Genomic DNA, 230462 nt, shown 5'->3' with positions numbered 1-230462 from the left:
TTACGGGGATAGGCTGAAAGTGTGGGCTTAAGTGGGGTGCTCTTTCCGGGAGCCAGTGCAGACTCGATGGGCCGAATGGTGATCGATTTGTTCCATGGATGAATACACAGGAGCTGTTAATAAGTTTTTTAAAATAAATATTTCCCCAATTGCTGATGTACAAGACTTTGGCTCCTCTTATCAGGCCAATGACATCGTAGGGTAATGATTGCTAGGAATATGTTTTGAAATGCAGAAACAGTTTTGTTTAACCTTGTGTTAAGTTGCTCTTTCAGTTATTTTAAAATAAGCATGAAGCATATTGATATATCCATTCCCATGGACAACATAAACTCCTTGAAGACAAGAAACGGATTTTTTGAATGTGATGTCCCTACACAAAACGTTGAAAACGTGAAAAAGAGTGAAAATGCCCAGGCTAGATTGACCTGGACACGCAAGATTGAGTTCACATTGGCTGGAATCGGCTATTCAGTGGGACTGGGAAATGTCTGGAGATTCCCCTTCTTGTGCTATAGGAGTGGAGGAGGTAATGTTGCTTTAATAATGGTCTATGCAGTACGTGATTCTGAAATCCTGAGATTGTTACCTCGCTGGTGCTGAACAATTAACCTTTCAGACCTCATGGCCTGAATCAAGATTTCTTTTATTTCAATCCTGCAAAGACTTCTTAATCACTTGTGCTTGTTTGAACTATTCTTCAGTTACAATTAACAGGAGTACATTTTAAAATACATTAACTGCTTTGTTTAATCTTGCGTTAAGTTGTTCTTGCAGTAATTTAAAATAAGCGTGGAGAACATTGAAAGGTCCAGAGTCCAAAGGTTCATTCATTCATTATTTTCACTGAAAATTCTTTGCCGATTCTAAAATACAACAAACGAACAACTAAGGAAAAACAGCAATGAAATTTTATTATAGTGCTTTTAATAAAATATCCCAAGATGCTTAACGGGAGCATTATAAATAGAATTTAACACTGGACAACATAAGAGACCAAAACCTTGGTCAAAGAAGTTGGATTTAAAAGTGTTTTGAAGGAGAAAAAGGTGGAGAAGATTAGAGGGGAAATTCCAGAGTTTAGAGTCTCAGCAGGGAAAGGCTAACGGGGGAATGATTAATATCAGGGATGCTCAATGGTCCACAATTAAAGGGATTCCAATGTCTTGGAAGGTTGCGGGAGTGGCGAAGATTACAAAATTAGTGTTGCAACTTAGATAGTCAGGTAGTGAAGGATAGAACTGGAGCTCAGCCTGTCTACACATGGAAGCTTTTATTTACAGTGATGGACGCTACATATCGTGGGCCTCCAACCCAACCAGCACAGTTTCAGAGTATTCCTATATGTATGAGCACAGGTGAATTGCCAGTTAATGCCCACCACCGGATTACAATGAAACTGTCGATTAATATACAATTAACAAATCAGGAGGAGCAAGACCAAAGAAGAGTGAGAATTTCAGAAATGGAGGCATTGATTAAACGGGAGTCAGAGTATGACTGTGAGTACAGGCAAGATGGATGAATGAGACTGGGTTGAAATAAGGGCATTGGCAGCAGTTGTGGGTGGCCTCAAACTTTAAGAGTGTAAAATGTGGCAGGCCAACCATGACGGCTTTGGAATAGCCAACTCTAAAACTAATAAGGGCAAAGTTAAGGGTTTCCGCAGCAGATGAAGGGGCAGTGACAGACCCTGATGATGTTACGGAGCTGAAAATATATGGGGCGCGATTCTCCACTCCCGCGCCGGTTGGGAGAATCGCCTGGGCTGCCAAAATTTCCCGCGACGCTGGTCCGACGCCCTCCCGCGATTCTCCTAAGCGGCGGGAACGGCACGGTCGAGTTCCGCGCGGCGCAGGCCGGAGAATCGCCCGAGACACCCAAAACGGCGATTCTCTGCCACCCCCGCTATTCTCAGGCCCGGATGGGTCGAAGTCCCGACGGCGTGACCCCAGTTCACGCCGTCGCCATTCACACCTGCTGTTTAAAGTCGTCAGCCAGTCGTGCTGGCTGACGCTGAGCAGGGAGGAGGTGAGCGGACTGTTCCGGAGCTCCTGCAGACCGGGTCGGCTTCCCTGAGAAGACTGCGGCCAAAGTGGGGGGGGGATGGGAGAGTGTGCAGGTGGGAGGGGGGGTGAGGGAGAGTGTGCAGGTGGGGGGGGGGGGGGGGTGAGGGGGAGTGTGCAGGTGGGAGGGGGGGTGCGGGAGAGTGTGCAGGTGGGAGGGGGGGTGAGGGAGGGTGTGCAGGTGGGAGGGGGGGTGAGGGAGAGTGTGCAGGTGGGGGGGGTGAGGGAGAGTGTGCAGGTGGGAGGGGGGGCTGGGAGAGTGTGCAGGTGGGAGGGGGGGTGCGGGAGAGTGTGCAGATGGGAGGGTGCGGGAGAGTGTGCAGGTGGGAGGGGGGGATGAGGGAGAGTGTGCAGGTGGGAGGAGGGGTGAGGGAGGGTGTGCAGGTGGGGGGGGTGAGGGAGAGTGTGCAGGTGGGAGGGGGGGTGCGGGAGAGTGTGCAGGTGGGAGGGGGGGATGAGGGAGAGTGTGCAGGTGGGAGGGGGGTGAGGGAGAGTGTGCAGGTGGGAGGAGGGGTGAGGGAGGGTGTGCAGGTGGGGGGGGGTGAGGGAGAGTGTGCAGGTGGGAGGGGGGGTGCGGGAGAGTGTGCAGGTGGGAGGGGGGGATGAGGGAGAGTGTGCAGGTGGGAGGGGGGTGAGGGAGAGTGTGCAGGTGGGAGGGGGAGTGCGGGAGAGTGTGCAGGAGGGGGGGTGCGGGAGAGTGTGCAGGTGGGAGGGGGGGATGAGGGAGAGTGTGCAGGTGGGAGGGGGGGTGAGGGAGAGTGTGCAGGTGGGGGGCGTGAGGGAGAGTGTGCAGGTGGGAGGGGGGGTGCGGGAGAGTGTGCAGGTGGGGGGGTGCGGGAGAGTGTGCAGGTGGGAGGGGGGTTGAGCGAGAGTGTGCAGGTGGGAGGGGGAGTGCGGGAGAGTCTGCAGGTGAGAGGGGGGTGCGGGAGAGTGTGCAGGTGGGAGGGGGTTATGAGGGAGAGTGTGCAGGTGGGAGGGGGGTGTGGGAGAGTGTGCAGGTGGGAGGGGAGTGCGGGAGAGTGTGCAGGTGGGAGGGGGGGTGAGCGAGAGTGTGCAGGTGGGAGGGGGTGCGGGAGAGTGTGCAGGTGGGAGGGGGGTGCGGGAGAGTGTGCAGGTGGGAGGGGGGTGCGGGAGAGTGTGCAGGTGGGAGGGGGGTGCGGGAGAGTGTGCAGGTGGGAGGGGGGTGCGGGAGAGTGTGCAGGTGGGAGGGGGGTGCGGGAGAGTGTGCAGGTGGGAGGGGGGTGAGGGAGAGTGTGCAGGTGGGAGGGGGGTGCGGGAGAGTGTGCAGGTGGGAGGGGGGTGCGGGAGAGTGTGCAGGTGGGAGGGGGGTGCGGGAGAGTGTGCAGGTGGGAGGGGGGTGAGGGAGAGTGTGCAGGTGGGAGGGGGGTGCGGGAGAGTGTGCAGGTGGGAGGGGGGTGAGGGAGAGTGTGCAGGTGGGAGGGGGGTGCGGGAGAGTGTGCAGGTGGGGGGGGGTGAGGGAGAGTGTGCAGGTGGTAGGGGGGTGAGGGAGAGTGTGGAGGGTGTCGTCCATCCGCGGATGCCACATGTCAGCCGCCCTGATATGGCACGACGATGACGAGGACACGGCCGCAGGGTGCGTGTGGCTGATGGGCACAGGCGAGTGGCACACTGGTGAGCAGTACGGTGTGAATTGACCGTTGGGCGCAGACAGTGACCAGGTGTTAGGCTGGCTGCGTGTCTGCAGCGCGACCAGGCCACCGGGACACACAGGTATCCCATGCAGCCCGGCTGGCGAGGTGTGGAAGAACCTCCGTGTAACATGCCGTTTCTCTGCCCCCCACCACCCTCCTGCAGGTCACCATATATGCCAACCAGACAGCGATGTTCATAGCCGTGGTTGGAGCCGCAGTTCTGGAGTTTGCTATCCGGCAGCGTAGAGCCGGACGGCCCACAGTGGCTGCAGATGCAGCGGTTGCCGATGCAGAAGAGGGGATGGCCGCGGAGTGGCCCGTCGTCGCCGCGCAGGCCGCAGGCGCTCAGGACCCGAATGTACAGGGGGATGCCGAGGGGAACATTGACCGCCAGACGGCGAGGAATGCAGAGGAAGTGCTTGGGGGGGAGCCGGAGGAGGAGGAGGAGCAGCAGGATCCACTGATGGTGGTGCCAGGGCGCCACAAGTGTCCAGCAAGGCCGAGGGTGTACCGTGACAGAATGTCGTTCGAGGCCCTACCGGACATCACATGCAGGAGGAGACTACGGTTCAGCAGGGAGACGGTCGCACATGTATGCCAGCTCGTGGCGCACCTCGCACCACAAAGAACAAAAAGAACAAAGAAATGTACAGCACAGGAACAGGCCCTTCGGCCCTCCAAGCCCGTGCCGACCATACTGCCCGACTAAACTACAATCTTCTACACTTCCTGGGTCCGTATCCTTCTATTCCCATCCTATTCATATATTTGTCAAGATGCCCCTTAAATGTCCCTATCGTCCCTGCTTCCACTACCTCCTCCGGTAGTGAGTTCCAGGCACCCACTACCCTCTGCGTAAAAAACTTGCCTCGTACATCTACTCTAAACCTTGCCCCTCTCACCTTAAACCTATGCCCCCTAGTAATTGACCCCTCTACCCTGGGGAAAAGCCTCTGACTATCCACTCTGTCTATGCCCCTCATAATTTTGTATACCTCTATCAGGTCGCCCCTCAACCTCCTTCGTTCCAGTGAGAACAAACCGAGTTTATTCAATCGCTCCTCATAGCTTATGCCCTCCATACCAGGCAACATTCTGGTAAATCTCTTCTGCACCCTCTCTAAAGCCTCCACATCCTTCTGGTAGTGTGGCGACCAGAATTGAACACTATACTCCAAGTGTGGCCTAACTAAGGTTCTATACAGCTGCAACATGACTTGCCAATTCTTATACTCAATGCCCCGGCCAATGAAGGCAAGCATGCCGTATGCCTTCTTGACTACCTTCTCCACCTGTGTTGCCCCTTTCACTGACCTGTGGACCTGTACTCCTAGATCTCTTTGACTTTCAATACTCTTGAGGGTTCTACCATTCACTGTATATTCCCTACCTGCATTAGCCCTTCCAAAATGCATTACCTCACATTTGTCCGGATTAAACTCCATCTGCCATCTCTCCGCCCAAGTCTCCAGACAATCTAAATCCTGCTGTATCCTCAGACAGTCCTCATCGCTATCCGCAATTCCACCAACCTTTGTGTCGTCTGCAAACTTACTAATCAGACCAGTTACATTTTCCTCCAAATCATTTATATATACTACGAACAGCAAAGGTCCCAGCACTGAATGCTGAATGGCATTCCACGTGGAATGGGAGGAGGACACGCGATACCAGTCTCTGTCAAGGTGACGGTGGCCCTAAACTTTTATGCGACCGGTTCCTTCCAGGCGCCGAGCGGGGACCTATCCGGGATATCACAGGCATCGGTCCACAGGTGCATCAGGGCCGTCACCGACGCCCTGTACGCCATCGCAGACAGGTACATTCAATTCCCCGAGGACCGAGCACAGCAGGAAGCATGGGCACGTGGATTCGCCAAGGTGGCCGGGTTACCGATGGTCCAGGGTGTCATCGATGGTGTGCAGGTCCCCATGCAGACAGCAGGGATGTGTTCATGAACAGGAAGGGCGCGTACTCCATGAACATTCAGGTGGTGTGCGACCCCCACATGAAGATCATGCACGTGTGTGCAAAGTACCCCGGCAGTGTGCATGACGCCTACATTCTGGCACAGTCGTTCATCCCCGCAATGTTCGATGGATGCCCCCCCGGCTGAGGGGCTGGTTGCTGGGCGACAAGGGCTATCCATTGAGGTCATGGCTGATGACGCCAATACGGAGGCCTCACACCAACGCGGAGAGCCTATACAACGAGGCACATGCAGCAACCAGGGGTGTGGTGGAGCGGTGCTTCGGCCTGCTGAAGATGCGCTTCAGATGCCTGGACCGATCTGGAGGGGCCCTGCAGTACCAACCCGACAGGGTCGGTCGCATGGTTGTGGTCTGCTGTGCGCTGCACAACATTGCCATGCAGAGGGGAGATGACCTGGTGGAGGAGTCGGAGGGAGGACCCGATGGCACCGGAGCCAACGCAAACGAGGGGGATGGGGAAGAGGATGATGCGGAGGATGAGGATGATGGCGCGCATCGTGGTGGGGGGAGGGGCGCAGGACACAGACACTGCCTGGCCGCTCGTTACGCCCAGGAGGCTGCGCGACGGCACCGCCACGGACAGCGGGCACGCGACGTGTTGGTGGCCGCACGGTTCACGCACTGTGGGGGTGGGATTCGCTGAACACTGCCACTTGCACCGTCACCCCTGTACACGGGCACCACACAGCAACCCACCCCCCCACCCCACACCCCCGCACCGCGTTCACGGCAACAATTCCACATCACCTTACCACTGCGGCACTACGGGATTGCACAACATTGATGATTGGGTAAGCGGGTGATCAGTGCCATGTTGAATGATGACAGCCTGCTCTGCGATGAGCTGTGTGCTCAGATTCGCCAGCCAAGGTCTGACTCATGGCTATGGCTGAACCATGCACTCCGGTAGTCACAGCATTCGTGACGGATATTTCACCACATGCCCGTGGGGTGGCTGGCATCGGTGTACCGAGGACAACGGTGTCCGATTATGGGGGGGGCGGGGGGGGGGGAATGGGTCACCACATCCGGAACAGACCTTGAACGGCTCGTATACCACTACGCCAATCGGGCACCCTCACGAGCCCCCTGGCACCGGACATAGCACACAGTCTTACAAGTCAAATTTAACAGTGCGTTTATTCGTGTGGTGAACATAGGTGCCCTACCCACTACAACTAGACTGTGCCCTGCACCCGTGCCAACTTCTTTCGTGCCTAACGACTTTGCCTTACGGGCCCTACCACTATGTCTAGGTGTCTCCCCAGATGGTACAGCAAGAGTGGAGGCAGACTGCTGAGAATCACGCCCTGAGACATGGCTCCCCGTCAGCACACGTTTCCTGGGGCGGCCCGGCTTCGATGGGCCAGGCTGCTCGGCGGGCATGCTGGATGGCGTGGTGCCACCCTGACCTGCCCGCTCCCCACCGGATGCGCCAGGGACGGAACAGGGGGAGGCCGAGTGTACCAGGACATCCCTTGATGGAGCAACCGGGACGGGCCCCAGAACCTCCTCCTCCCTCGGGGAGCCCGGTGGCCCCGGGCCTCACTGTGGGACAGAGATGCGCTCGGAGACATGCCCCGGCGCACCACCGACACCTGGCGCTGCCAGTCCTGGAGGCCTGCAGCGGTATCGACCACGGTCCGAATGGTCGCCCAGGGAGTGCCACATTCCTGCCAAGGACTGTGCGATCTCGATCTGTGAGTGCGCGACGCCATCCATCACGTGCGCCAGGCGGTCTATGCTCTCCGCGACTGACTGCTGGGACTGAGCCATCGCTTGCTGGGACCGGGCCATGGCATGGTGAGACTCGGCTAGGGCCTGGAGAGCTCGGCAATGTCGTGTTGGCTCTGGCGCATGGTTACCTGTGAGAGGGCAGCCCGCTCCTGGGCCATGGATGATGCGTGCACGTGAAGCCCAACGCCTTGCAGAACCTGACCAGTGGCCGAAACCCCTTCACCCATTGCCTCCACCGCGGACGCCACCCGTGCGGTGTCGGCCTGGGTGGCTGCGATGAGCGGCACCACTCCCTGCTCCTGGATGCGGATAGACTCCTCCAGCTGCGTGTGCAGGTCCTGGAAGATGGCCCTCATCCCGTTATTCAGTCCCTGGGTGTCCACACGCATCGGTTGTCCAGGTGGGTCAAGTACATCCAGGAACCCGGGAACCGTCTGGGTGGCAGCTGGTTGCTGGGCCTGTGCTGCCCTCCGGCCGTCCAGCCCCTCGGCTGCTCCAAACTCCACCTGCTGTACCAGCTCGGCTGTGGGGTGCGCACCAGACCGTGACCCGGGAGCCTCATCACTTATCTGCCCAACCGAGGTGAGTGTCTCTGCGATGGTGAACGGTGTGGGAGACAGCAGTGCCGCAAGCTCGAGGTCATCATCTGTCAAGAAGTCTGGTGTGGGCCATGCGGGCCATGTCGTCTTGACCTCCAGTTCGATCCAGCGGGTGTGTGGCCGTGATGTGGGCTTCGGCATGACTGTCCACCCTGTGCCCCTGACTAACGTCTGTCTCGGTGGTCTGAGCGTCCCGGTCCTGTGTCCCAGGCTGTGAGGTCTGCCCTCCTGTCCGACCAACTGCCAACCTCTGGCGTGCGTCCCTGGGTGCCGTTGCAGTGGGTGGCGTTGCGCTGCTTCCTGGGCGAGACGTCCCTGAAGGTTTGGCGGATGGCCCTGGGGAACATAAAAGATTCGGGGTTCGTTAGACACGGTGGCCCGGGTGTATGGTGGTGGTGGGTGCACAGTGTGAGGGGATCGGGGGTGCAATGGCCAGAGTGTGAGGGGGGATGGGATCTGGGGTGCAGTGGCCAGAGTGTGAGGGGGGATGGGATCTGGGGTGCAGTGGCCAGAGTGTGAGGGGAGATGGGATCTGGGGTGCAGTGGCCAGAGTGTGAGGGGGGATGGGATCTGGGGTGCAGTGGCCAGAGTGTGAGGGGGGATGGGATCTGGGGTGCAGTGGCCAGAGTGTGAGGGGGGATGGGATCGGGGGTGCAGTGGCCAGAGTGTGAGGGGGGATGGGATCGGGGGTGCAGTGGCCAGAGTGTGAGGGGGGATGGGATCGGGGGTGCAGTGGCCAGAGTGTGAGGGGGGCGATGACGGGTTGGGGGTGGAGAGGACATGCAGGGTTCTCTCACTTGCTTCTGCGCCTCCGACCTGGCATGGCGCGACCTCCCGGGTGGCGGATCCCCCAGCGAGATCCAGGGCCCTCTGCTCATGAACGGTTAGGGGGTGCAGGACAGGAGAACCCCCTCCGGTTCTCATGCGCTCACGCTGGTTGTGCGCTGTCTTGTCCGGGGGGGGGGGGCGTTGGATAAAGCATCACTATTAGGCGGGTATCATCAGGGCATGCAGATATTGACAACATTGTTGCTGGTTCAGGAGACAGCACGCCATGGCTTCGCTCCAGGGGGGTCCCGGGGCTCATGTGGGTCGAGTAGATAGTTGGGCACCGTGACCCCCCCAAACCCCGTGACCCCCCCCAACATCGCCCCTGATCCCCGAGTCCCCCCCAACACTCCCAACGCCCCCCCCCCCCCCACCAACCCCACTTACCCCCCCGTGCCGGGGAGGGGGCGGGGGGAAGCCTGGGGACACCCTCATGGCACTTACCCTGGCAGCCCGGGTGAGGTCGTGCAGCTTCTTGCGGCACTGCTCCCCGTCCCGGGGGTCTGCCCCACAGCACTAACTGCAGTGCCCACCTCCCACCAGCTGCGCCTCACCGCGCTGGATGGCTGGCGATGCCCACGTCTTGGGCAGAGGGTGTCCCTTCTCCGCTCCACCCCATCCACCAGGGTGTCCAGGTCCGTATCCCGGAACCTCGGTGCGGCTCTTCGGGGCTCAGCCATCTCCTCAGTTCTCCTCCGGGTCCCCTGTGCGCGGTTCGCGCAATTTATGACGCAGCGCTGCGTCATTCGGGCGTCGCGCGGTGACGACGCGGCCTTCGCGGCACGCCCCCCCCCCCCGAGGTTCACGCGGCCCTGATCCCAGCCCATTTTCGGGCCCTGAATCGGTCGGGATCGGGGCCGTTCCGCGCCGTCGTGAACCTCGACGGCGTTCACGACGGCGCGGCCACTTCGGCGTGGGAGTGGAGAATCGCGCCCAGGGTCTTAATGGCGGTGCAGGTCTGTGCTCGGAAGCTTATCACGGGGTCAAATAGGACACCAAGATTGCGATCAATCTCATTCAGCCTCAGACGATTGGCAGGCAGAGAGACGCAGTCAGTGGTTAGAGAATGGAGCTCACCATGATCATGACTTTGGTCTTCGCGAGGAAATTTCTTCTCATACAGAATTATAGAGAGACAGCAAAGGGTATGAGCGAGGTCCTAGCAATGTTGTCAGCGTACATATAGGAACTGGCGTTGGGTTTTCAGTTTAAATTGCCAAAGGACAACATATAGATTCATAAAGATCCACGATGCTTTTGCTTGCACTATGTTGAAGGTAAATATTTTATTAACTAATACTCTTTCAGCTCATACTTGTCCATTCATTAACTTTAATGAATGAATTAACTGCAGCTTCAGGATGCACAGATTTGTACTATGCACACTTTTCACGTTGTAAGGAATGGAACATTTAATTTTTACACATTTTACCCAAGTGATGTCAAAGAGAGAAATGGTTTAAAAATTAGGTGTTCTTAGGCAGTCCCTCAGGATTACAGATGACTTGCCTTCGCTCTGGTTCAATGGGTTTTGAGATGGCTGTTAAAGTTCCAAAATGCCATCCGCCATCAGGCAGGTAGTGCTTGAAGGATTGAGTAAATGGATTATTTGGAGGTTTGTGTGCTCCCTCCAATGCCTCTGCTTTGCCATTACACGTTCCTGATGAAGCCCCGCAATGTGTTCGGTGCCTTCCTGAATGAGCCTTCTCCATTTTGGTCAATCACATGCCAGGATCTTCCACTAGTCAACAGGTATGTTTGACCTCTTCAGGAATGCTTTGAGGACATACCTAAAGAATTACTGCTGACTTATGGGGGTGTCCTGCTGCAATGAGGTTTTGAGTAGCCGTGTGTATGCACACAAGGAGAACACAGTATTATGAACGAGTAAATTGACTTTGGAATTCACTATCATAAGATGTGGATTGAGATTATGCTTTGTGACTGGTGTGAGTTAGAGATACACAGGAAGGATGTAATAATATTATTTAACGATACAGAACTTGAGCATGGCCGGAAATAGACATGTTGCCGAAATATTTTATTTTGCACTCACCAGGACAAATGCAGGATTGCCAATTACCAAATTATCATATCAATTTATACCGCAGGAGAAAGTGGGTGCTGATTGGTTGGCAAGTTGACTCCGATTGACGCAAGTCTTGCTATGGAGAAGGAAATTGGGAAATACGGGTGCCCCATGCTTCAGAGTAATTCAAAAAAGGCACAAGGCTTAGACATATTACTTTTGCAGAATGAATTCCAATGTGTGAATGTATAGTGATACTTTGCAAAATTAAGTGAGCCACATTATGAGCTCGACTGATTATCTTAAATTGATTGATACTGTAGCTATTAGCACACTTTGGATTGTCCAGCAAGTGCTGCCCAATTGTGAAAACTAACAGGGGATATTTTGCTTCGGGTTTTGCAAAAACGGATTGCTTGTGCATGTGGGGTCTATGCTCTACCTATTATGAACAGCTGGAGGAACATGTTGTTTGATTTAATCAGCCTAACAGTGGGATGTGTGGCCTACATACCTGGCATCACACAGGCAACCACCCACAAAAGAAGTATGTTCGACCCTTCGTCTTTTTTGAATTACCAGAAGAATGGGGAGCCTATGGTTCTCCGTGGCAATGCCTAGACCAATGAGAGTTGAGTTGCCAACAATTGGCACCCCTTTTCTCCTCTGGTATTAATCATTGTGACCGTTTGAAATTTGACATTCTTGTATTTGTCCTAATGAGTGCAAGATAGAAAGCTTTGCCAACATGTCCCTCTTTTCAGCGATGTACGCCTGGGGTCTTTATTCAGGTCTTAATTATTGGCACACTAATTTGTAGGCAAAGAGGGTCGTTTTTTTCGGGGGATGGGGGAACTGAAGGAATGTCCTATTTTGGTAAACTGGGAGCAAAGGAGGTAAAGCTACAATGTCAACAGTATTTGTTCTAATCGGAGGAGTTCATTCATGAGATGTGCTGTGAAACCTCATGAGATGAATACTGCCGAGTTTCACCCTCCACTGTTCCTCCTCCTCCATGTAAGCAGAATACAAAACTTTTTCCGTGGGGAATTGCAAACCTGAGAAACCTTCACTGCCGGTGTTATTTGTCCATATAAAGATATTAAGGTATCACTCCTGTCCTGTTTTTCTAATATCCCTTTACCAGCTAACTCACTGTTGGGGATTCTTTTACCATCTGCTACAAGCTAATTATCTCTTTGTAATTTCTCAGATTGCACCTAACCCAATGTTTCTTTTCTGTGAATAGAGGCTGTTTGCTTCATATGTGAAGAATAATTTTTATGTCCACTGCGTAGGTTGCACATATTGCTTCACTCAGGGTAACAATGCATTCACCTTTGCTTTGTTACACTGCTCGCAATTTAAATGTATGGGGGGGGGTGGGGAGGCAGCATGCAGATCATTGTTAAATTAATTACTTCTCCGAAAACGTTGGTTGTACATGCCTCTTCACTCTGTATGGCCCTGGAAAGAGTACTTCACGAACCACTCTGATGAAGAATTACTCCTGAAAATTTAACCGATGCTTCCCTTTTGCAAGTTCAAGTTGCACAATTTCAGCTCATATAAACATTGGAGTAGTTTGGCTCAAGTAGTTTGAAAAGGTGGGGGGGGGGGGGGGAGCGGATGTGTTCATTGTTTCTGGAGTTTTACAAAATAGTGCTGCATAATTTGAATGTCTACCCCATTTAGTTATACAAAGACCAAGCAAAGAGTGTATGATCTGGAAGAGGTTAAAGACACTTAGGGTGGAATGTTCCCTACCTGCCTATGGCAGGTTTCGGAGCAGACGGGTGTGCCGAATCTGTCAGGAGGCAAAATGTCAGGGACCCACCGGCATAAAAATCGTGTTGCAATTTTCCCAATGGCGGGTCAGTCTTCCCACTGGATGGCGTGAATGCCATTTGCATCTATTACAACAGCTGCCCGCTGGCAAGATGTCAGGCCTTTCAATCTTGCATCCCACGCCAATGTGACATTACGTCAACATCAAACCCCAGTGCTAATGAGTGGCGTGCACAAGGTGGTCCTCAATTCACCAGAGACTTCGGGGTGAGTGCAGCAACTTTCTGCCATAGTGCTACACTGCCCCTGATATACTGTTCACCACTGTGCCGGGGCAGACCAATCGCTGCCCTTTACCTCCATGCTGAGCTGGTTTTCATGGGCAGCGCGGTGCTGCTAGACCCACAGACCCTCCCATTACGCCATGTCCCCCAGTATGGCGCCCGGGGTTGGGGAGTGCAGGGGTTTCCTCCCCCCTGGTGCCACACACCAGTGTCTATCTGGACAGGACTGTACTGCTGGACTCATGCAGCCACTGCAAGAAGGTTCGAAGTTCAACCGCGGTGAGGATGTGAGCCCAGGCCAGGGTGGGGATCTGAGGCCTAACAAGGACAAGGGGGAAATGGGGAAGGAGGACTGTGCAGGAGGGGGGGGTGGGGGGGGGGGGGGGGAGGAAGCTGGATCCTGAGGAGCATGCATAAAAATCTCACAAACAAGGGGGTCAAAGGGACACCATTGCTTACAGAGACTCTGGACATGGACTCGGGGGGGGGGGGGGGGGGGGGGAAACAAACAGCTGCCGGCCACCAGCTGACTCTGAGGATAACCGTTTTGTGCATAATTACTAAGGTTCCAGGCACAGAATCTGCTGTGGGATCCCACTGTTCTGGCCGGCGGGAAATGCACTGGCAAAGACACCTGCCATTGCGCTGAGGGCATGATTTAACAGGACAAAAACAGAGTCCTGTTTCATGAGCATTTAGCAGGCTGTTTCTTCGTGCTGACATTGCTATTTAGTGGCACTTTGCCATATTTTTTCAGTTCACCAATGCAGGAAGACTACTCATGAATCAGGGTACCATTTATAAAAACCACCCCAGTTTTTCGACCATCACGGCCTTCTGACCCCCTCCCCCAATGCTCCCAAAGTACCTCTTTAGGGGTCATCAAGTCCCCCTTCACTCTTAAGGGCAAGGCACCCCTGGGCCCAATCCCTAGCATAGGCAACCTGGCATCTGGGAACAGCCAGCCTGGCACCCTAGCAGGGCCACCTGGGCACATTGGCAATCCCAGGTGGCACTGTCAAGGTGTGGTAGTATGCATTAGGGGTCATGTGGGACTGTGAAGCCGTGATGTCATTGGCTGACAGATCCCGGGTCCTGGTTGAACGTTGACCTCTAGCTCCGCCCTGAAGGCGGAGTATAAGTACCAGGAGTCCTCCCCCACAGGCAGTCTACTACTGAACTGCGGGGGAACAGTCACGCTTAATAAAGCCTCATCGACTTCACTCTATTCGTCTCTCGGAGTCTTTGTGCGCTACAATTTATTAAGCGTGACTAAAGGACTATGGAGCTCAGGATCATCCCGGAATGCCTGAGGATCAGCCCCCACGCAGTGAACTCAGCAGCAGCTTTCAAGCACTGGCAGACTGTTTCGAGGCCTACCTCAGAACGGCCATCGGCCGGGTCACAGAAGACCAAAAACTACAGGTCCTGCACTCGAGGTTAAGCACGGAGATTTTCTCTCTCATCGAAGATGCAGAGGATTTCCAGACGGCGTTCGCAGCACTAAAAAGTCTCTATGTTCGCCCAGTAAACCAGATCTACGCTCGCTATCAACTCACAACGAGACGGCAAAGTCCCGGAGAATCGATAGATGAATTCTACGCTGCGCTACTAATTTTGGGACGAGCCTGCAGCTGCCCGCCGATGAACGCAAATGAACACACGGACATGTTAATGCGCGATGCTTTTGTGGCAGGTATGAACTCCTCCCAAATCCGCCAAAGACTTCTAGAAAAAGAGTCGCTAGGACTCTCAGAGGCACGGGCCCTAGCAGCCTCCCTAGACGTGGCCGCGCAAAATACCCATGCCTACGGCCCCGACCGCGCGGCTCCGTACGCACCCGTCATGACAAACCCACCCCCCCCCCCCGGACACCCCACAGGCTTGCGCGGTCCAAACGCCAAGTCGCACCGGGGGAGCCCGCTGTTATTTCTGCGGCCAGGCGAAACACCCCCGGCAGCGCTGCCCGGCCCGCGCAGCGATCTGTAAGAGCTGCGGGGAAAAGGGCCATTTCGCGGCTGTGTGCCGGTCCCGCGAGGTCGCCGCTGTCCCGGGAGAACAGGGAGCCCTGCACGCCGTTTACGCTCCCCAACCCCCCCAGCGCCCCATGTACGACCCGCAGGTGCAACCACTCTGGGTCCCGACCACCGCTCTCCCCGGAGAACAGGGAGCCCTGCACGCCGTTTACGCTCCCCAACCCTCCCCCCCCCCGCGCCCCATGTATGACCCGCCGGCGCTACCATTTTGGGTACCGGCCACCACGAGGGGAGGAAGGGCGCCGCCATCTTGGATCACCCCAGACCTGTGCGACGCATGGGGGCGGCCATTTTGTCCACCCCGCCGCCATCTTGTGACCCCCCAGCCATGTGCGATGCATGGGGGCAGCCATCTTGTTCACACCCGACGCCATCTTGGACGGCAACAACGGACCCCAGTGTCGACGGCTCCACGGGGTTCGAAGAAGACGCTCAACTATTACAACCACGTCTGGCTTCAATGACGCTGGACCAAGCTCGGCCCCGGATGCTCCAGACGACGACGACAACGGTGCTGATAAACGGGCACGAGACACCATGCCTAGTCGACTCCGGGAGCACAGAAAGCTTCATCCACCCCGACACGGTAAGACGCTGTTCGTTGACCATCCGTCCCAGCGCACAAAAGATTTCCCTAGCTGCAGGATCCCACTCCATACAGATCAAAGGCTTCTGCATAGTTACCCTAACGGTGCAAGGGAGGGAGTTCAAAAACTACAGACTCTACGTCCTTCCCCAACTCTGCGCCCCCACCTTACTGGGATTAGACTTCCAGTGCAATCTACAGAGCCTAACCTTCAAATTCGGCGGCCCAATACCCCCACTCACTATCTGCGGCCTCGCAACCCTCAAGGTGCAACCCCCATCCTTGTTTGCAAACCTCACCCCGGATTGCAAACCCGTCGCCACTAGGAGCAGACGGTACAGCGCCCAGGACCGGACCTTCATTCGGTCCGAAGTCCAGCGGCTACTAAAGGAAGGCATAATCCAGGCCAGCAATAGTCCCTGGAGAGCACAGGTGGTAGTAGTAAAGACAGGGGAGAAGCAAAGGATGGTCATAGACTATAGCCAGACCATCAACAGGTACACACAACTAGACGCGTACCCTCTCCCCCGCATATCCGACATGGTCAATCGGATTGCCCAATATAAGGTCTTCTCCACCGTGGACCTCAAGTCCGCCTACCATCAGCTCCCCATCCGCCCAAGTGACCGCAAGTACACAGCCTTCGAGGCAGACGGGCGATTATACCATTTCCTAAGGGTCCCATTTGGCGTCACAAACGGGGTCTCGGTCTTCCAACGAGAGATGGACCGAATGGTTGATCAACACGGGTCACGGGCCACTTTCCCGTATCTCGACAATGTAACCATCTGCGGCCACGATCAGCAGGACCACGACGCCAACCTCCAAAAATTCCTCCAGACCGCCAAAGCCTTGAACCTCACGTACAACGAGGACAAGTGCGTCTTTAGCACAAACCGGCTAGCCATCCTGGGCTACGTAGTGCGCAATGGGATAATAGGCCCCGACCCCGAACGTATGCGCGCCCTCATGGAATTTCCCCTCCCGCACTGCTCAAAAGCCCTAAAACGCTGCCTGGGCTTCTTTTCATACTACGCCCAGTGGGTCCCCCAGTACGCAGACAAGGCCCGCCCCCTAATACAGACCACGACCTTCCCTCTGTCGACAGAGGCTTGCCAGGCCTTCAGCCGCATCAAAGCGGATATCGCAAAGGCCACGATGCGCGCCATCGTCGAGTCCCTCCCCTTCCAGGTCGAGAGCGACGCCTCCGACGTAGCTCTAGCGGCCACCCTTAACCAAGCGGGCAGACCCATGGCCTTTTTCTCCCGAACCGTCCACGCTTCAGAAATCCGCCACTCCTCAGTGGAAAAGGAAGCCCAAGCCATAATGGAAGCTGTGCGACATTGGAGGCATTACCTGGCCGGCAGGAGATTCACTCTCCTCACGGACCAACGGTCGGTAGTCTTCATGTTCGATAATGCACAGCGGGGCAAAATCAAAAATGACAAGATCTTAAGATGGAGGATCGAGCTCTCCACCTTCAACTACGAGATCTTGTATCGTCCCGGAAAGCTGAACGAGCCATCCGATGCCCTATCCCGCGGCACATGTGCCAACGCACAAATTAACCGCCTCCAAACCCTCCACGAGGACCTCTGCCACCCGGGGGTCACTCGGTTCTACCACTTTATTAAGTCCCGCAACCTCCCATACTCCTCAGAGGAGGTCCGTACTGTCACAAGGAACTGCCACATCTGCGCAGAGTGCAAACCGCATTTTTTCAGGCCGGATGGTGCGCACCTGATTAAGGCTTCCCGCCCCTTTGAACGCCTTAGTCTGGATTTCAAAGGACCCCTCCCCTCCACCGACCGCAACATATACTTCCTTAATGTGGTGGACGAGTACTCCCGCTTCCCATTCGCCATCCCCTGCTCAGACATGACCGCGGCCACAGTCATTAAAGCCCTGAACACCATATTCACACTGTTCGGTTGCCCCGCATACGTCCACAGCGACAGGGGGTCCTCCTTCATGAGTGACGAGCTGCGCCAGTTCCTGCTCAGCAACGGTATAGCCTCGAGCAGGACGACCAGCTATAACCCCCGGGGGAACGGGCAAGTAGAGAGGGAGAACGGCACGGTCTGGAAGACTGTCCTACTGGCCCTACGGTCCAGGGACCTCCCAGTTTCACGGTGGCAGGAGGTCCTCCCGGACGCCCTCCACTCCATCCGGTCACTACTGTGTACTAGCACTAACCAAACGTCTCATGAGCGCCTCCTTGTCTTCCCCAGGAAGTCTTCCTCTGGAACGTCGCTGCCGACCTGGCTGGCGGCCCCAGGACCCATCTTGCTCCGAAAACATGTGCAGGCGCACAAGTCGGACCCGTTGGTCGAAAGGGTTCACCTCCTTCACGCGAACCCGCAGTACGCTTACGTGGAGTACCCCGACGGCCGACAGGACACGGTCTCCCTGCGAGATCTGGCGCCCGCCGGCAACACACACACCCCCCCGACACCAATCACCCAACCCCCCCCCTTCCTGCCACCGCCGCACCCCGCGACCGCCCCCTTCCCAGGAGGATCGGTCCTCCTCCCAGGCCCGACCAGGAATGAAGCCCAAGCTGAAACCGTAAGGCTCCCGGAGACGGCAACACCGGAACAAGCACCACCACCACCACCGGGGCCGAGGCGATCGACACGGACGAGCAGACCGCCCGACCGACTCGTGGCGTCGATCTAACAGTACAATATGTGGACTTTTAACGAGAACATTTTGTCTTTTCCTGACGATTACTGTAAATAGTTTGAAACAAAAAAAAAACCTTGTACATACTGTAATAACATGCGAAAGTTTTCCTCCCAGGACCAGCCTTATAAACCCTTACCACCATGCGAAGCATCACCCCGCCGGGTTCATTTTTAACAAGGGGTGAATGTGGTAGTATGCATTAGGGGTCATGTGGGACTGTGAAGCCGTGATGTCATTGGCTGACAGATCCCAGGTCCTGGTTGGACGTTGACCTCTAGCTCCGCCCTGAAGGCGGAGTAAAAGTACCAGGAGTCCTCCCCCGCAGGCAGTCTACTACTGAACTGCGGGGGAACAGTCACGCTTAATAAAGCCTCATCGACTTCACTCTATTCGTCTCTCGGAGTCTTTGTGCGCTACACAAGGTGCCGTGCTGGCAGTGCCAAAATGCTCGGATGTCAGCAGGAGTGTGAAGGTATCACCCTGCCCAGAGCCTGACAACCCAGGAGTCTCTAATGGTCTGGGAGACCCCGCTCCCTCCACCGCCCCAGGTGCCATTGCGCCTGGTCCATGTTTATGGGAACCAATGTTAAACGGCACCGTGACAAGGTCTCCCTGGCGATGCCGTTAGTTTCTGGGCCCGGGTGAATACTCAAATGGCTCACCTAAATTTGTTAATCTGGGTCTCGGCCAGCAAGGGTGAGATCCACCCAGCGAGGGCAAGATACAGATCTGACGCTCATGAGATTTTGTTTAATCTCACGAGACATTTCGAGCATCATGAATCTCGCGAGACGCTTGCAAGATTCAACGGCCTCATCACATCTCCAAGTTGGGCACGATGAGGCCCTTAGTCTCAAAATGGGAGAATTCCACATTAATTTAGCTTTCAGGCAATTGGCAACAGGAGGCCACAACCAATCAGTGGAGAGGTATTTCTTCACAGTTGGGGGTGGGGCAGTGGGGGGGGGGGGCGGGGGAACAAAAAATTAGAGGCTGCCATAGGTTGACCTCAACAGAGAAAGGAAACAAACTATCCAAAATCATTAGGGAAAAATTAGAACATTCCTTCATATGAAATTAAGACTTAAATATTAACTCAAATATAGGTAACCTATGCATTTGTGAACTTCTGTACCAAGGAAAACATTCCAATTTTTACAGCTGTGGCATATGTCCAACATACCTTCAATAAACTCCATGGACTCTTTTTAAAAAATATATTTTTATTGGCATTTTCAATATTATATACATTGCCGTTTATTTTTGTTTATTATACAGAGCAAAGGATTTTCATAAGGCTCTCTATTTACTGTTTGTCGCCATCTGACTCGGCGCACAATACTCCTTACCGCCCCTGCCCCTCCCTAGCCCCCTTCTTCCTAACTCTCCCCTCCCTCTCCCCTTCCCCTGATGCCCTCCCTGCTTGTTCTGGGGATGTGTTCCTGAAAGAATCTTAAATTTATGGGATCTTAACCTGTCGAACTACGCCAAGTTTGGGGGAAGCTTAGTTGATGAATCAAGTCCTGGCGCAATACGACAAGTTGTAAGATTTGTACTATTTGTAGACTGTGTTAAGTTGTTCGATTCCTTGTATTATTCGACTGTGTATAGTTGAAAAAATTTATATCATCTCTGCTATTCGGTTATCAGTAGCACATTGCGAATACTGGAACTCAGCAGAAATTTGCAGTATAAACTTCTCAGGTGCCAAAAAAGAATTGTTTTATTTGTAGTCGCTTGATTACAATTTGAAAGTCATTTAAAAGGCAATTCGTAGACAATTCGAAGCTTTCAGAGAATTACAGACATTATCTTTCTTTGCTTAGGCAGACAGCTCGAAAGTAACTTTTAAAAGGTCAAAGTCTGGCAATGAAACATGAAGAGAGAGAGAGAGCTAATCTTCAGCTAAACTCAAACTCAAAGTCAAAAGTGGACTAACATCACTGACACAGACTGTTAGGCTGACAGAACCCCCAAAGACAATTAACTAAAATGGAGACTAGGATCAAAGGCAAAAAACACTAAACTAACAGAAAGACAACACAGCACAACACACCCCCAAAGACAATACACCACAGACAACACACTAAAAACTAAACTGGAGACTAGAACCAAAGGCAAAAAAAACACTAAACTAACAGAAAGACAACACAAAGACATCTCCTCAACACACACCCCCAAAGACAATACACCACAGACAACACACACAGCACAACACACTTTCAAAGACAATAAAACCTAAAATGGCGGGGAGAAACTTTTCAGTTATACACTTTCATATCTGTCTTAAGTCGTCTAATTACACCCCAATATAATCCTAATTGGTTTGGGTTAGACTCAAACACATTTGATTTGATGGCAAGCCGTCCATCTTCAATGTGCAACATCAGCTTTTCTGACCTAGCTGTTATCTGCATTGTGAACAATGGTGCCTTCATGGTGCTGTGTATTCAATCCCTTGGCCTTGACAATTAGCACAAGCAGTGTCAAATTGTTTTGCAACTGTGCTGTTTTAATGTCACACTGTCTTTGAAAATATGCATTTGCCAGAACAACGGACCTCAGTAAAAGTGAATTATGCTGTATAAATGGGTATTTAAAACTGGGGCTCAACATTTATGCTTAAACAGCTATCTTTTACCTATACTAGTTGTATTCGAAATACCTGGCATCTACAGTCGGCCCTTTGATAAATCGAAAAATTGAGATATATCAGGAAAGATTAAAATACATAATTAATGCGATAGGATAGGTAAAAGCACAAAGAATCATTGCAGTTTTAAACAATAAAATTAACATTGCAACAGGCATTTCAAAATAATTATTATAATTAATAAATTAATCAAATTTGATCACATTAGTAATTAATAATAACTTCATGTAAAATTATTATACAATAAAAGTTGAACATATGATCTAGTAATAAATGGTAAAATGATTATCAAAATTGATGTCAAGTCTTTGACATCTTCTGGATAATACACAAAAGCTTGTTGAAAGGGTTAATTTTCTTACAGAAACAAAAAGAGGCGTATAGCTTGGAATGATGCCATTCGCATCTTTAAACTTTTTTTTTGTCACTCAAATGGACTGGGAGTAAAAGTTGGATTGCTGCCAAATTCCCGTTATCAAATTTCTTTGAACAACCTGTTCTTTTGGCTTTTAATCAAAGATTGTTGGGTTTTTTTTTAAACCAGCTTCCACATTGTTTGAAGTTTTAATTTCCAGGCTAATTCCAAACATTTATTTTACAATATCAAATACAATAACTTATTAAATATATAACTGAACCAATCTTGTGCTGTATCTTGATTTTCTGTAGATGAATTTGTCGATTCTGTTAAAGGAAACACAGCTAACAAGATATGTTAATTTCTTTAAATTAATAAAGCAACGTTCAGAATAATGACAGTTTTCTTAAGTTGACAGTTCTTGGCAACTTTTTAGCGATACATTGAGGGTTCTTTAGCTGCTTTGATGGCAGCCGTTCTCTTCTGAGTAAGTTCCCTTTCTCGTTTGGAAATTTTCTGTCCCAAGTAAACATCTTTCTGGGCAATTTGTGCTTTGTGAAAGCTAGCTTTGTGACTGTTAGTACTGAGGTGGTTCAAGACCACCTGTAAGTCTTTGTCATGATCATCTTTATTGATGGAGGTTATCAGAACATCATCTTCATATTGGATAATGGTGGAAGGCCGAACAGGCAGTTGCCTGAGATGATTCTGTAAAGCCATGTGGTAAACAGTTGGGCTATTATGATACTGTTGTTGATTAACTGTAAAAGCAAACCATGGTTGTAGTTGCTTAGCCAGTGTTGCTGACCAGAAGCCAAACTGGGTGTGTCTTGTTGGTACGTGTTACATAGTTGACCATGAGGTGGAAATGTATTGTAGTGAACATTGTCTACTTCATTATCATCTCTCGAATCCATCCGTTGTTTTTGATAGCATTTTGCCATCCAGTGTCCTACTCTACCACAGAAAAGACATTGTGGTATTTCCTTACGTGATTTTAATGGAGCAAGGGTACATGTTTGTTCTAGCGCTGGTGGTGAAATTGTAGTTACTGCTGATATTCCTGCAGGTGCTGCAACAGCCACCGCTGGAGCAGCAGGTAACATGGGCTGGATTTGAACACTATCTTCGTCTGATTCATCTGACAAAGGAACTGATTTATTTGTGACATTTGTTCTTGGCTGTGCAATTGCCGATTGTGCCACTAGGTAGGGCGCTTGGGCTGCTTTCTGAGTTTGTGCTGTTTGTTCAAATTTCTGCACAGAAATTTTGCAGTGTTCAGCTAAAACACATCTTTCTTCGATTAACTTGCAATTTTCAAGTTCAATTTGCTCAGTTTTTAATTGCAATTGTCGGTATTTTGACTCCACTTCAAAGACTTGATTTTGGAATTCTGTTATTTGAAAAGATAACTGCTGGAGTTCAGAGGTTTTGTTTTGCAAATCTGTCTCAAGTTTGGATTTTGCATCTCGCAATTCTGTTTTAATTTCATCATAATATTCAAGTTTGGATTTTGCATCTTGCAATTCTTCAACAACTGCAATTAGTTGTTTTTTAGTAGACCTATACTCATCATCACTTCGTTCAGTATTTAATTGCAACTGTTGGTATTTTGACTCCACTTTAAAAACTTGATTTTGAAATTCTCCGATTTGAACAGATAACTGCTGGAGTTAAGAGGTTTTATTTTGCAAATCTGTTCTAATTTCATCATAATGCTCAAGTTTGGATTTTGCATCTTGCAAATCTTCAAGAACTGCACTTAGTTGGTCTTTAGTGGACTGAAGCTGATGATCACTTTTATTTTTAACAATGATCTCTTGCTGACTGTGTATCTGTCCCGTAATTACCAGGGACCATTTTACACGTTCTGCACCGTGTAATCGTGTGCATTTTCCCCATGCTCTCTTGATATTATTGAAGGACCACTGTCCTCTGGGGATATCATACTTTGATTCAATTTTTTTTGAGGTTTCACATAGGTTAAAATGTCTACGAGTGAAAGATCTACAATCCCCCAACATATCTTCAACAGAAACATCTGGTAATCCAGCACCCCCCTTGGATGTAGTGGGGAGTAATTTTCTGTCTGCTAAAGGCTCTGAATCTACACTTTGAATTGGATCAGCCATAACTTTTCTTGATCGCTGACTGCCGTTTTATTTTAGTTACTGCAGTGACTCATCTTCCAGTCACGTCTATGATAGTCTGACCGACTGGCACTTGATTTATTTAACACAGTCTATAAAAAATGTTCTTTTTACCCCCCCCCTTTTTTTCACGCCGCCAATTTGGGCCGTATCCATCTTGTGGATGGGGGGGGGGGGTCGGGGGGGAGGTTTGCTCCCCGCCCCCTCCCTTTGTGTTGTTTCTTTTGTCCCTCTCAGGCTCCCTCTTCTCTTCCTCCGCGCCTCCTCTCTCCGGGTTGTGCTTCCCTGACATTCCTCTTTATCTTTTTTACTTTTCAGTTTTCCTCTCTAACGGTTGTTGTTGGCCGAGAACAGTTTTGGAATAGGCCAACAAATTGCTCCCATGCTGTAAGGAAGCCTTCCTCCGACCCTCGGATAGTGTATTTGATCTTCTCAAACTGGAGAAATTCCGATAGGTCTGCAGCTGTGGGTGGTGCTGCTGATCGCCAGCCATACAGGATTCTCTGGCATGCGTTTAGGGAAGCGAAAGTTAGGGCGTCGGCCCTCTTCCTCATGTGTAACTCTGGCTGCTCTGATACCCTGAAGATTGACACATTTGGGCATGGCTTCATCCTCACGCCCACAACCTTGGAACAGCCTGTCCCGAACCCAACAAGTTTGGGACACGCCCAGAACATGTGGGTGTGGTTGGCCGGGCCCCTCTGGCATCATTCACATTTGTCCTCCACCTCCGGGAAGAACCTGCTCATTCGGGTTCTGGTCAGGTGCACTCTGTGCATCACTTTGAACTGCATGAGGCTCAACCTTGCGCAGGAGGAGGTGGAGTTGGCCCTGCTCAGTGCTTCGCTCCATGGACTCTTTTTGATATCTCTCAGCCTCAAATTGTGACAGATCCACTTCACTCAAAGAACTGAACTGTCCATACCTATTGAATCTGATTATCAGTTTCATTAGTTCTGTAGAAAACAAAACACAGGCATGTTGAGCAAAGGTTCAAAACTGAATGGTTCAATGAAATTAGTGGCAACATTTTTTTTAAAAAGTTACGGTGTTAGGGCTGGAAAAGACTAAGCCACGGGGAAGGTATGTCTGGGTGTAGCCTGTTCCAATGCTGACCACGCTGTGCCCCAACATTCTCCCAGGAGGAACACTCACAGTTCAGCAGCACACAGTGCCCCATATATAAGTATTTTCTAATGTAAATTGGAAGTGTAGAATGTTTATCAGGCAAAGAATTCTGTAAATCACTCAAGTATAAAAGCACATCAAGACACAACACATTATTGAGAAGTGTAGAAACTGTGCAGCCACAAACAAATTCTATTTAATATCAGGGAAATGAGAGAAAGATACAAGCCCAGAGACAGGGCAGGGGTGAGCCATGGAAGATGTTTGGCTGGAGGGCCAGGGGAAAGGCGCTAAGTGGCAGAAGCAGCTGACTGGATCTTTTCACGCTGGGTGTCAAAGAAATCCATGACTTCACATGAGCTGAGGGGGAGGTGACAGGGAAGCAGAATTTAAGAGATTGGCTTGCAATTGGGATGAGCAATTGCTTTGTACACTCTGGAGGTGGCAATGGCTGCCACAGCATGAGGACTCTGGTGGAATAGTCCTGGAACTGATCCCTACGGCCCTTTGATACATATGTTATGGGCCAGGGCTAAGACACTCCAAAGTGTATTATGGAGTTCACCTGACCGACAACCTTTATGTTGAATTTGGCTAGGAAGAGCGCAAGAGCCTTCACTTCAGGTGTGATTCATCAGTCTTCCCAGACACTTTAATCAAAACAATCTTTATTCTAAGAACTTAGTTAACATATATGTATAAACACACAGCAAGAATTATCAATTACAAACATAAATACACCACCCAGCTACAGTAATCTATGTATAACACTTAATGACTTCCCCCTTAACTGCTCCAATTCAAAATCCACTAAACCAAAAGCCTCCATTCAAGGACGTGGCCCAGCACTCTGCATTCTCACTTGAATGAGACTGGCTTTCCTTGAATGTATCTTTCAAATTACCAAAGCAGGTATCCACAACCTGTTTACTTCTGGAACAGTTTTTTAAATGAAAATATAGAAAGACAGGGAACATTTCTTTTTCCTTGAGTCTGCAGCAGTCAAACTGAAAATGAAACCAAAACAGCTCTCAGAGCCACAGCCCAGCTCCACCCACAAAATGACATCACTGAAGCCATGTGATAAGACACAATGTTCTTAAAGGGACACTCACATGACAATATGCTTCAGTTTGTGAATTGCCCAGTGTGTCTGAGTAGAACTTTCTCTGAGGTCCAATCAGTTCCTGCAAACGCCATCGCTCCCTAGCTGCTCCAACATCTCCTCATCTTCAGCAGGTCTGACCTCATCTGTGGAGAGAGAAAGGGTGCTAATATTTGTCAAAAGGCATTCAGACTCGAAACATTAGCTCCCTTTATCTCTCCACATATCCTGTAAGACCTGCTGAGGTTGCCCCATCATTTTCTCTTTTTGTTTCAGATTCCAACATCCGCAGTAATGTGAGTTTAACTTCTCACTTTGACTGAACGCCCTCCTGCTCTGAAAGCTTTCCACGGCACGCCCCTCCACCCCACCTCCTCTTTCAGCCTCTGGCAGCTCTCCCCCAGCTCTGACTCGGAGGTCACGGCAGTTATCGAGCATTAGAATGGGGGAACATGGTGCGCAAAATGTTGGAAACCACGCAGGTTAAATATTTGATACTTTGAGAGTGCAGTTGTAAGTGAATTGTAGGAGAGCATTTTTCCAGGGGCGCGCTACAGGAGAAAGTGGGGTTTGGAGGGGAAAGTGAAATTTTGATGAAAAGCCGTACAAATTGGAGGAGATCAGCTCTTAAAAATAATTTAAACAGTCTGTACAGTCATGTTGGCATGTCTGTAATAATGCAGGAGAACTGGTGTGATGATACATTACGAGGAACCAATGTAATGAGAATTACTGAAACATGGCTAAAGAGTAATCAGGATTGGTATTGGAACATTGCAGGGTATAACATATTTAGCAAAGGTGGAGAGAAGAGAAAGGATGCGGAGTAGCTGTATTTATTCAAGATAATATAATCAGAGAATTTACAGTGCAGAAGGAGGCCATTCGACCCATTGAGTCTACACAGGATCTTGAAAGAATACCCTATTTAAGCCCACTCCTCCACCCTATCTCCGTAACCCTGTAACCCCCCCCCCCCCTAACCTTTGGACACTAAGGGCAATTTAGCATGGCCAATCCACCTAACCCGCATATCTTTGGATTGCGGGAGGAAACCAGATCACCCGGAGGAAACCCACGCAGGCACGGGGAGAATGCATAGACTCCACACAGACAGTGACCCAAGCCGGGAATCAAGCCTGGGGCCCTGTGAAGAAACAGTGCTAACCACTGTGCTACCATGCCGCCACAGATGGTATTTATGTGGTTTCTTACTACCCATGATCGATGTGTTTTGTACGTGAGGTGAGTATTCTTTCTTACTCCTCCTGTGCGACAATGAGCTTGATTCAGTTCAAGGTGGTGCACAGGGTACATATGACCCGGGCGAAGATGGGTGGGTTCTTCCAAGGGATGGCTGATGAGTGCCTCACACCACCCCAGCCTATGCCTGCCCCAGCTCCTCCTCCTTATTTGTTCTTGATCCTCACTGCTTGCGCTCCTCACTGCTCCGCAACCACCCGTATATATCCCCAATCCTACCCCCTCCCAACTCATCTGCCAGCACGTCAAGTTGTAATTAATGATTTTCAAAGTTACAGAGGAAAACCTGCTCCACAACTCCCATCCCAGGAAAGGCCCTGGCCTGAGACCATCTAGACTAGCTTGGGCTGAGCCTTCCCACCCCCAACACTCCTGAAGGACCCTGCCCTTGGCACCCTGAATGCAAGGGTAAAGAGGGTACTCACCCTCTTGCTCCACCTCTTCGGAGTCCATGGCACCTGGTTCAAGCTTGTCAGGACCAGGAGTGATTGGCTCCTGCACGACTTCCAGTGGGGAGGGCGGGGGATGGGGTAGGAGCCTGGAGAATCCAACCTAAAACCCGGTAATTATATTTAAATTCATGTAGATGCATTGTAACCAGGTTCTTGCCCACTCCGACCGAGAACCTGTTCAGACCAGGCACAGCAAGCCGGGAGACTCATTGCGTTTGATGGCCAGCAGGAATTCTGTTTCAGCACTCACGCCCAATTCAATGGGCCATCAGGAATCCCACCTGGAGCTGGCAGCTCCAGAGAATCACAGCCAATGGGCGCACCTGCTCTTTCTAGGAAGCGCTTCAGAAAAAAGATACAGCCTCTTTTAAAAAGCTATGGTTAGAAAAACAGTTGCTCTTCTGTTAATGGTCTCCTCTAGAGCTATAATAAATAAACAATGGTAATTCTTCCTTTGATATTGTCTGTCAATCAACCGGCTTTTAAAATGCAATGGTCCGTGAAATTGAGTATAAACAGTGCAGTTCAAAGCTTTTAGGCTTCCAGGCATGCTTGAAAAAGATCAAGGGAAGTGGCATTGACAGTGAAAAAATGACTTCAAAAGATTTCCATCACATTAAAGAGATGTATTTACCTTTATCTCACAGATCTTTGAACTTGGCATGATGAAAGGCCGTTTCAAGGCTTTAAAAGGCTGCAGATGCAAAGACCAGCCAAATGACCCGATCCCAGGAAAGGCCCCTGACCTGAGCCCCTCCAGCCCTTCACAAGCCCCCCAAAACCCCCAACCTCCCATGAAGGGCCCCCTTGATATCGTGCAGGTAATTATAGACCGGATACTTACCCCCTCGCACTGCCCGGAGTGCAAGAAGCCAGGCACGAAACCCCCCCCCCATCCCCTATTTATACTATTTTGGTTAAACAAATTAAAGTAAATTAAACACACTAAGGAACAAATCAAAAGTGCAGTCCCTTAAAGGGATACTGCATTAAACAAATGGAATAGGAAATTTAAAACTTCAACTTAAAATACAATTAAAGGGGTCAAGAAATCACCCAAGTCCCCGTGTTGCCTACTGGGCTTGGATGCTGTATTTATTTATAGGTGAGTGAACGCTTATCGCCTGTCTTTAATAATGCAATTGGCTTAACAATGTAATTGACAAAGAATGCATTTGCTGATACATTTACACAGAGTGGTTTGGAAATGGGAATATACAACCAGATTTAGATTTAGATTTATTGTCATGTGTACCGAGGTACAATGAAAAGTGTTGTCCTGCATACAGTCCAGACAGATCGTTCCATACATGAAAAACATAGGACATATGATAAAGACACAATGTAAATACATAGACACAGACATTGGGTGAAGCATACAGAGTGCCAAGCTACACAGTAGAGAATATGCATGAAGAGATCAATTCAGTCCATGAGAGGGTCATTCAGGAGTCTGGTAACAGCGGGGAAGAAGCTGTTTTTGAACGTGTTAGTGTTCTCAGACTTTTGTATCGCCTGCCTGATGGAAGAAGTTGGAAGAGAGAATAAGCCGGGTGGGAAAGGTTTTTGATTATGTTGCCCGCTTTCCCCAGACAGCAGGAGGTGTAGACAGATACAATGGATGGGATGTGGGTTTGTATGATGGATTGAGCTGTGTTCATGACTCTCTGTAGTTTCTTACGGTCTTGGGCTGAACAATTGCCATACCAGACTGTGATGCATCTGGGTAAAATGCTTTCTATGGTTCATCTGTAACAATTGGGAAGAGTCAATGTGGACATGCCGAATTTCCTTAGTTTCCGGGTAAGTATAGGTGCTGTTGCATTTTCTTGGTCGTAGCATCAATGTGGGTGGACCAGGACAGATTGTTGGTGATGGCACACCTAGGAATTTGAAGCTGTCAACCATCTCCACCTCGGCCCCGTTGATGCTGGCAGGGGTGTGTACAGTACTTTGCTTCTTGAAGTCAATTACCAGCTCTTTAGTTTTGCTGACATTGAGGGAGAGATTGTTGTCGTTGCACCACTCCACCACGTGGAGTTGGAGCCAAATTTTGCCACACGGTCGTGTGTGTATAGGGAGTATAGTAGGGGGCTAGGTACACAGCCTTGCGGGTACTCGGTATTGAGGACTATCGTGGAGGAGGTGTTGTTGTTTATCCTTACTAATTTTGGTCATGATGTCGAAGATCCAGTTGCAGAGGGAGGAGCCAAGTCCGAGGTTTTGATATGAGTTTGGCTGTAATTATGATGTTGAAGGAGGAGCTGTAGTCAATGAATAGGAGTCTGACGTAGGAGTCCTTGTTGTCAGGTGCTCCAGGGATGAGTGTAGGGTCAGGAAGATAGCGTATGCTGTGGATCTGTTGTGGCGGTATGCAAATTGCTCTTGATCAAGGCATTCTGGGAGTATGGGGTTGATGTGTCCCATGACTAACCTCTCGCAGCACTTCATAATGAAAGATGTCAAGGCCACCGGATGGTAGTGGTAGAAGATCGTTGCCTGGTTCTTCTTTGGCACCAGTATGATGGTGGTCTTCTTGGAGCAGGTGGGAACCTTGGAACGGAGTAGGGAGAGATTGACGATGTCTGCGAGCACACCCGCCAGTTGGTCCATGCAGGATCTGAGTGCACAACCAGGCGCTCTGACAGGACCCATTGCTTTCTGAGAATTCTGAGGGCAGCACGGTAGCCTTGTGGATAGCACAATTGCTTCACAGCTCCAGGGTCCCAGGTTCGATTCCGGCTTGGGTCACTGTCTGTGCGGAGTCTGCTTTGTTTGCTGTTCCAGTCTTGATTCAAACAAGGATAAAGAAGTTGATGTCTAGCGATGAGGTGAGAATGACTGCCCTTGAAATCAAAGCAGCATTCGACTGTGTGTGGTTTTAAGGATCATTTGAATACAATGCGAATCAGGGTGATTCAGACATATCTGGCACAAAAGAAGGTGATTGTGGTTGTTGAAGGCCAATCATATCTGACCTGGGGCATTGTTGCAGTAGTTCTTCACCGCAGTGCCCAAGGCCCAACCACCTCTCAGCTGCTTCACCGATGACCTTACTTCCATCATAAGGTGGAAATGCATATACTCATTACTGATTGCACCATATTCAGTCCCATTTGCAACTCCTCAGATAGTGAAGCTACCCTCATGTAGCAACTGAGCAACATTGAGGCTTGAGCTGATAAGTGACAAATAACATTTGTGCCAAACAATATTCACGCAATGACCATCTCCAATAAGACAGTGTCTAACCACCTCCCCTTTTTCACAGTAATGTCATTGCAGTGTTAATGTAAGCCTACTTGTGACACTAATAAAGATGACTATTATTGACTTTTAATGGGATTCTCATCCCTCAATCTCCCACTCGCAACATCCTGAGAGTCAGTGGGCGCGATTCTCCACTCCCACGCCGGTTGGGAGAATCGCCTGGGCCGCCAAAATTTCCGGGGACGCCGGTCCAACGCCCTCCCGCGATTCTCCCGAGCGGCGGGAACGGCCCGGTCGAGTTTCGCAGGCTGGAGAATCGCCGGAGATACCCAAAATGGCGATTCTCCGGCACCCCCGCGATTCTGAGGCCCGGATGGGCCGAGCGGCCAGGCCAAAACGGCGGGTTCCCCCCAGCGCCGTCCACACCTGGTCGCTGCAGCCATGGGCGGTGCATGAACGCTGGGGGGGGGGGCGGCCTGTGGGGGGGCGAGGGGGGATCCTGCACCGGGCTTCACCTTGAATGTGGCGTGGCCCGCGATCGGTGCCCACCAATCGTCGGGCCGTCCTCTCTGAAGGAGGACCTCCTTCCTTCCACGGCCCCGCAAGATCCGTCCCCCATCTTCTTGCGGGGCTGATTTGGACAGGACGGCAACCACGCATGCGCAGGTGACGTCCGTTATGCGGCGCCGGCCGCATCATCTATTCGGCGCCGCTTTTAAGCGGGCGACAAGGCCTGGCGCGGGTAGATGATGCGGCCCCGATACTGGCCGATTGTCAGGGCCTGAATTGGTCGGGACCGGGGCCGTTCCGCGCCGTCGTGAACCTCGACGGCGTTCACGACGGCGCGGCCAATTCGGCGTGGGGGTGGAGAATCCCGCCCAGGATTTTTTCAAAGATTTTTATTCAAGGCATTTTCAAAGTTTTTACAAAGCACAGAAGACGTAACCATCATCCACAAACCCCAGTCCTGATACAAAATCCCTCTATGTCCCAACCCAAACTACTTTTCGATTATTATAAAAAATGAAAAATAACCCACAACACAGTAAGAAGAAGCCCAAACCCCACCCCCTTCCACCCCCCTGCTCTGGCTAATGTTTATCACTCCTTAAAGAAAGCGATGAACAGCCTCCATCTCAAAAAGGGCCCTTCCTCTGATCCCCGAATGGCAAATTTTATTTTTTCCAAATGAAGGAATTCCGCCAAGTCAGTCATCGACCTCGCCACCTTAGGCAGGCGCCAAATCCCGCCACCCTAACAAGATCCGCTTCCGGGGTATCAGGGGGCAAAGGGCAACATGCCAACCTCTCTCCCCAACTGCACTCCCAGATGCTACGACATCCCAAATATTGCCATCCAGGGGCGTGCAGCCACCCTCACCCCCAGAATCTCCGACATAGTCCCCGCAAAGGACTTCCAGAAATCCTCCAACTTTGAGCTGGCTCAGAACATTTGGGGGGGTGGGGGGTTGGCCGGTTCCCTGAGCACCACCCGCATCTATCCCCTACCCCTGGAAAAAAAAACGACTCATCCGCGACACTGTCATGTGCACCACCTTAAACTGAATGAGGCTTAGCCTCGCACACGAGGACGTTGAATTTACCCTTCGCAGGGTCTCACTCCATAACCCCGCCTCAAATACCTCCTCCAGTCCTTCCCCCACTTCCACTTTATATCCTCCATCGAGGACCTCTCCCTTTCCATCAACTCCCCATATATGTCCGAGATCCTCCCCTCCCCTATCTCGTCCTCTGACAGAATTTATTCATGCAACAACAAGAGTGGCAACCTCAGGAATATAGCCAACTTTCTTTTCACAAAATCCCTGATTTGCAAGTACCGAAATCCATTACCTCTTGGCAACTGGAATTCCTCCTCCAACTATCCCAACTCCGCAAACCTACCCCCCCTGAACAGGTCCCTAAAACAATCTATCCTCACCCTATCCCAAACCCTAAATGTAGAACCCAGCCCTGCTGGGATAAATCTGTGATTGTCACAAACTGGCGCTCACAATGACATACCCTCCATCTTAAAATGTTGCCAGCACCGATTCTGAGCGATGAAACCCCCACCAGGCTTGTGGGGCACCTGGCCAGTGAGAACAGAAGAGGCCCCAGTAACAGTGCCCACAAACTTAGCCCTCTACACGAGGTCTCCTCCATCCGCGCCTCCACCGACCTCTCCTCCACAGCCCACTCCCTGACCTTTTCAACATTTGCCACCCAGTAATAATTCAGCAAGCTCGGCAATGCCAATCCCCCTCTCAACCTGTCTTCTCCAAAAACACCCTCCTAATCCAGGGTACCTTACCCACCCATATAAATTCAGAAATCATCCTATTCATCCTTTCAAAGGAAGATATGGGCACAAAATGGGGAGATTCTTGAAAATAAACAGAAACTTCAGCAAGACCGTCACCTTTACTACCTGGACCCTCCCAGGCAGTGAAAGCGGTTGAACATCCCACCTCTTAAAACCCTACTTCACCCCCTCCATCACTCACCAACTTCAACTTATCAAATTGTGTCCAACTCTGCGCCATCTGTGTACCCACATATCGAAAACCCAACTTGACCAGCCGAAACGGCAAATTCACCAAGCCACTCCCCTGCATCCGAGCATTGACCGGGAATATCTCATTCTTTCCTCCATTGAGTTTATAACCTGAGAATGACCCAAACTCCATCAATATCCCCATAATCCTATCCATACTTTCCACCGGATCCGTGACGTACAACTACAGCTCGTTCACACACATGGAGACCCAATGCTTCATCTCAATACAAATTCACCTCCCCGAAACCCTAAGTGCCAACACAAAAAGCAACCGAGATAACAGACATCCCTGCCATGTTCCCTGGTGCATAGGAAATACACCGAACTAATATTATTCATGCAAACACTTGCCAAATACAATCCACAAATCCCTGTCTAAATCCAAACCATCCCAGCACCTCGAACAAATACTCCCACTCAACCCAGTCAAAGGTTTTCTCTGTGTCCCAGGTACAATCACTTCCCCGACCACATCTACATCTGTCACATCTTACCCTCTGATTTTAGTTTCTCTGCCGTTTGGCCTTTCACACCTTTTATTCTCTCTGGGGGCTGCCATTAGCACTCTCTTCCCTTGGTTTCTGCGGCGATGACTCATCTTCCATTCCCTCACCGTGCAGTATAAATATCTCCCACTTTCTATGCCTTTTAGCTGTGACAAAGGGTCATCTGGACTCGAAACATTAGCTCTTTTCTCTCCTTACAGATGCTGCCAGACCTGCTGAGGTTTTCCAGCATTTTCTCTTTTGGCTTCAGATTCCAGCATCCGCAGTAATTAGCTTTTTCCCCAGCCCCATCAAGATTGTAACGAAAAGGGTTTCCTTTACTCCATAACAGGCTGCTGTTGGGTGTCACAGATAACTGTGGGTGTCTCCTGCAGGTATTGAAACCACGACTCGGAAGTGTCGCACCGGGACAGCTTCGCAAGAGAGAGGGGACAAGTCTCACTGTTTATACCTAACCAGTGAGGTTGTCCTTATGCCACACCAGTTACCTTGACTGCCACCTATGCCTGTGTGAGTCTCTCTCCTGTGACGGTGAAATGTCACCCGGAAGTGCCCCACTAGTGCAACTTCACAAGAGCGAGAGAAAGAGGGACCACTGTTTATTCCTGACCAGTAGCCTCTCTTGAGTGAGCGTGTTCGAAGCGCTCAGATTCCCTTTTCTGGTCCTTGACTACGGGATTATGTCCTGGCAATTCTTGTGACTTGACCAGAGTGGACAGTAAAAGGAAGGTGAGAGCACAATAATGGTAGTTTTAAAATAATTGATTTATTCAAGAGAAATTAAGTCTTCTGCAACTCAGATTAACCCACACACACAAACACCGATTATGAAATACTATGTGTAAAACAAGAGACTAAACGGCACATCAAAAATTCTTACAGCTTACACAGATTTACTTTAGGGCCCGCAAACACGGGTAAACAGATATATTCACTCACCCACCCCAAACCTCAACAAACTACACTAATTGGGAGTTTTCTGTGAGCTGGAGGAATAAACTCACCGCCCCAGGGACCGGATAATTTACAAAAACGTTGGCACAGATTTCTTTAGATCTTCTTCCAAGCTGGCTGGTCCTTGCAGCTGTTGTTCCTCCGGTTCTCGTGGTCTGTTTTCAGCAAGGCGAAGCGTGTCAGGCAGGAGAGTAGAGTTCCCCCAACCATTCCTCAGATTGTCATTTTAAGGGCAAAACTCTGAATGGGACAAATACTGACCCCTCCCACAGGTGAGATCCTGGACAAAGGAAGCCTTTCTGTTTGTTGACAGGATGGAAGTGATTAAGTTCCCCAATCAAAAGGTGTCATCTGTGCTGTCTGGTTGATCATCTTTTGGAGTTTGGCTGTCTTCCTCCATCGTTTAAGTCTGCAGTTTGTCACCAATAGATACACCACAATTAACAATTGGCAAATTATCAAGATATGCGAGGTTATACAGATCCAGGCTAGGACTATCACCCACACCTCCAAATCCCACCAGTCTGGGGTTTTAATATTTTCTATGTCCTTCGCAATAACTACTGTTTTCTATTCTAAAATGTAGAAATGTTTGTGAGACAGCTCAACTGCTGGGGCTTCTCCTTTACAGGGGGAATATCATACCCAAAGTGGGCAACGTAGTCCTGCAAGTTAGTCAAATTCTCCTGTACCGTAATGTGAATGGAGGACAGTTCTGGGTTGGGTACAATTCGCTGGTGTGCCGCCTGAACTTCCGCCCTAGGTTCAAAACAGAAACTGCTGGCGATATCGGGCACCACTGCTGTGGTCCGTGCTGATACCGCTGGGCACTGGTGGTAACACAGTATGTCCCACCCCCTATGTATGCCACCTGTGGAGGACGTGGCTAGCGGCCATTGCTTCCATGGTGCAGTTTATAGGCTCTGCCCCAGCAGTACTGAACCCGCACTGAGGTCTAGCATAGACGTTCATGTGCTGGGGGCACAAGATCACTTGTGCTCCCCTGCTCCGACAACCCGAAAGGTCAGTGCCTGTCACAGTGTGCTCCCACACAATGACATAGGGTGGGACCTTCCTGTAACATGTACACCCCCATGAATGACTCCCACATTCTCCACTCGGTAGAGAGGGGCTGGTTGTGCAGAGGTTCCCATCACCGGGATTCTCACAACTACCCCCATGATTGTGTGGTTGGACTTTCCACAGGTTCTGGGTAGGCCTCTGAGGCTACACGAAGCTGGCAGGGACTCAATGTGCTGTTATAAGGGTGTAGCGCTGCTAGGTGCTGGTTGCTTATCCATGAGGTTACCTGACCTTGTCTCAAATCCTCCAGATTGTTCCTCCCCTCTCCCAGTAACCAAGCCCCATAGAGCCCACATACCTCATTTTGTGCAGCCTGATCGGATGCATTCCGATCCTCTCTAATTAAAGAGTTTATAGTTTTGGCATGTATCACCAATTGTGCTATAATTTCTTTTAAATGTAGAGTCATTACCACCTCCTCATGTAACCCCGTTCCTACCACAGCATTTTCATCCCCCAAAATCTTCCTGAGCTGGCTATTTAAATCGTTCATTTGTAGAGTCAATTCTACATTGTCTCAGCTATTGACAATTGATGTGCAAGTATTAAATGCTATGAAACCGTCATTGACCAGCCCCCGCTGTTGTCTCCCGGGTCCCATAGTAAAAACATTTTTCTGTTTATACAATTGATCAATATTTACATCCCCGAAATCCAGATTGTAAAACTTTTGAAATATGGGCGGGATTCTCCAACCCCCCGCCAGGTCGGAGAATTGTCGGGGGGGGGCGGCGTGAATCCCACCCCCACAAGCCGCTGAATTCTCCGGCACCGAAAATTCGGCGGGGGTGGGAATCGCGCCGCGCCAGTCAGCGGGCTCCCCCCGGCGATTCTCCGGCACGCGATGGGCCGAAGTCCCGCTGCTGCCATGCCAGTCCCGCCGACGCGAATCAAACCACCTACCTTACTGGCGGGACTAGATGGCGCGTGCGGGCTCCGGGGTCCTGGGGTGGGGCGCGGGACGATCCTCTAATATAGGTACAAGGCGCGGTGGCCTGGCCCGCGATAGGGGCTCACCGATCCGCGGGCGGGCCTGTGCCATGGGGGCACTCTTTTCCTTCTGCCTCGGCCACAGCCTCCGCGATGGCCGATGCGGAAGTGACCCCCCCCTGCGCATGCGTGGGGATGAGGTCAGCAGCCGCTGATGCTCCCGCGTATGCGCGAACTTCCGCCGACTGGCGGAGTCCCTTCAGCCCCAACATGCGTGGCACCAAAGGCCTTTCTCGCCGTCCGGCGGCGCGCCAACCACTCCGGCGCGGACCGAGCCCCTCAAGGTGAGGGCTTGGCCCCTAAAGGTGCGGATCTCCGCACCTTTGGGGCGGCCCGACACCGGAGTGGTTCCCGCCACTCCATCCCGCCGGGACCCCCCGCCCCGCCGGGTAGAGGAGAATCCCGGCCATGTCTTTCAGAAGGGCTTGGTACAGTAGATCTGTTTACCGAGGACACCATGCAGGTAACCGTACCTCTGCCAGGTTTAAAACCACTGAAGCCACAGTGTAATGTACCCCCTGATACAGCAGCGTTTCTGTCGGAGTGAGTACTAACCCATTCCTGGGCCCCTGGGTGGTGGTTGGACAGTTGTGAGGGTCGATCGGTTGGGCTGTGGGTAGGGGCTTCTTCACCTGAACCAGCAGTTCGGTGGCTTTCACTGCCATCCCTGCATGGGAGCTACACCTGCTTCCCCACTGCGGTCCCAATTTATCCCGTTCCCGAGGTCCTGTCACCACCTCACAAAGTTAATTGCTGCCCCTTCGGGACACACCTTGGCAGACCCCCATAAACACAAATACAACCCTTGGTCATATGCCCACCATTTCTCCCAACATACAGTGACCCCCCCTCCTGGTGACCCCAATGATGGTCATTGTCCAGTCTTTCCCAGTCCGAGGATTGATCCCTCATGTCTGAGCCCAGCTTCCTGAGCCATCACCATCTCCCAAAAGGAACATCCCCCTCACAGGTCAAGCACACCCGCCTGCCCTCAGTCACCCTAACCCGGTCAGTCACCATTTTAATTTCTGCACACGGGACTGACACTTCTCCGTATTCAAAGCTCCTGTGGCTGGAGAATCTGGTCGAGTTTGACCCCAGCCATCCAAGCCATCTTCCCTCATGGGAATAGTTGGCCTGGCCGTCCGCTACCGGGTTCGCCTGCCCGGTTGTTGCAAGGGGTGCCCTGTGAGGCACGATCAATTGGACTAAAGCCGATAGTTGAATCCAAGCTGAGGCTTTATTGCTTTCAGATGTGTGGCCTCCCACATGCAGCTGGCGAAATGGCTGCGAGCTGGAGGACACGCATATGTATACCCCGCCTCCTGGGCGGAGCCAGCAGGCCGGGGTGACAGGCGAACCTGTAGTGCAGGTTCTAACATACATCCTCTAATATAGGTACAATAGTGGCTTACCACTTTCACCCTCTGTTAAAAATTGAGTCCGGCGGGGGTGGTGGATAACTATATACAATAATGAGATAATATTTACAAAGCAAACAAATGTCCATTGATGTCCGGTGGACCGGTCAGAGGTTTAGCCGCTCCGGGACCTTGATGTTCCTTTGAGAGCGACAAAGTGGTGTCGGCGATGTTGGTGCTGACCTGGTCGAAGGTGACTCCGGGAGCGTGCCGAAATCCTCTTCATCGATGGGCGTGGGCGGGGGGGGGGGGGGGGGGGGGGACGGTCCTGGGGGGGGATGCTGTTGTGAGCGACGGGGCAGGGAAGGGTGGCGCGGGGGGCGAAGGGGGTGGTGCAGGGGTGGAACCTATTGGTGCCAGGTCCCTGAGGGAGGCAGTATCCTGGTGGCCATTGGGGAACACCACGTAGGCGTACTGGGGGTTTGCGTGGAGCAAGTGCAACCTCTCCACCAACGGGTCCGTCTTGTGGAGTCGGACATGTTTACGGAGAAGCACGGTTCCCGGAGCTGTGAGCCAAGTCGGGAGCGACACCCCGGATGTGGACTTCCTGGGGAAGGCAAAAAGACATTCATGTGGTGTATTGTTAGTGGCAGTGCAGAGTAATGAGCGAATGGAATGGAGTGCATCAGGGAGGACCTCTTGCCAGCGGGAGGCTGGGAGATGTCTGGACCGCAGGGCCAGCTGGACGACCCTCCATACCATCCCATTCTCCCTTTCTACCTGTCCGTTTTCCCAGGAGTTGTAGCTTGTCTTTCTGCTGGAGGCGATACCCTTGCTGAGCAGGAACTGACGTAGCTCATCACTCATGAATGAGGATCTCCTGTCACTGTGGATGTAGGCGGGGAAACCGAACAGAGTGAAGATCGAATTGAAGGCTTTAATGACGGTGGCAGACGTCATGTCGGGGCATGGGATGACGAAGGGGAACTGGGAATATTCGTCGGTCACACTGAGGAAATATGTGTGACGATCAGGGGAGGGGAGGGGCCCTTTTAAATCCACGCTGAGGCGTTCAAAGGGGCGGGAGGCCTTCACCAGGCGTGCGCGGTCCAGCCGGTAGAAGTGCGGCTTGCACTCCGCACAGACTTGGCAGTCCCTGGTGATTGTCCTTACTTCCTCGACGGAGTAGGGCAGATTTTGTGCCTTATTGAAGTGGTACAACCGTGTGACTCCTGGGTGACTGTGGTATTATCAGGTATTGCAGCACCCGAGAGGCTGAAGTTCCATTGGTCAAACCTGGGGGTTTACCATTGGCTGTATAGTATGTAGCTCCGCCCAGATAGGCGGGGTATAAGAGTCGGTGCTGTCCCAGCAGCCCTCATTCTGTACCTGAGCTGCTGGGGAACAGTTCTAGTCTAATAAAGCCTTCAGTTATGCTTTAACCTCATCTTTGCAGTAATTGATCGTGCATCAATTCAATAGACTACACTTAAGCAGAGAAGATGGATCTCTGAATCAAGCCGGAGTGTCTGCAACTCAATCCCCACGCGGCGAACTCAGCGGCGATTTTCAAGCACTGGCTGGCGTGTTTCAAAGGCTACCTTCAGACGGCTGGAGGCACACCCACGGTGGAGCAGAAACAGCATCTCCCGCACTCAAGGGTAAGCCCTGGGATGTACACCCTCATCGAGGAGGCAGAAGATGTTGATGCAGCAATCAAACTTTTAAAAGGACATTATATCCGCCCAGTAAACCAGGTCTACGCATGTCACCTGCTTGCAACGAGACGACAAAGCCCCAGGGAATCGTTGGAGGAGTTCTACCGCGCGCTACTGGTGCTGAGCAGAAGCTGTGGCTGCCCGCAAGTTTCGGCGAGCGACCACACGGAACTCCTAATCCGGGATGCCTTCGTAGCAGGTATGAGCTCCTCAGAGACCCGCCAGCGTCTTTTAGAGAAAGACACCCTGGGACTTAGGGAGGCACTGGACCTGGCAGTGTCCAAGGACGTTGCCTCCAGGAACGCACAATCCTACGTGCCCAACCGCGCGGCGGCCCCCTGGGCAGCCCCACAGACCATCCCCCTGTCCCCGCAGGCCTGCGCTGTAAGGCGGCCCGCCAACTCCGATGGGCCCCGCTATTTCTTCTGCGGGCAGGAAAAGCACTCCCACCAGCGCTGCCCGGCCCGCACATCCACCTGCAAAGGGTGCGGCAAGAAGGGCCATTTTGTGGGGGTCTGCCAGGCACGAGCGGTGGCCGCGGTCTCCAGCGGCGACTCTGGGCTGCCACAGCGAACTTCGCCTCGGGCCCACCGCCACCCCCGTATCCTAGGGCCACGTGCGGCCCACGGGCACTGCCATCTTGTTCCCCAGACACCGCGCTGGACGGATGGGCGCCGCCATTTTGTCCATCTCCGACCACCATGTGCGACCCATGGGAGATGCCATCTTGGATGGGGCCACAGGACCCCAGCGCGGCCGACTATACACTGCCCGATCAAAATTCACAAATACTGCGTCTGGCCTCGGTGACTCTGGACCAAATTCGACATCGAACACTCTCAACAGCAACGACGATGGTCTTCATCAACGGCCACGAGACGTCCTGCCTGATCGACTCTGGGAGCACGGAGAGCTTTATACACCCCGACACGGTAAGGCGCTGTTCACTTTTTACCCACCCTGTAAATCAAAGAATCTCCCTGGTCTCCGGTTCCCACTCAGTGGAGATAAAGGGGTTCTGCCTAGCAAGCCTCACAGTCCAAGGAAGGAAATTCAACAATTTCCGCCTTTATGTCCTTCTGCACCTCTGCGCGGCTACACTCCTGGAGTTGGACTTCCAGTATAACCTGCAAAGTCTGACCTTCAAATTCGGCGGCCCTATACCCCCCCTTACTGTCTGCGGCCTCGCGACCCTTAAGGTCGACCCGCCTTCCCCGTTTGCGAACTTCACCCCGGATTGCAAACCCGTCGCCACCTGGAGCAGACGGTACAGCACCCAGGACCAGACCTTCATTAGGTCTGAGGTCCAAAGGCTACTAAGGGAAGGGGTCATTGAAGCAAGCAACAGTCCTTGGAGAGCCCAAGTAGTGGTGGCAAAGACCGGGGAGAAATATAGGATGGTCATTGACTACAGTCAGACCATCAACAGATTTACGCAGCTGGACGCATACCCACTCCCCCGCATATCCGACCTGGTAAACAGGATCGTGCATTATAAGGTCTTCTCCATGGTGGATCTCAAGTCTGCCTACCACCAGCTACCCCTCCGCACGTGCGACTGCAAATACACTACCTTCAAGGCAGATGGGCGGCTCTATCATTTTTTAAGGGTTCCCTTCGGTGTCACTAACGGGGTCTCGGTCTTCCAACGTGAGATGGACCGAATGGTTGACCAGTACGGCTTGCGCGCAACGTTTCCGTATCTCGATAACGTCACCATCTGCGGCCATGACCAGCAGGACCACGACACCAACCTCTGGAAATTCCCCCAGACCGCTAAAATCCTTAACGTACAATAAGGATAAATGTGTATTTAGCACCAACCGTCTAGCCATTCTCGGCTACGTAGTGCGAAATGGAGTTATAGGCCCCGACCCTGAATGCATGCGCCCCCTCATGGAGTTCCCCCTCCTTCACTGCCCCAAGGCCCTGAAGCGCTGCCTCAGGTTTTTTAGTTACTACGCCCAGTGGGTCCCTAACTATGCAGACAATGCCCTTCCCCTGATCCAGTTTACAACTTTCCCCCTGACGATAGAGGCCCACCAGGCCTTCAACCGCATCAAAGCAGACATTGCAAAGGCCACGATGCACGCCATCAACAAGTCCCTCCCCGTCCAGGTCGAGAGCGATGCGTCCAATGCAGCTCTGGCGGCCACCCTCAACCAAGAGACTACAGGTGAACCTGTAGTGCAGGTTCTACCGTACATCCTCTAATATAGGTACAACAGTGGTTTACCACACCCTGCCCCCAGCGCACCTGTTGACCAGGGGCTCTTCTGTGTCCCCTTGTCGCCCGGCACACACCTGTATGCCCATTGCCATCAAGATCCACATCGTCAGGTGCCCCATCTGTAAAACCAAAGGACCAAAAAGCAAATACGATGTACAATGCCCCCCGTCTCTGAGTGGCCAGCTTAAAACCTGCCTTCACTTAGGTGAGGCCACTCATCTGGCTGGCCGGGCTGCGCTAGCCAGAACTCTTCTCTCTGGGGGGCCTGCCTGCCTCTTACTTCCTCTGCTATCGGATCTCGGGGTCCCCCTGGGCTCCCTGCCAAAGCTGACCCCCCTTCGTTGCTGGCCCTCTTGTTTCTGGCCCTGATCCTAGGTGTCATTAGTGATGGGGACCACCTTACTGTGGGTTTTGAGACCCTGCTACTCTTTTGCCTGACTGGGGGTTCCCACACCAGAGATGACACCTCCATTTCCTCTCCTTCTGCCATTTCTGTCTTTACCTGCCTGTGGAAGGCTGGAGTCTGTGTCCTTACACAGGCTTACCGCCCTCAACACTGTCTCCTTAAACCCTTCACTCAGGCTGGCAGCCTGCACTACTGTCCCTTTAAAATTCTCATTTAACCCTTGGGCTGCCTTGAGAGGGGATTCTTGGGGATTGTCCGTGTGGACTATGGTGCTAGAGGCACCTGTGTCCAGCAAGTGACTCCCCTCTAGCTGGGGGATCCCACACGGGTCAGATTCTGGTGGGCACAGATAAGTGGGCTGTTTCGAGGGCAGTCACAAGAGTGTCTGAGGTATGGCTACTGGTGCACCCTGGCCTGTTGCCATGGCTACCTGTCCTGATTCTACGGCTTTAGATTGCAAATATGATAATAAATCCTTCAGATTTATCATCCCCAATCCTGGTTCCCCATTGGCATTGGGGTTATCACTGCAGGAGCCCTCTCCTCAACTTGCTTGTTTGGGCTCTTACAATCCCTCTTGAAGTGTCCGGGTTTCCCACATCCATCGCACACCGGCCTTTTGTCTTGGATTCTGCTGCCTTCCTGTCTCCACTCCCTTCTCTTTGGGGTGCTGGTGCAATCTCGTGCACCCTTCCCTTGGAGGGCTTTTCCTCATCCCTTTCCCCATTCCGGTATGCCAGGGTGAGCTTACGGATCACCTCATCTTCCCTGAGATTTGGGTCTTGCGGGTCGACCCAATTTTCTGCCTTGGCTCTAATCCTGGGGAGACAGTTAGCCACTCGTGTTTTAAGCCAGTGGGCTGCCCTCCCATCTAAATTCTGCCTGTCAAGGGGGGCCCCGCACGCACCCTTGTATACTGTCCACAGCCTGTCTGCGAACATGTCTGGGGACTCTGCTACCATGTTGTTTTGTCTCCCACACCCTCACAAATGGGCTACCCTGATTTAATCCCGGGGCCTCCAAAACAGCAGTCTGCGCTGCCGCCACTGTTGCAGGTCTTCCTCCTTCCCGGGAGGTCACTGCCTTGCAAAGATAGGAATCCAAAGTCATCGGCAGCAACTTTACCCTTTCCACCTCATCCCAGTCATTCACCATTCCCTTTAGTCTATGCGTCCCGTGGGGAATGATAATGTCACTTTCTAGCGGTCCCCCGGCTGCCTGTCCCACTGGGGCACCGTACTTGCGCTGTCTTACCGGGCACATCTGCCCTACCTAGGGCTGCTGCCTCTCTAATTCTCCTACCTCCGGCTCTCCCACCATGATTGGTAACCCCACCCCCTGGTGTGCTAACACATGGTGGAGACGCCGCTAACTGAGGGTGCTCTCCTGACCCCGCTTGGACCTGTCCCTCCCTGGACAGCCCAAACCCCACCTTCCGACCCGGACACATTACCGGCGCCTCAGGAGGCGGCCTAACCTCCCTTTCCCCTGGGGAATCGTCTGCTGCTTGAAGCCCTCTATCACCTGGGGACCCTCCCGGTCCTATCAGGCAGATCCGTCCCCTTGCCTGGGACAGAGCCTCTTCCAGGTTTTTGATCCTCAGCTGACAAGGTCTGTGGTCGCTCCCACCCAGCTCACTACAGGCTACCCTGTACACTGCCTGGATATCTTCAAATTTCCCCTCTAATTCTCCGTACCTGTTGGTACCCTGTACATCGAGTTCTTGGAAATTTCTCTCCCACTCCTTTGCCTCTGTTACTTGGTATTGGAGGTACCCTTGGGTATTCCGGTTAGACTCATTCACCTGCTGAATGAACTATTTGGCTTCGTACAACTCTTCATAGAGCCTTTCATCTGCCCTAGAGCTTTCCTCAGCATTTCCCTGTACTACCTTAATTTGACTCTCCAACTCAATAATTTGCTTTTCCATTTTTGCTACCTGTTGGGACAAGTATACTAGCCAGACTGCCTTTACCTGGTTTTTATTGTGGCTCTTACTCTCTGTCCATTCCCTTGCAGCCTATATTGGTTGCTCCACTCCTGTGAGAGCTAATACCCACGGTTTTGTGAGATTAATTTTCTTGAATAAATAGGAGGAGATCCTCGCTTCCATTTTACTCCTTTCTCTCACCCCCTCTGGTAAGTCACAAATTCCAGTCCACCGTAGTCCTACCGCGGTCGCCATTGTAACGAAAAGGGTTTCCTTTACTCCACAACTGGCTGGTATTGGGTGTCACAGATAACTGTGGGTGTCTCCTGCAGGTATTGAAACCACGACTCGGAAGTGTCACACTGGGACAGCATCGCAAGAGAGAGGGGACAAGTCTCACTGTTTATACCTAACCAGTGAGGTTGTACTTATGCCACACCAGTTACCTTGACTGCCACCTACGCCTGTGTGAGCCTCTCTTCTGTGATGGTGAAATGTCACCCGGAAGTGCCCCACTAGTGCAACTTCACAAGAGAGAGAGAAAGAGGGACCACTGTTCAGTCCTAACCAGTAGCCTCTCTTGAGTGAGTGTATTTGAAGCACTCAGGTTCCCTTTTCTGGTCCTTGACTATGGGATTATGTCCTGGCAATTCTTGTGACTTGACCAGAGCGGACAGTGAAAGGAAGGTGAGACTACAATAATGGTAGTTTTAAAATAATTGATTTATTCAAGAGAAATTAAGTCTTCTGCAACTCAGATTAACCCACACACAAACACCGATTATGAAATACTATGTGTAAAACAAGAGACTAAACGGCACATCAAAAATTCTTACAGCTTACTCAGATTTACTTTAGGGCCCGCAAACACAGGTACACAGATATATTCACTCACCCACCCCAAACCTCAACAAACTATACTAATTGGGAGTTTTCTGTGAGCTGGAGGAATATATCCACTCCAGGGACCGGATAGTTAAAAAAAAACGTTGGCATAGATTTCTTTAGATCTTCTTCCAAGCTGGCCGATCCTTGCGGCTGTTGTTCCTCCGGTTCTCGTGGTCTGTTTTCAGCAAGGCGAAGCGTGTCAGGCAGGAGAGTAGAGTTCCCCCAACCATTCCTCAGATTGTCATTTTAAGGGCAAAACCCTGAATGGGTCAAATATTGACCCCTCCCACAGGTGAGTTCCTGGACAAAGGAAGCCTTCCTGTTTGTTGACAGGATGGAAGTGATTAAGTTCCCCAATCAAAAGGTGTCATAATGTAATTTGATTTTAATCAGTGCCCTTACAAAACCTCGCAATGTCTCTGGTTTCTGCTGGTCTCTTGACAATGGTCGCTGGAGACAACTTTTTAATTGTTATCCCATTAAGGTATTGTGGTTCCGTCTGGCCAGGGCAGCAAGTGATTTGCATTTCAACAGCCTCTCTTCGAATGAGATCAGCCAGTTTCATGACTCACGGCCTGTTTGTCCTGATTCAGTTGTCTGCCTGCAGACATGGTGTGGTAGTATGCATTAGGGGTCATGTGGGACTGTGAAGCCATGATGTCATTGGCTGACAGATCCCGGGTCCTGGTTTGACGTTGACCTCTAGCTCCGCCCTGAAGGCGGAGTATAAGTACCTGGAGCCCTCCCCCGCAGGCAGTCTACTACTGAACTGCGGGGGAAACAGTCACGCTTAATAAAGCCTCATCGACTTCACTCTATTCGTCTCTCGGAGTCTTTGTGCGCTACAATTTATTAAGCGTGACTAAAGGACTATGGAGCTCAGGATCATCCCGGAATGCCTGAGGATCAGCCCCCACGCAGTGAACGCGGCAGCAGCTTTCAAGCACTGGCAGACTTGTTTTGAGGCCTACCTCAGAACGGCCACCGGCCGGGTCACAGAAGACCAAAAACTACAGGTCCTGCACTCGAGGTTAAGCACGGAGATTTTCTCTTTCATCGAAGACGCAGAGGATTTCCAGACGGCGTTCGCAGCACTAAAAAGTCTCTATGTCCGCCCAGTAAACCAGATCTACGCTTGCTATCAACTCGCAACGAGACGGCAAAGTCCCGGAGAATCGATAGATGAATTCTACGCCGCGCTACTAATTTTGGGACGAGCCTGCAGCTGCCCGTCGGTGAACGCAAATGAACACACGGACATGTTAATGCGCGATGCTTTTGTGGCAGGTATGAACTCCTCCCAAATCCGCCAAAGACTTCTAGAAAAAGAGTCGCTAGGACTCTCAGAGGCACGGGCCCTAGCAGCCTCCCTAGACGTGGCCGCGCGAAATACCCATTGGGCTCCGTACGTACCCGTCGCGACAAACCCACCCCCCCCCCCCCCCCCGGACACCCCACAGGCTTGCGCGGTCCAAACGCCAAGTCGCACCGGGGACGCCCGCTGCTATTTCTGCGGCCAGGCGAAACACCCCCGGCAGCGCTGCCCGGCCCGCGCAGCGATCTGCAAGAGCTGCGGGAAAAAGGGCCATTTTGCGGTTGTGTGCCGGTCCCGCGAGGTCGCCGCTGTCCCGGGAGAACAGGGAGCCCTGCACGCCGCTTACGCTCCCCAACCCCCCCCCAGCGCCCCATGTACGACCCGCAGGAGCAGCCACTCTGGGTCCCGACCACCGCGGTCCCGGGAGAACAGGGAGCCCTGCACGCCGCTTACGCTCCCCAACCCTCCCCGCGCCCCATGTATGACCCGCCGGCGCTACCACTTTGGGTCCCGACCACCGCTCTCCCCGGAGAAGAGGGAGTTCTGCGCGTCTCTAACGCCCCCCAAACCCCCCCCCCCGCGTATGACCCGCCGGCGCTACCAATTTGGGTCCCGACCACCGCTGTCCCCAGAGATGAGGGAGCCCCGCGCGTTCCTAACGCTCCCCAACCCCCCCAGCGCCCCATGTGCGACCCGCAGACGCCGCCATTTTGGGTCCCGGCCACCACGAGGGGAGGAAGGGCGCCGCCATCTTGGACCACCCCAGACCTGTACGACGCATGGGGCGGCCATTTTGTGACCCCCGCCGCCATCTTGTGACCCCCCAGCCATGTGCGATGCATGGGGGCAGCCATTTTGTTCACCCCCGACGCCATCTTGGACGGCAACAACGGACCCCAGTGTCGACGGCTCCACGGGGTTCGAAGAAGACGCTCAACTACTACAACCACGTCTCGCTTCAATAACGCTGGACCAAGCTCGGCCCCAGACACTCCAGACGACGACGACAACGGTGCTGATAAACGGGCACGAGACACCATGCCTAGTCGACTCCGGGAGCACGGAGAGCTTTATCCACCCCGACACGGTAAGACGCAGTTCTTTGACCACCCATCCCAGCGCACAAAAGATTTCCCTAGCTGCAGGATCCCACTCCGTACAGATCAAAGGCTTCTGCATAGTTACCCTAACGGTGCAGGGGAGGGAGTTCAAAAACTACAGGCTCTACGTCCTTCCCCAACTCTGCACCCCCACATTACTGGGATTAGACTTCCAGTGCAATCTACAGAGCCTTACCTTCAAATTCGGCGGCCCAATACCCCCACTCACTATCTGCGGCCTCGCAACCCTCAAGGTGCAACCCCCGTCCTTGTTTGCAAACCTCACCCCGGATTGCAAACCCGTCGCCACTAGGAGCAGACGGTACAGCGCCCAGGACCGGACCTTCATTCGGTCCGAAGTCCAGCGGCTACTAAAGGAAGGCATAATCCAGGCCAGCAATAGTCCCTGGAGAGCACAGGTAGTAGTAGTAAAGACAGGGGAGAAGCAAAGGATGGTCATAGACTATAGCCAGACCATCAACAGGTACACACAACTAGACGCGTACCCTCTCCCCCGCATATCCGACATGGTCAATCGGATTGCCCAATATAAAGTCTTCTCCACCGTGGACCTCAAGTCCGCCTACCATCACTCCCCATCCGCCCAAGTGACCGCAGGTACACAGCCTTCGAGGCAGACGGGCGATTATACCATTTCCTAAGGGTCCCATTTGGCGTCACAAACGGGGTCTCGGTCTTCCAACGAGAGATGGACCGAATGGTTGATCAACACGGGTTGCGGGCCACGTTCCCATATCTCGACAATGTAACCATCTGCGGCCACGATCAGCAGGACCACGACGCCAACCTCCAAAAATTCCTCCAGACCGCTAAAGCCTTGAACCTCACATACAACGAGGACAAGTGCGTTTTTAGCACCAACCGGCTAGCCATCCTGGGCTACGTAGTGCGCAATGGGATAATAGGCCCCGACCCCGAACGTATGCGCGCCCTCATGGAATTTCCCCTCCCGCACTGCTCAAAAGCCCTGAAACGCTGCCTGGGGTTTTTTTCATACTACGCCCAGTGGGTCCCCCAGTACGCAGACAAGGCCCGCCCCCTAATACAGACCACGACCTTCCCTCTGTCGACAGAGGCTTGCCAGGCCTTCAGCCGCATCAAAGCGGATATCGCAAAGGCCACGATGCGCGCCATCGACGAGTCCCTCCCCTTCCAGGTCGAGAGCGATGCCTCCGACGTAGCTCTAGCGGCCACCCTTAACCAAACGGGCAGACCCGTGGCCTTTTTCTCCCGAACCCTCCACGCTTCAGAAATCCGCCACTCCTCAGTGGAAAAGGAAGCCCAAGCCATAGTGGGAGCTGTGCGACATTGGAGGCATTACCTGGCCGGCAGGAGATTCACTCTCCTCACGGACCAACGGTCGGTAGCCTTCATGTTCGATAATGCACAGCGGGGCAAAATCAAAAACGACAAGATCTTAAGGTGGAGGATCGAGCTCTCCACCTTCAGCTACGAGATCTTGTATCGTCCCGGAAAGCTGAACGAGCCGTCCGATGCCCTATCCCGCGGCACATGTGCCAACGCACAAATTAACCGCCTCCAAACCCTCCACGAGGACCTCTGCCACCCGGGGGTCACTCGGTTTTACCACTTTATCAAGTCCCGCAACCTCCCATACTCCTTAGAGGAGGTCCGTACAGTCACAAGGAACTGCCACATCTGCGCAGAGTGCAAACCGCATTTTTTCAGGCCGGATGGTGCGCACCTGATTAAGGCTTCCCGCCCCTTTGAACGCCTTAGTCTGGATTTCAAAGGACCCCTCCCCTCCACCGACCGCAACATATACTTCCTTAATGTGGTGAACGAGTACTCCCGCTTCCCATTCGCCATCCCCTTTTCTGACATGACCGCGGCCACAGTCATTAAAGCCCTGAACACCATATTCACACTGTTCGGTTGCCCCGCATACGTCCACAGCGACAGGGGGTCCTCCTTCATGAGTGACGAGCTGCGCCAGTTCCTGCTCAGCAACGGGATAGCCTCGAGCAGGACGACCAGCTACAACCCCCGGGGGAACGGGCAAGTAGAGAGGGAGAACGGCACGGTCTGGAAGACCGTCCTACTGGCCCTACGGTCCAGGGACCTCCCAGTTTCACGGTGGCAGGAGGTCCTTCCGGACGCCCTCCACTCCATCCGGTCACTACTGTGTACTAGCACTAACCAAACGCCTCATGAGCGCCTCCTTGTCTTCCCCAGGAAGTCCTCCTCTGGAACGTCGCTGCCGACCTGGCTGGCGGCCCCAGGACCCATCTTGCTCCGAAAGCACGTGCGGGCGCACAAGTTGGACCCGTTGGTCGAAAGGGTTCACCTCCTTCACGCGAACCCGCAGTACGCTTACGTGGAGTACCCCGACGGCCGACAGGACACGGTCTCTCTGCGAGATCTGGCGCCCGCCGGCAACACACACACCCCCCTGACACCAATCACCCAACCCCCCTCCTTCCTGCCACCGCCGCACCCCGCGACCGCCCCCTTCCCAGGAGGATCAGTCCTCCTCCCAGGCCCGACCAGGAATGAAGCCCAAGCTGAAACCGTAAGGCTCCCGGAGACGACAACACCGGAACAAGCACCACCACCACCACCGGGGCCGAGGCGATCGACACGGACGACCAGACCGCCCGACCGACTCGTGGCATCGATCTAACAGTACAATGTGGACCTTTAACAAGAACATTTTGTCTTTTCCTGACGATTACTGTAAATAGTTTGAAACAAAAAAAAAACCTTGTACATACTGTTATAACATGCGAAAGTTTTCCTCCCAGGACCAGCCTTGTAAACCCTTACCACCATGCGAAGCATCACCCCGCCGGGTTCATTTTTAACAAGGGGTGAATGTGGTAGTATGCATGAGGGGTCATGTGGGACTGTGAAGCCATGATGTCATTGGCTGACAGATCCCGGGTCCTGGTTGGACGTTGACCTCTAGCTCCGCCCTGAAGGTGGAGTATAAGTACCTGGAGCCCTCCCCCGCAGGCAGTCTACTACTGAACTGCGGGGGAAACAATCACGCTTAATAAAGCCTCATCGACTTCACTCTATTCGTCTCTCGGAGTCTTTGTGCGCTACACATGGTTTGTACAGCAATCTGTCCTTTTAAAATGGATTGTCCTGTTCCAACATGTCCAGTTCATTTTGGTCCTTTGATGAGTTTGCTACAACTTACAAGATGGCCACGGTCCCCCCCCCCAACCCCCTCCCCCCCTTAGCCAACTGCTCCACAACAATCCCTTCAACATCAGCAACTCACCCCTCACCCCAACTCCTCCCCCCATCCCAAACACAAAAACAATTCCCATCTCCCCAGGCCCATCATTCCCACCAATACCACATACAAAGAAGACCAGCACCACCCAAAAACCCAACACCTTCCCCCATCCCTCCACTGCTCTTCCTCCACTTCACTTCCGTTAACTAACCTACCTGCTAGCATGATGGCCCCCACCCGAGGCAAAAGACCAACTTCCTCAGTACCAAAGCATCCTTCCACCAGCCCCTTCCCCCACCCAACTCCCCATGCCGCACCAAGCCCCTCCACCCCCATACCCCCACCCCCCCCCCCCACATTGCCCACCTTGCCTACACATTTAATATTACAAACAACACTACCCCCAACACGGGGAGGCAAAAAACATACAAAACTCTACATTTACATAATTAAATATACAGAATGGGTAGTAAAAACAAAACCCAATAAAACAGCCCGCGCAAAAACATGCTGTTTTCCCCCCACTCCCTGGAGAACAACACTCCCAGCCCATTATGCAAGTGAAGCCAACTAAAGACCAATGTTCTCAAACATCCATGGTCCCTTGAAATGTTGCTCGCTTCTTCCGGTATGTCGAAGTAATGCTCCTGTCTCCTATCCTTGACCCGCAGACGAACAGGATACAGCACCCAAACCGCACCTTGTTCCTCAATAGGGTCGCCTAGGCCCTATTAAACCTGGCACACCGCTTGGCCAGTTCCGCTCCCAAATCTTGGTCGTTGTGGTCTGTGTGGGCTTCCCAGATGGACTCACCCGTGTCCTTCCCACACTTCAGAATCCTCTCCTTATCCAAATATGGATGCAGCCTCACAACGATCGCCCTCGGCAGCTCTCCCGCTTTCGGCTTCCTCCTCAACGACCTGCGCAATCGACCCACTTCAGGAGGATTATCAAAGACCTCCCTCCCCACCAACTTCTCAAACATCTTGGCCGCATACTTTGTGGCCTGCATTCACTCGATCCTTTCAGACACCCCCACAATCCTCAGATTCTCCAGATCGTCGACCTTCTCCCTCAACTTTTTCTGAGACCCTCTGCCGTCATCAATATTTTGGCCTCCAACGAGGCAAAACGTTCCTCGTGGTCCTTCACCTTCTGGACCAATGCATTCTGTGCCTCCAGCTTCTGCTCCACTCTCTCCAGGGCAGCCCGAATAGGCTCTGCTATCCTGGTCAGATCCTCTGACGCTGCCTTCCTTTACTGCTTAAACCCGGCTCCCAGGAATTCTACCAGCTGCTCTGTTGACCAGTGTGCGGGCAACGACACCACTGGTGCCTCCGCCGTCTTTTCCTTTGCTGCGCCATGCGAGTCCTCCTGGTCCGAGTGGTGCTCCTTATTCTTCGCACTCCTCGTTTGGTAACTCTTCAACATTACCCACCGAAGGAGGATACTTTAGTCTTTGATATTACCACTTTCTCTACCTGCCAGAGCCTTGTAAAACGTGCAAGAAGGGCCAAAGAATCTGACCTCAGGCAGGAGCCATCTTAAGGCGCAACCACTCACTCCATGGCCACCACCAGAAGTCCCCTGAGGGTCAGTATTGACCAGAAATTCAATTGGGCCAGATGACAAGAACAGGTCAGTGGCTGTATTTTGTGTCACAAGTTATTCACCTCCTGACGTCCCAAAGCCTTTATACAAGGCACAAGGTGGGAGTGTGATAGCATACCCTTTATTTGTCTGGATGAGTGCAGCTCCAAAAGCACTTACCGTGCACAACAACATCATCCAGAATAAAGCAGCCCACTTCATCGGCAGTGGAATTGTAAAATTAATTACAGCTTTCTCATACTCCATTGTAGCTACTTATTTGGAAAATAATATACGAGAATGTGTTGGGGCAGTTTTGTTCTGGTTTTAGTCTTTTTCACTTGGCAGTTCTTCATGCCAGTGTGAAGATTGACAGTCAGATATTCCTTGCAACTAATTCCCAATGACATCTGCAGTGAGGGATTAATGATTGTGATGTAAGCACAGCATGGTTATTGAGTGTTAAAGCAATGGTTGACAAGCAGAAAATAACACTACCTGTGTACATTAGAAACTATTAATCCACTCCACTAAACGCAAACTACAGACAAATCAGAAGATTTAATGTATCTGCTCCATCATTGTTAAATTATTCTTGTAAATGCCACTGCTGGATTGTAATAAATATATGGTGGGTTTTTTTACATTACATACTCTTATAGAGCGCATTCTTAGGCATTCTCAGGCGCAGGTACAGCAGGCAGTAAAGAAGGCAAATGGTATGTTGGCCTTCATGGCGAGATGAAATTACAACTTCAATTAGACAGCAGTAGCTAACTGAAACTCCTGTTGTACAAGGTAGCACACCTCTTTACCATCAGCTCTCATTGGTAGTAGCATGGTCAATCAGGTATCGGATACATCTCCGAAAATACTGGACAATTGCAGCAGGTCTGACAGCATCTGTGGAGGGAGAAGGGAGCTCACGTTTCAGGTCTGGGTGACTCTTTGCCAAAGCATCCACTGTAATTTGCTGTTATTGGATGTATCTCAATTGTATCTGAATACAATTTCAAACAAGTTGTGGTAACATTGCATATATTTGAATAACTTTGAGACTTACAAGTTAAATATGAAGTTCTTGGTGGTCCTGGAGCTCAGGACGAGGAAAATTATCCGGTTTCTATAACAGGTGGTGGTAACATTACAGATATCCATACATTCCTATGCTTACTGTTAATACATTTGTGTATTAAACCAAGCAAGAACATCAGAACAGGAATTCTGTGACCATTGAAAGAGTTTCTATTCACAGAGTGGAAAACAAAGCCAAGAGGTTAACACTAACCAGTTACTTAAATAATTTAGTCAATGTGGAGCCATAATTTAAAAAACTGATCTGGCATTGGCTACATCACAACAACATCTGAGTGTGAGCTCTTGCAAGCTCGTGTCAATTATTGCTTGGTCCACATTTCCTTTCAAGGTGCACTGATGTGTTGGATGGAGATGGTTGCGAGAAGAGCAATAAGGAGGTCATTTTGACATTGGCAGGTGATGTCAAAAGGATGATAGCGAATTGGTAGCTGAATTTACAGAGAAATGTAAAACAGGCTATCCCAAATCAAAACCACGCCCTCAATTGTTTAACTGGTAATTGAGTTCCAAGTTATTCTTCGAAACATCAACCCCGCTCAACTCTGAGCGAAATCTGATGTGACGACATAAAAGTGAGAAAAAGCGATATTCAATTTCTTTTAAATGCTGTCAAAAATCAGCGCAAGGAGATGTTTCAACCTGATTTTCAGCACGGAACTAGGGAACATGACTGTAAAATTAACAAGTTTGAGCAAGGTTGAGAAGATTTTCTCCCAGAGCAGTATGTATGTAGAATAGGCTCCTTGCTTAATCACGTAATATTTTATCCAAATGAAATAGTTCTCAGCAAGACATTGATTTAAATATAGATGGTATTTCCCTCTTTGTAGAACTCCAACACCCTAGTTGGCATTTTGAGCCGTGTGTGTTTTCTGCCTTCATTGTTAATGCTTTTCTAATTGATTTCAAAATAACTGGATGACTATCTGGATAGCCACAAGATTAAAAGTTGTAAGCATAGGTTTATACAGAAATGGGTGTACACTGCCTGGGATGTGCTGGTTGTTAAACTGCTGAGGCAATGGTGTTTTCTTCCTTCAGAAGGCAACGAGACATCTTATCAATAATATAAGATGCAAAGTTGGACAGTTATTTTGGGAACCTTATTTATATTTGGGATGCTGGAAGGCATTTTCAGAACCTTCCCTCAACAGATGAAGTGAGTTGAGCAGAGTTTATGATAGTTTGAATGAACATTCTGTGTGGATTCAGGCTTTGTACATGAGGCACCTGTGAGAGTTAAGGGAATGAAGGGGTTAAATGGAAAAATCAGATGATGATTTTACAAGATGATTTTTCAGCAAATGCCATGGAGAAGGACTGCGAAAGGGTCCCTCAAACAGTGACATGGGGAGAAATGGATGATCTTACCTGATGGGAAAGATTGACCAAACTGTATCAAATATAGGAATTAAGTTACTAGAGTTAGTATATTTACGATATTGGTGGCACAGTGGTTAGCACTGCCTCACAGCTCCAGGGTCCCGGGTTCAATTCCGGCCTCGGGTGACTGTATGGAGTTTGCACTTTCTCCCTGTGTCTGCGTGGGTTTCCACCGGGTGCTCCGGTTTCCTCCTACAGTCCAAAGATGCGCAGGTTAGGTTGATTGGCTGTGCTAAATTGCCCTTAGTGTTAGGTGGGATTACTGGGTTACAAGGGTAGGGTGGAGGTGTGGGCTTAAGTAGGATGCTCTTTCCAAGGGCCAGTGCAGATTCGATTGACTGAATGGCCTCCTTCTGCACTGTAAATTCTATGATATTACCACATTTGTAATAACTTGCTGCAGCCCATTCCCTGCAATTGTAGGGTCTGAGCAGAAATGGAATGAAGCTAGCCAATCATATGTAAAGCTGAATGGAGGCAAAATGTCCTTGGGTGCGAAACGAGACTTTGCTCAGTAAAGTCTGGGCAAGGGAGGCAGGAATCTAATTTATTGGATGCTAAGATGAAGGCTCAAGGCCTAGTATACCTCAGTCGACATCACTGCAGCCATCATAAACCACTGGGATAATTTGAAATCTTAACCAATTTACTCTAACTTATTTCATCTCCTCTAGGGGCATTTTTGATTCCCTTCTTCATTATGTTTGTGCTGCTTGGAATTCCTCTTCTCTACTTGGAGATATCCGTTGGACAGTATTTAAAAACTGGACCAGTGGAATGCTTAGCCAAAATCTGTCCCCTACTCAAAGGTCAGTTCAATAGATTCACTCACTGACTTGTCAGCCATCTTTGAAGTTGATATATGCATAAAAACCAAACCTTTTTTTCAAAAACGACTTAAGCTGCTATATTATACAATTAGCGCTCTTGAACTGTAATTACAATGAAATCACAATATAAGGTTAGTGAGCCAAAATAAGAAATATATCTCCTTCGGTAAAGGTTGATTTATAAACCGGACTGGCAGCACTTGGTATGTAGCTTGATTGCATTTGTTCTAAGGAGTGTGATGGAATACTTTCCACTTGCCTGGATGAGTGCAGCTCCAACACTCAAGAAGCTCAACACCATCCAGGACAAAGCAGCCACTTGATTGCTCCTCCTCCCACAAACCCTCCACTACCGACGAGCAGTGGGAGCAGTGTATACCATCGACACGATGCACTGCAGTAACTCACCAAGACTCCTTAGGCAGCACCTTCCAAACATATGACAACTACCATCAAGAAAGACAAGGGTAGCAGATATCTGACAATACCATCAACTGGTGGTTCCCCGACAAGTCACTCACCATCCTGACTTGGGAATATATCACCGTATTTTTAACTGTCGCTGGGTCAAAATCCTGGAACGCCCTCCTTAACAGCACTGCTAGTGTATCTAAACCTCAGGGCCTGCAGTGGTTCATGAAGGCAACACTCCATCACCTTCTCAAGAGAAACTAGGGATGGGCAATTATTGCTGGCCGAGCCAGCGAGGCCCAGATCCCCGTAAATTAATTTTTTTTAACCGATCCTTCCAATGTGGCAAAAATAAATGTTCCTCCATACAGTGCTTTCAGGATCAGCAAACATGTCTTCTATTTTCTTCCCCTATAGGTGTTGGTATAGCAACAGTGGCCATTTCCTTTGTTATGTCCACATATTACAACCTTATCATCTGCTGGGCCATTTATTACCTCATCAACTCCTTTCAGAGTCCACTGCCTTGGCACAGCTGCAACAATACTTGGAATATTCCGGAAACCTGCACAGATAGGATGACCACCAACAACAACACTTTTTCAGCGAGTCAGCAATTCTTTGAGTAAGTGCTCTCTGTTAATGTACGTTAAAATGGTAAAAGGAAAGAACCGTAAAGAAAAAGGATTAAATAATTCTGTAGGTTGGTTGCCTGAATTACCTCTGTGAAAAGAGAGTTATTCAATGAGGCACAGTGGTCCCACCTGAGCTTCAAACCAACATGAAAGCCGATGAATAATGTCATTTAAATGTTAGGATCCAGAAGAAATGTTCCCTGTTTAGAAGATGCTCCACGTGGCAATGTGAGTTTCACCTGTAAAACAGCTGTGCACGGGGACGAAGACACTCGTCTGCTGGACCTGGAAGAGGCTGAGCCTTTGGAAGAAGAATCGACTTCTGTGATTTCAGGTGCTCTTTGCAGAGCTTTGTTCCATTTATTAGATGGTTTGATGGTCCTGCTGGGTTATTGTCCATTGGTGAATTTTGGGCATGTTCTCTCTACCCAGCTCTTTTGTCGTTAACGATACGAGACCTAACGGGCTTTGACATCATGGGCTGGATCCTCCGCCTTGCGCTGCCAGTTGTGAAGATTCCGATGCAGTGCAGAATCCAGCATGGGAGAGTAAACGGGGGCGGGATTCTCCGACCCCCCGCCAGGTCGGAGAATCGCCGGAGGCTGGCGTGAATCCCGCCCCCGCCGGTTGCCGAATTCTCCGGCACCGGATATTTGGCGGGGGCGGGAATCGCGCCGCGCCGGTTGGCGGGCCCCCCCCCCCCCCCCCGGCGATTCTCCGGCCCGGATGGACCAAAGTCCCGCTGCTGGAATGCCTGTCCCGCCGGCGTGGATTAAACCACCTCTCTTAGGGGCAGGACAAGGCGGCACGGGCGGGCTCCGGGGTCCTGGGGGGGGAGCGGGGCGATCTGGCCCCGGGAGGTGCCCCCACGGTGGCCTGGCTCGCGATCGGGGCCCACTGATCCACGGGCGGGCCTGTGCCGTGGGGGCACTCTTTTCCTTCCGCCTTCGCCACGGTCTCCACCATGGCGGAAGCGGAAGAGACCCCCTCCACTGCGCATGCGCGGGGATGCCGTGAACGGCCGCTGACGCTCCCGCGCATGCGCCGCCCGGCAAAGTCATTTCCGCGCCAGCTGGCGGGGCACCAAAGGCCTTTCCCGCCAGCTGGCGGGGCGGAAATCAGTCCGGCGCGGGCCTAGCCCCTCAAGGTTGGGGATCGGCCGCTCAAGATGCGGAGGATTATGCACCTTTGGGGCGGCGTGATGCCGGACTGATTCATGCCGTTTTTGGTGGCGGTCGGCGGACATCGCGCCGATTGCGGAGAATTCCACCCCGGGTTCCGCTCTGGATGCCAGCCCGTTTCCGATGCTCTGGCCCCCTGGTGGCATCAGGATCGAGGTTCGCGTACCGCATCAGTGGGAGGATGCAAATTTGAGATCCATTTGCATCCTATTACCGGGCCGGGAACCATATTATCCGGGCCCTTGAGATTCTCCTGTCCTCTGGACCAGGAATCACATGGGCAAGAATTGGTGCAGATCTTGACAAGTCCATATTTGATGCGATGGGCCTCTCAGTGGGCCAAGGGGATAACTCTTTAAGGGTGTTGCCACAATGTCCATCAGAGAGTCACCCTCCCCCCCCCTACAATGCAAGACCAGTCCACCCCACCCCATCAGATCTCCCCACCTCACCCCCACCTGAGACCCCCGAATTATAGAGACCCCACAGACCCCCAAATAAAGAGATCCCCACAGAGACCCTTGAAATAAAAAGATCCCTGACAGAGACCCCCTAAATTAAGAGCAACCCCCCGGTGAGGCCCCCAAATAAAGAGATCCCCTACATAAAGAGAAGCCCCCAGATACCCCACAGATGAAAGACCCCTGTCTGGAAGCCCCCCCCCCCCACCCCACCCCCAGAAGATAGACCGCTGTCAGGAAACCCCCCTGAAGAGAGAGACCCTTTTTTGGAAGTTAGGGAGCAGTCTTGAGCAGCAGTGAGAAACATTACTGCGTTCGTACTCACCTGGGCAATGCCCCTGCTGGCTCAGTCACAGGAAGCAGCACCTGTCAGTTACTAGAAAGAGAAAACCAGTCAGCGGGTTGTAAGCCCCCTCAGATCTTTGATCTGCAAGCCATACATTTGTTTCTCTTTGATATTGATTTTACTAGGCTGTGATTGACAGCTTCCACACCCCACCCCAGCTATCAGCATTGTTCTATTCATCTCCCTTCACGGTTGAGTAACTTTGCAGTACTCAGCTGTGAAACTAACAGCAATGTTTATAAACATCAAGTTTTGATTGACAGTTCCTGGGCCACTTCAAACAGAGTTAGGTGCTGTTAGTTTCACAGTCACTCGACCATGAAGGGAGATCAATGGAAAACACAATTCTGTTTCCACTGCTGGGGAGTCTACTTCTGGGAGCTGCGAGAGGGGGAGAGAGAACATTGATCCAAATGAGGAACTTGATGAAGGTGTTGAAGAAATGCTTTTTCAGATTACTGGTGATTTTATTGTGTGTATGTTGAGTACTGATATGTAAAACGACTGCACGGCAAGGATCCTCCAATCTGTTGAGGACCTTCGAGGGGTGATCCAGTGTGTTTGTTTTCTTTGTACAAAACTGTTGTAGCTTTGTGTTTGTACTGATATTCTGCAGTGGAAAGGTACTTGTGTGTGCATGGCACAGTGCCTTTTGAAAAAAGAAAATTGTTTATTGTCACAAGTAGGTTTCAAATGAAGTTACTGTGAAAAGCCCCTAGTCACCACATTCCGGCGCCTGTTTAGGGAGGCTGATACGGGAATTGAACCCACACTGCTGGCCTGCCTTGGTCTGCTTTAAAAGCCAGCTGTTTAGCCTTTTCCTTAATGATTAATGGTTAGTGTGATTTATGGGCTGTTAAGTAGTTGGTTTCATCTCTTTGTACGAAGGTGCGGTTGACCATTTAATAACCAAAATATTCTCAAGTGGCTTCTCGTGAGTACACGTGCCATGTCTCAGACGATGATTATTTCATTGCATTTCAATCAAACTTTGAAGCCTGAACAGTTTTCCTGAACCCTGGAAGTGTCAGCACCATAGAGGCAGAAGCCAACAACCAAACACTCAAGATCTGGGCTTCAGCACTGTGGATCTTCCGACAACCAAAGTTAAGTGTGTGGATCAGGGCGGGGATCTGAGCAAGGGCTCCCAGATGTTACCAGCAGGGGCCTGTGGTCCAGGGAGTCCTGCTGTGGCCAGGGGCGAGTGTGCAGAGCGAGGTTTCCCAGCACAACTGGCTTGCTGGATGGCACGCTGAGAAAAGGTGGGACACGTAAGGGTGGGGAAGGCTTGGGGATTTGAGCATCCTGGGGTGGAAGCCCTAACTGATTGTCGGTCAATTCTTCTTCAATTCCTTACAGATATAACAATGTGACTGGTAATGTCGGTCCTACAGAAGCTTCCCTCGCAGTGCTGGTGGTAGCCCAGGCAGCCAGACACTAGAGAAGGCAGCAGCATCGACGCAAGCTGGAGGCGGCACCCCCATGTGCAGAGAGCCACCGCACACCCTGAAGACCCGGCTGCCTATCAGGCAGAGAAGGAACCCAGAGAGGAATGCCACCGACAGCCCAAAGTATACAGGCATCATTGGTCTTTTGAGGAGATGATGGATAGCATGTGCCGCAGGAGACTCCATTTTGACAAAGAGACAGTGCGGCACCTGTGCCACATCCTCACTGACTTGGCACCCCATGAAGGAGGAGGACACCCTCTCTGTGGCCATGAAGGTCACCACAGCCCTGAACCTCTATGCAACCAGATCATTCCAGGGCTCGAGTGGAGACTTGTGCTACATATCACAAGCTACAGCCCACAAGTGCATCCGAAGGGCTTCCACTCCACGAATGTTCAACTCATGTGCGACCACAACCTCAGGATCATGCACGTGTGTGCACGCTTCCCAGGAGGTGCACATGACAGCTACATCCTGTAACACTCAAAGATCCCTGGCATCTTTGAGGACCACCCCAGGATGACTGATTGGCTCTTGGGGGATCAGGGATACCCGCTGAGATCCTGGCTGATGATGCCAGTGCGGAGGCCGGAGACCAAGGTGGGAGACTCAATATAACGAGGCCCATGCTGCCACCTGTCCTGTCATTGAAAGGTACCTCGGACTTCTCAAAATGTGGTTCCGATGCCTGCATTGCTCTGGTGATGCACTGCAGTACACCCCCCAGAGGGCCTCCTGCTTTGTGGTGGTCTGCTGTGCCCTCCACAACCTGGCACAGCAGCTGGGCGACATGCTGGAGGAGGAAACCAAGGTACATGTGGCCTCGCCTGAGGAGGAGGAGGAGGCCAGGAAGGGATAGAGGATGAGCCCAGGGAGGATCTGCAGGAGGAGCCGAAGGTTTGAGGACAGGCGCCAGCAAAGGTCTGGCATGCCCGGCAAAGACCAGGAAGGCACTCACCCTCACCCGGTTCTCATAGGATGAGGCTTTGTCCATCAGCTCCCCCGTCCCCTCCCAATCCTCCTTCCCCCCCCCCAATCACTCCACTCCCTCCAATCCCCCCTCCCCAATTCCCCTCCTTCCCACCCATTCCCCGCCTTCCTCCCGTTCTGGGAGACTGGAATAGGAACCTTACAGGAAATGGGGTGGGTTGAAGTGTAATCAAATTAGCAGTGGGAGTTATTTGATTTCTAATAAATATTGGTCAATAGCCTGTCCCCAGAATGAAGACACAGAAGTCGAGGAGGGGAAGAGTTAGGTGTTAATCATGTGAAACGAAAGGAAGGGTGTAAGTGGGAAGCAAATTGAATACATTTTCCAATTTGTCACCAAAGCAGGAAATGGTACTGATGTGTTGCTCATTTACTTTCTTTATTGTCCTATTATCATCCCTTTTATCATTTAATCTCTCCTGCCTGCCACCTGATCACAGACCGTACCTTCCATCTCAGGCACACAATTTTTTGTTTTTGTATTGTTTACCGTCAGAACGAAATTCAGTCAACTCATCAACTTTCCTCAATCCATTCAAAGACTTCATTTTAATTCATATTAATTTTTAACTACAGAATTATTTTTTTGTTCCTTGATTCACATTTTCTTTTTTTAATTGCTTACTTTTAGTTTACTGTATTTCCATTAAATCTTCCAAACATTTTTGCAATAACAATTAGCATTTTTTACTGTTACCAAATCTGCAATATAATATGAGAGAATTTGGAGACAATTATACTTGTGGAGGATTAACATCAATTTTTGCTCATCTGTGCAATTTAATGGGATATTGCTACATGCTCTCTTAGATAGAAAATGTATATTGTACTTTAAAATACCCCAACCACACCAGATCTAATAAATTACATTTGAAGTTCAATGACAATGTGAGCAAACAAGAGAGCCTTTTAACACACAGCTAGTCCTACCAAATGGAAATCTGTTAAATGGCCAATAAACCTGATTTTAATCATTTTTGGTTGTGGGAAGCTGGTTAGAACATGAGAAAACCCAGTACTCTTCTTCCAATAGTGCCACGTGTCAACTGTGCCTTAGTTGGTAGCTTCTTTCCGCTGAGTCAGGAAATGTGTGCGTTCAAATCCTACTCAAGGGCTTGAGCCCGTAAGCAATGTTGACCCTCCAGTGCAGTCCTGAGGAAATGTAGCACTGTCAGCAGTGTTGTCTCTTGGGACACCAACTTAACCTGTCTGCCCTCTCAGGTGGATGAAAAAGATCCTGTAGCACTACTTTTGAGTGGAGCAAGGCAATTATCTGTCCTGGCAAATATTTGTTGCTCAAACGACAAATAAAAACAGATTATCTGGCTGTTATCATCTTGATAACGTTTGTGGGTTCTTGCTGTGTGCAAATCGTTTTTTATGTTTCCTACTTTACAACAGTGACTGCACTTACTTCATTGACTTTGGGATATGCAATGGTCGGGAAATGTGGTATATAAATGCAATTTTTTTTTTCAATTACATACACCTAAGGGGACAGATAAGACTTCAGTTTAATGCTTTACTTAAAACGATGTCACATTCCTCAGTACAGCGCTGAAACAGATCACCTCTTTAATTCCCCACATCATTCCAGAAATGAATGTCTGACGGTTGTGTCAGGCTGGAGCAGATTATGCCCTTTGTATGATGGACTACCAATAGTATAGGCTCAGTACCTATTTCCACAGAGGCCAGATTGGTTCGTGGGTTGTAGTAACTTGCAACATGACGTTGATCAGTGTACTTAGACCCAGGCCAAAATCTGTAACTACTTCCTCTACCACTAAAAGCCAATTTAAAAAGTCACAGCATCATTTGTGGTAGTATGAAATCTTATTTTAATTTGAATGGGAAAGAATGAAGACAAGCCTACAAAAATCCCTTGTGGGGGCGCGGGGGGTGAAGGGGGGGGGTGGCTTTTATAATATTACCGTGACACAACTCGGCTAAGAAATAGGCAAACAAAAACATCTTCATGATTCACTGTTTCTCCCATTGATACACAATGACAGGTTAAAATTCTGAGGTTGTTTTGAACTGTTTACATATTAGTGCCATCTACTGGTTCCAATCGGTACACTGCCCCCCTGAAGTCGCTAAAAGAAAACAGGATAAATAGGAGAATGAAGCCAAGATCAATGATAATGATTTGAAAATGCGGTGATAGCCCATGGAGAGCGTACTGAACTATCCACCAGTAACTTACCAACAAAACACTCAGAAAGAAAGATTAGACACAGAGGCCAGGGGCGAGCTTTCTTCATCTCTAATCTCAATGAAAACCCTCGGCTACCATGAAATTTCAATTTTACTGGCTCAGAAATCACTGTGCTTTGTTCAACTGTTGCATTTTCAGAGAACTATGGAAAGTGATGGTGCACAATTTCCTCCTTGCCGCATTGAAGGCAGGAGGTCAAAATCGTTTCAGACAAGCGATTTGCAATAACCTTTAAAGTAAAATTAATCGTAACCCCAGATTTTAATAGCGATGAGTCCACAGAACAAAATTATTCATAAATCAGGACTAATCGTTTCCGATATGAAGACAGAAAATGTTGAAAATGCACATGAGGTCGATTGGAAGAATGAAGGCGGTTGCCTGATTCGTGAAGGGGGGGATTCTTGCTCCCTGCTAATTTGTCACTGATTTATCAATTACATGGCAAGAACATACAGTGCAGAAGGAGGCCATTTGGCCCATCAAGTCTGCACCGACCCACTTAAGCCCTCACTTCCACCCTATCCCCGTAACCCAATAACCCCTCCTAACCTTTTTGGTCACTAAGGGCAATTTAGCATGGCCAATCCACCTAACGTGCACGTCTTTGGACTGTGGGGGGGAACCGGAGCACCCGGAGGAAACCCACACAGACACGGGGAGAACGTGCAGACCGTCCGCACAGACAGTGACCCAAGCCGGGAATCGAACCTGGGACCCTGGCGCTGTGAAGCCACAGTGCTATCCACTTGTGCTACCGTGCTGCCCAAAGCTCCTCAGTGCAGACCGTGAAGATGTTCACAATACATTTGAACTGCTCAATTAAGCTGGGGTCCAAAATTGAGGTTTGAACTGTGGTGAATCTGTACAACAGCGAGGATAACCATAGAGTTCATTGGATTCCTGCCACACCTGCCATGAAACAACTTGACACATTATTGGAAGATGTATCTGCTTACTAGCACTGTCATGTCCAGCCTTGAGCGAGAATATAAACGAGAGAGAAATTCAGCTCTATTAGATTCCAACTGACTAACCGTGCACAAGGTGAGTGGGATTGCAGGTGTTTAGTATAAATCATGGCTTGAAAGATTATATTGGGTCTAAAAGTGTGCTTCTTTAAACATATGCCCTTCTAAGGACTGACATAGCTTTACTGCATCATAAAATAAATTGTAACATGATCGTTAGTTTTCAAAATGCAGGAAAAAGCCTGAATTCTGATATTTTGTACTTCACAGCAATTTTTATATAAAGCCTCCAGGTCATGCCATAGATCCAAACCCCCCCCCCCCCCAAAGCTGGTAACTCTCCCCCCCCCAAGCTGGTGACACCCTCCTACAACCCCAATCCCGCCCTCAGTAACCTGTGGCTTGGGTCCCTCAGTGATCCTCGGCCTCTCCCTAAGTTCTTTACCATCAGCAGCCACTGCTTCTTCTGGCACTGTCTACAAGAGACAGCTGCCAGACACTGATTACTCAACATCAATCGGAGTTGGGGGCGGTGGATGGGTGGTGGTGGGGGAGGGGGGGAGGGGGGGGAGGGGGGGGGGGAGCCATTAAGGGGGGGTGACAGAATTTCCGACCCTGCTGCTGACCAGCACTCAATTCCATCGGGTTTTTTGCGATCGAGACGACGCAGGGCTTCTGCCAACTCTCCACCTGGCAAGTGAGACCCCTGTCGCCCGGAATAAATTCTGCCCGATACTACCAGTACTCTAACATTGCACGATTACAATTATGTTTGCTTGTTGATTGTTCCTTATTTTAGTAGCATTTATCGTTTGGTGTGAATGGGACTGGTAGCAGGCTCTTCTGAGTTTTCGTTTTGCAAGACACTTTTCCTAGTCTTTGCAGAAGGGATATATGCCAGTTGATATAATTATAATGGCACGTTTGCAGACCTATGCTTTCAATCAGAAGGCCAAAAAACCCTGGGCTGGATTCTCCGATTTTGAGGCAAAGTGCCGACTCCGGCATGGGAACTGTGGCGTTTTACAATGCCAGAATCCTATGATACTGCGACCGGTGAGGGGCTAGAAGGCGCACCGGGTAAAATTCCCGGCTCCCACGACAAAACCGGCTGGAGAATGGCCGGGTCCGTTGCTGCGCATGTGCAAGGTGACGGCCTGCAATGGTTATGCCGTAAAACATGGCGACGGCCATGTGTGGACCCAGCCTGCCAAATACTGCCCCCCTGGTCACCCCCTGGCCACCCTGTACCAGTCCCCCCAGCTCTGGAAGATGCCCCCCCCGACCAGCAAGGCTCCCGGCCGACGGTGGTGGTGCTGGACACAGTCCGCAGCCGCCACGTCGGGTTCACGCGCAGTCAGGAACTTGGCCCATCGAGACGGAGCATCGGGGGAGGGCCTTCAGGTGACGCCCCAATGCCATTCAAATGGCGTGTGACATGCAACACGTTGACACTATTTCAAAGGGGGCGGAGAATAGAAAACCAGTGTCAAACCGGTGCTGCCCCCGATTTGGGCGTTGGAAGGGATTCTCCGTCCGATCACCGATTACGATATTGGCATCAGGCAACGGTGAATCTCACCCCCTGTCTGTCACTTGAAGTTAATGTCTCAGTTAATTGGGGCAGCACGGTGGCGCAGTGGGTTAGACCTAATGCCTCATGGTGCCGATGTCCCAGGTTCGATCCCGGCTCTGGGTCACTGTCCGTGTGGAGTTTGCACATTCTCCCCGTGCTTGCCTGGGTTTCGCCCCCACAACCCAAAGATGTGCAGGGTAGGTGGATTGGTCATGTTAAATTGCCCCTTATTTGGAAAAAATGAATTGGGTACTCTAAATTTATGTTAAAAAAAATGTCTCGGTTAATTGAATTTTGTCATTTCCTGACAAGGGTATAAATTGGTATCGTAGACATTCTAATTTACAAAGGGGTGGGAATGTCCCGAAGTGATTCACAACCACCAGATTGCTTATAAAGTGGAGCCAGTGTCCCGACATAGCCAATTTGTTCCACTAGACTGTAACCATCTCAGGGCACCTACGGATGGGGAATAAAGAGGTGCACATTCCAAAAGCAAATAGACAAAAATAAGATAAAGAACCAGGGAATCCGCTCACTGAGGGATGAATGTTGGCCAGGTGGCCCAGATGAGCTCCCCTTGCCTTCTTTCCAAAAGGATATTTTGCTCCTGCCTGAGCTGTCATTATCTTCACGCCTCATCCAGAAGGGCTTTGTAGAGGATAGCTGTAAGCTCCAAAATAATATAGACGGGTTGATGCAGTGGACAGTGCAGTGGCAGATGGAGTTCAACTCGGATAAGTGTGAGGTGATGCATTTAGGGAGGTCAAACAGTAAAAGGGAATAAACAGTAAATGGGAATATACTGAGAGGGATAGATGAAGTGAGAGATCTTGGTGTGCAAGTGCACAGGTTCTATAGGGAGCAGAACAGGTAGATAAGTTTACAAAGAAGACATATGGAATGCTCTCCTTCACTGACAAGAGGTGCGGAATATAAAAGAAAGGATATAATGTTGGAATTATATAAAACACCAGTGAGGCCACAAATGGAGAATTGTGCGCAGTTCTGGTCACCACATTACAAGAAAGATGTAATTGCTATGGAGAGAGTGCAGTGAAGATTTACTAGGGCTGGAGAATTGTAGCCATGAGGCGAGATTGGAGAATGCTTTTTTCTGCTTTTCAGAAATTTTTCCAATTAAGGGGCAATTGTCAATCCACCTATCCTGCTTTGGGTTGTGGGGGTGAATCCCATGCAGACACGGGAGAATGTGCAAACTCCACACAGACAGTGGCCCAGGGCTGAGATCAAACCCGGGTCCTCAGCGCCATGAGGTAGCAGTTCTAACCACTGCGCGACCGTGCCACCCAAGATTGGAGAGTGTTATAACCCATAAGTATCTTACAGGGTGGGAACAATTAACCTCCCCATGAACTTTGCAGAATATGAGCTCCCCCATTAAAGGGATGGGGGAACCTCTAAACAATGTCTAGTTGTATGATATATAAAGCTGGCCAGTTAGGCACTGGCAAGGCAGACCCAGTTGGGATCTACCATGCGACGTATATAATAGTTATTATAAATAAACTAAGTTTCCTTGGACTATTCGGTGTGGACTCCATTGTGGCCTTGTAAAAGAGAGGTTCGGATTGTTTTACTTGGAACAGAGAAGGCTGAGGGGTAACATGATTAAGGTATACAAAATTGTGAAGGGTAGAGATACAGTAGACAGGACGAACCGGATTCCCTTGGCAGAGAGTTCAAAAACCAGGGGTCGTAGATTCAAGTCAATTGGCAGAAGGATTAGACATGAGGAAAACCGTTTTTACACAGGGTGGTGGGTGTCTGGAATGGAAGTTGGTGGTGGAGGCAGAGACCCAAAACTCTTTTAAAAAGTACCTGGATCTGAGGGGACCTGTATTGGGGTTCGCCCGAAGGTGGCGACCATTCATCGACTTCTTCGCGGGAGAGTGAACGTCAGCAGGGGGGGGGATTAGAGTAGAGTAGGAAGGATAAATAGGCGGGTAGTGTTTATGGGAGAGGAGCGGGTATGTGCATTATGGTTTGGTTGAAGTGTTGGTTTTCCGTTGATGTTTGCAAATTTCTGTAATCTGTAGCTGTTTACAATGCCAAAAAAACCTCAATAAAATCGTTTGTTAAATAAAAAAAGTACCTGGATCTACACCTGAAGTGCTGTAAGCTGCAGGGCTGTCGGCCACATGCAGGAAGGCTGGATTAGAAAGGGCAGCTGGGTGTCTTCGGGTCGGCATGGACAAGATGGGCCGAACTGCCCCTTTCTGTGTTGTATCAGTTCTACAGACAGCATCGCTGACAGTGATGCACTCCGTCAGTGCTGCACTGAAATACAATTGTGTATTATCTGCTCACAGCGTAGTGCAGCTTTGAATCTAAAATCCTCTAACTCAGGGGTGAGACCACTACCATTGCAGCGAGACTGATATTTAAAATAAAAGCAGCTAATGTTTCTTTCTATCCCAGCCCCCTGATTATGGCACAGCATTGCTGAAGGCAGCAAAACAGTCAATTGCCCAATATTTCCCAGTTGGAGATAAAAATTTGGTTAACTTAGGGGGAAAACCTAAGCACCGCAATGTGATACAGTGCCAGCCCAAACTAATGCATGTCACGTCTGCAGGACATTATTCATACGCGTGGCAGACTTTACCAAACTTTATGCCTAATTATTTAATGCTGTTCACAGCAGATACAAGAAGTACAAGATTATCAATCATTATTTCACTAATGATCTGTTAATGAGATATTTAGTTGTAATTAATAATGAATAAAACATGGGAAATATATTAATAAATTCTGCTAGCAGCTCAATTAGCTTTTTTTGGCACAGTTACCAACTGCAAAAAGGTGTTCGATGATGTAAATGCGTATTCACCTTCCTGCAAGACAGGCAAATGAGATTGGAAAGCCGTCTCATTTCAATTTGATACAAAGTGTTTCAGAAAACAAAACCTTAAAATTAGTTGAGGGAAGTATAATCGTCCTCTAAAGGGTTTATAGATAGAGGAAGCTCAAGCTCAGTCTCTGAAGCAAGCAAAGCTAAAGTTTACATGGATTTGCTTTAATTTAAATGTGCGGACACGGATCTGAACCACCTTAGAGAGTTTGATTTTCTGAAAAGATACAGCTCAGATCCTCTTGCTCGCCTGGGGACTTTATTCAGAGACTAGCTCAGCAATACAAACTGATAAAATTCCACTTTTTAACTTGGCTGAGTTCACTAATCTCGGCCAGGGAAGTCCTGGGAGTCCCACAATTAGTTTCAGTGGCCCAGGCTGGAAAGGAGAAAATCATATTGCTTTCTGATTGCTATGCAGAGACCACCGGTTAGAAGCGCACATGTCTGGAGATTGAGTAAGGACACATGACCTAGAACGGCAAACGTTTTAAGGAGTCGAGAACATTGAAAAAACTTGGCAGGAGAAATAACAAAACAATCCCAACTTCCCAGGGCAGTTAACAGTGGTGTGAGCAGGAGAAAATAAATAAAAGGAATAAAAAAACTGGCTTTTGGGCCACGTCACAGAATTAAGGAGTCTAGCTGAAAAGAGAAATTTAAGAAGCGTTTCACGCATAGAAACATGCATAGAAAGTAAAAGCAGGAGGAGGCCATTCGGCCCTTCTAGCCTGCTCTGCCATTCATTATGATCATGGATGATCCTCAAATTCAATACCCTGATCCCGCCTTCCCTCCCATATCCCTTGATTCATTTAACTCCAAGAGCTATATCTCATTCCTTCTTGAAATGACACAACATTTGGACCTCAACTACTTTCCATGGTAGTGAATTTCACAGATTCACCTCTCTCGGTGAAGAAATTTCTCCTCGGTCTTAAAAGGTTTACCCCTTTTCCTCAAACTATGACCCCGTGTTCTTGACTCCCCCACCATCGCGAATATTCTTTTTGAATTTACCCTGTCTAATCCTATTAGAATATTATAAGCTTCTTTGAGATACCCTCTCACTGTTCTAAACTCCAATGAATATAATCCTAACTGACTTATTCTCCCCTCATACATCAGTCCTGCCATCCCAGGAATCAGCCTGGTAAACGTTTGCTGCACTCCCTCCTTAGCAAGAACATCCTTCCCTAGAAAAGGACACCAAAACTGCACACAATACTCCAGGTGTGGCCTCACCAATGCCCTTTACAATTGTAGTAAAACATCCCTATTCCTATACTCAAATCCTCTCACTATGAAGGCCAACATACTATTTGCCTTCTTTACTGCCTGCTGTACCTGCACACTTAATTTCAGACACTGATGCACGAGGACACCAAAGTTTCGCTGAGAATCCACCTCTCTCAATTAACTTTACATAGTAATCTGCCATTTGAGACCTTGTCGAAAGCCTTCTCAAAGTCTAAATAAACCATATCCACCGGTTCTCCCTGGTCAACTCTACTAAATCTTCAAAGAATTCTAGTAGACTTGTCAAGCATGATTTCCCTTTCATAAATCCATCCTGACTTTGTCTGTTTACACCACTGCTTTCCAAATGCTGTGCTATGAAATCATTGTTAATGGATTCTAGCAATTTCCCTACTACTGATGTTAGGCTCACTGGTCTATAGTTCCCTGTTTTCTCTCTACCTCCCTTTTTGTATAGCGGGGTTATATTCGCTACCCTCCAATCTGTAGGAATCATTCCAAAATCCAAAGAATCTGGGAGAATGACCACCAATGGATCTACTATTTCTAGGGCCACTTCCTTAAGTACTCTGGGATGAAGATTATCAGGCCCTGGAGATTTATCCGCCTTCAATAAAATTAATTTCCCCAAAACTAATTCTAATTTCCTTCGGCTCCTCACTGAAACTTGTGTTTCTCAGAACTTCTAGTACATTATTCATGTCTTCCTTTGTGAAGACAGAATCAAAGTATGAATTTAGTTCCTCAGCCATTTCTTTGTTACCCGTTATGAATTCACCCATTTCTGACTGAGGGGCCTACATTAGTTTTTATCAATCTTTTTCTCTTGACATACCTATAGAAGCTTTTACAGTCAGTATTTATGCTTCTGTCTAGCTTACTTTCATATTGCATTTTCCCCTTCTTTTTTTCTAATAAACATTTTATTGAGGTATTTATGGTTTTACAACAACAACAAAAAAAAGAAATATACATGAATTTATAAGCATAGTGCAAAAGCCGACTTCCTCCGTTACAGGTCCCACCTTGATTAACCCCCTACTCTAAACTAAGCTAACCACCCCCCCCCCCCCCCCCCCCCCGCCCCCTTCTGCTGACAATTTTAATTTTCCTCAAAGAAGTCGACGAACGGCTGCCACCTCCGGGTGAATCCTAACAGTGACCCTCTCAAGGCGAACTTGATTTTCTCCAAACAGAGAAAGCTAGCCATGTCAGATAGCCAGGTCTCCGACTTCCGGGGCTTTGAGTCCCTCCAAGCTAATAATATCCGTCTCCAGGCTACCAGGGAAGCAAAGGCCAGAACATCTGCCTCTTTCTCCTCCTGGATTCCCGGATCTTCCGACACCCCGAAAATCGCCACCTCTGGACTCGGTGCCACCCTTGTTTTTAACACCGTGGACATGACAACCGCAAACCCCTGCCAGAATCCCCTAAGCTTTGGGCATGTCCAGAACATGTGGACATGGTTCGCTGGCCTACCCGCACACCTTGCACACCTATCTTCTACACCAAAGAGCCTGCTCATCCGGGCCACTGTCATGTGAGCCCGGTGAACAACCTTAAACTGTATCAGGCTGAGCCTGGCACATGTTGTGGACGCGTTGACTTTACTCAACGCGTCCCCCCAGAGACCATCCTTTATTTCTCCGCCCAGCTCCTCTTCCCACTTGCGCTTCAGCTCCTCCGTCTGCGTCCCCTCTGACCCCATAAGTTCCTTGTAGATGTGAGACCCTCCCTTCTCCACCCACACTCTGGAAACTACCCTGTCCTGTAACCCCTTGGTGGTAGGAACGGGAACGTTGAAACCTGCCTACGTAGGAAGTCCCGCACCTGCAGGTATCTAAATTTGTTTCCCCTCGCCAATCCAAATTTCTCCTCCAGTTCCCTCAGGTTAGGAAAGCTCCCCTCTATAAACATATCCCCTATCCTCTCAATCCCTGCTCTCTGCCATCTCCGAAACCCCCTATCCATCCTTCCTGGGGCAAATCGGTGATTATTACAGACTGGGGACCAGACCGATGCTCCCTCCGCTCCCACATGTCTCTCCATTGCCCCCAGACTCTCAGGGCCGCCACCACCACGGGGCTGGTGGAGTACCGTGCCGGCGGGAACGACAGAGGCGCCGTTATCAACGCCCCCAAGCTGGTGCCCTTGCATGAAGCCGCCTCCATACGTTTCCATGCCAACCCCTCCACCCCCACCACCCACTTCTTGATCATGGCTATATTCGCCGCCCAATAGTAATTACTGAAGTTCGGCAGCACCAGCCTGCCCCCTCCCTGGCTCCGCTCAAGCATCCCCTTTTTTACTCTCGGGGTCTTACCCACCCATACAAAGCCAGTAATCACCTTGTTGACCCGTTTAAAAAAGGACCGCGGAATAAAGATGGGGAGACACTGAAACACAAACAGAAATCTTGGGAGGACCGTCATCTTCACTGTCTGCACCCTCCCAGCCAGTGACAACGGAAGCGCGTCCCACCTCCGAAAATCGTCCTTCATTTGGTCTACTAGTCGGGCCAGATTTATTTTGTGCTACTCTTCCCATTCCCGCGCCACTTGGATGCCTAGGTACTGAAAGCTTCCCCCTCCTACTCTAAATGGCAGTTCCCCCAGTCGCCTCTCTTGTCCCCTTGCCTGGACCACAAATATCTCACTTTTCCCCATATTTAGCTTATACCACAAAAACCGGCCAAATTCCCCCAGAATCCTCAAGATTTCTTCCATCCCCTCTGCTGGATCCGATACATACAGGAGCAGGTCGTTTGCGTAAAGCAAGACTCAGTGCGATTGCCAGCGGCTCCATGGCTAACGCGGGCAACAATGGGGAGAGGAAGCATCCCTGTCTCGTCCCCCTATGCAACCTAAAATAGTCCGATGTTGTCCTTTTCATCCGTACGCTCGCAACAGAGGCCTGATACAGCAACCTGACCCAGTCAATAAAGCCCACCCAAATCCGAACCATCCCAGTACCTCCCACAGATATTCCCATTCTACTTGATCAAAAGCCTTTTCTGCATCCATTGCGACCACTACCTCCACCTCCCTACCTTCCGGGGGCATCATGATCACATTTAACAACCTTCTTACATTGGCCACCAACTGCCTACGCTTAACAAACCCCATCAAGTCCTCCCCAGTAACTTCCGGCACACAATCCTCAGTCCTAGAGGACAAGATTTTGGCCAGCAGTTTGGTGTCCACATTCAATAGGGATATCGGTCTATAGGACCCGCACAGCTCCGGATCCTTGTCCCGCTTCAGGATCAATGAAATCATGGCCTGTGACATCGTCGGGGGAAGCACTCTTCTCCCCCTTGCCTCATTGAATGTCCTCAACAACAGCAACGCCAATATCCCAGAGAACGTTTTATAGAACTCCACTGGGTACCCGTCCGGCCCCGGGGCTTTACCTGACTGCATGGCCTTCAGACCCTCCACTATCTCTTCCAACCCGATCGGGGCCCCCAGCCCTTCTAGCTGCCCCCCAGTCCACCTTCGGGAAATTCAGCCCCCCCAGGAAGTGCCTCATCTCCTCCGGCCCAGCTGGGGTTTCCGACCAGTACAGCCTACTATAAAACTCCTTGAACGCCTTATTCACCCCTGCTGAGTCTCCAACCAGGCTCCCGTCCCCATCCTTTACTTTCCCTATCTCCCTGGCTGCCTCCCTCTTTCTAAGCTTTCTAAGCTACTGTGCACGCATTCTGCTTGCCTTCTCTGCATGCTCGTAAATCGCCCCCTTCACCTTTCTCAGCTGCTCTACCACCCTCCCTCTGGTTAACAAGCCGAACTCCACATGTAGCCTCCGCCGTTCCCTTAAAAGCCCTGCCTCAGGGGTCTCCGCATACCTCCTGTCGACCTGTAATATCGCCTTTACCAGTTGGTCTGCCTCTGCCCTGTCTATCTCCTCGCTGTGGGCCCGTATCGAGATCAGCTCCTCTCTAACTACCGCCTTCAATGCCTCACAAACTACCTCTGCCGGAACTTCCCCCGTGTCGTTGACATCCAGGTAGTTCTGAATACATTTCCTCAGCCGCCCGCACATCTCTCCGTCAGCTAGAAGACCCACATCTAACCTCCAGTGCGGGCACTGGCTACAGTCCTTGCTAACCTGTAGGTCAACCCAGTGCGGGGCATGGTCTGAGATTGTGATCGCTGAGTACCCCGTGTCCACCACCCCCGTCAGTGGAGCCCTGCTCAAAATAAAGAAATCAATCCGGGAGTACACCTTATGCACGTGTGAGTAGAAGGAGAACTCCTTCACTCTCAGCTTCACAAATCTCCTTGGGTCCATTTAGCCCTCGTACATTCCAGCTGATCAGCCTGGTTGGGGGGCTCATGGCCCCCCCCCTTCGCTGATCAGCCATCACCTTTCTTGGGCCAGTTTCCCGCCCAAGCCTCACGCCTCCACCAGCCCGCCCCCTAGGCAGCCTCCGCCCCCCACCTCCTCTCTGTCCCTCAGCAAAAGTCCCTCCCTCGTCAGCAGAACATTTTCCCCCCCTCTCCTCCCTAGCAGCAGCAAAATGTAAATCGACCCCTTCGGTAAGCCTAAGATCTGCTAACCCCCACGTGCTTCTGTGAGCTAGTCCGTCCAGCTAGCTTGGTGGCATCCGCCCCTGGCACCAGACATTCGCCCACCTATTGTTCCCTTCCCTCCCTCCCCCCCTGCTCTCATACACATATTCAAATGAATAACAATCCCAACACAATTGCCCGACAAAAAACTGCAAAACAAAGAAAAGATCAAACAGAGGATCCAACATCTAACAAACACACCTCCATCCCCCATCGGTGCAAATGTAAACTTTAACTCACTCAGCTCTGCAACTGGCCCCAAATCAATACAGAAGGCATTACAAATAGCGTCCACGAAACAAAAAAACAAGAAACTTTTTTTAAACGTGAACGTTGCAGCAAAGTTCAAAGTCCTCAGTCCGCCGCCACCAGTCCTTTCCTTTTCGCGATGTCCAGCGCTTCCTCGGGAAACTCGAAATAAAAATGTTGCTCCTCATATGTGACCCAGAGACGGGCCGGATACAGCAGTCCGAACTTCACCTTTTTCTTAAAAAGGGTCGACCTTATCTGGTTGTACCCCGCTCTTCTCCTGGCCACCTCTGCATTCAGGTCCTGATAGATCCGCAGGATACTGTTCTTCCATTTACAGCTCCGTGTCTGCCTGGCCCACTGTAAAATACGCTCCTTGTCCAAATACCTGTGGAATCCCACCACCATTGCCCTCGGGGGTGGTCTCCCATTCACGGATTCCTCGCGAGCGCTCTGTGAGCCCTGTCCACCTCCAAGGGTCCCATCCCCCAGCAGCTTCGGGAACATGCCCTCTATGTACGCCCCAGCGTCCGCTCCTTCGGCGGGAGCCCGACGATTCTCAAGTTCTGCCGGCGGGACCTATTCTCTAGGTCCTCCACCTTCTCCAGGAGCCTTTTCTGCTGGTCTCTCAGCATCCCCACCTCCAACTCCACCACAGTTTGATGTTCCTCCTGCTCAGCCAGCGCCTTCTCTACTTTCTGGATCGCCCGATCTTGGGCATCCAGTCTAAGTTCCACCCACACGATTGATTCTTTAATCGGGTCCAAGCATTCCTGCTTCTGCTTGGCGAAGCCCTCCTGGATAAATTGCATTAGCTGCTCCGTTGACTGCTGGGTCGACAAGACAGGGCTCCGGTCATCCGCCATGCTTTCTCCCGCTGCAGCTTCAGCTGAAGCCTTCTCTGTTCGTCTGTTTCTGCCTTTGCGAGCACTTCTAGTCCGCCTCTCCATGCACCGATGTGGGAATCCAGTACACAATTGCGTCTATCATCAATTTTCCAAATCAAGTCCGGTTTAAAAAATGGGGGGAAAGGTCCAAAAGTCTGACCCGAGCGGGAGCCACCAAATGGGCGACCTACTCCTTCATAGCCGCCACCGGAAGCCACCCATTTTCCCCTTCTTAATCAATCAATTGGTCAGCCTTGGCTGAATTTTAAACTACTCCCAATCCTCAGATCCATTGCTTTTTCTTGCTAATTTGTATGTGTAGCGCACAAAGACTCCGTGAGACGAATAGAGTGAAGTCGATGAGGCTTTATTAAGCGTGTCTGTTCCCCCGCAGCTCGATAGTAGAATGGCCTGTGGGGGAGGACTCCGGCTTCTTATACTCCGCCTTCAGGGCGGAGCTAGAGGTCAACGGCCAACCAGGACCCGGGATCTGTCAGCCAATGACATTAGGGCTTCCAGTCCCACATGACCCCGAATACATACTACCACATTCACCCCTTGTCAAAAATGAACCCGGCGGGGTGATGCTTCGCATGGTGGTAAGGGTTTACAGGGCTGGTCCTGGGAGGAAAACATTCATATGGCAATACAGTATGTACAATTTTGTCCTGTTTCAACTATTTACAGAAGGTATCGGGAGAAAAGCAAAATGTTTTTGTGAAAAGTCCATATATTGATTTAGATCGACGCCACGAGTCGGTCGGGCGGTCTGGTTGTCCGTGTCGATCGCCTCGGCCCCGGTGGTGGTGGTGGTGCTTGTACCGGTGTTGTCGTCTCCGGGAGCCTTACGGTTTCAGTTTGGGCTTTATTCTTGGTCGGGCCTGAGGGGAGGGGAACCGATCCTCCTGGGAAGGGGGCGGTCGCGGGGTGCGGCGGTGGCAGGAAGGGGGGGGGTTGGGTGAATGGTGTCGGGGGGGTGTGTGTGTTGCCGGCGGGCGCCAGATCCCGCATGGAGACCGTGTCCGGTCGGCCGTCGGGGTACTCCACGTAAGCGTACTGCGGGTTCGCGTGGAGGAGGTGAACCCTTTCAACCAACGGGTCCGCCTTGTGTGCCCGCACATGCTTTCGGAGCAAGATGGGTCCTGGGGACGCCAGCCAGGTCGGCAGCGACGTTCCAGAGGAGGACCTCCTAGGGAAGACAAGGAGACGCTCATGAGGCGTTTGATTAGTGCTCGTACATAATAGCGACCTGATGGAGTGGAGAGCGTCCGGGAGGACCTCCTGCCACCGTGAAACTGGGAGGTCCCTGGACCGTAGGGCCAGTAGGACGGTCTTCCAGACCGTGCCGTTCTCCCTCTCTACTTGCCCGTTCCCCCGGGGGTTGTAGCTGGTCGTCCTGCTTGAGGCTATGCCCTTGCTGAGCAGGAACTGGCGCAGCTCGTCACTCATGAAGGAGGACTCCCTGTCGCTGTGGACGTATGCGGGGCAACCGAACAGTGTGAAGATGGTGTTCAGGGCTTTAATGACTGTGGCCGCGGTCATGTCAGAGCAGGGAATGGGGAATGGGAAGCGGGAGTATTCGTCCACCACATTAAGGAAGTATGTGTTGCGGTCGGTGGAGGGGAGGGGCCCTTTGAAATCCAGACTAAGGCGTTCAAAGGGGCGGGAAGCCTTAATCAGGTGCGCACCATCCGGCCTGAAAAAATGCGGTTTGCATTCCGCGCAGATGTGGCAGTCCCTTGTGACTGTACGGACCTCCTCTAAAGAGTATGGGAGATTGCGGGACTTGATAAAGTGGAAAAACCGAGTGACCCCCGGGTGGCAGAGGTCCTCGTGGAGGGTTTGGAGGCGGTTAATTTGTGCGTTGGCACATGTGCCGCCGGATAGGGCATCGGACGGCTCGTTCAGCTTTCCGGGACGATACAAGATCTCGTAGTTGAAGGTGGAGAGCTCGATCCTCCACCTTAAGATCTTGTCGTTTTTGATTTTGCCCCGCAATGCATTATCGAACATGAAGGCTACCGACCGTTGGTCCGTGAGGAGAGTGAATCTCCTGCCGGCCAGGTAATGCCTCCAATGTCGCACAGCTTCCACTATGGCTTGGGCTTCCTTTTCCACTGAGGAGTGGCGGATTTCTGAAGCGTGGAGGGTTCGAGAGAAAAAGGCCACGGGTCTGCCCGCTTGGTTAAGGGTGGCCGCTAGAGCTACGTCGGAGGCGTCGCTCTCGACCTGGAAGGGGAGGGACTCGTCGATGGCGCGCATCGTGGCCTTTGCGATATCCGCTTTGATGCGGCTGAAGGCCTGGCAAGCCTCTGTCAACAGAGGGAAGGTCGTGGTCTGTATTAGGGGGCGGGCCTTGTCTGCGTACTGGGGGACCCACTGGGCGTAGTATGAAAAAAACCCCAGGCAGCGTTTCAGGGCTTTTGAGCAGTGCGGGAGGGGAAATTCCATGAGGGCGCGCATACGTTCGGGGTCGGGGCCTATTATCCCATTGCGCACTACGTAGCCCAGAATGGCTAGCCGGTTGGTGCTAAAAACGCACTTGTCCTCGTTGTACGTGAGGTTCAAGGCTTTGGCGGTCTGGAGGAATTTTTGGAGGTTGGCGTCGTGGTCCTGCTGGTCGTGGCCGCAGATGGTTACATTGTCGAGATACGGGAACGTGGCCCGCAACCCATGTTGATCAACCATTCGGTCCATCTCCCGTTGGAAGACCGAGACCCCGTTTGTGACGCCAAATGGGACCCTTAGGAAATGGTATAATCGCCCGTCTGCCTCGAAGGCTGTGTACTTGCGGTCACTTGGGCGGATGGGGAGCTGATGGTAGGCGGACTTGAGATCCACGGTGGAGAAGACTTTATATTGGGCAATCCGATTGACCATGTCGGATATGCGGGGGAGAGGGTACGCATCTAGTTGTGTGTACCTGTTGATGGTCTGGCTATAGTCTATGACCATCCTTTGTTTCTCCCCTGTCTTCACTACTACCACCTGTGCTCTCCAGGGACTATTGCTGGCCTGGATTATGCCTTCCTTTAGTAGCCGCTGGACTTTGGACCGAATGAAGGTCCGGTCCTGGGTGCTGTACCGTCTGCTCCTAGTGGCGACGGGTTTGCAATCCGGGGTGAGGTTCGCAAACAAGGACGGGGGTTGCACCTTGAGGGTTGCGAGGCCGCAGATAGTGAGTGGGGGTATTGGGCCGCCGAATTTGAACGTAAGGCTCTGTAGATTGCACTGGAAATCTAATCCCAGTAATGTGGGGGCGCGGAGTTGGGGAAGGACGTGTAGTTTGTAGTTTTTGAACTCCCTCCCCTGCACCGTTAGGGTAACTATGCAGAAACCTTGGATCTGTACGGAGTGGGACCCTGCAGCTAGGGAAATCTTTTGTGCGCTGGGATAGGTGGTCAAGGAACAGCGTCTTACCGTGTCGGGGTGGATAAAGCTCTCCGTGCTCCCGGAGTCGACTAGGCATGGTGTCTCGTGCCCGTTTATTAGCACCGTTGTCGTCGTCGTCTGGAGTGTCCGGGGCCGAGCTTGATCGAGCGTAATTGAAGCGAGACGTGGTTGTAGTAGTGGAGCGTCTTCCTTGAACCCCGTGGAGCCGTCGACACTGGGGTCCGTTGTTGCCGTCCAAGATGGCGTCGGGGATGAACAAAATGGCTGCCCCCATACATCGCACATGGCTGGGGGGTCACAAGATGGCGGCGGGGGTGGACAAAATGGCCACCCCCACGCGTCGTACAGGTCTGGTGGTCCAAGATGGCGGCGCCCTTCCTCCCCTCGTGGTGGCTGGGACCCAAAATGGCGGCGTCTGCGGGTCGCACATGGGGCGCTGGGGGGGTTGGGGAGCGTTAGGACCGCGCGGGGCTCCCTCATCTCTGTGGACAGCGGTGGTCGGGTCCCAAATTGGAAGCGCCGGCGGGTCATACGTGGGGACGGGGGGCGGGGGGCTGGGAGCGTAAGCGGCGTGCAGGGCGCCCTGTTCTTCCGGGACCGCGGTGGTTGGGACCCAGAGCGGCTGCGCCTGCGGGTCGTACATGGGCGCTGGGGGGGTTGGGGAGTGTAAACGGCTTGCAGGGCTCCCTGTTCTCCCGGGACAGCGGCGACTTTGTGGGACCGGCACACAACCGCGAAATGGCCCTTTTTCCCGCAGCTCTTGCAGATCGCTGCGCGGGCCGGGCAGCGCTGCCGGGGGTGTTTCGCCTGGCCGCAGAAATAGCAGCGGGCGCCCCCAGTGCGACTTGGCGTTGGACCGCGCAAGCCTGTGGGGTGTCCGGGGGGGGGGGTGGGTTTGTCGCGACGGGTACGTATGGAGCCCAATGGGCTGCTGCGCGGTCGGGGCCGTAGGCGCGGGTATTACACGCGGCCACGTCTAGGGAGGCTGCTAGGGCCCGTGCCTCTGAGAGTCCTAGCGACTCTCTTTCTAGAAGTCTTTGGCGGATTTGGGAGGAATTCATACCTGCCACAAAAGCATCGCGCATTAACATGTCCGTGTGTTCGTTTGCGTTCACCGAAGGGCAGCTGCAGGCTCGTCCCAAAAACAGCAGCGCGGCGTAGAATTCGTCCATCGATTCTCCGGGACTTTGCCGTCTCGTCGCGAGCTGGTAGCGAGCGTAGATTTGGTTAACTGGGCGGACATAGAGACTTTTCAGTGCTGCGAACGCCGTCTGGAAATCCTCCACGTCTTCGATGAGGGAGAAAATCTCCGTGCTTAACCTCGAGTGCAGGACCTGTAGATTTTGGTCTTCTGTGACCCGGCCGGTGGCCGTTCTGAGGTAGGGCCTCGAAACAAGTCTGCCAGTGCTTGAAGGCTGCTGCCACGTTCACTGCGTGGGGGCTGATCCTCAGGCATTCCGGGATGATCCTGAGCTCCATAGTCCTTTTTAGGCACGCTTAATAAATTGTAGCGCACAAAGACTCCGTGAGACGAATAGAGTGAAGTCGATGAGGCTTTATTAAGCGTGTCTGTTCCCCCGCAGCTCGATAGTAGAATGGCCTGCGGGGGAGGACTCCGGCTTCTTATACTCCGCCTTCAGGGCGGAGCTAGAGGTCAACGGCCAACCAGGACCCGGGATCTGTCAGCCAATGACATTAGGGCTTCCAGTCCCACATGACCCCTAATACATACTACCACAGTATGCCTCTTCTTTGAATCTAATTTCAAAAGCGTGAGAGAGGGAGTGTTGCATAATGGTAAAGGGTTGACCCAGTGTGACAGAGGAAATCTGAATGGCGAGGGTTAGATTGTGCAAGATCTCTCAGAGGAGAGAGGAAGGGGGGTGTCAATTTTCCAATTCTTAGCCAAATTAAGATTTCCATTATGGATAACTGTCTACAGCTGACAATCCTGCTAGAAGCACTAGCAAACAGAATATTTCTCTTTCCAGCTAAACCACATCTTTATCATGCACTAGAATTAGACCCTTCTGATATGCTGCTATGGGTTGTCGTATTGTATTTATCCTCGTGTATTTATGCTTTGCTGAAAATCAGAAGCTTTAAATGTGAATGCCAAAATTCTGAAAGATTATACATGCCTTTTTAAGATCTATATAGCAAGTCTGGCAAGCCTGCATAGTTGGTACGGCTTTTTTCCCCTCCATCAATAGAAATAGAACATCTCTGGAAATTCTTTCCCCCAGTTCTAACCTCCCTCACGTTGTGTAAGCTCCAAGGCCCACGGCACGCATGAAGGCAATAACATTGCAATAAAATGCAAGGTCAGGTACTGTAATTTTTTTCATAGCTGTCTGCCAGATGCTCTATTTTAGTAACTGAAGGGTTGAATACGATAGATAAACACAAATTCTAGATAATCATTGAGCCACATACAGTGCAGCCACATGACTTCCATTCACTTTCCTTGTATAATTGGGGCACTCTATGAATGCCGATGCATTCGCATTCGAGAAGTCAAACTGTTTCCTCTTGTGGCAGAATAATGATTCAGGATTTCTGAACCCCTGGTAACTTGAACAGGCTCATTTCTAAATACTAAAATTTCTAAAAAAAAATGTTTTGCTTCATAACAGATTCACTGCATAGTATTTAGAAGCAAACTATAAATATGCGATTGTTTAATCATTACATTTCTAATCCTTAGCATGCTTCCTCATATCATTCGCTGTAATTCGCTATCACCTCTGGTAATAGTTTCAGATCTGGGAGCCTGGGGAGAAAAATGGACTAGTTCGTCCTCTCAAGGATTTCTGTTGTTATGTTGTCTGGTGCCAGAGGCACTGGCACTGAGTATGCCAACTGGGACCATGTCGTAGGGCATCCACCGCTTAGATCTGAAGTCTTTTCAAATTGTTCAGTGGTAGCATGTGAAAGGCAACAGCATGAATTCAGAGGCGGACTGGACATGGTTCAAAAAGAAATGCAAATGATGTTCTTCCTAGTCGACAGCAGCGGCACAGTGGCTATGCCACTGAGCTAGAAATTCTTGCTGAATGATCCAAGGTCTGAGTTCAAATCTCACAACTGCAGCCGTGGGATTTCAATTGAATAAATAAAAAGCTAGTATCAGGAGTGGGACCTGGGTTGTTACAAAAACACATCTGGATTACTAATGTTCTTTGGGAAGGGAACTTGGCTGTCCTTACGCGGTCTGACTCAGGTCCATAGCAACGTGGTTGATAACGATTCAGGATTTCTGCAGCACAGTCGTTAGCACCGCTGCCTCACAGCGTCAGGAACCCGGGTTCAATTCCCGACCTCGGGTGACTGGCTGTGTGGAGTTTGCACTTTCTCCCCGTGTCTGCGTGGGTTTTCTCCGGGTGCTCCGGTTTCCTCGCACAGTCCGAAGATGTGCAGGTTAGGTGGATTGGCCGTGCTTAATTGTCCCTTAGTGTGTAAAGGTTAGGTGGGGTTAAGGGGATGGGGCGGCATGGGGTGTTCTTCTGAAGGGTCGGTGCAGACTAGAAGGGCCGAATGGCCTCCTGCTGCACTGTAGGGATTCTTGACTCTTAACTGTCTTCTGAAAGGGCCCAGTTGTCAGGAAGATGGTTCAGCCCGACCTTCTCAAGCGCAATTAGGGATGAGCAAGAACTGATGGCCTAATCAGAGATGGTCCCATGAATATATAAAAAAGAGTACTACTGCCTGAAAGACCCACTCAGCCATTTTAATGTTTACCTTCTAAAGAAAAATAGATTGTTGCCTGCTTTAAATCAGTATCTTCCAATGGTATCTCTTGACAAAGAACACATCGATTTAGTTCTAGACAGAGCTATGATGCTCCTTGATCGGTGTCTGGGTAAAGCTGTCAAAAGGGAAGCTCTAGGGGACAATTAACTTGAATGGTTACATTCATTGACAAGCACCAAAGACAATTAGCCAATACTCCTTCCATTTAATATTGATGAACGGCTATTTTGCTTTAATTAAATCTTTAGAGGCATATTGTTTGCTCGTTGGATTGCAGGTTTTATGGGAATGTTCGCTGCTCAGTTCAAAACTTAGCTGGAAAAGAGGGCAGGGACCCTAATTCGCTGAAGCTCTGCGATCCCCTCACACCAAAACTCAGAAATATAGCTGGTTGTGAAGGAAATGAAGGTCCATTGTCATTCTAACTGGCAAAATTGCAGTGCGATTCCTTTTCAGTTTCAACAGCAAGAGGCTTTTAAATTGGAAGCCATGAGTGCTCCGCCTGTTAAATTAAATTTTGTCCTTTTGACTCCAGAGCTGGTAAGTAAAACAGATACACAGTCAGAGAGATGATGCGATGACTATCTGCCATCTAAAATGCTAAAAATTAGCTTGACATAGTCCACGATCAGTGAATGCTGATGAAATGAATTATGTGAGTCGAGCTGTCTCTGGTAAATTAGCCCCGCGTGATTGACCTCGTGATGGGCCAGTAAAGTGCTGGGTGTGGCAGTTCATGTTTTATCTGCTTGGATATCGAATTGATTGAAAGCTTCTTGATCCATCTGAGATTTCTTCAAATAAACTTGCTTGGCGTGTGGCAGGTTCACTGAGCGGACTTTTACGGCCTCTCCCGCCTGGGAAATTTTCCAATCCCACGGAAGGCAATGGATTTTTGAACGGCTCGATGCATTTTCCGGCCCCGCCCCTTGCTGTGACAGCGCCCTAATACTCCGTCCTTTGATTCCGAGCTTTAACGAGATTCCCAAACCATAAACATCTAAGTGTCAGTCATTGTTTCTTTAGAACCATGTACCCAACTAATGGTGGCAGGTTGGGACCCCACAGAGGTCAAAATTTCCATGGAACAAATTTCTGAGGAGTCATTTTAAGGCTTCTAGAAAGTGAATATCAAATCACTTTGTTATTTTGACATAAGGTTTGTTGGTTCTCTACAGAGTTTACATTGGATGAATGGTGTGGAAGTGGCATGAATTAGCATAGAGGGTGTGTTCTGTGTTGTAAAACTGCACACAGAACATCTAGTTCTTTACTACTAAGATAGTTTATTGACAAAATGAACATGTGGAAAGATAACTAACGAACTATAATATATAATAGTATAATATAATATAATATTCTCAAGTTGCGCTCAGGATGCAGCAGACCAGCTGCGGAACACCGCCAAACAGATGAGACAACGATACTATGCCACCTATATGCACACCAAGAACAGAAAGCTTGAGAAACTTGGCATCACCACCGGCAGCAACCAAGCCACCCCCGGTGCCACAGTAGAAAACAATACACCGAAATCTATTGTCAACTTGTCAGACTACACCCTTCAACCAGACGAAATCGAAGGCCTCAGCAGAGGGCTTAATTTCTGCACCACCACCAAAATGGACCCCATCAGTCTCGCGGCAGACACGGAGGAATTCATCAGGCGAATGAGGCTCCGGGAATTCTTCCACAGACCCCAAGAGGCCAACAGCGAACCCAAGCAGACTACCAATGAACCGGAACAGCAGACCGAGAGATCTGCGGTGCGGCAACCGAAGAGGAAAGAGTCGAATTGGACCCTTCCGGAAGGCCGCTGCCTTAGACATGTATGCTCAAGCCGTCAGGAGTCGCGTCAATGCCAGATTCATCAGTCGCATTCACAAGACAGCCCCGAACGTCACCCACGCACAATGCAATGCCATCCGCGCTCCACTTCTCCAGCTTCCACCCTAAACACATTAAAGAAGCCATCCCCTATGGACAAGCTCTCCGTATACACAGGATCTGCTCAGACGAGGAGGAGCGTAACAGACATCTACAGACGTTGAAAGATGCCCTCGTACGAACGGGATATGGCACTCGACCCATCGATCGACAGTTCCAACGCGCCACAGCGAAAAACCGCACCGACCTCCTCAGAAGACAAACATGGGACACAACCGACAGAATACCCTTCGTCGTCCAGTACTTCCCCGGAGCGGAGAAACTACGTCATCTTCTTCACAGCCTTCAACACGTCATTGATAACGATGAATATCTTGCCAAGGTCATCCCCACACCCCCACTACTTGCCTTCAAACAACCGCGCAACCTCAAACAAACCATTGTTTGCAGCAAACTACCCAGTCTTCAAAACAGTGACCACGACACCACACAACCCTGCCATGGCAATCTCTGCAAGACGTGCCAGATCATCGACATGGATACCACTATTACACGTGAGAACACCACCCACCAGGTACGCGGTACATACTCGTGCGACTCGGCCAACGTTGTCTACCTCATACGCTGCAGGAAAGGATGTCCCGAAGAGTGGTACATTGGCGAGACCATGCAGACGCTGCGACAACGAACGAACGGACATTGCGCGACAATCACCAGGCAGGAATGTTCCCTTCCAGTCGGGGAACACTTCAGCAGTCAAGGGCATTCAGCCTCTGATCTCCGGGTAAGCGTTCTCCAAGGCGGCCTTCAGGACGCGTGACAACGCAGAATCGCCGAGCAGAAACATATAGCCAAGTTCCGTACACATGAGTGCGGCCTCAACAGGGATAATGTCGCATTACATTCATCCCCCACCATCTGGCCTGCGAAATCCTACCAACTGTCCTGGCTTGACACAATTCACACCTCTTTAACCTGGGGTTACCCCATCTCTGGATCTGTAAAGATTTAATCACCTGCTAATGGTTGCATTCCAAGCATTGTCTGGCATCTTTGAATTTGTCTATATATATGTTTCTGGAACATACCTCTTCATTCGCCTGAGGAAGGAGCAGTGCTCCGAAAGCTAGTGACATCGAAACAAACCTGTTGGACTTTAACCTGGTGTTGTAAGACTTCGTACTGTGCTCACCCCAGTCCAACGCCGGCATCTCCACATTATAATATAAACGGTAGTGAATAAGTGAATTCTCCTGGAGCTACGTCTAATGCGACTGTCCTCTAGTGCGACTTACTACCAGCTGCCGATCTGTGGAGACACATGGTGGCTCTCAATTGCCACCTGCTGGTCGGAGGTCATATAGATAACTATATACATTAATAGATAACGATATGCATTACTGTGCATATGCATACCACCACATAGGGTATGATGGATCATTTGAAATGGGTGGAGAATGGGTAAGAATTTTGTACGTGTCTCTCGCAAAGTTCCCAAATACAGATTATGGTTTATGACTCCTTTAGGGGGCTGTGAACCACGAGTCGTGAATATGTCAGCCTGATTCCACACAAATTGCGGGGCTAGGTGATGCCTAACTCCGCAATGGAGCGGAGCAGGTCAAGGTGTACAGGGTGTGGGCTTGTTACAATTGTCCAGAGCTATCGGACATTGGAGCTGCTGGAAATGGGGTGGGGGGGCTGGAATCCTGGAATCTGATCCCACCCATCATTTCTAAATGGCTCTGGAGTCCTTAAGACTCCATGAAAATCTGGCCCATCATTTCCTCCTTAATTCTACAGCATTAACATAACATTTAAAAGTACAGCTTTTAAAATGCAGTCCTCCATTTGATTTAATCTGACTTCAGTTTAAATAGATAATAGTGCATGGCTGAAAGATGAAGCTCTGTGCTTTGTGCGTGCAAATGGACACGGATTAAAATAATTTTGCACCAATCAGCCGCTTCGGGAGAGGTGCTGAGAGAGACACCAAAACAGAGGATACACGTCTGTGGCAATTGCAGATGAATTAATTCTGATCTTCTTTCACTATTTCCCTGGTCTCAACCAAATGGACTGTTTTTTTCTACTCCTATTGCTTAATTGTAGATTCAGTCACCTTAATGTTTCTTGGGCTGTATTTTTTTATTGAGACGTTATGTGCCATCATTTGCTGCAGCAGGACATTTGATGGCATCTGCTGTTAGCTAGAGATGCCTTTGCATGCTTGTGTGGCAAGTGACTGGAAGTGCGAGCTGTTGGGTGTTAATTACCAGCAATCAACGCTGCTGGCATTGACAATTAACTGTTACAAGTGCAAGAGAAACTAAGTGACAAGAAACTCTATATCTCCTGAACCAACCGGATTGAAGGTTTGGGAAACAATCAGAGGGACAATGGAGAAGGAAATGTAAATTAGAGTGGCTGCTGAATTCAAGGTGATCAGGTACGTAAAGAAAAAGAAAGAAGCAAAAGGAAGATTCAATGGAGAGAGAGAGAGAGAAAAAAAAAGATGAAAAAAGTAAAAATGAAACGTAAGAATTTGAAATTAGATATTTTTAAAACTCTAGCAACAATTAAAACCTCACTTCCGGTGGCGTGGGCGAGCAGGGCGGTCGCAGCAACAAGAGCTCCCGCCGGTGGCTAAGATTTGCGACGATTTTGGGTATTCCCCCGAGGCTGCACGCACCCCCCCGGATTATCGTCGGCCTCTGGGGCCGTCACGAGCAGCCAGCGGGGCCGGTTTAAAAACCGGCGAAGAACCCCGCGCGGGAGTCGGACGGCGGGAGCTGAGGTGCTGGGCCCAGCGCGGCGTCGAGGTCAGAGCAGCGGGGGCGGAGCTATGAGGAGGCTGAGGCGGCAGGCCCGAGGACAGGGCACTATGTAGGGAGGGTGCTCCACGTCGGAAGGCTCCCACCTAGGAGGAAGAAAGAAGGCTGAAGCCTGGTCCCAGGGGAGCACTGGGTGAATGCAGAGGAGAAAGAAAGGAGGTTTAAGGAAGTTTGGTGATAAGTTTTTTTTTCTCTCGGAAGCCGAACTGCAAGGCAGGGCCGCACTACTTACGGTGGAGAAGATGACCGAGGTGGAGCTGGAAAAACAGTTTGCGAGGCACATGGAGGCCTTGAGGAAGGAGACGGCGGTCGCGTTGAAGTCATTGGTGGAGGAGGCAATCACCCCGGTGAGGTTGGCGGTGGCAAAGGCATCGGCCGAGGTGAGAGAGCAGGGCGAGAAGATGAAGGAAGTGGAGGAGGCCGTGTCACGACACAGTGAACAGGTCACCTCAATGAGGGACGAGCTGCGGAGGGTGGTGGAGGTTAACAGAGGACTCCGAGCAAAGCTTGAAGACTTGGAAAACCGCTCGAAGCAGCACAATGTGAGAATTGTGGGCTTGCCCAAAGGGACAGAGAGCCCAAGGCCAATGCAATACTTCGCTGAGAAGTTGGCGGAGCTGATGGGGGAGGGTGAGGACCCCTCCCGGTACGAGCTAGACCGAGCTCATCGGTCATTAAGGCCGAAGCCCAAAGTGAACGAGCAGCCAATGGCAGTGATTATCTGCTTCCATAAATTTTGCATGGAGGAGAAGGTATTAAGCTGGGCGAAGCAGGAGCGTGAGGTGCTGTGGGGTGGTACTGCGGTCCGGATCTACCAGGACTTGACGGTGGAGTTGGCAAAAAGACGAGCAGCGTTTGGGCGAGTGAAGGCGGCGTTGTACAAGAAGGGGGTGCGATTTCGTATGGTTTACCCGCCGAAGTTGAGGGTAACGTATAACGCCAAAGACATTTATTTTGAGACAGCGGAGGTGGATGAGGCGTTCGTGAGGGCAGAAGGCTTGGGACAGACGTGAAGAGCAGAACTGGAAGAGAGACTGTGGACTGTGTTTGAGCAGCTGAAAATGTACAAATGTTACAACTTTCTTTTTACTGATTTGTAATGTAATTTACTTCTCTTTGCATTGTTACAGAGTTCAAATTAATGGTGGGTTGATTGGCGTTCTGTGTTGCGACGGTTAAATGTTATGTTAGTGAATTGAAGGGGCTGGATTGTTGGGTTTGTTTTGTTGTTTCTTTCTCTGGGACTGAGTGAAAGGGGGCGAGATGTCTTGGTGAGAGGAGCCACCTGCACTAGCTAACTAAAGTCAGGAGGTGAGGTGAGAGGAGGGCTGCGGACGTTGGAGCCTGGACGAGGCGAGCGAGAGGGGGGGGAAGGGATGGATGTTAGGGGATGTTGTTTCAGGAAATGTAGGGGGGGTTCTTGGGAGGGGGGGGAAGGGGTTTGATGTTAACAATGGACAGGGGCGGGTCAGGCTTATGGGGCAGGGCCCGGTGGTATGGTGATGGTGGATAAGAAAGGTGGGGGGGGGTGAGAGACCCCCAGTAAGGATAATCACGTGGAACGTGAGAGGGTTAGGAGGTCCGGTCAAGAGGTCAAGGGTGCTCGGGCATCTTAAAAGTTTAAAAGCCGATGTAGCAATGCTGCAGGAGACTCACTTGAGGGTGAAGGACCAGGTGAGACTTAAAAAGGGCTGGGTTAGCCAAGTGTTTCACTCTGGATTTGGTGGAAGGGCTCGAGGGGTAGCGGTGCTAGTCAGCAAAAGAGTACGCTTCCAGATGGAGAAGGTGGTGGCAGATCAGGGGGGTAGATATGTGATTGTAGCAGGGGCGCTGGAGGGGAGATTAGTGGCGCTGTTAAGTGTATACGGTCCCAATTGGGACGATGTGGGATTCGCGAGGAAGGTGTTTGGGGCCATTCCCGACTTGGACACGCATGAGCCGATTGTGGGGGGGAGACTGGAACTTGGTGCAGGAGCCTAGGTTGGACAGATCACGGCCATGCTCACTGGTCCCACCAGGGGGGGCGAAGGCGCTGGCTGGGCTAATGGTGGAAATGGGAGTGGTGGACCCTTGGAGGTTCCTGCACTCAAGGGAACTGGAGTATTCGATTTTCTCAGCAGTCCATAAGGTATACTCCTGGATCGACTTTTTTGTGGCGGGAAAGGCTTTGCTGGCTGGAGTCAAGGGGTCGGAATACTCTGCAATTGCAGTGTCAGATCACGCTCCACATTGGGTGGATGTGGTGCTGGAGAAGGGGGTAGCGCAGAGGCCGGAGTGGAAACTGGATGTGGGGCTTTTGGGGAACCAAGTATTCTGTTCAAAAATTGAAAAGGTAATTAAGGAATATGTAGGTTTCAACTGTACAGGTGAGGTGTCGAAGGCAGTCGCCTGGGAGGCTCTAAAGGCGGTGGTGAGGGGTGAGGAAATTTTGTTTAAGGCCAGGGTGGTCAAAGAGGAGAGGTTGGAGCGGCAGAGGGTAATAGATGAGATGTTGGAGGTAGATAGGAGGTATGCAGAAGATGGGGACCCAGCGAAGCTGGAAAAGAGGAAGGAACTGCAGGCGAGCTTCGACCGACTGTCCACCAGGAAGGCGGTGCACCAACTGAGATGAGCAAGGGGTGCAGTTTACAAGCATGGAGATCAGGCGGGGAGTATGTTAGCAGGTCAGCAAGGGAAATTCTTTAGGTGAGGGATAGGACAGGGAAGTTGGTGGTGGCTCCGGAGCTGATTAACAAGGTTTTTGAGGAGTTTTATGAGAGGTTGTACAGGTCAGAGCCACCTGGGGGAGACCATGAGATGCAGGAATTTCTAGATGGGTTGGAGTACCCGAGGCTAGGGGAGGGGGACAGGGCGACATTAGAAGGAGCAATAGTGGAGCAGGAGATAAAGGATGCGATTGGGAGGATGCAGTCGGGGAAGGTGGCAGGGCCGGATGGGTTTCCGGTGGAATATTATTAAAAATTTAAGGATAAGTTGGTGGGGATGTTTGAGGAGGCGATAGGGAAGGGGGTGCTGCCACAAACCTTGGGGCAGGCACCGATTTCACTGTTGCTAAAAAAAGATAAGGATCCGACGGAGTGTGGGTCGTATAGGCCCATATCACTTCTGAATGTGGACGCAAAAGTATTGGCGAAGGTACTGGCGGGTAGGCTGGAGGAGTGCCTCCCGAAGGTGATAGGGGAGGATCAGACAGGGTTCGTGAGAGGGGCAGTGTTTTCAAACATTAGGAGGGTTTTGAACGTCGTTATGGCACCGGCGGAAGGGAAGGAAACAGAGGTGGTTGTGGCATTGGACGCCGAGAAGGCGTTTGATCGGGTAGAATGGGGGTACCTGATGGCAGTGCTGGAGCGGTTTGGGATTGGACCAAGATTTGTGAACTGGGTAAAGCTATTCTATAAAGAGACGAAGGCGAGTGTCCGCACAAATAATATCAGTTTGAGATACTTTTCTCTCCACCGTGGGCGAGACAGGGATGTCCTTTGTGTCCCCTGCTGTTTGCACTTGTGATTGAGCCATTGGCCATCGCATTAAGAGGTTCGGGAGCATGGAAAGGAATAGTGTGGGGGGGGGGGGGGATAGAGCATAGGTTGTCCTTATATGCCGACGACTTGCTGCTGTATGTGTCGGAACCGAGTGCGTCGATAGGAGGAATATTGGAGCTATTGCGAGTATTTGGGTCTTTCTCGGGGTACAAGCTGAACCTGGACAAGAGTGAATATTTTGTGGTGTCTCGGCCAGGGGTGGGGGCAGGGGTGGGGGGGCTGCCATTCCGTAGGGCAGGGACTCACTTTAGGTATCTGGGGGTGCAGGTTGCCCGGGAATGGGGGAGGCTTCACAGGTACAACATCACTAGTTTGGTGGGGAGAGTGAAAGCCGATCTGGCAAGGTGGGATGGTCTTCCTCTGTCACTGGCGGGTCGGGTCCAGGCGGTTAAAATGAATGTGCTGCCGCGATTTCTGTTTATTTTGCAGTGCCTACCGATTTTCCTGCCAAAGTCTTTTTTTAGGGAGATTGAGGGAAGGATTACCTCGTTCATATGGGGAGGGAAGGTGGCCAGAGTGAGAAAGGTGCTGCTGCAGAGGGGAAGGCAGGCAGGGGGTTCGGGTCTCCCGAACCTGATGTACTACTACTGGACGGCGAATGTGGAGAAGGTGCGGAGCTGGGTCAGAGGGGTTGATTCCCAGTGGGTCAGGATGGAGGAGAGTTTGTGCAGGGGGTCGGGGCTGAAGGCACTTGCAACAGCGCCGCTCCCGATAGCTCCGGGGAAATATTCAGGGAGTCCGGTAATAATAGCTTCATTGAAAATCTGAAGGCAGTTTCGTCAACACTTCGGGTTGGGGGCAGAGTCAAGAGAACTGCCAATTCGGGGGAACCACAGATTTGAGCCAGGGAGGTGGGATGGAAGTTTTCGGAAATGGGAAGAGAAGGGGATTAAGACGCTAAAAGATTTATTTCTTCGGGGTCAGTTTGTGGGATTGAGGGAGCTGGAAGCAAAGTATGGGCTGGAGCAGGGAGAAGTGTTTAGATACATGCAGGTTCAGGATTTTGCCAGGAAGGAGATACAGAGCTTCCCGGAGGAACCGGCCTTCACATTGCTGGAGGAGGTGCTGACAACAAGGGGACTGGAGAAGGGGGCAGTGTCAGCGGTGTACGGAGCTATTCTGGAAGAGGATAAGGCACCACTGGAAGGGATCAAAGCAAAGTGGGTGGAAGAGTTGGGAGAGGTTATAGAGGAGGGGGTCTGGTGTAAGGTGCTCCGGAGAGTGAATGCCTCCACCTCATGTGCGAGGCTGGGGCTGATATAGCTGAAGGTGGTATATAGAGCGCACCTCACGAGGGCGAAGATGAACCGATTTTTTGGAGGAGTAGAAGATGTGTGTGAGCGTTGCGGGGGGGCCCCGCTAATCACGTTCATATGTTTTGGTCCTGTCCAAAGCTAGGCGAGTACTGGAAGGAGGTTTTGAGGGTAATTTCCAAGGTGGTGCGCGTGAAATTGGACCCGGGTCCCCGGGAGGCCATATCCGGGGTGTCGGACCAGCCAGGGTTGGAAACGGGAGCGGAGGCAGATATCTTAGCCTTGATCGCCTAAATGCGGATCCTGCTGATATGGAGAGCAGCCTATCCACCCTGCGCCCTGGCGTGGTGGGGGGACCTGTTGGAATACTTGACCCTTCAGAAGGTTAAGTTCGAACTGAGGGGAAGCTCGGAGGGGTTCTACAAGTCATGGGCTCTATTTATTATGCACTTTCAAGAACTGGATAACATCAAACATTAGTTGGGGGGGGGGGGGAATGGGTGGGAGGGTTGGGGGGAGAGGGGCTGTGTATATTAAAGATGACTATGGGTAATCCCTGAGTCCTTTTTGTCATTTGTTTATGTAAACATGAGGGCTGATGTTTGGGGGTTGGTGGGAGGATGGGATCGTTGTTATTGTTATGGGCATTGACATATCTGTTGCTGATTATTGTTTATGGTTGGTGGGTGTAAATCCGGGAGAAAATGTGAAAAAGGAGGAGAATAAATTTTTTTTTTTTTTAAACAATTAAAACCTGAAGAATGAGACTCCACACTTGTAATGTATCATTTTCAGTGGTAGAGAAGTTGATTGGCAGTAAATAGCACTTATAACCATATCTGGGGAACATTTCAATGATGGTTAATAACATGAAATAGACAAAAGAACTCCTGGAACCCCCTTCCTAACAGCACTGAGAGTTCCTACAATACATGGACTGCAGTGGTTCATGAAGGTAACTCACCACCATCTTCTCAAGCGCAATTAGGGATGCAAAATAAATTCTGGTCTAGCCAATGATACACACATCCTGTGAAATATTTTTTTTTCTTAAACTGGCCCTGAAAGAAGACTTGCAACTATGTTAAATTAGTAAATCTTTAAGATACCCTTTACATTTACAAACATTCTGGACAATTTAGCTTCTACCTTCACCACAGTTGTATTTTGCAACCTTTTAATTTGTTCAATGTAAACATTTTTAACAGTGATTTTATCTTATTGCTGTGTGTTTCATGTTTGTGTGTCTGTGAGGTTTTTGGAATGCACAGTAAAAAATGCTGGAGGTGAATTCTCAACAAAAAGATCACTTAATCTCTCAGTGAGAGTTACTTCATGGTTAGCGTCGAGGGGCCTTGATTCATCACTAGTTGCAAACTCTGGGCTATTATATTGTCAAGTCAGGTTGTGGGGAAACTGTCCCATCTGCCTTAATTGGAACTTTAGTCTATGTGGCAGGCTTAGCTCTTAATACCTGTTAATTTGCCAAGCAAACCATTCCATTGTACGAACAATTGCAACACAGCAATTCACAATCACCTTTTCGGAGCAGTGAGGGATTGTCAGTAAATGCAGCCGAACCACACCCGAAGAGCACATTAAAAAGCATAAGCTGAAAGGTCTTCTTGCCTGAATCTATCCTGTGATCCTAATACAGACTTGGAGTTAAACTGCCACATCACATCCCCTGCAGTAGTAGATCTCATGTTCGGATTCTCCTCCGCAATACTTGTATTATTTTTTATTATGATGGCCAATTTCTAGTTCTTCTTTCATCTCATACTATCTAACCAATGGTTAGATGAGGTTGCAATGCTTATGGAGCTGAATATGAATGGTGTGTACAGAAGTGACTACATTCTTGTGATTCCATTTTTACTCCATCAGGTATAAGTGAAAAAAAGAATAACAAATAAGTTATTTTTCTCAACCTTATGCATCCAAAGCCCTAACTCATCCATTATACCATCCAAATACACTTTTAATATTTTTTTAAAATAAAGGTTAAGTATACCAGCCAAAGGTTCCATGTGATAGGCTTAGACAGATTATCTGATTTGCTTCCTATAAACACCCTGAAGGAGTATCTGTCCTGCCTCCATTTAAGAATAATTTTTAGGGAGCAGCACGTGGCACAGTGGTTAGCACTGGAACTACGGCGCTGAGGACCCGGGTTCAAATCCTGGCCCTGGGTCACTGTCCGTGTGGAGTTTGCACATTCTCCCCGTGTCTACATGGGTTTCACCCCCGCAACCCAAAGATGTGCAGGTTAGGTGGATTGGCCACGCTAAATTGTCCCTTAATTGGAAAAATAAATAATTGGATACTCTAAATTTATTTTTTTAAAGGATAATTTTTTTTAAAAAATTCTTCTTCATTAGTTTACCTAATTTCACTTAAAAGGTGAATTTTCTGTTGCAGAGCACAGGTGTGTTTTAGCATTTCATCCAGACACAAATGATAAAACTGTATGAACAAACTGAAACATGGGAAATCTCATTTTGTTTCTTGTATTCATTTCTTTCCACATATCAATAATTTGGATTCCACAAAGATGCAATGAGCTGCAACTTTTATAGTCTTCTTTGTGAAGAGCACTTGATTTTGGACATGCCTTGAAGTCTGGTATAGTGGTTGACAAATTTATAATGCATGAGGAGATTCGATAAAACTTGCCTGCGTAAACTCAATCCTTTAATGTTTAATTAAAAAGATGGCTTGCAAGGTACAAAGTGTTACAGATAAGCCCTCCTCCCTCTTTGTAGATTTTGTTTGCTTTTTCACCATATCCGCCAACTCAGGATTAATTAAATTCTCCGTGTTACTTGTAGAGAAACATTGAAAAGTCTGGGCAACTCTAATCCTTTGTTATTTTCATTTTAATTGTTCGGTTTCAACTATCTTCTCTCATCTCAAATTCCACATAATGTCATTATTAGCAATGGAGAAGAAAAATCTACTTGTGGATGAATAGTGATCACTGAGACTACATTATCTTTCTCTCATTTGTTTAGTTACAATGTTCTTCAGAAGACAAATGGTCTGGATAACCTTGGGAATATGCGCTGGGAACTTTTTGGTCTCCTCATCCTTGCCTGGGTGATTGTTTATTTCTGCATATTTAAAGGGGTGACATGGACTGGAAAGGTAGGTTTATAGTTAGTTATTATGTTGTCTCATACAGATGACTTATCGTTATTTGGAATACTGTTTATTTTATCAAACGACAGATCAATTTTAATTAGAATTGTGCTGTGACAAAGAACTCACATCATAAACCCAGCAATTCAATCTGTTGTGATGCATTCACTTTTTAATTCCTAATTTTCCAATCTGCCCTTCTCTCCAAAAGCTTCACTCGAACATGTTTCCTTCAGCATCATATTTCCTCCTGTACCTTATCCATACAGTCATTAGAATAATAGAGTAGAATATTTACAACTGGTTGTTTTCTTTTTTTTAAATGTATTTTATTACCAACATGTATCAAAACAGGTTACAACACATAAACACCCCGGGAAACATAGTTCCTAGCAATCAACTATACAGTCTATACAAATTTTTTCGCCCCCTTTGACGAACAGCTCCTCAAACACAGTCACAGACATCCCCCATCTTTTCTTAAACCCCTCTGCAGAGCCCCTAAACTCATATTTTACCTTCTCCAACCACAGGAAGTCATACAGGTCACCCCACCAAACCACTACAACTTGTTATTTTCTATCCTTAAGCCAATTTTTTTTAACCAGCAAATATTGACTCTTAGACCACGAGCCTCAATTTTGTTTACCAGCCTTTTATGTGGTACTTCACCAAAGACTTTCTCAAAATCTATAGAGGCAACACCCACGTGATGCTCATCATCAATTTACTTTGCTACTTCATGAAAAGCTCCTGTCAGATTAGCGAAACACATTCTGTCTTTTGCAAATTCATGTTGGCTCTCCTAATTAATTCCCTCTCCCCCCTGATTGGTCTTTCTAAAACCATTGATAGTAAACTGACCAGCCTTTGGTTACTAGGAACATCTTTATACTCTCTCTTGAGTAAGGGTGTTGCACTTGCCACTCTCCAATTCGCCGGCACCTTTCTTGTATCTAGAGAGAATTGGAAGATTAATTGGTCCAAGGGCGGCAGGGCTCTCAACCACCTTCCAACCGCCTGGTAGAATGCCAGCAGGGGCGGAAAGCTGGTAGACATGCCACCCTCGCCAACCCACTGAATTGTTCCGTCCTACTCCAGTACACTCCCTAAGACCACGCAAAATTCCAGTTTATGATTCTAAAGGTGACCTTTGGACCATTGTTTCTCTTCTAGCTGTTTGCTGGAGCATTCCAAAATTAAAACGGTGCCACTTCCCTTACCACTGTCCTGCCCCAACATCAAAGAACAAAAGGACTGCTTATCTAGTTCTTTATCTGATTGCCAGCTTGCTTTGTATTACCTCAATGTGTAGGCTTTAAACATCTTCCAACTCTTCTTCAGTTTGAGCAATGTCCATTTACCCTCTGTTTCCTCTTGTACAATATGCCGGAATATTTCTAAAATTCCTTTTGTGAGATACCTTATCATATATCCCCTGAAAATCTATATTCGCTTCATTCCCTTTGTTTATCCAATTGGTTGCCTCTTCAGGAAAATTCAAAATATCTAAAAGCTTGCTAACACTGATGGAGGGGGCCTCAAAAGGGGTCTGACCCGCGATTGGCGCCCACCGATCGGCGGGCCGGCCTCTCTGAAGGAGGACCTCCTTTCCTCTGCCTCCTTTCCTCCTCCGACATCTTCTTGCGGGGTGGCCGCGGGGAAGACGGCAACCGCGCATGCGCAGGTTGGTGCCGGCCAACCCGCGCATGCGCGGGTGACGTCATTTACGCGGCGCCGTGCGCGTCATTTACACGGTGCCGCTTTTACGCGGCGCCAAGGCCTGACATGTGTAAATGACGCGGCACCGCTCCTAGCTCCCCGGGGGCCCGAGAATCGGGGGCTGGGAGCGGCCTCCGACACCGGAGTGAAACACTCCGGTTTTCACTCCGGCGTCGGGACTTAGTCTCCCGATGGGAGAATTGCGCCCCACGTCTTTCAGATACAGAGCTTTCCAGTAGTGACCGCAAAATAATGACCAGCATTGGCTGCTTTTCTTTTTCCAGTTTGACGAGTGGTGATTAACTTATACTTTATTAAATAAATGGACAGGACCCATGCAGAAGCAAGAGGGTTTTTTTACATTAAAGAAGTAAAAAAACATTTAAATACAAGTAAAACTATCCTGCTTGACTTAAATTATTTTAATCAACTTGTAAAAGTTACAATTCTGGTTATTTTAAGATATATTTCTTCACCTAATTCCAACAGGATTAGACAGGATGGAATCAGAAAGAATGTTCCTGATGGTGGGGAGTCCAGAACTCGGGGTCATAGTTTGAGGATAAGGGGTAAACCTTTTAGGACTGAGGTGAGGAGAAATTACTTCACCCAGAGAGTGGTGAATCTGTAGAATTCATGACCACAGAAAGTAGTTGAGGCCAAAACGTTATGTAATTTCTTTTTTTAAAAACATTTTATTGAGGTATTTATGGTTTTACAACAACAACAAAGTAAACAATGTACGTGAATTTATAAACATAGTGCAAAAGCCGTCTTCCTCCCTTATAGGTCCCACCTTCACTGACCCCCTACTCTAAACTAAGCTAACAACCTCCCCCCCCCCCCCCCCCCCCACCCTTCTGCTGACGATTAATTTGCTGCAAAGACGTCGACGAGCGGTTGCCACCTCCAGGCGAACCCTAACAGTGACTCTCTCAAGGCGAACTTGATTTTCTCCAAGCAGAGAAAGCTAGCCATGGCCGATAGCCAGGTCTCCGACTTCGGGGGTTTTCAGTCCCTCCAATCTAATAATATGTGTCTCCAGTTACCAGGGAAGCAAAGGCCAGAACGTCTGCCTCTTTCTCCTCCTGCATTCCCGGATCTTCCGACGCTCAAAAAATCGCCACCTCTGGACTCGGTGCCACCCTTGTTTCCAACACCATGGACATGACATCCACAAACCCCTGCCAGAATCCCCTAAGCTTTGGGCATGTCCAGAACATGTGGACATGGTTCGCTGGCCCTCCCACTCACCTTGCGCATCTATCATCCACCCCAAAGAACCTGCTCATCCGGGCTACTGTCATGTGAGCCCGGTGAACGACTTTGAATTGCATCAGGCTGAGCCTGGTACATGTTGTGGACGCGTTGACTCTACTCAACGCGTCCACCCATTTCTCCGCCCAGCTCTTCTTCCCACTTGCGCTTCAGCTCCTCCGTCTGCGTCCCCTCTGACCCTATGAGTTCCTTGTAGATGTCAGAGACCCTCCCTTCTCCCACCCACACTCTGGAAACTACCCTCTCCTGTGCCCACTTTGGCGGTAGGAGCGGGAAGGTTGAAACCTGCCCACGTTGGAAGTCCCGCACCTGCAGGTACCTAAATTTGTTTCCCCTCACCAATCCAAATTTCTCGTCCAGCTCCCTCAGGTTAGGAAAGCTCCCCTCTATAAACACATCCCCCATCCTCTTAATCCCTGCTCTCTGCCATCTCCGAAACCCCCCGTTCATCCTTCCCGGGGCAAACTGGTGATTATTACAGATTGGAGACCAGACCGATGCTCCCACATGCCTTCTCCATCGCACCCAGACTGTCGGGGCCGCCACCACCACAGGGCTGTTGGAGTATCGTGCCGGCGAGAATAGCAGAGGCGCCGTTATCAACGCCCCCAATCTGGGGCCCTTACATGAAGCCGCCTCCATACGCTCCCATGCCAACCCCTCCCCCACCACCCATTTCTTGATCATGGCTATATTCGCCACCCAATAGTAATTACTGAAGTTCACAGTGCCAGCCTGCCCACTCCCTGGCTCCACTCAAGCATCCCCTTTTTTACTCTCGGGTTCTTACCCGCTCATACAAAGCCAGTAATCACCTTGTTGGCCTGTTTAAAAAAGGACTGCGGAATAAAGATGGGGAGACACTGAAACACAAACAGGAATCTCTGGAGGACCATCATTTTCACTGTCTGCACCCTCCCAGCTAATGACAACGGGAGCGCGTCCCACCTCCTAAAATCGTCCTTGATTTGGTTTACTAGTCACGCCAGATGTAGCTTATGCTACTGTTCCCATTCCTGCGCCACCTGGATACTTAGTGTTGCTAACTTTGATTGGCTCTTAATTTGTTGCCTGTTGTGTCTTTACTTCATAGAATCATAGAATTTACAGTGCAGAAGGAGGCCATTCGGCCCATCGAGTCTGCACCGGCTCTTGGAAAGAGCACCCTACCCAAGGTCCACACGTCCACCCTATCCCCATAACCCAGTAACCCCACCCACCACTAAGGGCAATTTTGGACACTATGGGCAATTTAGCATGGCCAATCCACCTAACCCGCACATCTTTGGACTGTGGGAGGAAACCGGAGCACCCGGAGGAAACCCACGCACACACGGGGAGGATGTGCAGACTCCGCACAGACAGTGACCCAAGCCGGAATCGAACCTGGGACCCTGGAGCTGTGAAGCATTTGTGCTGTCCACAATGCTACCGTGCTGCCCTATTTGCTTAATTTGCTCTGTTTCTATAACCTTTGCTCTAGAGTCGCCAGGTATCTTTATGATACCACCACAAGGTTCAAGTTCAAGTGCTGATCAATAACTCAATACACCAATTAGTAAGATTCAAATCAAAACACATTTATTATACACAGTCAATCACTACTCATGCATAAAACTCTACTTACTGGACTATCTCTAACACTAAAGCCTATACTTAGCTTTGGAACTGGCCCACCAGGTCAGGGGTACAAATGGCCTTTCGCTCGATTCTGAGTCTGCAGGATTCAAAGCTGGACTAGTAGCTAGGAGAGCCTATCTCGTAGCGTGCGTTGACTGGAGACTTACTTGATTGATGCGACAGCTAGGCAGATCCCTGTCAAGGGTTGTTTCGAGCTGCTGAGTGACCCTGCCAAGAAGGACGAATTGAACTTGAGGACTCTACTTTATAGTCCCCAGGGGTTTCGCGCCGTTCGGGGTGGACCCCGTATCTGGTTCCAAGTGATTGGACTACGTCCCGATCACTTGGATCGATTTCTCCAATACAGAAGCTGTTCCCTGATCGCTGGGCGGTTCCTGAGTGTCCGTTGGCTTTCCTTTGTCTTGGCTCCTGCTGGCGCCGAGGAGTCTGGCTTGGCCTTATTTACCTTAAATGTTTCCAATTGTTCCCGAGGATCGCTCATTAATATGCAGATGGCTGTTGGTTTCAGTGCTGTCTGGGTTTCTGCAAGTTCTAATACACAGGAAACTTTGCACCTGCTAGTTTTTCCTGGCTTGACTGAATTTCCCTGCATTCTTTGCAGTTCTCCATTTTAAGTCGGGAAGTGGCCAACCCAGGTGGCTACACTCCCTCCTTGTGACCCCTAACGCGAAACATGAAGGATCACATAACTGCGTCGTCTTCACTAGGTACTGAAAGCTTTCGGTTCCCACTCTAAACGGCAGCTCACCCAATCACCTCTTCTGCCCCCTTGCCTGGCGCGTAAACATCTTACTTTTCCCCATATTTAGTTTATACCCTGAAAACTGGCCAAATTCCCCCAGAATCCTCATAATTGCTTCCATTCCCTCTAATGGGTCTGATACATGGAGGAACAGGTCGCCTGTGTAAAGCGAGACTCTGTGTTCCACTCCCACCCGGACCAGCCCCTTCCAGCCTCTTGAGGCTCTCAGCGCATTTGCCAACGGATCTATGGCAAACGCGAACAACAGTGGGGAGGGGGGGCATCCCTGTCTCGTCCCCCGATGCAGCCTAAAGTAGTCCGATGTTGTCCTATTCATCCGTACGCTCGCCACAGGAGCCTGATACAGCAACCTGACCCAGTCGATAAAGCCCCGCCCAAATCCGAACCATCCCAGTACCTCCCACAGATATTCCCATTCTACTCGATCAAAAGCTTTCTCTGCGTCCATTGTGACCACTACCTCCACCTCCCTACCTTCCGGGGGCATCATGATCACATTTAACAACCTTCTTACATTGGCCACCAACTGCCTTTCCTTAACAAACTCTGTCTGGTCCTCCCCAATATCGTCCAGAACACAATCCTCAATCCTAGAGGACAAGATTTTGGCCAGCAGTTTGGCGTCCACATTCAATAGGGATATCGGCCTGTAGGACCCACACAGCTCAGGGTTCTTGTCTCGCTTCAGGATCAATGAAATCATGGCCTGTGACATTGTCGGAGGAACCACATCACGCTCCCTTGTCTCATTGAATATCCTCATCAACAGCGGCCCCAATATCCCAGAGAACGTTTTATAGAACTCCATTGGGTGCCCGTCCGGCCCCAGGGCTTTACCCAACTGCATGGCCTCCAGACCTTCCGCTTTCTCTTCCAACCCGATCGGGGCCCCCGGCCTTTCTACCAGCCCCCCGTCCACCTTCGGGAAATTCAGCGTCCCTAAGAAGTGTCTCATCCCCTCCGGCCCAGCTGGGGGTTCCGACCCCGACAGCGTACTGTAAAACTCCTTAAACGCCCTATTCACCCCTGCTGAGTCTCCAACCAGGTTCCCGTCCCCATCCTTTACTTTCCCTATCTCACTGGCTGCCTCCCTCTTTCTAAGCTGCTGTGCAAGCATTCTGCTGGCCTTCTCTCCATGCTCATAAATCACCCCCCTCGCCATTCTCAGCTGCTCCCTGTGGTTAACATGCCAAACTCCGCCTGTAACTTCCACTGTTCCCATAAAAGCCCTGCCTCTGGAGTCTCCGCATACCTCCTGTCAACCTGTAATATCTCCTTTACCAGTCGGTCCATCTCTGCCCTGTCCATCTTCTCCCTATGGGCCCGTATCGTGATCAGCTCCCCTCTAACCACCGCCTTCAATGCCTCCCAGACCACCTCTGCCGTAACTGCCCCCGTGTTGTTGACTTCCAGGTAGTTCTGAATATATTTCCTCAACCGCACGCACACCTCTTTGTCAGCTGAAAGTCCCATGTCCAGTCTCCAGTGCGGGCGCTGGCTACTGTCCTTGCTAACCTGTAGGTCAACCCAGTGCGGGGCATGGCCTGACATTGTGATCGCCGAGTACCCCGTATACACCACCCCCGTCGGCAGAGCCCGGCTCAAAATAAAAAAATCAATCCGGGAGTACACTTTATGCACGTGTGAGTAGAAAGAGAACTCCTTCACTCTCGGCAGCCCAAACCTCCATGCCCCCCCCCCCCCCCCACTCCCCCCAATCTGCTCCACAAACCCCTTTAGCTCCTTTGCCATTGCTGGCACCCTGCCCGTCTTTGTACTCGACCGGTCTAGGCTAGGGTCAATAACTGTGTTGAAGTCCTCCCCATGACCAACTTATGAGAATCTAGGTCTGGTATCTTCCCCAGCAACCTCTTTTTATCAACTCCACATCATCCCAATATGGCGCATACACTTTTACTAGTACCACCTGCACCCCCTCCAATTTCCCACTGACCATAATGTACCGACCTCCCACATCCGAAACTATTCTACCCGCCTCAAAGCACCACCCGCTTAGTGATCAGGATCGCGACCCCTCTAGTCTTTGAATATAGTCCCGAGTGAAAGACCTGTCTGACCCATCCCTTCCTTAATCTGATCTGATCTGCTACTCTGAGGAGCATCTCCTGTAGCATTACCACGTCCGCCTGCAGCCCTCTCAGGTGCGCGAATACACGTGCCGTATTAACCGGCCCATTTAGCCCTTGTACATTCCAGGTGATCAGCCTAGTTGGGGGCTCATCGCCCCCACGCTTCACCAATCAGCCATCACCTTTCTTGGGCCAGTCTCCAGCCAGCACCCCAAGCCTCCACTGGCCTGCCCCCAGACGGCCTCCGCTCCCTACCTCCTCTCTGTCCCTCAGCAAAAGTCCCTCTCTCATCAGCAGAACATTTTCCCCCCCTCCTCCCCTAGTAACAGCACAATGTAAATCAACCCCTTCGATAAGCCTAATACCTGCTCACACCCCACGCGCATCCGTGAGCTAGCCCGCCCAGCTAGCTTGGTGGCCCCCATGCCTGGCGCCAGACATTCTCCCACCTATTGTTCAAACCCCCCCCCCCCCCGGCTCATACACACATATTCAAATGAAGAACCAGTCCCAACCCAATTGCTCTAGGAAAAAAACGATAACAAAGAAAAGATCAAACAGAGGATCCAGCATCTAACAAACACACCTCCATCCCCCATCGGTGCAAATGTAAACTTTAACTCACTCAGCTCTGCAACTGGCCCCAAATCAATACAGAAGGCATTACAAATAACATCCAACAAACGAAAAACAAGAAACTTTTTTTTTAGAACATGTACATTGCAACAAAGTTGAAAGTCCTCAGTCCGCCACCAATCCTTTCCTTCACGCGAAGTCCATCGGTTCCTCAGGCAAATCGAAATGAAAATGTTGCTCCTCATACGTGACCCAGAGACGTGCCAGATACAGCAGACCAAACTTCGCCTTTTTCTTAAAAAGGGTTGACTTTATCTGATTGAACCCCGCTCTTCTCCTGACCACCTCTGCACTCAGGTCCTGATAGATCCGCAGGATACTGTTCTTCCATTTACAGCTCCGTGTCTGCCTGGCCCACTGTAAAATATGCTCCTTGTCCAAGTACCTGTGGAATCTCACCACCATTGCCCTCGAGGGGTCCCCCACTCGTGGCCTCCTCGCGAACGCTCCGTGAGCCCAGTCCACCTCCAAAGGTCGGGAGAACGTCCCATCCCCCAGTAACATCTCGAACATGCCCTCTATGTATGCCCCAGCGTCCGCTCCTTCGGGCCCCTCCGGGAGACCGACGATTCTCAGGTTCTGCCGGCGGGACCTATTCTCTAGGTCCTCCACCTTCTCCAGGATCCTTTTCTGCTGGTCTCTCAGCATCCCCACTTCCAACTTCACCGCAGTTTGATGTTCCTCCTGCTCAGCCAGCGCCTTCTCCACCTTCTGGATCGCCCAATCCTGGGTGTCCAACCTGAGCTCCAGCCGCGCAATTGATTCTTTAATCGGGTCCAAGCATTCCTGGTTCTGTTTGGCGAAGCCCTCCTGGATAAATTGCATCAGCTGCTCCGTTGAACGCTGAGTAGTCAAGCCAGGACCCCAGTCGTCCGCCATGCTTTCTCCCGCTGCTTCAGCCCAAGCCTCTGTTTGTCTGTTTTTTCCTTTGCGAGCACTTCTAGACTGCCTCTCCATGCACCGATGTGGGAATCCAATCAACAATTGTCTCTGCCATCAGTTTTCCAAATCAATTCCGGTAGAAAATCGGGGGGTAAGGTCCAAAGATCCGACCCGAGGGGGAGCCACCAAATGTGCGACCTACTCCTTCATAGCCGCCACCGGAAGTCCCAACATTGTGTAATTTCAAGAAGGAATTAGATACAGCTCTTGGACTAAATGGATCAAGGGATGTGGAGGGATGGCGGGTATCAGGGTATTGAACTTGATGATCAGCCATGATCATGTTGAATAGCGGAACAGATTCAATTTGACTAATTTACTTGTTCTTCGAAGATATACCAAGCAAAGTGGATAATGGGGATCCTGTAGATGTAGCATATCTGGACCTCCGGAAGGTGTTTGGTAAGGTGCTGCTCAGAAGGTGATTCACAAGGTGAGATCACATGGAATTAGGGGTAATTTATTAGCTTGGATAGAAGACTGGCTGATGGATAGGAGACAGAGAGTCAGGATAAATGGGTCTTTTTCTGGATGGCAAGATATAACTAGTGGAGTGCCCCAGGGTTCGGTTCTTGGGCCCCAGCTATTTTTACAATCTATATTTTTTTCTATTACTTCTTCTGAGTTACAAAGCCAGAACTCCGAGTGTGGACAGGGGCGAACTCCTAATCCAGCTGCTTGCCCGCTCCAAAATCCAATTCAAATTCAAATTGAATCCAACGACTTGGAAACAAAGATTGGAGGATCAATAGCCAAATTTGCAGATGACACAAAAATAGGTGGATTGGTAGGTTGCAGTGAGGAAATAAGAACCTTACAAATGGATACAGATAGGTTGGGAGATTGGGCCAAAATGTGGCATTTTGGTCTAAAAAATGGAAAGGCAACTAATTATCTAAATGGGGAGAGACTCCGGGGTGCTCCGGTGCAGAGGGATCAGGGTGTCCTCGTGTATGAGTCACAGAGAACAAGGTGCAGGTGCAGCAGATAATATGGAAAACAAATGGAATGTTGGCATTTATAGCAAAAGAATTGAGTATAAAGATAAGGCAGTGTTGTTGCAACTATACAAGGCGTTGGTAAGACCGCACCCAGAGTATTGTGCACAGTTTTGGTCCCCTTATTTGAGGAAAATGTAGTGGCATTGGAGGCAGTTCAGAGGAGGTTCACCAGATTTATTCCAGAGATGAGGGGCGGGATTCTCCGACCCTCCCGCCGGGCCGGGGAATCGCCGGGGGGGGCGGCGTGAATCCCGCCCTGACGCCGGCTGCCGGATTCTCTGGCGCCGGTTTTTCGGCGGGGGCGGGAATCGCATCGCACCGGTTTCCCACCCGGCGATTCTCCGCTCCGCGATGGGCCGAGTGGCCGTCCGTTTTCGGCCAGTCCTGCCGGCGTAAATCAAACAAGGTCCTTACCGGCGGGACCTGGCTCTGCAGGCGGTCTGCGGAGTCCTCGGGGGGGTGGGGGGGGGGGGATCTGGCCCGGGGGGGGGGGGGGCCCCTCGGTGGCTTGGCCCGGGATCAGGGCCCACCGATCTGCGGGCGGGCCTGTGCCATTGGGGCACTCTTTCCCTCCGCGCCGGCTGCTGTAACGGTCCGCCATGGCTGGCGCGGAGTAGAACACCCCTACACATGCGCTGGGATTATGCCAGAACACGCTGGCGTTCCCGCGCATGCGCCAACTCGCGCCGGCCAGCGGAGGCCCTTCGGCGGGGCGCCAACCCCACCAGCGCCGGCCTAGCCCCTGAAGTGGTTCACGCCACTCCTCAGTGCCGGTACAGCCCGCCCCCCCCGGATAGCGGAGAACCCTGGCCGAGAAGTTTGTTGTATGAGGAGAGATTGAACAGTTTAGGCCTACACTCTCTGGGATTTAGAAGAATGAGGGGAGATCTGCTTCATAGAATTTACAGTGCAGAATGAGGCCATTCGGTCCATCGGGTCTGCACCGGCTCTTGGAAAGAGCACCCTACCCAAGGTCCACACCTCCACCCTATCCCCATAACCCAGTAACCCCACCCAACACTAAGGGCAATTTTGGACACTAAGGGCAATTTAGCATGGCCAATCCACCTAACCTGCACATCTTTGGACTGTGGGAGGAAACCGGAGCACCCGGAGGAAACCCACGCACACACGGGGAGGATGTGCAGACTCCGCACAGACAGTGACCCAAGCCGGAATCGAACCTGGGACCCTAGAGCTGTGAAGCAATTGTGCTAACCACCGTGCTACCGTGCTGATTGAGGTGTACAAGATGCTAAAAGGTATGGATAAAGTAGATGTGGAGCAGATGTTTCTTCTTGTGGGGCATTCTAAGACGAGAGGTCATAATCTTTGAATAAGAGGTAGCAAATTTAAAACAGATTTGAGGAAAAACTACTTCTCCCAAAAGGTTGTGAATCTGGGGAATTCGCTACCCCAGAGTCCGGTGGATGGAGGGACAGTGAGTAAATTTAAGGAGGAGTTAGACAGATTTTTAATTGGTAATGGGTTGAAGTGTTATGGAGAAGGGGCAGGACAGTGGAGTTGAGGACAGGATGGGATCAGCCATGATCATATTCGGGAGGCTAAATTGCCTCCTCCAGCTCCTAGGCCATGTGTTCCAGGGAGGAGATGCTCTGGCTTTCGCAATCCAGCTCTTGGTCTGTAACATTATGGGTGGCAGATGAGGAACATATCAGCCATGACAGAATGGCGGAGCAGAGCTGATGGGCCGATTAGCCTAATTCTGCCCCTATATCTTATGATAGGGTTGAATGGCCTCCTCCTGCTTGTATTTTCTATGTTTATCTGTATTTTCTATAACCTGAAAAATAAAAATTCATAACCTGTTAAATATTTTAAAACTTTTAGTACATTATTTGACATGCTATTGGGTAATATTATTACAGGGTTATATTCTGTTTTGCTAAAACTGAATCCAAAACGTATCTCGATTAACCTTTGCACTTTACTGCAGTAGTATCATGCAATATATCATGCAATCGATATTGTTTTGTGATTAGTGAATTCTAAATATTGCAGTTGCCTCTATTGCTAATAGTAGTTTAACGATTGGCTGAGAATGTTTCATTATTTGGGTAATGCACATTAAATCGGAATAGAAATTCCCTCATTTGGGAAATGCTGTGAAGCAGATAGCATTTGCATAGCTGAGCAGCTAGAAGTTCAGAGGTTGAAAATGAAATTTACGTAAATTAGCACATGGCTTCCATTTTACAGTCACTTAATTCATAAATGATGTGTGATGAAGCTCAGACCTACAGGCAGTGCTGCGTTGCTTGAAAATGCATTTTATGGCATCAGTATTCCAATGTTGCTTCAAAGCTGCAGTGCTGCATAAACAAATTAAGCTCCACAGGGGCAGGAATAGGCCCAGTAACACCTTAATCATGGCAATTCTTTGCCTTTATTACTCCCAGCACCCTGTCCTGTCAACATCATTCCTTAATATCCTATTTTCCCCAATTATGTATCAATCTCTTGATTAACTTACATTCTGGCCTTCTGGAAAGTACATTTCACATTCTTACGGTTTTCTTTTAACTTTAATATGAAAATTAATTAAGATTATATCCATTTGTTTCTGGCAACTGTCTTCATATCCTTTATCAGTTTCCTTCATTATAAACCCAAAACAAAGAGCCTAGCAGTCAGAAATTGTGCTTTAATAATAATAATAATAATCTTTATTATTACAAGTAGGTTTACATTAACACTGCAATGAGGTTACTGTGAAAAGTCCCAGGTCGCCACATTTCAGCACCTGTTCGAGTACACAGAGGGAGAATTCATAATGTCCAATTCACCTAACAGCACGTCTTTCGGGACTTGTGGGAGGAAACCGGAGCTCCCGGAGGAAACCCATGCAGACACAGGGAGAACGTGCAGACTCCGCACAGGCAGTGACACAAGCTGGGAATCGAGCCTGGGACCCTGGCGCTGTGAAGCAACAGTGCTAACCACTGTGCTACCGTGTCGCCCACCAGAGGGAACTAGAGGGAAAATTAAAGGTTGTGAAGAAATTAAACCAGGAAAGAGAAATAAGGGGTGGGGTTCTCCGGTCTCCCACCATCTGCATGTTCGCTGCCATGCGATTCTCTCTTCCCGCCGCTTGTCAATGGGATTTCCCATTGAACCACCCCAAGTTGTCGGGAAACTCACGAGCGGGAGTACGCTGCTGGCAGGAAAAGAAAATCCTAATGGCTGGAGAATTCCAGCCGAGGACTGTGAGTCAAGGTTAGGGTGTGGGGCTCAATAAACACCCTTTATACAAATATGCAGAGTATAAGGATCAAAGTGAATGCAGGTAAAAATTCAATTTGGAGGTTATGACATGGCATCTATTACTGAGACATGCCTCCAAGATAGTCAGGACTGAGAATTAAATATACTAGTTATAAGGTCTTCAGGTAAGATAGAGAAAATGGTAAAAGGGCACACGTAACTTAAATGATAAAGGATGAAACCACTTCAGTGGCAAGAGAGGATAAAATGAGAGGTACACAGAGAGTGGAAACTTTATGGGTAGGATTAAGAAATAGAAAAGGACTTGATATTGTAGTGGGAGTTGTCTATAGGCCCCTAATAGCATCTGTGCAAAGGCAGATTGTATAAATGCAGGTGTCAGACAAGTGTGCAGTAAAGATATTAATGGGGGCAGGAGGTTAACTTTATAGGTAAGCAGACTAACACGTACCAGAAAGGTAGTGAAGTTCTTGAGTTTTCTAGAATAATGTTCTCCAGCAATGTGTCCTAGAATCAATCGGGGATTAGGCCATTTTAGATTTATTAATGAGTGATATTCTGGATTTAGTAAATAGTCTAATCAAATGGTGATCATAGTACGAGCAAGTTTAACAAATTGGTTGAAAGAGAGAAACATGGAACAACTACTAAGATTCTAGATGTACATAAGGCTGATTTCAATGGGGTGAGACAGTGAACTGGGAAAATCTGTTAATGGATAATTGAACCAATTTATAGCCCTAATTCCTCCTTGCCAAAAAAGACAGCCACGGTCAACTAAACAGGTAAAGGCATAAAACTAACAGAAAAGGTGTACAAAATGCAAAAAAGACAGATCCTGGTGAATATAAAAGGTGTGAAGAGCCACAAAAAAGGAGTACGAAAATAGACGTGCAAGGTCTATCATAATTAGCACAAAAATGTTTTACAATAATAATAGCGAAAAGCGGGTGATCAGGAGCAATGTGTGCCCCTTGACAGCTGGTTGTGGGGCTATTACCAACAAAAATAAGGAAACGTCAGACACGCGCAATAATTTACATGCATCAGTATTTACCTGAAATGAAGAAGAGTTCAGCATGCCTTGCACCCCAAGTAAACTAACATTGAATCCAAGACTCAATAAAATTAAGGTTAAAATTGAGTGTTAAATCCCCTGGAGCAGATGATTTCCACCTCAGAATTTAAAGTCAAGTGATGAGAACATTACAGATGCTCTAACTGTAATCTGCCAAAGTCCTCTCAATTTGGGGATGGTTTAGATTGAAAGATTATGCATGTTACTCTTATTTAAGAAAGGCAGCAGAGAGGAACACAAGGAATTATAAACCAGTTAGCCTAAGATCTATCGTTAGGAAATTGCTCGGGTCTATAATTAAGGATAGGGGAGCTGAACACTGAAAATTTTATGTTGAGCAAAGAGAGCCAGATTGGATTTGGCAAGGGTAAATCATGCTTGATGGACCAGATTTATCTTTTTGAGCAGGTTCTCTAATTGACAGAATATGACTTGTAGTTCCCCAAACGCATTAGAGCCTCAACTATTCACCGTAATAATTCACTATGTATATGAATCATAGAATCCCTACAGTGCAGAAGGAGGCCATTCGGCCTATCAAGTCTGCACAGACCCTTCAAATGAGCAGTCTACCCACATCTTCTCCCCCAGTCCACCCTACCCTATCCCTGCAAACCCCATAACCTAACCTGCACATCCCTGGATGATAAGTGACAATTTCAGCATAGCCAATCCACCTAACCCGCACGTCTTTAGATTGTGGGAGGAAACCCACGCAGACACGAGGAGAAAGTGCGACCTCCGCACAGTCACTCAAGGCTGGAATTAAACCCAGGTTCCTGGTGCTCTAAGGCAGTAGTGCTAACCACTGTCCAACTGACAGAATAGAAAGCCTCATATCCAAATTTGATGATGATACAAAGAAAGGTGACAGTTTAAAAAGCTTAAGCAGAAGCATTAAATTACAATAGAATAAGCAAATGGGCAAAAGTGTGGGTTTTCCCACTTAGGGCCAAAAAAGGTTAAGGCTGTATATTTTTTAAATGGAGAAAAGCTGGAAACTGTGAGGGTCCAATGAGACTTTGGGTCCATTTACATAAATCATTTAGTTTGCCATGAACAGATGCAGTAAAAGGCTAATAATGGAATGCTGGCCTTTATAATCTAATCCCAGAATACAAAAAGGTAAAAGTCATACTTCAGGCCATGAAACCATAGGAGCAGAAGTAGGCCATTCTGCCCATCGAGTCTGTTCTGCCATTCAACAAGATCATGACTGACCTGATATGATAATCCTCAACTCCACTTTACCACCATATCCCCCATAACCCTTGATTCCCTTACCGATTAAAACTCCGTATAAACATACTTAACGACCCAGCCTCCAAGACCCAGATCTCTGAGGGAAGAATTCCACAGATTCCTTATCCTCTGAGAGAAGAAATTCCTCCTCTTCTGTCTTAAATGGGCAACCCCTTACTCTGAAATTATGCCCTCTGGTCCTAGACTGTCCCATAAATGGAAACAACCTCTCAGCATCCACCCTGTCAAGCCCCCTAAGAATCCTATATGTCTTAAAAAGGTTGCCTCTCATTCTTCTAAAAAAATCTTCAGTTGTACAATGTCTTGGTGAGAGTACACCTCATGTACTATGAGTAGTGCTGGGCACCAAATATTTGGAAGAATATGGTTGGCCTTTCAGGGAGTCAATGTAGATTTACCAGAAGAATAGGTGAATTCCAAGGAGAGATTATACAAACAAGGGTTGTTTTCTCTGGAATTTAGAAAGTTAATGGGTAATTTATATGGAAACGAGGGTAGAAAGCAAGACACTATTTTGGCTGACTGGGGAGTCTCGGACTGGGAAGAAAACTTAATACCGCTAACCTTTCGGGAGTGAAAAAGATAGTAGAAGTTTGGCTTTCAAGAATGGGAGCAGTTTTTTAAAAATAGTTAAATATGTGTTAGGTTTTCAGAATGTGACTTTATTTCATTTCCAAATGGCTTGTGAGCTCTACCAAGTGGGGATACAGGATGGTTTGACATAGGTGGGTGGGAGACATGAGTTAGCATGATGGGATAAATGGCAGTGTGGATGGGTAGGGGATTGCTGGTATGAATGGTATAAAGAATCATGGGGGGTGGAGATGTGAATTAGAGTGGGAGTATAAAAAGCTATGGCGAGTGGGGGGGGGGGGGGGGGGGGGGTTGCATGAGTTGTCGTGGAGCAGACAAAGGACCATGGGAGACACACACGCCACCAACCGGCGACTCCGAGCAGTGTGTCCCGAAGGTCTTTGCAGCTTGGGACGTTGAATGGGGAGAGGGACAGAGTGCATCAAATATTACATTGTAGCTGGGAAGCAGTCCCAGAAAACCAAGGTGGGCCTTTTAATCAACTTGCCTCGGCACTCAGGGTGGAGTCAGGCATGTGGTCACCAATACTCTGCTTCCAGTGGAAGGATCTCCAATTGATAGATTTTTGCTAGCCAAAGTTATTAAGATGTGGAGATGCCGGCGTTGGACTGGGATGAGCACAGTACGAAGTCTTACAACATCAGGTTAAAGTCCAACAGGTTTGTTTCGATGTCACTAGCTTTCGGAGCGCTGCTCCTTCCTCAGGTGAATGAAGAGGTCTGTTCCAGAAACACATATATAGACAAATTCAAAGATGCCAAACAATGCTAGGAATGCGACCATTAGCAGGTGATTAAATCTTTACAGATCCAGAGATGGGGTAACCCCAGGTTAAAGAGGTGTGAATTGTATCAAGCCAGGACAGTTGGTAGGATTTCGCAGGCCAGATGGTGGGGGATGAATGTAATGCGACATGAATCCCAGGTCCCGGTTGAGGCCGCACTCATGTGTGCGGAACTTGGCTATAAGTTTCTGCTCGGCGATTCTGCGTTGTCGCGGGTCCTGAAGGCCGCCTTGGAGAACGCTTACCCGGAGATCAGAGGCTGAATGCCCTTGACTGCTGAAGTGTTCCCCGATTGGAAGGGAACATTCCTGCCTGGTGATTGTTGCGCGATGTCCGTCCATTCGTTGTCGCAGCGTCTGCATGGTCTCGCCAATGTACCACGCTTCGGGACATCCTTTCCTGCAGCGTATGAGGTAGACAACGTTGGCCGAGTCGCACGAGTATGTACCGCGTACCTGGTGGGTGGTGTTCTCACGTGTAATAGTGGTATCCATGTCGATGATCTGGCACGTCTTGCAGAGATTGCCATGACAGGGTTGTGTGGTGTCGTGGTCACTGTTCTGAAGACTGGGTAGTTTGCTGCAAACAATGGTTCGTTTGAGGTTGCGCGGTTGTTTGAAGGCAAGTAGTGGGGGTGTGGGGATGACCTTGGCAAGATGTTCATCGTCATCAATGACGTGTTGAAGGCTGTGAAGAAGATGACGTAGTTTCTCCGCTCCGGGGAAGTACTTGACGACGAAGGGTATTCTGTCGGTTGTGTCCCATGTTTGTCTTCTGAGGAGGTCGGTGCGGTTTTTCGCTGTGGCGCGTTGGAACTGTCGATCGATGAGTCGAGTGACATATCCCGTTCATACGAGGGCATATTTCAACGTCTGTAGATGTCTGTTACGCTCCTCCTCCCCCAGAACTTATAGCCAAGTTCCGCACACATGAGTGCGGCCTCAACCGGGACCTGGGATTCATGTCGCATTACATTCATCCCCCACCATCTGGCCTGCAAAATCCTACCAACTGTCCTGGCTTGATACAATTCACACCTCTTTAACCTGGGGTTACCCCATCTCTGGATCTGTAAAGATTTAATCACCTGCTAATGGTCGCATTCCTAGCATTGTTTGGCATCTTTGAATCTGTCTATATATATGTTTCTGGAACAGACCTCTTCATTCACCTGAGGAAGGAGCAGCGCTCCGAAAGCTAGTGGCATCGAAACAAACCTGTTGGACTTTAACCTGGTGTTGTAAGACTTCGTAAAGTTATTAAGGGATGAGGGACAACGGCTACTCATGGAGTTAATTATTGAATGGTAGAACAGACTGGAAGTTGTATGTGGTGGCAAGTCTTATTCTTATGTTCCAATCTTCCTCTCTTAGGCATCTCAATCATGTCACTATGTAAACTTTCCATTTCTAGAAAACAACTGAGCCTTAAATCTCTTCGTCCTAATTACTATTCTATCATCAATAGATTATATTCAAGGTCAATATATCTTTCTCACATTGCAAAACCGAACGTCAAACTCTGAATGAGGTTTCGCCAGTGTTCTGACTAATTGCTGTATGAATTCCTTGCTTTTACATTTGATCATCTTGTGGTGAGGCCCAGCGTTCCATTACCTTTCCTGCAACCTGTGCTGTGTGCTAACCTTTAACGATTCATATACCTGGATCACCAAATGTTTTGTTTACCTACCCCACCCTAACAGTGTCTTACCATTTATACCTTTCCCATCAGCCATTCTTACTTCACAATGTATTGCAATGAATTGCATCTCACATTGCTCCACCCGCATGCTTGTTCTACCCTGCGCTTTTTCAACTTCCATCTGTTTCATCATTTACTGAAGGCTTCCAGCCAGATGTTGTGCGTGAACTTGAATATATAGACCGGTATGCTCAAATTCAGATCATTTATCCATAGAAGGAAACCCTGGCATCCTAGCATTGTCACTTAAGGGACACCGCCTGTCACTGCCTATTAATTCAAGGTTGTCCTTTTTTCCCAGTACTCTACTTCTGACTTCCCAAAGAAGCTTTTACACAAGTCTTAAGATGCCCTCCAATTTGATGTGCTAAAATTCTCGAGGAACGGCATCAAATGTCTTCCGGTTGCACGGAAAGAGTTGCATTCCTCATTGCCTCTGTTTAAAGATCGCCCCTCATACCCGTTGGAATCTTTTTCCCTCCCTGACAATGGTTTTGATGAGATATGATTCCATCGGCACTAACTGGTACCCATTCTTCATGTGTTGTAATCACCCACAGTGCCTTTGTTTTAGTCCCATGGAGACGAGACACCTCAGTCTCTATTAGCTGCAAAAGGAAAACAGATGTTACTGTTGAGTAGTTTGTTATTGCATCCAGCTAGAGGAGGGACGTGAGTTTGTGGGATATAGAAGAAAGAATGACAAGAATAATGGTTAAATACATCTGACAAGTAATCTGCATACTTTAATCTTAATACCCGATCATCTTTTCTTGATGTCCTCTGTAACCAGGTTGTATACTTCACCGTACTCTTCCCTTATGCAGTGCTGCTTGCCATCCTCATTAACAATGTGCAACTCCCGGGAGCTATAGATGGAATTAAATACTTTGCAAATCCAAAGTGGGAGAAACTACAGGAAATCCAGGTAATCACTATGTTTTAAGAATTAATGTTAAAGTTGGAGACTGCGGAACTTGCAAGTTTAAGAGTTTACACTTCAATAAAGATGTATTTTGGTCAGGGAGACCTGATGACATTTCATCAACAACCAACCATGCACTTCATCCTTTAAAAAACACTTTTTTATAGTTTTTTTATGAAACTAAGTTTCCACCTCAAACTTTCTCAAATTCCAATTGATTCCTCCTGAATAGAATTAGAAAGTGGCTTGTTTTAGGCAGCCAGGTATCTGACACGCACAGAAACCCATCATGATTTTTAAGAATCTCCAGACAATGGACTTAAAGCACTGCCAGTGTTTAACCTGAGGAGGCCACACTGCTTACTAGCACAAGTAACCTCCCTGCTTGTTATCAAGCCAAGACCGCCTTACTCTTTAGGTCATAGAATCCCTAAGTGTAGAAGGAGGCCATTCAGCCCATCGGGCCTGCACCAACCCTTCGAACGAGCACTTTACCCCTATCCACTCACCCAACCACCCCTCCCTACCCCCATAACCTAGCCTGCACATCCCTGGACACTAAGGGGCAATTTAGCATGGTCAGTCCACCTAACCTGTACACCTTTGGACTGTGGGAGGAAACCGGAGGACCCAGAGGAAACCCATGCAGACACGGGGAGAACGTACAAACTCCACACAGACAGTGACCCAAGGCCGGAATTGAACCCGAGTCCCTGGCGCTGTGAGGCAGCATGCTAACCACGTACCGCCCTTTAGGGCAATGGAATACAGGATAATCTAGAGCTGAATAGAAAATATCCTGCCACCCCTGTAACAAGTCTGCCCATGTGCACCCCCAGGTTTCATTAATAATTCAGGCTGGCTAACCAATCAATTATAATTCTTTGGAGTATTGTGGACCTGCCTAACACAGATATTAGATTAGCAAGTCCATTAGAGAGGTTGGTTATGTGTCCGAACATCCATTGCCAAGCATAACACTCAAAAGCCACCTTGATCCAACTAACCTGTCCTCCAATTCCAAATTCCACTGATCTGAATAATCAAAATAAAATATCTATGGAAGGTGCAAACAATCATTTGCTGATTGTATTATCTGAACATCTTCTGTGCTGTGGAAGGTCTGTTGAGCAAGATAAAAATCATGATGAAACTTTAGAGATATTCCTATTTTCAATCATCAGAGATGATTATCCTGTTATATGGAAATGAAAGAAAAATTGCTCGTGCTGACGTTTTCATATCCTCATATCCCAAGTATTACATGGGATAAAGAATTGTTCCCATTTACAATTTTGGGCATTCAAGTATATCTTGAATCCACCAAAAATCTTGGGTTTCAACTAGCTTCTCTTGGTCCAGTGGTGTATATAATTTATTCCAACAAATACACCAGAAATCTGCCTGAATATCGGAAACTAATCAATACAGAAACAAAATATTCAAAATGAAAAATAAACCTAATTTTTACTTTTAAACTCTGGAATGGGCGTGTGCCGAATTTGGGGATTTTCTGAATTTTGGCTCGTAGGCCCAACATGTACTTGCAACATTAAAGAAAGCTTTTGAGGTGTTGGATAAAGGGTCCATTACGTACACACGATGTTCAATTTTGGGGTTCCTCATGTGCTTTTGTTTTAACGGCTATGGAATGAAGATCCTTTTTTTTTAAAATTAATCACAGATAATCTTTTTTATTTTCATTATTGATGATGATGTGAGGTTCTGTTAGGACACTGGGAACTGAATGTTGATTGTCGGGCTGAATGTTGACTGTAGGCCTGGTGACCTACTCCATTGTCAGGACCCGGGCACATCAGTGCACCAAATGAGCAGAAGTGTACTGGGCCTCCAAAAGAGGGTAGCCAGGCAAAAGACCTTCAAAGAATTCAAATAGCTTCATAACCAATTTCACAGCTCTCCCATTACCATACCGGTTTAGCTCAGTTGTCTGGACAGCTGGTTTGTGATGCAGAAAAGTGCCCACAGAGCGGGTTCAATTCCCGTACCAGCTGATGTTATTCATGAAGGCCCGCCTTCTCAACCTTGCCCCCCTCGCCTGAGGTGTGGTGATCCTCAGGATAAATCACCACCAGTCAGCTCTTGCCCTCAAAAGGGGAAAGCAGCCTCTGGTCATCTGGGACTGACAAACGGGGACATGGCAAAGAGGGCGCACAGGTAAGTACAGTCCCCAGGGGTGAATGTCATTCATTGGCAGTATCCCCTGACACTTCGCAGCACAGGGGGCAGTGTTAGGGCAGTGCCATCTGGGCACTGCTAGGAAGGGGGAGTCTTCTGTCGGGGAGATTTGTGGGAAGGGGTCCCCTTGTCCATTGAGGGGTTGCCTGTGTCCATGGGTGTGGGAGGTTCCCTGTGTCTGTGACATGAGGGGTGGGTTCCCTGTGTCTGTGGTCGGGGGTGGGGGGCTTTCTCTGGTGGGGTCTCAATGTCTGTAGGGGCATTTTAATTTAGATTTGGGCACTCTCAATCACTTGAAAGCCGAGGTTGCTGGCATTCAGAGCCTGCCCCACCAACGTGATGTTGTGGGACCCACCTCCTGAATATTTTTCAACAAAGCTTCAACAAAGTATGACAGGAGAAGCCGGCAGTGGGGCTGACAGGCGGCAAACTGCGTTTCCCACCGGAGTTGGTGGTTAGTTAAATTATGAAATTCAGCCCCTTATATTTCTACACTAGTGTTATTCACTATGAAATCTTGCTGTAGAAATGCTCTGTGCAGTCAGATCATTATAATGAAATGTAAGGTCAAAGGGACACTGAGTGAATGTGTCCACTGAAGATGATCTCAAGATAATGTGTGAAAGCATCCACTGCCAAAAAGATTGTCAAAATTACAGGATGGTAATATTATCTCGTGTTTACTTATGAAATGATCAAGGCAGTTTTCTCATCCCAAAAGTCTATTTTAATGTTCATTCATTTTCTGTAATCCTATTCTGTCACAGATGGAAGTCCTACTATTATTTCTACTCAAACATGCGATTTATTTTGTCATCTGGACAAAACTTCACCTAATTTAGCCCAGATTACACTTAATCCCCATTACACTTATCCATTCGGTCGGAATGGTACCATGTTATTTTGTTGTCTGCACCTAAAGTCCAATTGATGCCTTCATGGTCCCACATAAGAGCTTCTAAACTGTACCTGAGAGTGCTTTCTTTTGCCAAAAACTATGGAAACTTTGGGAATAGTTTCATCATGCAGGGTATGATGAAAGGTTCATTTCTGTGTAAAATCAATAGGTGCAATCAGGAATTTGAATTTATCTGCTAACACGGGGATCGAACCCATGGCCTTGGCGTTATTAGCAGCACACTCTCACCAACTGAGCTAACCGGCCAGCTAAATCGTGCTCGGTCGCAGCTATTTCTCGGTGTGTGTTGGCCAATCCTGCATCCGCCCCTTACTAGTCAACCAGTGGCCTAGGGTGGAGCTAATGTAAAGACTCCCTAAGCCGGCAGCCCCTCTTTGGCCCTGAAGCTTGAAGCAGGACCCGGGCACATCAGTGCACCAAATGAGCAGAAGTGTACTGGGCCTCCAAAAGAGGGTAGTCAGGCAAAGGACCTTCAAAGAATTCAAATAGCTTCATAACCAATTTCACAGCTCTCCCATTGACAGTGTGCATCACTGTGACAACCGACTGGCTGGTCTCATGTTCCTGCACTAAGCGTTCCTCTGATTCCACAGAATTTGACATTTTCTTCCTGTCAGCTGTTAGCGGTTTTGCTGTACTTAAGCAACAGGACATACATTGCATACAACGTTAAAAGTATTTCTCAACAAAATATCTGCATGAACAATTTCTCCCCCTCTGTGGTCTAGTTGGTAACTGGGCACGTAGGTGTCTAGATTGGTAAGTTATACAATTTCAGCTTGCAATACTTTTGGCATGTAAGGCTTTCAAAAAAAATTGCACTTTTCTTCCATTTTGATTTTTAATTTTAAAACAATGTGCTCCAGTATATAAGTTTAGGAGGAAATATTACACGGCGTCTGCTGCTTATTGTTATCCCTTCAGTTCCTATTTGAAATTACATTGATGTAGATGTTGGGTTATTGGGGCTTTTGAGGTTAAATAACCCATCTGCACTCACAGCTAAGCTTTAACTCAAAGAATTGACACTTGGGATTGGTGCTGGAACACAACTGGTATCAGTAAAATTGTGGTTTGCATAAACATCTGTACCTCCAGGCCAGAGGGGTGAAAATTGAGGGGACAGGAGATGGCAGTTATAGGGGACCTTATTACCTTTAAAATTCTAGAACACCTGCATTGCAGGAAGCCATTCAGCCCATCGGGCCTGCATCGACCCTCCGAAAGAGCTACTCCGCCGCCCTATTCCCGGAACCCCACCTAACCTTTAGACACTAAGGGGTCATTTATCCTGGCCAATGAACCTAACCTGCACATCTTTAGGCTGTGCGAGGAAACCAGAGCACCCGGACAAAACCCACGCAGACACAGGGAGAACGTTCAAACGCCACACAGACAGTCATGCAAGGTCAGTCGAGCCTGGGTCCCTGGCACTGTGAGGCAGCAGTGCTAACCACTGCTTCACTCCATCATTATGGAGTTTTAAAGTTGGTCATTTGGTTATTTGCAGCTGGGTCAAAGTAACTGCCAGAAACCTATTGCAATTATATGACAATGATCAGCGGGAAAAAAGCTCCCTCCCAATAATTGCACCCAGAATGCTACACAGCCATTTTATTTATTTAGCAAATGCATAGTCCCAAGGCCAAGTCGTTTATTCTGGACCTGCTGTGTTGAGTGTGGACAGGTCTCTGTGGAGCCTGTGGATTGGATTGGACATTTTTCTATGTTGTAGTGCATAGGTTGCTCTCTCCCACAGGCGCATAGGGGGAATGGCACTGATGCCCCATCCATGGGGGTTGGCCAAGCAGGGGCCATGGCTGGTCCTGAACCTGTTGAGGTTGAGGGTGGACCACTTCTTTCTTTGGAAGGTAGAAACCAGGCAGCTGTTGGATTGGGTTTGAGACCAGGTATTTGTAGGTCATGTCCAATGATACCCATTCATTTGTCCAGGTGGTATTTGCGTGGAAGTCGTGTGTGGGAGGGTTTCTCCAGATCAGCCTTCGCGATGGGAGTTGGCCATCGCCCTATACTCTCCAAATTGCAACTACTGCCACTTGCTCAGTCTCATTTCTTCCGTTTTGTTTTCAGGTGTGGATATATGCTGCTATCCAGGTCTTCAATTCCATTGGCATTGGTTTTGGTTCATTGATTTCCATGTCGAGTTACAACAAGTTCAACAACAATATTCTTAAGTATTTTTGTTTATTCTTGCCTTGATGAGTGAGCTAAGATTTGCCAAAAGTTATTAGTATTGCTCAACTAATGAAGCTAATCTGAAATCCTGTATTAACTTTTTCAGTTGTTATTTTAGACGTGTTTTATAATAGTTCCAGAGCTATGCAATGGGTTAAATTCCCACAGGAATTCCCCCACCTGTTAACTGTAACCAGCATTACAGCAACCACCCATAAAAACAGCGGAGGATTTCAACAGAAAAATAAACAGGTGGCTTCTGCAAATAGTGGGCTATCTCTCCCGCAGGGTGTAGATACCTAGGCCATGAAGATTAAATTTTAGTCCAGTAAACTTTCAGAAAACATTTCATGATCTTTCACAGGACAAGCTGCTGCACACCCTAAACCAGTCCGGTAGATCAGTCCAGGCAAAACTTGGAAATGTGCCAGGAAGTATGTCCTTTAAGGATAGGGATAGAGGAATACCGCAATAGGAAGTGCTGAAGGTTTTAGCCAATGGTGCTATCATGATTGGCAGAGGCTTGAAGGGCCTGTTCCTGTGCTGTACTGTTCTTTGATCTTTGAATTGGCTAAAAGGTGTAAAGCAGTGAATCAAGGAGTACGATCAGGCTGGGCAGATGTATCAAGTCAAATACTTCAATCAGTGATCATGTACATGCATGATCTGGATTCCTATTTTCAATATAGCTCTGGTCATTAAGGTCTTTGTAAAAGTCCCAGGACAGCCCAGAGGATGGTAACAAGGCATGTATTAGATAATTGAATGATGAGACAACTCAGGCCTCGAAAAGGAGTAAATTAGATAGCACTTTATAACGGTACATAGTGTTGTATGAGTACAACATACACAGCAGTGGTTAGCACTGCTACCTCACGGCACCGAGGACCCGGGTTCGATCCCGGCCCCGGGTCACTGCCCGTGTGGAGTTTGCACATACTCCCCATGTCTGCGTGGGTCTCACCCCCACAATCCAAAGACATGCAGGCTAGGTGGATTGACAACACTAAATCGCCGCTTAATTGGAAAAAAATAACTGTGAACTATTTTAAAAAATTATAACTGGAAATAGAGAACTGGCAGAAAAGCTAAATGATTATTTTGTATGTGCCTTCACTGAGGAAGATACAAGAAATCTCCCAGAATTAGAGATCGAAGGGACCAGAGAGAAAGAGGAACTGAAAATAATTATTATGAATAAGCAGGTCTCATTGGAGAAATTATCATAGAATTTACAGTACAGAAGGAGGCCATTCGGCCCATCGAGTCTGCACCAGGTCTTGGAAAGAGCACCCTACCCAAGGTCAACACCTCCACCCTATCCCCATAACCCAGTATCCCCACCCAACACTAAGGGTAATTTTGGACACGAAGGGCAATTTATCATGGCCAATCCACCTAACCTGCACATCTTTGGACTGTGGGAGGAAACCGGAGCACCCGGAGGAAACCCACGCACACACGGGGAGGATGTGCAGACTCCGCACAGACAGTGACCCAAGCCGGAATCGAACCTGGGACCCTGGAGCTGTGAAGCAATTGTGCTATCCACAATGCTACCGTGCTGCCCTAATGGGACTGAAGGCTGATACGTCCCCGGGACCTGATATTCTACATCCAAGAGTTTTGAAAGAAGTTGCTATAGACATAATGGATGCATTGCTGATCACCTTTCAAAGTTCTATAGATTCTGGAACAGTCCCTGCAGATTGGAGGGTAGCAATTGTCACCTCACTATTTAAGAATGGAGGGAGAAAGAAAACCAGGAACTCCAGATCTGTTAGCCTTGCACCAGTCGTAGAGAAAATGATGAAACCTGTTATAAAGGATATGATAAATGCACACGAGAATAATAGTGATCTGATTTGGCACATGAACCTATGAATGGGAAATTGTGTTTGTTGAACTTGTTGAAGTATTTTGAGGGTGTTACCAACAGAATTGATCAAGGAGTGGACCTGGTTAATGGTCTACCATTAACACATACAGTCCCCCTCCCCCAACCCTCCCAGCCCCCAACCCCCCTAATGTTCGATGTGATCCAATTCTCAAAAGTGCATACTGAATAACGCCCATGAATTGTAGAACCCCTCCATCCTTCCCCTCAGTTCAAATTTGACCTTTTCAAGCGTCAAGAATTCCAGCAGGTACCCCTGCCACGCTAGGGCACAGGGTGGAGAGGTTGATCTCCACCCTAACAGGATCCGCCTTCGGGCCATCAACAAGGCGAAGGCTACAACATCTGCCTCCGCGCCCGTTTCCAACCCCGGCTGGTCTGACATGGCCTCCCGAGGGCCCGGTTTCACGTGCACCACTTTGGAAATTACTCTAAACACCTCCTTCCAGTAATCCTCCAGCTTTGGACAGGACCAAAATATATGAACAAAACTCGAGAGAATACAGACCCAATTTTCCTAATCTCTCTTCATTGGACAATCCCAATGTCTGGTGAAACTTCATTGTACATCAGAATTGTGGCCTCCAGCAGCTGTCCGAGTGCCGGAAACCTCGGATGTCCCTGATTCCGTCTGCTGTGGACAAGATACCAGATTGTGCGCTGTACTCACTAGATTGTGACCCCCCGAGCCTGATGTAGAATGCGGTCCCACCGAGGTGTGTGTCTTTGCTCTGGGGGGTGTGGGTGAGCACCATCATGGGTCACCTGCTGTGGTGTCTTCTGGTTCCTCATCCGAGGTGTCATCAGGGCTGTAGATGAGAGACCTGCTTGTGGGTGCCCACGATAGCTTTCCAGTGGCACCTAATGAATGAGAGATAATTAGTGCACGTCGAGCGACTCTAAATTAGGACAAAGCACTCACAATATGCATGTCTGAGGGATGAGCTGGTTGTGCATCACCTGCCTTACCTTTGCCACAGGCATCGTCAATGTCTGGTCAGTTCTCTGGCTCAGTTTTTGAACTGAGAAAGGACCTTGATTTCTGGCACCCCAACCCTGGGCCCTCTCCCTGTTGCTGAAGGTGAACTTGTCCAACACAAAGACAGACGGAGAGAGCGTGAGCAAAACATAGGCCAGGACAAGGCAGATGTCATGTGGCATGTGTGGGTGGTGAGTGGAGCCACGGATATGATAGGTGTTCAAGTGCCAGAGGAGAGAAGGCCAGATGGAGATGTGAGGGTGTGTAAGAGTGAGTGCTGATGTCAATTCAGCTGGCAGTGTGTGAGGTCAATGTGAATGTGCGATAGACTTGTGAGTGTGTCATTTGAGTGTGATGAGATGGTTGGTTTAGCCTAGCGGCATGGATGACATCCTTCATTCTCTTGCGTACTGACTTCCTGAACACTTCTGTGCCACATATTGCTGCCAATGTCTCCTTGGTGGACCTCCTGCGGCCAGAGCCAGGGTAAAGGACATCACGGCGGCCTTGACTGCATCCAGCAGGCTCTCCAGTGGGGCGTCAGTGAACTTGGGGACTGCCAGCTTCTTAGATTTTGGGGCCATGTCTTCAATGGTGCAGTCCCGGGCTGCCGACTGTGCACCGTTACATTTTAAATATGGTGCCCGGAGTGAGGAAGTAATGAACTCACAACAGGGTGGGCATATCGGAGGCTGCCCGCTCATGATCCAAAGCCTTTCCTGTGTGTGCATAATTAATGAGGCAGGAAGCTGATGATAGGGCGCGAAAACCCACCAGTATGGTCGGTAGGAAAAACATCGCTTTTCCAATAATGCAATTGCGGGGGGGGGGGGGGGGGGGGGGAGTCCACCCAGTAAGTGGGTAAGAATATGGCTGTTGGAATATAATGTGGAAAAAAATATGAGGTTGTCCACTTTGGTAGGAGGAACGGATGTGCAGAGTATTTCTTGAATAACGAGAGATTAGAAAGTGTATAAGCACTAAGAGACCTAAGTGGTCCTCATCACCAAAGTCACTGAAGGCTAACATGCAGATGCAGCAAGCACTTAGGAAGGCTAATGGTGTACAAGTCTTTATCGCAAGAGGATTTTTAATACAAGAGTAGCAAAGTCTTGCTTCAATTACATAGAGCCTTGGGTAGGCCGCACCTGGAATACTGTGTTCAGTTTTGGTCCTCTTACCTGAGGAAGATATTATTGTCATAGAAGAAGTGCAATGAAGTTTCACCAGACGTGTTCTGGGGATGGTGGGATTGTCCGATGAAGAGAGATTAGGAAAACTGTATTCTCTAGAGTTTCAAAGAATGAGAGGTGATCTCATTGAAGCCTACAAATACTTAGGGAGAGACAGGGTAGATGTAGGTAAGATGCTTCCCTGGTTGGAGAGACCTGGACCAGGGGTCACAATTTCAAAATAAGGCAGAAGCCACTTAAGGACCATAGAATTTACAGTGCAGAAGGAGGCCATTCGGCCCATCGAGTCTGCACCGGCTCTTGGAAAGAGAGCACCCTACCCAAGCCCACACCTCCACCCTATCCCCATAACCCAGTAACCCCACCCAACACTAAGGGCAATTTTGGACACTAAGGACAATTTAACATGGCCTATCCACCTAACCTGCACATCTTTGGACTGTGGGAGGAAACCGGAGCACCCGGAGGAAACCCACGCGCACACGGGGAGGACGTGCAGACTCCGCACAGACAGTGACCCAAGCCGGAATCGAACCTGAGACCCTGGAGCTGTGAAGCAATTGTGCTATCCACTATGCTACCGTGCTGCCCCCGTGCCATCGGCGACCAAGATTGATGTTTTTTTTACTCAGAGCGTTGTGAATCTTTGGAATTATCTACCCCAGCGGGCTGTGAAAATTCAGGTTGAGTCTATTTAAAGCCGAGATTGACATTTCTAAATAGCAATGACCTAAAGTGATATGGTGATAGTGTGGGGGGAAAGGACTGGATGATCTGCAATAATTGTATTGAATAGCAGAGCGGGTTTGATGGGCTGATTGGCCTACTCCTGCTCCTATATTCATATGTTATGCCATGACTGAAGGACAAGGGGACAGGGATAGAAAACTAGAAAATGGCAAGTTCAGACGGGTAACATAGAACATAGCACATACATTGCAGAAGGAGGCCATTCGGCCGATCGAATCTGCACCGACCCACTTAAACCCTCACTTCCACTCTATCCCCGTTACCCAATAACCCCTCCTAACCTTTTTTTGGTCACTAAGGGCAATTTATCAAGGCCAATCCACCTAACCTGCACGACTTTGAACTGTGGGAGGAAACCAGAGCACCCGGAGGAAACCCACGCAGACACGGGAGAACGTGCAGACTCCACACAGACAGTGACCCAGCAGGGAATTGAACCTGGGACCCTGGCGCTGTGAAGCCACAGTGCTAATTGTCATAATATACACATCAGTATATGATGGTGCAGAGACACACGCTGACTGACACACTGCAAGACCAATCAACACACACAACACAGCAGCCAATCACCAGTTAGGGCACGGTCGCTATAAAGACAGAGGGCACTAGTTTTCCCGCTCATTCGGGATGCAGCCTCTGAGAGAGACAGAGCCCGCAGGCAGTAGCACAAACATCCACCATGTGCTAGCAGTATAGGCTGGTCAGGTTAGGCATAAGTCTTCAGTCAATCTAACATAGTGTCAACCCACAGTGAAAGTATGTTTAACAGCTCTTAGTTAAATAAAATAGAGTTGTACTATTACAAGTTTTGGTAGCCTGTCTATGTTACTGTTAAGGTAAACGCAGTCTCCACAGATCCAGAGTACCCAACACATCATGGTACCAGTATGTGATGTTAGAGTTTAATAGGCCTACCTTCAAGTGATCTGCCTTTGACCAGCAATCAGCCACCCGGTAGTATGGACAGCGTCCGCCCTCCCCCGCCACTCTGCAGCATCGGCAACCTCGGTACGAACTGGAAACAACGATTCCAGCTATACCTCGAAGCTACAGACCTGGAAGCTGTTTCAGACGCCAGGGAGATTGCTTTCTTCCTTTCCACGGCTGGGGACCACGCCAGCCATATCCTCAACTCTCTCACTTTCGCTGAAGGTGAAGACATGTCCAAGTTCAAGACAGCCCTGCTCAAATTCTACAGTCACTGTGACATCGAGGTAAATGAAAGTTTTGAGCGCTATGTCTTTCAACAGCGTCTGCAGGGTAAGGATGAACCTTTTCAATATTTCCTCAACCACCTTCGCATCTCGCGCAGTCCTGTAATTGATCCGTGACCAGATTGTTTTCGGTGTGCAATCGGACCCCCTACGCCAGCAGCTCCTCAAGGTTAAACAGCTCACCCTTGCGATAACCATTGAGACCTGCGTTCTGCATGAACACGCCACTAACCGATACTCGCACATTCAAGCGGCTGAAACGGCGCGGCAAGGTCCCCACGAGGCAGAGCGGGTGCAAGCCATTAAACAACTCCAGGACCCAAGCCTGGATGAGGGCGACCATTTTGCGTGCTTTTCGCGGGCTCCCGCGCATGCACGCACTGACAGAGGGGACAGCGAGGCCGAAGACCGCACTGCGCAGGTGCGCACTGTGTACGACCGCACCGCGCATGCGCGGTGGCGTACCGAACGTTCTGACGTCACGACGTGCGGCAACTGTGGCTCCGCCCACTTAAAGCGGTAATGTCCTGCAAAATCCCGACGCTGTCTCCAATGTGGCAAACCTGGCCACTATGCAGCCCTATGCAGGTCTGCTCAACCTACTACCTCTCGTCGCTCTAACCAGCCACGCAGGGATGTCCAAACCATCCAGCCACCGGTCACCGATTCCGACTCCGACTTGATTCCGGACCTTGACACCGAGGACTCTGAAGCACCATGTTGGGTGGGTATCATCACCAAACACAAGATGCTCCAGAAGACAAAAGCCAAGTCTCTCCCAATATTCAGCATTGATCCGGACGACGAGTGGTGTGCCACCCTCACGGTCAACCGATCCCGCATCCGATTCCGCCTGGACACCGGCGCTTCAGCCAACCTCATTACGCGGTCTGACCTCGAAAGCCTCCATGTCAAGCCTACTATTCTGCCATCCACCTACCAGTTTCTGAACTAGAATGGTAATGTCATTGCTGCCAGTGGCTCTTGCCAGCTTGAAGTGTTGCACTGGTCATTAAAGGCTAACCTGCCATTCGAAATAGTGGGATCCACTAAAGCCTCCCGGCTTGGTGCTCAGGCGTGCAAACTTCTAAACCTTGTCCGAAGGGTTCACTCCCTGTCACCCGCTGACGCTTCCGCATCTCAGGACGCTGACTTTCGGACACAGCTGAACGCCATCATCCCCGATACCACGGTGTATTCGAGGGCATGGGCACCCTCCCATACACTTATAAAATCTTGTTGAAACCAAATGCCACGCCTGTGGTGCATGCACCTCGCAGGGTAGAGCACCTCTCAAGGACCGCCTCAAGCAGCAGCTGCAGGACCTCCAGGACCAGGGCGTAATTTCGAAAGTTACAGAACCGACTGACTGGGTCAGCTCTATGGTGTGCGTGAAAAAAACATCTGTCGAATTACGCTTATGTATTGATCCCAAGGACCTCAACCGCAATATTATGAGAGAACACTATCCCATTCCAAAGCGCGAAGAACTCACCTGCGAGATGGCTCGCGCCAAATTTTTCACCAAGCTAGACGCATCCAAGGGGTTCTGGCAGATCCAACTCGACGCATCCAGTCGGAAGCTCTGCACCTTTAACACCCCATTTGGCCAGTATTGCTACAGCTGGATGCCGTTTGGCATCATCTCTGCATCGGAAATGTTCCACAGAATAATGGAGCAGATGATGGAAGGTATCGAAGGGGTTCGCATATATGTGGACGACATCATCGTCTGGTCTACCGCCCCGCAGGAGCACATTGATCGCCTCCAACGCGTCTTCCGACGAATCCATGAGCATGGCCTCCGCCTCAACAGGGCCAAATGCTCCTTTGGTCAAACAGAACTTAAGTTCCTCGGGGACCACATCTCCCAATTGGGTGTGCAGCCGGATGCGGACAAGGTAGCTGCCATCACAGCTATGAAAACACCGCTTCCTGGGCATGGTCAATTTCCTGGGGAAATTCATCCCTAACCTCGCCTCCCACACCACGGCTCTCAGGAACCTGGTTAAGAAGACAACCGAGTTCCAATGGCACCCCGCCCACGAACAAGAATGGCGGAAACTCAGGGCGAAGCTGACCAAGGCCCCGATGTTGGCATTTTTCGATCCGGCCAAAGAAACAAAGATCTCCACGGATGCCAGTCAGTCCGGCATTGGAGCAGTGCTCCTTCAACGTGACGAGTCCTCCTCATGGGCTCCTGTCGCATACGCGTCATGTGCAATGACGCCCACCGAACAGCGCTATGCGCAAATTGAAAAAGAGTGCCTGGGTCTGCTTACCGGAGTCGTCAAATTCCATGACTATGTTTATGGACTCCCAAAGTTCACAGCTGAGACAGACCACAGGCCACTGGTCAATATCATTCAAAAAGACCTCAACAACATGACGCCGCGCCTGCAGCGCATTCTCCTTAAACTCAGGCGGTCCGACTTCGAACTCGACTACACCCCGGGTAAGGAGCTCATCGTCGCCGATGCGCTTTCCCGATCTGTCACCACACCCTGCGACCCAGCGGGCTCCGTGTGCCAAACTGATGCTCAGGTGGCATTTGCCGCATCCAATCTGCCCGCCACGGACGAACGACTCATCCATATTTGTCGTGAGATGGCCAACGATCCCCTGCTCCAACGTGTCATGCGCCACCTGACAGACGGGTGGCTCAAGGGCCAATGCCCTCAATTCTATAATACTAAAGATCACCTGGCGGTGGTAGATGGAATTCTACTAAAGCTGGACAGGATCGTCATTCCGCACAGCATGCGGAACCTCGTCCTTGAGCAGCTCCATGAGGGCCACCTGGGAGTGGAGAAATGCCACCGATGGGCCCGTGAGGCAGTGTACTGGCCTGGGATCAATGCGGACATTGCCAACATCGTTCTTAACTTCCCAACATGCCAACATTTCCAGCCTGCTCAGCCAAGGGAGACCTTGCAACCCCAAGAGTTGGTCACATCCCCCTGGACCAAAGTGGGCATCGACCTGTTCCATGCACTTGGCCGGGACTACGTCCTCATGGTGGACTATTTCTCAAACTACCCGGAGGTAGTTAGGCTACACGACCTCACCTCAACTGCGGTCATTTGGGCGTGCAAGGAAACCTTCGCTCGCCATGGCATTCTGCTCACGGTCATGTCTGACAATGGCCCGTGTTTTGCCAGTCAGGATTGGTCCAATTTTGCCAAACGATACAACTTCACACATGTCACGTCCAGTTCCCATTACCCCCATTCCAATGGCAAAGCTGAAAAGGGGGTGCACATTGTCAAACGACTCCTGTGCAAGGCGGCCGATGCAGAATCCAATTTTTACCTTGCCCTGCTTGCTTACAGATCAGCTCCATTGTCCACCGGCCTGTCACCGGCTCAATTGTTGATGAATCGCACGCTGCGGACGATGTTGCCGGCCATTCATGTCCCGGACTTGGACAACCTTCTGGTCCTTCGTCGAATGCAGTTGTCTCGGGCCCAACACAAATCGGCGTACGACGCCCGCGCCTCGGATCTCCCTGCTCTGGCTCCTGATGACAAGGTCCGTGTCCAACTTCCCGATGGTGGTTGGTCCACCACCACTGTGGTGCTCAGACAAGTGGCCCCCAGGTCATTTTGGTTCGTCTCCAAGACGGCTCTCTTCTTCACCGAAATAGGCGGGCACTACGACTCCTTCCTCGCTCATCACCAGATCATCATGTCCTGCCCCACCGTCACGACGAACCCGTCACGGACTTTGCAGATCTCACTTTCGCTCTGCCACCCTCTGAGTCTGACACAGTCCCGCCCGTTCCAGAACAGGCGGCCCCTGACCAACCTTGAGGCGGTCAACCAGAATTCGGCACCCACCTCAGAGACCGAATTTATGAACTGCCTGAATTCATGGACTCTTTGAACTCATGAACTGATTGTTTCGTTACCCTGTTTGATTAACTCACTGGTTTGGACATACTGTTGTTCTAGCTATATTTTGTGTTACATACTGTCCATCTGCACTAGACACCTTCCAATGTAAATATCTTAGAGTTTCTGTACATAGTCCTGTAAATATGCTCGCATGTGCCACACATAGTTAGGAACATTCGCATACTGCATTATTTATTGCCACAAACACACATTCTTTTTAGAAAAGTGGGCATGTCATTATATACACATCAGTATATGATGGTGCAGAGACACACACTGACTGACACACTGCAAGACCAATCAACACACACAACACAGCAGCCAATCACCAGTTAGGGCACGGTCACTATAAGACAGAGGACACTAGTTTTCCCGCTCATTCGGGATGCAGCCTCTGAGAGAGACAGAGCCCGCAGTCAGTAGCACAAACATCCACCATGTGCGGGCAGTATAGGCTGGTCAGGTTAGGAAATCTTCAGTCAATCTAACATAGTGTCGACCCACAGTGCAAGTATGTTTAACAGCTCTTAGTTAAATAAAATAGAGTTGTACTATTACAGGTGTTGGTAGCCTGTCTATGTTACTGCTAAGGTAAACGCAGTCTCCACAGATCCAGAGTACCCAACACATCACTAATCACTTGTGCTACCGTGCTAACCTAACAAATCTGAAATTAATTACAAAGCAGTTAAACAATGTAATGGACCGGATCAAAGCTTTCTCTGAAGGAGAAGTCAAATGGCATCCCTCATTTGTACTTCTCTTTGTGATCGTTCAGATTATGAGAAAGCCCATAAAATGATTATCATTTGATTAAGGAAATAATGAGCCACTGTAGCTTCTTTATTTTTAATACCCCAGTACTTCTTTGCCCTGCATCCTGTAAGTTTCTTAAGTCCAGGCTTTGTGTCATCTCATTGCTACTTCCTAATGTATCTGATCTCTCCTCTCGACTCTTTTCAGCCTGCGCTATGGATCTTAGCACTTCAGCATAGTCAACAGTTTGGTTTCTTTATCTTAAAACTTGTCTATTAAATCAAAACTCCCTCGGTGCCAATTTTCTTCTGCTGGACATTAGACATTTTCCTTGAGCAATAGGTATTCTCAAGGTTGCATACACTCTGATCTATGGATATTCCCTGAGCAATTAATGTTCCCTGGTCAATAAACACTCTCTCTGGACGACAAACACTCTCTCGGCAATAGACGTTCCCCAAGCAACTTAAGCAATAGGCCAGAGAGCATCAAAATTAAGAACATCGTAAATAGGAGCAGTTGTGGACCATACATCACCTCAAGTTTGCTCTGCCACTCCATACATTCATAGCTAATCTTCAGCCTTAATTCCACTTTCCCACCTGCTCCCCAAATCCCTTGATTCCATGAGAGACCAAAAGTCTACCTATTTCAATCTTTAATATATTCAACAATGGGGAATCTCAAAAATGACTAAGTGCCATAACTCTGTGGGTCGAGGATGGATGGTGGAGCAGGCTCGAAGGGCCAGATGCTCTATTCCTGCTCCTAGTTCTTATGTTCTTATGTTCTGTGCTGAATGACTCTATGGGAACACCACCATCGGCAGGTTTCCCCGCTAGCCACTCATCAGCCTGACTTGCAAATATATCACCATTCTTTCATTGTCACTGGGTCAAATTCCTGGAACTCCCTCCCTAATAGCACTGTGGGCTTGCCTACACCACATGGACAGCAATGGTTCAAGAAAGCAGTTCACCACCAAATTCTCAAGGGCATTCAGGGATGGGCAATAAATGCTAACCTAGACAGTGATGCCCACATCCCATGAATGAATATTTCAAAAATTCTAAACCAGGGCGGGATTCACCGACCCCCCCCGCCGGGCCGGAGAATCGCCGGGGGGGGGGGGTGCGTGAATCCCGCCCCGACGCCGGCTGCCGGATTCTCTGGCGCCGGTTTTTCGGCGGGGGCGGGAATCGCTCCGCGCCAGTCGGGGGCCGTTGGCAGTGGGCCCCCCCCCCTGCCCCGGCGATTCTCCGGCCCGTGATGGGCCGAGTGGCCGCCCGTTTTCGGCCGGTCCCGCCGGCGTAAAATACACCAGGTCCGTACCGGCTGGACCTGGCTCTGCGGGCGGCCTGCGGGGTTCTCGGGGGGGGGGGGGCGCGGGGGGGATCTGGCTCCGGGGGGGGGCCCCCACGGTGGCCTGGCCCACGATCGGGGCCCACCGATCCACGGGCAGACCTGAGCTATGGGGGCACTCTTTCCATCTGTGCCGTCTGGTGTAACAGTCTTCCATGGCCGGCGCGGAGAAGAACCCCCCTGCACATGTGCTTGGATGACGCCAGCACACGCTGGTGTTCCCGCTTATGCGCCAACTCGTGCTGGCAGGCGGAGGGAGGACTTTCGGCACCGGTTGGCATGGCGCCAAGCCTTTTGCCGCCGGCTGGCGTGGCGCCAACTCTGCCGGCGCCAGCCTAGCCCCTGAAGGGGCGGAGGTGTTCATGCCACTCTTCGGCGCCGGTACGGCCTGCCCCGCCGGTTGGCGGAGAATCCCGCCCCTCCTCTTTCAATCTAGTACCAAACTTGTAAGATACAGATGTATCTTTCTATGGGCGCAATTTTATGGTCACAGTGCACCTGCAAAGCAGCTCGCCATCGCGCAGCATGGCTGATAGAAGCCAAGAGACCCCACTCCCGGGATCTACCCGGCTCGCAACTCCTCGCAAGATCTAAAGCGATCACGCGAGACTTTGCGATGCAAATCCTGCCCATTGTGGCTGTTACTTGTGTGGGTCTCCCAGGGGACTGGAGGCCCCAGGTGCATGCCTTTTGGGCAGGGAGGCACCCTGGCACTGCCATGTTGGCAGTGCCATCTGGATGTCAACCTGGAACTGCCAAGGTTCCCAGATGGCACTGCTAGCTGGGGTGAGCACTGCCAAGTTGGCATTTGTTTTGCATGGGTGTGATTGGGCTGGGAGTGTCCTGCACAGGTGTTGGGCGGGGTGCGGAGGGGGTGCAGGGACCCTCCCATAGTGCGTTGGGGCTTGGGGCTGTCGGGGGTCACTTTGGGGACTTCGGAGATCGGGATGCCATTTTTAAATGCCATCCCGATCTCTCGCTACACTGAGGAATTCCGGCGAGTGGAGCTCCTCAGTGTACAAAACGGGGTTAAAAGTGGCCTCGGCCGCACGTTCCCAGTTGAGGCCCCTTATCAAAGTCAAGTCACGGTTTATAACCTTGTGTGTTTCTCGGCACTGAGAGCGCCGGGAAACACGTGGCTAAACGTGCTCGCTATCGGCCTTTGTTCCCATTTAGTAAAATCGCGCCCTATACATCCGAACATACGAATTAGAACAGGAGGAGGCATTCGGCCCCTCCACCATTCAATAAAGTCATGGTTGATCTGATTGTGAGCTTATCACTGCTTTCCTGCCAACCTCCCTTTGACGTGTTTGTTAGTCAAGAATTTACCTACCCCTGCTTTAAAAATATTCACTGACCCTGGCTTCACCATTCTCTCGAGAATCTGGAGAAGAGAGTTGCATAGACTCACGACCCTCTGAGAGGAAATATTTCATCTCACCTCTCGTCTTAGATGGGAAACCCCTTATTTTTACGCTGTGTCCCCTAGTTCCTGCCTTTCCCATGCGGAGAGGATGCTGGAGTGTCGCTTACATCTCCTTCTGAATTTCCCGACCGCTCCCTAACATCTCCATCAGACCGCTTCCACAGGCTCAGCATCAGGCTGGGATCCAGCTGGGTCCTGGGATCCAGCAGACCTCCGACTGCTGTCTTGCCTGGGGATTCCCGCCTCCACCTGATCTCCTTCAGCAGCTGTGAGGTGCTCAGCAGAATGCGCCCCAGAAACCTGACCACTAACCTGTCCCACCGAGGTGTGTGGAGGATGGGGCGAACAGCTGTGCCGCAATTATTATGGTGGTATCCTCGGAGCTCTCCTCTGAGGTGGTCTCCTAGGTGGCTGGAGGGGGGACCACCCGGGGTTTGCTGAAGGACCTGTGGGAGAATGGTCATGTGGTCAGTGTGAGGGATGGGTCAGTCAGTAAGGCAATAACAATTAACATCTGAAAGGTCCTCCGGGTGGAGCCCGGTGGTTCCTCACCTCTGCGGGCATCCTCCATCCCCCGCGTTGGTGACCGCTCTGTCCTCGGCCACCCCAGTCACCTCCAGAGTCACTCCTCGAAGAGACATGGGAGGGAGGGTTTGGGATCGCACGGAGTGTCGGAGAATCACGCCCCTTGTCTACTTACTTTCCCACCTATCTTTGTGTCTGAGTGGTTTTTTCAATGGAACATGTTTTTTATTGAAAGTTGTGTAAATGTGTTGCTGGGTGTTTCAATATTCCCTGGGCATTGGGCCTAGGAAAACAGAACTTAACCAAAGAGTTAATTATTCTGAATTGGAAACTCTTCTGTTTGTAAATCTTCTCAAGTACTTGAATAATTTGTAAAGAAATTGCTCACAGCAGTATATTAATTATGCTTTCATTCCCTCACAGAGATACATTGGCCATCTCACTGACTAATGCGGCCACAAGTATCCTTTCTGGATTTGTTATTTTCTCTGCATTCGGATACATGTCCCACATGATTAATGTCTCCATCGATGATATTGCTGTAGATGGTAAGTGAATATAAACGTGCAAAAGGAGCTGGAATTGCCTGAGACTTGGAGCTGAAGCTTTATGCCTCGCGAGGTCGGGAATGGAGGGGGACGGGACCCCAAAATACCAGAGCCAGCCGGTGTGCCCATTTCCCAACCCTGTTCTTGACACCGGCCGTTTTTCCGATGCGGGTTCAGGTAGGCTGCCTGCTCCTTACCCAATTGGGTAACCAACTTGGCTCATTAAGAGTCCTGTTAACTTTCTGGGGTTGCCCAGTTAGTTTCCTGACATGATAACTGGCCGTTTGAATGCCGGGTGGGCGTGCAGTGACAGGCCAAGTGCTCCAGGCAGGCCTATATCTCCCTGCGTGGGCCTACAGTGGAAAGCCTCCTTTTGGAGGGATTCCTCCAGCCTGCCACCACAACAGTGGTCCAGCTGCTTCTTCTGTTCTTTGTTCAACCTTTAAACAAATTGGTGAGAGGGTGTATTCTTGTTGAAGCACTTTCTCAGTTACACCTACCTTTTATGGATGCTGCCCTGAAGTCGGAAGGCCTCGGATAGGCCTTTAAGAGACAACCCGCTGCTCTGGATTGGTCGGAGAATGCATCTCTGTGCCAATTAAGTCAGCTCCCTGGCCAAAAGCCAAGAGAGTCATTGTTTCTCCTCCTGGGGTGTGAATGGGGTCTGGATACAACAATCCTAAACCTGCTTCTCCCGCCTGAGTGAAAATGCAGGTCCTGAATTCTGGCCCCATGCCACCCCAACTCCCATATTATTACCTGCCATGGTTGTAGGGAGGGGGAATACTGCACAGACGCTACTCTTATTGCAGTACGAAAGGCATTAAAAATAAAAGTTCCAAGGTTACTGGCAAAATGGCTCAGCACCTTCAAATAACTAAGAAGGGCCGAGTTTGAACCCCAGTCTGTATTTAATAAGTTGATCTTGGGCAAGGCAGGAGAAATGCCGTAGTCACCCCCTCAGAGTTGGCGAGCAGGACCTCAGCTCCAGTTCCAGCGTACTATCCAGCAGTTCATGTATCTATGTGGATGTTGGGCAAGGAGAGGGCTTTGACTTCTTTACAGTCAAGTAGTTAGTCAACGTCCCAGTGTCTGGTTAAGAGTAATAGTTTTACGAAAAGTGTTGATAGAGTTGTGCCCAGCAAGATGTCAACACCTTCAATGTGAAAGCAGAGAAGAGGAGAAAATTGGTGAGAAGTAAAATTGCAGCAATTATTTGGGGCAAACAATTTCTTTCCTTATATCAGTCATTTTGTGCAGAATTAACACTGCAGTGCGTGATTTTTACAATGGTTCTTAACCTTGCAGGACCAGGATTGGTGTTTGTGGTTTACCCAGAAGCCTTTGTTACGATGCCGGTTTCTCCCCTGTGGGCGGTGCTCTTTTTCGTTATGCTGCTGTTTTTGGGGCTTGACAGTGAGGTAAGACTCAATGTAAAACACCGGCCGCTTCAGGTTACCGTGCTGATTTGAGGAGACACAACAGCTGCCACAGAGAATTGGCATTTATATCCAGGGTTATAATCCTGACACACGAGGAGGTGACAATCGCTAAGGAAGGAAAAAAAATCATCTGCGCTGTGACCAAATTCTCAATCCTTCAAGAAGCTCTGAAGGTTATCTGTCCAGTAGATAATATCGAAATGGCGTCAAGCTTTGGCCTACAATCCCGCAGCGATGTGACACTTCCTCAACATAATAACAATTCAGGCCATTGTCTCGTACACAGTGTCCCCCCACACTCCCCATCCCACCCCCAACCCCCAGCAGTCCCTGAGATTATGTAAGCACAGCAAAGTTACATTTGGAGTGGGAAAATTAATTATCTTCTCTCATCAACAGAAAATTCAAATATATCTGAAGTACTTCTGCCAAATATAAATTATAACTCCATGTAACTTCTCAAACAGATTATGCGTAATTTATTTTGATATCAAAGCATTATTGTGTTGTTTTACACGAAAACAAAATGCCAGTCATTGAGCTTTGTTTTGCCTTGTGGATCATAATGTAAATTAAACAGCTCAGCTGTCACCAGAACACTGGAGCGGCTCAAGAACTGGAAAAATATATTGAACAAATCATAAACAAGCAAGCAATCTTACATTGATTGTGACTGGATATTTACAAGAACATGTATCTTAACTAACTCAGCAAGAAGTCAAAGTAAGAAAAATGTAAAAATATGATCATGCACTACTCCTCATTCTACGGTGGAATTTGGCATTGTGTGCACAGAGTGGTGGTTGGGGGAGAGAACTAGTCTGTAGCTCTCCGGCTGCACAGCCGAGTTTTCTCTCCTGATTCTCTGGCACTCTGTGCACAAAAACATCTGGAGGCGTGGTTTCTGCCATCATGCTGGCGGGGTGGGGCCTGTTAGAGTTGGCAACACCGACTCCACAGAGTTCGGGGTGACGTTTTTAGAGGATGCCCCAATCTGCGTCAAAAGGAACACTCTCCCCACCCCCTCCCCGTCCCGCAGACAAATATGGGGACTTCCCTCCCCCCAACATGCACCTGAACAACACCTCATGGCAATGGGGAACCCCCCCCCCACAATTACTGGGGCAATCCTACCATGGATATGGGGAACACTGCCCCCCCCACCCCTCAGATAGGGGGTATCCCGCCCCCTTCCACAAGCAATGGGGCATCGCCCACCCCAAACGGATATTTTTTTTTTTATTTTTTATTTTTTTTTACAGAATTTACAGTGCAGAAGGAGGCCATTCGGCCCATCGAGTCTGCACCGGCTCTTGGAAAGAGCACCCTACCCAAGGTCCACACCTCCACCCTATCCCCATAACCCAGTAACCCCACCCTACACTAAGGGCAATTTTGGACACTATGGGCAGCTTAGCATGGCCAATCCACCTAACCCGCACATCTTTGGACTGTGGGAGGAAACCGGAGAACCCGGAGGAAACCCACGCACACACGGGGAGGATGTGCAGACTCCGCACAGACAGTGACCCAAGCCGGAATCGAACCTGGGACCCTGGAGCTGTGAAGCATTTGTGCTAATCACTATGCTACCGTGCTGCCCTAAATATGATATGGGGAACCTTCCCTGCAAGCTCCAGGGCAACCACCCCCTCGGATATGGGATACCCCCCACCCATAAGCAATGGGGCAACCCCACCCAGACGGATATGGGGAACCACCCACAACCTCCCCCACACATAAAGTGAACTCCCCCAATGGGGCTCCCAAGTCCATAGAGAACTGCACCCTGGCAGTGCCACTCTCACCCCAAGGGCTACACGTACCTGTGTGCCCCCGACAAGTTCACCTTGACTGCTTCACGTCTTTAAAAAGCAGTTGCAAGGCACTTCCGGTGGCGGCCATGAAGGAGTATGTCGCACATTTGATAGCTCCCGTCTGTGATGGACTTTTGGACCTTTTTCTCCTGTTTTTTTCCGGAGTGTATTGGATAAATCAGTGAAGAGCGAGACAGTGAGGAGAAATCCCCCTCCAGTGTATGGAGAACTGGACCAGAAGTGATCGTGTGAGAAGACAAAGCTCTACAAGGAAGACGCGAGCAGAGCTGGCAATGCGGGAAAGCATGGCGGAGAAGCAGGGCTGCGGGGAGACGGCACAGTGGTCAATGGAGCAGCTGGTGAAGGTTTTTGAAGATTGCTTCGCTAAGCTTAAGAAGGACACGCTGGACCCGGTCAAGGCTTCGATTGATCAGGTTGCACAGAATCAAGAAACTCACGGACGTGCGATCCAGGAGATGGAGAAAAAGGTGTCCAAGCACGAGGATTACCTAACCGTGCTGGAGACCAAGGTGGAGATGATGAATGGCCGCCAGAAAAGAATGCAGGAGAAGCTGGAGGACCTGGAGAACAGGTCCAGGAGGCAAAACCTGAGAATCGTCAGCCTCCCTGAAGGCAGTGAGGGATCGGATGCGAGGGACTATGTGACGAACATGCTGGAGAAGTTGATGGGGGCTGAGGCGTTCCCTCGGCCCCTGGAAGTGGATAGAGCGCACAGAGCCCTCGCGAAGAAGCCCCGAGCAAACGAGCCGCTGAGGGCGATAGTGGTACGTTTGCACCGATTCCTGGACAAGGAACACGTTCTGCGGTGGGCCAAGAAAGAACGGAGTAGCAGGTGGCAGAACTGTGAGCTGCGCGTTTATCAAGACCTGGGCGCGGATTCGACCAAGAAGCGAGCTGGGTTTAATCGGGCAAAAGCAGTCCTCTTTAAGGAGGGGGTGAAGTTCGGGATGTTGTACCCAGCCCGTCTGTGGGACACATATGAGGAACGCGATTTTTACTTCGAAACACCAGACGATGTGTTGACTTTCATCAGGGAAAAAAGACTGGATGTGAACTAAAGACACGGAATCCTTGGGGAGAGTATTGCAGTGCTGATTTGTTGACAATCACTTTTGTGCTGGTTTGACTAAGTAGTGTTATGTGCAATAAGGGCTGTTTTGATGGCTAAAGTTAACTTTGTCTTACTGGGAGCTGGGTGGAGGGGGGATGGTTTTTCTGTGGTTGTTTCTTCTGTGGTTGTTTTTCCACTGTTTTTTCTGATGTTTGTTTACTGGGGAATGTGATGCTTTGAATATGTTTGTCCAAGTGGGGGGTAAGGGGAGAGAACAATGGGGAGACAGACTGTTTGGTGCCATGGGTGGGGCCGATCAGGCTGATTACATGGAACGTCAGAGGGTTGATTGGGCTGGTCAAGAGGGCTCGCGTGTTTGCGCATTTGAGGGGGCTGAAGGCGGACGTGGCAATGTTACAAGAGACACACCTAAAGGCTATATACCAGACGAGATTGAGAAAGAGGTGGGTTGGCCAAGTATTCCACTCAGGGCTGGACTCAAAGACCAGGAGGGTAGCGATCTTGATCAATAAATGGGTGGCATTTGAGGCAGGGAGAATCATGTCAGACACAAGGGGACAGGTACATAATGGTGAGTGGGAAGCTGGAGGGGGTGCGGGTGGTACTCGTGAACGTGTATGCTCCGAATTGGGATGCTGTGGAATTTATGAGGCGGGTGTCAGGTAAGATCCCAGACTTACAGTCACATAACTTGATCATGGGGGGAGATTTTGACACAGTCATTGATCTGGAATTGGACCGGTCAAAATCCAGGACTGGGAGAGTGCCAGCCGCGGCAAAGGAATTGAAGGGGTTTATGGAACAGATGGGGGGAATAGACCCATGGAGGTTTGCACAGTGTAGCCATCTAAGATGGCCAGCTGCAAAGGACCATGGCCCACCCAGGACTCAGAGAGATACAGAGTCTATGTGTATCTGAAACACAGGTAACCAGACCTGATCGAAACCCCTGCTCGTTTGCATTTTAATGGCCCATTTTCCCAGGACAATGGAACTCCAATCAAGCAACCGGTACAGCCACAGACTGATCGGCGCCACGCCCTTGCTCAGAAAGCACATATGCAAAGGTCAATGACCGCCAAGGACCCGCCCAGCCACCAAGGCATCCGCCCCTTTATTGGCTGAAATTGAAGACAGTGATCAGAGCCCTGTTGAATTATTGGGTCCAAGGTTAAGGACCGCCCCTAAAAGCGCAAAATCCCAGAGGGATAACAGAGAGCACAGCCACGTGTTCTGTCTCTTTTGGATCCGGCCTGTGCCAACCCAATCGTAGCAGGAACAGACAGGTAAGTTCAAGACCAACGATCGCTACCTGATGGATGAGCTGAGCAGAGACAGAGCCACTTTCTTCGAACCAGCCAAGTGAAATCCAGATAAAGGCCTTAGCCATTTGCACAGTGCCGGTTGCCCTGAAGTTAAGTATAGGTCATTGTAGCTGATAGGTGTAGTTTAAATCTTAGTAGATATTGTGTTTGCATGTCGACATAACTCTTGTAAATAAACCATCTTTTGAACTAACTAACTGGTTATGTGGTCATTTGATCGATATAAGGGAAGGCTTGTGGTTCACCAATATTAATAGAGCAACAACGGCCAAGGGCGAAGGAGTTTTCTTTTTTCTCCCACGTCCACAAGGTATACTCTTGCATCGACTTTTTTGTTCTGAGCAGGGCTCTAATACCGGGGGTGGTTGATACTGAATACTCGGCAATCGCAGTGTCGGATCATGCCCCACATTAGGTGGATCTACGGGTTAGTTTGGAAAGAGGACAAGGCCCGCTATGGAGGCCGGATGTGGGGTTGTTAGCGGATGAAGCGATCTGTGGGTGGGCGAACAAGTCCATCCAAAACTACCTGGAAACAAATGATACGGGGGAGGTCTCTGCAGCAATGGTTTGGGAAGCTTTGAAGGCAGTGGTCAGAGGGGAATTAATCTCGATACGGGCCCACAGAGAAAAGACGGAATGGGCTAAAAGGGATAGGTTAGTTGAGGAGATACTCCAGGTGGACAGGAGGTACTCGGAGGCCCTGGACTCAGGGCTACTGAGGGAGTGCGGAGGTTACAGGTGGAGTTTGGGCTGTTGACTACAGGGAAAGCGGTGGAACAGCTGAGAAAGGCAAGTTGAACCTATCCCAGCTCGTAGAACAAATGAAAGTGGATTTTAAGCGATGGGACATGCTCCTGCTATCACTGGCAGGGAGGGTACAGACTGTGAAAATGATGGTCCTCCCCAGATTTCAGTTTGTCTTTCAGTGCCTCCCCATCTTCATCCCGAGGGCCTTTTTCAAGCGAGTGAATAAGGTTATTTTGGGCTTTGTGTGGGCGGGTAAAACCCCGCGAGTGAAGAAAGTGTTGCTGGAGCGCAGTCGGGGGGAGGGTGGGTTGGCACTGCGATTACTACTGGGTGGCTAATATAGCCATGATTAAGAAGTGGGTAGTGGGGGAGGGGTCTGTGTGGGAGCGGATGGAGGCAGCGTCATGTAAAGACACAAGTTTGGGAGCACTGATAACGGCACCTCTCCCGTTCTTGTGGGTGGTGGTGACGGCTCTGAGAATCTGGGGGCAGTGGAGGAGATGTAAGAGAGTGGCGGGAGCATCAGTTTGGACCCCGATTTATAACAATCATCGGTTTGTACTGGGTAGGCTAGATGGTGGGTTCCGCGGACGACAAAGGGCAGGAATTAGGAGGATGGAGGATATATTTATAGACGGGAGCTTTCCCAGCTTGAAAGCCTTGGAGGATAAATTTGAATTGCCAGCAGGGAATGGGTTTAAGTATCTGCAGGTGCGAGACTTCTTGAGAAGGCAGGTTCCGGCCTACCCGCTGCTGCCGCCATGGGGGGTACAGGATAGAGTAGGCTCCAGTACTTGGGTGGGAGAGGGGAAGGTATCGGATATTTACCAGGAGCTTTTGGAGGCGGAGGAAACTCCGGTGGAGAAGCTAAAGGGAAAGTGGGAAGACGAGCTAGGAGGAGAGATAGAGGCGGGTCTATGGGCGGATGCCCTAAACAGGATTAATACATCCTCATCGTGTGCCAGGCCCAGCCTGATACAATTTAAGGTAGTCCACCGGGCACACATGACAGGGGCCCGGATGAGCAAGTTTTTTTGGGTAGAGGATAGGTGTGCGAGGTGTGCAGGAAGCCCAGAAAATTATGTCCACATGTTTTGGGCATGCCCGAAGCTCAGAGGGTTTTGGCAGGGTTTCGCTAAGGCAATGTCCACGGTACTGAAAACACGGGTGGTGCCGAGCCCGGAGATAGCGATCTTTGGAGTGTCGGAAGAGCAGAGAGTTCAGGGGGCGAAAGAGGCCGACGTCCTGGCCTTTGCCTCCCTGGTAGCCCGGAGATGGGTCTTACTAATGTGGAGGGACTCGAAGCCCCCGAGGGTATAGACCTGGGTTAGTGACATGGCTGGGTTTCTCAGTCTCGAGAAAATAACGTTCGCCTTAAGAGAGTCAATGGTCGGGTTCACCCGGAGGCGGCAGCCGTTCGTCGACTTTCTCGGGGAAAATTAAAATGTCAGCAGAAGCAGAATATCCAAAGTGGGGGAGGGGGGGTGGCAGACTGTTTTTTCCCCTTATTGCTGGGGGAGTGGGATGAAGATTGGGATGGGGTGGAAATGCTTATTGTACCATGTTTATGTCGCTGTTATTGTTATTATTATAAAAACTTGCAAATACCCTAATAAAAATATATTTTTTAAAAGAAGCAGTTGTAAACCTCACCAATGTGAGTTCATGTCGACGAGGGTGGGACATTCTAGATCTGGGGGGAGCATAGGGCGGTAAAGGCCGCCAATCATATTAAAATTTATTTAAACGTATTGAAATGAGGTTACCGCCTTTCTGGGCAGGAACCTTGTTACGTCACCAGTGAGGGGCGGGGAAAATCGGAAAATGAGATTGCACCGGCGGCAATCTAGTTTTCCGCTCCCTGCGAGATTTTGCTTCCACCTCGCCATCTGCACTCACTGCTAAAGTGGGTGCAAAACCGCCCCTTACGTCTGTCAGTTATGAGGCAAGGCCTGTGCACATCAGGGATTGGACGAATAATTGCCCTTGTAGGATTACTCGCCAGGCAGATGTAAAATCGGCATCCATGGGTCAGGTGAAAATCTTACCAAAGACCAGCAGTACCAACCCTCTCGATCAGAGGGTTAGCGGTTCAAGTCCTCTCCAGGACATAATCTTTTTTTTAAAAATAATTGTTATTAAAGGTTTTCATAAAATATCAATAACAAAATGAGAAAGAAAAAAGAACTCAACAGGGTTAAGTACAAAACACAATCTAAAAAAGCAACCCCCCAAATCGCCCCCCCCGTACAAAAATAATAAATTAACATTAACACCCCGACTTAATACAACTGGTGTATACACCCCCTCAGACCCTCCAGTGTAAATAACATAAACAAAAATAAAGTAAACCACCCCCCCCCCCCCCACACCCCCCGAGCTGCTGCTGCCATTGACCAATGTCTATCGTTCTGCCAGAAAGTCTAAGAACGGTTGCCACCGCCTAAAGAACCCTTGTACCGACCCTCTCAAGGCGAATTTCACCCTCTCCAATTTAATGAACCCTGCCATATCGCTGATCCAGGATTCCACACTTGTGGGCCTCGCATCTTTCCACTGAAGGAGAATCCTTCGCCGGGCTACCAGGGACGCAAAGGCCAGAATTCCGGCCTCTTTCGCCTCCTGCACTCCCGGCCCCTCTGCCACCCCAAATACTGCAAGCCCCCAGCCCGGTCTGACCCTGGATCCTACCACCCTCGACACCGTCCTCGCTACGCCCTTCCAAAATTCCTCCAGCGCTGGGCATGCCCAGAACATATGGGTGTGATTTGCTGGGCTCCCTGAGCATCTAGCACACCTGTCCTCACCCCCAAAGAACCGGCTCATCCTTGTCCCGGTCATGTGTGCCCTGTGCAGCACCTTAAACTGTATGAGGCTGAGCCTCGCGCACGAAGAGGAAGAATTCACCCTCCCTAGGGCATCTGCTCACGTCCCCTCCTCGATTTCCTCCCCCAACTCCTCCTCCCACTTACCTTTCAACTCCACCACCGAGGCCTCCTCCTCCTCCTGCATCACCTGGTAAGTTTCCGAGATCTTCCCCACGGGTGGTTCCCCCGTAATGGGGTCCAAGCCGAGGCCCCATCTTCCCCCCTATGCTGCCTCCACTGCCCCCAAATTTTGAGGGCCGCCACCACCACCGGGCTCGTGGTATACCTCCTTGGAGGGAGCGGCAGCGGCACCGTTGCCAGCGCCCCCAGATTCGTACCCACACAGGACACCGTCTCCAGCCTCTTCCATGCAGCCCCCTCCCCCTCCATCACCCACTTGCGCACCATCGTCGCATTGGCGGCCCAGTAGTACCCACAGAGGTTGGGCAGCGCCAGCCGCCCCCTATCTCTACTCCGCTCCAGGAGCACCCTTCTCACCCTCGGAGTCCCTCGCGCCCACACAACCCCATTATACTCCTGTTAACCCGCCTGAAAAAAGCCTTCGGGATAAACACGGGGAGGCACTGGAACAGGAGCAAAAACGTTGGGAGCACCGTCATTTAGATTGACTGCACCCTACCCGCCAGGGACAGCGGCAACGCGTACCACCTCTTGAACTCCTCCTCCATTTGCTCCACCAGCCTTGTAAAGTTAAGCCTATGCAGGGCCCCCCAGCTCCTGGCCACCTGGACCCCCAAATATCTGAAGCTCCTCTCCGTCCTTTTTAGTGGGAGCTCACCAATCCCCCTCTCCTGGTCCCCTAGCTGAACTACAAACAGCTCGCTCTTCCCCATATTGAGCTTGTACCCCGAAAAGTCCCCGAATTCCCTAAGGATCCTCATTACCTCTGGCATTCCTCCCACCGGGTCCGCCACATACAGCAGCAGGTCGTCCGCATAAAGTGACACCCTATGCTCCTCCCCACCCCGCACCAACCCCCTCCAGTTCCTCGACTCTCTCAGTGCCATAGCCAGGGGTTCAATCGCCAGTGCGAAGAGCAGGGCGGACCCCTGTCTCATCCGTCGGTGCAACCGAAAGTACGCGGTCCTCCTCCTATTTGTGGCCACACTCGCCATCGGGACCTCATACAACAGCCTAACCCACCTGACAAACCCCACCCCAAACCCAAACCTCTTCAGCACCTCCCACAGGTACCCCCAACTCTACCCTATCGAAGGCTTTCTCAGCGTCCATCGCCACCACTATCTCCGCCTCCCCCTCCCTCACCAGCATCATGATAACGTTCAAAAGCCTCCGCACATTCGCGTTCAACTGTCTCCCCTTCACAAACCCCGTCTGGTCTTCATGGATGATCTGTGGCACACAATCCTCAATCCTCGTGGCCAAAACCTTCGCCAGCACCTTGGCATCTACATTTAGCAAGGAAATCGGTCTGTAAGACCCACATTGCAGGGGATCCTTGTCCCGCTTCAGGATCAAGGAGATCAGTGCCCAGGACATCGTCGGGGGTAAAGCCCCCCTCTCCCTTGCCTCATTAAAGGTCCTAATTAACAGCGGGCCCAACGGGTCCATATATTTTTGATAGAACTCGACCGGGAAACCGTCCGGCCCCGGTACCTTCCCCGCCTGCATGCTTCCTATCCCTTTGATCAGCTCCTCCAGCCCAATCGGGGCCCCCAGTCCCGCCACCAGTCCCTCTTCCACCTTTGGAAACCTCAATTGGTCCAGGAAACGGCCCATCCCTCCCTCCTCCCGTGGGGGCTCGGATCGGTACAATTCCTCGTAGAAGTCCCTGAAGACCCCATTGATGCCAACCCCACTCTGCACCACGCTCCCTCCCCTGTCCTTAACTCCCCCAATCTCCCTAGCTGCCATCTGCTTCCGAAGCTGATGCGCCAGCATCTGGCTTGCCTTTTCCTCATATTCGTAGACCGCCCCCTGGGCCTTCCTCCACTGCACCTCCGCCTTCCTGGTGGTCACCAGGTCAAATTCGGCCTGGAGGCTGCGCCTCTTCCTCAACAATCCTTCCTCAGGCTCTTCCGCATACCTCCTGTCTACCCTCACCATCTCCCCCACCAGCCTCTCCCTCTCCCCCTGCTCCCTCCTCTCCTTGTGGGCCCTAATGGAGATCAGCTCTCCCCTCACCACCGCCTTCAGCACCTCCCATACCATCCCCACTCGGACCTCCCCGTTGTCGTTGGTCTCCAAGTACCTCTCTATACTTCCTCGGACCCGCTCGCTCACCTCCTCGTCCCCCAACAGCCCCACCTCCAAGCGCCACAGCAGGCGCTGGTCCCTCTCCTCCCCCAACTCCATGTCTACCCAATGTGGGGCGTGGTACGAAATGGCTATTGCCGAATACTCGGTATCCTCTACTCTTGCTATCAGCGCCCTACTCAAAATGAAAAAGTTGATTCGAGAATAAGCCTTATGGACAAGTGAGAAGAATGAAAATTCCCTAGCCCCCGGCCTTGCAAATCTCCAAGGGGCCACCCCTCCCATTTGGTCCATAAATCCCCTCAACACTCTAGCCGCCGCCGGCTTCCTACCCGTCCTAGACCTGGAGCGATCCAGTGCCGGATCCAACACCGTGTTAAAGTCTCCCCCCATTATCAGGCCCCCCACTTCCAAGTCTGGGATCCGACCCAACATACGGCGCATAAAACCCGCATCGTCCCAGTTCGGAGCATACACATTGACCAGTACCACCCTCTCTCCCTGCAACTTACCACTTACCATTATGTACCTACCACCATTATCTGCCACAATGCTCGACACCTCGAACGACACCTTCTTTCCCACCAAGATCGCCACCCCTCGATTTTTGGCATCTAGCCCTGAGTGAAACACCTGACCTACCCACCCTTTCCTCAGTCTTACCTGGTCTGCCTCCTTCAGGTGTGTCTCCTCGAGCATAACCACATCCGCCTTGAGCCCCTTCAGGTGCGCGAACACACGGGCCCGCTTAACCGGCCCATTTAGTCCCCTTACATTCCAGGTTATCAGCCGGATCAGGGGGCTACCCGCCCCCCTCCCCCGCCGACTAGCCATGACCCCTCCTCGGCCAGCCATATGCCCGCACCCCACACCCGGCCCATTCCCCACAGCAGCATATCCCCGTCTCGACCCCCCCCACTCGCTCCAGCTCCTCCTTGACCTTAGCAGCAGCAACTCGATTCCACCCCACCCCCCACCCCCCCACCCCGGCTGGGACACATCCTAGCTGGTTTACTCCCCCCATTGCACGTCCGCAAGTCAGCTGACTCCTGCTGACCCCGGCCACTCCCGCCTCCCCTTCGACTCCTCCCATTGTGTGGCACACCCTCCTCTCCCGCTCCCCATCCACAGGCTCTCCCCCTCCCCCTTCCGTTCTAAGCACGGGAAACGATCCTCGCTTCCCAGCCCTGGGCCCCCCCCCCCCCCCAGTCTTCGGCGCGGGGGAAAAGCCCTACGGCCCCACCACCAACCAAAACAGTGCCCAACCCGCCCCAGCCACCCTTCCCAACCCGAAAGAGAAAAACACAGAGAAAAAGAATCCCAAAACAATGCAAAGGCCCCCCCCCCCAACCAAAAATAGGCATAACATATCCACTGCAGTCCCCAATCGCCCATCCCGACCCTCAGTCTGTGTCCAGCTTCTCGGCCTGAACAAAGGCCCACGCTTCCTCCGGAGACTCAAAATAATGGTGCCGGTCCTTGTAGGTAACCCACAGTCGCGCCGGCTGCAACATGCCAAACTTCACCCCCCTCCTGTGCAGCACCGCCTTCGCTCGATTGTACCCGGCCCTCCTCTTCGCCACCTCTGCACTCCAGTCCTGATATATCCGAACCTCCGCGTTCTCCCACCTGCTGCTCCTCTCCTTCTTGGCCCACCTGAGCACACACTCCCGATCGACGAACCGATGGAACCGCACCAGCACCGCCCGCGGAGGCTCGTTAGCCTTGGGCCTCCTCGCCAACACTCCATGGGCCCCTTCCAGCTCCAGGGGCCCCTGGAAGGACCCTGCTCACATCAGCGAGTTCAACATGGTGACCACATACCACATAGGCCCCCACATCCCGCCCCCCCAGCCCCTCCGAGAGGCCCAGAATCCGCAGATTCTTCCGCCTCGACCGATTCTCCATCTCCTCGAACCGCACCTGCCATTTATTGTGGAGCGCCTCGTGCGCCTCCACCTTTACCGCCAGGCCTAAGATCTCGTCCTCATTGTCAGAGATCTTTTGTCGAGCCTCTCGTCTCACCACCCCCTGGGCCGTCTGTGTCTCCAGCAGCTTATCAATAGAAGCCTTCATCAGCTCTAGCAGGTCCGTTTTAATCTCTCTGAGGCAGCGCTGGATACCCTCCTGTTGCTCCTCTGCCCACTGCATCCACGCTGCCTGGTCTCCGCCCGCCGCCATTTTGTCCTTCTTCCCTCCCTTCTTCTGGTCCACCACCACCTTTTTTGGCGCCCCGCTCCTAGTTAAAGCCATTTACTGACGGGGAGCTATTAACTCCTTCCCACACCGGGAAACGTCGAAAAAGTGCCCTTGGGGGCCCTGAAAAGAGCCCAAAAGTCCGTTTTTGCGGGAGCCGCCGAATGTGCGACTTAGCTTCACATAGCCGCAACCGGAAGTCTCGAGAGGGAATCCTTTTGGCAGTGTTCGCTTCACCAATCTGCCCCAAAAAGTCTGTGGAAACTCCTGAAAAAGGTCTGAGAGTCCATTCCAGACGGGAGCTGCCGAATGCGCGACCTACTCCTCCATGGCCGCCACCGGAAGCCTCGTCCCCGCTTCTTCAATGGTCTTGGTAGATCTTTTCACAGTTGTTCCCTCTGCTGCTAGAATTCACCTTTAATAAAGGCCCTTAAGTCAGCTTGCAGCTTTAAGCTTGCCCTTCCCCCGCCTGCATGCTGGAAGAGGCCCCTCTCTCCCCTGCAGTTACAGCCAAATCTTTTACTGTTTCTGCCGGGTCTGGTAACCAAGAGACATACCATTCCTGGGGGGCACTGTCAGGGGAATGTTGCAGTCTTCTTCCCACACCGGGAAATGTCAAACAAATGCCGTGAGGGCCCTGTAAAGAGTCCAAAAGTCCGTTCCAAGCGGGAGCTACCGAATATGCGACCTAGCTCTGCATAGCCGCACCCGGAAGTCCCCCAGGACATAATCTAAGCAGTACTTAAAAGATACCAGTACTGGAGGCACCACCATATGGGTGCGATGTTAAAGCCTGGCTGCTCACTCAGATCTATGCAATAAGTCCCACTGCAGGAATTGAAGAGGAGTAGGGGCGATTTCCCAGTGTGATAGCCGCTGTGCGCTCCTCAACAGGGGGCACTAAAATAAATTGTTTGGTCATTAATTTCATCGTAGGACCTTGTTTGCTGCTTCAGACCCTACATTACACCAGCGATTTCACTTTAAAAATTCTTCATTGACTGTAAAGCAAATCGGGATATTCGGAGGTAGTGAAAGATGTTATCAGAATGTAAATTCTGGGTTTTTTTTCTTCTTTTAACACTGGGAATTAATTTAATCTTTTAGAAATGACCTTTAAATGCGTGTCGTGATGCTTCATGAATATTAATCCATAACTTTTGTGGTTTTCAAATTGTCTCCTCATGAGGTTCCTACCTACCATTCTCAAAAGCCCTTCCAGCTACACAACTGCCTTCTTTATGCGCACCTTCGAACTGACCTTGATGATGAAGAACGGTTTATTTCACATCCTTGAGGCGAGATCCTCGGCAAACTGGATTTTAAATTCAAAAATTCTGTCAAGCACAACTTTGTGCTGTAGATCGTAAATATATTAAATGTCACATAATAATTATTTGGGATATTATAGCATCCTGAGTTGCACACTTCACCCAGTTTATACGCAGAATGAACTGGTGACTCTTTTTCATGCTCCACCTCTTATCAGGGAGACTAACAATCATTGCAACTTTGTATTAGGATGGGCTTTAACAGTTTTCTAAATTCTCTGTGCAATGATCAAACCAAAAAATACACAGTTTAGGTCTCGTCCACATTCTTCAGCTGTTTTGAAGCTTTTGCAATCCTAATGAGATGTCTTTCCAGCGACCTTCCACTGGCTGACTCACCTGACTCAGGAGCTAATTGTGCGTCGCCCACCCCAGTTTTCCTCAGCTTTTTAATAAAAACGCATGCACTGGCGATTAAATCCGTGATCTGCACCTTTGTGATTGCATTTAGTTGTAGGTGAACGTGGGCTATCTTTGCTTTGTTCCAGTCTATATAGGAATTCTCTCAGTTACTAGTCCTCATTCCACACCATAAGCCTTTCTCTTGGAAGATAGGTTTATTTTAAATCATATGAACACATCAGCTTATGTGTTGTGGCCTTTGTAATTAAAAAAAGAAAGCCTTTAATAAAGAATGAGCAGGACAGCGAGTTGGCAAATCGTAGGACTCTGAATGACAATATTATTACTAAGCTTGCCACCAAATCTAATACACAAAGACAAATATGTTTTTTTAAATTAAAAAACGCAAATACCCCCAATCCAGGCCCACGGTGAGAAAAGACATGGGATAGATTGTGCTTTGGGTGCAGGCCCTTTGAAGGTAAATGTTGGAAGCTCCTGAAAGAGTTTGGAGCCTTCTCGGGCTACAAACTCAACTTAAGCAAGAGTGAAATCTTCCCGGTGAACCCGAAAGGGAGATGGGAAGAGTTGAAGGGACTGCCGTTCAAGCAAGCCCAAAGCCTCAGATCCGCTATCTGGGGATCCAAATTGCCCACGATTGGGCACGGATCCACAATTGGAAGCTGACCAATCTGGCAGAGGAAGTAAAGAAGGATCTGCAGAGGTGGGACACATTCCCATTCTCCCGAGCGTGGATGATGCAGACGGTCAAGATGAATGTGCTGCCCAGGTTCCAACTCTTGTTCAGATCCATACCAATCTGTATCCCCAAAGCCTCCTTTATCAAAGTTGCCAAAATGATCATGGCATTTGTCTGGGGGTGGGGGGGACCTGGAAACAAATGAGACAGCACTTCGGTTTGACCAAAATAGCCACTATGGCCCCTATCTGCGACAGCCACAGGTTTGCACCAGCCATGATGGATGCCACCTTTGAGAGGTGGAGACCAGACGGAGGGACGCTAACAGTTAGGGACTTCTGTATGGACGACAGACTAGCGACGTTAGAGGAACTGACAGAAAGGTTATAACTGCCCAACAGGAACCAACTGCGACACTTACAAGTAAAAAACGTCCTCCGCAAGGAAACAACATCATAGCGACGGACACCGAGACATTCAAAGTCAGAGAGTCCGTTAGACGCAGGCAACCTGGGTGGGGGGAACTGCGGGAACCTGTATGGGCAACTGTTAGAAGGGGCACGCTCCCCACTGGATGAGACATGGGAGAAATGGGAGGAAAAACTAGGGATAGAAATAGGGTTGGGATTCTGGAGCGAAGCACTGAACAGGGCCAACTCCACCTCCACATGCGCAACTGAAAGTGGTGGAGAACGCACTTAACTAGAACCCGAATGAGCAAGTTCATCTTGGAGGTGGAGGTCAAATGTGAATAGTACCAGGAAGGCCCGGCCAACCACACACACATGTTCAGGACAGCCTTCTTCGAGGCAATGTCTAAGGTTGTGAGGGTGGAACCAAGCACAAATGGGGGTATCAGACCAGCCAGAACTATTCATGTGAAGGGGAACCGATGCTCTTGCCTTTGCCTCCCTAATTGCGATCAGCAGGGCCACCCAAAGCTACAGACTGGCTGGCCAACGTGTCAGAATTTCTCCCATTGGAAAAAATTAAATTTACCATCCAAGGGTGGGAAGAGGGTTTCCACAAGACATAGAAACCATTCACCAACTTGTTTGAGGACCTGTTTGAAGCCAACAGCCAATAGAGTGAGGGGGGCGTTGGTGGTGGTAGGAGTCATGCATAAGGGAGACTAAAGCAGCAAAGAATAAGAGGAAGGAAAGAAGAAAGAAGGGAAGAAGTGTAGGGAGATTGGAGGGGGGACAAAACCGCCGGGGCAGATGACGGAGGGCAGAGAACAAGGCCACAGACAAAGGACCCTACGGCAGGGACAAAGGCTCCCAGGTCAGAACGGGGCAAGCAGAGGCCGAATTAACCATGTACAGGGAGGGGCACCATTCCCCCCAGACAGGAACATGCAAATAAAACCAGAGAGCAAACCGAGTCAGTGTATGCCTGCGGGGAGGGGGGAGGCATCAACATATAATGCTCCCTTTCCCATCTTTGCTATTCTTTTTGTTGGGGCTGACACAAGTAAATAAGTAAAACCCTGCAAATACCTAAGATAAAACATGATGCCAATGAAACACCTGAATAGTCAAGGGGAAGGAAGGGGTTTATTCGATATTGTGGTGGGGAGAGGGGGAGGGGGCTATGCCTGCTATATGTGAATACATGGCCTTTTTATAAACTTTTGTGAACATAGAACATACAGTGCAGAAGGCGGCCATTTGGCCCATCGAGTCTGCACCAACCCACTTAAGCCCTCACTTTCACTTTTCCCCATAATCTAATAGCCCCTCTTAACCTTTTTTGGGATACCAAGGGCAATTTAACATGGCTAATCCATCTAACCTGCGCATCTTTGGACTGTGGGAGGAAACTGGAGCACCCGGAGGAAACCCACGCAGACATGGGGAGAACGTGCAGACTCCGCACAGACAGTGACCCAGCGGGGAATCGAACCTGGGACCCTGGTGCTGTGAAGCCACAGTGCTAACCGCTGTGCTACCATGCTGCCCCAAAGAAGAATCACCAAAATCTCACTAAAAATATTTTAAAACCAAAAAAAACATCTGCCAGAACTCTGTGCAACTTAAAATTCTAAGTAGGGAATTCTGTGTCTTTCAATTTTGGGTGATAGACTATTTATTCGGTATTTCTACTGAGCAAATTGAGTTAGTTATGGTGCTGGGATTTTATTTAAGAAACCTATTTATTTAAGAAACCTATCATTCAAGGATTAATAAATGCAATTGCTTCACACGTGTGTCTTCTGTCTGTCCTGTTTTCCAGTTTGCTATGGTGGAGGTGATGGTGACAAGTCTATTGGATGCCTACCAGGACAGCCTCCTGAAATATCTGAAAAGGAAAGAGTTTGTGGTGTTGGGGGTCTGTGCCGTAGGTTTTCTGTTAGGAATTCCAAACGTCACACAGGTATATCTCACACCAAATGTCAGTTAAATGCTTTTTTCTAAGGTCAGGATTTTCCACGCCCCATCATGGTGGGACCTGCTACAGGATACACGGCGGCCCAGCCAGAATGTCCATTGACTATCAGCGGGTCCAGGAACTCCCACCCTAGTTATAAACCTTTATGGTGTCCGAGTATCAACTGAAGGATACTTTATTTGGATCAAAAGGCCAGCGTGACCCAGGCACGTTTATTAATTAATTAAGGCCGGAACTCTCCGGCTCTTGGGATACATTTTTCCTGCTGGCAGCACAGCCTCGCCCACAGGTTTCCCGGCAGTGTGGGATGTCTTCAATGGAAAATCCCACTGACAAGTGGCGGGGAGAGAGAATCCCGCTGCCCTCGAACGGGGGGGGCGCCGGGAAACACGTGGCTGGGGGAAGCAGAGAATCCCATCCATCGGCTTAGAGTCTTCCAGTTTGGCTAAATTTTATTTGCCACCTTTGGGCATATGTTATAGGCGGATTTAATCAGACAATTTTGTAATATATTATCTTGTAAGTTTGTTACTGGGAATTTCACACTAAAAAGAAAAAAATGCAGTTTCGGATTCAATAGGCTCCTCTTCAGAACTGAGTTCGGAGCTTCCAGTTCTGACAAAAAGCCATATTCAGCTCAAAACATTATCTCGCTTTCTCGCTCCACCTATGCATCCCGACTCATGAGTATTTCCAGCGCACCCTGTTACCAGTGTCACTGGAACAGCTGCTTACCTTTTGTCGGATATTTGTGCCACAGAAGTTGTGGGGAAAATCCAGACTGAATCAGGTGCTGACACCTTACTGAAACGATCACTCCATCCAGTCCCGGCCCTGCCAATCACAATAGAGGGCAGCTGGAGAAGTGGACGTTATCTGCTGTTAGTGAGGTCTCCGAGTTTGGCCAGTGGCTCGAGCAATACCACAAACAGTTGTTTCGCAAAAGAAATAAATCAATTCCAATTGACCTCAGCTTTAATATTAGGTCATTCATTAATGCAAAATTAATTTTTTTCTCAAAAGTATTTTTATTCAACAAATGTTTCAGCAGTTTTACCATACAAAACAACCCCACAAAACCCCCCAGCTAACCTCAGCAGTCAACGATAACAGACCCCCCAAAATGCATGATGAACAAACCCCAACAATTGTAGAGCCCCTCCTTCAACCCCCCTCAGCGCAAATTCCACCTTCTCGAAGGTCAGAAATTCGAGCAGGTCCCCCGCTATTCCGAGGCACAGGGTGGAGAGGCTGACCTCCACCCCAACAAGATCCGCCTATCAGCAATCAGCGAGGTGAAGGCTAAGATATCTGTCCCCACACCAGCTGCAGCTCTGGCCAATCCGACACTCCCAATATGACCAGGCTCCACGTCCACATGTAAAACCGCCGAAATAGTGAATACCGTCCTCCAAAAGCTTTTCAGGTTCGGGCAGGACTAAAACCTATGTACACGATTCGCAGGGCCCTCCCACATCGCTCACAGATATCCTCAACCCCTTCGAACAACCATCTCATCCTAGACTTTGTAAGGTGCACCATCTTCAGTTGTACCAGCCCCAGCCTCGCGAGCAAAGTCAAGGCGTTTACCCTGCGCAGCACCCCGCACCACATACCCTTCTCCAGCACCACCCACATCTCTCCCTCCCACTTTGCCTTAACCCCCTCCGTGGAAACCCTGCCCTACTCCAAGATCCTCCCGTAAATCGCCGAGACAACCCCCCTCGCCAACCCGCCGCTAACAGCACCGCCTTCAGCAAAGAGGAGGCAAGCACTACCGGGAAGATCGGAAAGACCTTCCTTGCAAAGTCCCGCACCCGCATAGACCTAAAGCTTTTGACCCGTGTCAGCACAAACTTCTCGCCCAACTCTTCCAAATTCAAATCGCCCTCCCAGAAACAAATCCTTAATTTCCTTAATCCCCCTCGCTTCACATCTTCAAAACCTTGCATCCATCCTCCCCGTCTCAAACCCATCACTTCCCCCTGATCAGCCCCCCCCCCCCCCCCCCCCCGACTCAGCTCCAAACCTAAAATGCTGTCTAAACTGCCTCCGAATCCTCAACGTGGCCACCCACCATCACCGGACTCACCATGTACTTCCCTGGGGCCATCGGGAGCGGAGTAATCGCCAGCGCCCACAAACCCCCCCCTCCCTCCTCCAACCCTGAATCTTCTTTGCATTTGCCGCCCAATGATAATACATCAAACCTGCCGCCTGCTGTCCCCTCTGCAGTATCACCTTTCTAATCCTAGCCACCCACCCTGCCAAAACAAATGAGGAGATCAGCCTGTCCACCCCCCTAAAAAACACCTTGAGCAAAAAGACCGGCGGGGCATTGAAGCAAGAGCAGGAATCAGGGTAAAACATTCATCTTTACTGCCTGCACCCAGCCTGCCAATCAATGCAAAATTCATGACTGAAGGTTAAACCCCCACCTACTATGAGGCAGCAGTACTAACCACTGTACCACCGTGACACCTCATCTTATGGAGAGGGAAGGGTTGATTTCTTTTAGGAAATAGGAGGCAGGCTAGTTTACGCCTGATGGTCTTTCCCGATTTCTAAATATTATTAAGCTTTTTGTTTAAGTATTATTGCCTCCTATCTCCCAGATTCTGACATTTCAGTAGGATCAGAACTCTAATCGGTTTGCGCCGTTGAGTCCAAAGCATTTCTGGATGTTTTTAATGTCCGTCTTAATCTGATGTCATTTCAGGGTGGGATTTACGTTTTCCAGCTCCTAGACCATTATACCGCTCAAGTATCCATTGTTTTCCTGGTTTTCTTTGAGGTCATCGCTATTTGCTGCTTTTACGGTGCGTTTACTGTGTTTCTTAGCATGAACTGATCTGAATACAGATTCAATCAAATAGATCTGTCATAAAAGACAATTGCGTACCAGGGTATCAATAGCTTGGTTACAAGAAATTGGTATAGTCTTTACCATGATGATACTGTAACTATTCAATAGAGAAGATCAATATAACACAGGTATCAATTTACTAATTTAAAAATGATCAGTTGTATCAACTAAATTAAGATTTAAATGCATTAAATATGAATTGTGACCTTCCCAAATTAAAAGAATCCTAATTCTGTTTGATAAAAAGTATCTTGTGAGGAACACTAATTTCTCCCAAAATCAAGCGGTGCACGAAATCCATTATACAGACAGACACAAATGAAGATTAATTGGGATGTATTCATTAGGCTAGTTGAAGCCTGGTTCAGAAGGACAAGTCTTAATTAACAGCTTCACACAGCAAGCATACAAGTGCCAGGCAATGGCCATCTCCAACTAGAGAGAGTACCATTACCATTGGTGAATCCCTTACTGTCAACACCTTGGAGGTTACCATTGACCAGAAGCTTAGCAAAATAAATACAGTAGCAACAAGAGTAGTCAGGGATTGGGAATTTGGTGGTGCATGACCCAACTCCCCAAAGTCTGTCTATCAACAACAAGGCACAAGTCAGGAGTCTGATGGAATAGTCTCCACTTAATGGGTGCGCCTCCAACAACATTTAAGATACAGGACACCATCCAGGACAAAGCAACACACTTGATTGACACCTCACCCACAGTGTTGAGCATTCGCTCCCTCCATCACCAGTGCCTGAGGCAGCAGTGTGTACCATCTACAAAGTGTACAGAAGCAACACCTTCCAAAGCCGCGACACCTACCACCTCGAAGGAAAAGGGCAGCATTCGCGCAGGAACACTACAGCTGCAAGTTCCCCCTCCAGGTCAAGTTCTTGGAACGCCCTCCCCAACAGCACTGTGGGTGTACCCACACCACAGGGACTGCAGCGGTTCAAGGCGGCAGCTCACCACCACCTTCTCGAGGGCAATTGGGGCCAAGCAACAAGTTCTGGTCTTGCAATACACATTACATCCATGACGGAATGAGAGACAGATATGTAGCCTGTTATGGCAAGGTCTGCAAGACATAACAGGCTACAAGATGAAGGCATGCAAAATCTCCGGCTCCAATGCACCCCTCCCTGATGAGCTCAACGCATTCTATGCCCGCTTTGAGCAAGAGGTCAGCGAGAGCGAGCCCTCCACCCCAGAAGCCGCGGATGAACTTGTATCTGAGATCACCACTGCAGACGTCAGAGCAGCCTTCTCGAAGGTCAACCCACGGAAAGCCACTGGCCCGGATGGGGTACCCGGATGAACACTCAGGTCTTGCGCGGATTGGCTGGGGGGGCTATTTGCAGACATCTTCAACCACGCTTTACAACAATCTGAGGTCCCTATCTGCTTCACGAAGATGACCATCATCCCTGTACCAAAAAAAAGTCAAGCAGTGTGCCTTAATGACTATCGTCCAGTGGCTCTGACATCCATCATCATGAAGTGCTTCGAAAGGTTAGTCATGGCACGAATCAACTCCAGTCTCACAGATTGCCTTGATCCACGACAGTTCGCCTACCGCTGCAACAGGTCCACAGCAGACGCCATCTCCATGGCCCTGCACTCTACCCTGGAACACCTAGATAACAAAGACACTTATGTCAGACTCCTATTTATCGACTACAGCTCAGCCTTCAACACCATCATTCCTACGAAACTCATCCCCAAACTCCGTGGCCTTGACCTCAGCTCCTCCCTCTGCAACTGGATCCTGAACTTTCTAACCCACAGGCCACAATCAGTAAGGATAGGCCACAACACCTCCTCCACGATCATCCACAACACCGGTGCCCCACAAAGCTGTGTCCTCAGCCCCCTACTATACTCCTTATACACCTATGACTGTGTGGCCAAATTCCCCTCCAACTCGATTTTCAAATTTGCTGATGACACCACCGTAGTGGGTCATAGAACATAGAACATTACAGCGTAGTACAGGCCCTTCGGCTCTCGATGTTGCGCCGACCTGTGAAACCACTCTAAAGCCCATTTACACTATTCCCTTTTCATCCATATGTTTATCCAATAACCATTTAAATGCCCTTAATGTTGGCAAGTCCACTACTGTTGCAGGCAGGGCATTCCACACCCTTACTACTCTCTGCGTAAAGAACTTACCTCTGACATCTGTCCTATATCTATCTCCCCTCAATTTAAAGCTATGTCCCCTCGTGCTAGCCTTCACCATCCGTGGAAAAAGGCTCCCACTGTCCACCCTATCTAATCCTTTGATCATCTTGTATGCCTCAATTAAGTCACCTCTTAACCTTCTTCTCTCTAACGAACACAGCCTTAAGTCCCTCTGCCTTCGCTCATAAGATCTTCCCTCCACAACAGGCAACATCCTGGTAAGTCTCCTCTGCACCCTTTCCAATGCTTCCACATCCTACCTATAATGCGGTGACTAGAACTGCGCGCAATACTCCAAATGCGGCCGCACCAGAGTTTTGTACAGCTGCAACATGACCTCATGGCTCCGAAACTCAATCCCTCTACCAATAAAAGCTAACACACCGTACACCTTCTTAACAACCCTATCAACCTGGGTGGCAACTTTTAAGGATCTATGTACATGGACACCGAGATCTCTCTGCTCATCCACACTACCAAGAATCTTACCATTAGCCCAGTATTCTGTATTCCTGTTACTCCTTCCAAAATGAATCACCTCACACTTTTCTGCATTAAACTCCATTTACAACCTCTCAGCCCAGCTCTGCAGCTTATCTGCAAATTTACTCATCCATCCTTCTACGCCCTCCTCCAGGTCATTTATAAAAATGACAAACAGCAGTGGCCCCAAAACAGATCCTTGTGGTACACCACTTGTGACTGAACTCCAGGCTGAACATTTCCCATCAACCACCACCCTCTGCCTTCTTACAGCTAGCCAATTTCTGATCCAAAGTGCTAAATCACCCTCAATCCCATGCCTGCGTATTTTCTGCAATGGCCTACCGTGGTGAACCTTATCAAATGCTTTACTGAAATCCATATACACCACATCAACTGCTTTACCCTCATCCACCTGTTTGGTTACCTTCTCAAAGAACTCAATAAGGTTTGTGAGGCACGACCTACCCTTCACAAAACCGTGTTGGCTATCCCTAATCAAATTATTCCTTTCTAGATGATTATAAATCCTATCTCTTATAAACCTTTCCAAGACTTTGCCCACAACAGAAGTAAGGCTCACTGGTCTATAGTTACCGGGGTTGTCTCTACTCCCCTTCTTGAACAAGGGGACAACATTTGCTATCCTCCAGTCTTCTGGCACTATTCCTGTAGACAATGACGACATAAAGATCAAAGCCAAAGGCTCAGCAATCTCCTCCCTAGCTTCCCAGAGAATCCTAGGATAAATCCCATCCGGCCCAGGGGACTTATATATTTTCACACTTTCCAGAATTGCTAACACTTCCTCCTTATGAACCTCAAGCCCTTCTAGTCTAGTAGCCTGTATCTCAGTGTTCTCCTCAGCAACATTGTCTTTTTCCTGTGTGAATACTGACAAAAAATATTCATTTAGCACCTCTCCTATCTCCTTGGACTCCACGCAAAACTTCCCACTACTGTCCTTGACTGGCCCTATTCTTACCCTAGTCATTCTTTTATTCCTGACATACCTATAGAAAGCTTTAGGGTTATCCTTGATCCTACCTGCCAAAGACTTCTCATGTCCCCTCCTGGCTCTTCTTAGCTCTCTCTTTAGGTCCTTCCTAGCTAACTTGTAACTCTCGAGCGCCCTAACTGAACCTTCATGTCTCATCTTTACATAAACCTCCTTCTTCCTCTTGACAAGTGATTCAACTACTTTAGTAAACCACGGTTCCCTCGCTCGACCATTTCCTCCCTGCCTGACAGGTACATACTTACCAAGGACACGCAGTAGCTGTTCCTTGAACAAGCTCCACATTTCCATTGTGCCCATCCCCTGCAGTTTCCTGCCCCATCCAATGCATCCTAAGTCTTGCCTCATCGCATCATAATTGCCTTTCCCCCAGCTATAACTCTTGCTCTGTGGTATATACCTATCCCTTTCCATCACTAAAGTAAACGTAACCGAATTGTGGTCACTATCACCAAAGTGCTCCAAATCTAACACCTGTCCTGGTTCATTACCCAGTACCAAATCCAATTTGGCATTGCCTCTTGTTGGCCTATCTACATACTGTGTCAGGAAACCCTCCTGCACACATTGGACAAAAACGGACCCATCTAAAGTACTCGAACTATAGCGTTTCCAGTCAATATTTGGAATGCTAAAGTCCCCCATAACAACTACCCTGTTACTTTCGCTCCTATCCAGGATCATCTTTGCAATCCTTTCCTCTACATCTCTGGAACTTTTCGGAGGCCTATAGAAAATATTTCAAACAATGACGAGACAGAGTACAGGAATGAGATAGAGAATCTGGTGAACTGGTGCGACAACAATAATCTCTCCCTCAATGTCAATAAAGCAAAGGAGATTGTCATCAACTTTAGGAAGCGTAGTGGAGAACATGCCCCTGTCTACATCAATGGGAACGAAGTAGAAAGGGTCGAGAGCTTCAAGTTTTTAGGTGTACAGATCACCAACAGCCTGTCCTGGTCCCCCCATGCCGACACTATAGTTAAGAAAGCCCACCAACGACTCTACTTTCTCAGAAGACTAAAGACATTTGACATGTCAGCTATGACTCTCACTAACTTCTACAGATGCACCATAGAAAGCATTCTTTCTGGTTGTATCACAGCTTGGTATGGAGCCTGCTCTGCCCAAGACCGCAGGAATCTACAAACGGTTGTGAATGTAGCCCAGTCCATCACGCAAACCAGCCTCCCATCCATTGACTATATCTATAATTCCCGCTGCCTTGGAAAGGCAGCGAGCATAATTAAGGACCCCACGCACCCCAGACATACTCTCTTCCACCTTCTTCCATCAGGAAAAAGACACCAAAGTTTGATGTCACGTACCAACCGACTCAAGAACAGGTTCTTCCCTGCTGCCATCAGACTTTTGAATGGACCTACCTCGTATTAAGTTGCTCTTTTCTCTACCCCTTGCTATAACTGTAACATTATATTCTGCAGTCTCTCCTTCCTTCCCTATGTACGGTATGCATTGTTTGTACAGCATGCAACAAACAATACTTCTCACTGTATACTAATACATATGACAATAATAAATCAAATCAAATCAAAAGATATGTACTGGCCCAACCCATTTCGTTTTCAATTAATAATTTGAGATTCTACACTAACTCTACCGCTAAAGCATTCACACTAGCAAACCTTTGCTGACTTTTCCTGACAAACAATGGTAGATGGGGAACATGTGCCACTAAGCCAACAAGAACTCCACTCAGTTTGAGAATCACAAATTGCAACAATCTCTGCCGCACTTATCGAAGTGTCACAAACTTGTTGCGCCATGGTACCAGATTGAAACAGATTCATTTAAAAGTGAACCGAGGATAAACATACACAGCAGCTTTGATTTAAACAGATCACTGCGATTCTAAAATCCCCAGGCTTTAGGTAAATTATTGCCCCAGCCAAAGTTTACGCAAGATTTTACAAGGACAGTTTTATTTTTTTTCCCCAAAGGTATCTCCCGGTTGTCACAGAACATTGAGGAGATGCAGGGGAAACGGCCGAATATTTACTTGCGTGCGTGTTGGATGCTGTCTGCTGTACTGATACTCGTATGTACCTGTCAACTAGTTCAAACATTTCAACATAAAAACCTGCGCGAGGAAACTTACTGTCACCCCCCCCCTCCCCAAGTGGGATTTTCCAGTCCGGCTGAAGTCAATGGGCTTTTGAATTGCTCTTTTCCAGTCCCGTCCCCTACTGTGACGAGGCTGTAAAATTCCACCCTGTGAATTACGGAGCCCCTGGGGAGCCTGTCTTAGTTTAATCAACAAATTCAAGTTTATAACATGTTAAAGCTTTGCTTTATATTGAACTGTTTAAATTCACTCAGGGTTCATTTTTGTATTCACCGTGAAGCTCAATATGATTGCTTTTTTGTGTATTTATTCGGGGGAAAGAGCAGCAATTTCCTTTAAAGGAAAGATAGCTGCAAGGTTTAATTCATAGCACTCAAGCACAGTGTTACCATCCCTTTTAATAATGATGCCTTGTGTAAAAATGCTGCCTTTTTCTTCGAGAAACCATTAGTCGTTCCACCAGGCCCACTCCCTGGGTTGTGCAGCAGTATGATTATGGCAATTTACTTCAGTGAATCCTGGCCATAATAAATGCTTAAAAGCATTGCTCATTCACATTCTTTTTTTGTATCTTCTCTCCCCTCCCAACTCCACACATTTTCTCTATTATTTGTAGAACAGAGACATGCATTTGTTTGAGTTCCTCTTTTGCCCTTTTGAACAGCTTTTGAAAAGCCTTAATTCTTGTGTTTTTGTTTTCCCTGTTCAGAGTATTATGGTGTTTGTGATCATTGACTTTGAACCTGTCCACTACGGTAATTACCAATACCCAGAGTGGGCTCAGGGTCTTGGCTGGGTCATTGCTCTGGCTTCGCTAATCTGGATTCCCATTGGAGTGGTCCACACGTTACTCACGCTGGAAGGTTCATTCTGCGAGGTGTGTTGTCCTTAGCCTGCACAATAAGTGACGATGAATCATAATTAATCGGGGATTTGTGCAGACAGCAGTAATGCTAATCTTTCCTTTAGCGCATAACAGGCGACTGTTGACATTAGCTGCCTGCAGTGCTACACCAGACTGCACAGGTCAGATTTGGGACCTATTGCCTGCCCCACGGTGCCTATTTCAAACCTGCGCAGAAAGCATTCAAACATTTGAACTGGGCAGGGACTAAATTGGCCACAAGTCTGACTTCGGATTCTTTTGTGTTTGTTGGATAGTTTCGGCCAAAAGTTAAAACTGTGCTGGATGTAGGATCATAGAATCCCTGCAGGTGGGGGAGGCCATTCAGCCCATCGAGTCTGCACCGACTTCCCCCCCCGAAAGAGGACCCGAACCTAGGCCCACTCCTTGGCCTCATCCACATAACCCTACCTAATCCTTTGCACACCAAGAGGCAATTTAGCATGGCCGATCCACCTAACCCGCCCCCTCTGGCCACACATTGCACCACGTTCTTGCCGACACCAGTTTGTAGCCATTCTCCACATTTACCACACACACACACACGCGGGAATGTTTCTTCCTGGATATGGAAGGGGCTTAGAGTGAGCCTCAGTAACTGGCTGACTCCATCCCCAAATTGAGGAAGAAAAAGCTGTGCAAGTGGTTGGCACAATATCTGGACCCAAATTGAGTAAGCGGGGAGGGCCGGGGTGGGGCTGGGGGTGGGGGTGGGGGTGGGGGAGGTGGGGGGGGTGGGGGGGGAGGGAGGTGGGGGGGAGGCAGGTGGGGGGGGGAGTGTGGGTTTAGGACAGTTGGCACTTTGTGAATTGGTCACGGGAGGTTGTGTTGAGCAAGGTTGGCCTACATTTTCCCAGCACACCGTTTCACCTTGAGGTGTCAGATGTATCTGCAAAGGGCCTCTTTAGTCTTCAGATCTGGTTGTAGCTGCAGGCTTTGGGTTTTTGGGTTACGATAAAGTCAGTCCTACCGGCATAATACGCAATCAGTACACATTTAAAATTGGAATGAATAGAAACCCACGGGCCCCGATTCTAACTCTGTGCCACTTGCAGAGGTTTTGAATGAGTAAAAAACCTCGGCCTACATGGAGTTGACATTTATTTTGCTCTCTGTGCCTGTCGACCCGAATACACTGGTTCAATAGGGTCACATATCTGGTTTAATTGAGATTCGGTGCACAGTAGGATTGTGAAACATACCCGGAGCATTGTGTTATCGCTCCAGCTGTTAGGCTGCTCTCCTCCAGGAATGGCTATTAGTGTGGGCCTCTGCTAAGGTAATGTAGCTGACATTGAGTGAGATTTTGGCAGCTTATTAGGTCTTTTGCTGTGAATTTGCACAATTCCAGGTGCATAAATCACAGCCTAAAGTGGATAGATTGGGAAAGAGCTGGCAGCTGGTAGGAATCCAATATTATTACTGGGGCATAACTCTTCTTAACAGCAATTAGAAACTCTTTAAAGTAATGTCCACTGTTGGCAGGGTGTCTTTGAGTTTGAATTTGCTGAAAGAGATGTCCGCCTATTAGAGATGATCCACTCAATCCACTCTGTCTGGTTTGGTAACTAGTGAAAAGCACAGACCCCTCCTTTTCATCATTGACCAGTCAGCCTGGCTCAGTGGTGGGAACTGGAGGTGGAGACTTAGGTTTCTTCTCCACCTGGCCAATACTGAGCAGGCCAAATTTGAGAAGCATCTGTGTGTGCCCCGGAGTGGAGTTTTGTTCCTATTAACTTGCTGCTAACTTGCATCCAAGCTCAGCAGGTCTGCCTATTCACTCCTCCGTGTGTGCCCCTCTACATTGAGAAGACCAAACGCAGATTAGGTGATGTCAGTTCATAAGCATGATGCCAAGCGTCCAGTGGTTGGTCATTTTAAATCTCCACCTTGCTCTCATGGGGACATCTTTGCCCTTGACTTGCTGCACTGACCCAGTTAACATAAGCTGGGGGAACAACACCTCGGGCCGAATCGCATAGCCTTGTCACATCCAATTCGGGACGGGTCAAGGCCGTTAAATCTCGCAAGAGGCCTCTCTAATGAGAGCTTGTGAGACGTCGCGATCTGGATCTTGCCCTCACTGGGCGGGATCCAGATTTGCATATTTAAGTGAGCGGTTAGCCTCACTTCAATATGTCTGCACCAGAGTCTCTAAAGGCCCGGGATCGAACAACAATGAGTTTACCCATCCATCGCCACATCTGGTTGGACCACGTCAAGCGCTATCAGGTCGTGCTCACCTTCAGCCAAATCTCCTCATGATTCCTGCATTATCCAGGAATATACTCCAACCATGCCTCTTAAACCCCTCTCCCTGGCCACCTCCTCTTACCTCCACCAGTCACCCTCATTGGGACCATTTGTTCAGCTGCTTCTTGCAGGATCTCTCCCTTCTACCACCCCACTGGGCCAAATTTTCCATAAAATTACACTCGGCCTGAAACCTGAACCCACATCTTTCTCTGGTTTTTTCCCCATCCCCTCTTTATGCTCTTTCTCCGAGCTCAGCTTGTCCATGAGGTGCAACTCAACCCTATTCCCACTAACTTGCAGATCGCCCAACATCCCTTCCTGGCTCCCATAGTCACAGCCAGAGAATCCTCTGCAATGGCTTCTTATCCCATTCCCATCCAGCAGCTCTGGTGTCCCGTCAAGTCCCTGGTCTCTGTCTCTTAACTGCATCTCTATCCCGAGTAGACATCATCTGGAAACACATCAGCTTCCATGTGTTTGCTGACCACACCCAGCTCTGCATCACCACGACCTCGCTCGACCCCGCTGGTTTGTCTCGCTTCTTGTCAGGCCCCAAGTAGAGTGGGAGCAGAAACAACCTCCAACTAGGTTTTCCAGTCGCTAACTCCATCCCTCTCCCTGGCAACTGTCTCAGGCTGAACCAGGCTGTTCACCAAATGGGTGCCCTACCCCAAGGTGAGCTTCCAACCGTACATTTACTCTGTAATATCCCGCACGGATACTATTGACGGCCTGTGGACCTCATACGTTCGGAGTTATCCGGAGTCTCCCGTACCCGATACACAAACATTCGACTTGCTCATGACACTTGTGGCGCAGCACGTTAACCCAACCCCTCCGATAATCGTTTAAAGATATTGGTTTAATACGATGGAGAAATCCTCCAGTGAGTCCGTCACCGAGTTTGTGTCTCGGCTACGGGAGATTGTGTTGTGAGCGTGGAACTGTTTTATCCGATATGCTCCGTGATCGCTTAGTCAGTGGTATCAACAAGATGGAAACCCAGAAACAGCTTTTGGGTGAAGTTTCCCTGACTTTTCAGCAGGCGCTGCAGATCTCCTTATCCCAAGAAAGCGCGGAACGCAGCATCTAAGAGATACAAGGGATGGAGGTTAACGTTTTGGGCCATCATTCCTCACGTGGTCCCCCCATGGGGCCGAATGCTGCTGCGACACTGGCTTCTGGGTAAAGAGACAGCCGCCGAGATGTGCGGCGTCCCAGACTCGGCTGAAGGTGATTCCGACCCACGTGCTACCTGTGGACGCCAGCCTAAGCGTGCCCATTGGCAGACGTTTGTCTTTGGTTGACACGGCAGCTCGTTCGGCCACTTATACGGGGAATTGATGAATATTGTGGGGTCCACACTCATCCCGGTGTCTATAGGCACCAATCAGTGCGCGTTCCTCTCATTGTCGCGCAAGGAAATGGCCCTAGCATGCTGGGCTGCGATTGGCTACACCAGTTGGATTGCCAGTATATCCTCCAAGTGGGTTTCGATAGTTTGTGTACAGTACTGAGCAAATTCCCAGAGATTTTCCAGCCTGGTTCGGGTATCATTAAAGGGGCCGTGGCCAAAATCCAGGTGGTCCCAGACAACCGATCCAATACTTTTTTCCCCGCCCGCTTCCCTATGCCATAATGGAGAAGGTCGAGTCTGAACTTCAGTGTTTGGAAAGATTGGGCATTATTCAGCCTGTGCACTGCACTGATTGGACAATGCCGGTGGCCCGGATAAGACAGTCCTCCTCTGTGGAGACTATAAATTGACAGTAAACATGGCTTTGAGGTTAGAGCATTACCATTTACCTCGCATCGAGGATTTATGTACTGTCATGATATTCAAGTGAACATCACAGCACATACACACATACATAATGATAGACAGAGCAACGGACCAATTAGCACACATAACACGACAGCCAATCACAGACACGAGCATACACAGTACAAAACAAGAAACACGGCACTTCCTGGGCAGTCCATCAGGAGACGGCACAGGGCAAGGACCTCAAAGCCAGACACTCACACAGTCACCACGTGCTGAGTACCAAGTTTGTTATATAAATAGTTTAAAGAAATAAAACTGCGTTGTACCAATCGCAATCGTGTTGGTTCGTCTGTATCTCAGAGCACCCAACACTTCATGGTACCAGAAGTGAATCAAAACCTACCCACAAATCTGCCATCCTGCGCCATGGACACCGTCAACACACCGTAGCCGTTGCAAGTATCTGGGAACCTTGGCATAAATTGGACGCTGTTCAAGCAGCGCTTCAAACTCTTTGTGGAAGCCAACGAAAAACAGGGTGCCTCGGACAAAAGGAAGATCGCCATCCTCCTCACCACCACAGGTCAGCACGCCATCCATGTCTACAACTCCCTGGTGTTCGCGGAAGGCGAGGACAAATCTAAATATGACACGGTCCTCCTCAAGCTCGACCAACACTTCAACTTTGAGAGGTCAACGAGAGCTTTGAGAGGTCTGTCTTCCAGCAGCGCCTGCAAGGTAAGGATGAGCTCTTTCAGTCCTTCCTGACGCATCTCCGCATACTCGCGCAGTCCTGCAGTTACGACACCACCTCAGAGTCCATGATCCGGGACCAGATCGTTTTTGGCGTTGCCTCCAGTGGCCTACGCCAGCAGCTTCTAAAAATAAAAGGCCTGACCTTAGCATCTGCAGTTGAAGCCTGTGTCCTGCACGAGAACACGACTAGCCGCTATGCCCTCAAGTTTGTTACATAAATAGTTTCAAGGAATAAAACTGCGTTGTATCAATCGCAACCGTGTTGGTTCGTCTGTATCTCAGAGCATCCAACACATCATGTACAACATTGGCTGTGCATTCACGAAATTGGACATAAGCAATGCTTATCTACGGCTGAAGCTCGCTAAGCCTCAAAGACATACGTCACAATTAACACGCACAAGGGACTCGGAGTACATCCGGCTCCCATTCGGTGATTCCTCGGCGTGTGCGGTCTTCCAACTCGTCGTGGAGAACTTCCTAAGCGGATTGCCGTGCCTTGCAGTTTATTTAGGTGACGTGTTAGTCACAGGGGCCACGGAACAAAGGACATTTGCAAATCCTCGAGGCGGTGCTGCAACGTTTTTCCGAATATGGGGTCTGCCTGTGCCGTGCGAAGTGCATGTTTCACGTGAAAGAAGTGATCTATTTGGGGTATCGGGTGGACCGAGATGGCCTGCACCCAGTTGCTGAGAAGGTTCGGCAATCAAAATGGCCCCTGCTCTGCAAGACGCCACGGATTTGTTCTTTCCTTGGATTAGTGAATTATTATGAATGCTTCATCCCGAATCTGGCTACCGCACCCCTCCAACTTGCTTCTGAAAAAAACAACAGCCTTGGGATTGGGGCAAGGCCCAGGATACGGTGTTTAACAAGGTGAAGCAACAGTTGTCTTCCTCAGGGGCGTTGACTCGTTTTGACTCCTCAAAGCCGTTGTACATCACGTGCGATGCTTCACCATATGTCTTTGGGCAGCTTTGTCCCATCGAATGAACGACGCTGGCTGCGGCCAAAAGAAAATACGTCCAGAGCAAAAAAAATAGGCCTGGTGGTCGTATTTGCTGCAAGGCGATTTCACCAATCCGTCTATGGCTGTCATTTTTTTATCATCACTGATCACAAGACATTGCGAGGCCTCTTCCATGAGGACTGGACGGTCCTGCCCATAGCATCTGCAAGGATTCAGCACTGGGCTCTGTTGCTGGCTGCTTACGGATACTCTTTCGAGAACCGCCCAGGGACCCAGCTTGTGAATGCTGATGCGTTTAGCTGTCTTCCCAGCAGGCAAAATCCACGAACCCCCTTTGGCAGGTGAAATGATCGCTGTCCTAAAATTCATAGAATCATAGAATCAGTGCAGAAGGAGCACCGACCCTTCGAACAAGCACTCTATCCATGTCCATTCATCCATCCACCCAGTCCTACCCCGTAACCCATAACCTAACCCGCACATCCTTGGACACTAACGGGCAATTTAGTATGGCCAATCCACCTAACCCGAGCATCTTTGGACTGTGGGAGGAAACTGCAGCACCCGGAGGAAACCCACGCAGACACGGGGAGAAAGTGCAAACTCCACACAGACAGTGACCCAAGGCAGATTTGAGCCCGTGTCCCTGGCGCTGTGAGGCAGCAGTGTTAAGCACCGTGCCACCGTGCCATCCACTTCACTCCTTGCCCGTCACCGCCCCGTGTGTTCATGACTGGACACAGATCGATCCTGTACTTGCCAAGGTTTGCATCTGGTGTTGTGCAGTGGGCAGCATCTGGTGCTGTACGGTGGAACTACAGCGGTGGTGCTCGTTGGCTCTCTCGGATTGGCGTCCGTCAAACGGGATCAGTCTCAAAGCAAGTTTGAGTTCAGGGGCAACTAATGAAAGGACACCAGGATCACTTTGACTGACGGCGGTTGCTACCTTGTGAAGTACCTCGTAAGAATGCAGTCCTGGATCTTCCGGCTCCATTGCTGGATCAGCCTTCTGTGACGCCTCCAGTCCCTCTCGACGATGATGACGACACGCCCGCGTTGTCTTATCAATCCCCGAGATGGAGACACAGAGTTCCGAGGTCTCCATCACCGACACCATTGTTCGGCCGCCTCCTGACGATCGTCCGTCGCGTCATTCCTGCCGCTGACGGCATTCACCGCCGCAAAATCTGATCCAGCGCATCGGCACCGTGATGACTCACCGGATCCGAAGGGACTCCGACATTTTCCGCCTGCTCCTCCTTCTCCATCTCATTGCGTGTCGAGGGGGCCTTTGGACTTTGGTGGGGGAGAGATGGAACCTCCCACACGGGACCTACGGGGTGGGAATGCTGGCCTTCTTACTGTTACTCTGTTTGGAGTCTCTCATCCTTATTAAACATTCCATCGACAGAGATAACCGATTTCCACTTCTGTAACATTGCCCGATTCTGTTTTTTGCCTCAGCTCACCTGTTGCTGAGACCCTTGTCCAGGCCTTCATTGCTTTTAGACGTGACTATTCCCCGTGCTCTCCTGGCTGGCTACCATTGTCCACCTCACATCAAGCTCAGATCATCTACAACACTCCTGCCCATGGGTTAACACACGTCAAGGTTGGATTCACCTTTCACCCCTGTGTTTGTTTGGCTCCCTGCCGGCAACACCTCAATTACAAAATGCTCACCTCCTTTTCGAATCCCTCCAGGAACTCGCCGCTCCCTGTTTCCTCACCGTCTTTCCGTCCTGCAGCATCGCGGACCTCGGTCACCCTCAAATTCTAACCTCTTGCACCAACCCTACTTTAATCGCTCCACTATTGGCGGCCGTTCCTTCAGCTATCTTGGCCGTAAGCTCTGGAATTCCTTCCTTACATCTCTCCACCTCCCTTTCCTCCTGAAAACCCACTTCTTCAACCAAACTTTTGCTCATTTGTCTCAACATTTTCATACGTGTCGAATTATTTTCAAAAGCGCTCTTGTGAACCACAGTGGGACATTTGACTCCGTAAAAAGGACTTCATAAATGCAAGTTGGCCCTGTCAATGATTGGGCCTGACATGCAGCAGGTTAATCCATGACAGGTAAAATTTTTGATAGGCTTGGTCATGTCAAAACACTCAACTAACAAAGTGGCTGGTCACACAGTTTGAATGTGCAGAGAGGTACATACCTGTGATGGCCACATGGTGGTGCTGCCTTGCTACAATCAGCTCTCCACTTGGCAATATTAAATTAAAACAGGGGGGTGGTGTTTATTGCATTAGGGCCTCACCAACATTTATTTACATATTTTGCTTCATATCTGAAAATTAAGCAGATTAATTTTTTTAACAAAAAACAGAAATTGCCGGCATCTGAAAAGAGAACAGATTTGCAAGAAGCAGGGTTTAAAATATAGGCGCGATTCTCCGGCCTCGTTACCCCCTCGCTCGAGCGCAACAAGGTGGGTGAATAGCGGAAGAGGCCGAAAACGAGAACCGCGCTGGGCACCAAACCGTTTTCGATGCGAAATCGGGATCCCGCCGTAGCGTGGCGAGAAACCAATTATCACCACTTCAGCTCTATTTCCATACACTTGACGGGACCGACCCACCCCATAACCAACAGCATCCCGCGATTCAGCGGCCTCCCCAGCGATTCAGCGGCTTCCCAAGCAATTCAGCGGCGTCCCGCGATTCAGCGGCCTCCCCAGCGATTCAGCGATGTCCCGCGATTCAGCTACCTCCCCAGCGATTCAGCAGCCTACCCAGCGATTCAGTGTCTTCCCCAGAGATTCAGCGTCTTCCCCAGTGATTCAGCGGCCTCCCCAGCGATTCAGCGGCCTCCCCAGCGATTCAGCGGCCTCCCGCGATTCAGCGGCCTCCCCAGCGATTCAGCGGCCTCCCACGATTCAGCGGCCTCCCCAGCGATTCAGCGGCCTCCCCAGCGATTCAGCGGCCTCCCCGGCGATTCAGCGGCTTCCCCGGCGATTCAGCGGCCTCCCCGGCGATTCAGCGGCCTCCCCGGCGATTCAGCGGCCTCCCCGGCGATTCAGCGGCCTCCCCGGCGATTCAGCGGCCTCTCCGGCGATTCAGCGGCTTCCCCGGCGATTCAGCGGCCTCCCCGGCGATTCAGCGGCCTCCCCGGCGATTCAGCGGCCTCCCCGGCGATTCAGCGGCTTCCCCGGCGATTCAGCGGCCTCCCCGGCGATTCAGCGGCTTCCCCTGCGATTCAGCGGCCTCCCCAGCGATTCAGCGGCTTCCCCAGCGATTCAGCGGCCTCCGCAGCGATTCAGCGGCCTCCCCAGAGATTCAGCGGCCTCCCCAGCGATTCAGCGGCCTCCCCAGCGATTCAGCGGCCTCCCCAGCGATTCAGCGGTCTCCCCAGCGATTCAGCGTCCTCCCGCGATTCAGCGTCCTCCCCAGAGATTCAGCGGCCTCCCCGGCGATTCAGCGGTCTCCCCAGCGATTCAGCGTCCTCCCGCGATTCAGCGGCCTCCCCAGCGATTCAGCGGCCTCCCCAGAGATTCAGCGGCCTCCCCGGCGATTCAGCGGCCTCCCCAGCGATTCAGCGGCCTCCCCAGCGATTCAGCGGCCTCCCTAGCGAGTGCTCACGCTGGCGCTGTTTAGTACTCCTTTTGAAAAATGTGAGCCTGACGGATGGGCTCCTGCAGGGAGCCGAGGAGGTGAGCACCCATCTTCGCTCACGGGCAATGAGCACAGTGGCACTGGGCATGCTGCCCCTGTGCTCGGGGGGTGTGCAGCCCCGGTTGGGGTAGGCCGCCATGGGGGGCTGGTGAGTTTCGGGGCTGGGGGGGCGGGGGCTTAGCTGGGGAGGGAGGGTTGCATGTGCATGGGTTCGCCATGTCAACCACTGGACCGTGTGTTCCCGTTCCGGGGGCAACCCTTGTCCCTGCCTGTCTGCCCCACCGACCACCCATAACTCCCAGTGACCATGGAGGTCTCTGGCTATGTGGTTGAAGGCTATTGCTAATAGGGAATTGGCAATTATGGTTAAGTGAACATTTCACACAGCCCGAGTGGATTCCCGTGTGTGGATGGCCTTCCTAACTCTACCGCTACGTCGAGGTGTATCCCCAGGATGCACATCGGAGGTGGAGGCAGCCAGATGCTCACCTCGTCCCGTGGTCAATGCCCCTGGTGGGCGTCCTCTGGGCTCTGGGGCCAGAGGACCGTGACGCATCCGGCGGCACATGCACTGCCGTGCCGTCCTGTGCCAAGTGCTGGATGCGAGACGCACCCCATAAGAGGGGTGGAACTCGGGGGAGCTGGTGGCTACCGTCGCCGCCCCATGGGATGGGTCCGAGTTGGCACCAAGTGTTCCTTCCTCCCGGTCGGTGCCCATAGGGCCTTGGGGTACACCGTGGGATGGCGAGGTAACTGGATTGAGCCCCGGCTGCCCCTGCGTCATCTGGCCCTGCCAGCCCTGGCGGCTCCCCGATGTCTGTCCAATGGTGTTGATGTCCTTGGTGATGCTCAGTGATTGATCCTTGCTCTTCAGTGACTCGGCAATGCCCACCTGTGGCTGGGACAAGCTCCGCAGTGCTTTGGCCATTCCCATCACGTCCCTCAGCCTGATACTGGGTCACGTCTCCCTGCGAGTCGGACAATCCACCGAGACCCTCAGCCATGGCCGTCACCGACTGAGCTATGCCTTGGACACCTTCACTAATGGTGCCAACATTGTGCACCAGGCTCTCCACTGCGGTCGCCACCCTAACAGTGCCAGCCTCGGTGCCACGCATTGTCGGTGACATCTCCTGCGCCTGTAGCCTCAGGGACACCTCCAATCAGCTATGGACCTGCTGGAGTGATGCTGACATCGCCCTCTGGATATCCTGGCTGCTCCCTAACATCTGCATCAGCTCTGAATATACCTGTTCCAGATGCTCAGCATCTGGCTGGGACCCAGCTGGGTCCTGGAATCCAGCAGCCCTCCGACTGCTGACCCACCTGGGGGTTCCTGCCTCCACCTGATGTATATCAGCAGCAGTGTGGTGCTCACCAGATTGTGCCCCAGAAGCCTGACCACTAACATGTCCCACCGAGGTGTGTGTCTCGGCGCTGGTGGTGAGTGGGGATGACAGCTGCAGCGCATCGACTGTGGCATCCTCAGAGCTCTCGTCTGAGGTGGTCTCATGGGAGGCAGGGGACGGGGGCACCCCGGACGGGCCGGTGCAGTCGGCCGGAGGACCTGCGGGAGAATGAACAGGCGGTGTGATTGACATTGGTGGTGTGAAAGAAGGGTTGGGGGGTGAATGGGGTGGGGATGAGGGCAGGGGGTGAAGGGTGGGTTGGAGGGGGAAAATGGGGGTTGGGGGGGGGGGGTTTGGTCACATTGGGACCAGGGGTTTGGGGCAGGGGGTGTTGTCAACTCACCCGTGCTGCCCGGAGTAGGTCGTTGACCTTCTTGCGGTTTTGGAGGCCAGTCGTCCTGGTCACACCTCCTGAGCTGACGGACGCTGCCACTTTATTCCAAGGTGGCACTGGCTGCCCTACGGCTCCCCCTCCAGGATCCTTGAGGGAACAGGACATCCCTCCTGGCCTCGATAGCATCTAGGAGCCTCCACACCTTGGGGCCGGACCTCTTGGCGCCTTGGCTCCGAGCTGAGTGGGGTTGGTTGTGCAAGTGCTGTTTGACCTTGTTGGAGGGGGGGGGGTGGCGAACGCGGTGCCGCTGAAGCAGCTGGTGAGCCTTCATTTGCGGCGTGAAGCCCATGAGGCCGCGTTAAGTGGACCAATTAACGTTGACTAGCGTTTCTGGAGAATCCCGCCTATGTCTAAACCGAAAGCACTAAGTTGCCTTTTCTCTTTTCAGGTCCTGACATATCCGATATTTTCTCTTTTTGATTTCAAATTTTCAGAATTTGTGTTTGCTTTCTTTTGTATCTTGTTGCAAACTGAGAAACATAGAAAATAAAAGCAGGAGTAGGCTATTTGGCCCTCAGAACTGGCTGTCATTCAGTACGAGCATTGCTGATCCTCGATCACTAGGCCTCACCCCTGCACTCTCCCCTGATACCCCTCGACTCCCTTTGAGCCTAGAAACGATCTATTTCCTTCCTAGATATATTCAGTGGCTTGACTGCGACAGCCTTCCGTGGTGGAGAATTCCACAGGCTCATCGCCCTCTGAGCGAAGAGGTTTCTCCTCATCTCAGTCCTAAATGGCCTACCCCGTATCCTGAGACTGTGACCCCCCTTGTTCTAGACCCCCACCCCCCACCCCAGCCAAAGGGAACGTCGTTTCTGCATCCAGTCAGCCCAGCCCTGTCGGAATTTTATATGTCTCTCCTTCTAAATTCCAGTGAATACGGGCCTATGGGGGGCCTAGAGGATTTAAACTAGATTGACAGAGGGATGGGAAACTGAGGACAACCTCCAGAGCAGGGAATGGGAGACGAAGAATGGGTGAATGACTCTGAAAGGCAGAAACAGCACGGGGTTAAAAAGTGTACAGCACAGGAATTTGGCAGTGTTAAATAATATATATGTAAATGCCAGGAGTATAATGAATAAAACTGATGAGCTGTGTGCACAGATAGACACATGTCATTATAATAATAATAATCTTTATTAGTGTCACAAGTAGGCTTACATTAACACTGCAATGAAGTTACTGTGAAAAGCCCCTAGTTGCCACATTCCGGCGCCAGTTTGGGTACACTGAGGGAGAATTCAGAATGTCCAATTCACCCAACAGTGCGTCTTTCGGGACTTGTGGGAGGAAACCGGAGCACCCGGAGGAACCACACAGACACAGGGAGAACGTGCAGACTCCGCACAGACAGTGACCCAAGCTGGCAATCGAACCTGGGACCCTGGCACTGTGAAGCAACTGTGGTAATCACTGCGTTACCGTGCCGATATCATCGCAACAGAAACTTGGCTTAAGGAGGGGGAAAAACATCTCTGGTTGTAGAGTTTTCATGCAGGATAAGAGTGGGGGATAAGAACAGAGGGGGTGCAGGATTATTGGTTAAAGAGTCGAATAGAGCAGAGCAGTTGCGGGGAGGGGCAGCGTGAATTTCCTAGAATGATACCTGCGCTCCAAGGATTTCATTTTGAGGAGAGATTACCTAAGCTAAGTTTGTGTTCACTAAAATTTAGAAAGTTAAGGCATGATTTAATCAAAGTTGTCAAGATATTAAGGCCAGTAGTACAGTTATTGCAAATCTGAAGGTTCATACGCTTGTGCACAGCCATTAAGTATTTTAACAACATGGATAAAGCTTTCATGAAATGTATCTTTACTGAAACATCTTCATATTAATCAAAGGTTCTAATGTTGGGATAGCCATTTGCTGGATATCTCAGGTGATTATAGCATTGTGTTATTAATGCCAATGTTGTGCTTTCAATCCACGTATTGGTCAAAGAGACCCACCTGTCTTGAAACAATCATAGCACCTTTTACATTAGTGGTGCCACCATCACAGCATGGTAGCACAGTGGGTAGCACTGTTGCTTCACAGCACCAGGATCCCAGGTTCGATTCCCAGCTTTAGTCACTATGAGGAGTCTGCACGTTCTCCCCGTGTCTGCGTGGGTTTCTTCCGGGTGCTCTGGTTTTGCCCACAAATCCTGAAAGATATGCTTGTTCGGTGAATTGGACATTCTGAATTCTGCTTAAGTGTACCCGAACAAGCGCCTGAGTGTGGCGACTGGGGGCTTTTCACAGTAACTTCACTGCAGTGTTAATGTAAGCCTACATGTGACAGTAATAAAGATCATTATAGGCCGGTTTCGAATAAGGGGTTGAAGGTTGGGTTGGGGCAAACATATTCCGAGCCTTTCATGGGCCTATATTTACGGGGAACTACTCAACATGGATACTGGGTCACCTTCACGGTAGCACAAGTGGCTAGCACTGCGGCTTCACAACGCCAGGGTCCCAGGTTCGATTCCCCGCTGGGTCACTGTCTGTGCGGAGTCGGCACGTTCTCCCCGTGTCTGCGTGGGTTTCCTCCGGGTGCTCTGGTTTCCTCCCACAGTCCAAAGATGTGCAGCTTAGGTGGGTTGGACATGCTAAAATTGCCCTTAGTGTCCAAAAATGGTTAGGAGGGGTTATTGGGTTATGGGGATAGGGTGGAAGTGAGGGCTTAAGTGGTTTGGTGCAGACTTGATGGGCCGAATGGCCTCCTTCTGCACTGTATGTTATGTTTATGTTCTGAAATACAAAGCTTGCCTGAAGTTTGCATCCCACTTATTTCCAGGTCTCATAAATGTTTTCCAATTTTTAAAGAGGAATGTATGCAAATCCGAATTCACGTTTTAATTCATCTCTCTTTCAGAGGCTCGTGAAGTCGGTCACTCCTGTTGGTCTGGAGAGCGATATCAAACAGCCAGGAGCTGCTGGGCCAGAGGTTTCATTAGATGTTCCTGTGGCTGGCAGGTCACCGCCACAGGAAGCTGTAATACTGAAGAACACTTCCATTTAACACCTGAAGTGACTCTGAAAGCACTAAAGCTTTGTGTAGCAATCATGAAACTTGATCTAAGGTTTTTTTTATTCTGACTCTTTTAGAAAGTTCGGTCTCATTCCCATCCTTCCTCTAATTCAGATCTCTTCTCCATTCCCATTTGAACTGCGCTTTTCTTCCAGTTTTCTCTCATTTCCAACCCTTCCCAATGGGGAAGCTGCGAACCTCCTCTCAGTACATCATCTGTTAAGTTCATGGTTCTGTAATGGGACTTAACACAATGCACTCGTGGGTAACCTAGTTGGACATTTGCAGTCTGCTGGAAGATAATGTTTAAATGTGAAGAATATGTTATGTGTACTTTTATATATATTTTTTTAAATAATTTTTATTAAAGGTTTTCATAAAATATCAATAACAAAATGAGAAAGAAAAAAGAACCCAACAGGGTTAAGTACAAAACACAATCTAAAAAAGCAACCCCCCAAACCCCTCCCCCCCCCCTCCCCCCCGTACCTAAATAATAAATTAACATTAACACCCCGACTTAAGACAACAGGTGTATACACCCCCTCAGACCCTTCCAGTGTAAATAACATAAACAAAAATAAAGTAACCCCACCCCCCCCCCACCCCCCGAGCTTCTGCTGCCATTGACCAATGTCTATCGTTCTGCCAGAAAGTCTAAGAACGGTTGCCACCGCCTAAAGAACCCTTGTACCGACCCTCTCAAGGCGAATTTCACCCTCTCCAATTTAATGAACCCTGCCATATCGCTGAACAAGGATTCCACGCTTGGGGGCCTCGTATCTTTCCACTGAAGGAGAATCCTTCGCCGGGCTACCAGGGACGCAAAGGCCAGAGTTCCGGCCTCTTTCGCCTCCTGCACTCCCGGCTCCTCTGCCACCCCAAATATTGCGAGCCCCCAGCCCGGTTTGACCCTGGATCCTACCACCCTCGACACCGTCCTCGCTACGCCCTTCCAAAACTCCTCCAGCGCTGGGCATGCCCAGAACATATGGGTGTGATTTGCTGGGCTCCCTGAGCACCTAACACACCTGTCCTCACCCCCAAAGAACCTGCTCATCCTTGTCCCGGTCATGTGTGCCCTGTGCAGCACCTTAAACTGTATGAGGCTGAGCCTCGCGCATGAAGAATTCACCCTCCCTAGGGCATCTGCCCACGTCCCCTCTTCGATCTCCTCTCCCAACTCGTCCTCCCACTTACCTTTCAACTCCCCACCGAGGCCGCATCCTCCTCCTGCATCACCTGGTAAGTTTCCGAGATCTTACCCACTCCCACCCACCCCCCGGAGAGCACCCCGTCCTGTACTGTGTGTGGCAGTAGCCGTGGGAATTCCACCACCTGCCGTCTGGCAAACGCCCTTACCTGTAAGTACCTGAAGGTGTTCCCTGGGGGGGAGCCCGTACTTCTCCTCCAGCTCACCCAAGCTCGCGAACTTCCCGTCCACAAACAGGTCCCCCAACTTTCGTATACCTGCCCTGTGCCACCCCAAAAACCCTCCACCTGTTCTTCCTGGGGCGAACCGGTGGTTCCCCCGTAATGGTGTCCACGCCGAGGCCCTAACTTCCCCCCTATGCCGCCTCCACTGCCCCCAGATTTTGAAGGCCGCCACCACCACCGGGCTCGTGGTATACCTCCTTGGAGGGAGCGGCAGCGGCACCGTTGCCAGTGCCCCCAGACTCGTACCCACACAGGACGCCATCTCCAGCCTCCTCCATGCAGCCCCCCCCCTCCATCACCCACTTGCGCACCATTGTCGCATTGAAGGCCCAGTAGTACCCACAGAGGTTGGGCAGCGCCAGCCCCCCCCCCTATCTCTACTCCGTTCCAGGAGCACCCTTCTCACCCTCGGAGTCCCTCGCGCCCACACAAACCCCATTATACTCCTGTTAACCCGCCTGAAAAAAGCCTTCGGGATAAACACGAGGAGGCACTGGAACAGGAACAAAAACCTTGGGAACACCGTCATTTTGATTGACTGCACCCTACCCGCCAGGGACAGCGGCATCGCGTCCCACCTCTTGAACTCCTCCTCCATTTGCTCCACCAGCCTTGTAAAGTTAAGCCTATGCAGGGCCCCCCAGCTCCTGGCCACCTGGACCCCCAAATATCTGAAGCTCCTCTCCGCCCTTTTTAGTGGGAGCTCACCAATCCCCCTCTCTTGGTCCCCTGGGTGAACCACGAACAGCTCGCTCTTCCCCATATTGAGCTTGTACCCCGAAAAGTCCCCGAATTCCCTAAGGATCCTCATTACCTCTGGCATTCCTCCCACCGGGTCCGCCACATACAGCAGCAGGTCGTCCGCATAAAGCGACATCCTATGCTCCTCCCCACCCCGCACCAACCCCCTCCAGTTCCTCGACTCTCTCAGTGCCATAGCCAGGGGTTCAATCGCCAGTGCAAAGAGCGGGGGGACAGGGGGGACCCCTGTCTCGTCCCTCGGTGCAACCAAAAGTACTCGGACCTCCTCCTATTTGTGGCCACACTCGCCATCGGGACCTCATACAACAGCCTAACCCACCTGACAAACCCCTCCCCAAACCCGAACCTCTTCACCACCTCCCACAGGTACCCCCACTCTACCCTATCGAAGGCTTTCTCAGCGTCCATCGCCACCACTATCTCCGCCTCCCCCCCCCCCCCTCCCTCGCTGGCATCATGATAACGTTCAAAAGCTTCCGCACATTCGCGTTCAACTGTCTCCCCTTCACAAACCCCGTCTGGTCTTCATGGATGATCTGCGGCACACAATCCTCAATCCTCGTGGCCAAAACCTTCGCCAGCACCTTGGCATCTACATTTAGCAAGGAAATCGGTCTGTAAGACCCACATTGCAGGGGATCCTTGTCCCGCTTCAGGATCAAGGAGATCAGTGCCCGGGACATCGTCAGGGGTAAAGCCCCCCCCCTCCCTTGCCTCATTGAAGGTCCTAACTAACAGCGGGCCCAACAGCTCCATATATTTTTTACAGAACTCGACCGGGAAACCATCCGGCCCCGGTGCCTTCCCCGCCTGCATGCTTCCTATCCCTTTGATCAGCTCCTCCAGCCCAATCGGGGCCCCCAGTCCCGCCACCAGTCCCTCTTCCACCTTTGGAAACCTCAATTGGTCCAGGAAATGGCCCATCCCTCCCTCCTCCCGTGGGGGCTCGGATCGGTACAATTCCTCGTAGAAGTCCCTGAAGACTCCATTGATGCCAACCCCACTCCGCACCACGCTCCCTCCCCTGTCCTTAACTCCCCCGATCTCCCTAGCTGCGTCCTGCTTCCGAAGCTGATGCGCCAGCATCCGGCTTGCCTTTTCCCCATACTCGTAGACCGCCCCCTGGGCCTTCCTCCACTGCACCTCCGCCTTCCTGGTGGTCACCAGGTCGAATTCGGCCTGGAGGCTGCGCCTCTTCCTCAACAATCCTTCCTCGGGCTCCTCCGCATACCTCCTGTCTACCCTCACCATCTCCCCCACCAGCCTCTCCCTCTCCCCCCGCTCCCTCCGCTCCTTGTGGGCCCTGATGGAGATCAGCTCTCCCCTCACCACCGCCTTCAGTGCCTCCCATACCATCCCCACTCGGACCTCCCCGTTGTCGTTGGTCTCCAAGTACCTCTCTATACTTCCTCGGACCCGCTCGCTCATATCCTCGTCCGCCAACAGCCCCACCTCCTTGCGCCACATCGGGCGCTGGTCCCTCTCCTCTCCCATCTCCAAGTCCACCCAATGCGGGGCGTGGTCCGAAATGGCTATTGCCGAATACTCAGTATCCTCTACTCTCGCTATCAGTGCCCTACTCAAAATGAAAAAGTCGATTCGAGAATAAGCCTTATGGACATGTGAGAAGAATGAAAATTCTCTAGCCCCCGGCCTTGCAAATCTCCAAGGGTCCACCCCTCCCATTTGGTCCATAAATCCCCTCAACACTCTAGCCGCCGCCGGCTTCCTACCCGTCCTAGACCTGGAGCGATCCAGTGCAGGATCCAACACCGTGTTAAAATCTCCCCCCATTATCAGGCCCCCCACTTCCAAGTCTGGGATCCGACCCAACATACGCCGCATAAAACCCGCATCGTCCCAGTTCGGAGCATACACATTGACCAGTACCACCCTCTCTCCCTGCAACTTACCACTTACCATTATGTACCTACCGCCATTATCTGCCACAATGCTCGACGCCTCGAACGACACCTTCTCTCCCACCAAGATCGCTACCCCTCGATTTTTGGCATCTAGCCCCGAGTGAAACACCTGACCTACCCACCCTTTCCTCAGTCTTACCTGGTCTGCCACCTTCAGGTGTGTCTCCTGGAGCATAACCACATCCGCCTTGAGCCCCTTCAGGTGCGCGAACACGCGGGCCCGCTTAACCGGCCCATTCAGTCCCCTTACATTCCAGGTTATCAGCCGGATCAGGGGGCTACCCACCTGGTGGACAGTAGATCTGGGTACAAGGACAATGACAAGAAGGTTTCCTCACTTTATTTCAATCCACGGTTGCTGACATTCTGTATTTATACATACAAATTTAGTAGAATTAACTTTCCTGATGTTATTGATGTGAATGGGAAATAGTATGGGGACACCTACTGGAATCTGCTCATTATATTTTTACATTTTTATTTATTTAAGGGATGTCAGGGTCACAGGCTAGGCCAACATTTATTGGCGAGCTGCCTTCTGGAGTAGCTGAAGTCCCTGTGGTGTAGGTACACCAGCAGTGCTGTTAGGGAGAGAGTTCTAGGATTTTGACCTTGCGACAGTGGAAGAACGGCGATACATTTCCAAGTCAGGATGGTGAGTGCCTTGGAGGAGAACTTCCACGTGATGGTGGTCCCCTGTGTCTGCTGCCTTGTCCTTCTAGATGGTAGTAGTCATGGACTTGGAAGTTGCTGTCGAAGAAGCCATGGTAGGTTTTTGCAGTGCATCTTGTAGATGGTCCATACTGCAGCTACTGTGTGTAACTGGTGGATGGAGTGAATGTTTGTGGAAAAGGTGCCAATGCAGTGGGCTGCTTTGTCCTGGATGACGTAGAGCTGTACTCATATTCCATCATACTTCATACTCCTGACTTGTGCCTTGTAGATGGTGGGCAGGCTTTGGGGAGTCAAGAGATGAGTTACTCGCCGCAGGATTCTTAGCCTCTTGATTTAGAACATAGAACATTACAGCGCAGTACAGGCCCTTCGGCCCTCGATGTTGCACCGACCTGTGAAACCACTCTAAAGCCCATCTACACTATTCCCTTATCGTCCATATGTCTATCCAATGACCATTTGAATGCCCCTAGTGTTGGCGAGTCCACTACTGTTGCAGGCAGGGCATTACACGCCCTTACTACTCTCTGAGTAAAGAACCTACCTCTGACATCTGTCCTATATCTATCTCCCCTCAATTTAAAGCTATGTCCCCTCATGCTAGCCATCACCATCCGAGGAAAAAGGCTCTCACTGTCCACCCTATCTAATCCTTTGATCATCTTGTATGCCTCAATTAAGTCACCTCTTAACCTTCTTCTCTCTAACGAAAACAGCCTCAAGTCCCTCAGCCTTTCCTCATAAGATCTTCCCTCCATACCAGGCAACACTCTGGTAAATCTCCTCTGCACCCTTTCCAATGCTTCCACATCCTTCCTATAATGCGGCGACCAGAATTGCACGCAATACTCCAGTTTTGTACAGCTGCAACATGACCTCATGGCTCCAAAACTCAATCCCTCTACCAATAAAAGCTAACACACCGTACGCCTTAACAACCCTCTCAACCTGGGTGGCAACTTTCAGGGATCTATGTACATGGACATCGAGATCTCTCTGCTCATCCACACTGCCAAGAATCTTACCATTAGCCCAGTACTCTGTATTCCTGTTACTCCTTCCAAAATGAATCACCTCACACTTTTCTGCATTAAACTCCATTTGCCACCTCTCAGCCCAGCGCTGCAGCTTATCTGCAAATTTACTCATCCATCCTTCTACGCCCTCCTCCAGGTCATTTATAAAAATGACAAACAGCAGTGGCCCCAAAACAGATCCTTGTGGTACACCACTTGTGACTGAACTCCAGGCTGAACATTTCCCATCAACCACCACCCTCTGCCTTCTTACAGCTAGCCAATTTCTGATCCAAAGTGCTAAATCACCCTCAATCCCATGCCTGTGTATTTTCTGCAATGGCCTACCGTGGTGAACCTTATCAAACGCTTTACTGAAATCCATATACAACACATCAACTGCTTTACCCTCATCCACCTGTTTGGTTACCTTCTCAAAGAACTCAATAAGGTTTGTGAGGCACGACCTACCCTTCACAAAACCGTGTTGGCTATCCCTAATCAAATTATTCCTTTCTAGATGATTATAAATCCTATCTCTTATAAACCTTTCCAAGACTTTGCCCACAACAGAAGTAAGGCTCACTGGTCTATAGTTACCGGGGTTGTCTCTACTCCCCTTCTTGAACAAGGGGACAACATTTGCTATCCTCCAGTCTTCTGGCACTATTCCTGTAGACAATGACGACATAAAGATCAAAGCCAAAGGCTCAGCAATCTCCTCCCTAGCTTCCCAGAGAATCCTAGGATAAATCGCATCCAGCCCAGGGGACTTATATATTTTCACACTTTCCAGAATTGCTAACACTTCCTCCTTATGAACCTCAAGCCCTTCTAGTCTAGTAGCCTGAATCTCAGTATTCTCCTCGACAACATTGTCTTTTTCCTGTGTAAATACTAACAAAAAAAATATTCATTTAGCACCTCTCCTATCTCCTCGGACTCCAAGCACAACTTCCCACTACTGTCCTTGACTGGCCCTACTCTTACCCTAGTCATTTGTTTATTCCTAACATATCTATAGAAAGCTTTAGGGTTATCCTTGATCCTACCTGCCAAAGACTTCTCATATCCTCTCCTGGCTCTTAGCTCTCTCTTTAGGTCCTTCCTAGCTAACTTGCAACTCTCGAGCACCCTAACTGAACCTTCATGTCTCATCGTTACATAAGCCTCCTTCTTCCTCTTGACAAGTGTTTCGAATGCTTTAGTAAACCACGGTTCCCTTGCTCGACCACTTCCTCCCTGCCTGACAGGCAGTAGCTGTTCCTTGAACAAGCTCCACATTTCCATTGTGCCCATTCCCTGCAGTTTTCCTCTCCATCCGATGCATCCTAAGTCATGCCTCATCGCATCATAATTGCCTTTCCCCCAGATATAACTCTTGCCCTGCGGTATATACCTATCCCTTTCCATCACTAAAGTAAACGTAATCGAATTGCGGTCACTATCACCAAAGTGCTCACCTACCTCAAAATCTAACACCTGTCCTGGTTCATTACCCAGTACCAAATCCAATATGGTCACGCTTCTCGTTGGCCTATCTACATACTGTGTCAGGAAACCCTCCTGCACACATTGGACAAAAACAGACCCATCTAAAGTACTCAAAGCATTTCCAGTCAATATTGGGAAAGTTAAAGTCCCCCATAACAACTACCCTGTTGCTTTCGCTCCTATCCAAAATCATCTTTGCAATCCTTTCCTCTACATCTCTGGAACTTTTCGGAGGCCTATAGAAAACCCCTAACAGGGTGACCTCTCCTTTCCTGTTTCTAACCTCAGCCCATACTACTTCAGTAGACGAGTCCTCATCAAACGTCCTTTCTGCCACCATAATACTGTCCTTGACTAACAATGCCACCCCTCCCCCTCTTTTACCACCTTCCCTGAGCTTACTGAAATATCTAAACCCCGGCACCTGCGACAACCATTCCTGTCTCTGCTCTATCCATGTCTCCAAAATGGCCACAACATCGAAGTCCCAGGTACCAACCCATGCCGCAAGTTCACCCACCTTATTCCGGATGTTCCTGGCATTGAAGAAGATACACTTTAAACCACCTTCCTGCCTGCCGGTACACTCCTGCAACTTTGAAACCTTACTCATGACCTCACTACACTCAACCTCCTGTATACTGGAGCTACAATTCAGGTTCCCAAGCCCCTGCTGAACTAGATTAAACCCTCACGAAGACCATTAGCAAATTTCCCCACCAGAATATTGGTACCCCTCTGGTCCAGGTGTAGACCATCCCGTTTGTAGAGGTCCCACGGACCCCAGAATGAGCCCCAATTATCCAGAAATCTGAAACCCTCCCTGCTGCACCATCCCTGTAGCCACGTGTTCAACTACTTTCTCTCCCTATTCCTTGTCTCGCTATCACCCGGCACGAGTAACAACCCAGAGATAATAACTCTGTTTGTCCTAGATCTAAGTTTCCACCCTAGCTCCCTGAATTCCTGCCTTACATCCCTATCCCTTTTCCTACCTATGTCGTTGGTACCTATGTGGACCACGACTTGGGGCTGCTCCCCCTCCCCCTTAAGAATCCTGAAAACACGATCCGAGACATCACGCACCCTGGCACCTGGGAGGCAACACACCAACCGCGAGTCTCTCTCATTCCCACAGAATCTCCTATCTATCCCCCTAACTATGGAGTCTCCAATGACTAATGCTCTACTCCTCTCCCACCTTCCCTTCTGAGCAACAGGGACAGAATCTGTGCCAGAGACCTGTATCCCATGGCTTACCCCTGGTAAGTCCCCCCCCCCCCCCCACCCCCCAACAGTATCCAAAGCGGTATACTTGTTAATAAGGGGAATGACCACAGGGGTTCCCTGTACTGACTGGTTCCTCCCAGCCCCTCTCACCGCCATGCATCTATCTTTATTCTTCGGAGTAACTACATCCCTGAAGCTTCTATCTATGACCACCTCTGCCTCCTGAATGATCCGAAGTTCATCCAGCTCTAGCTCCAATTCCCTAACGCGATTTCTGAGGAGCTGGAGATGGGTGCACTTCCCACAGATGAAATCAGCAGGAACACTGACGGCGTCCCTCACCTCAAACATTCTGCAGGAGGAACATTGCACTACCTTCCCTGCCATCCCCTCTAAATAAAAAAAGAAAGAAAGAGCTTACCTGTTATTCACTCCCCTTCTCAGCAAGCACTCATTCAGCAACCTCTGCGCCCCACATGATAACACCGGAGGGAAAATAAAAGAAAAACTACTTACCAGTCACCAGCCAATCCCTTACCTGCAGGCTGTGATGTCACGGTTCAACTTCTTTCTACTTCTACCTGCCCTCGAGCCTTCCTCTTGATCTTTACAGCGGTTGTTTTTTTGGTTAGAGGAGGGGGTAGGGAGGGAAATACTGAAGAAGTGTTTTGGGTTTAAGTGTCACTTGACAACAGCTCCTCCACAATCCACCTTCAAGTTAGCGTGAGCACACGGACGTATGCAAATTTCCCCCGCAACAGCCAATCAGCAGCTCCGCTCTACTATCGTCTGCTGGATGCTTGTCTTCACTTGAAAATCTAGGGTCTCTTGCTCAGGTACACCTTCAGGTCAGAGTGAGCACATGGACATATGCAAATTTCCCCCGCAACAGCCAATCAGCAGCTCTGCTCTACTGCCCTCTGCTGGATGCTTGTCTTCACTTGAACAGCTAGGGTCTCTTGCTTGGGTACACCTTCAAGTTAGGGTGAGCACACGGACGTATGTAAATTTCCCCTGCAACAGTCAATCAGCAGCTCCGCTCTACTGCCCTCTGCTGGAGCACTTGTAACCGCAGTATTTATATGATTAGTCCAGTTCAGTTACTGGTCAATGGTAACCTCCACGATGTTGATAGTGGGGGATTAAGCAATGGCAATGCCATTGAATGTCAATGGACAATGGTTAAATTCTCTTGTGTTGGAGATGGCATTTGCCTGGCACTTGTGTGAAACGAGTTTTACTTGACACCCCAAGTCTAGATATCATCCAGGTTTTGCTGCATTTGGACATGGACTGCTTCATTATCTGAAGAGTCATGAATGGTGCTGAACATTGTGCAAACATCAGCAAACATTCCCACTTCTGACCTTATCATGGGAGGTCATTCATGAAGCAGCTGAAGATGGTTGGGCCTAGGACACAACACTGAGGAACTCCTGCAGTGATGTCCTGGAGCTGAGTGATTGACCTGCAACCACTACAACTATCTGCTTTTGTGTCAAGTATAACTCCCGCCGACATTGAGTTCACCCCCCCTTGTTCCCATTAACTCTAGTTTCACTAGTGTTCTATGATGCAATACTCAATCAAATACTGTCTTGATGTCAAGGGCAGTCACTCTCACCTCGCCTCTGGAGTTCAGCTCTTTTGCACATGTTGGAACCAAGGCTGGAATGAGTTTGGGAGCAGAATGGCCCTGGTGGAACCCAAACTGTGTTTCACTGAGCAGGTTATAGTGAAGGAAGTGCTTCTAAACAGAACTGTTGATGACTCCTTCCATCACTTAACTGATGATCAAGTGTAAACTGACGGGGCAGTCATTGGGCAGCACAGTAATTAGTATCACTGCCTCACCGCGCCAGAGACCGGGTTAAATTCCAGCCTTGGGTGATTGTGCAGGTGGAGTTTGTACATTCTCCCCGTGTCTGTGTGGGTTTCCTCCGGGTGCTCCAAGTTTCCTCACACAGTCCAAAGATGTGGTTATGTGGATTGACCATGATCAATTGCCCCTTAGTGTCCCAGAATGTGGTTAGCTGGAGGCACAGGGTTACAGGGATAGAGCGGGGGAGTGGGACGAGGTGGAGTGCTCTTTCGGAGTGTCAGTGCAGACTCGATGGGCAGAATAGCCGTCTACTGTACTGTAGGGATTCTATGGTTCGTGTGGGGACCACATTCCCCCTTCTTGGGTGGGGTTACTCGGTTACGGGGATAGGGTGGGAGCATGGGCCGAGGTAGGGTTCTCTTTCAGAGGTTGGCTGCAGACTCAATGGGCCGAATGGCCTCCTTCTGCATTGATTCTGTGAATTGGCCAGATTAGATTTGTCCAGTTTCATGTGTGCAGGACATACCTGGGCAATTTTCCACATTGCTGGGTAGATGCCAGGGTTGTAGCTGTACTGGAATAGCTTGGCTGAGGGGGCGGCATATTTTGGAGCACAAGTCTTCAGTACTATTGCCCGGATTCATAGTCTTTGCAGCATTCAGTTCCTTCAGCCACATCTTGATATTATGTGAAGTGAATTGAATTGGTTGAAGACGGACATCTGTGATGCTGCAGACCTCCAGAGGAGGCTCAGATGGATCATCCACTCGGCCCTTATGACTGAAGATTGTTGCAAATGCTTCAACCTTATCGTTTGCACTGGTATGCTGGGCTCCTCCATCATTGAGGACGGAAATATTTGACAAGCCTCCTTTTCCAGTGAGTTGTTTAATTGTACAACAATATGAAAATGTAACTCTCAGTCTAAGTGGTGGAATGTTAACCAATGTTTAATTTGTGTAGTCACTGTGCACATTTGTTTACAAGGCATTCAAGTATTATTGATAACTAGATTTTCAATTGGCAGCAGAGTCAGGATAATGAGGTGTGACTTTTTTTTTAAAATTCCTGTATGCACCTCTGGAACCAAAATGCACATAAAAATACTGCAGTGTGTGTAGAGACAACAGCTCCTCACTGTCATAATATACACCAGTATATTATGATGCAGACACACACACACTAATGGACATGCAGTGGGACCAATCAGCATATACAACACCGCAGCCAATCACCAGTGAGAGCACACGCACTATAAAGACAGGGGGCAGGAGAGTTCCCGCTAATTCTAGTAGCAGCCAGCTCGGAGTACAGAGCTCACAGCCTACAACACAGACATTCACCATGTGCTGAGTGCATCACCTGGTTATGACTAGGCAAGGGTCAACAGTTAAAGCTGGTATTGCATTTACCCATAGTTCAAGTATGTTAATATAGTTAACCTTATAATAAAATAGAGTTGCACCACTTCCAGTGTTGGTGACCTGTTTGTGATCCAGAACACCCAACACATCACTCACAAGGTCAGCAGTGCTAAGGTAGAGTAAATCAGCCATGCAGGCAAAATAAGTGTAATATGCTGAACCCAGCACAAAATGCCCCCATTTTGCATCCATTAAAAACAAGCTGTCCGATGTCCCCCTCATGAACCTGGCAGCTGGGCACTAACATGGAACAGACTGTCCGGATTTTCCAAATTGACCATTTAAAATCCAGTGCTTTCCCAACCTCAACCCATTGACAGGGTCCTCAGGGAGCTTAAGGGGCTGTTAATTGAAGGTAAGCCATCCCACCCTCTCCCGACCTCCATTTGAACCAAAGGAATAGAAATTCAGTGTTTGGGGGACTTTCTGCTGATGGGGTGTAGAGTGAGGTCACTCAATCTCAGTTTGTGAGCATCAAATGTGCAGGGTTCAGTGCTGTAACTACAATGCTGAGACAAAAAAACACATGCAGCAACTAAAAACCCACAGTACAACATAAAAACAGCATTAAATTATTCCTTAAAGCCGAATCCATTTTGCAAACAATCAGGTAAAAGCTTTTATTGCATCCAGTTGTATATTTCTAGAAAGCAATACAGAGTTCGGTAGTTTGTCACAGGTGAGTTAGCAAGCATTAAAGTGCCCTCCGATGATTATTAGTGTGGAGTAGGGCCTGGCCTTTCATGACAAGACAAGGGGGAAAGCAAATAATCTCATATTGTTGATGGGATCAGCTGGAGGTTATATAAAGTAACACATCGTTCGCACAGGGAGCTGTTCCTGAAATGTGGCAGCAGCTGGAGATTTAATTCTGCTGTACTTGATCTGAAGGTGAAACATCCTCAATGACTCCTGTTTTTGTTTTGTTCAGTCCTAGTTAAATATAGATTGTTATGAGGCATTCAGCCTGGTTGAATAGATCAAACAGTTGGGGTAAATATTCCAGCCACAAGATGGCTGCCACTAGGTGGCAGAAGAGGGGAATTAGGAGATGAGAAATCCAATGAACATCCACAAGAATTTCCCGGGGCTCTCAAAATGTGCCAAACCTATTGGTCGGTAGTTTGTGTGGGAGCTTCATTTGATAATTAGAATGCATGCAAATTAAAGAAGGTTGGCACATTTTTCCTCATATTTGCAGAAGGAATATCCATGTGATGTACTCACCCACTTAAAATGGGTGAAACATGGATGCACCCTGGCTGTTAACGAATCCTTAAAGCTGTAAACTAAGTTATTAAAGTTAATACTGAATTGAATGCTGGGTGGAATAAAAAGGAGTTATACTGAGTTGGTTTGCTTGATCAGCAATGGACTGCCAACAGCTCCCGCTTAGCCATAGCAAGGTCTACAAATCCAGTCACACCTATCCAAGGATCTCAGAGGACAACTGATTTGGCAGTATGGTGGCACAGCATTTAGCACTGCTGCCTCAAAGCACCAAGACTCTGGCACAGTGTTTAGCACTGCTGCCTCACTGCGCCAAGGACTCAGGTTCAATTCCGGCCTCGGGTGACTGTGTGGAGTTTGCACTTTCTCCCCATGTCTGTGTGAGTTTCCTCCGGGTGCTCAGGTTTCTTCCCACAGTCCAGAGATGTGCAGGTTAGGTGGGTTGGCCATGATAAATTGCCCCTTGATGTGAGTTAAGGTGGGGTTGCAAGGATGGGGCAGAGGAGTGGACCTGGGTGGGGTGATCTTTCGGGAGGTTGGTGCAGACTTGATGGGCCGAATGGCCACCTTCTGCACTGTTGGAATTCTATGGACTTCTATGAGGTGAGGGGGTGAGGGGGGAGGGGGTCAGCCATTGAAGGAGTTTCAACACCTATTGCAATCTACAGACAACCCTTACCAGAGGGACCAGACAGGGAGTGTGAAAGTCACCAGGGTCCAATATGACTGTTCCTCACTCCACAGATACTGCCAGATCTGTTGCGGTTTCCCAGTACTTTCAGTATTTATTTTGGATCTCCAGCATCTACAATATCTTGCTTTTAGATCAGTCATCCAGCAGATGGATCACACAGATCAATGCTGCATTGTTTGCTCAGAATAAATCTGTAAGGAAGCTGACTCCAGATGATTTTGTGAGGTCATTTGGTCCCAATTTACATTAGTACAACATGTGCAGAGGCCAATGCTTTAGGCTCAGTGTTGTGACCAGAAAATATGTGCAATAACTTAGAAAAGCTCACAGCACAACATAAAACTGGCTCTCGGGCGGCACGGTAGCGCGGTGGTTAGCATTGCTGCATCACGCCGCCCGAGGTCCCAGGTTCCATCCTGGTCCCGGGTCACTATACGTGTGGAGTTTGCACATTCTCCTCGTGTCTGTGTGGTGCTCACCCCCACAACCGAAATATGTGCAGGGTAGGTGGATTGGCCATGCTAAATTGCCCCCTAATTAAAAAAATAAAATAAAATAAAACTGGCATTAAGTTATTTCTTGAAGGCTAGCAGTTTGCAAATAATTAAGCAAAAACTTTGGATGCATCCAAACATTTTCTGCTAGAAAGCATTACATATTTCAGTAGTTTGTCACAGGAAAATTAGTAAGCACTCCGAAGATCATTAATGTGTTATATATGAATGTGAAAGTTAATAGGGCCCCTGATTTGCTTGTTTGCAGCAGAGTTTAATAATATAAGAGCATGTACTATATCAGGGTTAGGTATAGTTGACTAGTGATACTCAACACATTGAGCCCTTTAAATCACGCAGTCTGACCCTCGCTTTTCCGGATGCGCCCTTTGATGTTGTTCCCTATCTGTGGGTCACACGGCTTAATGGATAAGGCATTTAACTTTGCTTTGAATTGTGATACAATCAGAATATTGCAGGTTCGAGTCCTGCTGCGATTGTTTAGTGCCCTGTTTCTGTTGCGTAGTGGTTATCGTGTTTACACGCAAAAGGTTCTCAATTCGAAACCGGGCAGGAACGTTGTCAAAAAAAACACTTGTTTAAGTGTGAGGAAAAGTTAAAGTTGACATGCTATTAAATAGTTGACACTATTAAATCAAATCACCCACCTGAACTGGCTAGGTTTTCAGTTCATAAATGTCAGATCACAGTGACAATACATGGCAAGGTGCAGCCGCCAGTATGATTGGGCTATCCTCAGTTGTGTAGCTATAAGATATGGGGTTCGCTCCAATCTCAATTGTAATGCACAAGTCAATTACAAGTGTCAGAATGAATGGGAAAGTTTTCCCAAAGAAACCAGCAGTTTCTGACTAGGTACAGACCACTCCGGGTCCAAGAATGTGGTCAGAGGTTTGACAGAATTTATTAAGTCTAAGTATAAAATAGGGCGGCACAGTGGTTAGCACTGCTGCCTCACGGCACCGAGGGCCCAGGTTCGATCCCGACCCTGGGTCACAGTCTGTGTGGAGTTTGCACATTCTCCCCGTATTTGCGTGGGTTTCGCCACCCACAATGCAACGCTTTTCTAATTGGAGGGCTGTGACCAGTGGTGTTCAGTGCTGGGACCTTTGCTGTTTGTAGTACATATAAATGATTTGGAGGAAAATGTAACTGGTCTGATTAGTAAGTTTGCAGACGACACAAAGGTTGGTGGAATTGCGGATAGCGATGAGGACTGTCAGAGGATACAGCAGGATTTAGATTGTTTGGAGACATGGGCGGAGAGATGGCAGATGGAGTTTAATCCGGACAAATGTGAGGTAATGCATTTTGGAAGGTCTAATGCAGGTAGGGAATATACAGTGAATGGTAGAACCCTCAAGAGTATTGAAAGTCAAAGAGATCTAGGAGTACAGGTCCACAGGTCACTGAAAGGGGCAACACAGGTGGAGAAGGTAGTCAAGAAGGCATACGGCATGCTTGCCTTCATTGGCCGGGGCATTGAGTATAAGAATTGGCAAGTCATGTTGCAGCTGTATAGAACCTTAGTTAGGCCACACTTGGAGTATAGTGTTCAATTCTGGTCGCCACACTACCAGAAGGATGTGGAGGCTTTAGAGGGGGTGCAGAAGAGATTTACCAGAATGTTGCCTGGTATGGAGGGCATTAGCTATGAGGAGCGGTTGAATAAACTCAGTTTGTTCTCACTGGAACGAAGGAGGTTGAGGGGCGACCTGATAGAGGTCTACAAAATTATGAGGGGCATAGACAGAGTGGATAGTCAGAGGCTTTTCCCCAGGGTAGAGGGGTCAATTACTCGGGGGCATAGGTTTAAGGTGAGAGGGCAAGGTTTAGAGTAGATGTACGAGGCAAGTTTTTTATGCAGAGGGTAGTGGGTGCCTGGAACTCGCTACCGGAGGAGGTGGTGGAAGCAGGGACGATAGTGACATTTAAGGGGCATCTTGACAAATACATGAATAGGATGGGAATAGAGGGATACGGACCCAGGAAGTGTAGAAGATTGTAGTTTAGTCGGGCAGCATGGTCGGCACGGGCTTGGAGGGCCGAAGGGCCTGTTCCTGTGCTGTACATTTCTTTGTTCTTTGTATGTGCAGGGTAGGTGGATTGGCCACGCTAAATTGCCCCTTAATTGGAAAAAATTAATTGGGTACTTCAGTCAGTTCACTTTATCACATCAGCTCTCAGCAACTGTGGCGCATCTCTTGTTCTGTTGACTGAAGCCTATCTCTTTGCTTCAATGTTGTGATGTGTTGTGCAAGTAGCTATTGAAAATGGTTGGTCATATAACCCTTTCTAACAACTACTTCTATGCATGGTCAATAGAAATTGCTCTATTGAAGGGGAGTATTAATTTTTCTTCATAATTTCAACCAGTTAATTAAAGTGTATTTTCAAATCAATGTTTGAAGGCAGCGTAATCTTAGTCAAGAAAAGTAGGCGGGTTCCTCTTTTCCATAAAAAGAGGAGTTGATTTTGAGTTTTGATGCTGGCAGGGAGCCACACATATCAGGATATTGTAGACATGCAGACCATGGTCAGTGAGCAAGAATCCCCAGGAGTCTCCCCGGAGAATCAATCCTTTACTGGTAAGGTATCCAAATTTGGTTCTGTGCCTGAAACTGGAACAATTCCACAGAACTGCTTCATGTCAGCAGGTGGCAAATCAATTTGAATTTCCTGCGTTTCCTCTCACTGGGGATGAAAAAACAAGGGTCGACTGAGGTCACGCAATTTGTTTACTGAACAATACTACATGCCTTAGTCCCTTGTGGGATAGAGTGATGAAATGACAGCTGTAAGTTCCCCAGAAAACTATTAAAGATAATTGTCACACAATGACTGCAGGTTCACAAAGAAGTGATCAGGAACAGGTAAACCGTCATGTAGCATTTTGAAGTATAATATCGAGCGTATTGCTAAGTATTGGTTGAAACAAAGGCTCAAGCATTAAAAAGCATCATATTTGGCGGCAACCACTTGAGTGATAGTTGCATTTCTTCCTTTATTGTGATATGTGTGATCACATTGCATGCTCCACTGGTCTAATGATGGTTTCACCAACCTAAATAAAAAGAGTAAAAATGAAGTTCTCAATACTTCAGTGTGAAAGTGCAATGTTAGTTCCTGGTAACTTGATAAGTACGAGTACATATAAAGGAACTACCCAAACTAAAATAATGATTTTATTTTTTCTATTACTTCCAATAATTGTGCAACTTCTGGAGCTGAATAAACAGGGAGCTACCTGGAGAGCAAATCCGTGGGGTACAAATATTCCTCTGCGTGCAAAATTAAAGAAAAATCCTTTTACTAAACCATCCGGTTTAGTCAAATATTTTCTCGTTAACTTTATAAACTGAGCAAAACACACATGCAGCAGCCAAACTGGGCCCTGCATGGTTCTGTGATAGCCAGAGGAAGCTGGCATCACTTCACCATCATGGTGCCTTGTGAGGGTGACACAAGGTGATCAGTCACAATTCACCTCTAGTCAAATGTAGGCTTTAAGAGCAGGTAGTGACGTAGGAAGAGAAAGGACCCGTTTTACTATAATTTGTATTAAAAACGTTTTAATACATTTGTTAAAATTGCATATTAGGAGAATGTCATTATGCACTTGCACACTAATATTGAACAGTCATTTTGTGACTAGATATTCTTACATTGACATGAGGTGGTGCACCTAGAGCATAAATCACAGCACTTGCACTTACAGAGCCTACAACAGCAATAGTGAGAGTTTAACAAAGAGGACATTTAGTAACATTTGTTTTAACACAAAGTGCTCACATTTCTCCACCAGTAGGAACACTGTACTCTTTTTTTGCTTTGAAAATAATCTCAGTTGTCATGTAGGTAGACTTGACAAATCATTTTCATGCAGGACAATCCTACGGACAGCAAACTTGATACATGACCAGTTAGCCTTTTTTTTGTTGCTGACTGCATTGGTTAAGTCATTCAGCACAATGAGAAAATGTCACTGGTCCTTTTTGTATACTTGACATCTTTTACATTTACCAGAACAGTACATAGAGCCTCTGTTTAATGTCTCATCTGGAAAACAGCATCCCCAACAACTGTAGCACACCCTCTGAACACTGACGTCAGCCTAGATTGGGTGTTCAAGACCTGAATTCATAAACTTCTGACTAGGGGGCCAGTGTGTCATCAGTGGCCGAACTGAAACTGGTCATCTGGATATTGCTCACCATTGTTAGCAATGTCTGCCTCACTAAGACCTGCAAATAGAGAGGCCATTCGGCCCATTTATCCTCCCCTTCCACAGTAATGTCCAATTCTGCTCCTCAATCAAAACATCTAACTGCATCTTCATTGACTAAACTTTTTATCTCCAGCTTACCCAAATTACCATTCAGGTGCTATTCATTTTTTTTTGTTAAATATTTTTATTGAATTTTACATTTGTACACTATAGAGGAGGTGATTGAAACGGTTATTATTTACAATTTAGGGACATAAATGGACACGTTTAGAAAGGGCGAGACCGCCAATAGACGGAGCAAGACATAAGTGCGAAGACGAACGAGGGATGGAAGTAGGGTGGGGACTCTGGAGCGAAGCACTGAGCAGGGCCACCTCGTCCTGCGCAAGGCCTCATGCTGGCCTCATGCAGTTTAAAGTGGTGCACAGAGCGCACCTAACCAGAACCTGAATGAGTAGGTTTTTCCCGGAGGTGGAGGACAAGTGTGAACGGTGCCAGGGAGGCCCAGCCAACCACGCCCACATAATGTGGGCCTTCCGCAGACTTGTCGGGTTCTGGACAGCCTTCTTTGAGGCAATGTCAAAGGCTGTGAGGGTGGAGCCATGCCCAAAAGTGGCAGTCTTCGGGGTATCAGACAAAGAAGACATTCCCAGGACGGCACGTGGCACAATGGTTAGCACTGCAGCCTACGGTGCTGAGGACCCGGGTTCAAATCTTGGCCCTGGGTCACTGTCCATGTGGAGTTTGCACATCCTCCCCGTGTCTGCGTGAGTTTCACCCCCACAACCCAAAGATGTGCAAGTTAGGCGGATTGGCCACACTAAATTGCCCCTTAATTGGAGAAAAAAATAATTGGGTACCCTAAATTTATTTTAAAAAACATTCACCTTGCCATCAGTTGTATATTTGCCTTCGATCTGATTATATCCATGTTCCTTTTCTTGCTGTCAAGGTGTAACTTGAAAAAAGGTGCATCAGTGTACCATCTCATTCATAGAGTCATAGAGGTCTACAGCAAAGAAAACGCCCTTTGGCCCATTGCATCTGAACCGGTCAAAAACAACCACCTCACTATTCTAATCCCATTTTCCAGCACGTGGCCCATAGCCTTGTATGTCTTGACATTGTAAGTGCACATCTAAATACTTCTTAAATGTTATGAGGGTCTCTGTCTCTACCACCCTTTCAGGCAACGAGTTCCAAACTCCCACCATTCACTATCATTGAAAGCGGAAGAATCTGAGTTTTTCTTGCAATTCTTCGTAACTCAGCCCTCGAACATAGGATTAACTTCTTACCTCTTTCTTTGCCACATCTCGAACAACCGCAAGTAGGATAGTTTGTTTTGTTCTTTACATATAGGTAAAAGATCAAATCTGTTCAGTCAATGAAGCCCCTTCAACTTTGTCCTCAATATGTCTAAGGCTCCCCAGTCCTCGCCCTCTGTGAACTGACTAACAGATATGTGGAATTTCAGCCAGGACAGTGGTATATCTTTCAAACATCTGCCCTGGTCTCTACGCAGCATCAGCTCTTTCATATATTTGCATCCTTCCTTTCTCACCTTGTGTAAAAAGGCACTGTGTCAATAGTGGTATGGTCAAGCCTGTAAATGTGTCTAATTCAGCTATACAATTCCACATGTTACAAAATCTCACAATATTCGATGCTGCCCATTATTACCAGTGCAAATTATCGCACTGTAATGATATCCTTCTGCCAGTAGTGGTGTTGTTTGCCCTCAATTTGGCACCTCCTGGCCTGTACTGCAGACAGACTTCTGTCCTTGAACCAATCTACCTCTTTGCTTCCCAAATTGCCAAATTGAAGTCAACAATAAATAAAAGCAAATCAATGTTTTTTTTATAAAAGTGACGGAATACAGCTTTAAGCCGCAGACTGAATTAAGACTGCATATCCTTGCCAGATTTGACCTCATTCTGCATTTGATCTTCACTCGCCATGTGAAACGCTAATATAAATTGGTTAATACTGTACAAGTACTGAATTGAGTCTGTCCTTTCTGCGGCTAACATATGCTGACATTTATTTCCCTCAATGATAAAAATGTTCTTCAATTATAAATTTCTAAACTAATGTGCTATTCCCTCCGCCCCCATCCCATCCTGCCCTCTCCACTCTGCACGTTTTCAATAAACTAAAGCAACAATTTGAAAATTAGATAGCACAGAATACTGGGGTGTGGTATGTAGTCCTAAACTGTGCAAACAAGAGGCAAATAAATTAAGCCACTTACTATATAGGCCTATCTGTTTTTGCTTGTTCCCCACCTTCTAGAATGTGTTTTTAGTCGATGTGTTACGCACCTTCATTTGAGTACATAAATCTGGAGCATTGATTGAAGTATTTTCGAAACAGTGAAGGATTAACTCAGTCTTTACCAATCCAGGTGATATGCTCTGAAATGGAGTAAAATATGCACAGATTGTACAAGTAGCAGCATCTCACTTAAAGGAATCGGCAGTACATTTAGCCAACAACAGGAAAAAGGTGGGGATGTCAGGAATTTCTGGGAACGTGGAATTAAACATCAGATCAAAGGAGCAACGGCTGGTAATGAATCGAGAGGGCCATTGTGTTGATTTATAACCATTACAATGAAGAGTTTCTTTGGGTTGGTAGGATTTTCTCCAACATATAATGGTGGATTTGTAACATTCCTTTCAAAGTCACTCTTAAGTAGTCAAACGCAGCAGCCAATTTGCAATTGCACGCAGCAGATAAATGAATGCCCACCTAATCAATTTTTGCTGATGTTGGCCATAGAAAACTCTAAGTCTTTGAACACTGCTAAGGATCTTTCTCATCCACTTGAACAGCCAGATGGGGTATTATCTTAAAGGCAGCCAAAGCCATCACACCTCTGACAAAGTAGTGTTTGCCTAAATTCGGTGTTCAAGTCCTCGAATTTTAAGCACTCAACCTTATGAATGAGAGGTGAAATTGCCACTATTGAGCTAAGCTGGCATTTACAGGAACGATCACAACCCAAGAATATTATTAGAGGTGCCAGTTAATTTTTCCTTAGGCAGCTTACAACACAAGGAGGCCATTTGGCCTATCATGCTTGCAAGCTGGCTCTTTGGTAGAGCAATTCAAAACTAATTCCACTGCCTTGGTCTCCCCAGCCAAGCCCGTGCTTAACATCATTATCCACCTTTCCCATGATCTTTGCCTAAATCACTCCTTTGGGTAAAGAAATATGACACGAGGTGAGATCACACAAACTGCCTAATGTCTTTTTTGACACGATTAAACTATAATATTGCAAGTTTATACATTTGTACACAGCTAGATGATGGACCTTATGCCACCAATGAAATAGCAGAGGCCGGATTTTTCGCCTCTCAAAACTCCAGAAAACAGGGTTTTGATTTTGTGTCTTAAGCTCGGTAATAAAGGAGTGGTCTGGAGGAACCTTGGTGTCATGGGAATGTCACTTTAAGAAATGTTTGGCTTCTCAAGTGGCTGCAGTGATGTCCTTGTGTGGGTGGAGCTGGGCTCTGGCTCTGCTTTTTACTTTTGTTTTGAACTGGAAGCAGTTTTTGGCTCTGAGTTTTACTTTCGGTTTTCAGTTGGGGAGCTGAATTCAAACCAAGAAGGTGTATTTTGGTCTCTCTCCCTGCATGCTAAAGAATGTCTCCAGATCACTTGATAATTTCAAAGTAATACCTGTTTCTGTAATACCGGTTTTTGTAGGAAAAAAGGATGTTTGGCTTCTGGATGTTGTCAGGAAAGTTACTAAGGGTTACCTATAGAGTACTGTATCTTTGTGGGGGGGGGGGGGGGCGGTATCAGTGTTGGTAGTTGATAAAATGTTTACTGTGTGTTTATAAAATTTTAACTGGATTCATAGAGTAAACATTTGTTTAAAAATACTGAAGATTTCTGTTGCATCAGACCTGGAAAGTGGGCCCTTGTGCTCCTCACAACCAAAATCTATGAAAAGTTGTCGATCAGGTGAACTCCATGATATACTTTGGTGTTCTCTAAACCCTGGCCCATAACATTGGAAAGTACTAGATTTGCTCTTGGTACTTTCTAGTGGTCATCTCATTAATGGCACCAGAAGAGACCACAATGTATATCCAACTATCCTTGCATAGCACGTGGTTGGGGGGGGGAGACCACCATAGATTACCATAGAATTTACAGTGCAGAAGGAGGCCATTCGGCCCATCGAGTTACCCTCTACAAATCAAAAAAGGCCAATAAATACAGGGAATGTTTTCTTGATCTTCAAATGACTCATGTAACAAGGAGGCCATGAACTTTATTTCTTTTAAGGGCTGCTCTTTAATTTGTTTAAACTGAGCATCAACTCACTGTGGTGCGAATTTGGTTCTTCTGGCCTTGCAGCTCATAGCGAATACTTTCTGTCAGGCAAGTCACAGCACACTTTGTAACACCATAGAAGTGGACCATGGCTTGCGTGTGTGGAGCGTGACCCATCAGACTGGAGGGAAATGAGAATGAAAGTGGTCGTAAATGTTGCTGTTGGAGCAAATTTGTAACACATCAAAGGTGTACGCTATCTGTTGTTGTAATGCTGCATTCACATAGATTTGCCAACTGAAATCTGTAAAATTGTTAACAAATTATTTTGAAAATGTATTTTAAATCCATTTTAAATCCGTTAAGTTCCTACGAGCATTAAAATTAAAATAAACTTAACGTAATTAGTGTCTAATTATTGTGGTGCTTACATTCTAAACAACGTCCTTCAATTACGGATCGGGCAATTGGAGCAGTACCCTAGTTTAAGTTTACTTGTAATTATAAGCTAACTAAATGTTTTTAATGCAATATACAAGTGAATTTACTGATTGACACGCCATCTCATATGCTGCGCAAGTTGATGGGGTGAATGTCTCCTTCTGCTGGTTGTAAAGAGCGCAAGTGAAATGAGTTTGGAAGTCACAAACATTATGGAAAGACGTCCACCTCACAAACTAGGTCACAATTCAGCAACAATCGACATCTCATTCAAAATGGTCACAATGAAATGTAAATGCAACATTGCTACAGATTAACAGGTGATGTGTGGTTTTGGTTAAATTATATTATTAGCCTAGTTTTGAAAAAGATTCATCCTGCAGTTTAGCTCTGCATGCTTCATGGGTGGGTTACAATCTTAATAATCTGAAAAATGTCAATATACAGTTTAACAACATGATGCAATTTTTTCCAGTTGTGTCCCTGGACCAAACTGAGATGTACAACAATAGCAACATCATGCATACCCCACCAGTGTAGCAAATGCACATCTGTAACCTGCAAAGCTTGGTTTCAACTTTATTTATGAAAAACATAGATTTCCATAATCTTTTCTATATCGATGTATGAATACATTGAATAAAAGAGAATGTTGACCCAAATTGATCCAAACTACAGAACCCATTTCCAACTCTTTTATTTTTTTCCGCATCCCTCCCTTGGTAACTGGTTTGCAAAAATGTCAAAGGCTGCAGCATCTCCTTAAAAGTAGAAAGGGGTTACAGCTAACTTTGTATGTTGGCTGTACATGTTTTTTTCCGACATTACACCAGTTCAAAAGTATCCCACTGGTTGTGTGGCAGTGTTTTTCAAACTTTTTTTCCGGGACCAATTTTTACCAACTGGCCAACCTTTGTGACCCACGCCGGCCGACCTTCCCGACCCACACCGGCCGACCTTCCCGGCCCACGCCGGCCGACCTTCCCGGCCCACACCGGCCGACCTTCCCGGCCCACGCCGGCCGACCTTCCCGGCCCACGCCGGCCGACCTTCCCGGCCCACACCGGCCGACATTGGCACAATTAATAAATCCATACCTTAAAAAATCGTCTTTATATTGCTTTGTGCCTGATTTCAGCTACTTAATGTGCTGTTGACCAGAGGCCCTGGAACTCACACCACCACTGTTTTGTCCTGTTGTGGACTCTCCTGAGCCACTCTCTCCAGCAGGTTTAGTTGTGAGATCCTGGCCTGTTTGTGTCTCTGGCCTCTCTTCCTTATAACAAAACAATCCATTTTAAATGTTACTTGGTTGCTGCTGACAAAATGGAGGAATCGCAATCGCGCCCAAAGCACATGACGTCAGCAGAGAGCATGACCTGCTCTCTGCTTCGCTTCAGGCATAGAATTTTTTAAAAATCTTTTGATGTGTCAGCGCACTGACTTCAGGAGGAGGTGGTGCTTCTCGCTGAGTTCCGCACTTGCGTACTTATGAGCGGCACGCATGCACAGTGCACCGGCATTTTTTTATATGATCGTGGCCGCCATTTTCAAAGCCGCTCACAGCCGGCATTGTTAAAAGCAGGCTGCTGCAGCTGTTGCGCGTGAATTCACGCGATTGGGAACGCCACGATGATGACTCCGCGATCCTCCCGACACCCGCCCATGACCCACCTGCAGGTCGCGACCCCCACTTTGAAAATACCTGTGGCAGGGTGCCCCTTTAAGTGGAGAGTTCCCAGATGGTCATGTGACCTGGTTGACCAATGGGGCTGGAGCATGAGAGCCTAGGGGTGTTCAAGTTAGTTAGGAGTCTTGAAACATGGTAGCTTTAATTGCACTCTCATTATACAGTTTCGCACTTTAAATGAACCATTATTCCTTAATTTATCTGTTGCTTGCTCGTCTGTCAGGATATTACAGTGGCGATAAGGATCAACCAGCGTGCCTTCCTGCTGTTAAGAATATCAGGAGAGCAGACCTCGTGTGAAAAATTTTCATTCAAAGCAAACTTGTTCACCAGTCTGAGTGATTGATGCGACCATCAATTCACACGAGACAGAGAGTTGAAGTGAACAGTGGCTTTAATCAACTAGAACAGTGCATGCCTGAGACTGCTCTGCAATGAGAGCCGCCTACAGGGCAGCTGCTCTTTATACCTCCCCTCAAGGGGGCGGAGCCAGGGGCAGAGCCCACAAGGGCACCAACAAGATACAATCAGTGTAGTACAATACAAAGAACAAAGAAATGTACAGCACAGGAACAGGCCCTTCGGCCCTCCAAGCCCGCGCCGACCATACTGCCCGACTAAACTACAATCTTCTACACTTCCTGGGTCCGTATCCTTCTATTCCCATCCTATTCATATATTTGTCAAGATGCCCCTTAAATGTCCCTATCGTCCCTGCTTCCACTACCTCCTCCGGTAGCGAGTTCCAGGCACCCACTACCCTCTGCGTAAAAAACTTGCCTCGTACATCTACTCTAAACCTTGCCCCTCTCACCTTAAACCTATGCCCCCTAGTAATTGACCCCTCTACCCTGGGGAAAAGCCTCTGACTATCCACTCTGTCTATGCCCCTCATAATTTTGTAGACCTCTATCAGGTCGCCCCTCAACCTCCTTCGTTCCAGAGAGAACAAACCGAGTTTATTCAATCGCTCCTCATAGCTTATGCCCTCCATACCAGGCAACATTCTGGTAAATCTCTTCTGCACCCTCTCTAAAGCCTCCACATCCTTCTGGTAGTGTGGCGACCAGAATTGAACACTATACTCCAAGTGTGGCCTAACTAAGGTTCTATACAGTGGTCCATAGGTGGAGCCCACATGGGTAACAGCGTGGTACACTGTAGTACAGTGGTGAATGGTTACCATAATACGTTCACCACAGTGACAATGCCCCTTTTTGGCAAACTAGACCCATTCAATTCTAACAGAGCAAAGGGCGCTATATGTTGAATGCCTCCATTATTTTTTCAAGGACAGTGAAATCATGGGGGGTGGTGGCTGGGAGGAAAAGCAGTGGTTTAACCTATTAACGGCCTGAGGGGCTCCCACTAACAACCCCATGAGGAGTCAGACTTCTCCAGATATCCCAACTCTAAGATGTTCGATGAGCTGGTGGAGCTACTCGAGGACATTATTACCTGAAGCCCTTGATAACAAATGCAGCATTACAAATTCAATTTGATGACAAGGGCATCAAGGGATATGATCGCTCCGTTTGTGGCTTGCCTGAAACAAATGGCTGAACAATGCGAGTTTGGGTCTGCACTCAACAACATGTTGAGTGACAGGTTGGTCTGTGGAGTTATCAGCACGGTCATACAAAAAATATTTAGCAGAGGCAGAGATTACCTTAAAGAAGGCATTAGCAGTCGCCCAGGCTATGGAAAGTGCCAAAATGGAGATAATGGAGTTGCAGATCGTGCACGTAAGCAGTTTTCGCAGCTGAGGTCCATGACTGGCAGGCAGCACTACAAACTGGGACAGCAACATCCAAATATGTTCAGCTTCAATTAAGTAGATCTGTTGAAACAATCCGGCGAGAGGAATAGGATGCTATTGGTGTAAAAGGAAAAATTACAGCAGGTTGGCCTTGAGCCAAAGGTCTATTAAATGACCAGTTGCTGTGTTTGGAGAAAGTGGGCAAAAAGGCAAGGCATGAGTTAGAGAAGAGACCAATCCAGAGAGACTTGTTGAATCTTTTCCCTCTCTAAATCTTCCCATATAAACTCTGATAAAATAAAGTTTGGCTACTCTTGCAAAACTTGTTTTTTGGAGAAAAAAAACTGGAGCTCGCTGCCCGAAACAGACACTTCAGTGAACAGATTGTCACCACACTTTGAGAGTAAATACAACAGGCATGCTTTCCTTTTGGAAGCTATTCTACAGGCCCTGAAAGTGAGTGTATTGTTCCTGATTGTTGACAGCTTAAACATTCAAATCTATTTTCAAAAGATTGTGCATTTGTTTTAATAATACTGTACATATTTTGTATCATGTTCGGAAAATTCTTACCTATTCGCCACAAATTTGGCAAGCTCTGAAATTCAATTGGACAACACTGACCCAGACGTCAAGGGCTGCAGCTGCATGGGAATACCACCACCTGCAAGTTCCCATTCAAGTCACATATCACGCTGACTTGGAACTATGTCACCGTTCCTTCATTGTCACTGGGTCAAAATCCTGGAACCCTCCTCCCTAAAAGCATTGATTGCAATGATTCAAGGTAGCAGCTCACCATCATTGTTTCAATGATTATTAGGTATGAGAAACACATTCTGGTCTTGCCAGCAATTCTCCGATCCCATATATTATATATTATTTAAATGTCAGATAATATGGGAGTTCTTAACATATTGGACAAATCTAGGTGCCTCCTGTCTGAAATAAAAGTAAATCAATGCTTTTAATATTGAGACAGAAACAATGTCAAGTTAGCAGTCTCAACAATGAGTCAAAATGTTGTGGGTTCACTATTCACTTGTAGCACTGAGCACATATTCTAGACCAGTGCTTTTCAAACTTTTTTGCCCAGGACCCATTTTTATCAAACGGCCATCCTTCGGGACCCATGTCGCCCGAACTAGGCGACACGCCATTTTCACTTACCTTTACATGACAGATGTGCTTGCTTGGTCCTCACGATCACATTGGCTCTGTTATTCAATGTTACATTTCTGATAATGTCTGCCACTGATCCATTGAAAAAAAATGGTTTGAGGTTTGTCCTCGAACTCGCCACGTTTGTTTTCAAATGTCTTTGAAGTTTTGAGGATTTTAAACTTTAATTTGCCTGTGCTTCCATGCCTTTAACACAGATGAACATTGAATCCTGATTTGCAGTGGAACAATTAATAACCCATACTTCAAGTAATCATCTTTATGCTGCTTTGTTCCTGTTTTCAGCTTCTATCCTGATGGGGGATTGAAATCTAAGGGGAGGGAGAAGTGTTACAAAGTGTCATTTTGAGTACAGAGTGTTCTTTAAGCCTTTTTTCAATGTAATTATTTTACTGGTGTCTGTTGAGGTTTCAGAGCATGTGCGAGCTTTGAAAGGACTTTTTCAGTCTGCAAGAGTGGACCTATTTTACTAGAGCTCCTGTCTTCATCGTTATTACTGTTATTGTTAAACTTAGTTATTTGTTTACATAAGGAAGTTCCTTCTTTTAAACAATGTGTTTGACTACCTTCTTTGTAATCTCAAGTTACCACAAGGGGCAAAGAGGTTTGGGAGCGAAATCCAGGCAGCTAAATACAATGCCCTGGTGGAGCGAATGAAATCAGGGGTTCACAAGAAGTCAGAATTAGAGGAGCGCCTAGATCTGAGAGATTAATAGGGCTGGAGGAAATTATAGAGCTAGAAAAAGTCAATTCCATGGATGAGAATTTTAAAATAGAGGCCGTTTCCATTATAAATATAGATATCCAAAATTACAGTTTCAGAAGTTGATACAGGAATGTTGAACACCCAGTAGAAAGGAGAAAGAAATGTCCAATAGGGTCCTTGCTGGTATCCCAGTTCACCATATAGACATCGGAATCAAGAATTAGAAATATGGGGCGTCATTCTCCGACCCCCCGCCGGGTCGGGGAATGGCCGTTGGCCGCCGTGAATCCCGCCCCCGCCCCCGCCGAAGTCTCCGCTCCCGGAGATTGGGCGGGGGCGGGAATCGGGCCGCGCCGGTTGGCCGGACCCCCCGCTGGATTCTCCGGCCCGGATGGGCCGAAGTCCCGCCCAGGAATTGCCTGTCCCGCCGACGTAAATCAAACCTGGTATTTACCGGCGGGACCAGGCGGCGTGGGCGGGCTCCGGGGTCCTGGGGGGGCACGGGGCAATCTGACCCCGGGGGGTGCCCCCACGGTGGCCTGGCCCGCGATCGGGGCCCACCGATCCGCGGGCGGGCCTGTGCCGTGGGGGCACTCTTTCCCTTCCGCCTCCGCTACGGCCTCCACCATGGCGGAGGCGGAAGAGACGCTCCCCACTGCGCATGGGCGGGAAACTGACAGCGGCCGCTGACGCTCCCGCGCATGCGCCGGGAAACTGACAGCGGCCACTGACGCTCCCGCGCATGCGCCGCATTTCCGCGCCAGCTGGCGGGGAAACAAACGCCATTTCCGCCAGCTGGCGGGGCGGAAATCCCTCCGGCGTCGGCCTAGCCCCTCAATGTTGGGACTAGGCCGCCAAAGATGCGGAGCATTCCGCACCTTTGGGCCGGTGCGATGCCCGTCTGATTGGCGCCTTCTTTGGCGCCAGTCGGCGGACATCCCGCCGTTGGGGGAGAATTTTGCCCATGGTGTCATACTGTTTGTACTTGTGGGTGAATCCAGGTCAAGCATATAGCCACTAATAAGGAAAATAATGAATTTTGGAAGAGTTTCTTCACAAAGAGGGTGGTGATAATATTGATCCTGCTCCCACGTGGAGCAGTTAAAGCAGATAGATTGATAAAATTAGGGAGAGGCTTCAAACATACCCAAAGGAGAAAGGATTAAAGGAATACAGGAACTGGACAGGGAAAAGTAATTAGAGTGTGAGGAGGCCAGTGTGGTGTATAAACATAGCCGTACGCCATCATAGACAGAGGCCATTTGGCTTTAGTGTAGATTTCTAGAAGTTATATATTTAATATCAACCACATTTGTTTCATCTGACAATTTTTAAACAAATCATAGAATCTACAGTGCAGAAGGAGGCCATTCAGCCCATCGAGTCTGCACCGGCCTTTGGAAAGAGCACCCTACTTAAGCCCCACGCCTCCACCCTATCCCCTTTATCCTGGTAACCCAGTAACCCCACCTAACCATTTTGGACACGAAGGGGAATTTAGAATGGTCAATTCACCTAACCTGCACACCTTTGGACTGTGGGAGGAAACCGGAGCACCCGGAGGAAACTCACACACACACGGGAAGAACGTGCAGACTCCGCACAGACAATGACCAAGCCGGGGATCAAACCTGGCACCCTGGAGCTGTGAAGCAACTGTGCTAACCACTATGCTACCGTGCTGCCCAATGATAGTGATCTGAAGTCATGCTTAGTCAAAGGCTCTCTTATTTTGATCAAAATATAGGACTGGAATTGTAGCTTCATTGTAAAAATGAGCGCAGCAACAACCTGTTCATAGGTTTCTTCAAATCAAACGTCCCCAGGCCCGAAAGGGCAAAACCTTGTTAACACTGTCATCCATTTTACATACATGCACAAATTAATCTTCATTCTTTCCAGTCCTCTACTTAAAGACTTCAGACTGGCCGCAATTAGCACTTTTCATTCGGTTTTCCAAACCATTTAACTCACAAGGCAATTTTCTGGTCACATCTGTATGTAACCATTGCAAAAAAAATAGCTTTTCTCTTCTACAATACAGCCGACTCAGTTAGCGTATTCGTCTGATCATTAAATACTCATTTACTTGTGGCTAGGCAACAGTTATTGCTTCTTTATTGAAATGCTAATATTGGCCTCCGGGAGGTCACGGACAACTAAGGTATTGAATATATAGCCCTCACGCACAACCATTAATATCTACTCATATATGCAAGTGAGATAATCTCATCCAAGGGTTTGTGATCTAATTATTCCATTTTCTCTGCAATGAAGTGAAATGCAAACTGATTGAATGGCGTACTTTGATAACAGAATGCCTTCATTGAGGTGTTCATTATTGATTATTCATTTTGTCGCAGTTCCTGTTTCCTAAAGATTTTTTAAAACAGACAGGCGTTGTACTAACTGGTATCAGTGACACAATATCCTTTTATACTTCAAATTTCTCATTAATATTCCAGTCCAATCACATTTTGTTGACAAATGTCATTGCAATGAACTTGGCATAGTAAACAGCTACTGATCTTGCCCACACCCATGAAATAACTGCCCTTCTTTCAAAGTCCAAAAAACTCAGCAAGTTTCCTTGTTGCACACAGGACGGAGTGCTACGAAAATCAGAATTAACGTAGGGCTACACTTACATCTTGCACATCCTAAAAACATCTAAAACTCTGGACATTTGCATATCATTTCTCACCGTCCTTGATGACCTCCATTGGCTCCCTTCTGCCTCAGCACATGGACAGATCAACAAGTCCCTCCATGGTCTTGATCCACCCTATCTCTGCTGATATAGCTGCTCACATCATTTACTCATCCAACTCTAGCCTATTGCCCCTCCTGAATCCATCCCCCCGCTGCCCTCAATCTACCATCAGTGGCACTGCTTTTATCTTGCCCTCTCAAATTGTCCCTAAATCTGTATTTTAAATGCTGCACAACTTTTAAAAGCCTTCTTTGGCCATCTTGTCTAATTCCCTCCTCTTCCTTCTAAGGTCTGAATCTCAAACGTGAAGTAACTTGAGACTCTCTGCTATATTAAAAGCTTTATATGAAGGTTAGAAATTATTGCAATTACACCATCTATAATGAAAAGGATTTGTGGGGTATAGATGCAGACATGCTCTTGATCTTAGGTATGGAATCATTTTAAGCTCTGGCTAGTCCATAACTAGAGCACTGTGTCCAGATCCACACACCACTTCAGAAGATATAATGGCCCTTAAGGATGTAGAAGGGATTTACCAAAAGGTTCCCGGATTGAGGGATTTTTGCTACACGGTTAGGTTGGAGACGCTGGCGTTGTTCTTACTTGGAGCAAAGGAGGCCGAGGGAAGATTTGACAGAGGTGTATGAGATGATGTCAGGCTTGGATAAGGTGGACAAATAAAAACTGTTCCCGTTAGCTGATGAAAAAGGACTAGAGGGCGTAGATTTAAAGGCTCTGGTGAAAGACATACATGGAGATGCAAGGAAGATTTTAAAAAACACCAAGTGGTAATTCTCTCAGCAACGTCTCAAGAGCCTTCACATCTTAAAAGTGTGATGAGCAGACCCAGACGTGGTACTCTAGTTGTGGGCCAACCAGAGCTTTAAAATGATCCACTGGGATTGTGTGGGGGAATGAGTCTGACTGGGTTGCCAAATGGAGAGCCAGCATGACCTTGGTGGTCCGAATGGCCTCCGTACCGTGATGACATTATGACATACTGAGGTGACAGGGCACCACCAACCTGTCATCGATATACCACGAGTTACGTCATCCTTATCTGGTCTGGCCTACAGGTGTCTCCAGACCCATAGTAATGTGGTTGACTCGTAAATGCCCTCAGGAATGAGCAAATAATGCTGGCCTGGCCAGCGACACCCAAATCCCATGAATGGTATAAAAGAATGGTGGGGGGGGGGAGCAGATCCATGGACGTTTTTGCACCCAAGGGATAAGCAACTTTCAATCATCTCCCATGTGCACAAGGCTTATTCCAGGATTCACTTCTCCCTATTAAATGTGTCCCTTCTACCTTGGGTCCGGAGAGTGGAACATACAGCGATCGTAATCTCGGACCATGCTCCACATTTTGTGGACTTGGTCTTGGGAGACAGACCCCAGTCAGCGCACACAGTGGAGGTTGGATGTAGAGCTGTTTGCGGAGGTTGGATGTAGAGCTGTTTGCAGAGGTTGGATGTAGTGCTGTTTGCGGAGGTTGGATGTAGAGCTGTTTGCAGAGGTTGGATGTAGTGCTGTTTGCGGAGGTTGGATGTAGAGCTGTTTGCGGAGGTTGGATGTAGAGCTGTTTGCTGAGGTTGGATGTAGAGCTGTTTGCGGAGGTTGGATGTAGAGCTGTTTGCGGAGGTTGGATGTAGAGCTGTTTGCGGAGGTTGGGTGTAGTGCTGTTTGCGGAGGTTGGATGTAGTGCTGTTTGCGGAGGTTGGATGTAGAGCTGTTTGCGGAAGTTGGATGTAGAGCTGTTTGCGGAGGTTGGATGTAGAGCTGTTTGCGGAGGTTGGATGTAGCGCTGTTTGCGGAGGTTGGATGTAGCGCTGTTTGCGGAGGTTGGATGTAGAGCTGTTAGCGGAGGTTGGAAGTGCTGTTTTGCGGAGGTTGGATGTAGTGCTGTTTGCGGAGGTTGGATGTAGAGCTGTTTGCGGAGGTTGGATGTCGAGCTGTTTGCGGAGGTTGGATGTAGAGCTGTTTGCGGAGGTTGGATGTAGTGCTGTTTGCGGAGGTTGGATGTAGTGCTGTTTGCGGAGGTTGGATGTAGTGCTGTTTGCGGAGGTTGGATGTAGTGCTGTTTGCGGAGGTTGGATGTAGAGCTGTTTGCGGAGGTTGGATGTAGAGCTGTTTGCGGAGGTTGGATGTAGAGCTGTTTGCGGAGGTTGGATGTAGAGCTGTTTGCGGAGGTTGGATGTAGAGCTGTTTGCGGAGGTTGGATGTAGTGCTGTTTGCGGAGGTTGGATGTAGAGCTGTTTGCGGAGGTTGGATGTAGTGCTGTTTGCGGTGTTATTCAACTTCCCTGGGACTCATTTTTGCCAACCAGCCAACCTTCGCGATCCACGCCGGCCACCCTTCGCGATCCACCATTTTCACTTACCTTTAATGTGACATGTACTCACAATCTCACTTGCTTTTTTCATTCAATGTTACATTTAATATAAGAACTAGGAGCAGAAGTAGGCCATCTGGCCCCTTGAGCCTGCTCTGCCACTCAATAAGATCATGGCTGATATTTTTGTAGACTCAGCTCCCATTACCCGCCTGCTCACCATAACCCTCAATTCCTTTACTGTTCAAAATTCTGTCTATGTATCTTTGCCTTAAAAACATTCAATGAGGTAGCCTCAGCTGCTTCACTGGGCAGGGAATTCCAACGCTTTGGGTGAAGAAGTTCCTCCTCAACTCAGCCTGAAAATAATTGCCCCTTAGTTCTAGTTTCACCCCCCAGTGGAAACAGCCTCCCTGCTTCTATCTTATCTATTTCCGATAATTTCATATGTTTCTATAAGATCCCCCTCATTCTTCTAAATTCCAATGACTGTAGTCCCAGTCTACTCAGTCTTTCCTCATAAGTTAATCCTCTCAACTCGGGAGTCAACCTAGTGAATCTCCGCTGTACCCCCTCCAATGCCAGTACATCCTTTCTCAAGTAAGGAGACAAAAACTGGACACAGTACTCCAGGTGTGGCCTCACCAGCACCCTATACAGCTGCAACATTAAACCTCCATTTTTAAACTCCATGGCCGGGATTCTCCAAGCCCATACCGGGTCGGAGAATCGCCGGTGACGCCGGAAATTCCCGCCACGCTGGTCGGCAGCCCCCGCAGTGATTCTCCGCGGTCGACCGGCCGAGTTCTGCTGGCGTGGTTCCAACCTGCTAGCATCCGGCAGGAGCTTGGACCCGCAGACACGGTGGCCCTCCTGGTGGGGGGGGGGGGGGGGGGGGGGGGCGGATCAGACTCCGAGGGGAGCCTGCACGACGGCCAGGCTCGCGATACCAATCGGCCCACCCGCATAATCTGGAGGGGGCCTACCTCCTTCCACGCGGGCCCGCTGTGTCGCTACACCATGTTGCACGGCGCCGGCATTGAAACGGCCACTATGTGCATGCACCGGCGGGGAAACAGCCACCACGCGCATGCGTGGACCAGCGCCGGCAGTGCAAGGCTGCGTATCGGCGCCGGAGCAGCGTGGATCACGCCGCCGTCGTGCTGGCCCCCTGAATCGCTGGCGTGAAACACTCCGGTGTTTACGTCGGCGTCAACACTTTGCCGGGAATCTCCAAAATCGCTCTGGCAATGAAGGAAAAAATTCCATTTGCCTTCCTAATAGGGGATTTTCACATAACTTCATCGCGCTGTTATGTAAGCCTACTTGTGACACAGCTCCTTCATCAGATGAATGAAAAGGTGGGTGATATATGGGTTTGTGGAACCCACCTCTTCATTCACCTGATGAAGGAGCTGCTCTCTGAAAGGTAGTGATTCGAAACAAACCTGTTGGATTTTAACTTGGTGATGTAAGACTTCTTACTGTGTTCCTTTATTTCCTTAGATATCCATGGTTGATTATCTCTTTTCCTACAGTCCTTCCTTTTCACTGGTACATACTTTTGCTGAGCACTGTGAAAAATCGCTTTGAAAGTCCTCCATTGTTCCTCAATTGTTCCAACATAAAGTCTTTGCTCCCAGTCTACCTTAGCCAACTCCTCTCATCCCATTGTAGTCTCCTTTGTTTAAGCATAAGACACTGGTATTGGATTTTATCCTCTCACCCTCCATCTGTATTTTAAATTCAACCTTACTGCAATCGCTCCTTCCGAGAGGATCCCTAACTATGAGATCATTAATTATTCTTGTCTCATTACACAGGACCAGATCTAGGATAGCTTGCTCCCTCGTAGGTTCTATTACATACTGTTTGAGGAAACTATCGTGGATACATTCTATTAACTCTTATTCAAGGTTGCCTTGACAAAATTGGTTTGACCAATCGACATGTAGATTAAAATCCCCCATCAGTTATTTCTTTATTTATTGCCCACCCCACCGTGATGTTTTTATTTGGTGACAGTGAAAACAGCGTGAGAGGAGAGAGAGCCGGGACAGCAAAAACAGCGCGGGAGGAGAGAGCCGGGAGATTTAAAAAGCGCGGGAGGAGAGAGCCGGGACAGCGAAAACAGCGCGAGAGGAGAGAGAACCGGGACAGCGAAAACAGCGCAGGAGGAGAGAGCCGGGAGATTTTAAAAGCGCGGGAGGAGAGAGCCGGGACAGTGCTTGGAGAGGTGAGTGCACAAAACGTGTGGCAGGAGTGCCTTTAGACACGGAGTGCTGATTGGAACAGAGTGCATCTGAGTTTAGGTGAGTGACTGAGTGCGGGTGAGTGGCGAGAGAGGGCTGTGTTTTTGTTGGTGTTCGAGTTTATCCTTGAGGTTATATTAAAAAAAAATGTTTTAATTATTATTTAAATTATGATGATGGAACTGGTGGATCCCATTGAGACCGTCAGTGACCACATCTGCAGCAAGTGTTGGCTGCTCGAGGAAGTTCGGATCAGAATTGATGAGCTGGAGACCGAGCTGTACACACTGCGGCACATCAGGGAGGGGGAAAATTACCTGGACGCTTTGTTTCAGGAGGCAGTCACACCCGGTAGAATAAGTACTGTTGACAGTGGTCAGGGACAGAGTGGTGTGACTGCAAGGGAGGCAGGTAGGGGGATCCTGAGTTTAGGAGTTGAGGAGCCTCAGCCCTTGACCTTGTCCAACAGGTATGAGGTACTTGCTCCCTGTGTGGATGAGGAAGAGGGCTGTAGGGAGGATGCGTTGACTGACCACTGCACTGTGGTACAGGAAGCCATTCAAGAGGGGGGAGCAAAAAGACAAGTGGTAGTTGTAGGGGATTCTATAATTAGGGGGATTGATGGCATCCTTTGTAAGCCAGATCGAGAGTCCCGCATGGTATGTTGCCTGCCCGGTGCCAGGGTGAGGGACATCTCTGATCGGCTTGAAAGGATTTTGGAGAGGGAGGGGTCAATCCAGTTGTTGTGGTCCACGTTGGGACTAACAACATAGGTAAGACTAGGAAAGAGGACCTGTTTGGGGATTATCAAACACTAGGGACTAAATTAAAGAACAGGTCCTCCAGGGTTATAATCTCTGGATTACTACCCGAGCCACGTGCCAATTGGCATAGGGTTGAGAAAATTAGGGAAGTTAACACGTGGCTAAAGGAGTGGTGCGGGAAAGAGGGATTCCATTTCATGGGGCATTGGCATCAGTACTGGGGCAGGAGGGACCTGTACCGTTGGGACGGTCTTCACCTGAACCATTCTGGGACCAGTGTTCTAGCGAATAGGATAAATAGGTTGGTCACAAGGACTTTAAACTAGCAAGTTGGGGGGGAAGGGAAGTGTAAAGCTATGGACAGTATAATGGTTAATGGAGATCAAGGCAGCAGGTTACGTGACAGGTTATTATGTAGCGATATGGGTTCAAAGACAAGGAAAATTAGGAAAAAGGTTAAGAGGAAAAATAATTTGCGAAAAGTTACTGATCAAGGTGTTAGGATTCATAACAAAGACATAAAAAACAGCATAAGTGTACTTTACCTGAATGCTCGTAGTATACGAAATAAGGTAAATGAGTTGATGGCGCAAATCATTGTGAATGACTATGATTTAGTGGCCATTACTGAAACATGGTTAAAAGATGGTCACGACTGGGAGTTAAATATCCAAGGGTATCAGACTATACGAAAGGATAGAATGGACGGTAAGGGCGGTGGTGTAGCTTTGTTGTTTAAGGATGGCATCCGGGCAATAGTAAGAGATGATATTGGTGCTATGGAGGACAAGGTTGAATCAATTTGGGTGGAGATCAGGAATAGTAAGGCGAAAAGGTCACTGATAGGAGTAGTCTCTAGGCCACCAAATAGTAACAGGATGGTAGGGCAGGCAATAAGCAAAGAAATAACGGATGCATGTAGAAATGGTACAGCGGTTATCATGGGAGATTTTAATCTGCATATCGATTGATTTAACCAGGTTGGTAAAGGCAGCCTTGAGGAGGAGTTTATAGAATGTGCCCGGGATAATTTCCTGGAACAGTATGTAATGGAACCTACAAGGGAACAAGCGGTCCTAGATCTGGTCCTGTGTAATGAGGCAGGATTGATTAATGATCTCATAGTTCGGGATCCTCTTGGAAGGAGCGACCACAATATGGTGGAATTTAAAATACAGTTGGAGGATGACAAGGTAAAATCAAACACTAGTGTTTTATGCTTAAACAAAGGCGATTACAATGGGATGAGAGAAGAACGAGCTAAGGTAGACTGGGAGCAAAGACTTCATGGTGAAGCAGTTGAGGAACAGTGGAGAACCTTCCGAGCGATCTTTCAGTGTTCAGAAAAGGTTCATATCGACAGAAAAGACGGTAGAAAGGGGAAAAATCGACCGTGGATATCTAAGGAGGTGAGGGAGAGTATCAAATTGAAGGAAAAAACATACAAAGTGGCAAAAATTAGTGGGAGACTAGAGGACTGGGAAGTCTTTAGGGACAACAGAAAGCTACTAAAAAAGCTATAAAGAATAAGGTAGACTATGAAAGTAAACTGGCTCAGAACATAAAAGCAGATAGTAAAAGCTTCTACAAATATATAAGACAAAAAAGAGTGGCTAAGGTAAATATTGGTCCTTTGGAAGATGAGAAGGGAGATTTAATAATAGGCGAAGGGGAAATGGCTGAGGAGCTGAACAGGTTTTTTGGGTCAGTCTTCACAGTGGAGGACACAAATAACATGCCAGTGACTGATGGAAATAAAGATATGATAGGTGAGGACCTGGAGATGATTGTAATCACTAAGGAGGCAGTATTGGGCAAGCTAATGGGGCTAAAGGTAGACAAGTCTCCTGGCCCTGATGGGATGCATCCCAGAGTGTTAAAAGAGATGGCTAGGGAAATTGTAAACGCACTAGTGATAATTTATCAAAATTCACTAGGCTCTGGTGGTCCCAGAGGATTGGAAAGTAGCAAACGTGACACCACTGTTTAAAAAAGGTCGGCAGAAAGCGGGTAATTATAGGCCGGTAAGCTTAACTTCGGTTGTAGGGAAAATGCTGGAATCTATCATTAAGGAGGAAATAGCTGGGCACTGGAGGGAAATTGTCCCATTGGGCAGACGTAGCATGGGTTCACAAAGGGTAGGTCGTGTCTGACTAATTTGGTAGAATTTTTTGAGGACGTTACCAGTGCAGTAGATAACGGGGAGCCAATGGATGTGGTATATCTGGATTTCCAGAAAGCTTTTGACAAGGTGCCACACAAAAGGTTGCTGCATAAACTAAAGATGCATGGCATTGAGGGTAAAGTGGTAGCATGGGTAGAGGATTGGTTAACTAACAAAAAGCAGAGAGTGGGGATAAATGGGTGTTTCTCTGGTTGGCAACCTATAACTAGTGGGGTCCCTCAAGGATCAGTGTTGGGCCCGCAGTTGTTCACAATTTACTTAGACGATTTGGAGTTGGGGACCAAGTGCAATTTGTCAAAGTTTGCAGACGACACTAAGATGAGTGGTAAAGCAAAAAGTGCAGAGGATACCGGAAGTCTGCAGAAGGATTTGGATAGGTTAGGTGAATGGGCTAGGGTCTGGCAGATGGAATTCAATGTTGCCAAGTGTGAGGCTATCCATTTTGGGAGGAATAACAGCAGAATGGATTATTATTTAAACGGTAAGATGTTAAAACATGCTGCTGTGAAGAGGGACCTGGGTGTGCTGGTGCACGAGTCGCAAAAAGTTGGTGTGCAGGTGCAACAGGTGATTAAGAAGGCTAATCGAGTTTTGTCTTTTGTTGCTAGAGGGATGGAGTTCAAGACTAGGGAGGTTATGCTGCAATTGCATAGGGTGTTGGTGAGGACGCATCTGGAGTATTGTGTTCAGTTTTGGTCTCCTTATCTGAGAAAGGACAAATTGGCACTGGAGGGAGTGCAGAGGAGATTCACTAGGTTGATCCCAGAGTTGAGGGGATTAGATTATGACGAGAGGTTGAGTAGACTGGGACTGTACTCATTGGAGTTTAGAAGGATGCGGGGGGGATCTTATTGAAACATATAAAATTATGAAGGGAATAGATAGGATAGATGCGGGCAGGTTGTTTCCACTGGTCGGGGAAAGAAGAACTAAGGGGCATAGCCTAAAAATAAGGGGAAGTAGATTTCGGACGGAGTGTAGGAGGAACTTCTTCACCCAAAGGGTTGTGAATCTCTGGAATTCCTTGCCCAGTGAAGCAGTTGAGGCTCCTTCTTTAAATGTTTTTAAGAAAAAGATAGATACCTTTCTAAAGAATAAAGGGATTCGGGGATATGGTGTACGGGCCGGAGAGTGGAGCTGAGTCCACAAAGATCAGCCATGATCTCATTAAATGGCGGAGCAGGCTCGAGGGGCCAGGTGGCCTACTCCTGTTCCTAGTTCTTATGACAATGCCTATCCGTGACCCTTTCTCATTATTTTTAATTTCCACCCAATGGATTCAACCTTTTTCTCCATAGAACCTATATCATCTCTCACTGCTGCCCTGATGTCATCCTTAAATATCAGAGCGACACCAGCAACCTTACCTTCCTGTCTGTCTGTCCTTTGAATAGTCTAATACCCCTGGCTATTTAACTCCCAGTCATGACCACCGTGCAACCATGTCTCTGTAATAGCCACTAAATCATACTAGATCACTGGTCCCAGATTGGTTCAGGTGAAGACCGTCTCAACAGTACAGATCCCTCCTGTTCCAATACTAATGCCCCATGAAATGAAACCCCTCTTTCCCGCACCACTTCTTGTGTTTACTTCCCTAATTTTCTCATCCCTATGCTAATTCACACATGGTTCGGGTAGTAATCCAGAGATTACAACCCTTGAGGACCTGTTCTTTTAGTTCTTAGTGCCTGATAATCCCCCAACAGGTGCTCTTTCCTATCCTTCCTATGTTGTTTGCCCCAACATGGACCACGATAACTGGATCCTCCCCCTCCCACTCCAATATCCTTTCAAGCAGAAAGGTGCTTCAATCAGAGATGTCTCTCACCCTGGCACTGGGTTGGCAACATACTATGCGGGACTCTTGATCCTGCTAACAAAGGATGCTATCAATCCCCGTAATTATAGAATCCCCTACAACAACCACTTGTCTTTTTCCACCCCCCGTGTGAATGGCCTACTGTACCACAGTGCAGTGGTCAGGTAACTCATCCTTCCTACAGCCCTTTTCCTCATTCACACCGGCAGCAAGTACCTCATACCTGTTCCTCCATTCCACACCCTACGGGGTGTGACCGCTTCCTGAAACAAAGCATCCAAGCAATTCTCCCTCTCCCTGATATGCCGCAATGTCTGAAGCTCAAACACCAGCTCATCAACTGAGCTGAAATTCCTCAAGCAACCAACACTTGCTGCATGTGTGGTCACTGCAGCTTGCAATGGGATCTGCCAGTTCACACGCCATGCAGCTACAGCACATCGCCTGCCCAGCCATCTCTACTTAGTTAATTAATTAGTATTGGTGTGTTTTTCAAATTTAGCAGATTTCCTATCAGCCAATCAGGTCACAGCTTTCCTGTGGCATCACTTTTTCCGTTTTTTTCAGCTTCAGTAGAATCCCTGAAGTTTCTTTATACTCAGAGTTTGATGCTCCACCCACCGAGACTGCTCCCTGGAGACCAGGCTGTAAATCCCCGAGTTACTTTATACTCACAGAGTTCGATGCTCCATCCATTGAGGCTGCTCCCTGGAGACTAGGCCTCAAATCCCCAAGGTAAGTTACTTTATACTCACTAAGTTCGATGCTCCATCCATTGAGGCTGTTCCCTGGAGACTAGGCCGCGAATCCCCGAGGTAAGTTACTCTCGGCTTCACCTGCCAAGTTGCTCCCTGGAGACTAGCTAAGGAGTTCAGCTGATAATTTAAGATCTCACTGCATCCGTTAAAAAAAAAAACAGGGTTGTCCTCGAACTCGCCATGAAGTTTTGAGTGTTTTAATCTTTCATTTGCCAGTACATTCCTACATTTAACACACATGAACTCTGCATCCTGATTTGCTTTGGCGCAATTAATAAACCTATACCTCAACTAATCATCTTTATCCTGCTTTGATCCTGTTTTCAGCTTCTTCTTCATGGGTTGTTCACCAAGGGTCCTGGAGCTCACACCTGTACTACTGGTATCTACAGAATGGAGGAATGTCTCTCGCATCCAGAGCATGTGACATCAGTGTGGGGGAGGTGTGACCGGCTCTCTGTCTCTGCTTCTGGAGAGACAACTCTGTTATCTTCAAGACGAATCTGCTCCTGGGTCTGCATGCTGATGTCAGGAGAGGGCGGTCTGCTGGCTGGGCTCCGGGCCTGCGCACTGCTGAGAGGGCATGCATGCGCAGGACGACCGGCATTGTGAAAAGCTGGTTGTGGCCGTTGAGCACTTCATCCTGCGATTAATGGCCCGCGAGCCTCCAGACACTCGCCCGACTTTGAAAATGACTGTGTTAGCGAAGAGTTTTGTGAGCGCATGTCCACAACCGTTGAGGAGTATATTAGGTTCAATATACTCCTATATCTCTCATTTTGAAAGTGGACAAGGACCCCACAGATTGTGGATCATAGAGACCCATACCTTTTTTGAACGTTGACATCCGACTACTAGCTAAGATGTTGGCGCTGCAACTGGAGCCCTGTGTCCCAGGGGTGATAGCAGACAACCAGTCAGGTTTTGTTAAAGGTCGGCAACTATCAGCTAACGCATGGCGGCTGTTGAATATCGTCCTTGCCCCCTCTCCAAAATTTCCAAACCAGAAGTGATTGTGACCATGAATGCTGAGAAGACATTCAATAGGGTAAAGTGAGAGAACCTTTTTGATGTCCTTGGGAAATTTGGTTTTGGGCAGAAGTTCATTTTGTGGGTTCGGCTATTGTATAGGCCTCCTGAGGCCAGTGTATGTACAAATACTTCTAGCTCAGGGTATTTAAAAAAAAAATTAAGTAGGCATTCAGTCGCCACTCATTTGTGTTGCCGATTGAGCCTCTGGCCATAGCGCTGAGATCTTCGGGTAAATGGAAGAGGCTAAGATGGGGGGAGGGTACAGGGGGTGTCCATATATGCCGATGACCTGCTTTTGTATATTATGGATCCAGTCTGCTCTATGGATGATAAAATGAAGTTTGACTCCTTTTCAAGGTACATACTGAACACGAAGAAGAGTGACTATTTTCCTGTTAACCCCCCGGGGAGGGAAGCCAATCTTGGAGTATTGCCGTTTTGTCTTGCCAGAGGTAGCTCTCATTATCTGGGTACCCAGGTGGCCCATCGCTCCATTGATTACCGCTGGTCTGGTAAGCAGGGTGAGATCCGTCTTGGAGAAGTGGGAAAGCCTTCCTGTCCTTGGCGGGCAGGATCCAGACTATAAAAATTTATATCCTCCCAAGGTTTTTATTTATTTTCAAGCATCTCCCTATTTTTCTTCCTAAATCTTTTTTTCTAGGATTAATACGTTTGTGACCCCCTTCATTTGGGTGGGGAAGACCCCAAGAATCTGTCGGACATTTCTTCAGAGGGACCGGCAGTCAGGGGTCTAGAGTTTCACAACTTGCTCTTTTATTATTGGGCGGCCACCATAGAAAAGGTGCTGGAGTGGATGGGGAGCCAAGCTACAAATGGGAACAGATGGAGGCAAGTTCTTGTTGGGGCTCTAGTTTAAGGGCTTTGGTAACAGCCTTGCTTCCCTTCTCTCCAGTGAGGTACTCTTCGAACCCAATGGTTGTGTCCACTTTAAGGATATAGAGGGAATTTAGGTAGCATTATAAATTGGGCTTTGTTTCCTTGCTACCTCTTATTTGTGACAATCACCTGTTGGTACTGTTGAGTCTTGACACAACATTCAGGGCATAGGAGGGAATTGGCCTGGAGAGTTTTGGGAATTCTGTTTGTGGAAGGACAGTTTGGTAGGTTCAACTGTCAGAGGCGGTCTCGCCCGTTACCTCCAAACACATGATATTGTCCCACTTTTCATACATTTTCCTTGGCTCCGCAATCCTCTTTGTTGAAAAGGATACCATCACTAGCAGGGTTTGGTGGGAAGAGCATCTCAGGTATCTATGGCAAATCCTGTCTATGGAGATAACCCCACTGGATAAGGTGCATGCAAAATGGGAGGGTGTACTGGGACTTACTTTAGATGAGGATGAGGTGTGAGGCCCTACGCAGGGCAAACTCCACACCCTCCTGTGCATGCCTAATTCAGCTCAAGGAGGTACATAGGGCTCAACTAAGGCGAGGATGAGTGGTTTCTTTTGGGGAATAGAGGACAAGTGTGAGCGGTTTCCCTGGGGCTGGCTAATCACACCCATATGTTTTGGTTATGTTCCAAGATGCTAAGTTTTTGGGTCTCCTTCTTTAGCACCATGTCAGCGTTTCTCAATATTGATTTGGAACCTTGTCCTTTGGTGGCCATTTTTAGGGTGTGGGACTTCCCGGGGCTGCAGATCGGGTTGAAGGCCAATGTTCTTGCCCTTGCCTCGTAAAGCCTGGAGGCAGGATCTGCTGGGATGGAGGTCTCCTACTCAGCCCAGTGCCTTGATCTGGTTGGGTGACCTCATGTAATTTTTACATCTGGAGTAGGTCAAGTTTACTGTCAGGGGGTCAGTCGAGAGTTCTACCTGAGGTGGTAGCCATTCAGTTCCTACTTTAATTAGTCACCAGCAGCTGTTGCCGGGGGGTGGGATAGTTCTTATTGTTGGGGAAAGGGTGTTTTTTTCTTGGGGTGGGGTTTATACAGTTGGTTGTGTTTCTCATTATGAAACATCTACTTTCGGTGCCGATACCGTGCTGTTATTACGTTTGCTATAAATGGAAAACTTTTAATTAAAATATTTTTTTTAATTGGGGAGATAAAATGCAAACGAAAACCACCGAATGAATTGAAAGAAATAAGGAATTCGGATGGAAGGCAAAACTATTAAAAACAAAAACCATTGCCAGATGAATGAAGTCAACACACTAGAAAATGGATAATGTAAAACCATAGTGAAGAGAACTATAATGTCATTCTGAAATGGAAGGATCATTACTGGACACGAGATATGAAATCGTTAAACTGCAATAATATGTGCCAGATTCATTTCAAGAATGGTCATCACATCAAAAGACACATATCAGCAAACATGACAGTGGGTAAATTTTCAACTGTCATCTCTGCCTCCCCCTCCCCTCCACTGAAGTGGCACTTCCATATATTCATTACGCTTTGTTTGGGAAGGATGGGGGCAATTAATTCAGTTTTTACCAGGCACTTATGGCCCAAGATGCCCAACCTCATGACTATTACCAGCTCTGTCAATTCAAATATTGTGTGAGGACATCTGCCATGAAGGATTAAAAGTGAGTAATCAATACGAAAACTGTTCAGGAGGATCTGGAAGTGGAGTTTGAATTGCCGGGAGGGAATGGTTTTGGTATCTGCAGGTAAGGGATTTTGTGCGAAGGCAGGTTTCGACATTTCCGCTTCTACTGCTGCAGGGGATACAGGACAAGGTGGTTTCGAAAACGGGGGTGGGGGAGGGAAAGGTATTGGAAATCTATAAAGAACTTATGGAGTGGGAGGAAACCCAAATAGGTGAGCTAAAGCGTAAATGGGAAGATGAGTTGGGAAAGGAGTTAGAGGTGGGTCTGTGGGAGGATGCTCTGAGCAGAGTCAACGCAACCTCATCATGTGCCAGGCTCAGCCTGATATAATTTCAAGGTGGTTCACCGGGCACACATGATTGTGGCCCGGGTGAGCAAGTTTTTGGGGTGGAGGACAGGTGTGTGAGGTGGGCCCGCAAATCATGTCCACATGTTTTGGGCATGTCCGAAGCTCAGGGGATTCTGGCAGGGATTTGCGGTTGTCATGTCCACGGTATTAAAAATGAGGGTGGTGCCGAGTCCAGAGGTGGCGATGTTTGGAGTGTCAGAAGACCCGGTCGTCCAGGGAGCGAGAGGCTGACGTTTTGGCCTTTGCCTCCTTGGTAGCCAGGAGACAGATCTTACTAGCGTGGAGGGACTTGAAGCCCCTGAAATCAGGGGTATGGGTTAGCCACATGGCTGGTTTTCTCAGGCTTGAGAAGATTAAGTTCGCTCGGACAGGATCAATGTTAGGGTTCGTTCGCAGGTGGCAGCCGTTTATCAACTTCTTCGAGGAAAACTAAACTGTTAGCAGATTCAATAAAGGGGGTGGGGGGAGTTAGGCTATTTTTGTCTAGCTTAGGCAGGAACAGTGGGAGATGGAGAGGTGTGTTACGCACTGAATTATGTTTACATTTGTATTTGTATCTTTTGTTGTTATAAAACCATAAATGCCTTAATTTTTCTTTATAAATTTAGAGTACCCAATTCATTTTTTCCAATTAAGGGGCAATTTAGCGTGTTCAATCCACCTAGCCTGCACATCTTTGGGTTATGGGGGCGAAACACACGCAAACACAGGGAGAATGTGCAAACTCCACACGGACAGTGACCCAGAGCCGGGATCGAACCTGGGATCTCGGCGCCATGAGACTGCAGTGCGACCACTGCGCCACCATGCTACCCCATAAATGCCTTAATAAAATGTTTGTTTAAAAAAAAAAACTAAAACTGTTCAAGAGGAAATAGCACAATATTTTATGCTAAATAAAAATCCTATTAATTGCATTCCTGTTTTTCATTCGGGTACTAGAAAGGATATCAAAATGAGTCAGAGTCTAGCAGCAGAGAGTGTAGCAGCAGAGTATCTACATACCTTAAACCTTTCTCTGCATAAGTATTGTTCAAACTTGCAGATACTCATACAATGATCAATGCAAAATCATCACAAAAGAGGAAATCTTGTCATTGTCAAAAAACTGGGAGCTGATACTGAGCCACTGTCATCCTCCCATAGTTAGCCAAAACTTAGAAGAATCACGGTGGCATTGGAAGCCAATGGAAAAATAAACTCCTGTAAGCATGTCGGAACTTCAGAACATCGACATCTAGCAAAAACAGAGGTGAGGAGCAAATGTTAAACAGTTAAAAACTCATTTCTTCACAAGCCCATCTGCTCAATGACTGACTGGATGTGCATATGTACATTTACATTTGCTAGAAGAAATAACATTTAATTGGAATTGATTGCCTTAATTTTGTTTTACTATTCCATTTACAGGCTTGTTTCTGAAGGGACCATGCTATAACAGTCTCACCTATAAGGTGGTGTCGAGATATGGAGTCCATGGACTGTGTTATCAAATGAACTCTTTGTCACTTTACATGCTCCCTTCCCAGGCTATTTGAAGCAATCTTTAATCACTGCAGTCCAGGTCCAACTCATCTCAGTAGGGATGCATTGTATCACCAGTATGGGCACAAGAACAACAAGTACATTCCCATCACCCCTAACTTTGTAACTGAGCTTGCACTGCTATTATTGCAACTGCCCATCAAATACAGTTAAAGGTAACAGAGGAATGCTATGCAATGTTAGTTTCAGTATGCAAAAACCGCATGAAACTTGATCTTATAGAATCAGAAAATGTTTACAGCACATCAGTTGAGTCGGCGCTCGCTCTCTGCTAGAGTAACTCCGTTACTTCCACCGTTGCACCCTTTCCCATTTGGCCTGCATTTTTTTTTTCCCTTTCAGATAAATATGTAATTCCATTTTGAATTTTATGATTGAATCCACCTCCATCACGCACTTGGGCAGTGCATTCCAGATCCTAACCAAACATCAATACATGCAGGGAATTGTTGAAACCGTATCAATGTGATTTCAGAAACTTCAGGTTGATTTTGGAATAATCTTTAATATAGAGAAGAGGCAAATTATTGAGGGACAATATACACATATATTTGAAAGGGGGGAAAAAACTACCAAAAACAACCCAAGATCGATTCCGTTTCTTTTTGACAAGAGTCAAAGTGAGTTAACATTATGCAAAAGATGACAGATTGTATCAGTTGTTTTCATATGATCTCAGGATTGCTGAGAACAAGCTGATGGCACTGGATTAAAATATTAGCCTGTGAATGTTTTTAAATAAGTCAGGAACTGAGTTTCTGTAGATCAATGTATTACTTTACAAAACAAGAACATTTCACCATCAAAATTTGGGATTTGCAGTCATACTTGGTGGTTCTCAAATTTGTACAAAGACGTCGCCTAATGGAGCTGACAAGAAAGAAAAAGCTGCGTCATTCTCGCACATTCCCAAATAGTTCACAGCAGCTGGCCATGAGTGTAATTTGGCACAGGCTTGTTATTCAGCTGTATTTCTGCCACATTGATCGATGCATTTGGAGTAGGTGACAGAACAATGATAGTGGATGAGTTGTGATATTTATTGATTATATTCACCTCCCCTCAGGCTATTCAAATGTTAACAAACCATCAGATTTTTTCTTTGGTCACATGATGTTGTTAGTTCTTCTGTCCTGACTGTAGCAAGAAAGAATTGATAGACAACAGTGACACACTGTAAGACACACCATCATTTCCTGTACATGTAGTGGGGTGAAGTTGCCAACAGGTTATTTGAAAAGCTCCATAAGCAAAACCATGATAACATGGGGTTCAAATTTTCTATCTGTGGAAATACAATAATTGCATGCTAATTCTTATGGCTACAAGCACAGCTCCAGCTCCTTGAAGGTGGCAGGTCTCTAACATTAAATCAATGATTTTTCTGCCAATAAACCTAGGATTTAAAATACTTTTTATTTATTTCCAAACAATACTTTAATCCGTGATGGTGTGTGATGCACGATCAATGACCCAAAAAGCGAGGTTGTAGTCCAACTGAAGGCTTTAATAAGCTAGATGTTTCCTCCAGCAGCTCAGGTACAGAATGAAGGCTGCAGGGGTGGCACGGGCTCTTATACCCCGCCTAGCAGGGCGGAGCTACCATACATCCTAACCAATAGAAAGCATATAGTTTCCACCAATGGTGCTCCAGCTTATCAGGTACCGTAATACCTATAATACCACAGGTGTAGATAGTTTGGGTCATGTTTAGATCAAAAAAGTGTTATTGGGGGTCTTGAAAAACATTATGGTAGACAAGTCCCCAGAGCTTGATGGGATATACCTCAGAATGCTGAGAGGCAAGGAGCACATTGCTGGGGCCTTGAGAGAAATCTTTGTATATTCACTGGTTACAGGGGAGGTCCTAGAGGATTGGAGAATAGCCAATGTTGTTCCTTTGTTTAAGAAGGGTAGCAAGAATAATCCAGGTAATTTGCCTTCCGTCAGTGGTAGGGAAATTATTGGAGAGGATTCTTCGAGACAGGATTTACTCCAGCTTGGAAATAAGTAAATGTATTAGCGAAAGGCAATTGATTTTGTGAAGGGGTGGTCGAAACTCACTAACTTTATTGAGGTTTTTGAGGAAGTGACAAAGATGATTGATGAGGGTAGGGCAGTGGATGTTGTCTACATGGACTTCAGTAAGGCCTTTGACAAGGTCCCTCATGGCAGACTGGTACAGAAGGTGAAGTCACACAGGATCAGATGTGAGGTGCCAAGATGGATACAGAACTGGCTCGGTGATAGAAGTCAGAGGGTAGCAATGGAGAGCTATGTCTAGCGGTGTCCCTCAGGGATCAGTGCAGGGACCATTTTGGTTCGTATATATATATATATATATATATATATAAATGATTTGGAGGAAAATGTAACTGGTTTGATGAGTGAGTTCGTGGATGACAAAGGTTGGTGGAATTGCGGATAGCGATGAGGAATGTCAGAGGATACAGATCGGTTGGAGACTTGGGCGGAGGGATGGCAGCTGGAGTTTCATCCGGACAAATGAGAGGTAACACATTTTTGAAGGTCTAATACAGATGGGAAATATACAGTAAATGGCAGAACCCTTAAGAGTATTGATAGGCAAAGGGATCTGGTTGTACAGGTACACAGGTCCTGAAAGTGGCAACGCAGGTGGAGAAGGTAGTCGAGAAGGCATATGCATAGGGGCAGCACGGTGGCGCAGTGGGTTAGCCCTGCTGCCTCATGGCGCCGAGGTCCCAGGTTCGATCCCGGCTCTGGGTCACTGTCCGTTTTGAATTTGCACATTCTCCCCGTGTTTGCGTGGGTTTCGCCCCCACAACCCAAAGATGTGCACGCTAGGTGGATTGGCCATGTTAAATTGCCCCTTAATTGGAAAAAATGAATTGGGTACCCTAAATTTATTTTTAAAAAGGCATACGCATGCTTGACTTCGGCTGGGGCATTGAGTTCAAAAATTGGAAAGTCATGTTTCAGCTTTATAGAACCTTAGTTAGGCCGCACTTGGAATATGGTGTTCAATTCTGGTCGCCACACTACAGAACGATGTGGAGGCTTTGGAGAGGGTACAGAAAAGACTTACCAGGATGTTGCCTGGTATGGAGGGCCTTAGCTAGAAGAGGATGGAGGGCCTTAGGAAAAAGTAGTGAAAACTGGACATCAAGCATTCAGTCCTCATGCACAGTCACACGCATGAGGAGTTAAGAGTCCAATAAAAACGTAAAAGGATCTATGGTTAAGTGTCTTTTCAGATTGTCCTTGAAGCATAACTTTTAAACATTACGGCTAATTTAGGTTAACTGGTTTCTCGGATGCGGTCAGATGTTGATTATTACAGAATCTCCCTTTGCAGGAAGGTTTCTGATTTCTTGAACTGGTAACACTTTTTATGAAAGAGAAAGGGAGAAAGTGCTACACTTTCAGTTGGTTTCCTTTGCTGAGAACCTCCATGACACTACCTGTGCCCCTGGCAATCTCTCTCTCTCCAGGGGCTGCAGCCTTGTCTTGAAATGCTTCATCCATTGTGTATTTTCCAGGGGGCTTTGGGTGGGTATATCTGCGGTAGCCACTGCTTCAATATACCTTACTTTGTATTTTAAGGGGTTTGAGAATCTGTTCCTTTTCATCCATATTTGGGTGAAATGAAAGTTGTCTTATCTGCTGGCTGGCAGTGTTTCCATTATGTTAATGGGATTGCAATTGCAGCCAGAAAGAAAAAGGCGTTAAAAAGTTCTTGTTTTTAAAACGTCTTTTTTAAACAATTCCGTATAGGTCAGCTAATGAAATTACAGGTTGATATCACTCGAGCACAAGTTACACCATCGTGGCAACAAGCATGGAACAAAAAAGGGCCACCACAAATCTTTGAAAAAAAATTCAATTCAAAGTACTCTGAAACTTTTTGGGTCATGGTGCCAGTCCCATTTCTGTAAATGTATCCATCCCACTGAATATCAGATTAAAAAATACACCCTTCTTTTCTAGGTCACAAGGGACAAGAAAGAATCTGAAAGCAGTATTGCAATGGCTAGCATTGGTCAAGTGTCAGTCAATACCATGGCTGCAGGTTTACCTCAGTTACATACTCATTCACAATGTGTACCTTCTCAGAAAGTCAGCACCGTATAATTAACAAGGAAAAGAGCTATAATGCCCCATTTCTTCAATATAAACTAATTTTAAAGGAGGGAGAAGGAGGGAAAAGTGGAGAGAAAAAGTTCACTTTGCAGGAGTCTGGAGGAAAATCCTTCAAGATGTGGAAATTTCTCACCAAATCCTCCAATGTAATAACAAAATACATCAAGGCACGTTTTAAATATTTATATATAGGGTACTTTCAATGCAAAATCGTAACATCTTATAAACTTTAGAAAGAAGCAAATTCATGAGACAATCTGGTCGTTTTTGGAAAATGAAACACACTTGTGTATCATTGCATTGCAAAGACAGCATAGATTCTAATGCCCAAATTACCCAATGATTACTGAGGTTTTCATTATACTGAGCATTCAAAACATTCAGCAAGGTCCAGTTTCATAGTGGAGGAGGTTATTTATTATATCACAACTCAAGTAATACTTAACAATATATTTTGTTATTTTAGCAGCATTAGTTAACTTGCACAGAAACAGTACAATAATAGTGTTGATTAATGAACAGTTGGAAAACTCCAGCCTACTTGAAACCAGCTCCAAATTTGAAAAAGTATTGTCCAACAGTTCAACACATAAATGTGTGCAGCTCAACAACTTAAAATTAAGTCTGTTGCTTAAATAGTCTGTTAAAAGCAACCTAATTAATTCTAGGATATTTTTAGGTGGATATAGGGTTTGGTGTCTTCTGTCCATACATGGGCTTGAGTACTCATTTCACATCATTACTCCAGATCGGTCTTTCTGAACCACAAAAACAAAATCAATAGAAAAGGGATTGCAAAAGTGAGTTTGACTTCGCCACAAGAAAGGTTATTTCTTGTGGCTAAGAGATCATATATTAAAATGATGGAGGTTTCAGACAACAATCTGATGACAAAAACCTGATCAGAGAGTGCAAGCAGGTTCCAAAATAAGCAAATTGAGTTCAGTAGGTTTCACTGGGCACCAATACTCCATGCGGATGGGGGACACTGGTGTAGAAACATTATGGTCTTGCAAAATACGACAAGGTGAAGGGGATACACAGGAGGTGGAACTGTCTTTAGTAACATGGACAGAAATGTTGGAGATTTCAGTATTTTTATGAATCTTTTTTGAGGGAGATAGGCCTCGACTCCAGATTATCTTTCATAACAATTTGTTAAAAGGTCATGAAACATTATGGTGACAATTATGCATCTTAAATTGGGGTGGTACACAATGCTGAACAAATTACCAAACAGCGACAAAATAAAAAGTGGTATCCTGGTTTAAAGGCATAAATTTACAATACAGTTTTCTGAAGAGATAGGTTTAGTTCAGTGGGCTAGACAGCTGATTTGTAATGCGCGGGTTCAATTCCCTTACCAACTGAGAATTCTGAATTCCCCCTCATTGTACCTGAACAGGCGCTGGAATGTGGCAACTAAGGGCTTTTCACAGTAACTTAATTGCAGTGTTAATGTAAGTCTACTTGTGACAATTAAGATTATTATATCATCATAGAATTTACAGTGCAGAAGGAGGCCATTCGGCCCCTTCGTGTCTGCACCAGCTCTTGGAAAGAGCACCCTACCCAAGTTCAGCACCTCCACCCTATCCCCATAACCCAGTAACCCCACCCAACACTAAGGGCCATTTTGGACACTAAGGGCAATTTTATCATGACCAATCCACCTAACCCGCACATCTTTGGACTGTGGGAGGAAACCGGAGCACCCGGAGGAAACCCACGCACACACGGGGAAGATGTGCAGAATCCGCACAGACAGTGACCCAAGCCGGAATCGAACCTGGGACCCTGGAGCTGTGAAGCAATTGTGCTATCCACAATGCTACCGTGCTGCCCATGCGATATGAGGCTTTCTATTCTGTCAGTTGGACAGTGGTTAGCACAGTGGCGCAAGTGGTTAGCACGGCTGCCTCACGGCGCTGAGGTCCTAGGTTTGATCCCGGCTCTGGGTCACTGTCCGTGTGGAGTTTGCACATTCTCCCCGTGTTTGCGTGGGTTTCGCCCCCACAACCCAAAGATGTGCAGGGTAGGTGGATTG

General features: G+C 49.0%; 2 protein-coding genes across 3 annotated transcripts; one reads left to right on the top strand and one right to left on the bottom strand.

The window, feature by feature from the left end:
* The first annotated feature begins 221 nt into the window (after positions 1-221).
* Positions 222-177470, top strand: LOC140386789 (sodium- and chloride-dependent GABA transporter 1). Of its 2 annotated transcripts, none has more exons than XM_072469487.1 (13): positions 222-529; positions 55618-55752; positions 56602-56809; positions 95538-95670; positions 115200-115334; positions 120541-120644; positions 135070-135194; positions 136503-136615; positions 153531-153671; positions 156406-156505; positions 162205-162302; positions 163039-163206; positions 177274-177470. In XM_072469487.1, exons 1-13 carry the CDS (start codon positions 292-294, stop codon positions 177418-177420), a joined length of 1845 nt encoding a protein of 614 aa, XP_072325588.1. In that variant the 5' UTR covers positions 222-291; the 3' UTR covers positions 177421-177470. The 2 variants fall into 2 exon arrangements, with proteins under 2 accessions (XP_072325588.1, XP_072325589.1); XM_072469488.1 differs by lacking the exon at positions 222-529 and adding an exon at positions 1271-1502.
* Positions 177471-194373: 16903 nt separating this feature from the next.
* On the bottom strand, positions 194374-200354 carry LOC140386788 (dehydrogenase/reductase SDR family member 11-like). The gene is made up of 3 exons (XM_072469486.1): positions 200229-200354; positions 198209-198301; positions 194374-194717 (listed from the first exon to the last, which is right to left on the bottom strand). The coding sequence occupies exons 1-3, from the start codon at positions 200352-200354 to the stop codon at positions 194676-194678; spliced, it is 261 nt and encodes an 86-aa protein (XP_072325587.1). The 3' UTR covers positions 194374-194675.
* Between the last annotated feature and the right edge of the window lie 30108 nt (positions 200355-230462).

Source organism: Scyliorhinus torazame, chromosome 12, assembly GCF_047496885.1.
Source record: "Scyliorhinus torazame isolate Kashiwa2021f chromosome 12, sScyTor2.1, whole genome shotgun sequence".
Lineage (NCBI taxonomy): Eukaryota > Metazoa > Chordata > Chondrichthyes > Carcharhiniformes > Scyliorhinidae > Scyliorhinus > Scyliorhinus torazame.
Note: the sequence above shows the minus strand (reverse complement) of the source record. Positions and strands in the feature narration are given on the sequence as shown.

What these genes read in the sequence shown, in the direction of transcription:
- LOC140386789 (XM_072469487.1), top strand. Translation starts at nt 292, where the DNA reads ATGAAGCATATTGATATATCCATTCCCATGGACAACATAAACTCCTTG. An exon ending in AATCTGTCCCCTACTCAAAG is followed by an intron (nt 55,753 to 56,601) that starts GTCAGTTCAATA and finishes CTTCCCCTATAG; the next exon opens with GTGTTGGTATAGCAACAGTG. An exon ending in GAATTCCAAACGTCACACAG is followed by an intron (nt 153,672 to 156,405) that starts GTATATCTCACA and finishes ATGTCATTTCAG; the next exon opens with GGTGGGATTTACGTTTTCCA.
- LOC140386788 (XM_072469486.1), bottom strand. Translation starts at nt 200,354, where the DNA reads ATGGGTCACGCTCCACACACGCAAGCCATGGTCCACTTCTATGGTGTT. An exon ending in AGAACCAAATTCGCACCACA is followed by an intron (nt 198,302 to 200,228) that starts GTGAGTTGATGC and finishes ACTCCATTTCAG; the next exon opens with AGCATATCACCTGGATTGGT. An exon ending in ATTTATGTACTCAAATGAAG is followed by an intron (nt 194,718 to 198,208) that starts GTGCGTAACACA and finishes CTTTTTATTTAG; the next exon opens with GTTGGTGAAACCATCATTAG.